The following is a 288,358-nucleotide window of genomic DNA, read 5'->3' on the forward strand; positions in this document are numbered from 1 at the left end:
TTCTTCTGTGGAGAACCTTCCAGAAGGACAACCATCTCTGCAGCACTCCACCTATTACGCCTTTATGGTAGAGTGGCCAGACAGAAGCCACTCCTCAGTAAAAGGCACATGACAGACCGCTTGGAGTTTGCCAAAAGGCACCTAAAGGACTCTGACCATGAGAAACCAGATTCTCTTTTCTGATGAAACCAAGATTAAACTCTTTGGCCGGAATGCCAAGCATCATGTCTGGAGGAACCCTGGCACCATCCCTACTGTGAAGCGTGGTGGTAGCGTCATGCTGTGGGAATGTTTTTCAGCGGCAGGGACTGGGAGAGTAGTCAGGATTGAGGGTAAGATGAATAGAGCAAAGTACAGAGAGATCCTTGATGAAAACCTGCTCAGAGTACTCAGGTTGTCAGACTGGGGCAAAGGTTCACCTTCCAACGGGACAACAACCCTAAGCACACAGGCAACACAACGCAGGAGTGGCTTCGGGACAAGTCTCTGAATGTCCTTGAGTGGCCCAGCCAGTGTCCGGACTTGAACCCGATCGAACATTTCTGGAGAGACCTGAAAATAGCTGTGCCGCGATGCTCCCCATCCAACCTGACAGAGCTTGAGTGGATTTCCAGAGAAGAATGGGACAAACCCCTCAAATACAAGTGTGAGAAGCTTGTAGCATCATACCCAAGAAGACTCAAGGCTGTAATCGCTGCCAAAGGTGCTTCAACAAAGTACTGCGTAAAGGGTCTGAATACTTGTGTAAATGTATTATTTCAGTTTTTGTTTTTAATACATTTGCAAAAATATCTAAACAGTTTTTGCTTTGTTATGGGGTATTGTGTGTCAATGGGGGGACAGGGACTATTTAATCCATTTTAGAATAAGTAATGTAACAAAATGCGCAACAAAATGCACATCAAGGGGCCTGAATACTTTCCAAATGCATTGTAAATGTAAATTATCCAAAAACTCAAATAAAAAAATAAAAAAGTTATGCATATGTCATAGCTCAGATCCTATTTTACTATAGAAAGTTACAGGGGAATAATTATCCCAGGAAAAATAGTTCTCTTTGCATCTGTAACTGTGCGTCTGAGTTTCATCATTATAAACGATTTATTCATGATCATCCATAACCGTGGTAGCATCCACCTTAATCTAGAAGTGCTCAAACATATTCTATTCTTATTTACAATAAAACTAACTTTTAATTTACAAAATGACACTAGATTACTTAACAATTCATTTCTATTGGGCACAACAATTCCAAACACGACCAAAATAAATTGTAAATGTAGTCACAAGCTTGATGTAGTCATTGCGTGCTAGGAATATGGAATCAACTAAACTTTTGACAAAATTGAATACACTAAGTGAATTTGTCCAAACACTTATGACCCCTTCAAATGTGGGGACTAGATACATAAAGTGATTTAATTTCTAAACAGTAAATCAGATGGGTATGAAAATACCCTGAAATAAAAGGTGACATGTACTGTCACGTCATATAAAACATTGTATATCAAATAGAAAATGCTGGAGAAAAATGTAAAGTTTTAGCTTCACTGTCCAAATAAGTAGGGGAGTGTAGCCATTGGTTCTTGAGGAATAGCTTCACTGTCCAAAAAAGTAGGCAAGTGTAGCCATTGGTTCTTGAGGAATAGAACTTATAAATGTCTCATGAACTTATACTGTACAATTATATAAACGAAACATGTCAAGTATTCATGAACTTATGCTGAACAATTATATAAACGAAACATGTCAAGTATTCATGAACTTATGCTGAACAATTATATAAACGAAACATGTCAAGTATTCATGAGCTGAAATAAAAGATCCCAGAAGTTTTCCATGCACACAAAAAGTTAAAACTCTCAAATTTTGTGCACAAATTTGTTTATGTCCATTGCTGAGCATTTCTCCTTTGCAAAGATAATCCATCCACCTGACAGGTGTGGCAGCTTGTGCTGGAGACAATAAAAGGCCACTTTTAAAATGTGATGTTTTCTTACACAATGTGAAGTTGTGAGGAGTGTGCAATTGGCATGCTGACTGCATGAATGCCTACCAAACCTGTTGCCAGAGTACCAGGCAGATTGCAGACCGCGTGTATGGCGAAGTGTGGGCAAGCGGTGGGGTTATGGTATGGGCAGGCATAAGCTATGGTCAACAAACACAATTGCATTTTCAATAAAACATTTGAATGCACAGCGATACTGTGATGAGATCCTGAGGCCCATTGTTGTGCCATTCTTCCACCTCCATCACCTCATGTTTCAGCATGGTAATGCACAGTCCCATGTTGCAAGGATCTGTACACAATTCCTGGAAGCTGAAAATGTCCCAGTTCTTCCATTGCGTGCATGTCACCCATTGAGCATGTTTGGGATGCTCTGGATTGACATGTACGACAGCGTGTCCAGTTCCCGCCAATATCCAGCAGCTTCGCACAGCCATTGAACAGGAGTGGGACATCAAGCCACAATCAACAGCCTGATCAGCTCTATGCGAAGGAAATGTCGCGCTGCGTGAGGCAAATGGTCACACCAGATACTGACTGGTTTTCTGATCCACGCCCCTTCTTTTTTTGTTTAAAGGTGTCTGTGACCAACCGATGCATATCTATATTCCCAATCATGTGAAATCCATAGATTTTGGGCCCAATGAACTATCCTACCCCAGCAGAACCTAACATATAAGGGGCAATTCTAGCATTCTGGATGTGACACCCCCATGCAATATCACAACTTTAATATCTTAGAGAATGGCCAAACAGAACATACATTAAATGTTTGGTGTGTGTTTCTATAGTCCCCCTTGGTGAGGGAGTATACCCCAAAAAGCAGACTTTATGGATGTGAATGGCCAAGCTTTTGGGGAGATTGAACATATTAGCATAAGTCTGAGTTCATCAGGGTAAAAACATGGCTCTCCATTTCAAAGGAAGGCTCTACATTTGAAAATATTGTTCTCTTCAATATTACCTTGGAGAGAACAAACAACGGTTCTGGTAGTTACACCCTTTGTTATGGATGGGACTGAGTCTGAAATAGACATTTGTTGTCGCCTGGAACATTTTTATATTATTATTATTATAATAATTTCAGCAGAAGGTAAAGTACTTTAGGGTAGCCTGAATAATATACTGCGTAGGCTAAGGCCAGGCACCACACCCAAATAGGGGAATTTGTACTCTTTACATACACTGAGTGTACAAAACATTAAGAACACCTTCCAAGCATGGACTCGACAAGGTGTTGAAAGTGTTCCACAGGGATGTTGGACCATGTTGTGTCCAGTGCTTCCCACATTTGTTTCAAGTTGGCTGGATGTCCTTTTGGTGGTGGACCATTCTCAAAATGTTGAGCGCAAACCCAGCAGTGTTGCAGTTCTTGACACAAACAGGTGCGCCTGGCACCTACTTCTATACCCCGTTGAAAGGCACTTGTCTTGGCCATTCACCCTCTGAATTACACACATATACAATCCATGTCTCAATTATTGTCTCAAGGCTTAAAAATCCTTCATGTACATTGATTGAAGTGGATTTAACAAGCGCCATCAATAAGGGATCATAGCTTTCACCTGGATTCACCTGGTCAGTATTTAACCTGTCTCCTCCCCTTCATGTACAGTGATTGAAGTGGATTTAACAAGAGCCATCAATAAGGGATCATAGCTTTCACCTGGTCAGTATGTCATGGGAAGAGCAGGTCTTCATAATGTTTTGTACAATCAGTGTATATCAAAATTAACCATAACCAGTTGAATGTAGACACAAATTTGAGATTTGTAATGAAATATACATGTGCCTATACCACCAACTCAATTGGAGACCAAATAAAACCTTGATGGAAGTTAGCTTTACAGAGAGTTTCAAGATGATCTGATGTGAGGTGCATGTTTTACAAAAACATTTTTTTAAAATATTAAAAAACATGGATGTTGTTACATTACAGTTGCAATCGTCCCTCTTTCTTTTTACATTACTTTAGAACTCGCAAATAAGTCCCAGGACACTTCAGTAAAGGTCTGTATTACTTAATTGAGATGTTAACTTAATAAACACTGGGGGACAGCTATGAGTGTCCAACATAATAGCCAACATTCATGCAATTTCTTACTTAAACTCGTCATATAAAGCATACATTCCAACATATAGTTCATGACATCTGCTCGATCATCTGGTCTGAGACCACTCTCGGCAGATGTCCACATGTTGCATGTGGTCTTCCCAGAGGTTAACCACAATATGAGAGTGATGGCAGCCAGCCAAAAATTACCTAACTCTGATGTAACCCTTGTCCTTTCTCCCCAACCCCACTTCAGGACCTACTTCGCCGGTCAAGAGCACCAGGTGCGCCTCATCTACCAGGGCCAGCTGCTACAGGATGATGGCCAGACACTGGCCTCGTTAAACCTGTCTGACAACAGCGTCTTGCACTGCCACATCTCCCAGCACGCCACCAGGGCAGCACCAGCAGGGGCCCGGGCTGCCGACCAGGTCCACGTGGCCCTCAACGTGGGCAGCCTCATGGTGCCCCTGTTTGTGCTCATGCTGTCTGTGCTCTGGTACTTCCAGATACAGTACCGTCAATTCTTCACCGCGCCCGCCACCGCGTCACTGGTGGGCATCACCATTTTCTTTAGCTTTGTGGCGTTTGCGGTCTATCGCCGCTGAGGTGAGTTTCCCTTTGGTACAAGCCACATCCCGGATGTTCTTAATGAGCTTCGTTAATTTGCAGTAGTAAAAGTGGCTCCGGATTGTCTCGTTCTATTTATCTGCACTGGTGTGGAACAGCAAGACAGACAGCTATTGCCTCAGTAGGAGTCCTCTAGTCTACCATATTGTGTTTTCACATGAGTGCAGATGAAGGGGAGATGAGGCCATTTTAGACTATCGAGATGTACCCTTACTTAGCTCCTCTCCCTTCATGGCCACGATTCTCTGTGAAACAAGCTTTCTGTCACACTTTCCTTCCCCAAATGCTCCATTCATGTAAAGAACAATGTCACCAGATGGATGTGCTGTGATTATTTTTTTTCCCCTTGTTTTTTCTGTATAGCGATTCTCATTGTGCCTATCCCAATATTACAGTTTTTTTCTTATGTATTCTGGTATGCTACCGCCTCCAGTTTAGTTGGTGCTTGCCTGTAGATGAGTCTATTTTTGGGGCTTACCCCCTTTTGACTCGAGGCAAGACTTGGACTTGGCCAGAGGACAATTTGTCTGTTTGCCTGTCTGCAGTCTTTCTCACTGCAGTGATGGAGGTTCAACTGCTGTTGTGCTGTATGTATGTAGGTTGGGACTTAACGCCTAATTTATGTTTAAAATATGGCTTTTGAAAGGAAAAGATTCAAATTCTATTAAATCATTCTTTTATTTACTGCTGGCTTTTGTGTGTGCATCTTTTGAAGAGGTTTTCAATATTTCAACGTTGGGTTTGTATCAGTCATTGTTTTTGGGCTTTATATTCAATATTAACCATTCATTTATTAAAGCTACAGACTGGATTTGGGAAGTTGTTCGAAGGTCATTTTAATTTGTGATATTTACCCATCGATTCTTGAATAATTGATTATCTGCACCCCAGTAAATCAATGGATTTGATTAATTAGATTCAATGCAATTTCATCTTTGTGGATTGCACAGATCCCGAAGTTTCTGCCCATGTACGTGAAGCTCTACTCATTCGGCTTCCCAGAGAACAAGCTACTCCGGTGAATTTCAGTGATGAATGGCGCTCGTTTAATCAAGTTAGATCAAAGCTGAATCAATGTCTGCAAGATCACATAATGATAGATTTCTACATAACAGAACCAAATATAATAGCACAGTATAACATTATGTTAAGACAAAAATACCACCTTATGATTGGTTGCATTTTTCTCTCGTGGCCAAAACTCAACGTGCGCCACGAGGCAAAATATTGGTGGAGTGCTGCAGAGATGGTTGTCCTTCTGGAAGGTTCTCACATTTCCACAGAGGAACTCTGGAGCTCTGTCAGAGTGACCATCGGCTTAGTCCCTGTGCCCAAGAACACAAAGACCTGCACGTCCTGGTAATCCTCCCTCTGCAACTGGATCATGGACTTCCTGATGGGCTGCCCCCAGGTGGTAAGGGTAGATAACAACATATTTGCTTCCATGATCCTCAACACGGGGGTACCTCGGGTGCGTGCTCAGTCCCCTCCTGTACTCCCTGTTCACCCACGACTGCATGGCCAAGCACGACTCCAACACCATTAAGTTTGCAGACGACACAACAGTGGTAGGCCTGATCACTTACAATAAGACAACCTTTAGGGAGGAGGTCAGAGAGCTGACCGTGTGGTGCAAGGACAAGAACCTCTCCCTCGATGTGATCAAGACAAAGGAGCTGATCATGGACAACAGGAAAAGGATTCCCGAACGCACACCCTTTCAGATCGGATGGGGCTGTAATGGAGAGGGTTGAGAGTTTCAAGTTCCTTGTTGTCCACAACACTAACGTACTATCATGGTCCAAACACACCAAGACAGTTGTGAAGAGGGCACGACAACACATTTTCCCCTTCAGGAGACTGAAAAGATTTGGCATGGGTCCCCAGATCCTCAAAAAGGTCAACAGCTGCACCATCGAGAGCATCCTGACCGGTTGCATTACCACATGGTATGGCAACTGCTCGGCTTTCGCCCCTAAGGCACTACAGAGGGTAGTGCGTACGGCCCAGTACATCTTGGGGCCAAGGGTCACCCTAGTCGTAGACTGTTCTCTCTGCTACAGCACGGCAAGTGGTAACAGAGCTTCAAGTCTAGGTCCAAAAGACTCCTTAACAGCTTTTAACCCCAAACGACTGCTGAACAATTAATCAAATGGCCACCCTGACTATTTACATTGATCCCCCCCCTTTTTACACTGCTGCTACTGGCTGTTTATTATCTATCCATAGTCACTTTACCCTTACCTACATGTACAAATGACCTCGATTAACCTGCACATCGACTCGGTACCGGTAGCCCCTGTATATAGCCTCGTTATGTTATTGTGTTCGTTTTTATTTGATTTAGTAAATATTTTCTTAGCCAACAATGCAGCTCAGGAAATAGAGTTAAGGTTTTATAAGTAAGCATTTCACATTAAGGTCTACACCTGTTGTATTCTGCAGATGTCACAAATAATATGTAATTGGATATACACTAAAGCAAGGCTTGTTTTGGTAATGAATATAGCCTACAAGATAGATCGGCTGTTTGTAATAGGTGAATCCCCTTTGAAAGAAGCGGTACACACAGCTGTCTTACCAAAATAATGTAAACTAAATGCTTGAAAGTAGTAGCCTAGTTATTCATGCATGCAAACAAAAATTCAGAATAGCAGTTTTGCTTAGAATATCAACACAACTGGAATGCGAACGAATGAATGCAAGCAGAACAAAACAGCAGTAACAAGTGGGCCTAGTAAACTAAATAAAGCTATGACACAATGTATATTTAGGCTAGTTACAGTACATTAACATTAAACACACCACATAAAAGGTGAATGGAGATCCAGATAACCAAAACACAGCGATATGCAGCCATGCACAGCTGTCTTACCAAATAAATAGGCCTATAGGCCCACTTCAGACATGGAAAATCGTGCCACTCATTAGAACAGCTACACGTTGTAGTATGGCACAATACACTTCTGTGAATTAAATTCCACCCACCCACGTAATCAAATAAGCAATGCTGGCCTACCATAAATATGTTTCCAGAGTATTAAGATATGTATATTCTTCTGATTATTTTCGGGAAAATTTGCAAACTATATGCACATTTTGTGTCACCTTTATGGGCCTTCACCAGTTGGTATCCCTGCTTCTTCACTGCCTCCCTCTGATTAAGGCCTCAGCATGCTTCAGTTCCCGACAGCTGAAGTTGGCTAGACGAACTAAACGAGTTTGTTCGAGTAAACTTAAAAAGTCAACATTACTGTTTGTCCATTTTGAGATGCCGTTGCCAGTATACACTTCCTCAAAATAGTCAAGAATTAATCTAAGATAACTCAAGAAATCTGTCAATTATCTTTACTTTTTTATCAAACTAAGATGTTTGGTACAGTATTAATAAAATAAAAATTATGTGGATGAAAACAAGTCGTCTCTCATTGAATGAAAACAAAGACTTTACTGAAGAATCCCAACTGTTTACCGACGAAGGGGTGTAGACTTTGGGTACGGACTTCGGCTTGCCTCAAGAAAAATTGCTTGAACAATCAAAAAAGCCTTAATCAAAGTCCAAAACTAAGAAAAACACCACAAAACGTCGTAATATATGCACATAAACTTCCTAATTGTTTTGGCTATGCGGACGCCTTAGAGGCCTCCAGCTCCCCTTGAAAGAAGGCAGTGGCAGGGAGGCCTTCTGCTTTGTAAGTCTGGCTTTTTTAGAGCAGGTAAAGTACTTTACCTCTCTGGTCTGATAAAATCAAATCAAAGTTTATTTGTCACGTGCGCCGAATACAGTAAAAGGCTTACTTACAGGCTCTAACCAATAGTGCAAGAAAGGTATTAGGTGAACAATAGGTAGGTAAAGAAATAAAACAGTAAAAAGACAGGCTATATACAGAAGTGAGGCTATAAAAATAGCGAGGTGGTCATCCTTGTCGGTGATCAGGCCTACCACTGTTGTCGTCTGCAAACTTAATGATGGTGTTGGAGTCGTGCCTGGCCATGCAGTCGTGGGTGAACAGGGAGTACAGGAGGGGACTGAGCACGCACCCCTGGGGAGCTCCAGTGTTGAGGATCAGCGTGGCAGATGTTGCTACCTATCCTCACCACCTGGGGGCAGCCCGTCAGGAAGTCCAGGATCCAGTTGCAGAGGGAGGATTACCAGGACGTGCAGGTCTTTGTGTTCTTGGGCACAGGGACTATGGTGGTCTGCTTGAAACACATTGGTATTACAGACACAATCAGGGACATGTTGAAAATGTCAGTGAAGACACCTGCCAGTTGGTCAGCACATGCCCGGAGCACATGTCCTAGTAATCTGTCTGGCCCCACAGCCTTGTGTATGTTGACCTGTTTAAAGGTCAACATACACAAGACTAAAGGTCTTACTAAGGTCTTACTTTAAAGGTCTGCTACGGAGAGCGTGATCACACAGTCGTCCGGAACAGCTGATGCCCTCATGCATGCCTCAGTGTTGCTTGCCTCAAATCGAGTATAGAAGTGATTTAGCTCATCTGGTAGGCTCGTGTCACTGGGCAGCTCGCGGCTGTGCTTCCGTTTGTAGTCTGTAATAGTTTGCAAGTCCTGCCACATAAGACGAGCGTCGGAGCCGGTGTAGTATGATTCAATCTTTGTCCTGTATTGAACCTTTGCCGGTTTGATGGTTCATTGCAGGGCATAGCAGGATTTCTTGTAAGCTTCCGGATTAGAGTCCCGCATCTTGAAAGCAGCAGCTCTACCCTTTAGCTCAGTGCAAATGTTTCCTGTAATCCATGGCTTCTGGTTGGGGTATGTACGTACAGTCACTGTGGGGACGACATCCTCGATGCACTTATTGATAAAGCCAGTGACGGATGTGGTGTATTCCTCAATGCCATCGGAAGAATCCCGGAAAATGTTCCAGTCTGATAGCAAAACAGTCCTGTAGTTTAGCACCTGCTTCATCTGACCACTTTTTTATAGACAGAGTCACTGGTGCTTCCTGCTTTAATTTTTGCTTGTTAGCGGCAATCAGGAGGATAGAGTTGTGGTCGGATTTACCAAATGGAGGGCGAGGGAGAGCTTTGTACACGTCTCTGTGTGTGGAGTACAGGTCATCTAGAATTTTTTTCCCCTTTGGTTGCACATTTAACATGTTGATAGAAATTTGGTAGAACTGATTTAAGTTTCCCTGCTTTAAAGTCTCTGGCCACTAGAAGCGCCGCCTTTGGGTGTGTGGTTTCCTGTTTGCTTATTTCCTTATACAGCTGACTGAGTGCGGTCTTAGTGCCAGCATTTGTCTGTGGTGGTAAATGAACAGCCAAATAAATTAATGGAGGAGCCATCACTGAGGTAGACAGGTAATCATTACATTTTTTCACCATCCTCTTGACTGCAGCCTGGGTCATGGGCATCCTGGGGAGGACGCCGCGCAGGATGGTTTACAGGAGCAGGTAGCCTGGCTGGGACACTGACCGTTTCACACTCTGCACTAACATAATGCCACAGCTGTCAAGAATCCAGAAGCTTCTCTGGGCTGGTGTTAAGAGCAGATCCACACGCTCCAGGATGTCTTTCCCTGTGGTGCTTGGCCAGTATCCCATCATTGGCAGCTCTCATGGGCTCTGTCCATCGACCGTGGTCCAATACGACCCTTGCTTGATGGGCCCAGTAATTACAATATAGCAAATAAACACTGGAATGGTTAAATGTGCAGATGATAAATGTGCAAGAAGAGATACTGGGGTGCAAAGGAGCAAGATAAATAAATACAGTATGGGGATGAAGTAGATTGGATGGGATATTTACAGATGAGCTATGTACAGTTGCAGTGATCTGTGAGCTGCTCTGACAGCTGGTGCTTAAAACCAGTGAGGGAGGTAAGAGTCTCCAGCTTCAGAGATTTTAGCAGTTCGTTCCAGTCATTGGCAGCAGAGAACTGGAAGGAAAGGAGGCCAAAGGAAGAATTGGCTTTGGGGGTGACTAGTGAGATATACCTGCTGGAGCGCGTTCTATGGGTAGGTGCTGCTATGGTGACCAGTGAGCTGAGATAAGGCAGGGCTTTACCTAGCAGAGACTTGTAGATGACCTGGAGCCAGTGGGTTTGGCAACGAGTATGAAGCGAGAGCGTACAGGTCACAGTGGTGGGTAGTGTATGGGGCTATGGTGACTAAACGGATGGCACTGTGATAGACTGCATCCAATTTGTTGAGTAGAGTGTTGGAGGCTATTTTGTAAATGACATCGCCGAAGTCGAGGATCGGTAGGATGGTCAGTTTTATGAGGGTCTGTTTGGCAGCACGAGTGAATGATGCTTTGTTGCAAAATAGGAAGCCGATTCCAGATTTAATTTTGGATTGGAGATGCGTAATGTGAGTCTGGAAGGAGAGTTTACAGTCTAACCAGACACCTAGGTATTTGTAGTTGTCCACATATTCGGGTGGGCAGGTGAGGGTCAGCGATCGGTTGAAGAGCATGCATTAAGTTTTACTTGCATTTAAGAGCAGTCGGAGGCCATGGAAGGAGAGTTGTATGGCATTGAAGCTCGTCTGGTGGTTAATTAACACAGTGTCCGAAGAAGGAACAGAATGGTGTCGTTTGCGTAGAGGTGGACCAAAGAATCACCAGCAGCAAGAGATCATTGATGTAGACAGAGAAAAGAGTCGGCCTGAGAATTGAACCCTGTGGCACCCCCATAGAGTCTGCCAGAGATTTGACACATGAACTCTATCAGAGAAGTAGTTGGTGAATCAGGCGACTCAATCATTTGAGAAACCCAAGGCTGTTGAGTCTGCCAATAAGAATGTTATGATCGACAGAGTCGAAAGCCTTGGCCAGGTCGATGAATACGGCTGCACAGTAATGTCTCTTATCGATGGTGGTTATGATATCGTTTAGGACCTTGGTCATGGATGAGGTGCACCCATGACCAGCTCTGAAACCAGATTGCATAGCGAAGAAGGTACGGTGGTATTCAAAATGGTCGGTAATCTATTTGTTAACGTGGCTTTCGAAAGACCTTAGAAAGGCAGGGTAGAATAGATGTAGGTCTGTAGCAGTTTGGGTCAAAGAGGGGGATGACCGCTGCAGCTTTCCAATCTCTGGGAATCTCAGATGATATGAAAGAGAAGCTGAACATGCTGGTAATACTCGTTGCAACAATTTTGACTGATAATTTTAGAAAGAGAGGGTCCAGATTGTCTAGCCCGGCTGATTTGTGGTGGTCCATATTTTGCAGCTCTTTCAGAACATCAGCTATCGGGATTTGGGTTATGGTGAAGTGGGGAGGCTTGGGCCAGTTGCTGTGGGGAGTGCAGGGCTGTTGACCTGGGTAGGGGTAGCCAGGTGGAAAGCATGGCCAGCCGTAGAAAAATGCTTCTTGAAATTCTCAATTACAGTGGATTTATTGTGGTGACAATGTTTCCTAGCCTCAGTGCAGTGGGCACCTGGGAGGAGGTGGTCTTATTCTCCATGGACTTTACAGTGTCCCAGAACTTTTTTGAGTTTGTGCTACAGGATGCATATTTCTGCTTGAAAAAGCTAGCCTTAGCTTTCCTAACTGCCTGTGTACATTTGTTCCTAACTTCCCTAAAAAGTTGCATATCACGGGGGCTGTTCAATGCTAATGCAGTACGCTACAGGATGTTTTTGTGCTGGTCAAGGGCAGTCAAGTCTGGAGTGAACCACATCTATTCCTGATTCAAATTTTTTTTATGGGGCATGCTTTAAAAGAATACTTTTAAAGAATAATCAGGCATCTTCTCCTGACGGGGATGAGGTCAACATCCTTCCAGTATACCCGGGCCAGGTCGATTAGAAAGGCCTGCTCGCGGAAGTGTTTTAGGGAGGGTTTGACAGTGATGAGCGGTGGTCGTTTGACCACAGACCCATTACGGATGCAGGCAATGAGGCAGTGATTACTGAGATATTGGTTGAAAACAGCAGAAGTGTATTTGGAAGGAAAGTTGGTTGCAATGATATCTATGAGGGTGCCCGTGTTTACGTATTTGGGGTTGTACCTGGTGGGTTCATTGATAATTTGTGTGAGATTGAAGGCAAAATATCAATGAACCCACCAGGTACAACCCCAAATCCGTAAACACGGACACCCTCTACCTTCAGAGCTCGTGCTGCTAGGTGACCTAAACTGTGAAGCTTAGATTGTAGGATGGCTAGGGTGTTAAGCATGTCACAGTTTAGGTCACCTAGCAGCACGAGCTCTGAAGGTAGATGGGGGGCAATCAATTCACATATGGTGTCCAGGGCACAGCTTGGGGCAGAGGGTGGTCTATAGCAAGCGGCAATGGTGAGAGACTTGTTTCTGGAAAGGAGGATTTTTTGTTGTTGTATTTAAAAAGAAATGTTAACACAGCACGCATCCAACCCGGAAGCCAGCCGCACCAATGTGTCGGAGGAAACACCTGGCAACCTTGGTTAGCGTGCACTGCGCCCGGCCCGCCACAGGAGTCGCTGGTGCGCGATGAGACAAGGATATCCCCACCGGCCAAGCCCTCCCTAACCCGGACGACACCAGGCCAATTGTGCATCGCCCCACGGACCTCCCGGTCGCGGCCGGTTGCGACAGAGCCTGGGCGCGAACCCAGAGTCTCTGGTGGCACAGTTGACGCTGCAGTACAGCGCACTTAACCACTGCACCACCCGGGAGGCCGGAAAGGAGGATTTTAAAAAGTTAAAGCTCAAATTGTTTGGGTACAGACCTGGAGGCTCTCTCTGCAGAACTCTGCAGGCTCTCTCTGCAGTAGATTGCAACACCGTCCCCTTTGGCAGTCCTATCTTGTCGGAAAATGTTATAGTTAGGGATGGACATTTCAGGGGTTTTGGTGGTCTTCCAAAGCTAGGATTCAGACACAGCTAGGACATCCGGGTTGGCAGTGTGTGCTATATCAGTGAATAAAACAAACTTAGGGAGGAGGCTTCTCATGTTAACATGCATGAAAGCAAGGCTTTTACGGTTACAGAAGTCAACAAATGAGAGCACCTGGGGAGTAGGAGTGGAGCTAAGCACAGCAGGGCCTGGATTAACCTTTACATCACCAGAGGAACAGAGGAGGAGTAGGATAACGGTACGGCTAAAGGCTATCAGGACTGGTCGTGTAGTGCGTTCAGAGCAGAGAATAAAAGGAGCAGGTTTCTTGACGCGAGAGAATAGATTCAAGGCATAATGTGCAGACAGGTATGGTAGGGTGTGCAAGCTAGCAGAAGGGCCTCAGAGGGACGTCTCGACGGACGAAAGTCTGTTTTAGCCTCCGTGTGCAGTGACGTCAATAGACCAGTCGTGATGGATTAGTAGGGTTCCGAGTAGCAGAGGGGTCCAAGTCCAATTGGCAAAATAGGTATAGTGGCCCAAGAAATTGGCCGATGGATCTATACAGCTAACAGTCCAACATGCTCTAGACAGCTAGCTGGCCACAGCTAGCGGGCCACGGCTAGCGGATTGGCATTCAGGGGATGTTGCGATGTAGACGCCAGTTCAGTACCCCCTCGAGCAGATTACGTCGCAGTGTAGTCGTGAAGGATCGGCGGGGTTCTGTGTCCCGTACTGGCAGTAGAAGGGGTCCGGGTATTGTAGCCCAGGGGTGGCTGATGGGTTTCTTTAGCTAGCCGGGAGAAAGGGCCTAGCATGGGCTTGCTCCAGGCTAATTGGTGCTTGCTCCGGGATCGACGTTAACCAGTAGTTACTCGGATAGCAGCAAGCTAGCTGCGATGATCCAGGTGAAAATGTCCAGCTTGCGGTAGGAATCCGGGGATATGGAGAGAAAAAAGGTCCAGTATGCTCTGGTTTGAGTCGCGTTGTACAAACTGGCGAGAGCTTTCCGGGTTAAGGGTTAGCTGATGACCGCTAGCAGTGGTTGCTGACTACTAGCTAGTAGCTCGTGAGCTGGCTAGCTTCTGTTGGGGAATTCCGGATTCGAGGTGAATAAAAATACTATAGAAAAAGAACAGATCCGCACCACATTGGGTGAGGTGGGTTGCAGGAGAGTGTTCTGAAGTTGAGGTTTAGAAAAAAAGATTTAAAAAAGATATGCGAAGAAAAAGATAAAAATATGTGAAGAAAAATGTTTTTAAAAAGGTATATACATGGGCCACGACAAAACGAAAGGAAAAAGACGTCTGACTGCTACGCCATCTTGGATTGTAAAATAATCTAAAACAAAGCCAAATATACACTGCTCAAAAAAATTAAGGGAACACTAAGGGAACACTAAAATAACACATCTGAATCTCTGAATGAATGAAATATCCTTATTAAATACTTTTTTTCTTTACATAGTTGAATGTGCTGACAACAAAATCACACAAAAATGATCAATGGAAATCAAATTTATCAACCCATAGAGGTCTGGATTTGGAGTCACACTCAAAATTAAAGTGGAAAACCACAATACAGGCTGATCCAACTTTGATGTAATGTCCTTAAAACAAGTCAAAATGAGGCTCAGTAGTGTGTGTGGCCTCCACGTGCCTGTATGACCTCCCAACAACGCCTGGGCACGCTCCTGATGAGGTGCGGATGGTCTCCTGAGGGATCTCCTCCAAGACCTGGACTAAAGCATCCGCCAACTCCTGGTCAGTCTGTGGTGGATGGAGCGAGTCATGATGTCCCAGTTGTGCTAAATTGGATTCAGGTCTGGGGAACGGGCGGGCCAGTCCATAGCATCAATGCCTTCCTCTTGCAGGAACTGCTGACACACTCCAGCCACATGAGGTCTAGCATTGTCTTGCATTAGGAGGAACCCAGGGCCAACCGCACCAGCATATGACCTCACAAGGGGTCTGAGGATCTCATCATCAGTACCTAATGGCAGTCCGGCTACCTCTGGCGAGCACATGGAGGGCTGTGCGGCCCCCCCAAAGAACCACACCATGACTGACCCACCGCCACACCGGTCATGCTGGAGGATGTTGCAGGCAGCAGAACGTTCTCCACGGCGTCTCCAGACTCTGTCACGTCTGTGCTCCTCCTGCTGCTTGCACAGCTCGCATTGATGTGCCATCCTGGATGAGCTGCACTACCTGAGCCACTTGTGTGGGTTGTAGACTCTGTCTCATGCTACCACTATAGTGAAAGCACAGCCAGCATTCAAAAGTGACCAAAACATCAGCCAGGAAGCATAAGAACTGAGAAGTGGTCTGTGGTAACCACCTGCAGAACCACTCCTTTATTGGGGGTGTCCTGCTAATTGCCTATAATTTCCACCTGTTGTCTATTCCATTTGCACAACAGCATGTGACATTTATTGTTGATCAGTGTTACTTCCTAAGTGGACATTTTGATTTCACAGAAGTGGAATTGACTTGGAGTTACATTGTGTTGTTTTAAGTGTTCCTTTTATTTTTTGGAGCAGTGTATATTGCAGTTGCTTACCTAGATGACATTGAATGTTCCTGAGTAGCCTAAATACAGTGACTTAAATCGGCTTAAATCTATGGCAAGACATGGAAATGGCTGGCTAGCAATGATCAACAACCAATTTCACAGAGTTTGAAGAATTTTTTAAATAATGTCCAAATATTGTGCAACCCAGGTGTGCAAAGCTCTTAGAGATCAATAAAGACTCACAGCTGTAAATGCTGCAAAAGGTGATTCTAACATGGGGGGGGGTGTTGATTACTTATCTAATCAAGATATACAGGCAGTTAACCCACTGTTCCTAGGCCGTCATTGAAAATAAGAATTTGTTCTTAACTGACTTGTCTAGTTAAATAAAGGTAAAATAAAAAAATAATAAACAGTGAGGGTAAAAAATATTTGATCCCCTGCTGATTTTGTACGTTTTCCCACTGACAAAGACGTTCTGTCTCTCACTGTTCAAATAAACCTACCATTAAAATTATAGACTGATCATTTCTTTGTCAGTGGGCAAACATACAAAATCAGCAGGGGATCAAATACTTTTACCCTCGCTGTATTATTGATTTATTTGTAGGATTATGTCAGGATTATTCTTCCAATTTGATAGAGTATTTTGTTTTGTGTAGATTAAATACATTTTATTCCCACTTTAACACAAAATGTGCACAAAGTAAAGAGGTGTGAATACTTTCTGAAGGCAATAAATAAATGTAAATGTGTGGGATATCATTTGAATTACCTGTATCCAGCAGGAACTCTTCAGAGCACTCTTTTGTTGCAGCAAGAGCTGGTGCCAAAGGGAAGCAGAACAGGATGGCCTTTAGGGAGGACTCCCAGCTAACAATTCAAAGGAGAGAGATTGTTTTTGTGATGTTACCCGTAATGTTCCCCTTATGTTTGTGTCCAGTTTTCCGTTAGTTAGGGGAACATTCTATCTATGTTAACTTTCTGATAACATTTTAGCATGTTGTGGTGTTAAGGTGAGGAAAACCTTCCCTTAATGTCAATATTAATTTATCTAAAATGTGGTTAAATTTTCAAAATATATAACATTAATGTTCTAGATTATTTTTATGGGACATAGCAAGAACATTGTGTCCAATTTCCTGCGGTTTATGAGAATATTCCATCAAACTACTTTTCTGCAGCTGCCACCACATCAATTTTATCAGATTTTACATTCCATTTCTGCAGTACAGTTGACAACCATTGCTATGAACGCTAACCTTGACGCCTTGACTTTTTCCAAATTTTGTTACGTTACAGCCTTATTCTAAAATTGATTAAATACATTTTTTTAATCAATCTGCATACCCCATAATGACAAAGCAAAACAGGTTTTTAGAAATGTTTGCAAATTTATAAAAAAAAAAAATATAAAAAAATAAAAAACATACCTTATTTACTTAAGTATTCAGACCCTTTACTATGAGACTCGAAATTGAGCTCAGGTGCATGCTGTTTCCATTGACGATCTACAACAGGAGTCCACCAGTGGTAAATTCAATTGATTGAACATTATTTGGAAAGGCACACTCCTGTCTGTATAATGTGCCACAGTTGACAGTGCATGTCAGAGCAAAAACCAAGCCATGAGGTTGAAGTAATTGTCCGTAGAGCTCTGAGACAGGATTGTGTCAAGGGTACAAAAAATATGTATCCAGCATTGAAGGTCCCCAAGATGACAGTGGCCTCCATCGTTCTTATATGGAAGAAGTTTGGAACCACCAAGACTCTTCCTAGAGCTGGCCGCCCGGCCAAACGGAGCAATCGGGGGAGAAGGGCCTTGGTCAGGGAGGTGACTAAGAACCTGATGGTCACTCTGACAGAGTTCTTCTGTGGAGATGGGAGAACCTTCCAGAAGGACAACCATCTCTGCAGCACTCCACCTATTACGCCTTTATGGTAGAGTGGCCAGACAGAAGCCACTCCTCAGTAAAAGAAAAAAGGCACATGACAGCCTACTAAGAGTTTGCCAAAAGGCACTGAATGGACTCTTCGACCAATGAGAAACAAGATTCTCTGGTCTGATGAAACCAATATTGAACTCTTTGGCCTAAATGCCAAGCATCATTTCTGGAGGAAACCTGACACCATCCCTACTGTGAAGATTGGTGGCGGCAGAATCATGCTGCGGGGATGTTTTTCAGCAGCAGGGACTGGGAGACTAGACAGGATTGAGAAAAAGATGAACAGAGCAAAGTACAGAGAGATCCTTGATGAAAACCTAATCAGGACCTCAGACTGGGGCAAAGGTTCACCTTCCAACAGGACAACGACCCGAAGTACACAGCCAAGACAATGCAGGAGTGGCTTCAGGACAAGTCTCTGAATGTCCTTGAGTGGCCCAGCCAGAGGCCAGACTTGAACCCAATCAAACATCTCTGGAGAGACCTGAAAATATCTGCAGCGACGCTCCCCATCCAACCTGACAGAGCTGGAGAGAATCTGCAGAGAAGAAACTCCCCAAATACAGGTGTGCCAAACTTGTAATTTCTAAAAACCTGTCTTTCCTTTGTCATTATGGGGTATTGTGTGTCGATTGTTTTTAGAATAAGGCCGTAATGTAACAAAATGTGGAAAAAGTCAAGGGGTCTGAATACTATCCGAATACACTGTATATCAGTCGTTGGACTATCACTCTGTGCTGGCACATATCTAATACTCTCAGGATCCCTCACCCTTGACCCATCCTCCTCTGCTTTCTTCACTGCCTCAGCATACGACACCTTCTGCACTACTCTGACTCTAGCCACCTCAACCTGCCTCTGCGATACAGGACACTTCCGGCACCCAGCAACATGGCCACCCCTACCTCTGACAACTTTATCCACCGAAACTACACAAACTGTAACTAACCTCCAGACGAGCTTCCATGCCATACAACTCTCCATTCTGTTGCCTCCAACTGCTCTTAAATGCAAGTAAAACTTAAATGCATGCTCTTCAACCGATCGCTTCCCGCACCTGCCCACCCGTCCAGCATCACTACTCTGGACGGTTCCGACTTAGAATATGTGGAATATGTGGACAACTACAAATACCTAGGTGTCTGGCTAGACTGTAAACTCTCCTTCCAGACTCACATTACGCATCTCCAATCCAAAATTAAATCTAGAATTGGCTTCCCATTTCGCAACAAAGCCTCCTTCGCTCATGCTGCCAAACATACGCTCGTAAAACTGACCATCCTACCAATCCTTGTCTTTGGCGAAAAAAATAACCTCGAACACTCTACTCAACAAATTGGATGCAGTCTATCACAGTGCCATCTGTTTTGTCACCAAAGCCCCATATACTACCCCCCATTGCGATCTGTGAGCTCTCGTTGGCTGGCCCTCGTTTCACACCTGTCGCCAAACCCACTGGCTCCAGGTCATCCACAAGTCTCTGCTAGGTAAAGCCCCACCTTATCTCAGCTCACTGGTCAACATAGCATCACCCACCCGTAGCACGTGCTCCAGCAGGTATATCTCACTTGTCATCCCCAAAGCCAATTCCTCAATTCCTCATTGGCTTTGGGGATGTATATACACATATACACAATTCCTCATTGGCTTTGGGGATGTATATACACACTGTATATACAGTGGGGCAAAAAAGTATTTAGTCTTGTATGTCTTCCATTTCCTAATAATTGCTCCCACAGTTGATTTCTTCAAACCAAGCTGCTTACCTATTGCAGATTCAGTCTTCCCAGCCTGGTGCAGGTCTACAATTTTGTTTCTGGTGTCCTTTGACAGCTCTTTGGTCTTGGCCATAGTGGAGTTTGGAGTGTGACTGTTTGAGGTTGTGGACAGGTGTCTTTTATATTGATAACAAGTTCAAACAGGTGCCATTAATACAGGTAACGAGTGGAGGACAGAGGAGCCTCTTAAAGAAGAAGTTACAGGTCTGTGAGGTCTGTGAGAGCCAGAAATCTTGCTTGACTAAATACTTAATTTTCCACCATAATTTGCAAATAAATTAATTAAAAATCCTACAATGTGATTTTCTGGATAATTTTTCTTCTCATTTTGTCTGTCATAGTTGAAGTGTACCTATGATGGAAATTACAGGCCTCTCTCATCTTTTTAAGTGGGAGAACTTGCACAATTGGTGACTGACTAAATACTTTTTTGCCCCACTGTAAATGTATGAGAGACCTTCCTACTGCCTGAGCAATGTTGTTGATGTAAATTGAGAAGAGCACGCCGCTCCCTCTGGTCAAAAGAAACTCAAACAAATGTCAGTCCACTACAGCTTACCTTCACTGATTCAACTGCACTCTACTCCTTTCCTATCCACCCTGAAACCACAAATGGATCATCCAAAAGGCAAGGATCCACTTTCTCCAAAGGTGTCACTCCTACTGGACCAGATTCTTCTTTATCATGTCCATTGATGCCAGGCTTGGGTCCGAGCTCTTTATCACATCCTCCACCACACTTAACTTGCCCTCATTCATTTCCATTTCATTTCCATTACTCAGTCTGGTGCACAGCTCTGTTTGCACTTGACACCCTTCTTTTTCAACACCCCTTTTTCAACACCCCATCTCCATTTCTATCGCCAACTTCCTCAAATACAATCCCAACCTCTGCTTTCCTCATGCTCTCCTCTGAAATCCACCTTTCTGTTTCCCTGTCCCAATATTACACTTCTTTGCTTGCGGCCCGGTGGCATCCCGGCATAACGCCATCTCATCATCCTTCTCACCTCGGAAACGTCTTCTCTGGGCTCCCACATTTTGAGAGCATGAGCAGGGGCCACACAGAAAAATTACCTCAGCCGGTTCTCTCATTCATCTCTCTGACATTTACTGTGGGACAGGTGTCCAAACAAATTAATTGGCCACAGGTGGACCTCAATCAAGTTGTAGCAATATCTTGAGGATGATCAAAGATGCACCTGAGCTCAATTTGGAGTGTCTAGCAAAGGGGTTTAATACTTATGTTAATTAGATATTTCTGTGTTTCATTTTCAGTAAAAACATTTAAAAACATGGTTTTGCTTGGTCATTATGGGGTATTTTAAATTCAGGCTGTAACAACAAAATGTGGAATAAATCAAGGGTTATGATAAATGTTAGACGTTTTTCGTTGGATGTTGCAAGAACATTCATGTGTCCAGTTTTCTGAGGTTAGGAGAATATTCTATCAACGTCCCTCCAAACATTCACATTACATGGTTTCCATGTTCTCAGAATATAAGATATTAATGTTATAGACACCTTTCATGAGAACGTTGCGGGAAAATGTGTCTATCAGTTGCAAGCAGAACATATCTAGAATGTGGTAACAATGTGGTTACAATGTCCTCAGAATATACAACATGAATGTTCTAGATGCGTTTTATGGGTTCGTAGCATGTGTCCAGTTTTCTGTGGGTTCGGAGAATATTCCATCAACGCCCCACCAAACATACACAGAACATGGTTGCCCTGTTCTTAGAATAAAGGATATTAATGTCCCCAAAAATGGCATTACACATCATATCTTGTTACTGTGCCAATCAAGGCCCTAGTAGGTGAACCACTGATCCATTCATAGGTCTTTGTCTGTTGGCAAGGTTAGGGATACTATCACACAGTGCTTTTAAGTATAGTGTTTTCAATGTAGATATGACACACTTCAGCATAGATGATTAAATTGTGCATGTTCATTTATACAGTAATTATTATTCAACATGTCCTCACCTGGGATTTGAAATCACAACCTCTTGTTCACAGTACTCTGATCTTCCTGCTACGCCACCATGTCCGTGTAAGGTATCAGTTAATCTGACTATAATATTCTTATCATTGATTTTATTAGTGTATTTCAGCAATTTAAGGCTTTCTTTAGAGTTGTCTAATGTTGGTGGAGCTTGTTTTAATGATACTCCTGAATCTCAAATGATTGTGTGTTTCTCACATGACTGGCCTATCTGGGTGATGTTTTTTCTCGCCTGAATGATTTGAATCTAGGATTACAGGGACTCTCTGCAACTATAGTCAATGTGCAGGACAAATTTGAAGCTATGATTAAGCAGTTGGAGCTCTTCTCTGTCTGCTTAACAAGGATAACACACAGGTCTTTCCATCATTGTATGATTTTTTTGTGTGCAAATGAACTCAAGCTTATGGACAATGTCAATGTGATATAGTGAATCACCTGAGTGCGCAATTACGCAGGTACTTTCCCAAAACGGATGACAAAAACAACTGCATTCATTATTATGTTCATGCCCTTTCTCCAGTCCACTTACTGATATCTGAACAAGAGAGCCTCATTGAAATTGCAACAAGCGGTGCTGTGAAAATTGAATTTCAGATTTCTGGATTGGGCTGCGCTCAGAGTACCCTGCCTTGGCAAATCGTGTTAAGACACTGATTCCCTTTGCAACCATGTACCTACGTGAGAGTAGATTCTCGGCCCTCACTAGCATGAAAACTAAATACAGGCACAGACTGTGTGGAAAATTATTTAAGACGGAGACTCTCTAATACAACCCAACAGTGCAGAGTTATGTGCATCCTTTCAAGCACACCCTTCTCATTAACCTGTAGTGAGTCACAATTTTTGATGAACGAGTAAGGTTTTATATGTAAGATGGTTAAATAAAGAGCACAATTATTGATTATTATATTATTATTTGTGCCCTGGTCCTATAAGAGTTCTTTGTCACTTCCCACGAGCCGGGTTGTGACAAAAACTCACAGTCATTCTTATGTTTAATAAATGCATCATATAGTGTGTGTGTGGCAGGCTTACAATGATGGCAAAAAAACAAAATTTGAGAGTGCGCTGACCCTAGTAATAGAGGGGGTACGCAGCTGGAGGTTGAATGTTTGAAGGGGTACGGGACTATTAAAAGTTTGGGAACCACTGTCATAGACAAACAGGTAGACTGCCATGAAGAGACTGGTCAGGAAGGAATGCATGTTGTAGACAAACAGGTAGACTGTCATGAAGAGACTGGTCAGGAAGGAATGCATGTTGTAGACAAACAGGTAGACTGTCATGAAGAGACTGGTCAGGAAGGAATGCATGTCGTAGACAAACAGGTAGACTGCCATGAAGAGACTGGTCAGGAAGGAATGAATGTCGTAGACAAACAGGTAGACTGCCATGAAGAGACTGGTCAGGAAGCAGTGCATGTTGTAGACAAACAGGTAGACTGCCATGAAGAGACTGGTCAGGAAGGAATGAATGTCGTAGACAAACAGGTAGACTGCCATGAAGAGACTGGTCAGGAAGCAGTGCATGTTGTAGACAAACAGGTAGACTGCCATGAAGAGACTGGCCAGGAAGCAGTGCATGTTGTAGACAAACAGGTAGACTGCCATGAAGAGACTGGCCAGGAAGCAGTGCATGTTGTAGACAAACAGGTAGACTGCCATGAAGAGACTGGTCACGAAGCAGTGCATGTTGTAGACAAACAGGTATACTGCCATGAAGAAACTGGTCACGAAGCAGTGAATGTTGTAGACAAACAGGTAGACTGCCATGAAGAGACTGGTCACGAAGCAGTGCATGTTGTAGACAAACAGGTAGACTGCCATGAAGAGACTGGTCACGAAGCAGTGAATGTTGTAGACAAACAGGTAGACTGCCATGAAGAGACTGGTCAGGAAGCAGTGCCACCACCACTGAGTCCGATACAACACACTCTTTAGGTTCCGCTCAATACAATTTTGACACTGTAGTGAGGTCTTAGTGCTTGGAACGATGAGCAGAGATAAATTGAGTGATTTGAGAAAGAAACATTTGCATAATTTAGAATATTTTCATAAAACTACAATAGATTTACTGTTGACACGTAGACTTGACACTGGGTAGTTAAATATACCGGCAAAGATAATCTGGCAAACTGGAAACCCGTTATACAAATATAATGCCCACTGCATTTACATACAAAGAGAGAGAGAGAGCACTGTATACCATTATAATCTATGTATGTATGGCTCCACCCACCTCTGCACATGAAGTGGAAGTAGAACATCAGGATGGTGGCCTTGGAGTGGGTGAGGAGGAACATAATGAACACCAGGAACAGGAATCCAAACATGTAGTACATCTGGTAAGATAAATCGTTGAGAGAAAATACTCAACAATCAATCAAATTCAGTCTTCTTGCTTAGAGGCTGAGTTGACCTTGGTTCAAACAAATGATTAGGTTTTCACTTATTTAAATTGTAAATGTTAACAGTCCATTAATGGTAATTTAATTACTTGTTTGTTTCTTTAGGAATCATTTTACAAAGACGACTAGGCAAATTCAGGCTCATGGTTGAGTGGCAGACTTAACCCTTGTTCTTATCAGATGCTGTTGAGGATGAAGAAGAGCTGGATGAAGATGCAGCTGAAGGGCAGGATGTCCCCCATGACAATGCCGTACACAGTCTATCACAGTGCCATCCGTTTTGTCACCAAAGACCCATATACTACCCACCACTGCAACCTGTACGCTCTCGTTGGCTGGCCCTCGCTTCATACTCGTCGCCAAACCCACTGGCTCCAGGTCATCTACAAGACCCTGCTAGGGAAAGTCCCGCCTTATCTCTGCTCGCTGGTCACCATAGCTGCACCCACCCGTAGCACGCGTTCCAGCAGGTATATCTCACTTGTCACCCCCAAAGCCAATTCTTCCTTTGGCCGCCTCTCCTTCCAGTTCTCTGCTGCCAATGACTGGAACAAACTGCAAAAATCTCTGAAAATGGTAACACTTATCTCCCTCACTAGCTTTAAGCACCAGCTGTCAGAGCAGCTCACAGATCACTGCACTTGTACATAGCCCATCTATAAATAGCCCAAACAACTACCTCTTCCCCTGCAGTGTTTATTTGTTTATTTTTCTCCTTTGCACCCCAGTATTTCCACTTTGCACACTGTCAAATCTATCATTCCAGTGCTTTACTTGCTATATTGTATTTACTTCGCCACCAAGGCCTATTTATTTACCTTCCTTAACTCACCTAATTTGCTCACATTGTATATAGACTTATTTTTCTACTGTATTATTGATTGTATGTTTGTTTTACTCCATGTGTAACTCTGTGTTGTTATATGTGTCGAACTGCTTTGCTTTATCTTAGCCAGGTCGCAGTTGTAAATGAGAACTTGTTCTCAACTTGCCTTCCTGGTTAACTAAAAAGGTGAAATAAAAATTAAATAAATAAAACATTCACACTGGCTGCTCAATTGCCTGTAGCACAGGGAGTAGCATAGAAACTCATCAGGACATTGTTAGACCCTTGATAGTGTGATATGTTTTCTCTGATTGTCTAGTGGTTAGAGCGTTGGACTAGTAACCGGAAGGTTGCAAGTTCAAACCCCCCAGCTGACAAGGTACAAATCTGTTATTCTGCCTTGAACAAGGCAGTTAACCCACTGTTCCTAGGCCGTCATTGAAAATAAGAATTTGTTCTTAACTGACTTGCCTAGTTAAATAAAGGTAAAATAAAATAAATAAAAAATGCCAGTGTGAAAGAGATTGCAAATGCACATGATGTAAGATGATCTGAAATACTTATTTATACATACAGTGCCTTGCGAAAGTATTCAGCCCCCTTGAACTTTGCGACCTTTTGCCACATTTCAGGCTTCAAACATAAAGATATAAAATTGTATTTTTTTGTGAAGAATCAACAACAAGTGGGACACAATCATGAAGTGGAACGACATTTATTGGATATTTCAAACTTTTTTAACAAATCAAAAACTGAAGAATTGGGCGTGCAAAATTATTCAGCCCCTTAAGTTAATACTTTGTAGCGCCACCTTTTGCTGCGATTACAGCTGTAAGTCGCTTGGGGTATGTCTCTATCAGTTTTGCACATCGAGAGACTGAAATTTTTTCCCATTCCTCCTTGCAAAACAGCTCGATCTCAGTGAGGTTGGATGGAGAGCATTTGTGAGCAGCAGTTTTCAGTTCTTTCCACAGATTCTCGATTGGATTCAGGTCTGGACTTTGACTTGGCCATTCTAACACCTGGATATGTTTATTTTTGAACCATTCCATTGTAGATTTTGCTTTATGTTTTGGATCATTGTCTTGTTGGAAGACAAATCTCCATCCCAGTCTCAGGTCTTTTGCAGACTCCATCAGGTTTTCTTCCAGAATGGTCCTGTATTTGGCTCCATCCATCTTCCCATCAATTTTAACCATCTTCCCTGTCCCTGCTGAAGAAAAGCAGGCCCAAACCATGATGCTGCCACCACCATGTTTGACAGTGGGTATGGTGTGGTCAGGGTGATGAGCTGTGTTGCTTTTACGCCAAACATAACGTTTTGCATTGTTGCCAAAAAGTTCAATTTTGGTTTCATCTGACCAGAGCACCTTCTTCCACATGTTTGGTGTGTCTCCCAGGTGGCTTGTGGCAAACTTTAAACAACACTTTTTATGGATATCTTTAAGAAATGGCTTTCTTCTTGCCACTCTTCCATAAAGGCCAGATTTGTGCAATATACGACTGTTGTCCTATGGAAAGAGTCTCCCACCTCAGCTTTAGATATCTGCAGTTCATCCAGAGTGATCATGGGCCTCTTGGCTGCATCTCTGATCAGTCTTCTCCTTGTATGAGCTGAAAGTTTAGAGATACGGCCAGGTCTTGGTAGATTCGCAGTGGTCTGATACTCCTTCCATTTCAATATTATCGCTTGCACAGTGCTCCTTGGGATGTTTAAAGCTTGGGAAATCTTTTTGTATCCAAATCCGGCTTTAAACTTCTTCACAACAGTATCTCGGACCTGCCTGGTGTGTTCCTTGTTCTTCATGATGCTCTCTGCGCTTTTAACGGACCTCTGAGACTATCACAGTGCAGGTGCATTTATACGGAGACTTGATTACACACTGGTGGATTGTATTTATCATCATTAGGTCAACATTTAGGTCAACATTGGATCATTCAGAGATCCTCACTGAACTTCTGGAGAGAGTTTGCTGCACTGAAAGTAAAGGGGCTGAATAATTTAGCACGCCCAATTTTTCAGTTTTTGATTTGTTAAAAAAGTTTGAAATTTCCAATAAATGTCGTTCTACTTCATGATTGTGTCCCACTTGTTGTTGATTCTTCACAAAAAAATACAGTTTTATATCTTTATGTTTGAAGCCTGAAATGTGGCAAAAGGTCGCAAAGTTCACGGGGGCCGAATACTTTCGCAAGGCACTGTATATACAATATACACCTGATATATCCTAACATGACTTGCTGGGTAAAGACTGACTCAAAAGGGCTGACAGTGACTGTTTCACTAAGCTCCCAACTGGGTCACATACACCAAGAATCTTCAACTTAATTTGCTCCACCTCCACACTTAATGCTACCCCAGAAATCATTCCTTTCAATGTTGCCATGTTCCTAAGAAGAAAGCAAGAAACAGATCTGGACCCAAGTTGTGTGACACGGAGCGCCCCGCTCCCTCTGTTCAGAAGAAACTCTCCAAAAGTGTCACTCCTACTGGACCAGATTCTTCTTTATCATGTCCATTGATGCCAGGCTTGGGTCCGAGCTCTTTATCACATCTTCCACCACACTTAACTTGCCCTCATTCATTTCCATTTAATTTCCATTTCTCAGTCTGGTGCACAGCTCTGTTTGCACTTGACACCCTTCTTTTTCAACACCCCATCTCCATTTCTATCGCCAACTTCCTCAATACAAACCCAACCTCTGCTTTCCTCATGCTCTCCTCTGGAATCCAGCTTTCTGTTTCCCTGTCCCAATATTACACTTCTTTGCTTGCGGCCCGGTGGCATCCCGCCATAACGCCATCTGCTGGTGCTGGCAGAGTTGTGCAGACTCAGGACAACTGAGCTTTGGAGGAATACGCAGATTTAAAGAGGAATCCATAATTTGCTTTCTCATGATCATGATCTTTTCCTCAAAGAAGTTCATGAATTTATTACTGCTGAAGTGAAATCCATCCTCTCTTGGGGAATGCTGCTTTTTGGTAAACTTTGCGACAGTATCAAAAATAAATGTTGGATTGTTCTTATTTTCCTCAATTAAGTTTGAAAAATAGGATGATCGAGCAGCAGTGAGGGCTCTTCGATACTGCACGATACTGTCTTTCCAAGCTAGTCGGAAGACTTCCAGTTTGGTGTGGCGCCATTTCCGTTCCAATTTTCTGGAAGCTTGCTTCAGAGCTTGGGTATTTTCTGTATACCAGGGAGCTAGTTTCTTATGACAAATGTTTTTAGTTTTTAGGGGTGCAACTGCATCGAGGGTATTGCGCAAGGTTAAATTGAGTTCCTCAGTTAGGTGGTTAACTGATTTTTGTCCTCTGACGTCCTTGAGTAGGCAGAGAGAGTCTGGAAGGGCATCAAGGAATCTTTGTGTTATCTGAGAATTTATAGCATGACTTTTTATGCTCATTGGTTGGGGTCTGAGCAGATTATTTGTTGCGATTGCAAATGTAATAAAATGGTGGTCCGATAGTCCAGGGTTATGAGGAAAAACATTAAGATCCACAACATGTATTCCATGGGACAAACCTAGGTCCAGAGTATGACTGTGGCAGTGAGTAGGTCCAGAGACATGTTGGACAAAACCTACTGAATCGATGATGGCTCCGAAATCCCTTTGGAGTGGGTCTGTGGACTTTTCCAAGTGAATATTAAAGTCACCAAAAATTTGAATATTATCTGCTATGACTACAAGGTCCGATAGTAATTCAGGGAACTCAGTGAGGAACGCTGTATATGGCCCAGGAGTCCTGCAAACAGTAGCTATAAAAAGTGATTGAGTAGGCTGCATAGATTTCATGACGAGAAGCTCAAAAGGTGAAAACGTTGTTTTGTTTTTTTGTAAATTGAAATTTGCTATCTTAAATGTTAGCGACACCTTCGCCATTGCGGGGTGCGCGGGGTATATGGTCACTAGTGTAACCAGGAGGTGAGGCCTCATTTAACACAGTATGTTAATCAGGCTTAAGCCATGTTTCAGTCAGGCCAATCACATCAATATTATGATCAGTGATTAGTTCATTGATTATAACTGCCTTGGAAGTGAGGGATCTAACATTAAGTAGCCCTATTTTGAGATGTGAGGTATCAAGATCTCTTTCAATAATGACAGGAATGGAGGAGGTCTTTATTCTCGTCAGATTGCTAAGGTGAACACCGCCATGTTTATTTTTGCCCAACCAAGGTCGACGCACAGACACGGTCTCAATGGGGATAGCTGAGCTGACACCACTGACTGTGCTAGTGGCAGACTCCACTAAGCTGGCAGACTGGCTAACAGCCTGCTGCCTGGCCTGCACCCTATTTCATTGTGGAGTTAGGGGAGTTAGAGCCCTGTCTATGTTCGTAGATAAGATAAGATAAGAGCACCCCTCCAGCTAGGATGGAGTCCGTCACTCCTCAACAGGCCAGGCTTGGTCCTGTTTCTGGCTGAGTCCCAGAATGAGGGCCAATTATCTCCAAATTCTATATTTTGGGAAGGGCAGAAAACAGTTTTCAACCAGCGGTTGCGTTGTGAGACTCTGCTGTAGAGCTCATCACTCCCCCTAATTGGGAGGGGGGCCAGAGACAATTACTCGAGGCCAACATCATTCTTGCTGATTTACACACTGAAGCTTTGTTGCGCTTGGTGACCTCTGTTTCATCCTAACATCGTTGGTGCCGACGTGGATAACAATATCCCTATGCTCTCTACACTCGCCAGTTTTAGCTTTAGCCAGCACCATCTTCAGATTAGCCTTAGTTAACGTCGGTAGCCCTACCCCCTGGTAAACAGTGTATGATCACTGGATGATTTGTTTTAAGCCTAATACTGTGGGTAATGGAGTCACCAATGACTAGGGTTTTCAATTTGTCAGAGCTAATGGTAGGTCTCAGACCAGCATCTCAGACACCGCAAAGGGAGGAGTAGAGACCAGAGAAGGCTCGGCCTCTGACTGCGACTCGCTGCTTAATGGGGAGAACCGGTTGAAAGTTTCTGTCGGCTGAATGAACGACACCGGTTGAACATTCCTACAGCATTTCCCTCCAGAAGCCATGAGAATGTTGTCCGGCTGCGGGGACCGTGCGAGGGGATTTGTCCTAACGTTACTATCTGTACTTACTGGTGGCACAGACACTGTTTCATCCTTTCCTACACTGAAATTACTCTTGCCTAACGATTACGTCTGAAGCTGGGCTTGCATCACAGCTATCCTCGCCGTAAGGCGATCGTTCTCCTGTTTATTATAAGTACAGCAACTGCAATTAGAAGGCATCATGTTAATGTTACTACTTATCTTCGGCTGTTGGAAGTTGTTACTGTAATTTAATTATGCCAATGTGCTTTCATTAATTGAAAACCCTAAATCTATTTTATGAGAATTTGTAAGATTCTTGTTTGCATAAAATAGACGCAGACCAGTCTCAATAATAGGTAACAGAATTTATTCTCGGAGCGCGCTGCTACTTAACCACGAGCAACAGTTTATATACAGATCATGACGTCATTTCATTGCTTTTACAGATTCCGACCGGGACAAAGTGAGGTGAAAAGTTCACTCTAACTTACTAACACACTCAAATCAAATTTATTTATATAGCCCTTCGTACATCAGCTGATATCTCAAAGTGCCGTACAGAAACCCAGCCTAAAACCCCAAACAGCAAGCAATGCAGGTGTAGAAGCACGGTGGCTAGGAAAAACTCCCAAGAAAGGCCAAAACCTAGGAAGACACCTAGAGAGGAACCAGGCTATGTGGGGTGGCCAGTCCTCTTCTGGCTGTGCCGGGTGGAGATTATAACAGAACTTGGCCAAGATGTTCAAATGTTCATAAATGACCAGCATGGTCCAATAAGAATAAAGCAGAACAGTTGAAACTGGAGCAGCAGCACGGCCAGGTGGACTGGGGACAGCAAGGAGTCATCATGTCAGGTAATCCTGAGGCATGGTCCTAGGGCTCAGGTCCTCAGAGAGAGAGAAAGAAAGAGAGAAAGAGAGAATTAGAGAGCGCACACTTAAATTCACACAGGACACCGAATAGGACAGGAGAAGTACTCCAGATATAACAAACTGACCCTAGCCCCCGACACATAAACTACTGCAGCATAAATACTGGAGGCTGAGACAGGAGGGGTCAGGAGACACTGTGGCCCCATCCGAGGACACCCCCGGACAGGGCCAAACAGGAAGGATATAACCCACTTTGCCAAAGCACAGCCCCCACACCACTAGAGGGATATCTTCAACCACCAACTTACCATCCTGAGACAGACAAGGCTGAGGTTATTCCACAAAGATTTCCGCCACGGCACAACCTAAGGGGGGGGGGGGCGCCAACTCCCAGGTAGCTTTTGACCCCTCAACATTATCGATCACCACTGAGCTGACAGTTCTAATTAACAGAAAACCTAGGAATGCACTCACTGTCTTATCTAAAAACCCCAGAGCTAAGTTTCTGTAGGTTTAATGCTAGGTTAACGCCCTTATGTGTTTACACAGTCCCCAACCCATTTGTTTCTTCCTAGTTGGAATGGTGTTCATTAACTTTAATTACTCCTTGTCCGTGTCTCACAATCCCTTCTTATGAACTCATATTGTTAATCAGTAAAATTAATTAAGTTAATTCGTAAAACAGAGTATAAGTTTTACTTAGTTACAGTTCCATTTAAAATGATTTGTTCAGTCATTAAATCATAATTTTACCAACAGAAGTCCTGACGAACCATGTCCAGATAAAACGTCCGGAGTGAAAAAGTTGTATGAAAAAAAGTTGAGTGAGGGAAAAACTAAAAATATAAATGGTAATTAAAATGTAAAAAACGTAAAGTTGTCAGGTAGCAAGGTAAGGTTGGCAACAACGCACAGCAACACGTAAACAAGTCTGCAAGTTGTAACCGGAAATGACAAGCAATAGGGAGTGTCCCAAATGGCACCCTATTCCCTATGGGCCCTGGCGTTTTAGTAAAAGGTATCTTTGGAATTCCAGTAACTCTCACCTGCCCACCAGGTGGCAGGGTGACAGGTGGTCTGTGCGAACCAGACCGCTCCTCTCTTTTCGTCTTCATCAGTTGAGCTTTCTCTCATATGCCTCCTTGATAACAGGATGGACTTGTAATGTGCTAAGGACATCTTCACCTTCCTTTTCTCTGCAAGTCTCTACACTACAGACGTATTTGTGCCGACCAAAATAGACACGTCACCTTTCATGGCCGGATCAGGACATACCAACACAAGTTCTTCCATGGTCTCTGCTACACCCACAACCGATCCTGATAACTCAAGCTTGAGCGACATATAGCCATCAAATGGATACTGATCAGAGCGAAGTCCCCATATCTCTAAGTTTCCTACTGGAATCAATGGCAAATCCGTCAGGTACTTGTCATAAAAGTATCTGTAAAGTAGCGTAATCTGAGAACCACTATCTAGTAAAGCTTTAGCATAGATACCTTCAATCTGTACAGGAACAACAGAACTTGGACCAACTAAACATGTAGGTAGCATGTCTTTCATGTCTTCATACTTGTGGCACTTCTTCACCGGGATGTCAGGCCGCTCCTTTACTGGGCCCCTCTGTAGTTTCCCATAGACCGCTTTTGTTTGATCAGGTGTGTGTTGACTTTCCTCAAGTTATCTTCACCTTCACAGTTTCTCTTGAAATGGCCATCTTCTCCACATCTATAACAGAACACTCCGGGTTCACTGTCGGCTTGTGTCTGTTCTTGTGATTGATTTACTTTCTTGTTTTTGATTTAAAATGCAACATCTGACCTTTGTGTGTCAGATTGAGCTGCTGTGACATTAGCAGACAGGAGACGCATCATTTCAGTTTTTAAACATTTTAGCTCTTTTCTTCTATCTCAGAATTAGCTTCTTCGCAAACTGCAGCAACAGCTGATTACTTCACAACACTCTTCGTTGTGTTCCTGTCTTGAATCATGTCCTCCTCCTCCTCCCTTACTTCTTGCAGCAGCTCAGTAAAGGTTGGTGGTTCACACAGCTTATAGGTCATGCGAATACGAAGTGCAACCATGTCATGTAAGGATGCACCTCTCACTACTTGGCCAATGCTTGTGCGATTCATCTCTCACAGCTCAATGCCTCCTTTTCGATACACAGTATGCAGCAATTTGTCTCAACAGGTAAGCTGAACGCTTTTCTCCTTCACTCTGGAATGTGGTTCTGAACCTTATTATGAGATCAGGTGCACTTTCGGTGGTACCGAATGCTGTTTCTAGAGCCTTCATGTATTTGATCGCTGTAGCATGGGGGTTTCCTGTCTTGCAGAACCTCACAATGTCAGCAGCAGGCCCTTTAAGACTTTCTATTATTCTCTGTTCTTTCACATTGTCGGTGCACTGCCATTCCTCTAGAAAATTGGTGGTTTGTTCAGCCCATGTGTCATACTCTTCCTCACCACTAGAAGTGGGTTTCACACCTGAGAACATACGGCAACTCTGACATGGAACCAAAACCGGCTGCGCGCATGCGCCATCGTGCATACATGTATTTTGTACCCCCACAACAAACGCGATCACGCACACAGGTTAAGATATCAAAACAAACTCTGAACAAATTATATTAATTTGGAGACAGGTTGAAAAGCATTAAATCAAATCAAATGTTATTTGTCACATACACATGGTTAGCAGATGTTAATGCGAGTGTAGCGAAATGCTTGTGCTTCTAGTTCCGACAATGCAGTAATAACCAACAAGTAATCTAACCTAACAATTCCACAACTACTACCTTATACACACAAGTGTAAAGGGATGAAGAATATGTACATAAAGATATATGAATGAGTGATGGTATAGAGCGGCATAGGCAAGATGCAGTAGATGGTATAGAGTACAGTATATACATATGAGATGAGTAATGTCAGGGTATATAAACATAAAGTGGCATTGTTTAAAGTGGCTAGTGATACATGTATTACATAAAGATGGCAAGATGCAGTAGATGGTATAGAGTACAGTATATACATATGAGATGAGTAATGTCAGGGTATATAAACATAAAGTGGCATAGTTTAAAGTGGCTAGTGATACATGTATTACATAAAGATGGCAAGATGCAGTAGATGCAGCAAGATGCCGCAGTTTAAATGAGTACAGTATATACATATATGAGATGGTATGTAAACATTATATTAAGTGGCATTGTTTAAAGTGGCTAGTGATATATTTTTACATACATTTCCATCAATTCCCATTATGAAAGTGGCTGGAGTTGAGTCAGTATGTTGGAAACAGCCACTCAATGTTAGTGGTGGCTTGTTTAACAGTCTGATGGCCTTGAGATAGAAGCTGTTTTTCAGTCTCTCGGTCTCTGCTTTGATGCACCTGTACTGACCTCGCCTTCTGGATGATAGCGGGGTGAACATGCAGTGGCTCGGGTGGTTGTTGTCCTTGATGATCTTTATGGCCTTCCTGTGACATCGGGTGGTGTAGGTGTCGTGGAGGGCAGGTAGTTTGCCCCCGGTGATGCGTTGCGCAGACCTCACTACCCTCTGGAGAGCCTTACGGTTGTGGGCGGAGCAGTTGCCGTACCAGGCGGTGATACAGCCCGACAGGATGCTCTCGATTGTGCATCTGTAGAAGTTTGTGAGTGCTTTTGGTGACCTCCTGAGGTTGCTGCTGCGCCTTCTTCACAACGCTGTCTGTGTGGGTGGACCAATTCAGTTTGTCCGTGATGTGTATGCCGAGGAACTTAAAACTTACTACCCTCTCCACTACTGTCCCGTCGATGTGGATAGGGGGGTGCTCCCTCTGCTGTTTCCTGAAGTCCACAATCATCTCCATTGTTTTGTTGACATTGAGTGTGAGGTTATTTTCCTGACACCACACTCCGAGGGCCCTCACCTCCTCCCTGTAGGCCGTCTCGTCGTTGTTGGTAATCAAGCCTACCACTGTAGTGTCGTCCGCAAACTTGATGATTGAGTTGGAGGTGTGCGTGGCTACGCAGTCGTGGGTGAACAGGGAGTACAGGAGAGGGCTCAGAATGCACCCTTGTGGGCCCCAGTGTTGTTACCTATCCTCACCACCTGGGGGGCGGCCCGTCAGGAAGTCCAGTACCCAGTTGCACAGGGCGGGGTCGAGACCCAGGTTCTGACGAGTTTGGAGGGTACTATGGTGTTAAATGCTGAGCTATAGTCGAACAGCATTCTCACATAGGTATTCCTCTTGTCCAGATGGGTTAGGGCAGTGTGCAGTGTGGTTGCGATTACGTCGTCTGTGGTCCTATTGGGGCGGTGAGCAAATTGGAGTGGGTCTAGGGTGTCAGGTAGGGTGGAGGTGATTTGGTCCTTGACTAGTCTCTCAAAGCACTTCATGATGTCGGAAGTGAGTGCTACGGGGGCGGTAGCTGTTTATCTCAGGTACCTTAGCTTTCTTGGGAACAGGAAGAATGGTGGCCCTCTTGAAGCATGTGGGAACAGCAGACTAGGTAAAGGATTGATTGAATATGTCCATAAACACACCAGCCAACTGGTCTGCGCATGCTCTGAGGACGCGGCTGGGGATGCCGTCTGGGCCTGCAGCCTTGCGAGGGTTAACAAGTTTAAATGTTTTACTCACGTCGGCTGCAGTGGAGAGCCCTTAGGTTTTGGTAGCGGGCCGTGTCAGTGGCACTGTATTGTCTTCAAAGCGAGCAAAAAACGTGATTTTGTCTGTCTGGGAGCAAGACATCCTGGTCCGCGACGGGGCTGGTTTTCTTTTTGTAATCCGTGATTGACTGTAGACCCTGCCACATACCTCTTGTGTCTGAGCCGTTGCGGCTCTACTTTGTCTCTGTACTGACACTTAGCTTGTTTGATTGCCTTGCGGAGGGAATAGCTACACTGTTTGTATTCAGTCATGTTTCCGGTCACCTTGCCCTAGTTAAAAGCATTGGTTCGCGCTTTCAGTTTCGGCGAATGCTGCCATCAATCCAGTTTCTGGTTTGGGAATGTTTTAATCGTTGCTGTGGGTATAGCATCGCCAATGCACTGTCTAATGAATATGCTCACAGATTCAGCGTATTCGTCAATGTTGTTGATGGACGCAATGCGGAACATATCCCAATATATAATATACCCCAATATATCCCACGTGATCGAAGCAGTCTTGAAGCGTGGAATCAGATTGGTCAGGCCAGCGTTGAACAGACCTGAGAGCGGGAGCTTCTTGTTTTAGTCTCTGTCTGTAGGCTGGAAGCAACAATGGAGTCGTGGTCAGCTTTTCCAAAAGGAGGGCGTTGGAGGGCCTTATATGCGTCGCGGAAGTTAGAATAACAATGATCCAGGGTTTTACCAGCCCTGGTAGCACAATTGTTATGCGGATAGAATTTAGGGAGTCTTGTTTTCAGATTAGCCTTGTTAAAATCCCCAGCTACAATGAATGCAGCCTGAGGATAGTGGTTTCCAGTTTACATAAAGTCAAATAAAGTGTGTTCAGGGCCATCGATGTGTCTGCTTGGGGGGGAATATATGTGTCTGTGATTATAATCGAAGAGAATTCCCTTGGTAGATAATGCGGTCAACATTTGATTGTGAGGAATTCTAAGTCAGGTGAACAGAAGGACTTGAGTTCCTGTATGTTGTTATGATCACACCACGTCTTGTTAATTATAAGTCATACCCCCCCGCCCCTCTTCTTACCAGAAAGATGCTTTTCTCTCGCCGCGATGCGTGAAGAAACCAGCTGGCTGCACCGACTCCGTTAGCGTCTCTCGAGTGAGCCATGTTTCCGTAAAGCAAAGAACGTTACAGTCTCTGATGTCTCTCTGGAATGCTACCCTTGCTCGGATTTCATCAACCTTGTTGTCAAGAGACTGGACATTGGTGAGTAGTATGCTAGGGAGTGGTGCGCGATGTGCCCGTCTCCGGAGCCTGACCAGAAGACCACTTTGTTTGTCCCTTTTACGGCATCGTTGTTTAGGATCGCCGGCTGGGATCCGATCCATTGTCCTGGGTGGAAGGCAGAACACAGGATCCGCTTCGGGAGAGTCATATTCCTGGTTGTAATGATGGTGAGTTGACGTTGCTCTTATATTCAGTAGTTCCTCCCGACTGTATGTAATGAAACCTAAGATTACCTGGAGTACCAATGTAAGAAATAACACGGAAAAAAACAACATACTGCATAGTTTCCTAGGAACGCAAAGCGAGGCGGCCATCTCTGTCAGCGCCGGAGGTAGAATTAGGTTAGGGTGTCCGTAAACATTCATGCAAATGTAGCTAGCTAGCTTGCACTTGCTAGCTAATTTGTCCTTTTTTGCTTGCTGTTGCTAGCTAATGTGTCCTGGGAAATAAACATTGAGTTGTTATTTTACCTGAAATGCACAAGGTCCTCGACTCCGCCAAGTTATCCACACATAAAAAGGACAACCTAATTGTTTCTAGTCATCTCTCCTCCTTCCAGGATTTTTCTTCTCTTGACTTTATATTGCGATTGGCAACTTTCATAAATTAGGTGCATTATCGCCACTGACTTCATTCGTCTTTCAGTCACCCACAGGTTTAACCAATGAGGAAATGGCACGTGTGTACCTGCTTCTATAAACCAATGAGGAGATGGGAGAGGCAGGACTTGCAGCGCGATCTGCATCAGAAATAGAACTGACTTCTATTTTAGCCCTTGGCAACGCAAACGCTCATTGGCGCGTGCAAGCAGTGTGGGTGCAATAATTGAATAACATAGATTTCTACATTTATTTTGCAACGCTCACGCATGCGACACGGGCGGTGTGGTCAGCCTGTGAGTCTCAGATGGCACATTGTTGCATTTCTCTACCGAACTTACGGCAGTAACCATTTTAGTGTTCATTTCAGCACCAGAGGGACTTAGCAGGCCTTTAACATCAGCTACAGTCTTCACTTCATGTCTTAGAAAGGATAATAGCGTCGCCTGAAAATCTTCACCATCTCTCTCAACAGGAGATGTGACTTGTGAAACTGTGTGTACATTCCAGGGACCCAACTCTCCAGGTATCCCAACAACACTCGCCATGTCGTTAAGGTTGTTTGATATCTCTACCAAAACATACTGCTTTTTATAAGCTGAATAAGAACAACGACCATGCAGTCTAATTTGACCAAAATCCTTAACATAAGTCAACGTTTACAGCAGAACCTCATCAGATCCTCTGTAACACTGCTAAGGACAAATGCACGATTAGTAGCTAGTTGTTTCCCTCTACATCAGGTAACAATCTCTTCAACATCCACCCATGTTGTAAGTCTATGCCTATACAGCAATGTCAGAATGAAATCCCAAATTTGAAGTCAACATTTTCAAATGGTCAGTCAGTGTAGAATCTTAGTATAGATGTCAGCAGTGAAAACATTGAACAAAAATGTACACTAGTCATTTCTGAAAATATCCATCAAAAATCCTAGATGAGTCCCCCAAAAAGTAACCCTCTCACCAGGCTCGAATTTGACTCTCACGATATTACCTTTATGTAGAATATCTGAACAGCATGGGATGTTAGGTGAGAATGTTACAGTTTTCTTCTGGTGGAAGAGAGGAGGACCAAAATGCAGCATGGTTATTTTTATACATCTTTAATGAAAGATGAAAAATACGAACAATATACAAAAACAAGAAACGTGAAAAACCGAAACAGCCCTATATTTATTTTTTATTTTTAGAAAAAATAATTTATTACATTCAATACCATTCATTCTTTACAACTCATAATTTTCATTCATACTTCAATAATGGTATTTTAATTTAACTCAACAAAAACCCCAAACAAAACCTCAGGGAAGCATCTTCCCTTCCCGTCATCCTACAAACTACATTTCCCTATCTCCCCGTCCCTAATCTATCCCCTTACAAATCTAAATGACACCCAGCCATAAACCCCCTTCCACCTCTCCCGGGCAGCATGCTGCCCCCACTTCCTCTCCTCCCACTTCATCCTCCCCCTCAAATCTTCCACCCTCCTCACTATCCCTTCCACCCCCCAATCTCTCCCTGTCTTCACCATGTTCTGCCTGGCTTCCCACAGCCCCCGTTTAAAGAGACTCATGAGAAGCCAGAGCAGAAACCTGTCCCTATCCGTCCCTCTCGCTCTCCCTACACCGCTCTCTAACCTGGCCCACGTCAATACAAAATCCCCTCTTACCAAACCTAACAACACCCGTGCCCTAGCCCATACTACTCCGGCAAAGGCACAGTCCCAAAAGACATGGCGCACAGTCTCCTCCCTGCCACAAGAGGATCTTGGACAGGTGGGGGATTGCGCCAAACTATGCCGGTACATGATGGAACGTACCGGCAAGCACTTGTGGAGGCTCAACCAATTCAGGTCCTTGAGCCTGTTGTCCAGGCCCCGCGCCTGCACTCCCTCCCAGACCACTGCCGAGATGCCCACTACAGGCGCCGGACTCCCTGCCTGTCTGACCTCCTCGTACAGGTGCCTGTGATCTAAACCTACTTGGGCAACTTCAACCTCAGGGTGCACACGCAACCACTTGGCCGCATGGCCAAAGTGGCACGGCAGCTGTTCCGCCCGAGGACCCGTGTTAGACCACACCATTACGCTTCTCGCCTGATACGAGAAGAACACCCGCAGGAGGTAACCGGATGGGTGTATCACTGGATGAGCAAACTCCGTTAACAAGAAAGAAACAAAAATTGCGTCCAGCTTGAGAGGGAGATGTGGTACCCCCCTACCTCCCTCCCCGATGGGACAGAGCATGCGTGCCCTGGCGACCCACTCGTACCTGCCACTCCACATGAACTGAAACACAAGCCTCACTAGAGGCCTCCTCAGACAAGCCGGCAATGGGTAGATGTACGCCAAATACAAAAGAGACGGCAACACATCCACCTTTAGGACCAGGACCTTGCCCATAAAAGACAAATACCTAGCCTTCCACATCGCTAGCTTCCTCTGTACCACTGCGATATCCATGTTCCAGTTCAGCGTCGCTGAGCCGGAGGTCTCAAAATGGACCCCGAGAATCCTCAGGGCCCCCTCACAGAGAGATAACCCCCCGGGCACATCCGTTCTACCACGCCATCTTCCGAAAAACTTAACGGAAGACTTTGCATGGTTCAGAACCGCTCCCGACGCTCGGGTGAAATCCCCAATGATGGCAAGGGACCTTGTCAGGCACGAGTGTCGTCGGCGTACTGCGTCATCTTAACACGCAGCCCACCACTTCCAGGGATCAACAAGCCTTCCACCCCTGTGTCTGCCCTAATGGCAGCCCCCAGAGGCTCCATGTACAGAACGAAGAGGAGAGCCGAGATTGGGCACCCCTGCCTGACCCCAGACGAGAGGTCAAAAACGTCACCCAAGTGACTATTTACACTAACTCGGCACCCCGCTCCGACATATAATGTACGAATCCATCCTATGAACTTCTCCCCAAATCCTAATCGACCTAACACTCTGAATAGAAAAGATCTATTCACGCGATCAAAAGCTTTTGAATGATCTAGCGCTGCTACCATTAATTAAAGGCAGGCTTCTATATTCAACCCAAGCGATGGAGTCCCTGATTAACTGTAGGTTCCATCTAATAGAGCGGCCCTCTAACCCGCACGTCTGATCCTCATGGACGACGTAGGGAAGGGCTATATGCAACCGGTCTGCTAAAACCTTTGCAAGTAGCTTGTAATCTACGCACAGCATGGTCAACGGCCACCAGTTGCCCAGGTCTGTTACTTCCCCCTTCTTATATAAAAGTGACAGCACACCAACAGCCATTGATCCCCCCGGGACCCCCGTCTCAAGGATGGCCTTCAAGACTTCGAGGACCACTGGTCCAAGTATACCCCAAAACTTGAGATAAAACTCAGCCGGCAGCCCATCCATCCCAGGCACCTTCCCTTTTCCCATCCTCCTAAGAGCGCTCTCAACCTCTTCTAGTGAGATCTGGGCCTCCATCACTTCTCTAATGTCCTCCGGCAACTGCCTGGACAAGTGTTCTAAAAACACATTTCCCTGCTCTACATCTATTTCCCTTTCCTTAAATAAAACTTGGAAATGATCATTTGTCACCGTGACCATTTCCTCTGGTTTTCTAACTATACTACCATTTTCTTCCCTAACGCCATGCATTATCTTCCTACTCTGTCTGGCCCTAACCGACTTAAAGAACATAGCAGAACAAGTCTCATTGTGTTCTAGAAAGCCACTATGCGCACGCTCCAGGAAAGCTTGAGCCTTCCGCTCCTGCAACTCCCTGAGCTGCGCCTTTAGGGTTGCGGATCTCTCCCAGTCAAACGACCCGCCGAGGTTGCCTGCCTCGTACTCGAGTTCAATTAACCTTTGGATACGATCCACCTCCCTCCTCTCCTTCCTTTTTTTCCTCTTACAATACCCTCTTATAAAAGCCCTAATCCTCATCTTAACTAATTCCCACCACTCTAACACCCCCTCGCACATGGACCGGAGGCCTTCAAGCCTCCAAAAGAAACCAAAAAAAACGTCAACAAAAGCCTGCTCCTCCAGCACATCCCGATCTAACTTCCAGTACCCCCTACCAAAGAGGCAGACTGGCGACCCCACCTGCAGGAGCACCCCGTCGTGATCTGAAAAGAAAACAGTCAACAGCCGCCCAGACAACTTACCCAAAGACCTGGGTACAAAAATATAGTCGACCCTGGAGTTGCGCCATGTAGAACCGGCCATTTTCGGAGTAGTGTGCAGGCCACCATCAACCAGACCATGGCAAGCCATTAGCCCGGTGATGGCGCCTGCACTGCTATCCCCCCTATTCCTAAATCTGTATTAAAATCCCCCCATCACTAATTTCCTATTTGTGACACACAGGGCGCCAGACAGTCCACCATCTCCCTCCTGTCTGCCACCACCTGTGGCCCATACACCACCACTAATCTAAATTTACAATCCCTTATCGTGACATCCTCCCCTATAACCCTCCCCTGCATCACCACAAAAGAACCCTCCACTTTTCCCTCCCTCTGCCCACACAAAATCCCTACCCCTGATGAGTGCACCCCCTAATACCCCAAACCGACTCCCCCTTGTCCCACTCCCTCTTAAACCTACTAACATCCCCTCCATCCCTCAGGTGAACCTCCTGTAAAAAAAGAAAAATCAAACCCCACACCCTCCAAATAACTAAAAACCGCCCTCCTCTTAACAAAATCCCTTAAACCCCTTACATTTAAACTAACAAAAGTAAAATTAGACCCCATGAAAGAATAAAATAAAAACATGTAATACACTCAAATACTAGACAGAAAAAAAAAAACAGGAGACTCACCCGATGCTCCCCTGCTCCATATCTACCGGTGATAACACCATCCGTACTCCCGACGTCTCTTCCTCCATCTCGCCAAACCAGGTTGCAGGAATAGTGTTTGGCTCCGGGGTGCCCTGCACCCTGGGTCTACTCCCACACTCCTCCCCCTCCCCAGCGCTGCAGCTGGTTTGGAAAAAAATAGGGGAGGCTGAGTCCCCAAACAAAAAACTCCCCACCTCCCTCCTGTACCCAGTCCTGGGTCTTGTTAAGTGTGTCCCCACCCAACAGAAGTTGAGGGCCTGGGGAAACCAGCAGCAACCCAAAGGTTTCTCCCACCCCCATCGCTCTCTTGGCTGTCCCCTCTCTCTCACTGTCGGCCAATCGCACCCTCCTCTTCACTCTCTTCTTTGGTGATGGCGACAGTGGAGAGATACCACCCTCCCCTCCCCCCGCCAGCTCCTCCACCATACCCCTCATCTCTTCCACCAGGGCACTTTCCCCCCACTCCACTTGCTCTTCCACCATCTCCTTCTCCACCACCCCTCCCTCGTTTTCTTCTCTCTCATGCTCCTCCACTCGGTTGCCTTCTTCCGCCGCTTTTCCTGGTTGTCCTACTGCCGTGCCTTCCGTTTCCTTCTCTCTTCCATCCTCCGCTTCTTGCTCCTCCTCCTTCCTTGCGGCCTTCCCCTCTGGACCTGTACTCTGGTCATGAGGCGTGCTTCCTTCCCCTCCTCTTCTTCCCCCATCCCCCGCTCCTGCTCCCCCCCAGCCGCAGATGCGTATGACCTCTGACGAGCCGGGCACCCCCGCCACAGGTGTGCTGACGAGCCACACCCGTGGCATGCCTTAGGATTGTCACAATCCTTCGCCTCGTGCTCCCCAGATCCACAAAATCTGCATTTTCTTGTGCTGCACAAGGCGAAGATGTGGCTGTCGGCCATACAGCGCCTGCAAAATGGGGCTGATGTGCATAAAACAACGTCCCCCTGTCAGCCCCTAGGGAGAACATAGCAGGAGGATGGAGGTAGCCACCATGTCCCTTTGGGTCCTCCCTGAGGAGGGCCTGGAAGCCTCTCCTCCCATTCCAAAACCCAAGGGAGTCTTTGAGGTCCTTGCTGAGGAGATGTTATCCATGTATCTCCCCAGAAAGGCCCTCAACTCTTTGTCCTTAACGTATGGGTTGTAAATGTTGACAGTTACAACCCTAAAGTTGTTCCTCGCCATGCTTGTTATTTCATAGTGACTCATCGGCCTCTCACCTCCCACTGCTCTTGCCCTTCTCAGGATATCATCATGTTTCTCCTTTGTATTTAGTGCCACGTCGTATGATCCCTCCAACGAGTTGCCCCGGAAGCAAAACATGTCCTTCACCGTCAGCTTTAGAATCCCCATCAAGATTGTCCTTCCCAAAAGTTTCCCGTCCTAAAGGCTCCAACTCCTTTTCCTTCCAAGCAAACTGAATCATGTTGGCCAGCCGAATCCCAGGGACCGACCGTGTTGGTGGATTTTGCACCATCTCCGCAAGGAGAATGGCGCACCCGGCTCACGTTCTCTTCTCTTCCAAAACCAGGAAAAAAGCAAATTCAAAGTGACTGAGCCTATACTGGTGCAAACTAACACAGAGACAGGAACAATCACCCACGAAATACTCAAAGAATATGGCTGCCTAAATATGGTTCCCAATCAGAGACAACGATAAACACCTGCCTCTGATTGAGAACCACTCTAGGCAACCATAGACTTACCTAGAATACTATACTAAACACAACCCCATCAATCTGCAAAACCTCTAGACAAGACAAACACATAATCACCCATGTCACACCCTGGCCTAAACACAAAATACTAAGGCCAGGGTGTGACAGAGAAGGACATCTCCAAATAGAGTCCCTATTGTAAACTAACTAACTTGTATAAGGATATGCTTTCCCATGCATTAAATTAAATTGAAACAGTAATTGACTCCACGAAGGCAACATACATACGGTCCAAGATGTGTATTATTACATTTTCAATGCACCACATCAAAAGAAATGACAATAATAAATACTAATGAGTCGTGCACAACCCATGTCCAAATTATTTCAAGCTTGCTTAACATCTAGTGACACACCATCCCGTGAACGAGACCGTTATCATCATCTGACACTGATTAGTATAACACAATGGACATAAATCTTCCTAGAAAATCTTCCTATTCATGAAAATCACAAGTGAAATATATTGGAACACAGCTTAGCCTTTTGTTAATCACCCTGTCATCTCAGATTTTCAAAATATGCTTTACAGCCAACGCTAGACAAGCATTTGTGTAAGTTATTCATAGCCTAGCATAGCATTATGCCTTGCTAGCAGCAGGCAAACTTGTCACAGAAATCAGAAAAGCAATCAAATGAAAGGAAGCAAGACGTGGTACCATGGTACCATCTGAATCACTGCACCTGAGTCCCAACAGAAAGAAGGACACAACCATATAGAGATGAGGACACAGAGGATGCTGATCCATCAGGCAGGAGCTCGGAAGGAGCAGGAACAGTGAAAGCAATTGAGACGCCAGGGAGGAGCCAAGAGAACAGCAGACCAAGTGAAAGCCAAAATACGACAGGTGCATTGCCCAATGCACCCAGAAGAAGACGAAGGAGAGACAACACTGGAGAGAGAACCTGCGAACAACCAGAATTCACTCCTGTGGGGCCAGAGAGTCCAGGGAGGGGAGGGAGTAACATGCCTGATACTCCTGATGACATACCTGTTGTGGCAGACCTCTTTGACAGAAGCCCTCCACAGTGGGACCCCGAAGTATCACCTACAGAATGGGAACATCTCTTCCCTAAAATTGACACCCTTCCAGATGGAAGCCCAGTCCGGCCTGAGGAGGAAGCCTCAGGGGAAGAAAGAGGAGGAGAGGCCTCACAAGGAACAGAAGGAGAGACCCCACAAAGAGGAGGAAAAGTCCAGCAAGCTGAAGAAAATGGGGATTTCCCCACAATTGACTTTTCAGCTCTTGAATTGTCTCCTTATTAACAGATAATTGAAGTTAGAACCACAGAAGAACAATGACATTGACATAACAGAAGTAACAGTGAACGCTAGGATAGAAACAACAGATTCACGCACAATCAAGATGTAGGGTGGAAACAGGAAGAGAAGAGAGGAACCAGTCAAACAATCTAAAAAGACTGACAAGGTTAGAATCTCTGTTCCACCTCTACACATAACTGAAACAGGAGAACAGAAGACAAAAGGATCAAACAGCTGTCAGCTGTGCTTAATTGCCTCTGGTTACCTTGTCTCCCATGCCTTGTTGGACTACTATCCGTGAGCCCAGCCTGCCCTCTGGTGGTCCTTCCACATTCATGTGTCTGATACAATGTACACTATGTTGGGTAATTGCAACCAACATTTGCAGCAATGTGGGGATTTCTATAGGAAATAGATGTTCCACTCAAAAATAATTGTCCTGCTTCATTCAATATCTGCATTAGATTTTTGACAAGTTCACTTAGGTTGGTGAGGGGATGTTCCACTCAAAAAAAAAAAGAGATCACTTGGTCCTAGTGAAATACACAGCACTCAGTTTAGGCATGGAGGCAGATCATTAGAGTAACAGCAGCAGATCGCAGTAAGGTCTGATTTTGAACACCTCGGCTACGGCAGTGAAGAAGTCACACAGCCCGGAGGAGAACAGAGATGGGGCAGAAAAACCGTAACAGCAGTATACATTACAATACACGCCAATAACCGCATTATCTACTAAGGGAATTCTCTTCGATTATAATCACAGCCGTATATATTCCCCCCCACGCAGACACATCGATGGCTCTGAACGAACTTTATTTGACTCTTTGCAAACTGGAATCCACATATCCTGAGGCTGCATTCATTGTTGCTGGGGATTTTAACAAGGCTAATCTGAAAACAAAACTCTCTAAATTGTATCAGCATATCGATTGCGCAACCAGGGCTGGCAAAACCTTGGATCATTGCTATTCTAACTTCCGCGACGCATATAAGGCCCTCCCCCGCTCTCCTTTTGGAAAAGCTGACCACGACTAAATTTTGTTGCTCCCTGCCTACAGACAGAAGCTAAAACATGATGCTACCGCGCTGAGGTCTGTTCAACGCTGGTCCGACCAATCTGATTCCACGCTCCAAGATTGCTTCCATCACGTGGACTGGGATATGTTTCGTATTGCGTCAAATAACAACATTGACGAATACGCTGATTCGGTGAGCGAGTTCATTAGAACGTGCGTTGAAGATGTCGTTCCCATAGTAACGATTAAAACATTCCCAATCCAGAAACCGTGGATTGATGGCAGCATTCTCGTGAAACTGAAAGCGCGACCCACTGCTTTTAATCAGGGCAAGGTGACAAGCTAAGCGTCAGTATAGAGACAAAGTAGAATCGCAATTCAACGGCTCAGACACAAGAGGTATGTGGCAGAGTCTACAGTCAATCACCGATTACAAAAAGAAAACCAACCCAGTCACGGACCAAGATGTCTTGCCCCCAGGCAGACTAAATAACTTTTTTGCCCACTTTGAGGACAATACAGTGCCACTGACACGGCCCGCAACCAAAACATGCGGACTCTCCTTCACTGCAGCCGAGGTGAGTAAAACATTTAAACGTGTTAACCCTCGCAAGGCCGCAGGCCCAGACGGCATCCCCAGCCGCGCCCTCAGAGCATGCGCAGACCAGCTGGCTGGTGTGTTTACGGACATATTCAATCAATCCCTATACCAGTCTGCTGTTCCCACATGCTTCAAGAGGGCAACCATTGTTCCTGTTCCCAAGAAAGCTAAGGTAACTGAGCTAAACGACTACCGCCCCGTAGCACTCACTTCCGTCATCATGAATTGCTTTGAGAGACTAGTCAAGGACCATATCACCTCCACCCTACCTGACACCCTAGACCCATTCCAATTTGCTTACCACCCAAATAGGTCCACAGACGATGCAATCTCAACCACACTGCACACTGCCCTAACCCATCTGGACAAGAGGAATACCTATGTGAGAATGCTGTTCATCGACTACAGCTCAGCATTTAACACCATAGTACCCTCCAAACCCGTCATCAAGCTCGAGACCCTGGGTCTCGACCCCGCCCTGTGCAACTGGGTACTGGACTTCCTGACGGGCCGCCCCCCAAGTGGTGAGGGTAGGTAACAACTTCTCCACCCCGCGGATCCTCAACACTGGGGCCCCACAAGGGTGCATTCTGAGCCCTCTCCTGTACTCCCTGTTCACTTACGACTGCGTAAGTTTGCGGACTACACAACAGTGGTAGGCTTGATTACCAACAACGACGAGACGGCCTACAGGGAGGAGGTGAGGGCCCTCGGAGTGTGGTGTCAGGAAAATAACCTCACACTCAATGTCAACAAAACTAAGGAGATGATTGTGGACTTCAGGAAACAGCAGAGGGAACACCCCCCTATCCACATCAATGGAACAGTAGTGGAGAGGGTAGTTCGTTTTAAGTTCCTACAGGGCCCTCACCTCCTCCTTTTAGGCCATCTCGTCGTTGCTGGTAATCAATCCTACCACTGTTGTGTCGTCCGCAAACTTGATGATTGAGTTGGAGCGTGCGTGGCCACGCAGTCGTGGGTGAACAGGGAGTACAGGAGAGGGCTCAGAACGCACTCAGAAATTAACAATGCATATACAGTACTAACTAGAGCTGTGGTACTTATTCAGACAAGAATCAATTCTGTGGGTGCGCCTCAATCTGCCTGTGGTCCATCTTCAGTTTCGCCGAGATCATTTCCCTTACTTTGTCCTCAAACTCCTTCCAGGTCTCGTGGAAATTCAGCAATTCCGTCCACAACAATGTCTTCATTGTTATCATGGATTCACATACAGAACTGATCAAATCAAATCAAATCACATTTATATATATAGCCCTTCGTACATCAGTGCTGTACAGAAACCCAGCCTAAAACCCCAAACAGCAAGCAATGCAGGTGTAGAAGCACGGTGGTTAGGAAAAACTCCCTAGAAAGGCCAAAACCTAGAAAGAAACCTAGAGAGGAACCAGGCTATGTGGGGTGGCCAGTCCTCTTCTGGCTGTGCCGGGTAGAGATTATAACAGAACATGGCCAAGATGTTCAAGTGTTCATAAATGACCAGCATGGTTGAATAATAATAAGGCAGAACAGTTGAAACTGGAGCAGCAGCACGGCCAGGTGGACTGGGGACAGCAAGGAGTCATCATGTCAGGTAGTCCTGGGGCATGGTCCTAGGGCTCAGGTCCTCCGAGAGAGAGAAGGAAAGAATTAGAGAACGCACACTTAGATTCACACAGGACACCGAATTGGACAGGAGAAGTACTCCAGATATAACAAACTGACCCCAGCCCCCCGACACATAAACTACTGCAGCATAAATACTGGAGGCTGAGACAGGAGGGGTTAGGAGACACTGTGGCCCCATCCGAGGACACCCCCGGACAGGGCCAAACAGGAAGGATATAACCCCACCCACTTTGCCAAAGCACAGCCCCCACACCACTAGAGGGATATCTTCAACCAGCAACTTACCATCCTGAGACAAAGCTGAGTATAGCCCGCAAAGATCTCCGCCATGGTACAACCCAAGGGGGGGCGCCAACCCAGACAGGATGACCACATCAGTGAATCAACCCACTCAGGTGACGCACCCCTTCCAGGGACGGCATGAGAGAGCCCCAGTAAGCCAGTGACTCAGCCCCTGTAATAGGGTTAGAGGCAGAGAATCCCAGTGGAAAGAGTGGAAGTGGGCATATATACAAAAAGTAAATGTTTGAGAGAGGGTTTTACATTAATTAAAGGTCAGTACAGAATGCAGCCCAAAAAGATCCAAGATGGCGTAGCAGTGGGATGTTTTGATTGTCTTGTCCCGTCCCTTGTATATATAATTTCTTTCTTCCTTCGTATATTTTTTGTATAGATTTTCTATCATATTTTTCCATCTACGGACGGAACATACTCTCCTGCAACCCGCCTCACCCAATGCGGTATGGATCTGCTATTTTTTATACTTTAGAACCATTACCCCCTTCAGAGGCTAGCCAATTAAGTAGCTACTAGCTAGTAGTCAGTTAGCCACTGCTAGATAGCCATTACCATTAACTGGGACATCTACCAGCTTCAGCCCGATCAACTCCTGCCAGCCTGCACAGGGCGATATCAACCCAGAGCATATCAGACTGCTTTTCTCCACCATATCTCCGGATTCCTATCGCAAGCTCTGAACCTTTACTCCAGATCATCCCGTGACTTTCTTCAAAGGGGGGTGTAATGTCCGGGGTGTAGTGGAGGAAGGAGTCAGACGCAGGAGACAGAGAGTTCAGAGTAGAAACGTCTTTAATACACCGACCAGGTGAAAAAGCAGACGCCACTCAACACAAACACCCCAAACCACAGGGGAACTAAACTGTATCCAGAAAACAGCTCACGTTTACGAAACAGCCGTGACATACATGCGTGCACGACAAGTACACATAGAACAATCCCGTACCAAGAGCAGGCGGGCCGGCTGTCTAATAAAGCCCAACTAATAACCAAATTAACAACAGGCGATGGAAATCCCTCAACATCGACGGATCCAAAATGTCCCCAACCGGTACCCAGCACCTCTCCTCTGGACCTACCCCTCCCAGTCCACAAGGTACTGCAGGCCCCTCACCCGGCGTCTCGAGTCCAGAATGGCCCGTATCGTGTACGCCGGGGACCCTCGATGTCCAGAGGGGGAGGAGGGACCTCCAGCACCTCACCGTCCTGCAGGGGACCAGCTACCACCGGCCTGAGGAGAGACATATGAAACGATGGGGTTAATACGATAATAGGAAGGGAGTTGTAATCGATTACACACCTCGTTTATTCTCTTCATGACTTTGAAGGCCTTACACACTACGGCCCCAGCTTCCGGCAGGGCAAGTGGAGGGGTAGGCTTCGGGTTGAGAGCCAGACCCTGTCCCCTGGTACAAACACGGGGGCCTCACTGTGGTGGCAGTCAGCACTCCTCTTCTGCCATCCACTGGAGGGATTCCTGGACGGCACTGCAGGTCTCCTTGGAGCGCTGTACCCACTCCTCCACCGCAAGAGCCTTGGTCTGACTCGGATGCCATGGTGCAAGGACCGGCATGTACTCCAAATTGCACTTAAATGGGGACACGTTAGTAGTGGAGTGGCGAAGTGAGTTCCGGGCCATCTCAGCCCAGGGGATGTATCTCGCCCACTCCACTGGCCGGTCCTGGCAATATGACCGCAGAAACATACCCACCTCCTGGTTCACTCTCTCCACCTGCCCATTACTCTCGGGGTGATAACCGGAGGTCAGCTTGACCGAGGCCCCCAGACGCTCCATGAACGCCCTCCATGCCCGGGACATGAACTGGGGACCCCGATCAGAGACGATGTCCTCTGGCACCCCGTAGTGCCTGAAGACGTGGGTGAATAATGCCTCCGCAGTCTGTAGGCCTGTAGGGAGACCGGGCAACAGGAGGAGACGGCAGGACTTAGAGAACCGATCCACAATCACCAAAACCGTAGTGTTCCCCTGAGACGGGGGGAGATCGGTCAGGAAATCTATGGATAGGTGAGACCATGGCCGTTGTGGAACGGGAAGGGGTTGTAACTTCCCTCTAGGAAGGTGCCTAGGAGCCTTACTCTGGGCGCACACCGAACAGGAAGAGACATAAACCCTAACGTCCCTAGCCAAGGTCCGCCACCAATATTTCTCCCGGAGGCCCCCCACTGTCCTTGCCATTACCCAGGGTGAGCCGAGGAGGGTAGGATGTGAGCCCACCGAATCAGTTGGTCCTGGACACCAAGCGGCACGTACTTCCGCCCAGCCGGACACTGAGGAGACGCGGGCTCCGCCCGTAACACCCGCTCGATGTCCGAGTCCACCTCCCATACCACTGGTGCCATCAGCCTCGAGGCAGGAAGGATGGGAGTAGGTTTGGTGGACCTATCCTCCGTGTCGTAAAGGCAGGACAGTGCGTCAGCCTTTACGTTCTGGGAGCCCGGTCTATACGACAAAGTAAAACGGAATCGGGTGAAGAACATGGCCCACCTTGCCTGACGTGGGTTCAGTCTCCTAGCTGCCCGAATATACTCCAGATTCTGGTGGTTGGTCCAGATGAGAAAGGGGTGCTTAGCCCCCTCAAGACAGTGTCTCCACACCTTCAGAGCCCTGACCACCGCTAACAACTCCCGGTCCCCCACATCATAGTTACGCTCCGCTGGACTGAGCTTCCTCGAAAAGAAAGCGCAGGGGCGGAGTTTTGGTGGCGTACACGAGGGCTGTGATAGCACCGCACCCACCCCAGCCTCGGACGCGTCCACCTCCACTATGAATGCTAGAGAGGGGTCTGGGTGCGCCAACACGGGTGCATCCGTGAACAGCGCCTTCAACCTGTTGAAGCTCTGTCCACCTCTGCTGACCACCGCAAATGCACTGGGCCCCCCTTCAGCAGTGAGCTAATGAGAGACGCTACCTGGCCAAAACCCCGGATAAATCTCTGGTAGTGGTTGGCAAAACCCAAAAACCGCTGCACCTCCTTTACCGTGGTCGGTGTCGGACAATTACGCACGTCACACTCCATCACCCCCCCCCCCCAGGAAGGAGACGGCTCGTTTGGAGAACACACACTTCTCAGCCTTGACGTATAGGTCATGCTCCAGCAGTCTACCAAGCACCTTGCGTACCAGAGACACGTGCGCAGCGCGGGTGGCTGAGTAGATCAGAATGTCTAAGAATCTCATCTACAAAGGATTGAAAGATGACTGGAGCATTCTTTAACTCATACGGCATGACGACGTACTCATAGTGGCCCGACGTGGTACTAAACGCGGTTTTCCACTTGTCTCCATCCCAAATACGCACCAGACTATACGCGCTCCTGAGATCCAGTTTTGTGAAGAACTGTGCTCCGTGAAATGATTCCACCGCTGTAGCGATGACAGGTAGTGGGTAACTAAACCCCACTGTGATGGCATTTAGACCTCTATAATCAATACACGGACGCAAACCTCCCTCCTTTTTCTTCACAAAAAATAAACTTGAGGAGATGGGTGAGATGGAGGGCCGAATGTACCCCTGTCTCAGAGACTCCGTGACATATGTCTCCATAGCCAACGTCTCCTCCTGGGACAATGGGTACACATGACTCTTGGGAAGCACAGCGTTTACCTGGAGATCTATCGCACAATCCCCTCCCGGTCGATGAGGTCGTAATTTAGTCGCTTTCTTTTTACTCAAAGCGATTGCCAAATCGGCATATTCGGGGGGCATGCGCACCGTGGAACCCTGGTCTGGACTCCCCCTGTCTCCACGAAATCTTAGGATTGTGCCGAGCCAGCCAGGGAATCCCCAGCACCACTGGAAACGCAGGTGAATCAATAATAAAGAGACTTATACGCTCCCTATGATTCCCTTGCATCCCCATGTCCAGTGGAACCGTGGCCTCCCTGACCGACCCTGACCCTAATGGGGAGTGCACGGGAAAGGGAGAATCTATCGGCACAAGCGGAACACCCAACTTGATGGCGAGTCCACAATCCATAAAGTTCCCAGCTGCACCTGAATTGACTAGCGTCTTATGCTGGGAAGAGGGGAAAAAAAAATCAATAAATAAAATCAAGACAAACATGTGACCAACAAGGGGTTCTGGGTGAGTTTGGTGCTGACTCACCTGGGGTGACCGAGAAGCGTTCCGCCTGCCATCTCGACTCCCAGACGGACCCCCCCAGCACCGATCGGCCATGTGACCTCTCCGACCACAGCTGGTGCAATGGGAGCCTCCTCCTCCGGTACGCCTCGTCACGGCCCCTACCAACTCCATCGGAATGGGAGCGGGGGTGCTGGGTGGTGGAACGCACTGGACCCTCTCCGAATGCCGGTGGGCAGCAGGCAGATTGTCCAGCCGGATGGACATGTCAATTAGTTCATCTAGGGAGAGAGCGGTGTCCCGACACACTAATTTGATTAGATTTTTTTTAGTGGTCGATAAGGGCCCTGTCGTTCCACCCAGATCCAGCGGCCAAGGTCCGGAACTCCAGCGCGTAATCCTGGGCGCTCCTCCTCTCCTGCCTAAGATGGAACAGTCGCTCTCATGCCTCTGGGTAGTGCTCCTTCGCTGAGTCTGGGCCATTCCAGACCACGTTCGCCCACTCCAGAGCAGGACCCATCAAGCAGGAGACGAGGACACTCACCCTCTTCGCTCCCGAGGGAGTGGGTCTCACGGTCGCCAGGTACAGTTCCAGTTGGAGTAAGAACCCCTGACTCCCCGCCGCCGCTCCATCATAATCCCTCGGGAGCGCAAGATGGAGAGCTCTGGAGCCGGGGGATGCGGAGAGAGGAGAAAGGGAGTCTTGACTGGGGAAGCCGAAGGTGGAGAGAGGAGACAACTCCTCTCCCATCGGTCCATTTTCTCCATCATTTGGTCCATGGCGGATCCGATCCGATGGAGGACGGTGGTGTGGTGGAGGACACGTTCCTCCATCGATGGGAGGGGGTTGGCCGCTGCTCCTGCTGAAGTGGTTTTGTAATAATTGTTTGTTTCTGTTGTTCAGTGGGAGCAGGGCACCATTGAAAGGAGTGATTAATGGGGGTTGGGGTAAATGTGAAAATGGACCAACTGAAGTGGAAGATTCCCGGTATATGTGATGCTCATCATTTGATGTGATGCAGAAAGGGTGGCGTGAGTGGTGAAACAGAAGTCATTGTCTGTTCTTTTGAGTTTTGATATTGAGTCTTTGCCCGACAGTGATGTTAGGATATCAGTAATCCCTTACAAGCTTTTTTGGCCTGAGGTACGACTAAATAGATTTAGCGGAGTAGGTAGGTGGGTTTTAAATGAGTGTATGGGTTATTGTAGACTATTTGTGGATTTTTTCTTAAAGCAAGGTATAAGGGAGTTATACTCCAGACTAGTTGGTGGCGGTAATGCAACATTTATTTGATGCCACAGTCATTAAACCTCATAGAATAACCTCCCAGATCTCATGCTCGCTCTCGCCTTACTTGCAAATGGCTGTTTGCACATCTACCAATATTTTTGTCATTGTAGGGCGCAAAAGTACAGCTTAAAGTCTGAGTGTGAAATTGACATGTGTGGCAATAATTGCGTAATTTCAATTAGTTTTTTAATGTTCACAACTCATCAGTTACACGTTTGAGTATATGTGTTTACAACTACAGAGTATTATTTCATGTTCACAATTAATCAGTTCCACACTTACAAATGTATTCTGCACGCCCAAATCATTATGTCAATGATTTACCTCCCACTTCTGTTTGTCTCCACAGGGCAGAGACATGCGCAAAGCTTTTCCTTGTTTATTTTCGTCACGAACGCGGGGAGAGACAGACAGCGCTCATGACAGACAGCAGATAGGGCGAGAGAAAAAAAACAAGGGGAAAAGATAAGCGGCTGCCAGAGCCTCGACAATAATTGCAATAACTGAATTGTCTCTCGTTGCCTAAAAGCTTGTTCTTGAAAAACGTATCACCACATTTGGCAATGAGGACATCTGTCGCCCGTGCATACCATTTGTTTTTGGAAGATTCGGGGACACAACTGAATCGGGTTTTTACAGCTGAAAGGGTGTAATTAAAGCTTGGGTAGAGGGAAAGGTTGGAAATAGTGTGGACAGGACATTTCACCATATCCAACGGATACTTAAAAAAATGATCTCATCGTGTGTTATTAAACAAAGGTTGATTCCGTAGCCTACTATTCCTATTTCAATCTCTAATTCGTGGTGTTGGTTTTTTGATTTTCCACTCATCTTTTTCCGTGGTAAAGGATGCCAGACCAGATCTCGGTATCCGAGTTCCTCTCGGAGACCACCGAGGACTACAATTCCCCCACGACTTCCAGTTTCACCACCCGGTTGCAGAGCTGTAAGAACACCGTCAATGTTCTGGAGGAGGTAAGGTCGTGCAGAAAACGCTTAATTGGCAATGAAATGAGCACAGGGAACAAACATATCAACTCAACTATGAGTTACGTGAATGTCATGCAATTGCACTTGCAATTAGTCCATACTCGGCTCTTGAAATTGAATGAAATCGGCCCCAACTCTCTCGAACTGCTTCAACACAGCATTCATGCTGCTATACCTGAAGGGCAGGCTATGTTAGGCTACAATACGGGCCACGCATTTTCCACAGGGATGAGTGTTGGCATGCGGAAGAATGAATGGTCAGATAAGCCCATTGTTCTGGTATGTCTATTTTAATATTTAATTTATAGCGGTCCCAAGGATGGTAGGAGTGATTCCATACGAAACCAGGACAGAAAAAGACCATGATTGGGGGGATTTTCACGAAATTAAATAAAACAACGTGGAGGAAGACTGTTGACATCTGTATCTTAAAGCATAATTGAGAAATAATTGATCAAAGTTGCCATATTGATTACATTTTGGCCATACCCGGCCTCCTTTTATAGGCGGCAGGTAGTTAAGAGGGTTGACCAGAAACTGAAAGGTAAAACCTCTGCTGATGTGCTCCTGAGCAATGCACTTATCTCTCCAATTGCTCCTGTAAGTCGCTCTGGATAAGAGTGTCTGCTAAATAGTTACAAAATGACATTTTGGTTTCCTTACCATGTAACCAGTCCATGGGCAAGGTGTGACAGCAATCCATGCTTTGCTTTAGTTTCCCTGGCACTGTTTCCACCTGCTAATATTGGTCCCATGACTTGAATAGCATTTGTGCCACATGCTAAAATGTTAGCCTCTGGAAACAGTGTCAGGGAAACTAAACCATGGTATGGGTTGCTGTCATGCCTTGTCCATAGACTGCTGATATATTTTTTAGAATAGTTAGGCTGTTTATGACCATGGCAGTTCACGTGTGCAGCAAAGCATTGGCTATGCAATGATTGTAAAATTATTTGACTCAAATATGCCACTGTACAGTGCAGCAAAGCTGTGTGATATTGCAATGCCATATACTGATAGGGTACACTTAACCCAGCCTAGTCACCAGTGCTGTTTCCAAGGTTACATTGTATACATCGATAATGTAGGCCTACAATTCCACCTTGTCTGTTTTGTAAGAATTTAGAAATGTCATTCCCACACTGCTCGCTACACAATTTGTAACCATATAGCTTTGGATGGCAGAGCAAACTTGCCACGCCTCCTCTCAGTAAAAATCAGGGAGTTCGATTAGGCTAAGCTGGGGTGCGCCGAGTTATGGCCCGTGACGTGACTGGGCAAAGCCTGTGATGGAGCCCTTCTCTAATCGAACAGTAGTCTGCACCGGTCATATTGTCAATAAGGCAGCATGTTGCATCGTTAAGGAACATATATTTTCCATAGTATAAATGTTTGAACTTTCAAACTAGTTTTCATTGTGAAGGCAGATAAAGCACATATGGGGATTTTATTAAGCGCAAACCCTTATTCATGTAAAAACTCTAAAAACTACTCTACTTTTGGGGCGGCAGGTAGCCTAGTTGTTAGAGCGTTGGGCCAGTAACCGAAAGGTTGCTAAGATCGAATCCCTGAGCTGTCGTTCCTTGGCCGTTATTGTAAATTATAATTTGTTCTGAACTGACTTTCCTAGTTAAATAAAAAATAATACTCCACGTGCTTGACTTCTGCTTTGAACGGGTTGTAACTAATGGGAAATGGCTAGATAGTTAGCAGTGTTAAGTGTAAGTGACGCCACTCGCTCTGAAAAGTTGGATTTGTGGTGGCATTTGCAGAGCGATAGGTAACGGCGCTTCTTGTAGGAAGTTGTTGATGTGTTTAGAGGGTCCTTGGTTCAAGCCCAGGTTGGGGCAAGGAGAGGGACGGAAGCATTACTGTTAGTGGCACTCGTTACGAAACGGGGGCACCCAGTTACAAAACGGATGCAGTCATTTATCACTGAAAACTCCTACTCGGTGAACAGCCGTGTTGCTGTGCATGTGTTAGTTTATTTACATCTCTGCCTCATTTCCAAACGGCTTAAATAAAAACTGAAAAGGGACATTTTAAAATATATTTTTTTATTGTAGGTTAATTTAGGATGTAGGGTACAACCATAATCATGACGCAGTCTACACATTGCATTGGGGAAAAACAACTTATTTCGTTTCTCAATGATCACGCAACACCCCGAGATTTGATAGACTGCACATGATCGAAATTTGCCAGAGTAGCCTGTTCTGCGTTTTGACCACAAATAACATACAAATGTTATTTTGCTTCTCAATAATCATGAAGCACAGTACAATTTTATTGCAACGCCGGAGTCTGGTGAACCCGAATGATCTGCACGTGTAGACCAGAGTTTGGGCTTGTTTGTTAAGTAGAGAATCCCACACAAAAGGTTCAGTTGATCGGGAAGAGGTGTCCAGACAATTTTGCCACGCAGCCACTTTGAAAAGAATTTGCCCTCAGAAAACGGATAGACAGAATGGGAGAAGCCAATGGGGAAGTTAGGAAGGACATATGTAGCCTACATGTTTTTACTGGGGAATTTGTGTATAAGCATTCTGTGTTGTAAAGTGAACCAGTGATGTGAAACAGCACAATGCAAATTCTTTAAATTATGTTATATTAGAGGCTACAATGATGCTACTGGAATTTTAACACATTTTTAGCCCTGGTTGGGCGAACTGTGTCCAATGTTCACCATGGAAAGAAGTAGAGGGTGTTCAACCATTTGAGTGAGGTGCAACCTAAAAATATGCAAACATCATTGGACAGGAAAAGGACAGTCACTGGACAGTCACTGGCTATTAAAAATGGGTAGTTTTTATTAAGCAAGTTTAAAAGATAGATTTTTAGGCCTTCATAGCCTTCTTCATAATCTCTTGCTAAATAAAACAAAGAATATTTAATGGTGAGCGAGTGTTGCTGCTTTTCCTGTCCACCAATGCTCAACATGCTCTGTAACCTATGCCTTTGTCCAATAAAATCCTCAAAAAATGGGCTTGCAATGAGATCTACACTAGCTAATTGGTCAACTGTGGCGAATGCATTGGAACGTAAAGGACGATCGATGAGCTCACAGATTGCTATGACGCAGTTGTCGGTCTATTATTGTTTTCACTTTGAATCATTTTAATGCCTCTATTTAGGCTTCCAGTTGACAACTCTCTGGTTTCCTAGTGTGTTCATATTCTCTTGGGGAAATGCAAGGCAAAAGTGATGAATCACCTGGGGCAGAGAAGAGGTGCATGATGGTCTTTTGATGTTGGCACACTGGGTTCATTGCACTGCAGTGACTGCACAGCTCTTTTCTTGTCACACTTCACATCTCTTAAATGTATTTTGTCTGTATAATCAAATTGTATTTGTCACATGCGCTTAATACAACAGGTGTAGACCTTACTGTGAAATGCTTACTTACAAGCCCTTAACCAGCAATGCAGTTTGGAGAAAATACTTTTTTTGTTAGGTAAGAGATATAAATAACAAATAAAGAGCAGCAGTAAAATAACAATAGCGGGGCTATTTAAAGGGGTATTGTCAATGTGCGTGTGCACCGGTGTCGAGGTAATTGAGGTAATATGTAGGTAGAGTTATTAAAGTGACTATGCATAGATGATAAAAGAGAGTAGCAGTAGAGGATGGGGGCTATGCAAATAGTCCTGTTTGTCATTTGATTAGCTGTTCAGGAGACTTATGGCTTGGGGGTAGAAGCTGTTTAGAAGCCTCTTGGACCTATACTTGGCGCTCCGGTACCGCTTGCCGTGCGGTAGCAGAGAGAACAGTCTATGACTAGGGTGGCTGGAGTCTTTGACACATTTTAGGGCCTTCCTCTGACACCGCCTGGTATAGAGGTCCTGGATGGCAGGAAGCTTGGCCCCGGTGATGTACTGGGCTGTACGCACTATCCTCTGTAGTGCCTTGCGGTCTGGGTCGATTAGTTGCCATACCAGGCAGTGAAGCAACCAGTCAGCTCTCGATGGTGCAGCTGTAAAACCTTTTGAGGATCTGAGGACCCATGCCAAATCTTTTCTGTCTCGTGAGTGGGAATAGGTTTGTCGTACACTCTTCACAACTGTCTTGGTGTGCTTGGACCATGTTAGATTGTTGGTCATGTGGACGCCAAGGAAGTTCTCAACCTGCTCCACTACAGCCCCGTCGATGAGAGTGGGGGCGTGCCCATTTCTCCTTGTCCTGTAGTCCACAATCATCTCCTTTGTCTTGATCACATTGCTCTCTCATCGTTGTCGGTGATCAGGCCTACCACTGTTGTGTCATCAGTGAATTTAATGATGGTGTTGGAGTCGTGCCTGGCCGTGCGGTCATGAGTGATCAGGGAGTACAGGAGGGGACTGAGCACACACCCCTGAGGGGCCTCCGTGTTGAGGATCAGCGTGGCAGATGTTGTTACCTACCCTTACCACTTGGGGGCGGCCCGTCAGGAAGTCCAGGATCCAGTTGCAGAGGGAAGTGTTTAGTCCCAGGGTCCTTAGCTTATTGATGAGCTTTGAGGGCACTACGGTGTTGAACGCTGAGGTGTAGTCAATGAATAGCATTCTCACATAGGTGTTCCTTTTGTCCAGGTGTGAAAGGGCAGTGTGGAGTGCAATAGAGATTGCATCAATTGTGGATCTGTTGGTGCGGTATGCAAATTGGAGTGGATCTAAGATTTTTGGGATAATGGTGTTGATGTGAGCCATGACCAGCCTATGGGTCGGTAGTCATTTAGGCAGGTTATCTTAGTGTTCTTGGGCACAGTGACTATGGTGGTCTGCTTGAAACATGTTGGGATTAGAGACTCGGACTGGGAGAGCTTGAAAATGCCAGTGAAGACATACTATACACAGTTAAGGTGGCAGGTCGCTGGTTCGACTCCCCGAGCCGGCAAGGTGTAAAAATGCCCTTGAGCAAGGCGCCAATGACATGGACGTTGATTAAGGCATCCCCCCGCACTGCTCTGATTTGAGGCGTTGGGTTAAATGGGGAAGACACATTTCAGCTGAATGCATTGTTGCGCAACTGACTAGGTATCCCCTTTCCCTAATTATTAATGGTTACAGAGTACATTTTTAAAGAGGGTGGTAGTTGCCTCGTCCCCCTAATGACTTCGGTACCTACACCATAGACATGCATCACACACACACCCTCATCATCTCCATCAGCAGCATGAATGTGTTTATGCATTGTTTCTCATCGATTCATTCTCTAATCGCACCGAATCATTTCAAACTAAAATGTGTTGTTCCTGTGGTATTGGAGCCCATGTAGATGGGTATCGAATCGTCTTGAAAGGTAAAAATGCAAATCCCTACCCGTGAGTCTATGGAGTTCCATTTAATTTTTATTGCAACAAAGAAATGCAAAAGTTCAAAGGGAAATTTCACCTTGGAACTGCCACTGCGTGTCGTCATCAATATATTAGCAACATTATGTCGTTGTCATAAACATCAACATTATCCAAACCACAAGCTGGAATGAGTGCATTTTCATTTCACTGGTAGAATCGGTAAGTTTCAACTTCCGGTGTATTCGTCTGTTCATAGTGAACCACAAGTCCAGCATTCATAACGACTGCAGATACTTTTGTATATATGGTATATGTGGACAGCCCTTCAAATTGGTGGATTTGGCTATTTCAGCCACACCCGTTGCTGACGGGTGTATAGAATCAAGCACACAGCTATGTTATCTCCATAGACAAACATTGGCAGTAGAATGGATTTACTGAAAAGCTCAGTGACTTTCAACGTGGCACCATGTCAGCTAATGTGGGTTAAGCGTTGGATGAGGGATGGTGTGAAATATGCAAATTGTCAAACAGTCTGAATTCTAATGTTGTGGCAAAGTTCTCATGACTGATTGCAACCAAACAACAGCACTAATAGGTCTTGTTCATGGGGTAGAACATTATAGTCTCGTCCATGGGATAGAATATATAATAGTCTCGTCCATGGGATAGAATATATTATAGTCTCGTCCATGGGATAGAATATATAATAGTCTCGTCCATGGGATAGAATATATAATAGTCTCGTCCATGGGATAGAATATATAATAGTCTCGTCCATGGGATAGAATATATAATAGTCTCGTCCATGGGATAGAATATATAATAGTCTCGTCCATGGGATAGAATATATAATAGTCTCGTCCATGGGATAGAATATATAATAGTCTCGTCCATGGGATAGAATATATAATAGTCTCGTCCATGGGATAGAATATATAATAGTCTCGTCCATGGGATAGAATATATAATAGTCTCGTCCATGGGATAGAATATATAATAGTCTCGTCCATGGGATGGAATATATAATAGTCTCGTCCATGGGATGGAATATATAATAGTCTCGTCCATGGGATGGAATATATAATAGTCTCGTCCATGGGATGGAATATATAATAGTCTCGTCCATGGGATGGAATATATAATAGTCTCGTCCATGGGATGGAATATATAATAGTCTCGTCCATGGGATGGAATATATAATAGTCTCGTCCATGGGATGGAATATATAATAGTCTCGTCCATGGGATGGAATATATAATAGTCTCGTCCATGGGATAGAATATATAATAGTCTCGTCCATGGGATGGAATATATAATAGTCTCGTCCATGGGATAGAATATATAATAGTCTCGTCCATGGGGTAGAATATTATATTCTATTTTTTATTTAATTTTACCCCTTTTTTTCTCTCCCCAATTTCGTGATATCCAATTGTTGTAGTAGCTACTATCTTGTCTCATCGCTACAACTCCCATACAGGCTCGGGAGAGAAGAAGGTTGAAAGTCATGCGTCCTCCGATACACAACCCAACCAAGCCGCACTGCTTCTTAACACAGCGCGCATCCAACCCGGAAGCCAGCCGCACCAATGTGTCGGAGGAAACACCGTGCACCTGGCCACCTTGGTTAGCGCACACTGCGCCCGGCCCGCCACAGGAGTCGCTGGTGCGCGATGAGACAAGGACACCCCTACCGACCAAGCCCTCCCTAACCCAGACGACGCTAGGCCAATTGTGCTTCGCCCCACGAACCTCCCAGTCGCGGCCGGTTACGACAGAGCCTGGGCGCGAACCCAGAGACTCTGAGAATATTATATTCTTGTCCATGGGGTAGATTATATAATAGTCTTGTCCATGAGGTAGATTATATAATAGTCTTGTCCATGGGGTAGATTATATTATAGTCTCGTCCATGGGGTAGATTATATAATAGTCTTGACTATGGGGTATATTATATAATAATCTTGACTATCGGGGTAGATTATATAATAGTCTTGACCATGGGGTAGATTATATAATAGTCTTGACCATGGGGTAGATTATATAATAGTCTTGACTATGGGGTAGATTATATAATAGTCTTGACCATCAGGGTAGATTATATAATAGTCTTGACCATGGGGTAGATTATATAATAGTCTTGACTATGGGGTAGATTATATAATAGTCTTGACCATCGGGGTAGATTATATAATAGTCTTGACCATCGGGGTAGATTATATAATAGTCTTGACCATCGGGGTAGATAATATAATAGTCTTGACCATGGGGTAGATTATATAATAGTCTTGACTATGGGGTAGATTATATAATAGTCTTGACCATGGGGTAGATTATATAATAGTCTTGACCATGGGGTAGATTATATAATAGTCTTGACCATCGGGGTAGATAATATAATAGTCTTGACCATGGGGTAGATTATATAATAGTCTTGACCATGGGGTAGATTATATAATAGTCTTGACCATGGGGTAGATTATATAATAGTCTTGACCATCGGGGTAGATAATATAATAGTCTTGACCATGGGGTAGATTATATAATAGTCTTGACTATGGGGTAGATTATATAATAGTCTTAACCATCGGGGTAGATTATATAATAGTCTTGACCATCGGGATAGAATATATAATAGTCTTGACCATCGGGGTAGATTATATAATAGTCTTAACCATCGGGGTAGATTATATAATAGTCTTGACCATCGGGATAGAATATATAATAGTCTTGACCATGGGGTAGATTATATAATAGTCTCGTCCAGGGGGTAGATTATATAATAGTCTCGTCCAGGGGGTAGATTATAATAGTCTCGTCCATCGGGTAGATTTTATAATAGTCTCGTCCAGGGGGTAGATTATATAATAGTCTTGACCATGGTGTAGAATTGGGCATATTATATGATGTAGAATGTTACATCTTTTCCTCAAGAAAGAGCACTGAACAGATGTATGAAACACCTCCACATTGACGAACTCCTATTGGATTGCATTGACATTTTTACGTTTTTTCAAATCCCTCAACATTGTTTGGGCGTAGGACATAGGCTTTTATCGGTCTAACAATGCATTAACTCCATTGTAATGCCTTTTATGTGTTGTCGACATTACCTCTTAATGTTGAATAAGCACCATGTCAGACTCAGGGATTGTTGCAAGTAGGGGAGTAGACCATGGGTGGGGAGTGAACACAAACCTCATTTTGAAAGAAGGCTGGGATTCATACCAACATCCACTTCAGGATAATTAGATATGATGTTACTAAATCTATTGACTGGCTACCCATCCACATCGATCCGGCCAAATTACATGGCCACTAACTTTTCTTCTCCACCATGAGTCTGGATTAGCTCTCCAATGACTTCTCAAATATGAACACATTCAACCCGTTATGATTAGTCCCAGAAAACAGCCTACATAAATCGCATAATTTTGACGACTTCTAGGATGTCAGGTTCAGATGGATGTATGTAGTGATCAATGGAGCAATTAAATTAAATTCAGAATCAATCAAATGTATTCATAAATCCCTTTTTATGTCAGCCGATGTCACGAAGTGCTGTACAGAGAGCCAGCCTAAAGCCCCAAACAGCAAGCAATGCAGATGTAGAAGCCCGGTGGCTAGGAAAAACTCCCTAGAAAGGCCAAAACCTAGGAGGAAACCTAGAGCGGAACCAGGCTCTGAGAGTTGGCCAGTCCTCTTCTTGCTGTGCCAGGTGGAGATTATAACAGTACATGGCCAAGATGTTCAAACATTCATAGATGACCAGCAGGGTCAAATAATAATAATCACAGTGGCTGTAGAGGTTGCAACAGGTCAGCACCTCAGGAGTAAATGTCAGTTGGCTTTTCATAGCCGATCATTCAGAGTTAGAGACAGCAGGTGCGGTAGAGAGAGTCGAAAACAGCAGGTCTTCACACAGGACATCGGAGAAGACAGGAGAAATACTCCAGATATAACAGACTGACCCTAGCCCCCGACACATAAACTACTGCAGCATAAATACTGGAGGCTGAGACAGGAGGGGTCGGGAGACACTGGCCCCGTCCGACTATACCCCCGGACAGGGCCAACCAGGCAGGATATAACCCCACCCACTTTGCCAAAGCCCAGCCCCCACACCACTACCCTGAGACCAGGCCGAATATAGCCTACGAAGATCTCCCCCACGGCATGAACCCAAGGGGGGCGCCAACCCAGACAGGAAGATCATGTCAGAGACACAACCCACTCAAGTGATGCACCCCTCCTAGGGACGGCATGGGAGAGTACTAGTAAGCCAGTGACTCAGCCCCTGTAATAGGGTTAGAGGCAGAGAATCCCAGTGGAGAGATCGGAACCGGCCAGGCAGAGACAGCAAGGGTGGTTCGTCGCTCCAGTGCCTTTCCGTTCACCTTCATACCCCTGGGTCAGACTACACTCAATCATATGACCAACTGAAGAGATGAGTCTTCAATAAAGACTTAAAGGTCGAGACTTAGTCTGCGTCTCTAACATGGATAGGCAGACCATTCAATAAAAATGGAGCTCTATAGGAGAAAGCCCTGCCTCCAGCTGTTTGCTTAAAAATTCTAGGGACAATAAGGAGGCCTGCGTCTTGTGACCGCAGCGTATGTGTAGGTATGTACGGCAGAACCAAATCGGAAAGATAGATAGGAGCAAGCCCATGTAATGCTTTGTAGGTTAGCAGTACAACCTTGAAATCAGCCCTTGCCTTAACAGGAAGCCAGTGTAGAGGCTAGCACAGGAGTAATATGATACATTTTTTGTTCCAGTCAAGGTTCTAGCAGCTGTGTTTAGCAGTAACTAAAGTTTATTTAGTACTGTAGCCGGAAAGTGGAGCATTGCAGTAGTCTTATCTAGAAGTGACAAAAGCATGTATTACATTTTTATGCATCATTTTTGGACAGGAATTTACCGATGGAGGGAAAAAAGCTGTCCTTGAAACAGTCTTGATATGTTCGTCAAAAGACAGATCAGGGTCCAGAGTAACGTCGAGGTCCTTTTCAGTTTTATTAGAAATGACTGTAAAAGCATCCAGATTAATTGTCAGATCCAACAGAAGATCGCTTTGTTTCTAGGGACCTAAGAACTAGCATCTCTGTTTTGTCCGAGTTTAAAAGTAAAACATTTGCTGCATCCACTTTCTTATGTCAGAAACACAGGCAATTTTGGGGCTCCGGAGAAGGCAATTTTGGGGCTTCGCCGTGTTTCATCGAAATGTACAGCTGTGTATCATCGGCATAGCAGTGAAAGTTATGTTTCCGAATGACATCACCAAGAGGTAAAATATATAGTGAAAACAATAGTGGTCCTGTAACGTAACCTTGAGGAACACTGAAATTTACATTTGATTTGTCAGAGGACAAACGATCCATAGAGACAAACTGATATCTTTCCGACAGATAAGATCTAAACTTGTCCGTGTAGACCAATTTGGGTTTCCAATCTCTCCAAAAGAATGTGCTGATCAATGTTATCAAAAGCAGTACTAAGGTCTATGAGCACCAGGACAGATGCAGAGACTCGGTCTGACGCCATTAAAATTTTGTTTACCACCTTCACAAGTGCAGTCTGAGTGCTATGATGGGGTCTAAAAACCAGACTGAAGCATTTCGTATGTTGTTCGTCTTCTAGAAGGCCTACACACACTGCCACAGGATGAGTTGCCAAGCAACTAAATCTATGAATCACTAAATCAATAGTTCACAAGTCATTCAGCACAAATCTGAATTTATACTGTATGGATGAACATATACAAAAAGAGGATGTTCATGTCATCGACGTTGTTGTAATTGACTTGCCTTCATTGTTAAAACAAAGCCTTCAATCACCCCACTTCCCTGCCTACACACACTGCCATAGAACTGAGGTGTGTTTGTGTGTTCATTTGTTGATGATGATTCAAGCCATGATTCATACACACACAGGCATAGTTCAATGGGCCTATATTTGGCTTATACTGTAAACTGTAATGTAGATCTGTATATTGTGTTTTGTGTCGATTTGAGTTGCATCAGCAAAAAAGCGGCAAATGGAGAGATCTGTGCCTGAGTGTGTATTCTTGCCGACGTCTACTTGTGTGTTCACTCGTACAAATCATTCATCCCTTAAAGAGCCATGGTTACCATGCTAGAGATGTCACTACAGACCCGGGTTCAATCCTAGACTGTATCACAACCGGCTGTGATTCGAGGTCCCATAGGGCGGGGCACAATTGGGCCAGTGTCTTCCAGGTTAGGGGAGGGTTTGACCGGGGGGGCTTTACTCATCACGCTATAGCGACTCGTTGTGGCAGGCCGGGTGCCTGCAGGCTGACCTCGGTGGACTGTGTTTCCTCCAACACATTGCTGCTGCTGGCTTCCAGGTTAAGTGGCTGGGTGTTTAGTGCGGTTTGGTGGGTCATGTTTCAGAGGCATGATTCGACCTTCGCCTCCCGAGCCCGTTGGGGCGTTGCAGCGATGAGGCGAGATCGAAATTGGGGAGAAAAAGGGGGTAGCAAAAAAATAAACGAGAACCATTAGTTTGGTATTGTCAAAAGGGGATCCAGAGTTGGACTATGACCAGATCTGTCAGAGAGCGAGAGAAAGCACATAGAGGGAGAGCATGAACAGAGAGTAATGCATTTTCCGATACTGATAAACTAATCCAGAGAGCGAGGGAGAGCGCGATAGAGCCTCTGGGCTTTCCAAACATAGAGAGAAACCCCAGGCACAGACACTGCAGTCAGAGGATTTCAGGGCTACCGATGCAGACATAAAACCCACCAGTAGAAACTTACTGCAGCAATAATGCGGCAACGACAGACTTCATCTCAATGTGCTTTAAATTGTGTCAAATATGAGGTGGCTCTATGCAATTAACTGTTGTTTCAATCCGGGCCTTGTTTCAGTTTATGCAGTTTGAAGATAATCGCACTGTGGTTCTGCGAGGCGATTATATCTGTATTTATGTTTCTAACATGTGTGTGTGTTAGCACTAGGGTTGGGCGGTATACCTTATATACTGTATATGTATTTTGAAATACCCATGTTATGATTTTCAATAGTAACTACTGTTAAATATTTTCTGGTGTATTTTTGAATACATTTAAATATTTGTGCTTCCTTTAATAACTACCTCCAGTCAACTTGTCCACAAGGTAATAGATAAAGCACATCATGTTCTTCATTTCACGGGTCAGATTATTCATTATGAAACATTCCCCAAACGGCTGATTTAAGCCATGTCATTTGTGTTTACATAGAAACACAATGAGCAAATGGGAGCCTTGTGACGTCAGTCTCTCCTGGTCAGCGTGTTATTTACATCTGTATGAAATTCACAACTATTGTTTGAAGTAGTTTTTAATCAAGTTAATTGCAGGATTTGCTGTGATTAATACCAACATATTATTAAAAAAACATTACATGAATATTCACCTCTTTTTTTGTAACGGTTAGGAAAATCTGTTAAATTGACAACGCCCACTTTCTTTAACCTTAATGTAAACTTGTTTTGACATAGCATTGTTGTTTTTTAGCTGTATATATTTGATGTTTTGGTGTATTTAGAATACTTTCAATACTTTCAGTGCCATGAATCACGATTAATGAAAATGAGTGCACTGAAATTACAAAAAGTTAACTTGACAAAACTGATTTAATTCTGGCAGCCCTAGTTTAATACGAATTATCTAAGATGTGCAACATTTATTATATCCAGCTGTGTATTTGGTTTGCTAACTTGTTAGCTAGTGGCTTGCAATATCAAGCATCTTGGTAACAGCAGCTGCTAGAGACAATCCCCTTCTGGATCGAGGGATCCTGGATGACCTCCTGCTGTGTAATATTTGTTTTGTGTAAACTGTGAGTAGCCTTTTTGAGATACTTGTATAACGTTGAGTTGTCTGTCCTTGGGGTTAGTTTGTGTGCTCACGCTAGTTAGCATTTACCATGTATCCAATACAGGAATTCCCATGTATAGGATTTGTTAGCATTCTAGTAACACATGCTTGTTGGGCTTTTATCTATCATGGTCCAAACACACCAACACAGTCGTGAAGAGGACACAACAATGCCTCTTCTCGCTCAGGATTCAGCCTTTATTTAACTAGGGAAGTCCGTTAACAACAAATTCTTATTTACAATGACGGCCTTCTGGAAACAGTGGGTTACCTACCTTGTTCAGGGGCAGAAAGACAGATGTTTACCTTGTCAGCTCGGGGATTTGATCCAGTAACCTTTTGGTTACACTCCTAGCGCTCTAACCACTAGGCGACCTGCCGCCCCAGGAGGCTGAAAGGATTTGGCCCCTCAGATCATTAAAAAGTTATTGACTGGCTGCATCATCACTTGGTATTGCAACTGCTTGGCATCCGACCGCAAGCCGCTACAGAGGGTAGTGAGTACGGCCCAGTACATCACTGCCATTCAGGACATGTTGAAATCATGAACGTGTATTGATAATATCTTTAGTAATGCTTCAGAAATGTGCTTGAAAGCAGTGTACAGATCCATCAGATGTAGTGCTCACAACATAGTAGCCATATCTAGGAAATCCAAAGTTCCAAATTCTGGGCCTAATCTAGTGTGTTAGAGGTCATACAATAAGTTTTGTAGTGATTCCTATGTTGTTGATGTGAAGAATATTTGTTGGTCCGTGGTGCGTAATGAGGAGCAAACAGACGTTGCACTTGACACATTTATGAAATTGCTTATCCCAGTTACTAATAAGCACGCACCCAATAAGAAAATCAAAACTGTAAACACTGTTAAATCCCCTTTGATTGATGAGGAATTGAACATTTGTATGGTTTAGAGGGATGAGGCAAAAGGAATGGCAAATAATTCTCTCTGCAAAAGTACTGCAAATTTAAGAAATCATGTGACTAAACTGAATAAAAAGAAGAAACTACACTATGAAACAAAGATAAATGACAAAGAATGACAGTAAATAGCTTTGGAACACCTTCAATGACATTTTGGGAAAAAAGGCAAACTCAGCTCCTTCATCCACTGAATCAAATGGCTCATTCATCACAAAACCAACTGATATTGCAAACCACTTTTAATGATTGTTTAATTGCCAAAATTAGCACATTTAGGCATGACATTCCAGCAACAAATGCTGACACTACACATCCACGTATATTTGAATTCTGTAAAGTCATTGTGGAAGAGGTGAAAAATGACAAGCCACCGGGGTCTGACAACTTGGATAGCAAATTACTGAGGATAATAGCGGACGATATTGCCACTCCTATTTGTCATATCTTCAATTTAAGCACCTTAGGAAAGTGTGTGCCCTCAGGCCTGGAGGGAAGCAAAAGTCAATCTGCTACCTAAAAATAGTAAATCCCCCTTTGCTCGCTCAAATAGCCGACCAACCAGCCTGTTACCAACCCTTAGTAAACTTCTGGAAAACATTGTGTTTGACCAGATACAATGCTTGTTTTTACAGTAAAAAACAGGCTTTCAGCATGTTTATAGGGAAGGACATTCAACAAGCACAGCACTTACACAAATTACTGATGATTTGGCTGAGAGAAATTGATAATAAAAATATTGTGGGGCTGTGTTGTTAGACTTCATTTCAGCTTTTGACATTATCCGTCAAAGTCTGCTGGAAAAACGTGTTATGGCTTTACACCTCCTGTTATAATATGGATAAAGAGTTCCCTGTTTAACAGAACACAAAGTGTGTTCTTTAATGATGGCCTCTCCAACATAATGGAAACAGGTTTTCCCCAGCTGTTTAGGCCCCTTACTTTTTCAATATTTACTAACAACATGCCACTGGCTTTGAGTAAGGCCAGTGTGTGTATGTATGTTGATGAATCAACACTATACATGTCAGCTACTTCAGTGACAACAATTACTGCAACAATTAACAAAGAGCTGGAGTTGGTTTCAGAATGTGTTGCAAGGAATAAGTTAGCCCTAAATAAAAAAAATAAAAAAAAATGAAGCATTTTATTTGGGACAAATCATTCACTCAACTACACCTCGTAATGAATAATGTGGAAATCGAGCAAGTTGGTCATGGTCAAAACATATTGATACAACAATAGCGAAGATAGGGAGAAGTCTGTCCATAATAAGGCGTTGCTCTACATTCTTTACAGAACTATCAACAAGGCAGGTCCTACAGGCTCTAGTTTTGTCACACCTTGACTACTGTTCAGTCATGTGGTCAGGTGCCACAAAGAGGGACTTAGGCAAATTGCAATTGGCTCAGAACAGGACAGTATGGCTGGCTCTTGGATCTACAGAGCAAACATTAATACTATGCATGTCAATCTCTCCTGGCTCAAAGTGGAGGAGAGATTGACTTCATCACTGCTTGTATTTGTGAGAGGTATTGGCATGTTAAAAGCACAGATGTTTAACTTAGGGACTGGGGGGAAATATTGAGTAGCTTGGATAATAAGGTGCCCAGAGTAAACTGCCTGCTACTCATGCATATTCTAGCTTTTGGGCCTATAATTAGTACATTTGGATAGAAAACACCCTGAAGTTCCTAAAGGTGTTTGAATGATGGCTGTGAGTATAACAGAACTCATGTGGCAGGCAAAAACCTGAGAAAAAATCTGAGGTTTGTAGTTTTTCAAGTCATTGTCTATCGAATATACAGTGTCTATGGATTCATATTGCACTTCCTATGGCTTCCACTAGATTTCAACAGTCTTTAGAACCCTTTGTGAGGTTTCTACTGTGAAGGAGGAGAGAATGAGAGCTGTTTGAGCCAGAGGTCTGTCAGAGTGCCATGAGCACAGTCTCGCACACGCTCGTGAGAGGTAGCTGCGTTACATTGCATTTCTAAAGACAAAGGAATTCTCCGGTTGGAACATTATTGAAGATTTATGATAACAACATCCTAAAGATTGATTCTATGCACCGTTTGACATTTTTCTGCGAACTGTAATAACTTTTTTGACATTTTGTCTGAACAAGTGATATCGCATTATGCATTTGGATTACTGGGCTAAACGCGTGAACAAAAAGGAGGTATTTGGACATAAATGATGGACTTTATCGAACAAAACAAACATTTATTGTGGATTTGGGATTCCTGGGAGTGCATTCCGATCAAGATCATCAAAGGTAAGTTTATATTTATAACGCTATTTCTGACTTTTCTGACACCTCTCCTTCTTTGGAAAATGGCTGGATGTTTTTCTGTGACTAGCGCTGACCTAACATAATCGTTTGGTGTGCTTTCGCCGTAAAGCCTATTTGAAATCTGCTGTTTTGAATTTGGCACCATGCAATTTCACTGGCTGTTGGCGAGGTGAGATGCTACCATCCCACATATCCCAGAGAGTTAAACGACTAGCACACAGCTCAGACACCCATGCATACCCCACAAGACATGCCACCAGAGGTCTCTTCACAGTCCCCAAGTCCAGAACAGACTTTGGGAGGCTCACAGTACTACACAGAGCCATGACTACATGGAACTCTATTCCACATCAGGTAACTGATGCAAGCAGTAGAATCAGATTTAAAAAACAGAAAAATGCACCTTAAGGAACAGTGGGGACTGTGAAGCAACACGAACATAGGCGCAGACACATGCATACACACACACGTACACATGGATTTTGTGTTGTAGATATGTGGTAGTGGAGTAGGGGCCTGAGGTCACACACTTAGTGTGTTGTGAACGTGTGTTGTGAACGCCTTAATTTTGCCAGACCCCAGGAAGAGTAGCTGTTTCCTTGGCAGCAGCTAATTGTGATCCATAATAAATACAAATACACCAGGCGGTGTCAGAGGAAGACCCTAAAAACTGTCAGACTCCAACCACCCAGGTCAGAGACTGTGCTCTCTGCTACCACATGGCAAGAGGTATTGATGCACCAAGTCTGGAACCAACAGGACCCTGAACAGCTTATACCCCAAAGCCATAAGAATGCTAAATTAGTTAAATAGTTTATCAAAAAGCTATCATGACTCGCTGCATTGACCCTTTCTGCACTAACTTTCACTCATCACATACGCTGCTGTTACTGTTTATCTGTCACTATCTTCCTCGTTATATGTACATACCTACCTCAATTACCTCGTACCCCTGCACATCAACTCGGTACTGGTGTCCTGTGTATATAGCCAACCTATCATTACTCATTGTGTATTTATTATTACGTATAGTGACTTTTCTATTATTTCTCTATTTTCTCTCTGCATCGTTTACAAGGGACCGTAAGTAAGCATTTCACTGTTAGTCCATACCTGTTCAGAAAGAATGTGACGAATAACATAACATTTGATTTAATTTTGTTGACATGAGACACATTTGATGGAAGAACCATTTGATGGAAGAAAAATGCAGGTACCGAACCGTTTTTCATGTTGTAGTATCGAAAATGTACGAAAGTTACGGTATACCGTACAACACTATTGTGAACAACAGGAATGGATAACATGCATTCTTCCAACATGAGCAGTCCAACATTAATTATAAGCTTTTGAGCCTCACATTCTAAATGCTGGGTTGAAATCTCAAACATGAACCTTCAAATAATCAAACTGGTGACAATTCTGTCCTCTCTATAGGGTAAAGATTATGTATAAAGATGGGCAATCTAAGGATCATTTTCTATGGATGGTCAATGTGATCTGCCTGAGATAAATGATCTGCCGTTGATAAAAACAAATGGTGCGCCCCATGACTAACAGCAGTTAAGAAGAATTAAACTATTGGTCCAAATATCAGTCTATGAAATTTTGCGACTGACTTTTACATTATTTTACATACTGTACCTCTTTGATCTTCATCAGTACAATAGTACCAGAATCACTCGCTCTGCTTTAGGATTTTTTTGGTCAGTTTGAAAGGTAAAGAATACATGGTCATCTCGACTGGTTTATAGGGTAGCTTTTGGGACTGAGCTGTGTCTTTTGTGGAAGGAAAATTGCCTGGCTCAGCTGGTGTCATTGTGGTGGAGTTGACTGACGCTGTTGTGACTTTGTCTGGGGACAGTGGCGGGGCGATGCACTATGGCAGCGTTACACAAGCCCTGTCTCCTGTCCTTGGGAGTGAGGTCACCAAACCATTCATGGTTACTGCTGTTGTTGTCTCGACTGAGATTTGAGTTTCGTGGATTCTCTTTGTCATTGTAATAGGAAAACGGTGTGCCCTAAATGTAACAAACGAAGGGGTTGAGCTGCTCAATTTGTTTTGAGTTTCAGGTGTAATGGTAGAAACACTAGGATGGTGCAGTGTCATGATAGCTGGGGCAGTAAGACTATCATAATGCTTAATAAAAAGTATGGCAGTTAGAGAACAGCACATCTGATGGATACACACACGACTCACCTATACAGTAGTCAGTTAATGTTGATTTCCACATCTGTTGTTTTGGTCAGTGGAAACCACCCAAACACGATGTTGCATATTTGAAGTGCTCTTCAGTGTCATTAAATAAGTTCCCTCTTTGTAAAACTTTGCCCCTACTACTCCTTTCCTCTTTCAAGGCAACAATAACAACTCCCCTAACCTGTGTCAAGGAGTGAGGGGTCCGAGGTTTGAGGTTTGTGGTTAAGAATTTGTTTCCTGATGTATCATGTCAGAAATGTTGGTACAAACTCTACTGTAACACAGAACCCAAACCGGCTGCACGCGCATCGTGCATAAATACATTTTGTCCCCCTACACCAAATGCGATCACGACACGCAGGTTAAAATATTAAAACAAACTCTGAACCAATGACATTAATTTGGGGACAGGTTGAAAATCATTAAACATGTATGGCAATTTAGATAGTTAGCTTGCACTTGCTAGCTAATTTGTCCTATTTAGCTAGCTTGCTGTTGCTAGCTAATTTGTCCTGGGATCTAAACATTGAGTTGTTATTTTTTCCTGAAATGCACAAGGTCCTCTACTCCAACAATTAATCCACACATAAAACGGCCAACCAAATAGTTTCTAGTCATCTCTCCTCCTTCCAGGCTTTTTCATCTTTGAACTTATATGGTGATTGGCATCTACACTTCCATAGTATTACCACGACAACTGGCAAAACATCTTTCAGTCACCCACGTGGGTATAACCAATGAGGAGATGGCATGTGGGTACCCGCTTCTTTAAACCAATGAGGTGATGGGAGAGGCAGGACTTGCAGCGCGATCTGCATCAGAAATAGGAATGACTTCTATTTTAGCCCTTGGCAACGAAGTCGCTCGCGAGCATTGTGGGTGCAATAATTGAATAACATGGATTTCTTAATTTATTTTGCGACGCTCGCCCACGCAATGTGTCCGGTCTGGTCAGCATGTAAGACAGCTGTGAGGATTGTTCATAGGTGAAACATTTCACCCTTCCTTTATCCTGTTCATAGTGCCCAATTAAGATTAATGTCACTTTATTCATGAATTGTACACAAGGTCCAGCGGAAATTTGACTTCCGCTTTATCCTAACCCCTCCAAAAGACACATATGCATATACAGGTTGGAGCAGGGGGATAACACCGCAGCCACCTGCTGCTTTTAGCCATTTGTCGTTCTAGTGTGGAAATAGTATTTTTTTTTCAGCCTGTATCTAGTAAGTCTCTTTTGCTTTTTTAAATTTCTTAAATATTTTTTATGAAATTTTAATATAATAGATGAATCCATATAAATACAAATCTGTTTTCACATCAATACGTGGGTTCATTATTAGCCTACTTAACATGATTTTTATATTTAAGTATCCATGAAAGTTTTTGTAGTTGAACCTGTTTTATGGAGTCCAGCTTTCTTCTTTTTAATTCCGTTTTGATTTGCTTTAAAAATAGTGTTCGAGGGACAAAAAGTTATTTTATAGTCATAATGCACCTCGTCTTCCAAATCTTATTGTCCACCATAAGTATTTAGTATTGTCATTCCAGCTATTGTCATCCATCAACAAACCTACTCATCCCAGGGTTTTTCTTTATTTCTACTATTTAATACATTGTAGAATAATAGCGAAGACATCAAAACTATGAAATAACACATATGGAATCATGTAGTAACCAAAAAAGTGTTAAACAACTAAGATAGCCCTATTTGGTAAAAGACCAAGTCCATATTATGGCAAGCACAGGTCAAATAAGCAAAGAAAAATGGCAGTCCATCATTGCTTTAAGACATGAAGGTCAGTCAATCTGGAAAATGTGTGTGCAGTTGCAAAAACCATCACGCGCTATAATGAAACAGACTCTCGTGAGGACCGCCACAAGAAAGGCCCAGAGTTACCTCTGCCGCAGAGGATAAATTCATTAGAATAACTGCACCTCAGATTGAAGACCAAATAAATGCTTCACGGAGTTCAAGTAACAGACACATCTCAACATCAACTGATCAGAGGAGACTGCGTGAATCAGGCCTTCATGGTTGAATTGCTGCAAAGAAACCACTACTAAAGGACACCAATAAGAAGACATTTTTGGTTCCAACCGCCATGTCCTTGTGAGACGCAGAGTAGGTGAACGGATGATCTCCGCATGTGTGGTTCCCACCGTGAAGCATGGAGGAGGAGGTGTGATGTGGGGGTGCTTTGCTGGTGACACTGACTGATTTATTGTGAATTCAAGGCACACTTAACCAGCATGGCTTCCACAGCAATCTGCAGCGATACGGCATCCCATCTGGTTTGTGCTTAGTGGGACAATCATTTGTTTTTCAACAGGACAATGACCCAACACTGCTCCAATCTGTGTAAGGGCTATTTTACCAAGATTGAGTGCTGCATCAGATGACCTGGCCTCCACAATCACCCGACCTGAACCCAATTGAGATGGTTTTGGATGAATCAGACTGCGGGATGAATGAAAAGCAGCCAACAAGTGCTCAGCATATGTGGGAAATCCTTCAAGACTGTTGGAAAAGCTGGTTGAGAGAATGCCAAGAGTGTGCAAAGCTGTCATCAAGGCAACGGGTGGCTACTTTGAAGAATCTCAAATGTACACTCCCATTCAAAAGTTTGGGGTCACTAAGAAATGTCCTTGTTTTCCATGAAAACATACATGAAATGAGTTGCAAATTGAATAGGAAATAAAAATATTGATTTTTAATTGAAATAATTAATTGCAAAGAATGTGCAGGTGGTTATACTAGGGAAATTGGGTTTCCATAGCTAGCTTTGATTGTGAGAAACAACCTCTGGATAATCAAAACAGAGCTTTGTGAGGTGTTAACATTCACAGTTAGCCATTGTTATGTAAATGAAAGCTGAAAAGTACCCTGTCCTGGTTTTGGTCTGCCGGAGCCATGGCCCAGTGTGACACGGGTGCCGGCCCACAAAGAAACGGAAAAGTCTGAGCCTTTTGGGTAATACACTGGGTTAAATCTTGTATGTAAATGCACCAATAGTCCTTTGTAATGTAAATGAGTTTGACATAGTTATGTCAGACTCGAGGGGGTTTGCGAGAAATGCTATGAAATGGAGCAGTGTGATTGGTTATTGAGTCATTTCCAGTTGAATAACCCAAATTATTTAGCAAATTCTCAATAGTCATAAAGATGTCAGAATACAGATATGATGTCATTGTTTTAGAATTATCCGCTGAGTGGTTCAATATGCCCATAAATCAGTGCAATCAAATTTTGTTTTTTATAAATGCCGGTGTCATGGAAATAGAATTGGGGCCATGTATACTGTGATAATGCAGATACAAAAAAAGAGTAACGGAGAGCAATTTGTAACACAGCAAACTTAGCATACGTGGCATTTGTGGAACTGCATGGATGCGGACATCTTTATGCACGGCTGCTTTTTTGCCTTCAACATAATGTTGAAAGCCCTGTCGCTGCTGCAGCCTTCTGTCATAAAAGTTCATGAAACGTCCACCTCAGCACTTGTCTCTGTGCTATACACTTCCATCTGTCCCTGACCACTTGCAAAGTGGGCCATTTTTAGCTGTGCTGAGAGGGAAGGTTGTAATCTTGCAAAGGTTTAGTGTTTCTCCTTTGACGATAACTGGTGCAGCTTATTTGCCTTTGGCAGTCGCTCTCAGGGATGGTTTGGAAAGGGAAAGGGAGTTGAATAGTGGTAGTCTGAGAGGGAGAGCAGGACAGGTAGTGATAGAGGGTTAGGAAAAGGACCGAGGAGAAGTGAGAATGGACAAGAAAAATAGGTAGAGGAAGAGCGAAAGAAAGAGTTGAGGGCTAAATGTTGGGTTTAGTGAAGTGGCTCCATTGAGATCAAGAGACGTGAGTGCGTGCACCTTCTGACCAAATAGCTTGGCAGTGTGATGTATGTTCAGCTGCATTGTCTGGCTGTATGCACATCAGTGTGGGTGAAAGATTGTGCGTGAGAGTGTGTGTGTATTTTTTATGCTACCCTTCACACATGGTCTTGAAAATCCAGTCTCTCTCATGACATCATTTGATATTGTTGCATAGATGTGTTACTTTTCCAACAAACTTGAAATGGATTAAGTGGATGTTAAGCCTGAATGTGTTTGTTTGTGATGTATTTGTGTTTGGTAGGTTTTTGCTGAGTAACAGCACTTTGTACGCTTGTCATTGGCAAATCTAAATACTGGTGATTGACACCTTTCTTTATGGTCTTTGCTGACCCAGTTCATTGTTTTGGACTTGGACAAGAGAATGCTGAATGAGGTTGTCAGTTGTGTTTGGCTCACACTGCACAAATGGTCTTGCATCTGAGTTCTGGAAGTGTGTGTGTGTGTGTCTGTGTGCAAGAGAGAGAACTCTCATTATCAGGTGTCTCCCGGACTAAAAGCCATGCTTAATTCATTTTATCCATACCACAGGCATTTGAACATTCACATTTTCCAACAAGGCACATTTTCTAATGACGTAGGAAGTGAAGTGCTCTGTTGAAAACCAATGGAAAAACCTTCCCATAGTGTGATCTGTAGCCTGTATATTAAAAATGGCTGCACACCAACGCACACTAATGTTATATTTCGATTTGGAATAATAATCATACTCATAATAATTCATTTAATTTGTAAAGCGCGTTTCTGCCACCCAAGGCGCATACACATGCCATAGTAAAAAATACAAAAATAGATTTCCCCTCACTCGAAGGGAGGACCTTGTCCAATGCTGCACTGAGGTCCAACAGTATGAGGATGCTGGCAGTCCCAGAGTCGGCACTCATGAAGAGGTCATTGGTGGCCTTTACCAGGGCAGTCTCGCTGCGGTGTCTAGCCCCGAAACTTGACTGGAAGGGCTCCAGTAGCTTGTGAGGGGCTAGATGGTGTTGAAGTTGTCTAGACACAGCATGTTCAAGGACCTTACCTGAAAAGGGCAGTTTGGAGTTCTCAAGGTCATCTTGGTCAGATCCAGGCTTTTTAAGTACTGGGTGAGCTGAGGAGAACTTTGCTGTAGAACCATTGCTAGGGGTGTCCCGATCTGGCCGTATTCGTAACCGTATCCGTAAATTGACAGTTAATAGTCAGATTGGCTGATACTCATGATCTAAAAAATGTAATTGTTTTTAAAATAGTTGAATTATTTAGAGCGCACTGCACTTTGCACTGTTTGAGTGACATGAAAGAGATGCGTGCTGGCTGCTAAAAACATATATTATTTTTAGATCACGCATAATTACAAAAAAATATTCTTATCATAAACGTATTGTGACAATTCTCCATATCGTTACGATACTAGTTTTGATGGAGTACTCAGAACAGCCCTAGTCTTTGTCCTCTACCACCCTGATTTTAATACAGTGCTTTATTAGCTAACTGCACTAGTCGTCTATGGAGAATAGCTATGAAAAAGGTCTATGGAGAATCTTTATTCAAGCTGTTTTTAGTCTAGGAATAGGTTCAATCTGGGTCCAGGAATTCATCACAATGAGTTTAATCAGGTGTGTTAATTAGCGCTGGAGCAAAAGTGTGACACTGTTGCGGTCCTCGAGGACAAAAACTACCCCGCCGTTGGTTAAAGGAGAAGTCTGCCTGTACCACTTGCCAAGTTCCCTGCTGTGAGAGCATTTTGACTCAGTTCCAACCCACTGGGCACACCACATCATTTCAAGATGGATAGTTGGGTAATGTTTGGTTGATCAGTGAGATTATAACCTATTTACTTGTATTTATTTAGGGGAGCCCAATTGAGACCCTGTCTCATTTGCAATGGTGCCTTGAGGACAAACATTCCATAAATACCCCCAACCCCCAAAAAAGACACCTATAAATCCATTGAATCAGGTTATTACAACAAGTTATAATAGTCAATTGAAACAATTGCACACTTCAGTGAACTCCTTTTAATAGCAGAGTTTTAAACTGCCCTATCAGCACCAGGGAATCCAGGTGGAATTTGTTCTGTAAGGTATTCCATAACTGTGGTGCGTTAAAACTAAAGGTGGATTTAACCAACTTTGGAGACAAGCGGGTCCATGAGTTTACCAACAAACGTGTTTGGTATCTTATATTTCAACAGGGAAGTAAGGTACAGTGCCTTCTGTAAGTGTTCACACCTCTTGATCTTTTCCACATTTTGTTGTGTTACAGCCAGTGTCACTGTTTTTTTGGCAGAAATGCCTGTTGGAACATGTGAACTTACACGTCTTTTTATTAAGGCACATGAATGCCATCTAAATACGAATCAAAATGTTTGTTGGTTAAGCCACAAAGTCAGCAACCTTCCCACTAGCCATTATTGGCTGAGTGGGCTGGACATGCCGAGAGAGGAGTTCGGATTGGTCTGCCATATAGGTTTCTGTCTATTTGAGCTGGTCAGTCTGTGTTGGTAATCCTGTCGAACGCAGTTAAAAAAAATGTATTGTATAGTGGAGCTGCATAAGTGTTGCTCTCCACTTTCTGGAGGATCAAGTTTTGAAATCAGTGGAATTAGAGACCGATAGCTATAGAGATCGAGAAAACACCTGTCTCCCGATTACATCTTCAAACTAAGGGCAACCGTGGCATGGCATCTGTGACAGGGAGACGAGTCCATCATGCATGATGATGTATACAGGTAAGATAGTCTAGCGTCAGCTAGCTACATTTTCCAGATATTACACATTTCTAATTTTGACACAAGGTGGTTTTATGTCAAGCTAGTGTACTGTTAGCTAGCTAGCTAACATTAGCTGGCTGGCTCCCTAGCTAACGTTACATGTATGATGTTATTATTTGTATCCCAGAACCATTTGCTTTGCTATTTATAACCTAATGTTAGCTAGCTAACATTGAACCTGGTTGGTTAGCTCCCAGCAGATTCATGCAGGGTAGTACCGACATGATTTAGCACTAAGTTCATTGTTGTTTAACTAGCTAACATTAGCTGGCTGGCTCATTACGTGACGTGTGTGTGATCTTAAATATTGTTGACCTAACTAGGTTCATTGTTTACTAGCTAGCTAGCGTTATGTCTTAAGCTAAAGTGTACAACACCCTTTGAATATGGCCCGCGTCAGTAAACATCAGCAAATAAGTATAATAAAATTGTTGCCAGCAGTGCTGGTTAGGCTGTTTTTATGTTATCCAGAGGTAAACAAATCATTGGCTAGAGCGTCAAGTGTGGGCCCTGAACGCTCTGAGAGCGAAACGATATGGGTAGGGGTAAAGCTTAAGAAGGTGTAAACTATGCTGAATGGGTGTGTAGACAAAGAAGAAATCTTCACTCGATACCAAAACATTCGAAGGCTATTTTCTCAAAAGTGAGTTTACAAGTTTATCAATTTTCAAAGCAGAATTACTTTCCCATTGTTCCTCAAAAATACAGTGTATGATATACCATTTTGTATATCTGAGTCTCTACTTTTATCCAATGTAAAATACACAATTTCAAATTTTGCTACATATGACCAAATCCAGGTGGTGAGTCACATATATATTTAGTTTTTCCTGCACTAAGTACACGTTTTAAATCAAATTGGGCTTTCTGTAATTCAACAAAATCAGATTGCAGCTCTAACTTAGCTTGGTCAACAGTTGGTGCAATGGCATACATAACTGTACGTCTGCATACAGATTAATATTACAGGATTTAATACATGGACCAATATTATTTATATATCTATCTATAGAGAGAGTTTTTGTTCATATCCCAGAAATGTTCCATATGCACAAAAATAGTATTTCTCTCAAATTTTGTGCACAAATTTGTTTACATCCCAAGAAGCTGATTAAACAGTATGATCATTACACAGGTGCACCTTGTGCTGGGACAATAATAGGCCACTCTAAAATGTGCCGTTATGTCACACAACACAATGCCACAGATGTCTCAAGTTTTGAGGCTGTGGGCAATTGGTATGCTGACTGCAGGAAAATGTCATTTAAATTCTCTACCATAATCCACTTTCTATATATAATTATCTATATATGTGTATGTATATTTTTTATTTAATACATTTTTGTTGTTTTTCCATGTTTTTTCTTTTCTTATTTTCCCCCTTTTCCCCCCAATTTCGTGGTATCCAATTGGTAGTTACAGTCTTGTCTCATCGCTGCAACTCCTGTATGGACTCGGGAGAGGCGAAGGTTGAGAACGGTGCGTCCTCCGACACACAACCCAACCAAGCCGCACTGAGGAAACACTGTACACCTGGCGACTGTGTCAGTGTGCACTGCGCCCGGCCCCCCAGAGGAGTCGCTAGTGCTCAATGGGACAAGGACATCGCTGCTGGCCAAACCCTCCCCTAACCAGGATGACACTATGCCAATTGTGCGCCGCCCCATGGGTCTCCTGGTTGCAGCCGGCTGTGACAGAGACTGGACTCGAACCCAGAATCTCTAGTGGCACAGCTTGCGCCACTCGGGAGGCCCTTCAACATATTTTTTGAGAATTTGGAAGTATGTCCAACTGGCCTCATAATCGCAGACCAAGTGTATGTTGTCTTGTGGGTGAGTGGTTTTCTGGTTTTGCTGTCAATGTTGTGAGCAGAGTGCCCCATGGTGGTGGTAGGTTATGGTATGGACAGGCATAAGCTGTGGACAACGAACACAATTGCATTTTATCGATGGCAATTTGAAGGCACAGAAATACTGTGAAGAGATCCTGAGGACCAGTGTCGTGCCATTCATCTGCCACCATCACCTCATGTTTCAGCATGGTAATGCAAGGCCCCATGTCACAACTATCTGTACACAATTCTTGGAAGCTGAAAATGTCCCAGTTCTTCCATGGCCTGCATACTCTCCAGACATGTCACACATTGAGCATGATGAGATGCCCTGGATCGATGTGTACGACAACGTGTTCCAGTTCCCGCCAATATCCAGCAACAGGCCACAATCAACAACCTGATCAACTCTATGCGAAGGAGATGTGTCGTGCTGCATGAGGCAAATGGTGGTCATACCAGCTACTGATGGATTTTCTGCCCCTACTTTTTTTCACAGTATCTGTGACCAACAGATGCTTATCTGTTTTCCCAGTCATGTGAAATCCATAAATTACGGCTTAATTAATTTATTGAAATTGACTGTTTTCCTTATATGAACTGTAACTCATTAAATATTTAAAAATGTTGCATTTATTCAGTATAGTAAAGAGAGCAGGTCCCAGTACCGACCCCTGTGGAACACCTTTCGTAATATCCAGGAAACTACACTTGACACCATCAGAAAGCACACATTGTATCCTGTTTGTCAGATAGCTCTTAAACCATTTGCAAGACTTACTTCCAGGCCCATTTAAGAATGAGTAGGGAATGGTCAACGATGTTGAATGCCTTGAAAAAGCTCTAGAAATAGGGCAGCACAATGTTTTTTTACGATCTTGGCAATTTAATGCATCATCTAAACCAAGCATAGTGGCAGTGCAATGTCCAGTTCTAAAATCAGACTGGTGCCTATTTAGAATAGAATGAGAAGTTTTTAAAAAGTTGTTAACTGGGAGTTGGTCAGGGATTCACCTTAAAAAGACAGCTAAAAGTGAGTTGAATTATCACTATGCTTTCAACCATTTTAAAAGCACCACTGAATTCCAATGGAAAAACAATGTCCAATTTATGTTTTAGTTGTCACCCAAATGTCTATCACTGCTCTTTCAACTATCTAAAAGCACAGCGAAGTTCAAATCAGATATTTAGTTTATTTATTCATCAGTTTATTGTGTTATCACTGTGATTCATCTAAAAGCACAACCAAATTACCTGAATTGCAGTTGAGATTACACTAAATGTACAAAATGCAAGTGATCAGTGCTGTATAAATTCTGCACAGATTATTACAGCAATCGTGAAGACCTGCAATGACCTATACATGGTATCTTGAACATGTACGCTTTACAGAAGAAGACATGTGTAGGTACACTAACCTCAATGTGGCCATGGACGTGTTACTCATTTTAAGGTTGAATATTACATTCGTTTGTAAAATGGCCTTAACCTTTGGCTATTTACTGTATTAGAAAAGTGATATTGAATTGTGCTGGGTTGACAACGCATCCAAAAATGTACATTTACATCTGAGCCGCTGGCATAATCTAAATGTTTTACTTTTATTTTTGGTTGATTTGAATTTGTGAATCCAATTAATTTTTTAACTTGTTAAGTTAATGGGCTATTTATTGTATTTCAAAAGGGAACTTGAATTCTTTGGTTGTCAATGCAATCGAATATCAACATTTGAAGGAGATTTCTCTTTCTCTTGGATACTTCCATCTGTTCCACTGACTTAGTCTGGATTTAATTTCAGTTTGTCTAAAAATTAATAATTGATATGTTCGATGCACGTCTTCAATCTCAACCAGAAATAGAAAAATAGGACCAAATGAAACTGTAAATTGAGTTTCATTTGCTTTAGTCCTAGTCTTTGACTTTTGGTTGAGATTGAATCTGACATATCAATTATTAATTTGTAGACAAACTGGAATTAAAGCTAAAATAAGTCAGTGGCACAGATGGGACAATCCAGATACAGGTCCTTCAATGTTTAATATTTGGTTGCATTGACAACCAAACACAATTCAATATCACTTAATATCATTACATTTTAAATCAGGGGTTGAAACCCTAGCCTATGCCTATAATTACTCTACCAGTCAAAAGTTTGGACACATCTACTCATTTTAGTGTTTTTCTTTATTTTTTACCTATTTTCTACATTGTAGAATAGTAGTGAATACATCAAAACAATGAAAAAACGGTTATGGAATCATCTAGTAACCAAAAACATGTTAAATGAATCAAAATATATTTGCCTTGATGCACACTCTTGGCATTTGCAGTTAATACTTGGTGGAAGCATCTTTGACAGCACTCTTAGGGCAACATATATCCATTGTTTTGTCAAAATTGCTCAAGCAGTGTACATTTGGTTGGGAATCATTGATGGACAGGACAATTGTAAATAAAAAAGTGTAATTGTGCCACTGAAAAACATCACTTTTCTAATACAGTAAATAGCCAAAAGTTAAGGCCATCTTACAAACTAATGTAAGCTGGGGTTAGCTTTTCAACTTTTTTCTTGGGCTTTGCTCCTTTCATGATCCTGACAAACTCTCCATTCCCTGCTGGTGACAAGCATACCCATAAAGTGATGCTGCCAACACATTACTTGAAAATACAGAAATTACAGGCAGCACAATGTCACAACTGTGCAAAGAGTGTGTAGACATTCACTAAGCAGACTTTGTCATCAGCTCCAGTTCAGGCAGTACATCTGACACTGAGGTGACCCACATCCCGGGGTCGTGGTTGCTGTGGCAACAAGGACCGCCGGTGACACGAAGCATCATTCCGCAGTTCTCTTCCCTCCCCCTCAACTCTGGCTGTAGACCTTTCTGTCTCTATTTTTTCTCTCTGTCATTCTCTTCCTCCCTCTACCTCACCTTTCATGTAGTCTTGGGATTTATATTTTACATCAGATTTAGACAGTGAATGCTCACTTTTTGTCGAAGCCCAGTCTTTGAGCCGAGGAGGTCAAAATGTTGAGAGAAGGATATTGGCAAAGAACTTGAAACATTATGTAGACCTAGGAGGGCATTATTGGGAAAGCTTTTAAGAAATGATCTCAAGAGATTGTCAGAAAGACAGTACAGATAGAGAGATCATTCGTAGTTTAATGGTGGTGGTGGTAGTAGTAATGGTAGTTGTAGTAGTACTGATGTAACGGTGATGATGATGGTGGTAATAGTTTTAGTAGGTACAGATAGTAGTGGTAGTAATGCTAGTAGTGATGATGGTAGTCATAAGGAAAACTAGTTAATTTAATAGTAAAAGTAGTAAATTAAGCCCACTTTTCCCTATTATTATTATTATTATTATTTATTTATTTATTTATTTATATTCTATTACTATTCACTGTTTTAATTATATTGTTCTAAGGCCTCCGGGCCAAACGGAATACTAGGGCGCACAGAGAGACAGCACACAGAGACCAGCTGAGTGTCTTAACAGACATTTTCAATCTCTCCTTGTCGCAGTCTGTAATCCCAACAAGTTTCAAACGGACCACAATTGTCCCTGCTCACAAGGATTCCAAGGTAATCTGCCTAAGTGACTGTCGCTCCGTACCACTGACATCTATAATTATGGAGTGTTTTGAAAGGCTTGTCATGACACACATCAACACCATCATCACAGACACCCTAGACCAATTCCAATTCACATACTGCCCCAACAAATCCACAGATGACACAATCTCAATTGCACTTCACACTGCCCTTTCCCACCTGGACAAGAGGGTAAATAACTATGTGAGAATGCTGTTCATAGACTACAGCTCAGCGTTCAACACCACAGTCCCCTCCAACCTCTAATCTCTGGGGAGGCAACTAAACTCTATTCTACTGTGCTCTACTGTACTAAACTCTTCTACTGTGTTCTACTGTACTAAACTCTTCTACTGTGCTCTACTGTACTAAACTCTATTCCACTGTGCTCTACTGTACTAAACTCTTCTACTGTGCTCTACTGTACTAAACTCTATTATACTGTGCTCTACTGTACTAAACTCTTCTACTGTGTTCTACTGTACTAAACTCTTCTACTGTACTAAACTCTATTCCACTGTGCTCTACTGTACTAAACTCTTCTACTGTGCTCTACTGTACTAAACTCTCTTCTACTGTGCTCTACTGTACTAAACTCTTCTCTGTTATGCTGTTCTAAACTCTATTCTACTGTGCTCTACTGTACTAAACTCTATTATACTGTGCTCTACTGTACTAAACTCTATTCTACTGGACTAAACTCTATTCTACTGTGCTCTACTGTACTAAACTCTTCTACTGTGCTCTACTGTACTAAACTCTTCTACTGTGCTCTACTGTCCTAAACTCTTCTACTGTGCACTACTGTACTAAACTCTATTCTACTGTACTAAACTCTTCTACTGTGCTCTACTGTCCTAAACTCTTCTACTGTGCACTACTGTCCTAAACTCTTCTACTGTGCACTACTGTACTAAACTCTATTCTACTGTCCTAAACTCTTCTACTGTGCACTACTGTACTAAACTCTATTCTACTGTACTAAACTCTTCTACTGTGCTCTACTGTCCTAAACTCTTCTACTGTGCACTACTGTACTAAACTCTATTCTACTGTACTAAACTCTTCTACTGTGCTCTACTGTACAAAACTCTATTCTACTGTGCTCTGCTGTACTGATCTCTATTCTGTGCTCTACTGTACTAAACTCTATTCTACTGTCATCTCAGATTTTCAAAATATGCGTTACAGCCAACGCTAGACAAGCATTTGTGTAAGTTTATCATGGCACAATGCTATGCTAGGCTCTGCTGGCAGCAGGCAACATTTTCATGAAAATAAGAAAAGCAACCAAATTAAATAATTTACCTTTGGATGTTTTCACTCAGGAGACTCCCAGTTAGATAGCAAATGTTTCTTTTTTCCAAAAATATTATTTTTGTAGTCGAAATAGCTCCCATTTGTTCATCATGCTTGGCTGAGAAATCGACCGGAAAATGCTACCACTACAACGCCAAACTTTTTTCCAAGTTAGCTCCATAATATCGCCAGAAACACGGCAAACGTTGTTTAGGATCAATCCTCAAGTTGTTTTTAACATATATATATATTTGATAATATATCCATTGAGGCAATTGGTTTCTCATAAGAAGTGATTGGAAAAATGGCTACCTCAGTATTTTACGCAAGATTTTCTGCGGGAGACACCATGTGACCACTTTCTAAATATGGTCCCTTATGGCTTTTCTTCAACGGAAATGCGTAAAAAGACGTCACAATGCTGTAGACACCTAGGGGAATACGTAGAAAACGTAAGCTCATTCGTAGCTCATTCACAGCCATATAAGGAGTCATTGACATGAGGCGGTTTCAAAAAATGTGGCACTTCCTGGTTGGATTTTTATCTGGGTTTCGCCTGTAACATCAGTTCTGTTGCACTCACAGACAATATCTTTGCAGTTTTGGAAACGTCAGTGTTTCTATCCAAAGCTGTCAATTATATGCATAGTCAAGCATCTTTTTGTTACAAAATATATTGTTTAAAACGGGAACGTTTTTCATCCAAAAATTAAAATATCGCCCCCTAGTCGCAAGAAGTTTTTAAAGTTAATTTGTGGAAGTTCTTTCCTTCTTAATACATTTGATCCATCATTTGTGTTATGACAACGTAGGGGTGGTATACAGGTAAAATACCAAGTCCATATTATGGCAAGAACAGCTCAAATTAGCAACGAGAAACAACAGTCCATCATTACTTGAGACATGGTCAGTCAATGCGGAAAATTTCAAGAACTTTGAAAGTTTATTCAACTGCAGCCACAAAAACCAACGAGCTATGATATAATTGGCTCTCATCAGGACCGCCACAAGAAAAGAAGAGCCAGTTACCTCTGCTGCAGAGGATAAATTCATTAGAATAACTGCACCTCAGATTGCAGCCCAAATAAATGCTTTACAGAGTTCAAGTAAAAGACACATCTCAACATCAACTGTTCTGAGGAGTCTGTGTGAATCAGGCCTTCATGGTCAAATTGCTGCAAAGAAACCACTACTAAAGGACACCAATAATAATAAGAGACTTGACTAGGCCAAGAAACACGAGCAATGGACATTAGACCAGTGGAAATCTGTCCTTTGGTCTGGTGAGTCCAAATTTGAGATTTTTGGTTCCAATCGCCGTGTCTTTGTGAGACGCAGAGTAGGTGAACGGATGATCTCCACGTTTGTGGTTCCCACCATGAAGCATGGAGGAGGTGTGATGGTGAGGGTGTGCTTTGCTGGTGACACTGTCTGTGATTTATTTAGAATTCAAGGCACACTTAACCAGCAAGGCTACCACAGTATTCTGCAGCAACACACCATCCCATCTTGTTTGCGCTTAGTGGCACTATCATTTGCTTTTCAACAGGAAAATGACCCAAAACACACCTGCAGGCTGTGTAAGAACTATTTGACCAAGGAGAGGGATGGAGTGCTGCATCAGATGACCTGGCCTCCACAATCAACCGACCTCAGACCCAATTGAGATGAAATGGGCCGCAGAGTGAAGGAAAAGCAGCTAACAAGTGCTCAGCATATGTGGGAACTCCTTCAAGACTGTTGGAAAAGCATTCCTCATGAAGCTGGTTGAGAGGATGCCAAGAGTTTGCAAAGCTGTCATTAAGGCAAAGGGTGGCTACTATAAATATATTTTCAATTGTTTAACACTTTTTTTGGTTACTAGAATACTCCATATGTGTTGTTTCATAGTTTTGAAGTCTTCACTATTTTTCTACAATGGAGAAAATAGTAAAAAAAATAAAGAAAAACCCTTGAATGAGTAGGTGTGTCCATATTTTTGACTGGTACTGTGTGTATATTCCTCACTTCAGAGATACCATGCTGTACTGTAAACGCATACCACCAACCTTGGTTGTTTGCCATTAAAGTATCTTGTATTAGTGAAACATAATATTAAACTGTTCCTGTGCCTGTGTAATAAAAGTGTAATTGCTTTTGGAGCAATGTTTTATTAGCATATTGTTACAAAATACTTTGGTAATTGCATTTTAATTGCAAAGCAATGAGCTGAGACTTTGTGTAACTACTGTACATGAGGAATAGTGACTAACTTATTCCACTTTATAAAGCAATTTCTAAAGTCCTGTGTAACAACAATGTTGCTATTTTAATAATCACTAGTTACTTCATATGTTTAAAAACTGAAAATTACTGTAATACCTTATGTCACTCATTATGGAAATAGATTTGGGCTATATTAAGATTCACATCTGAGAGCTCTCCAAACCATGTGCTTATGATAATATATCTAAACTAATTCAACTAACTCTTATAGTTTTTGGTTCTTCATCATCATCATCCACAGCCAGCAAGCTGCTATCCAAGTGACTAGTGGCTAACGTCGGTCCCGGAGCAAGCACCAATTAGCCTGGTGCTAGCCCATGCTAGGCCCTTTCTCCCGGCTAGCTAAAAAGGCCCATCAGCCACTCCTGGGCTACAATACCCGGGCCCCTTCTACTGCCGGTACGGGGCACGGAATCCCGCTGATTCCTCACGACTGGACTACGACGTAGTCTGCTCGAGGGGTTACTGAACTGGCGTCTACATCGCAACGTCCCCTGAATGCCCATCTGCTAGCAGCGGCCCGCTAGCTGTCTAGAGCATTTTGGACTGTTAGCTGTGTAGATCCATCGGCCAATTTCTCGCGCCACAATACCTATTTTGCTTGGACCCCTCTGCTACTCGGAACTCTACTAATCCATCACGACTGGTCTATCGACGTCACCGCACGTGGAGGCTAAAACAGACTTTCCTCCGTCGAGACGTCCCTCTGAGGTCTGCTAGCTTGCGAGCCCCGGCGTGCTAGCTGTCTGAAATCGCCCTGTCTCTAGCCAGCCCAACCACTCAATGGACCCCTATTGATCACCTGGCTACGCATGCCTCTCTCTAATATCAATATGCCTTGTCCATTACTGTCCTGGTTACTGATTGTCTTATTTCATTGTAGAGCCTCTATCCCTGCTCAATATGCCTTAACCACCATTTAGTTCCACCTCAAACAAATGCAGTGACATCACCTGTTTTAAACGTCTCTAGAGACAATATCTCTCTCATCATTACTCAATGCCTAGGTTTACCTCCAATGTACTCAAATCCTACCATACCTCTGTCTGTACATTATGCCTTGAATCTATTCTCTCGCGCCCAGAAATCTGCTCCTTTTACTCTCTGCTCTGAACACACTAGACGACCAGTCCTAATAGCCGTTAGCCGTACCCTTATCCTCCTCGTCCTCTGTTCCTCTGGTGATGTTGAGGTTAATCCAGGCCCTGCAGTGCCAAGCTCCACTCCTATTACCAAGGTGCTCTCAATTCTTGACTTCAGTAACCGTAAAAGCCTTGATTTTAGGCCAAAGGCGTAGCCTAGGGGTTAGAGCGTTGGACTAGTAACTGAAAGGTTGCAAGTTCAAATCCCCGCGCTGACAAGGTACAAATCTGTCGTCTGCCCCTGAATAAGGCAGTTAACCCACTGTTCCTAGGCCGTCATTGATAATAAGAATTTGTTCTTAACTGACTTGCCTAGTTAAATAAAGGTAAAATAAGATTTAAGAAATGCATGTTCGAAGCCTCCAAGTTTGTTTTATTCACTGCTTTAGCACACTCTGCCAATCCGGAAGTCCTAGCCGTGTCTGATTCCTGGTTTAGGAAGACCACCAAAACCCCTGAAATTTTCATCCCTAACTATAACATTTTCTGACAAGAGAGAACTGCCAAAGGGGGCGGTGTTGCAATCTACTGCATAGAGCCTGCAGAGTCCTGTCTTACTATCCCAAACAATTCGAGCTTCTACTTTTAAAAATACACCTTTCCAGAAACAAGTCTCTCACCATTGCCGCTTGCAATAGACCACCGTGCCCTGGACACCATATGTGAATTGATTGCCCCCCCATCTCTCTTCAGAGCTCGTGCTGCTAGGTGACCTAAACTGTGACATACTAACACCCCGGCCATCCTACAATCTAAGCTTGATGCCCTCAATCTCACGCAAATTATCAATGAACCCACCAGGTACAACCCCAAATCCGTAAACACGGGCACCCTCATAGATATCATCCTAACCAACTTGCACTCCAAATACATCTCTACTGTTTTCAACCAAGATCTCAGCAATCACTGCCTCATTGCCTGCATCCATAATGGGTCTGCGGTCAAACGACCACCCCTCATCACTGTCAAACTCTCCCTAAAACACTTCAGCAAGCCAGCTTTTATAATCAACCTGGCCAGCAGATCCTGGAAGGATATTGTCCTCATCCTGTCAGTAGAGGATGCCTGGTTATTCTTTAAATGTGCCTTCCTCACCATCTTAAATAAGCATGCCACTTTCAAAAAATGTTGAACCAGGAACAGATATAGCCCCTTGTTCTCTCCAGACATGACTGTCCTTGGCCAGCACAAAAACATCCTGTGTCGTTCTGCATTAGCATCGAACTGCCTCCGTGATATGCACATTTTCAGGGAAGTTAGGAACAAATATACACAGGCAGTTAGGAAAGCTAAGGCTAGCTTTTTCAAGCAGAAATTTGCATCCTGTAGCACAAACTCAAATAAGTTCTAGGACACTGTAAAGTCCAATGAGAATAAGAGCACCTTCTCCCAGCTGCCCATTGCACTGAGGCTTGGAAACACTGTCACAAACAAATCCACCATAATTGAGAACTTCAATAAGCATTTTTCTATGGCTGGCCATGCTTTCCACCTGGCTACCTCGACCCCGATCAACAGCCCTCCGCCCCACACAGCAACTCGCCCAAGTCTCCCCCACTTCTCCTTCACCCAAATTCAGATAGCTGATGTTCTGAAAGAGCTGCAAAATTTGGACCCCTACAAATCAGCCGGGCTAGATAATCTGGACTGTCTCTTTGTAAAATTATCTGCCTCAATTCTTGCAACCTCTATTACTAGCATGTTCAACCTCTATTTCGTATCGTCTGAGATTCCCATAAATTGGAAGGCTGCCGCGGTCATCACCCTCTTCAAAGGGGGACACACTCTACACCCAAATTGCTACAGACCTATATCTATTCTTCCCTGCGTTTCTAAGAAAGCCAAGTTAACAAATAGATTACCGACCATTTCGAATCCCACCGTACCTTCTCCGCTTTGCAATCTGGTTTCAGAGCTGGTCATGGGTGTGCCTCAGCCATGTTCAAGGTTCTAAATGATATCAAAACCGCCATCGATAAGAGACATTACTGTGCAGCCGTATTCATCGACCTGGCTAAGGCTTTCGACTCTGTCAATCACAACATTTTTATTGGCAGACTCACCAGCATCGGTTTCTTAAATGATTTCCTTGCCTGGTTCACCAACTACTTCTTTGATCGAGTTCAGTGTGTCAAATCGGAGGGCCTGTTATCCGGACCTCTGGCAGTCTCTATTGGGGTGCCACAGGGTTCCATTTTCGGGCCGACAATTTTCTCTGTATACATCAATGTCGCTCTTGCTACTGGTGATTCTTTGATCCACCTCTACGCAAACGACACCATTCTGTATCCCTCTTGCCCTTCTTTGGACACTGTGTTAACTAACCTCCAGACGAGCTTCAATGCCATACAACTCTCCTTCCGTGGCCTCCGACTGCTCTTAAATGCAAGTAAAACTAAATGCATGCTCTTCAACCGATTGCTGTCTGCACCTGCCCGCCCGTCCAGCATCACTACTCTGTACTGTTCTGACTTAGAATACGTGGACAACTACAAATACCTAGGTGTCTGGTTAGTCTGTAAACTCTCCTTCCAGACTCACATTAAACATCTCCAATCCAAAATATAATCTTGAATCGGCTTCCTATTTCGCAACAAAGCATCCTTCACTCATGCTGCCAAACATACCCTCTTAAACTGACCATCCTATCCTTGACTTTGGCAATGTCATTTACAAAATAGCCTCAAACACCCTACTCAACAAATTGGATGCAGTCTATCACAGTGCCATCCGTTTTGTTACCAAAGCCCCATATACTACCCACCACTGCAACCTGTACGCTCTCGTTGACCTGCCCTCGCTTCATACTCGTCGCCAAACCCACTGGCTCTAGGTCATCTACAATTCTCTGCTAGGTAAAGCCCTGCCTTATCTCAGCTCATTGGTCACCATAGCAGTACCCACCCGTAGAACACTCTCCCGCAGGTATTTATCAATAGTCACCCCCAAAGCCAATTCTTCCTTTGGCCGCCTCTCCTTCCAGTTCTCTGCTGCCAATGACTGGAACGAACTGCAAAAATCAGTAAAGCTGGAGACTCTTACCTCCCTCACTAGCTTTAAGCACCAGCTGTCAGAGAAGCTCACAGATCACTGCACCTGTACATAGCCCTGCACCTGTACATAGCCCATCTAATCTACCTCATCCCCATACTGTATTTATTTATCTTTATCCTTTGCACCCCAGTATCTCTACTTGCACATTCATCTTCTGCACATTCTACCATTCCAGTGTTTAATTGCTATATTGTAATTACTTTGCCACCTTGACCTATTTATTGTCTTATCCCCCTTATCCTACCTCATTTGCTCATACTGTATATATACTTTTCTACTGTATTCTTGATTGTATGTTTGTATATTCCAATTGTAACTGTGTTGTTGTATGTGTCGCACTGCTTTGCTTTATCTTGGCCGGGTCGCAGTTGTAAATGAGAACTTATTCTCAACTTGCCTACCTGGTTAAATAAATGTAAGATAAAATAAAAGTATATATAAGAAATATGTTTGTAATTAGTTTTCAGATAACCAAATGATATTTGAAGGTATTTAAATAATGTTTTCTGAGACCTGTATTTGAATATTTAAAGAAAACACATTAACTACAGTGGGGCAAAAAAGTATTTAGTCAGCCACCAATTGTGCAAGTTCTCCCACTTAAAAAGATGAGAGGCCTGTAATTTTCATCATAGGTACACTTCAACTATAACAGACAAAATGAGAAAAAAAAATCCAGAAAATCACATTGTCGGATTTTTTTATGAATTTATTTGCAAATTATGGTGGAAAATAAGTATTTGGTCAATAACAAAAGTTTATCTCAAAACTTTGTTATATACCCTTCGATGGCAATGACAGAGGTCAAACATTTTCTGTAAGTCTTCACAATGTGTTTTCACACACTGTTGCTGGTATTTTGGCCCACTCCTCCATGCAGATCTCCTCTAGAGCAGTGATGTTTTGGGGGCTGTTGCTGGGCAACAGACTTTCAACTCCCTCCAAAGATTTTCTATGGGTTGAGATCTGGAGACTGGCTAGGCCACTCAAGGACCTTGAAATGCTTCTTACGAAGCCACTCCTTCGTTGCCCAGGCGCTGTGTTTGGGATCATTGTCATGTTGAAAGACCCAGCCACGTTTCATCTTCAATGCCCTTGCTGATGGAAGGAGGTTTTCACTCAAAATCTCACGATACATGGCCCCATTCGTTCTTTCCTTTACACGGATCAGTCGTCCTGGTCCCTTTGCAGAAAAACAGCCCCAAAGCATGATGTTTCCACCCCCATGCATCACAGTAGGTATGGTGTTCTTTGGATGCAACTCAGCAATCTTTGTCCTTCAAACACGACGAGTTGAGTTTTTACCAAAAAGTTATATTTTGGTTTCATCTGACCATATGACATTCTCCCAATCTTCTTCTGGATCATCATTGGATCATCATTGCTCTCTAGCAAACTTCAGACGGGCCTGGACATGTACTGGCTTAAGCAGGGGGACACGTCTGGCACTGCAGGATTTGAGTCCCTGGTGGCGTAGTGTGTTACTGATGGTAGGCTTTGTTACTTTGGTCCCAGCTCTCTGCAGGTCATACACTAGGTCCCCCCGTGTGGTTCTGGGATTTTTGCTCACCGTTCTTGTGATCATTTTGACCCATGGGGTGAGATCTTGTGTGGATCCCCAGATCGAGGGAGATCATCAGTGGTCTTGTATGTCTTCCATTTTCTAATAATTGCTCCCACAGTTGATTTCTGCAAACCAAGCTGCTTACCTATTGCAGATTCAGTCTTCCCAGCCTGGTGCAGGTCTACAATTTTGTTTTCTGGTGTCCTTTGACAGCTCTTTGGTCTTGGCCATAGTGGAGTTTGGATTGTGACTGTTTGAGGTTGTGGACAGGTGTCTTTTATACTGATAACAAGTTCAAACAGCTGCCATTAATACAGGTAACGAGTGGAGGACAGAGGGGCCTCTTAAAGAAGTTGTTACAGGTCTGTGAGAGCCAGACATCTTGCTTGTTTGTAGGTGACCAAATACTTATTTTCCACCATAATTTGCAAATAAATTCATTAAAAATCCTACAATGTGATTTTCTGGATTTTTTTTCTAATTTTGTCTGTCATAGCTGAAGTGTACCTATGATGAAAATTACAGGCCTCTCTCATAAGTGGGAGAACTTGCACAATTGGTGGCTGACTAAATACTTTTTTGCCCCACTGTATATTCAACTACCTTGAGCATTACAAAAGTCAAATAAACTACAAAATACAACTATTTTCTGCTTAGGTCTGTAATTGTCCTCTGAAAAATGCTGATCCCCCTCAACTTCTACAGTCATCAATGATTATGTTTAAAATATAGTTTAACACATCCGGTAATACAAGGATGCACTATCTTGAAGACTTTCAAATGTGTCTGATCTCATCTCCCTTTTCTCTTATCTCCCCGTCCTCAGGCTTTGGATCAAGACCGGACTGCTTTGCAGAAGGTGAAGAAGTCTGTGAAAGCCATCTACAACTCTGGTCAAGGTAGTCTCGTCCTCTTACTCAGTCCATACTCCTACACGTCCCCGAAAGGCCTCATCCTCTCAACTGTTCTGGTGTTGCGCCTCCAAATTTTTTTTTTTTTAAAGCCCAAATCTCTCGCTCAGTGCATGAAATATGTGATTAATCGCTGCACAAAAATGTATGTGTGGCGGGTGGGACTGTCGACATTGTGTTATTGGTTTTCTTCCTGTATGTACCACATACAGTGGGTGTATAGTTCTGACCATTCACAATGAAGTTTTCTTGTTTTACCTCAGTGAAGGAGACCCATGGTGCACCATGTGGCAGCAAGCACAATTACAAGTTGGTTTGTGGTGTACTGTCACAGTGTAGGGAGTTCAAATATCGAAAGCTTAATTTTAAAACACCCACGTCTGAATGACAGTCCCAGCTAGTACCAACGCCTCAGTTTTCCCCACAATTTATATTGGTGTCTTTAATGGTTACACATGGCATGAGTAAAGTAATAGTGGCTCTGACGACAATATTCTCTGGGGGAATGGGATTGAAAGGCATTCGATGCGTGGTCAGACTGCTCTGAACTATATTTCACATATAAGTGACAATACTTTGTCATCCTGTGTCCCTCCAATATAAATCGATGCAAGGCTTTCACATTAACAACTTCACCATAGAATGTCTGTCAATTATGGAATGTGTGTCGGGCACAATATTTTTTTAAATATTTGATTGGGTGGGACAACAATATGTTATTCCGGCAACCGCTTCATGTTTACTGCAGTGAGTTTGTCTAACTGTTAAAGTTGACAGTTCTATAAGTGGTTTACACCTAATGACTATATTACTAGGTCACTACAGCTTCAACCTGTAGCTGTATGCTCAATCTTCCTTTAGCCTGTAACATTCTATCCAACCCCCATCTGTCTACTGCTGCCCCCTTATTAGCCCATGTGTAAACCCTGGAGGGATATTCAACCACCAATGTCAGGACATGCACAATGCCCTTATGCCCTCGCCCTTTCTCAATTTAACTCAATATCTGTGATGGCTTACACAATTCAGAGCTACATTTTGGAATGGGACTAGTGTCTAAGACTATGCCTCGTCAGACACTGGCCCCCAGGGGTGAGAAGGAAGGTGCGTTATATACACTAACTACTTATATAGGCCATGGTTCACTTGCTAAACAGATTATGACAAAGGCTAAAACATTTTCATAGCTTGTGTTTCTAATGTGTTTTTTAAAGTATAAGTCATAACTGTAATTTACCTTTTTGCCAATTTCATACAATGTTTTGTTGTGAAACCGTCCCACCTGGCCAACATCCGGTGAAATTGCAGAGCACCAAATTCAAAACAGAAATACTCATATTTAAAAATTCATAAAACATACAAGTGTTCTACATTTCCTTAAAGACTAACTTCTTGTTAATCCAGACACTATGTCAGATTTCAAAAAGGCTTTACGGCGAAAGTATACCATGCGGTTATCTGAGGACAGAGCCCAGCACACAAAAGCATACAAGCATTTTCCATCCAGGTAGAGGAGTCACAAAAGTCAGATATAGCGATAAAATTAATCACTTACCTTTGATCTTCATATGGTTGCACTCACAAGACTCCCAGTTACATAGAAAATGTTTGTTTTGTTCGATAAAGTCCCTCTTTATGTCCCAAAAACTCGGTTTTGTTCAGTAATCTGATGGCTCCAAGGCAGTCACAGCAGGCAGACGAATGCATACTAAAACCATCGGTAAAGTTCGTTGAAACATGTCAAACAATATTTATATTTAATCCTCAGGTTGTTTGTCTTCATAATCAATCATTTTTAAACTGGACAATACTGTTTTCAATAGAAAGGAAAAATAACAAACGGTGTGCTGACGGGAGCACGCCGAATCAGGTCTGTTAAGTTCCTTTGTCCTCTGACCAAACTTTATGGTGTTTTCTATCCAAATCTACCAATTATATGCATATCTTAGATTCTGGGCCTGAGTAATTTAAAATATTACACGTTTCTAATTTTGTCAGGACGTTTTCATTTAAATTTAAAGCGTACTGTTAGCTAGCTTGCTAATGTTAGTAGGCTGCCTAGCTAATGTTAAGTGTATGATCTGTGTAGTTCTATTATTTGTATCTCAGAGCCATTTGCATTGCTAGTTATAGCCTAATGTTAGCTAGCTTACATTGAGCCTGGTTGGTTAGGTACCTGCAGATTCATGCTGTGTAGTAATGTTATGAGTTGCGATTATGGTTCATTGTTTAACTAGCTAGCAAGCTTCATGTCTAAGCACAAAACTCCACTTTTTAAAATATATTTTCATGTAACCTTTATTTAACTTGGCAAGTCAGTTAAAACCTCATTAAATGTCAGGAATTGGGAAAAACTGAGTTTAAATGTATTTGGCTAAGGCGTTTGTAAACTTCCGACTTCAAGAATGTTGTTCATTGACTATAACTCACCATTCAACACCATAGTACCCTCCAAGCTCATCATTAAGCTTAAGGCCCTGGGTCTGAACCTGGCCCTGTGCAACTGGGTCCTGGACTTCCTGACTGGCTGCCCCCTTGTGGTGAAGGTAGGAAACCACCTCTCCTTCGCTGATCCTCAACACTTGGGCCCCACAGGGATGCGTGCTCAGCACTCGATGTCACAGGAAGGCCAAAACTTCATCAAGTACATCATCCACCCGAGCCACGCCTGTTCTCCCTGCTATCATCCAGAAGGCGAGGTCGGTACAGGCGCATCAAGCTGGGACCGAGAGACTGAAAAAAAGCTTCTATCTCATGGCCATCAGACTGTTAAATAGCCATCACTAGCACATTAGAGGCTGCTGCCCAAACTTGAAAACACTGACCACTTTTTAATAATAGAACGGTCGTCACTTTAATAATTTTTTACATATTTTGCATTACTCATCTCATATGTATATACTGTATCCTATCCTATTCTGTCTTTTCTATGCCGCTCTGACATTGCTCATTCAATTATTTATATATTCTTAATTCCATTCCTTTACTTTAGATTGTGTGTATTGTTAGATATTACTGCTCTGTTGGAGATAGAAACACAAGCATTTCACTACACCCGCAATAACATCTGCCCAACACGTGTATGTGACAAATATCATTTGATTGGATTTTTACACCTTTTTGGTTTGCTCCCTGTCTTTTAGTTTGTTGTGGGTTTATCCTTTGTTTGCCTTTTCTTGGGCAAATTTAGTGGGCGCTCATGGTGGTTGTCTTTTAGGTTTCAGTGGACAACCCCATGTATCTTTCAGAACTCCTGCTAAAACCCCACCTGTTTCGTTTTGGATGTTGGTCGGTAGTAGTTCCCCCTTCTTTCGAGGTTCACTATAGTTTTCTTGCTGGGGAACTTAACAATCATAATAATTGTAATAATAACAATAATACCAATCAAATCAAATTTTTATATTCATGTAGACATGGTTAGCAGATGTTAATGCCAGTGTAGTGAAATGCTTGTGTTTCTGGTTCTGACAGTGCAGTAATATCTAACAAGCAATCTAACAATTTACCCAACAACTACCTAATACACACACATCTAAAATGGGTGAAGAAGATCCCTTTCTGTCCCAGCTTTGATGCACCAACCTCACCTTCTGGGTGGTAGCGGTGTGAACAGGCAGTGGCTCGGGTGGTTGTTGTCTTTGATCTTTTTTGCTTTCCTGTGACATCGGGTGCTATATTTGTCATGGAGGGCAGGTAGTTTCTCCCCGGTGATGCGTTGTGCAGACCGCACCAACCTTACCGCACCGACCGCACTAATCCTAACCCTTCTTTAAATGTTATATGCCTATTTCTGTTTGGACCTATTTATCAAAATTGTTGGAACAACTTGTCAATAATCAACTGACTGGCTTTCTTGATGTCTGTAATATTCTCTCTGGTGTGCAATCTGGTTTCCCCTGAGGTTATGGATGTGTCACTGCAACCTTGAAGGTCCTAAATTATGACACTATTGCCCTTGAATGTTGTGCTGTTTTTTTTATTGACTTGGCCAAGCTTTTGATATGTTACCATTCCATTCTTGTGGGTAGGTAAGGTGTATTGGTGTCTCTGAGGGTTATTTGGCCTGGTTTATTAACTACCTTTCTCAAGAGTGCAGTGTGTAAAGTTAGAACATCTTCTGTCTCAGCCACTGCCTGTCACCAAGGGAGTACCCCAAGGGTCGATCCCAGGCCCCACACTCTTCTCAATGTACATCAACAACATAGCTCAGGCAGTTGGAAGGTCTCTCATCCATTTACAGTGGCAAGAAAAAGTATGTGAACCCTTTTCGATTACCTGGATTTCTGCATAAATTAGTCATAAAATTTGATCTGATCTTTATCATTGCCTGATGTGAACCATGCCTCGAACAAAGAGATCTCAGAAAACCTAGATTAAGAATTGTTGACTTGCATAAAGCTGGAAGGGTTACAAAAGTATCTCAAAGCCTTGATGTTCATCAGTCCACAGTAAAACAAATTGTCTATAAATGGAAAAAGTTATTGTCTGTTGCTACTCTCCCTAGGAGTGGCCGTCCTGCAAAGACGACTGTAGGAGCATAGCACAGAATGCACAATGAGGTTAAGAAGAATCCTAGAGCTTCAGCTAAAGACTTACAGAAATCTCTGGAGATGCTAACATCTCTGTTGACCTGTATACAATATGTAAAACACTAAACAAGAATGGCTTTCATGGGAGGACACCATGGAAGAAGCCACTGCTGTCTAAAAAAACATTGCTGCATGTCTGAAGTTCTCAAAACAGCACCTGAATGTTCCACAGCGCTACTGGCAAAATATTCTGTGGACAGATTAAACTAAAGTTGAGTTGTTTGGAAGGAACGCACAACACTATGTGTGTAGAAAATAAGGCCCAGCACACCAACATCAAAATCTCATCCCAACTGTAAAGTATGGTGAAGGGAGCATCATGGTTTGGGGCTACCTTAGGGCCTGGACAGCTTGCTATCATTGACGGAAAAATGAATTCCCAAGTTTTTCAAGACATTTTGCAGAAGAATGTAATGCTATTTGTCCACCAATTGACGCTCAACAGAAATTGGGTGCTGCAACAGGACAACGACCCAAAACACAGATGTAAATCAACAACTGAGCGGCTTCAATAGAAGAAAATATGCCTTCTGGAGTGGCCCAGTCCTGAGCTCAAGCCGATTTTAGATGTTGTGGCATGACCTCGAGAGCGGTTCACACGAGACATTCAAAGAATATTGCTGAACTGAAACAGTTTTTTGTAAAGGCGAATGGTCCAAAATTCTTCCTGACCATTGTGCAGAAAACTACAGAAACCATTTGTTTGAGGTTATCGCTGCCATGGAGGGTCAACCAGTTATTAAATCCAAGGGTTCACATACTTTTCCCAACCCACACTGTGAATGTTTAAATTATGTATTCAATACAGACAAGCAAAATACAATAATTTGTGTTATTAGTTTAAACAGATTGTGTTTGTCTATTGTTGTGACTTAGATGAAGATCAGATCAAATTTTCTGACCAATTTATGCGGAAATCCAGGTAAATTCAAAGGGTTCACATACTTTTCCTGCCTCTGCCCAGATACTTTTGGAAATTATTCAGACCCCTTGACTTTCCACATTTTGTATTTTTTTTAAAGCTCATCAATCTACACACAATACCATATAATGACGTAGTGAAAATAGGTTTTTGAAATGTTTGCAAATGTAATAAAAATCAAAAACAGATACCTTATTTATGTAAGTATTCAGACCATTTTCTACGAGACTCAAAATTCAGCTCAAGTGTCTCCTGTTTCCATGGATCATCCTTGAGACGTTTGTACAACTTGTTTGGAGTACACCTGTGGTAAATTCAATTGATTGGACATTATTTAGAAAAGCACACACCTTTCTATATAAGGTTCCACAGTTGACAGTGCATGTCAGAGCAAAAACCAAGCCATGAGGTCGAAGGAATTGTCCGTAGAGCTCTGAGACAGGATTATATCGAGGCACAGATCTGGGAAGGGTACCAGAATACAGTGCCTTGCGAAAGTATTCGGCCCCCTTGAACTTTGCGTACTTTTGCCACATTTCATGTTTCAAACATAAAGAAATAAAACTGTATTTATTTGTGAAGAATCAACAACAAGTGGGACACAATCATGAAGTGGAATGACATTTATTGGATATTTCAAACTTTGTTAACAATTCAAAAACTGAAAAATTGGGCGTGCAAAATTATTCAGCCCCTTTCAGTGCAGCAAACTCTCTCCAGAAGTTCAGTGAGGATCTCTGAATGATCCAATGTTGACCTAAATGACTAATGATGATAAATACAATCCACCTGTGTGTAATCAAGTCTCCGTATAAATGCACCTGCACTGTGATAGTCTCAGAGGTCTGTTAAAAGTGCAGAGAGCATCATGAAGAACAAGGAACACACCAGGCAGTTCCGAGATATTGTTGTGAAGAAGTTTAAAGCCGGATTTGGATACAAAAAGATTTCCCAAGCTTTAAACATCCCAAGGAGCGCTGTGCAAGCGATAATAATGAAATGGGTTAATGACCTTAGATTTGAGCATCTATGGCCTCAATTTAAGAAAATCCTCAATTAAAAAAATTGATGTTACTACTCCTACTTTTGGCGCAATGTTATCATAATGGTAATTGCTCGAAAGTCATTAAGCTGCCATATTAGGTGATTTTCCAAAATGCCATTCCCAAATGCCACCGCAAATAAAGAACAATATAATGACGATATAATATCCATAATGTCTATATACATTTCATAGACTTAGGGTACCAGTTATATGTGAAGAAAATATTTTGGTCTGTTGAATATGAAAGGGTCAGCATACTTAGCTCCAGGACCCAAACGTTATTAATGAATCCCTTGTTTTGAGTGAACATATTGTTTTTTTCATGTGTTGTGTCACCTCTGCTTGCAGATCACGTCCAGAATGAAGGGAATTATGGCCAGGCACTGGACAAGTTTGGTAGCAACTTCATCAGCAGGGACAACCCCGATCTAGGAACCGCCTTTGTCAAGTTCTCCAGCCTCGTCAAGGAGCTGTCCGCACTTCTGAAGAACCTGGTGAGATTTTTTAAGGGGATTTAATAAACAGATAGTGATCATGGCTCTGTATTATACTGTGCGTTGCCGTGAGTTCGTTTTGGACTTAGGGACTGTGAAAAGATCCCTGGTGGCATGTCTTGTGGGGTGTGTATGGGAGTCTGAGCTGAATGTTAATTGATTATGCAGACAATATGACATTTTTGAATTTTATAATAAAAACTAGAAGATAAGTAGTTAATCTCTCATCAACCCTCAACCATGAAAGTCTGGTATGCATGTTTATTTTATTTCTGTATGTGCAGTTAAGAGCAAGGCATGCTTCTCTGTTTTGAGCCAGCTGTAGTTTTTCTCTGTTTTTCTGTGCTGTACTAGACCATATTACCGGACAGTAATCAAGATGGGACCAAAGCCTCAACTAGTACAGTTTGTTTTGTGTGTTTTTTGAATTTCACCTTTATTTAACCAGGTAGGCTAGTTGAGAACACCTTTATTTACACCTTTATTTAACCAGGTAGGCTAGTTGAGAACAAGTTCTCATTTGCAACTGCGACCTGGCCAAGATAAATCAAAGCATTGTGACACAGACAACAACACAGAGTAACACATGGAGTAAACAATAAACAAGCCAATAACACAATAAACAAATCAATGACACAGTAGAAAAAAGAAAGTCTATATACAGTGTGTGCAAAAGGCATGAGGAGGTAGGCAATAATAGGCCATAGGAGTGAATAGTTACAATTTAGCAGATTAACACTGGAGTGATACATGAGAAAATCAAATCAAATCTAATTTTATTTGTCACATACACATTGTTAGCAGATGTTAATGCGAGTGTAGCGAAATGCTTGTGCTTCTAGTTCCGACAATGCATTAATAACCACCAAGTAATCTAAATAACAATTCCAAAACTACTGTCTTATACACACAAGTGTAAGGGGATAAAGATTATGTACATAAAGATATATGAATGAGTGATGGTACAGAGCAGCATAGGCAAGATACAGTAGATGGTATCGAGTACAGTATATACATATGAGATGAGTATGTAAACAAAGTGGCATAGTTAAAGTGGCTATTGATACATGTATTACATAAAGATGCAGTAGATGATATAGAGTACAGTATATACGTATACATATGAGATGAATAATGTAGGGTATGTAAACATTATATTAGGTAGCATTGTTTAAAGTGGCTAGTGATATATTTTACATCATTTCCCATCAATTCCCATTATTAAAGTGGCTAGAGTTGAGTCAGTGTGTTGGCAGCAGTCACTCAATGTTAGTGGTTGCTGTTTAACAGTCTGATGGCCTTGAGATAGAAGCTGTTTTTCAGTCTCTCGGTCCCAGCTTTGATGCACCTGTACTGACCTTGCCTTCTGGATGATAGCGGGGTGAACAGGCAGTGGCTCGGGTGGTTGTTGTCCTTGATGATCTTTATGGCCTTCCTGTAACATCGGGTGGTGTAGGTGTCCTGGAGGGCAGGTAGTTTGCCCCCGGTGATGCGTTGTGCAGACCTCACTACCCTCTGGAGAGCCTTACGGTTGTGGGCAGAGCAGTTGCCGTACCAGGCGGTGATACAGCCCGCCAGGATGCTCTCGATTGTTCATCTGTAGAAGTTTGTGAGTGCTTTTGGTGACAAGCCGAATTTCTTCAGCCTCCTGAGGTTGAAGAGGCGCTGCTGCGCCTTCTTCCTTCTTCACGATGCTGTCTGTGTGGGTGGACCAATTCAGTTTGTCTGTGGTGTGTATGCCGAGGAACTTAAAACTTACTACCCTCTCCACTACTGTTCCATCGATGTGGATGGGGGTGTTCCCTCTGCTGTTTCCTGAAGTCTACAATCATCTCTTTAGTTTTGTTGACGTTGAGTGTGAGGTTTATTTTCCTGACACCACACTCCGAGGGCCCTCACCTCCTCCCTGTAGGCCGTCTCGTCGTTGTTGGTAATCAAGCCTACCACTGTTGTGTCGTCCGCAAACTTGATGATTGAGTTGGAGGCGTGCGTGGCCAAGCAGTCGTGGGTGAACAGGGAGTACAGGAGAGGGCTCAGAACGCACTCTTGTGGGGCCCCAGTGTTCAGGATCAGCGGGGTGGAGATGTTGTTACCTATCCTCACCACCTGTGGGCGGCCCGTCAGGAAGTCCAGTACCTAGTTGCACAGGGCGGGGTCGAGACCCAGTGTCTCGAGTTTGATGACGAGCTTGGAGGGTACTATGGTGTTAAATGCCGAGCTGTAGTCGATGAACAGCATTCTCACTTAGGTATTCCTCTTGTCCAGATGGGTTAGGGCAGTGTGGTTGAGATTGCATCGTCTGTGGACCTATTTGGGCGGTAAGCAAATTGGAGTGGGTCTAGGGTGTCAGGTTGGGTGGAGGTGATATGGTCCTTGACTAGTCTCTCAAAGCACTGCATGATGACGGAATTGAGTGCTACGGGGCGGTAGTCGTTTAGCTCAGTTACCTTAGCTTTCTTGGGAACAGGAACAATGGTGGCCCTCTTGAAGCATGTGGGAACAGCAGACTGAGATAGGGATTGATTGAATATGTCCGTAAACACACCAGCCAGCTGGTCTGCGCATGCTCTGAGGGTGCAGCTGGGGATGCCGTCTGGGCCTGCAGCCTTGCGGGGGTTAACACGTTTAAATGTTTTACTCACCTCGGCTGCAGTGAAGGAGAGTCTGCATGTTTCCGTTGCAGGCCGTGTCAGTGGCACTGTATTGTCCTCAAAGCGGGCAAAAAAGTTATTTAGTCTGCCTGGGAGCAAGACATCCTAGTCCGTGACTGGGCTCGTTTTCTTTTTGTAATCCTTGATTGACTGTAGACCCTGCCACATACCTCTTGTGTCTGAGCCGTTGAATTGAGATTCTACTTTGTCTCTATACTGACTGTTTGATTGCCTTGCGGAGGGAATAGCTGCACTGTTTGTATTCGGTCATGTTTCCAGTCACCTTGCCCTGATTTAAAAGCAGTGGTTCGCGCTTTCAGTTTCACGCGAATGCTGCCATCAATCCACGGTTTCTGGTTTGGGAATGTTTTAATCGTTGCTATGGGAACGACATCTTCAACGCACGTTCTAATGAACTCGCACACCGAATCAGCGTATTCGTCAATGTTGTTGTCTGACGCAATACGAAACATATCCCAGTCCACGTGATGGAAGCAGTCTTGGAGTGTGGAATCAGATTGGTCGGACCAGCGTTGGACAGACCTCAGCGTGGGAGCTTCTTGTTTAAGTTTCTGTCTGTAGGCAGGGAGCAACAAAATGGAGTCGTGGTCAGCTTTTCCGAAAGGAGGGCGGGGCAGGGCCTTATATGCGTCACGGAAGTTAGAATAACAATGATCCAAGGTTTTGCCAGCCCTGGTTGCGCAATCGATATGCTGATACAATTTAGGGAGTCTTGTTTTCAGATTAGCCTTGTTAAAATCCCCAGCTACAATGAATGCAGCCTCAGGATGTATGGATTCCAGTTTGCAAAGAGTCAAATAAAGTTCGTTCAGAGCCATCGATGTGTCTGCTTGGGGGGGATTATATACGGCTGTGATTATAATCGAAGAGAATTCTCTTGGTAGATAATGCAGTCGACATTTGATTGTGAGGAATTCTAAATCAGGTGAACAGTAGTATTTGAGTTCCTGTATGTTTCTGTGATCACACCACGTCTCGTTAGCCATAAGGCATACGCCCCCGCCCCTCTTCTTACCAGAAAGGTGTTTGTTTCTGTCGGCGCGATGCATGAAGAAACCAGCTGACTGCACCGACTCCGATAGCGTGTCTCGAGTGAGCCATGTTTCTGTGAAGCAAAGAACGTTACAGTTTCTGATGTCCCTCTGGAATGCTACCCTTGCTCGGATTTCATCAACCTTGTTGTCAAGAGACTGGACATTGGCGAGAAGAATGCTTGGGAGTGGTGCACGATGTGCCCGTCTCCGGAGTCTGACCAGAAGACCGCCTCGTTTCCCTCTTTTACGAAGTCGTTTTTTTGGGTCGCCGGCTGGGATCCATTTCTTTGTCCTGGGTGAAAGGCAGAACACAGGATCCGCTTCGCGAAAGTCATATTCTTGGTCATACTGATGGTGAGTTGACGCTGCTCTTAGTTCTTCTCGACTGTATGTAATGAAACCTAAGATGACCTGGGGTACTAATGTAAGAAATAACACGTAAAAAAAAACAAGTTAGTTTCCTAGGAACGCGAAGCGAGGTGGCCATCTCTGTCGGCGCCGGAAGTATCTTTCAGATGTGCAAGTAGAGATACCGGTGTGCAAAAGAGCAGAAAAGTAAATAAAATAAAAACAGTATGGGGATGAGGTAGATAGATTGGGTGGGCTATTTACAGATGGACTATGTACAGCTGCAGCGACCGGTTAGCTGCTCAGATAGTTGATGTTTAAAGTTGGTGAGGGAAATACAATTTTCCAACTTCAGTGACTTTTGAAATTTGTTCCAGTCACTAGCAGCAGAGAACTGGAAGGAAAGGTGGCCAAATTAGGTGTTGGCTTTGTTTTGTGTGTCAAAAAACGCAGAACATATTTTTATTACAGACACCCCTTCCAATCTTCACAACAACTTTGTCAATATGACTTGACCATGATAATTGACCATCCAATGTTATACTGTACCTAGGAGTTTAGCTTCCTCCACTTGCTGAATGCTCACACCCTTTATGTACAACTCCAGTTGAGGTTTAGGTCTTAGAGAATATTTTGAAACACGGACAATGCTTCTTGTTTTAGGTGTATTTAAGGCCTGTTTATTATTAATCACCCATTCTGATACTCTAAATCCTTATTTTAAATTTCAGTGAGCTCTCTGGATTTGGGCACTGACATGTGTGGAGTCATCTGCATTCATAGTCATTCTAGCTTTGTAAGACCAGTGGCAAATCAATTGTAAAAATAGAGATGAGTTAAGGCCCAAGAACTGCCCTGAGGGACATCACACTGTACAGTGGGAAGAAAAAGTATGTGAACCCTTTAGAATTACCTAGATTTCTGCATAAATTGGTCATAACATTTTATCTGTTTTTCATCATTGCCTTATGTGAACCATGCCTCGAACAAAAGAGATCTCAGAAGACCTAAAATGAAGAATTGTTGACTTGTATAAAGCTGTAAAAGGTTTCAAAAGTATCTCTAAAAGCCTTGATCAGTCCACGGTAAGACAAATAGACAAACACAGTCTGCTTAAACTACTAACAGACACATAATTATCATTTTTCATCTCTTTATTGATCACACCATGTAAACATTCACTGCGTTTCCTTCACTCTGCGGTCCAACACATCCCAAACCATCTCAATTGGGTTGAGTTTGGGTGGTTGTGGAGGCGAGGTTGGGTGGTTGTGGAGGCCAGGTCATCTGATGTAGCACTCCATCACTATCTTTCTTGGTCAAATATCCCTTACACAGCCTGGAGATGTGTTTGGGTCATTGTCCTGTTGAAAAACAAATGATAGTCGACTAAGCGTAAACCAGATGGGATGGCATATCGCTGCAGAATGCTGTGGTAGCCATGCTGGTTAAGTTTGCCTTAAATTCAAAATAAATCAGACAGTGTCTCCAGCAAAGCATCCGCACACCATCTCCTCCATGCTTCACGGTGGGAACCACATGTGGAGATCATCCGTTCACCTACTCTGCGTCTCACAAAGACGTGGCGGTTGGAACCAAAAATCTCTCATTTGGACTCATCAGACCAAAGGACAGATTTCGACCGGTGTAATGTCCATCGCTCCTGTTTCTTGGCCCAAGCAAGTCTCTTGTTATTATCGGTGCTCTTTAGTAGTGGTTTCTTTGCAGCAATTCAACCATGAAGGCCTGATTCACGTTGTCTCCTCTGAACAGTTGATGTTGAGATGTGTATGTTACTTGAAACCTGTGAAGCATTTATTTGGTTTGCAATGTGAGGTGCAGTTAACTCTAATGAACTTATCCTCTGCAGCCGAGGTAACCTTGGGTCTTCCTTTCCTCATGAGAGCCAGTTTCTTCATCATCGCTGGATGGTTTTTGAGACTTGATGGTTTTTGCACTTGATTAAACGTTCAAAGTTCTTGAAATTTTCCGGATTGACTGACCTTCATGTCTTAAAGTAATTACAGACTTTTGTTTCTCTTTGCTTATTTGAGCTGTTCTTGCCATAATATGGACTTGGTCTTTTATCAAATGGTGCTATCTTCTGTATACCATCCCTACCTCGTCACAACAAAACTGATTGGCTCAAACACATGATAAAGGAAAGGAATTCCACAAATTAAGGTTCACCTGTTAATTGAAATGCATTCCAAGTGACTACATCATGGAGCTGGTTGAGAGAATGCCAAGAGTGTGTAAAGCTGTCATTAAGGTAAAGTGTGGCTACTTTGAAGAATCTCTAATATAAAATATATTTTGTTGAAAACTTTTTTTGGTTATGACATGATTCCATATATGCTATTTCATAGTTTTGATGTCTTCGCGTCCAAACTTTTGACTGGTACTATATATATATAGATATAGATATAGATAGATATAGTTTCGGTGTTCTTTTGCCCATCTAAATTCTTTCTTTTTTTGGCCAGTCTGAGATATGACTTTTTCTTTGCAACTTTCCTAGAAGGCCAGCATACCGGAGTCGCCTCTTCACTGTTGACGTTGAGACTGGTGTTTTGCGGGTACTATTTAATGAAGATGCCAGTTGAGGACTTGTGAGGCGTCTGTTTCTCAAACTAGATCACTGGTCACATTTCTCACTCTAATGTACTTGTCCTTGTTAAGGGAATTTTTATCAATAATGACTAATTATGTATACATTTCAATCAGGACTGACTAATCAGAATACTATTATGTTACTGTATATATATACTAATCAGAATACTATTATGTTACTGTATATGTATGAATTTTCTTTCTTAATCCTAGTACTGAATATAATGTGTGTAAATATAATCAAGAATTAGAATAATGACTGTCTGTTCCTTGGTAGAAATGAACTTGGTAGAATGAACTGTATCTTCCGACTGGCTAGAATGCTTATCTACACAAGAAGACCTTGGCTCGGCCATAAATCATATTAAATTGATAGGGGGACGATGTGGGAAGGCTTGAGATACTGCCTTTGTACCTTGGTGGGAGAAGAGACGGGTTGGTACTGGAACTAATGATGTCATTTTCAGTTTATAACCTGTGGTAAACTGTATCGTGTTCAGTACTCTCGTGAATAAACTCTGCTGATTGACTTTAAGACTGGGCTCTGTCCATTATTATAGAATAAGGGTCTTACAAATCCTTATGAATTGACAGTGTGTTTAATTTTAATTGGGTATTAAAACATAGAGCAAATTAATTCCTGCAACAGTCCTCTTGCTCAGTTGTGCACCGGGGCCTCTCACTTCTCTTTCTATTCTGGTTAGATTCAGTTTGCGCTGTTCTGTGAAGGGAGTAGAACACAGCATTGTACGAGATCTTCAGTTTCTTGGCAATTTCTCGCATGGAAAAGCCTTCATTTCTCAGAACAAGAACAGATTGCCGAGTTTCAAAAGAAAGTACTTTGTTTCTGGCCGTTTTGAGCCTGTAATCGAACCCACAAATGCTGAGGCTCCAGATACTCAACGAGTCTAAAGAAGGCCCGTTTCATTGCTTCTTTTAATCAGAACAACAGTTTTCAGCTATGCTAACATAATTGCAAAAGGGTTTTCTAATGATCAATTTAACATTATTAAATTGGATTAGCTAACACAATCTACAATCCAAGATTTCGTAGCAAGATTGCGCCCGCTGAAGGCCCATTATGCTAACCAGTTGGGCCTGCTCCCAACCTACTTTGAACCCTACTAATTCCATGACTGGTCTATCGACGTCACCGCACGAAGAGGCAACAACAGACTTACCCCCATCGCGACGTCCCCCAAAGGCTAAATTTCTAGCCCCTGCTATCTGCTTGCTTGCTATCCCGGTCGGCTAACTGCTAGTTTGCCTGCCCGGGCTGCTAACTGCTAGCCCTTGCTAATTGCTTGCTTGCTAACACGGTCTGCTAACTGCTAGCCCCTGCTAACTGTTTGCTAACCCGGCCTACTAACTGCTATCTTGCCCCGGTCTACTAACTGCTAGCTTCCGGCCCCGGCCTGCTAACTGCTAGCTTACCTGCACGGTCTGTAACTGCTAGACCTTGCTAACTGCTTGCTTGCTAACCCGGCCTGCTAACTACTAGCTTGCCCTGGTCTACTAGCTGCTAGCTTGTTTAGCCCCGGCCTACTAACTGTTAGCTTGTTAGCATCGGCCTGCTAACTGTCCCCAGCCAGCCCAACCACTTACTGGACCCATATGTTCACCTGGCTACGCATGCCTCTCTCTAATATCAATATGCCTTGTCCATTACTGTCCAGGTTAGTGATTACTGTCTTATTTCAATGTCGAGCCTCTAGCCCTGCTCAATATGCCTTAACCAACCATGTTGTTCCACCTCCTACATATGCGATGACATCACCTGGTTTAAACAACTCTCGAGACTATATCTCTCTCTTCATTACTCAATGCCTAGGTTTACCTCCAATGTACTCACATCCTACCTTACCTTTGTCTGTACACTATGCCTTTAATCTATGCTATCGTGCCCAGAAACCTGCTCCTTTTACTCTCTTTTCTCGAACGTGCTAGACGGCCAGTTCGTATAGCATTTAGCCGTACCCTTATCCTACTTCTCCTCTGTTCTTCTGGTGATGTAGAGGTTATTCCAGGTCCTGCAGTGCCTAGCTCCACTCCCACTCCCCAGGTGCTCTCATTTGTTGACTTCTGTAAACCGTAAAAGCCTTGGTTTCATGCCTACTAGAAGCCTACTCCCTAAGTTTGTTTTACTCACTGCTTTAGTACACTCTGTTAACCCAGATGTCTTAGCCGTGTCTGAATCATGGCTAGGAAAACCACCAAAAACCTTGAAATTTCCATTCCTAACTATAACATTTTCCGCCAAGATAGAACTGCCAAAGGGGGCGGTGTTGCAATCTATTGCAGAGAGAGCCTGCAGAGTTCTGTATTACTAAGTCTGTACCAAACAATTTGAGCTTCTATTTCTAAAAATGCACCTTTCCAGAAGCAAGTTTCTCACTGTTGCCACTTGCTATAGACCTCACTCTGCCCCCAGCTCTGCCCTCGATACCATATGTGAATTGGTCGCCCCCCATCTATCTTCTGAGCTCGTGCTAGTAGGTGACCTAAACTGGGACATGCTTAACACCCCGGCCAACCTACAAACTAAGCTTGATGCCCTCAATCTCACACACATTATCAATGAACCTACCAGGTACAACCCCAAATCAGTAAACACGGGCACCCTCATAGATGTCATCCTAACTAACTCGCCCTCCAAATACACCTCTGCTGTTTTCAATCAAGATCTCAGCGATCACTGCTTCATTGCCTAAATACGGAATGGGTGTGCAACCAAACGACCACCCCTCATCATTGTCAAACGCTCCCTGAAACATTTCTGCAAGCAGGCCTTTCTAATCGACCTGGCCGGGGTATCCTGGAATGACATTGACCTCATCCCGTCAGAAGATGATGCCTAGCTATTCTTTAAAAGTGCTTTCTTCACCATCTTAAATATTCATGCCCCTCTCAAAAAATGTAGAACTAGGAATAGATATAGTCCCTGGTTCACTCCAGACCTGTCTGCCCTTGACCAGCACAAAAACATCCTGTGGCGTTCTGCATTAGCATCGAACAGCCCCCGTGATATGCAACTTTTCAGGGAAGTTAGGAACAAATATACACAGGCAGTTAGAAAAGCTAAGGCAAGCTTTTTCAAACAGAAATTTGCATCCTGTAGTACTAACTCAAAAACGTTCTGGGACACTGTAAAGTCCATGGAGAATAAGAACACCACCTCCCAGCTGCCCACTGCTCTGAGGCTAGGAAACTCTGTCACCACCGATAAATCCACTACAATTGAGAATTTCAACAAGCATTTCTCTACGGCTGGCCATGCTTTCCACTTGGCTACCCCTACCCCGGTCAACTGCCCGGTACCCTCCTCAGCAGCCCGCCAAAGCCCCCACCATTTCTCCTTTACCCAAATCCAGATAGCTTATGTTCTGAAAGAGCTGCAAATCTGGACCCCTACAAATCAGCCGGGCTAGACAATCTGGACCCTCTCTTTCTACAAATATCTGCCGAAATTGTTGCAACCCCTATTACTAGCATGTTCAACCTCTCTTTCGTATCGTCTGAGATTCCCAAAGATTGGAAAGCTGCCGTGGTCATCCCCCTCTTCAAAGGGGGACACACTCTACACCCAAACTGTTACAGACCTATATCTATCCTACCCTGTCTTTCTAAGGTCTTCGAAAGCCAAGTTAACAAACAGATTACTGACCATTTTGAATCCCACCGTACCTTCTCCGCTATGCAATCTGGTTTCAGAGCTGGTCATGGGTGCACCTCAGCCACGCTCAAGGTCCTAAACGACATCATAACCGCCATCGATAAGAGACATTACTGTGCGGCCGTATTTATCGACCTGGCCAAGGCTTTCGACTCTGTCAATCACAACATTTTTATTGGCAGACTCGATAGCCTTGGTTTCTCAAATTATTGCCTCGCCTGGTTTACCAACTACTTCTCTGATAGGGTTCAGTGTGTCAAATCAGAGAGACTGTTGTCCGGTCCTCTGACAGTCTCTATGGGTGTGCCACAGGGTTCAATTCTTGGGCCGACTCTTTTCTGTATACATCAATGATGTTGCTCTTGCTGCTGGTTATTCTCTGATCCACCTCTATGCAGACGACACCATTCTGTATACTTCTGGCCCCTCCTTCGAAAATGTGTTAACTAACCTCCAGACGAGCTTCAATGCCATACAACTCTCCTTCCGTGGCCTCCAACTGCTCTTAAACGCAAGTAAAACTAAATGCATGCTATTCAATCGATAACTGCCCGAACCTGCCCCCCTGTCCAGCATCACTACTCTGGACGGCTCTGACTTAGAATACGTGGACAACTACAAATACCTAGGTGTCTGGTTAGACTGTAAACTCTCCTTCCAGACTCACATTAAGCATCTCCAATCCAAAATTAAATCTAGAATCGGCTTCCTATATCGCAACAAAGTATACTTCACTCATGCTGCCGAACATACCCTCGTAAAACTGACCATCCTACCGATCATCGACTTCGGTGACGTAATCTATAAAATAGCCTCCAACACTCTACTCAACAAACTGGATGCTTTCTATCACAGTGCCATCTGTTTTGTCACCAAAGCCCCATACACTACCCACCATAGTGACCTGTACGCTCTCGTTGGTTGGCCCTCGCTTCATACTCGTCGCCAAATCCACTGGCTACAGGTTATCTACAAGTCTCTGCTAGGTAAAGCCCCGCCTTATCTCAGCTCACTGGTCACTATAGCAGCACCCACTCGTAGCACGCTCTCCAGCAGATATATCTTACTGGTCACACCTAAAGCCAATTTCTCCGTTGGTCGTTTTTCTTCCAGTTCTCTGCTGCCCATGACTGGAAGCAATTGCAAAAATATCTGAAGCTGGAGACTCACATCTCCCTCACTAGCTTTAAGCACCAGCTGTCAGAGCAGCTTACAGATCACTGCACCTGTACATAGGCTGTTTACAGATGGGCTATCTATCTACCTATCTCATCCCCATACTGGTATGTATTTATTTTGCTCCTTTGCACCCCAGTATCTCTACCTGCACATTCATCTTCTGCCAATCTAACATTCCAGTGTTTAATTGCAATATTGCAATTACTTCGCCACCATGGCCTATTTATTTCCTTAACTTCACCTCATTTGCACTCACTGTATATAGACTTTTTGTTTTCTTTTGTTCTGCTGTATTATTGACTGTATGTTTTGTTTATTCCATGTGTTGTTGTATGTGTCGACTTGCTACGCTTTATATTGGCCAGGTCGCAGTTGCAAATGAGAACTTTTTCTCAACGAGCCAACCTGGTTAAATAAAGGTGAAATAAAAAAATAAACACTATGTGCCATTGGAACACAGGAGTGATGGTTGCTGATAATGGGCCTCTGTACACCTATGTATATATTTTCCACAAAAAATCTGCCGTTTCCAGCTAGAATAGTCATATACAACATTAACAATGTCTACACTATATTTCTGATCAATTTTGTTGTTTCAATGGACAAGAAATGTGCTTTTCTTTCAAAAACGAGCACATTTGTAAGTGACCCTAAACTATTGAACGTTTGTGTGTGTGTGTGTGTGCGTGCGTGTGCGTGTATATGGACAGTTGAAGTTGGAAGTTTACATACACTTAGGTTGGAGTCATTAAAACTTGTTATTTCACTTATAATTCACTGTATCATAATTCCAGTGTGTCAGAAGTTTACATACACAAAGTTGACTGTGTCTTTAATTAAACAGCTAGGAAAATTCCAGAAAATTATGTCATGGCTTTAGATGCTTCTGATAATTTACATAATTTGGGTCAATTGGACGTGTACCTGTGTATGTATTTCAAGGCCTACCTTCAAACTCAGTGCCTCTTTGCTTGACATCATGGGAAAATCAAAATAAATCAGCCAAGGCCTTAAAATTGTAGACCTCCACAAGTCTGGCTCATCCTTGGGAGCAATTTCCAAACACCTGAAGGTGCCACATTCATCTGTACAAACAATAGCACACGAGTATAAACACCATGGGACCACGCAGCCGTCATCCCGCTCAGGAACGAGACGCGTTCTGTCTCCTAGAGATGAACATACTTTGGTGTGAAAAGTGCAAATTATTCCCAGAACAACAGTAAAGGACCTTGTGAAGATGCTGCAGGAAACAGGTACAAAAGTATCTATATCCACAGTAAAACGAGTCCTATATTGACATAACCTGAAAGGCCGCTTAGCAAGGAAGAAGCTACTGCTCCAAATCCACCATAAAAAAGACAGACTATGGTTTGCAACTGCATATGGGGACAAAGATTGTGCTTTTTGGAGAATGTCCTCTGGTCTGATGAAACAAAAATAGAACTGTTTGGCCATAATGACCATCGTTATGCTTGGAGGAAAAAGGGGGAGGCTTGCAAGCCGAAGAACCCCATCCCAACCGTGAAACACGGGTGTGGCAGCATCATGTTGTGGGGCTGCTTTGCTGCAGGAGGGGCTTTTGCACTTCACAAAATAGATGGCATCATGAGAAATGAAAATTACGTGGATATATTGAAGCAACATCTCAAGACATCAGTCAGGAAGTTAAATGGGTCTTCCAAATTTACAATGACCCCAAGCATACTTCCAAAGTTGTGGCAAAATGGCTTAAGGAGAACAAAGTCAAGGTATTGGAGTGGCCATCACAAAACCCTGACCTCAAGCCTATAGACAATTTGTGGGCAGAACTGAAAAAGCGTGTGTGGGCAAGGGGGCCTACAATTCTGACTCAGTTACACCAGCTCTGTCAGGAGGAATTTTGGGGAAGCTTGTGGAAGGCTACCCAAAATGTTTGACCCAAGTTAAACAATTTAAATGCAATGCAACCAAATACTAATTGAGTGTATGTAAACTTCTGACCCACTGGGAATGTGATGAAAGAAATAAAATCTGAAATAAATCATTCTCTCCCCTAATATTCCGACATTTCACATTCTTAAAATTGAGCGGTGATCCTAACTTACCTAAAACAGGCAATTTTTTATTGGATTAAATGTCCGGAATTGTCATACTGAGTTGAAATGTATTTGGCTAAGGTGTTTGTAAACTTCCGAGTGGCAGATCAAATGCAATCCTTGCAATATAACGAAAATATGCCACTTTGCAGGTGCTTTTGTCCAAAACGGTGAAAGCATTTGTAGGATGTCTGATTCCTTTTGGAATTAAATCCATGACCTCGGTGTTGCTGGTGCCATTCTCTTACCAATTGATCCTTCGCTAAGCCCTACACCCCTGGTTACTGTTGCAACCTCTGACAACATTTTCCCTGGAAGCCACATTCTAACCACATGCGAAATCCCCTCACAATGGTCTCAAACTGTGTTTTAATACAACAACTCTGCATTTCAGGAATCACAGTAGCAAATACCCCTTGTGCCCTATTCAATTATTTAGCCATTTAAACAATTTGTTTTTGTATGAAAACTATTTTCTAATGCCCTCAATGGCTTTCATGTGTTTCAAACGTGATCTTGTCCGAGAATTCAGAGTCGACCACAGTTGCTATCCATTGGAGCACTGCGATTGGTTGGCCAAAATTCTGGGGCAGATCTTAGCGAAGGGTCAATTGAGCAAGGCAATATCGAAGAACTACAAAGATAAATGTGTGTATTGGTTATGTCATTCACTGGCTCTGCATGACACCTCAAATTCAAGTACTGTGATTAGAGCTGCCAAATTCCCATCAAAATATAATCTTTGTTGTTTTGAGAATGAACCTTCCTCTGTCTCATCCACAGCTCCAGAGCTTGAGCCATAATGTGATCTTCACTCTGGACTCTCTTCTCAAAGGGGACCTCAAAGGAGTTAAGGGGGTAAGTTGTTGCTGTATTGGATAGAATCCACGACCTCATCACGTCCTGCCAAGTTAATAAGAGGCTGTCTCTTTGCAAAGATTTACTGACCCATAACATTATTAAACCTAAATCTGAAAATCTACATAGTAAATCTCAGGAGTACTAGTCAGTGGGTTTTTCACTCTGGCTTTCCTTTAATACACAGTCCAAAATAAACATGTCCTATTTTTGACTGCCATTTCCTGAAGTCATCCCCAAAATTCTGCTGGGCCTTTTTTCTTGTTAATGCACGAGTGTACATCAAATTGTATTAGTCACATGCACCGAATACAACAGGTATTCACCTTCACCTTACAGTGAAATGCTTACTTACGAGCCCCTAACCGACAATGCAGTTTAACAAAAATATGGATAAGAATAAGAAATAAAAGTAACAAGTAATTAAAGAGCAGCAGTAAAATAATAATAGCGGGACTATATACAGTGGGCTACCGGTACAGAGGCATTGTGCGGTGGCACTGGTTAGTTGAGGTAATATGTACATGTAGGTAGAGTTATTAAAGTGAGATGATAACAGAGAGTAGCAGCGGTGTAAATGGGGGGGGGGCAAATGCAAATAGTCTTCGTAGCCATTTGATCAGGTGTTCAGGAGTCTTATGGCTTGGGGTAGAAGCTGTTTAGAAGCCTCTTGGACCGAGCCTTGGCACTCCGGTACCGCTTGCCGTGCGGTGGCAGAGAGAACAGTCTATGACTAGGGTGGCTGGAGTCTTTGACACATTTTAGGGCCTTCCTCTGACACCGCCTGTTATAGGGGTCCTGGATGGCAGGAAGCTTTGCCCCAGTGATGTACTGGGCCGTTCGCACTGCCCACTGTAGTGCCTTGCGGTCGGAGTCCGAGCAGTTGCCATACCAGGCAGTGATGCAACCAGATGCTCTAGATGGTGCAGCTGTTGAACCTTTTGAGGATCTGAGGACCCATCCCAAATCTTTTCAGTCTCTTGAGGGGGAATAGGTTTTGTCGTGCCCTCTTCACGACTGTCTTGGTGTGCTTGGACCATGTTAGTTTGTTCGTGATGTGGACACCAAGGAACATGAAGCTCTCAACCTGCTCTACTGCAGCCCCGTCGATGAAAATGGGGGCGTGCTTGGTCCTCTTCTTCCTGCAGTCCACAATCATCTCTTTTGTCTTGATCACATTGTGGGAGAGGTTGTCATCCTGGTACCACACTGTCAGGTCTCTTACCTCCTACTACACACTGTTGTCATTGGCAAACTTAATGATGGTGTTGGAGTCATGCCTGGCCATGCAGTCATGAGTGAACAGGACTGCGCACACACGCCTGAGGGGCCCCTGTGTTGAGGATCAGCGTGGCAGATGTGTTGTTACCTACCCTTACCACCTGGGGGTGGCCCGTCAGGAAGTCCAGGATCCAGTTGCAGAGGGAGGTGTTTAGTCCCAGGGTCCTTAGCTTATTGATGAGCTTTGAGGGCACTATGGTGTTGACCGCTGAGCTGTAGTCAATGAATAGCATTCTCACATAAGTGTTCCTTTTGTCCATGTGGGAAAGGGCAGTGTGGAGTGCAATAGAGATTGCATCATCTGTGGATCTGTTGGGGTGGTATGCAAATTGGAGTGGGTCTAGGGTGTCTTGGATAATGGCGTTGATGTGAGCCATGACCTGCCTTTCAAAGCACTTCATGGCTACAGACGTGAGTGCTACGGGTCGGTAGTCATTTAGGCAGGTTACTTTATTGTTCTTGGGCACAGGGACTATGGTGGTCTGCTTGAAACATGTTGGTATTACAACATTGAAAATGTCAGTGAAGAACCTTGCCAGTTGGTTACTCGCAGTTCACGTCCTGATAATCCGTCTGGCCCTGCAGGACTTTGTGAATGTTGACCTGTTTAAAGGTCTTAGTCACATCGGCTGTGGAGAGCATGATCACACAATCTTCCAGAATAGCTGGTGCTCTCATGCATGTTTCAGTGTAATTTGTCTGGAAGTGAGAATAGAAGTAGTTTAGCTCGTCTGATTAGGCTCGTGTCACTGGGCAGCTCTCGGTTGTGCATCCCTTTGTAGTCTGTAATGGTTTGCAAGCCCTGCCACATCCAACGTGCGTCAGAGCCAGTGTAGTACGACTCAATCTTAGTCCTTTATTGAAGCTCTGCCTGTTTGATGGTTCATCGTTGGTATAGCGGGATATCTTATAAGCTTCCAGGTTAGAGTCCCACTCCTTGAAAGCGGCTGCTCTAGCCCTTAGCTCAGTGCGAATGTTGCCTGTAATCCATGGCTTCTTGTTGAGGTTTGTACGTACCGTCACTGTGGGGACGACGTCATCGACACACTTATTGATGAAGCCAATGACTGATGTGGTGTGCTCCTCGATTCCATCTGAGGTATCCCAGGAAGCATATTCCAGTTTGTGCAAAACAGTCCTGTAGTTTAGCATCGGCTTCATCTGACCACATTTTTATTGATCTAGTCACTGGTGCTTCCTGCTTTAATTTTCGCTTGTAAACAGGAATCACGAGGATAGAATTATGGTCAAATTTGTCAAATGGAGGGTGAGGGAGAGCTTTGTATCCATCTCTTTATGTAGAGTTAAGGTGGTCCAGCGTTTTTTTCCCTTTGGTTGCACATTTAACATGCTGATAGAAATTTGCTAAAACAGATTTAAGTTTCCCTGCATTAAAGACCCCGGCTACTAGGAGCGCCGCCTCTGGGTGAGCGTTTTCTTGATTGTTTATAGCGGAATACAGCTCATTCAATGCTATCTTAGTGCCAGCCTCTGACTGTGGTGGTATGTAAAACAGCTATGAAAAATATAGATGAAAACTCTCTAAGTAGGTAGTGTGGTCTACAGTTTATCATGAGATACTCTACCTCAGGTGAGCAATAGCTCGAGACTTCCTTAGATATCGTGCACCAGCTGTTATTTACAAAAATACATAGTCCGCCAGCCCATGTCTTACCAGACGCCGCTATTTTATCCTGCCAGTGCAGCTTATAACCAGCCAGCTGTATGTTGATAATGTTGTCATTCAACCACGACTCCGTGAAGCATAAGATATTACAGTTCTGAATGTCCCGTCGGTAGTTTAATCTTACGCGTAGGTCATCTATTTTATTGTCCAAAGATTGCCCATTTGCTAGCAGAATGGAAGGAAGCAGGGGTTTATTTGATCGCCTACGAAATCCCTTTTTCTGCGCCTCCTCATCACGCAAATAACAGGGATCTGGGCTTGTTTCCGAGAAAGCAGTATATCGTTCGCGTAGGCCTCGTCAGTATCGTTAAAGGAAAAAAAGTATTCTGCCAGTCTGTGGTGAGTAATCGCAGTCATGATGTCCAGAAGTTATTTTTGGTCATAAGCGGCAACATTTATGTAAAAAAATAGTTACAAACAACACTAATAAAACAAACAAAAAAACACAATCGGTTGGAGGCACATAAAAAGTCTGCCTCCTTCTCCGGTGCCATCTTAAATCCGTGTACACAAGACACAGAAATGTCTTGTGTACACAGAAATGTCTTGTCTCAAAACAGAAAATACATTAATCAAAAGTAAAAGATACCGTAAAACTGGCAAATTCCAGCTTTGCACACCTGATTATGGGGAGTTTCTCCCATTCTTCTCTGCAGATCCTCTAAATCTCTGTCAGGTTGGATGGGGAGCGTCACTGCACAGCTATTTTCAGGTCTCTCCAGATATTCAATCCGGTTCAAGTCCACTCAAGAACATTCAGAGACTTGGCTGTATGTTTAGGGTTGCCCCAGTCTGAGGTCTTGAGTGCTCTGGTGGTAGGTTTTTTTATCAAGGATCTCTCTGACTTTGCTTCGTTCATCTTTCCCTCAATCCTGACTAGTCTCCCAGTCCCTGCTGCTGAAAAACATCCCCACAGCATAATGCTGCCCCCACCATGCTTCATCTTAGGCATGGTTCCAGATTTCCTCCAGAAGTGACTGTTTGCATTCAGGCCAAAGAGTTCAATCTTGAGCTGTCATGTGCCTTTTACTGAGGAGTGGCTTCCGTCTGGCCACTCTACCATAAAGACCTGATTGGTGGAGTGCTGCAGAGATGGTTGTCCTTCTGGAAGATTCTCTCATCTCCACAGAAGAACTAGAGCTCTGTCAGAGTGACCATCGGGTTCTTGGTCACCTCCCTGACCAAGGCCCTTCTCCCTCGATTGCTCAGTTTAACCAGGCGGCCAGCTCTAGGAAGAGTCTTCCATATAAGAATGATGGAGGCCACTGTGTTCTTTGGGACCTTCAATACCTCAGACATTTCTTGTTACGCTTCTTCAGATCTGTGCCTCTACACAATCCTGTCTCGGAGCTCTACAGACAATTCTTTCGACCTCATGGCTTGGTTTTGGCTGTGCCATATTGGGTTATTTTGTGTAGATTCATAAAGTCAAGGGGTGAAAAAGTCAATCTTTCTGCTATCTAAATAATTTCACAATGCACTGTCAGTCAGTCTGGATAAGAGTCTTCTTCTAAATCCGTTATACCTGTCCAAAATTGTAGTCAGTAACGTAACTTTTGGATTGCCCATACTCAGTCAGCTGATTACATTCCATTTCTTTTAGATTACTTTCCCCTTTAGAGGCATTAGGAAAATACACAAATATATAATATACATCTATTGCAGGATAAATCAATGTTAAAGTTTGTATATCTGGCCATATGTGGATGTAAAATGTTCCTTTATTGGTTATGTAGGCTTCTTCTAACCCATCGCTTTCTACTTCATATAGTATGGTTATATTAAATCTTCACATCAAACCAAAGTCTATCAGAAATCGAGTCAGTCCAATAAATGTTATACTTCTTCATCTTCAAGAATAGGACTTGGAAATATGTACGTATAGATTAGCCAAATTGTTTTACCTGAATATGACCCCAAAACAAAGAACGTATGAGCTAGCCCTACTCTCGTGTTTATGATTTTGTTGTCATTGAGGACGGTTTGGGCCTATTGATTGGCACATCCTCTACCCCTTGATTCCATTCGCTCCGTTCCAGCTATTATTATGAGCCGTTCTCCCCTCAGCAGCCTCCACTGGTTTGATTCCATTCCATTCGCTCCGTTCCAGCTATTATTATGAGTCGTCCTCCCCTCAGCAGCCTCCACTGGTTTGATTCCATTCCATTCGCTCCGTTCCAGCTATTATTATGAGTCGTCCTCCCCTCAGCAGCCTCCACTGGTTTGATTCCATTCCATTCGCTCCGTTCCAGCTATTATGAGCCGTCCTCCCCTCAGCAGCCTCCACTGGTTTGATTCCATTCCATTCGCTCCGTTCCAGCTATTATTATGAGCCGTTCTCCCCTCAGCAGCCTCCACTGGTTTGATTCCATTCCATTCCCTCCGTTCCAGCTATTATTATGAGCCGTTCTCCCCTCAGCAGCCTCCACTGGTTTGATTCCATTCCATTCGCTCCGTTCCAGCTATTATTATGAGCCGTTCTCCCCTCAGCAGCCTCCACTGGTTTGATTCCATTCCATTCCCTCCGTTCCAGCTATTATTATGAGCCGTCCTCCCCTCAGCAGCCTCCACTGGTTTGATTCCATTCCATTCGCTCCGTTCCAGCTATTATTATGAGCCGTTCTCCCCTCAGCAGCCTCCACTGGTTTGATTCCATTCCATTCGCTCCGTTCCAGCTATTATTATGAGCCGTCCTCCCCTCAGCAGCCTCCACTGGTTTGATTCCATTCCATTCGCTCCGTTCCAGCTATTATTATGAGCCGTTCTCCCCTCAGCAGCCTCCACTGGTTTGATTCCATTCGCTCCGTTCCAGCTATTATTATGAGCCGTTCTCCCCTCAGCAGCCTCCACTGGTTTGATTCCATTCGCTCCGTTCCAGCCATTATTATGAGCCGTTCTCCCCTCAGCAGCCTCCACTGGTTTGATTCCATTCGCTCCGTTCCAGCTATTATTATGAGCCGTTCTCCCCTCAGCAGCCTCCACTGGTTTGATTCCATTCGCTCCGTTCCAGCTATTATTATGAGCCGTTCTCCCCTCAGCAGCCTCCACTGGTTTGATTCCATTCGCTCCGTTCCAGCCATTATTATGAGCCGTTCTCCCCTCAGCAGCCTCCACTGGTTTGATTCCATTCGCTCCGTTGCAGCTATTATTATGAGCCGTCCTCCCCTCAGCAGCCTCCACTGGTTTGATTCCATTCCATTCGCTCCGTTCCAGCTATTATTATGAGCCGTTCTCCCCTCAGCAGCCTCCACTGGTTTGATTCCATTCCATTCGCTCCGTTCCAGCTATTATTATGAGCCGTTCTCCCCTCAGCAGCCTCCACTGGTTTGATTCCATTCCATTCGCTCCGTTCCAGCTATTATTATGAGCCGTTCTCCCCTCAGCAGCCTCCACTGGTTTGATTCCATTCCATTCGCTCCGTTCCAGCTATTATTATGAGCCGTCCTCCCCTCAGCGGCCTCCACTGGTTTGATTCCATTCCATTCGCTCCGTTCCAGCTATTATTATGAGCATGAAATGTTAACTGGTAGTCTTACTTGAAAGAACTGTATAATTATTATTTGTAACAATTGGGTGGTCATTGTTTTACCAACTGTGCCACGGCGTGTTGCAGCAGTAGGCCTAACAACAGAAACATTGCTAGACCAACACATGTCCTCCCCCTGCCCACTGGATGTTGTTTCTCTATGAATAATTGTAATATCGAGGATTAAAAAAAGAGATGCAAAACCAGGAAATATAAAACTGAGAAAACAGAATTATGTGGTCTCAAAGTTAATTGACCAGGTATATTGAGAGTTGTTATTTGACCAGGTATGTTGACAGAGTTGGGTATTTGACCGGGTATGTTGACAGAATCGAATCAAATCAAATTTATTTATATAGCCCTTCGTACATCAGCTGATATCTCAAAGTGCTGTACAGAAACCCAGCCTAAAACCCCAAACAGCAAGCAATGCAGGTGTAGATGCACGGTGGTTAGGAAAAACTCCCTAGGAAGAAACCTAGAGAGGAACCAGGCTATGTGGGGTATACCCAACAGAGTTGGGTATTTGACCGGGTATGTTGACAGAGTTGGGTATTTGACCGGGTATATTGACAGTTGGTATTTGACCGGGTATATTGACAGAGTTGGTATTTGACCGGGTATGTTGACAGAGTTGGTATTTGACCGGGTATATTGACAGAGTTGGTATTTGACCGGGTATATTGACAGAGTTGGTATTTGACTGGGTATTTTGACAGTTGTTATTTGACAGTTGTTATTTGACCGGGTATATTGACAGTTGTTATTTGACCGGGTATATTGACAGTTGTTATTTCACCGGGTATATTGACAGTTGGAATTTGACCGGGTATATTGACAGTTGGAATTTGACTGGGTATATTGACAGTTGGTATTTTACCGGGTATATTGACAGTTGGTATTTTACCGGGTATATTGACAGTTGGTATTTTACCGGGTATATTGACAGTTGGTATTTTACCGGGTATATTGACAGTTGGTATTTCACCGGGTATATTGACAGTTGTTATTTCACCGGGTATATTGACAGTTGGTATTTGACCGGGTATATTGACAGAGTTGGAATTTGACCGGGTATATTGACAGAGTTGGAATTTGACCGGGTATATTGACAGTTGGTATTTTACCGGGTATATTGACAGTTGGTATTTTACCGGGTATATTGACAGTTGGTATTTGACCGGGTATATTGACAATTGGTATTTGACCGGGTATATTGACAGAGTTGGTATTTGACCGGGTATGTTGACAGTTGGTATTTGACCGGGTATTTTGACAGAGTTGTTATTTGAAAAGGTATATTGACAGAGTTGGTATTTGACCGGGTATGTTGACAGTTGGTATTTGACCGGGTATGTTGACAGTTGGTATTTGACCGGGTATGTTGACAGTTGGTATTTGACGGGTATGTTGACAGTTGGTATTTGACCGGGTATGTCTACAAAGTTGTTATTTGAAAAGGTATATTGACAGAGTTGGTATATTGACCGGGTATGTTGACAGTTGGTATTTGACCGGGTATGTTGACAGTTGGTATTTGACCGGGTATGTTGACAGTTGGTATTTGACCGGGTATGTTGACAGTTGGTATTTGACCGGGTATGTTGACAGTTGGTATTTGACCGGGTATGTTGACAGTTGGTATTTGACCGGGTATGTTGACAGTTGGTATTTGACCGGGTATGTTGACAGTTGTTATTTGAAAAGGTATATTGACAGAGTTGTTATTTGAAAAGGTATATTGACAATTGGTTTTTGACCGGGTATATTGACAGAGTTGGTATTTGACCGGGTATGTTGACAGTTGGTATTTGACCGGGTATGTTGACAGTTGTTATTTGACCGGTTATGTTGACAGTTGTTATTTGACCGGGTATGTTGACAATTGGTATTTGACCGGGTATATTGACAGAGTTGGGCATTTGACCGGGTATATTGACAGTTGTAAGTTGACCGGGTATGTCTACAGAGTTGTTATTTGAAAAGGTATATTGACAGAGTTGGCATTTGACCGGGTATGTCGACAGAGTTGGGCATTTGGCCGGGCATGTCGACGGAGTTGGGCATTTGGCCGGGCATGTCGACGGAGTTGGGCATTTGGCCGGGCATGTCGACGGAGTTGGGCATTTGGCCGGGCATGTCGACGGAGTTGGGCATTTGGCCGGGCATGTCGACGGAGTTGGGCATTTGGCCGGGCATGTCGACGGAGTTGGGCATTTGGCCGGGCATGTCGACGGAGTTGGGCATTTGGCCGGGCATGTCGACGGAGTTGGGCATTTGGCCGGGCATGTCGACGGAGTTGGGCATTTGGCCGGGCATGTCGACGGAGTTGGGCATTTGGCCGGGCATGTCGACGGAGTTGGGCATTTGGCCGGGCATGTCGACGGAGTTGGGCATTTGGCCGGGCATGTCGACGGAGTTGGGCATTTGGCCGGGCATGTCGACGGAGTTGGGCATTTGGCCGGGCATGTCGACGGAGTTGGGCATTTGGCCGGGCATGTCGACGGAGTTGGGCATTTGGCCGGGCATGTCGACGGAGTTGGGCATTTGGCCGGGCATGTCGACGGAGTTGGGCATTTGGCCGGGCATGTCGACGGAGTTGGGCATTTGGCCGGGCATGTCGACGGAGTTGGGCATTTGGCCGGGCATGTCGACGGAGTTGGGCATTTGGCCGGGCATGTCGACGGAGTTGGGCATTTGGCCGGGCATGTCGACGGAGTTGTTATTTGAAATGGTATATTGACAGAGTTGTAAGTTGACCGGGTATGTTGACAGAGTGGGTATTTGACCGGATATGTTGACAGTTGTTATTTGACCGGGTATATTGACAGAGTTGGGCATTTTACCGGGTATGTTGACAGAGTTGGGTATTTGACCGGGTATGTTGACAGTTGTAAGTTGACCGGGTATATTGACAGAGTGGGTATTTGACCGGGTATGTTGACAGAGTGGGTATTTGACCGGGTATGTTGACAGAGTGGGTATTTGACCGGGTATGTTGACAGAGTTGGGCATTTTACCGGGTATGTTGACAGAGTTGGGCATTTGACCGGGTATGTTGACAGAGTTGGGCATTTGACCGGGTATGTTGACAGAAAATACATATCTTGTACACCAATATCCCAGGGAAGTGTTTCAGGGTCGAGCCAATTTGAAAGCTATAAAAAAATGGGTAACACTTTACTTGACACACAGCGTCATAACACGTTTTGACACGATCATAACCATGTCATAATGTCAACACTGTCATTTACATATTTTGAGACATATATTGTGTGTTAATTAACATAAACATATTGTTGACATGTAGGCTATGGTGTAATGAAATGTTTTGCTTTGTGTGGTGGGTTTTGACACTATTACGTAGGTGTCATAACCAGCCATAAAATAACGCAATATATGTCACAACAGGTCTAAATATGTGTCATGACAGTGTCATGACCATATTATATGAGCTACCAAAAGTGTTACCCAAGCAATTTGTTGCTCACGATATGTTTATATATTTTTTAAAAGCTCTCATGCCAGAAAAGGTGGAAGAACCTTGTTCTATAGGTACGAGCTCCAAAAGAGTCGTTGTACATGATTGAGAAAAAAATGTTAATATTGATTTATTTGCAATGATTTGATTGGATTCTTTCCTCGTTAATCTTCAGGACATAAAGAAGCCGTTTGACAAGGCATGGAAGGACTATGAGGCTAAGTTGTGAGTTTGCTTTACTGTACATTTGTGTGCGTGCATATGTCAACTTACATTTTTTGTATTGTATTCTCTGTGACTGTATTTTGAATGTGATCCTAACCTTGAGTGTAATTCTGGATTTTTCCCCCAGCACTAAAATTGAGAAAGAGAAGAGGGAGCATGCTAAACAACATGGGATGATTCGGACTGAGATTACCGGAGCTGAGATTGCAGAGGAGATGGAGAAGGAGCGACGTCTCTTCCAGTTACAGATGTGCGAGGTCAGTGAGTTTGTGTGTGGATGGGATAATATGTGCACGTACTTTCTCTCTCATGCTCTGCTTTAGCTTCTCGCTCTTCCTCCACTCTCTGTGACTGAACAAAAATATAAACGCAACATGTGTTTTTCATATGCAAAGAAAGCTTATTTCTCTAAAATGTTGTGCACAAATGTATTTACATCCCTGTTAGTGTGCATTTCTCCTTTGCCAATATAATCCATCCACCTGAGAAGTGTGGCATATCAAGAAGCTGATTAAACAGCATGATTATTACACAGAGGTATCTTGTGCTCTGGAGAATAAAATGCCACTCTAAAACGTGCAGTTTTGTCACACAACACAATACCACAGATGTCTCAAGTTTTGAGAGTGTGCAATTTGGCATGCTGACTGCAGGAATGTCCACCAAAGCTGTTGCCAGAGAATTGAATGTTCATTTCTCTACCATAAGCTGCCTCCAATGTCATTTCAGAGAATTTGGCAGTACATTCAGCCCACATTCATTGTGTGAGCGAGCGGTTTTCTTATGTCAACGTTGTGAACAGAGTGCCCAATGATGGCGGTGGGGTTATGGTATGGGCAGGCATTAGATATGGACAAGGAGCACAATTGCATTTTATTGATGGCAATTTGATTGCACAAAAATACAGTGACGACATCCTCCACATTCGGCTTCTTCATCTGTATTTTTTATTTTTTTTAGTATTATCTGTGATTTTGTTTCTTGTTTAGTTTTTGAATCATTGTACCTAAACTGTCTGTGTAAACATGTACATGCAGGGCCCAGCTGTAAACGAGACCTTGATCTCTTTCTGTGTTGAAACAAAGGTATAATAATAATCTGAGACCAGTTGGCAAACTGTCAGAATTTCTCATTTTTAATAGTTTTTTATTGAACCTTTATTTAACGAGGCAAAACACTGGGGGTCTTGACCAGGTTCTCGAACTGACTGCAGTTTGGCGTCATAACCGACTTCAGTTGGCAAATGCTCACCTTTGATCGCCATTGGTACGCTGGAGAACAGTGCTCTTCACGGATGAATCCCGGGGTTTCAACTGTACTGGGCAGATGGCAGACAGCATGTATGATGTCTTGGTTGAGCGGTTTGCTGTCAACATTGTGAACAGAGTGCCCCATGGTGGCGGTGAGGTTAGGGTATGGGCAGGCATAAGTTACGGACAACAAACACACTTGTGTTTTATCTACGGCAATTTGAATGCACAGAGATACCGTGACGAGATCCTGAATCCGCAACCGTCACCTCATGTTTCAGCATGATAATGCCGGCCTTATTTCGCAAGTATCTGTACATAGTTCCTGGAAGCTGAAAATGTCCCAGTTCTTCCACGGCCTGCATATTCACCAGACATGTCACCGATTGGGATGCTCTGGATCGGCGTGTACAGCGGTTCGTCCTTTAAAAGTTGCAGCTTGTTTGGTGCCGCAGAATTCTATGGCACGTTACTTAAGCGTGAACCACTGGTACCATTAATGCTAGTTTGACCACCAGAGGGCATCTTTGAAAGCATTTGGTAGCCTTCAATAGTGCCATTCTTGAAAAACCCATTCTTGAACATGGGGTGAGACATTGTTACTAATTTGTAAATAAAGCCAGTTTGTTATTTAGAATTCTTTCTGTTTTTAGAGGGAGAGAAAGCAAAATCCTACAATCATCTCATGGGTCTCCCAGTCGAGGGCAGCATGGCTATTGATCCAGCATCTGTAGCGATACAGCTTGCACTGCTATGCAGTGTCTTAGACAGTTACACCACTCTGTGCAACGTGACCGGTTGGGAGTGGTCGACAGTACTACAGTGTGTATGTCTTTGTTGTCTCTGTTTAAATCACTGGTCCATCTGGGGAGTAATTTGACACAAAGTCTCTGATTTGTCCATCATAGAGCAAGGTCTTTCGTAGTTGTAGCTCTGTTATAATGAATACGTCACACTCAGTCAAGTTTACTAGACTAAAGTACTTAAACAGCTATAGACTGAATGTTCCTGTGTAGTCTTCATCTAGTCCTTTAACTTCCTTTTCGTTGTGTGGGAGATAGTTTCTGCAGGTATTTACGACCGTCATCAAACTGTAGTGGGAGGGTGGTGGATCTGAAACCTACGATCCTCACCCAGAAGGGCAAGTCATGACAATGTTAACTATTTTTTACATTGTTAATAGTGAAGACATCAAAACTATGAAATAACACACATGGAATCATCTAGTAACCAAAAAAATCTAAATATATTTTATATTTCAGGTTCTTCAAAGTTGCCACACTTTGTCTTGATGACAGAGTTGCTCACTTTTGGCACTTTCTCAACCAGCTTCACCTGGAATACTTTTCTAACAGTCTTGAAGAAGTTCCCACATAGGCTGAGCTAGTGTTGGCTGCTTTTCCTTCACTCTGCTGTCCAACTCATCCCAAACCATCTCAATTGGGTTGATGTCGGGTGATTGTGGAGGCCAGGTCATCTGATGCAGCACTCCATCACTCTCTTTCTTGGTCAAATAGCCCTTACAAAGCCTGGAGGTGTGTTGGGTCATTGTCCTGTTGAAAAACAAATGATAGCCCCCTAAACCAGGTGGGATTGTGTATCGCTGCAGAATGCTGTGGTTGCCATGCTGGTTAAGTGTGCTTTGAATTCTAATAAATTACCGACAGTGTCACGAGCAAAGCACCCTCACATCAACACACCTCCTCCTCCATGCTTCATGTGGTGGGAACCACACATGCAGAGATCATCCGTTCACCTACTCTGCGTCTCACAAAGACACCTCTGAACAGTTGATGTTGAGATGTTTCTGTTACATTAACTCTGAAGCATTTATTTGGGCTGCATTTTCTGAGGCAGGTAACTCTAAAACTTTGGGTCTTCCATTCCTGTGGCGGTCCTCATGAGAGCCAGCTTCATCAATCATAGTGCTTGATGGTTTTTGCAACTGTTCTTGAAGAAACTTTCAAAGTTCTTGATGTTCTGTCGTTCTCTTTGCTTATTTGAGGTGTCCTTACTATATTATGGACTTGGTCTTTTACCACATAGGGTTATCTTCTGTATAGCACCCCTACCTTGTCACAACACAACTGATTGGCTCAAAGGCATTAAGAAGGAAAGACATTCCACAAATGAACTTTTAACAAGGCTCATCTGTTAATTGAACTGCATTCCAGGTGACTACCTCATAAAGCTGGTTGAAAGAATGCCAAGATTGTTCACAGCTGTCATCAAGGCAAATAGTGGATACTTTGAAGAATCTGAAATATGTTAGCAATTTATGTTATTCTTCAATAACACAAACTCCAAAGGAAATCAGGGGGAGAAAAAATATGTTTATTCAGAGAGGACAAATCAAGATGTTATGCTGGGAGTCAGATGTTCAGTCTCCCCCTGTCCTCCGCTTTCCCCCCCAGAACAAAGGACAGGATGCCACGTATAACCCCCCACTCTAGTCTGGGGTTGACCAATCAGAAGTGCTTGCTGGACAACTTGGCCAATGGCCAAATAACAAGTATCCCACTTCCAATAATTGTTTACAGACAGATTATTTCACTTATAATTCACTGTATCCCACTCCAAACTATGGGACTGATACCAGTGTGGAAGAGCTGGTCATGTCTAATAGTTATCTACTCACTACTTGATTAGTGTCCATAGATCTTCACTCATTACTTTAGTTGCGTCCATACTTTCCTGTTCAACTATATCCATGTCCCATGGATCTTTACTCATTTCTTTAGTAGCGTCCATAGTTCCTGTTCAACTATGCCCATGTCCCATAGATCTTTACTCACCTCTTTAGTAGCGTCCATAGTTTCCTGTTACTCATTACTTTAGTAGCGTGCATAGCTTCCTGTTCAACTATACCCATGTCCCATAGATCTTTACTCACTACTTTAGTACAGTCCAGAGTTTCCTGTTCAACTATACCCATGTCCCATAGATCTTTACTCACTACTTTAGTAGCATTCATAGCTTCCTTGCTAATGGGATACTGTTTTGTGCAAGGTGGGGCAACAGCTGTCAAGCACACTGATTCCATATCCAAAGTGCCACACTCATTTTTCTCCGTAGTCCAAATAGCATGGTTCTGAACTATAGTTTCAGTTCTGTCAGAAGTTTACATACACCTGAGCCAAATTAATTTAATCTCAGTTTTTTTTTCACAATTCCTGACATTTAATCCAGGATTTGTGAAAGGCCTTGTTTTATGTCAGTTCGGATCACCACTTTATTTTACGAATGTGAAATGTCAGAATAATAGTAGATTATTATTTATTTCAGCTTTTATGTCTTTCATCAAATTCCCAGTGGGTCAGAAGTTTATTACACTCAATTGTTATTTGGTAGCTTTGCCTTTAAATTGTGTCAAATGTTTCGGGTAGCCTTCCACAAGCTTCCCACAATAAGTTGGGTGTATTTTGGCCCATTCCTCCTGACAGAGCTGGTGTAACTGAGTCAGGTTTGTAGGCCTCCTTGCTCGCACACACTTTTTCAGTTCTGCCCACACATTTTCTATAGAATTGAGGTCAAGGCTTTTTGATGGCCACTCCAATACCTTGACTTTGTTCTCCTTAAGCTATTTTGCCACAAATTTGGAAGTATGCTTGGGGTCATTGTCCATTTGGAAGACCCATTTGCAACCAAGCTTTAACTTCCTGACTGATGTCTTGAGATGTTGCTTCAATATATCCATATAATTTGCATTTCTCATGATGCCATCTATTTTGTGAAGTGCACCAGTCCTTCCTGCAGCAAAGCAGCCCCACAACATGATGCTGCCACCCCCGTGCTTCATGGTTGGGATGGTGTTCTTCGGCTTGCAAGCCTCCCCCTTTTTCTTCCAAACATAACGATGGTCATTATGGCCAAACAGTTCTATTTTTGTTTCATCAGACCAGAGGACATTTCTCCAAGCAGTATGATCTTTGTCCCCATGTGCAGTTGCAAACCATAATCTGGCTTTTTTAAGGCTGTTATGTAGCAGTGGCTTCTTCCTTGCTGAGCGGCCTTTCAGGTTATGTCGATGAAGGACTCGTTTTACTGTGGAAATAGATACTTTTGTACCTGTTTCCTCCAGCATCTTCACAAGATCCTTTGCTGCTGTTCTGGGATTGATTTGCACTTTTGTACCAAAGTATGTTCATCTCTAGGAGACAGAACGCTTCTCCTTCCTGAGTGGTATGACGGCTGCGTGGTTCCATGATGTTTATACTTGTGTACTACTGTTTGTACAGATGTACCTGGTACCTTCAAGCGTTTGGAAATTGATCCCAAGAATGAACCAGACTTGTGGAGGTCTACAATTTTTTTTGATTAGATGATTTATTTTGATTTTCCCATGATGTCAAGCAAAGAGGCAGTGAGTTTGAAGGTAGGCTTTGAAATACATCCACGGGTACAACTCCAATTGACTCAAATGATGTCAATCAGCCTATCAGAAGTTTCTAAAGCCATGACATCATTTTCTGCAATTTTCTAAGCTGTTTGAAAGCACAGTCAACTTAGTGTATGTCAACTCCTGACCCACTGGAATTGTGATACAGTGAATTATAAGTTAAATAATCTGTCTGTAAACAATTGTTGGAACAATTACTTGTCATGCACAATGTAGATGTCCTAACCAACTTGCCAAAACTATAGTTTGTTAACAAGAAATTTGTGGAGTGGTTGAATAACGAGTTTTAATGACTCCAACCTAAGTGTATGTAAACTTCTGACTTTAACTGAATATATTTTGCATAAGGTATGGGCAATACAGTGACTTCAGCACCCGTATCCACTAAAAATTCTACTGCAAAGTTGTTAACCGTCATGTTCATATATCTTCCATCCGATTTCATATGCACACCAGCTGAGATGAGGCATAAGAGGGATTCTATTAGTTTACCTCCTCAGCATCTGGCATCCTCTGCTGCTGAGCCAGAGAGAGCTTCTTACATTTCTGCAGTATTGTGTCGTTGGGGCTGTTGTCTTGATTCCGTTTTCCCTTAGACAGACCCTTCTTCTCCTGGCCACTTCTCATAAAATCAAGTTTTCTTTTTTTTCTTTTCCTACTTTCTCGTTGACAGTGACCAGAAATCCTGCAATAATAACATATATTTCTCTTCTGCTGAATGAATAATGTTGTTGGTTTCACTCAGAACCTGCACAACACTGATAAGCACGTCTTGTGGATGATTAAAAGTTGTTGACCATTTAACCAACTGTTTTGGAGATGCTGATTTATGTATGATCACTATCTCCAGAAGTTGGCCTAAGACAACATTCATCACTGACTTTTTCACGTGTGTCTCCTCTTCTACTTAGAAATGCTTATGGACAGTGAATTTCATGTTCACATCCAGAAGAGCTGTTCCACCCTTTTCCAGAGTGGTTTTCTCACTTAACAAAAGTTGTATAATATATGTCTATGTTTATATATTTATTTAACCCCATTATACATTATACACGGCATGATAATACAATACATCATATACATAGCACAACATAATACATGACATAATATACATCACAATATACACTGCTCAAAAAATAAAGAGAACACTTAAACAACACAATGTAACTCCAAGTCAATCACACTTCTGTGAAATCAAACTGTCCACTTCGGAAGCAACACTGATTGACAATAAATGTCACATGCTGTTGTGCAAATGGAATAGACAACAGGTGGAAAGTATAGGCAATTAGCAAGACATCCCCAATAAAGGAGTGGTTCTGCAGGTGGTGAACACAGACCACTTCTCAGTTCCTATGCTTCCTGGCTGATGTTTTGGTCACTTTTGAATGCTGGCAGTGCTTTCACTCTAGTGGTAGCATGAGGCGGAGTCTACGACCCACACAAGTGGCTCAGGTAGTGCAGCTCATCCAGGATGGCACATCAATGCGAGCTGTGGCAAGAAGGTTTGCTGTGTCTTTCAGCGTAGTGTCCAGAGCATGGAGGCACTACCAGGAGACAGACCAGTACATCAGGAGACGTGGAGGAGGCCGTAGGAGGGCAACAACCCAGCAGCAGGACCGCTACCTCCACCTTTGTGCAAGGAGGAGCAGGAGGAGCACTGCCAGAGCCCTGCAAAACGACCTCCAGCAGGCCACAAATGTGCATGGAGTCTGCTCAAACGGTCAGAAACAGACTCCATGAGGGTGGTATGAGGGCCCGACGTCCTGTGGTGGGGGTTGTGCTTTCAGCCCAACACCGTGCAGGACGTTTGGCATTTGCCAGAGATCACCAAGATCGGCAAATTCGCCAATGGCGCCCTGTGCTCTTCACAGATGAAAGCAGGTTCACACTGAGCACATGTGACAGACGTGACAGAGTCTGGAGATGCCGGAGAACGTTCTGCTGCCTGCAACATCCTCCAGCATGACCGGTTTGGCGGTGGGTCAGTCATGGTGTGGGGTGGCATTTCTTTGGGGGGGCCGCACAGCCCTCCATGTGGTCGCCAGAGGTAGCCTGACTGCCATTAGGTACCGAGATGAGATCCATATGCTGGTGCGGTTGGCCCTGGGTTCCTCCTAATGCAAGACAATGCTAGACCTCATGTGGCTGGAGTGTGTCAGCAGTTCTTGCAAGAGGAAGGCATTGATGCTATGGACTGGCCCGCCCGTTCACCAAACCTGAATCCAATTGAGCACATCTGGGACATCATGTCTCGCTCCATCCACCAACGCCACGTTGCACCACAGACTGTCCAGGAGATGGCGGATGCTTTAGTCCAGGTCTGGTAGGAGATCCCTCAGGAGACCATCCGCCACCTCATCAGGAGCATGCCCAGGCGTTGTAGGGAGGTCATAGGCACGTGGAGGCCACACACATTACTGAGCCTCATTTTGACTTGTTTTAAGGACATTACATCAAAGTTGGATCAGCCTGGAGTGTGGTTTACCACTTTAATTTTGAGTGGGACTCCAAATCCAGACCTCCATGGGTTGATACATTTGATTTCCATTGATAAATTCTGTGTGATTTTGTTGTCAGCACATTCAACTATGTAAAGAAAAAAGTATTTAATAAGAATATTTCATTCATTCAGATCTAGGATGTGTTATTTTAGTGGCCCAAACCTCTTCTAGAACAAATTGTTTCTGTGGAGCCTGGCTACCCATAACTTATGTTCATTCAAAGCTTGTTGAATGCTTACAAGGCTTACATTAACAACATGTGTAACAATTGCTAATCAACTAGCAATTCACTTCTATGCAACAAGGTTTCACCCCCCAAAAATGTCCTGTGTGGCTCAGTCGGTAGAGCATGGCGCTTTCAACGCCAAGCGTCGTGGGTTCGATTCCTGCTGGGGCCACCCATATGTAAAAGTAGTGGCCCCAGCCGACTTGTAAGTCGCTTTGGACAAAAGAGTCTGCTAAATGGGATATATTTATATATTTTATATATATAAAAAATCTTCTCAACTAGCAACTCACTTCTATACAACAAGAAGGTTTCACAAAGACAGAGGCCTCCAACCTTTTCGTGGAGTAACAAAGGACTAAACTCTGTAATATAACAAAGGACTTGAACACTTATACGTCACAGATACATATCACTCATTGCATGCACTATTTTAACCTGATTTGATTAAGAATTGGCTCCCCAAAGTGGGTTTTGTCCAGCCTTCCCTCTTTCTCTGGATAAACACTCAGATAATGTTTTATTGTTATAAGAAATGCATGCTGTAATTTGGTCCTATTATTTCTAATACAATAGAGAATTTTCAGGAAGGATGAAGACTGTAGGTTGTAACTGGAAATTACATCTCCATACCACTCTATGGCATAACAAGGCTATTACTTCCGGTAATAAACCTTTTGAGTCTAGAGCCTGGTCGGCAAAAGAGGTAAATCATCTAGGGGAGATATTTAACTCAAAGGGTCTTCTTAGTTTTAAGGTACTTTGTCTTCATTTTTATATTCAAGGGCCGACATTTTTTCTAGCGCTTCATCCCTATGGTGTTCTATATCTTAGACTGCTGTCAGCTCTTCATCCCTATGGGTTTCATTCTATATCATAGACTGCTGTCAGCCCTTCATCCCTATGGGTTTCATTCTATATCATAGACTGCTGTCAGCCCTTCATCCCTATGGGGTTCATTCTATATCTTAGACTGCTGTCAGCACTTCATCCCTATGGGGTTCTATATCATAGACTGCTGTCAGCCCTTCATCCCTATGGGGTTCTATATCTTAGACTGCTGTCAGCACTTCATCCCTATGGGGTTCTATATCATAGACTGCTGTCAGCTCTTCATCCCTATGGGGTTCTATATCTTAGACTGCTGTCAGCACTTCATCCCTATGGGTTTCATTCTATATCTTAGACTGCTGTCAGCACTTCATCCCTATGGGGTTCTATATCATAGACTGCTGTCAGCTCTTCATCCCTATGGGGTTCTATATCTTAGACTGCTGTCAGCACTTCATCCCTATGGGGTTCTATATCTTCGACTGTTGTCAGCCCTTCATCCCTATGGGGTTCATTCTATATCTTAGGCTGTTGTCAGCCCTTCATCCCTATGGGGTTCTATATCTTAGACTGCTGTCAGCACTTCATCCCTATGGGGTTCTATATCTTAGACTGCTGTTAGCTCTTCATCCCTATGGGGTTCTATATCTTAGACTGCTGTCAGCACTTCATCCCTATGGGGTTCTATATCTTAGACTGCTGTTAGCTCTTCATCCCTATGGGGTTCTATATCTTAGACTGCTGTTAGCTCTTCATCCCTATGGGTTTCATTCTATATCTTAGACTGCTGTTAGCTCTTCATCCCTATGGGGTTCATTCTATATCTTAGACTGCTGTCAGCGCTTCATCCCTATGGGGTTCTATATCTTAGACTGCTGTCAGCACTTCATCCCTATGGGGTTCTATATCTTAGACTGCTGTCAGCACTTCATCCCTATGGGGTTCTATATCTTAGACTGCTGTTAGCTCTTCATCCCTATGGGGTTCTATATCTTAGACTGCTGTCAGCACTTCATCCCTATGGGGTTCTATATCTTAGACTGCTGTTAGCTCTTCATCCCTATGGGGTTCTATATCTTAGACTGCTGTTAGCTCTTCATCCCTATGGGGTTCATTCTTTATCTTAGACTGTTGTCAGCTCTTCATCCCTATGGGGTTCTATATCTTCGACTGTTGTCAGCTCTTCATCCCTATGGGGTTCATTCTATATCTTAGACTGCTGTCAGCTCTTCATCCCTATGGGGTTCTATATCTTAGACTGCTGTTAGCTCTTCATCCCTATGGGGTTCTATATCTTAGACTGCTGTTAGCTCTTCATCCCTATGGGGTTCATTCTATATCTTAGACTGCTGTCAGCTCTTCATCCCTATGGGGTTCTATATCTTAGACTGCTGTTAGCTCTTCATCCCTATGGGGTTCTATATCTTAGACTGCTGTTAGCTCTTCATCCCTATGGGGTTCATTCTATATCTTAGGCTGTTGTCAGCTCTTCATCCCTATGGGGTTCTATATCTTAGACTGCTGTCAGCTCTTCATCCCTATGGGGTTCTATATCTTAGACTGCTGTTAGCTCTTCATCCCTATGGGGTTTATTCTATATCTTCGGCTGTTGTCAGCCCTTCATCCCTATGGGGTTCTATATCTTAGACTGCTGTTAGCTCTTCATCCCTATGGGGTTCTATATCTTAGACTGCTGTCAGCACTTCATCCCTATGGGGTTCTATATCTTAGGCTGTTGTCAGCCCTTCATCCCTATGGGGTTCATTCTATATCTTAGGCTGCTGTCAGCTCTTCATCCCTATGGGGTTCTATATCATAGACTGCTGTCAGCCCTTCATCCCTATGGGGTTCTATATCTTAGACTGCTGTCAGCACTTCATCCCTATGGGGTTCTATATGTTAGACTGCTGTTAGCCCTTCATCCCTATGGGGTTCATTCTATATCTTAGGCTGTTGTCAGCCCTTCATCCCTATGGGGTTCTATATCTTAGGCTGTTGTCAGCTCTTCATCCCTATGGGGTTCTATATCTTAGACTGCTGTCAGCACTTCATCCCTATGGGTTTCATTCTATATCTTAGACTGCTGTCAGCACTTCATCCCTATGGGGTTCTATATCATAGACTGCTGTCAGCTCTTCATCCCTATGGGGTTCTATATCTTAGACTGCTGTCAGCACTTCATCCCTATGGGGTTCTATATCTTCGACTGTTGTCAGCCCTTCATCCCTATGGGGTTCATTCTATATCTTAGGCTGTTGTCAGCCCTTCATCCCTATGGGGTTCTATATCTTAGACTGCTGTCAGCACTTCATCCCTATGGGGTTCTATATCTTAGACTGCTGTTAGCTCTTCATCCCTATGGGGTTCTATATCTTAGACTGCTGTCAGCACTTCATCCCTATGGGGTTCTATATCTTAGACTGCTGTCAGCTCTTCATCCCTATGGGGTTCATTCTATATCTTAGGCTGTTGTCAGCTCTTCATCCCTATGGGGTTCTATATCTTAGACTGCTGTCAGCTCTTCATCCCTACGGGGTTCTATATCTTAGACTGCTGTTAGCTCTTCATCCCTATGGGGTTCATTCTATATCTTAGACTGTTGTCAGCCCTTCATCCCTATGGGGTTCTATATCTTCGACTGTTGTCAGCCCTTCATCCCTATGGGGTTCATTCTATATCTTAGACTGTTGTCAGCCCTTCATCCCTATGGGGTTCTATATCTTCGACTGTTGTCAGCCCTTCATCCCTATGGGGTTCATTCTATATCTTAGACTGTTGTCAGCCCTTCATCCCTATGGGGTTCTATATCTTAGACTGTTGTCAGCCCTTCATCCCTACGGGGTTCTATATCATAGACTGTTGTCAGCCCTTCATCCCTATGGGGTTCATTCTATATCTTAGACTGTTGTCAGCCCTTCATCCCTATGGGGTTCTATATCTTAGACTGTTGTCAGCCCTTCATCCCTATGGGGTTCTATATCTTAGGCTGCTGTCAGCTCTTCATCCCTATGGGGTTCTATATCTTAGACTGTTGTCAGCCCTTCATCCCTATGGGGTTCTATATCTTAGGCTGTTGTCAGCTCTTCATCCCTACGGGGTTCTATATCTTAGACTGCTGTCAGCTCTTCATCCCTATGGGGTTCTATATCTTAGACGGCTGTCAGCTCTTCGTGACTACGGGGTCCATGGATATAAGTTTGGGAAGGCACCCAGTTATAGAATGGATTTTTACATTCCAGGCCAGAGGTTTTGTGTCTGCTATTATTCTCAATGATTTAAAGCAGAAATATCTTTCAATGTATAAAGCATGGGTAAATTATTTGGCTGTCGTGGAGGCTATTGATTGGTTCAATGTCTGGTAGGATTTATGAATTCATCTTAAACTTTGACATAGATCCTACTGGATACCAGTTGTAAGATTTCATGCAAAACAGGCTCAAAGCCCATACTGTCACCTATGTAACTTCAATACACTTGGCACATACAATCATATGATATGGGATGTCCTGAGGTTTACGGGTTTGAAGACATCGTTGTATATTCTCTCTGACATGAGTGATAAAACCTTTCCCCTTGAACCAATTATACTGTTGCTTAACAATGATACAGGTATGCAGCTGAATGAGAAACAGCGAAAAGTTTAGCTGGCTGGGTTGACTGCTGCCAGAAAACTTATTGTTCACTGCTGGTTACCACTGCATGACCTTCATATAAGGAAATGGCTAGCATACAATCAGGATGTAATTATGTTTGAGTGTAATTGTTTTTTTTTATGATTGTATTGCCCTTGTCACCCAATAAAAAACAGTTGTCACAAAAAATAAAAACCTGATCTTGCTTTGTCATTGAGGTATTGTGTTTAGATTGATGTAAGTTTAAAATGTAATTGTATCAATTTTAGAATAAGGTTGTAATGTAACAAGATGTGGAACAAGGAAAGGCGTCTGAATGATTTCTGAATGCACTGTAGAGTGCATTGATGTGTCCTATAAGGAGCATTGGTGGCAAATCTGATGGTAAAATGGTAAAGAACGTCTCGCCGCTCGAGAGCACCCTTACCTGTTGAACTATAAATGATGTCTCCGTAATCTAGCATGGGTAGGATGATCATCTGAATCAGGGTTAGTTTGGCAGCTGGAGTGAAAGAGTAGCGAATACGATAGAGGAAACACAGTCTAGATCTAATTCTGCAGCTTGGATATGTGCTAAGAGTAGGACAGTGTAACGTCTACCCATGCTCCCAAGTACTGGTATGAGGTGACTACCTCAAGCTCTAAACCATTAGAGGTAGTAATCACACAGTGGGGGGCATTCTTCTTACTGAACCACATGACCTTTGTTTTGGAGGTGTTCAGAACATGGTTAAGGGCAGAGAAAGCTTGTTGGACACTAAGAAAGCTTTGTTGTAGAGCGTTTAACACAAACTCCGGGAAGGGGCCAGCTGAGTATAATACTCTATCATCTGCATATAAATGGATGAGACAGCTTCCTATTGCCTCATCTATGTTGTTGATGTAAATTGAGAAGAGTGTGGGGCCTGGGATCGACCCTTGGGGTACTCTCTTGGTGACAGGTAGTGGCTGAACCAGCAGATATTCTGACTTTTTTTCTGCACTCTTTGAGAGAGGTAGTTAGCAAACCAGGCCAAAGACCCCTCAGATACACCAATACTCCTTACCTACCCATAAGAATGGAATGGTCTACCTTATCAAAAGCTTTGGCCATGTCAATAAAAATAGCAGCACAACATTGCTTAGAAGTAAGGGTAATGGTGACATCATTTAAAACCTTCAAGGTTGCAGTGACACGTCCATAAACTGAGCAGAAACCAGATTGCATACCAGGCCAGAGAGAATACTACAGACACCAAGAAAGCAAGTTTATCCCAACACTTTTGATAAACAGGGATAGATCAAAATTGGCCTTTAACATTTAGAATCAGCTTGATCTCCCCCTTTAAATGAAGGATGCACGGTGGCTGCCTTCCAAGCACTGGGAACCTCCCCAGAGAGGAGATATGTGAGAGGCTCTGTGATAATAGGGGCAGCAACCTTAAAGAAGAAAGGCTCTAAACCATCTGACCCAGATGTTTTTTGGGGTCAAGTTTAAGGAGCTTCTTTAGCACAGTAGACTGCCACCCGGATAGTGTTATCTGAAGAGGTATAAAGCCAGTGTTGGTGATTTACTGCCACCTGCTTTCTGGAATGTTTGCTCAGGAGTATAATGAATTGATTCTTCCTGATGACCTAGATGAAATTATGTGATCCTTACTTAACCCATAAGAAGTCCCACCCAGTTGACTACTTTAAGAGGTTGAAACCCCTTAAAGGTATTTTCCATGCTAAATCCGGTTCTATCCATCCAGATTCCCCGTTCTACCCCTATGAGCGTTCAGCAGTGCTAAAGTGAGTGCCGCTGTCTGAGGTGCGGTAGTGAGTGCATGTGTTTTCTGTGCAGAGGTTTGTGACCTCATGATGCTGAACAGGAAACACCTGTCTTTTATCCTTTAGCTTGTGGCCCTGTCCATGGTGCTGAAGTGGGTGTCCTTCGGTCATGGCTAGAAGATACCCAGACTTTTTTCCAAACCTTAAGCAATTTATTTCTGTCCTGCTACGTTAATCCTAACCTGCTGCATAAATTCTCCTAACCTGCTACAAAAAGTTAAATCTGATGTTAATTTGACAAAATCTGTCCTTCAGCCACACCTACGCTCATGCCTCTCTTGGTGCCACACCCTTTTCATCGTGATCAGCTACAACAGCTGAATGCCCAGGAATGTACAAGACAATTCTTGCTTATCACTTACTCAGTCACTCATGCCACAACTTCCTGAGCACACACATACACTCCAATTCACCAAGCACACTCAAACATTGGGGAAAAGACGTTGGGATTTGTGTGCCATACAATTGAAAAGTTTAGATGACTGGTTTCTGATTGTACATTTTTAAAAATTGTTTTGATTTGCGCAAGAGGCTGTCATTCCAAATTTCGTCCATTTTTCTTCATGTCCCAACAGTACCTGATCAAAGTGAATGAGATCAAAACTAAGAAGGGAGTTGACCTGCTCCAGAACCTCATAAGGTACTACCATGCACAGTGCAAGTAAGTATACTGACACAACTTCCAGCTCATACTTAAATGTCTTGTTCACACCAGAAAAGGCCGTGTTTATCCATTAACCAATATCTTGGGACATTTGTAGCACAGTCAGGGATGCAACAGTAAAAACAATAACCATACAACAGATGTACACATAAGAAAAATAAATAACACTATTAAAATCATCAAATAGGAGCCGTTTATTTCGGCCCCATGATGATTCAAATCAAATGTATTTATATAGCCCTTCTTACATCAGCTGATATCTCAGTGCTGTACAGAAACCCAGCCTAAAACCCCAAACAGCAAGCAATGAAGGTGTAGAAGAACGGTGGCTAGGAAAAACTCCCTAGAAAGGCCAAAACCTAGGAAGAAACCTAGAGAGAAACCAGGCTCTGAGGGGTGGACAGTCCTCTGGCTGTGCCGGGTGGAGTTGAAAACAGAACATGGCCAACATGTTCAAATGTTCATAAATAACCAGCGTGGTCAAATAATAGTAATCAGTGGTTGTAGAGTGTCTAGAGAGTTGAAAACAGCAGGTCTGGGACAGGTAGCACGTCCGGTGAACAAGTCAGGGTTCCATAGCCGCAGGCAGAACAGTTAAAACTGGAGCAGCAGCACGGCCAGGTGAACTGGGGACAGCAAGGAGTCATCATGCCAGGTATTCCTGAGGCATCATCCAGGGGCTTAGGTCCTCCGAGAGAAAGAGAGAGAGCATACTTAAATTCACACAGGACACCGGATAAGACAGAAGAAATACTCCAGATTTAACAGACTGACCCTAGCCCCCCGACACACAAACTACTGCAGCATAAATACTGGAGGCTGAGACAGGAGGGGTCAGGAGACACTGTGGCCCCATCTGATGATACCCCCGGACAGGGCCAAACAGGCAGGATATAACCCCACCCACTTTGCGAAAGCACAGCCCCCACACCACGAAAGGGATAGCCCACAAGATCTCCGCCACGGCACAACCCATGGGGGGGGGGGGGCAACCCAGATTATGGGATGTATTGTGGGTGGAAGGGATGACTTTTGGGTTACTTAGACACATATTGTTGGTTGAGGAAGTACTATCAGTGTTGTTGTCAGGTTAGCAGTTGCGGTTAAAATATCAACTTCCGTAAGATCGCTGCATGGCAAAGGCAACACAAGTGTTGGAATAATCAAACATATGTGAAGGACAAAGACTCCTTCATGTTAGATATCAAAATGCAAGCCATTGTATGCAAACCATTGTATTGTGAAAGCAAAACGTATTAAAAAAATATACACTGCTCAAAAAAATAAAGGGTACACTTAAACAACACAATGTAACTCCAAGTCAATCACACTTCTGTGAAATCAAACTGTCCACTTAGGAAGCAACACTGATTGACAATAAATTTCACATGCTGTTGTGCAAATGGAATAGACAACAGGTGGAAATTATAGGCAATTAGCAAGACACCCCCAATAAAGGAGTGGTTCTGCAGGTGGTTACCACAGACCACTTCTCAGTTCCTATGCTTCCTGGCTGATGTTTTGGTCACTTTTGAATGCTGGCGGTGCTTTCACTCTAGTGGTAGCATGAGACGGAGTCTACAACCCACACAAGTGGCTCAGGTAGTGCAGCTCATCCAGGATGACACATCAATGCGTGCAGTGGCAAGAAGGTTTGCTGTGTCTGTCAGCGTAGTGTCCAGAGCATGAAGGCGCTACCAGGAGACAGGCCAGTACATCAGGAGACGTGGAGGAGGCCGTAAGAGGGCAAAAACCCAGCAGCAGGACCGCTTCCTCTGCCTTTGTGCAAGGAGGAGCACTGCCAGAGCCCTGCAAAATTACCTCCAGCAGGCCACAAATGTGCATGTGTCTGCTCAAGCGGTCAGAAACAGACTCCATGAGGGTGGTATGAGGGCCCAACGTCCACAGGTGGGGGTTGTGCTTACAGCCCAACACCGTGCAGGACGTTTGGCATTTGCCAGAGAAAACCAAGATTGGCATATTCGCCACTGGCGCCCTGTGCTCTTCACAGATGAAAGCAGGTTCACACTGAGCACATGTGACAGACGTGACAGTCTGGAGACGCCGTGGAGAACGTTCTGCTGCCTGCAACATCCTCCAGCATGACCGGTTTGGCAGTGGATCAGTCATGGTACTGTGTGGCATTTCTTTGGGGGGCCGCACAGCCCTCCATGTGCTCGCCAGAGGTAGCCTGACTGCCATTAGGTACCGAGATGAGATCCTCAGACCCCTTGTGAGATCATATGCTGGTGCGGTTGGCCCTGGGTTCCTCCTAATTCAAGACAATGCTAGACCTCATGTGGCTGGAGTGTGTCAGCAGTTCCTGCAATAGGAAGGCATTGATGCTATGGACTGGCCCGCCCGTTCACCAGACCTGAATCCAATTGAGCACATCTGGGACATCATGTCTCGCTCCATCCACCAACGCCACATTGCACCACAGACTGTCCAGGAGATGGCGGGTGCTTTAGTCCAGGTCTGGAAGGAGAACCCTCAGGAGACCATCTGCCACCTCATCAGGAGCATGCCCAGGCGTTGTATGGAGGTCATACAGGCACGTGGAGGCCACACACACTACTGAGCCTCATTTTGACTTGTTTTAAGGACATTACATCAAAGTTGGATCAGCCTGTAGGGTGGTTTTCCACTTTAATTTTGAGTGTGACTCCAAATCCAGACCTCCATGGGTTGATAAATTTGATTTCCATTGATAAATTCTGTGTGATTTTGTCAGCACATTCAACTATGTAAAGAAAAAAGTATTTAATAAGAATATTTCATTCATTCAGATCTAGGATGTGTTATTGTAGTGTTCCCTTTATTTATTAAGCAGTGTATGTTTATGTATATGTGCTTATGCTAGAAAAACAGACTACTCTTTCTTCTTTAGCTTTTTTCAGGATGGATTGAAAACCGCAGACAAGTTGAAGCAGTATATTGAGAAGCTTGCAGCTGACCTGTATAACGTAGGTCATATTTACATTTAAAAAATATTAGACAAAAGGCTACGTTGGTCTCTCTGCTGTATGGCTTTATGTTTTCATCGACAGTACCAGTCAAAAGGACTATTTTCTGTATTGTAGAAAAATAGTGACGACATTAAAACTATGAAATAACACATGTGGAATCAATTTTTAAACCAATCTAAATATATTTTATATTCTTCAATGTAGCCACCCTTTGCCTTTGACAGCTTTGCACATTCTTGGTTTTCTCTCAACCAGCTTCATGATGAATGCTTTTCCAACAGTCTTGATGGAGTTCTCACATATGCTCAGCACTTGTTGGCTGGTTGTCTTTCACTCTGCGGTCCAAAAAAATCCCAAACCAACTCAGCTGATTGTGCAGGCCAGGTCATCTGATGCATCACTCTCCTTATTGGTCAAATAGCCCTTACACAGCCTGCAGGTGTGTGTTGTCATTTTCCTGTTGAAAAACAAATGATATTCCCACTAAGCGCAAACCAGATGGGATGGCGTATCGCTGCAGAATGCTGTGGTAGCCATGTTAATTAAGTGTGCCTTGAATTCTAAATAAATCAGACAGTGTCACCAGCAAAATACCCCCACACCATCACACCACCTCCTCCATGCTTCACGATGGGAACCACACAAGCGGAGATCATCCGTTTACCTACTCTGTGTCTCAGAAAGACAAGGAGGTTGGAACCAAGAATCTCAAATTTGAACCCATCAGACCAAAGGACAGATTTCCGCCTGTAGGATGTCCATTACTTGTTTTTCTTGGTGCAAGCATGTATCTTCTTCTTATTGGTGTACTTTAGTTATGGTTTCTTTGCAGCAATTCGACCATGAAGGTCTCCTCTGAACAGTTGATGTTGAGATGTCTGTTACTTTAACTCTGTGAAGCATTTATTTGGGCTGCAATTTCTGAGGCTGGTAACTAATTAACTTATCCTCTGCAGCAGAGATAACTCTGGGTCTTCTTTTCCTGTGGCGGTCCTCATGAGAGCCAGTTTCATCATAGCGCTTCATGGTTTTTGCGTCTGCACAAAGTTCCTGAAATTTTCCAGACTTACCTTCAATTGCTTCATGTCTTAACCTGTTGCGTCGCGCAATCCCGGATCCGGGATTCTATTTATAGCCTCAAGCTCATTAGCATAACGCAACGTTAACTATTCATGAAAATCGCAAATGAAATGAAATAAATATATTTGCTCTCAAGCTTAGACTTTTGTTAACAACACTGTCATCTCAGATTTTCAAAATATGCTTTTCAACCATAGCTAAACAAGCATTTCTGTAAGAGTATTGATTGCTAACATAGTTATAAGCCTAGAATTCAGCCAGCAACATTTTCACAAAAACAAGAAAATAATTCAAATAAAATCATTTACCTTTGAAGAACTTCAGATGTTTTCAATGAGGAGACTCTCAGTTAGATAGCAAATGTTCAGTTTTTCAAAAAAATATTATTTGTGTAGGACAAATCGCTCCGTTTTGTTCACGTTTGGCTATGAAAAAAACCTGTATACAGTTATAGCCTCACGCTCATTAGCATAATGTAACGTTAACGATTTCTGAAAATCGCAAATAAAATAAAAATAATGCGCCTGCTCTAAAGCTTAGCCTTTTCTTAACAACACTGTCATCTCAGATTTTCAAAATATGCTTTTGAACCATCGCTATTCACTAATTTGTGTAAGAGTATGCTAAGCTAGCTTAGCATTTTGAGTAGCATTTAGCACGCAACATTTTCACAAAAACCAGATAACCAAATAAATAAAATCATTTACCTTTGAAGAGCTTCGGATGTTTTCAATGAGGAGACTCTCAGTTACATAGCAAATGTTCAGTTTTTCCTGAAAGCATCTTTGTGTAGGAGAAATCGCTCCGTTTTGTACATCACATTTGGCTACCGAAACAAACCGAAAATTCAGTCACCAACAACGTCAAACTTTTTCCGAATTAACTCCATAATATCGACCGAAACATGGCAAACGTTGTTTGGAATCAATCCTCAAGGTGTTTTTTCACATATCTCTTCATTGATATATCGTTCGTGGAAGCCTGCTTTCTTCTCTGAATTCCATGGAAAAATACTTGCAGCTGAGGTTTGCGCACCAATTTCGGCGCAGGACACCGGGCGGACACCTGGTAAATGTGGTCTCTTATGGTCAATCTTCCAATGATATGCCTACAAATACGTCACAATGCTGCAGACACCTTGGGGAAACGACAGAAAGGGCAGACTCATTCCTCTCGCATTCACAGTCATATAAGGAGACAATGGAAAACGGAGCCTCAAAAATCCTGCTCATTTCCTGGATGCCGTTTCATCTTGGTTTTGCCTGTAGCTCACGTCCTAGGGCACGCAAAGAAAATATCTTTGCAGTTCTGGAAACGTCAGTATTTTCTTTCCAAAGCTACCAATTATATGCATAGTCGAGCATCTTTTTGTGACAAAACATTGCGCTTAAAACGGGCACGTCTTTTTATCCAAAAATGATATAGCGCCCCTAGAGTTTCAAGAGGTTAAAGTAATGATGGACTGTCATTTATCTTTGCTTATTTGAGCTGTTCTTGTCATAATATGGACATGGACTTTTTCCAAATAGGAATATCGTCTGTATACCACCCCTACCTTGTCACAACACAACTGATTGGCTCAACACATTAACAAATTAACTTTTAACAAGGCGCACCAGTTAATTAAAACCTGTCTAGGACTGGGGTTCCGCCCCGCAACAGCCAGTGAAAGTGCAGGGCGCCAAATTCAAAACAACAATAATCTCATATTTAAAATTCCTCAAGCATACAATAATTTTACACCATTTTACATTTACATTTACATTTAAGTCATTTAGCAGACGCTCTTATCCAGAGCGACTTACACATTTTAACGTGAAGTTCTCGTTAATCCAGCTACAGTTTCGGGTTTCAAAAATTATTTACAGCGAAAGCACCACAAACGATTATGTTAGGTCACCAAGCCACAAAAAATCACAGCCATTTTTTCCAGCCAAAGAGAGGAGTCACAAAAAGCAGAAATAGAGATAAAATGAATCACTAACCTTTGATCTTCACCAGATGACACTCACAGGACTTCATGTTACACACACATCTGTGTTTTGTTTGATAAAGTTGATATAAAAAAAATCTGAGTTTACATTGGTGCGTTACGTTCAGTAGTTCTAAAACATGCGATGATATTGCAGAGAGCCACATCAATTTACAGAAATACTCATAATAAACATTGATAAAGATATGACTATTATACATGGAACTTTAGATGCACTTCTTAATGCAACCGCTGTGTCAGATTTCAAAAAAACTTTACGGAGAAAGCAAACCATGAATAATCTGAGTACAGCCTTTAAACAACAAAGCAGCCAAAAAGATACCCGCCATATTGGGTAGTCAACATTTCTCAGAAATAGTATTTTAAATATTCACTTTGATGATCTTCATCAGAATGCACTCCCAGGAATCCCAGTTGAAAAGAGTCCGTTACAGCCGGTAGAAACATGCCAACCTAAGTATGGAATCAATCTTTAGGATGTTTTTAACATAAAACTTCATTAATGTTCCAACCGGACAATTCCTTTGTCTGTACAAATGGAGTGGAACATAGCTACCTTTCACGTGAGCGCGCCAGATCGAGTCTGTGGCACTCAACCAGACCACTCACTCAAAGAGCCCTTATGAGCCCCTCCTTTAGAGTAGAATCCTCAAAACAGGTTCTAAATACTTTTGACATCTAGTGGAAACCTTGGGAAGTGAAACATAACTAATATCACCCTGTACCTTCAATGGGGTCTGAGTTGGGGAAAAACTACAAACCTCAGAATTCCCACTTCCTGGTTGGATTTTTCTCAGGTTTTCGCCTGCCATATGAGTTCTGTTATACTCAGTCAATCAAACAGTTTCTGAGTTTTTTCTATCCAATGCTATTAATAATGTGCATATATTAGCGTCTGTGACAGAGGAGGAGGAAGTTCACTCTGGGCACGCTATTCATCCAAAAGTGAAAATGCTGCCCCCTATCCCAAAAAGGTTAATTGAAATGCATTCCAGGTGACTACCTCATTGGGTCAGCAGGGTAGCCTAGTGGTTAGAGCGTTGGACTTGTAACTAGAAGGTTGCAAGTTGAAACCCCCGAGCTGACAAGGTACAAATCTGTCGTTCTGCCTCTGAACAGGCAGTTAACCCACTGTTCCTAGGCCGTCATTGAAAATAAGAATTTGTTCTTACCTGACTTGCCTAGTTAAAGGTAAAATATATAATTTTTTTTAAAGATGGTTGAGAGAATGCCGAGAGTGTGCAAAGCTGTCAAAGGCAAAGGGTGGCTACTTTGAAGAATATAAAATATATTTTGATTTGTTTAACACCTTTTTGGTTACTACTTGATTCCATGTGTCTTATTTCATTTCTACAATGTAATTTTTTTTTAATAAAGAAAAACTCTTGAAATGAGTAGGTATGTCCAATCTTTTCACTGGTACTGTATATCTCTCCATTCATTGTATGTGGTGATTTGATTGTGACTGATGGGAATTTGTAGTGATGTGAATGGTTCTCACTCCACAGATAAAGCAGACCCAGGATGAGGAGAAGAAGCAGTTGACGGCTCTAAGAGACCTCATTAAATCATCTCTGCAGCTGGACCAAAAGGAGGTAGCTCTTTTTGTCTAACATACCATGGGAGTGCAGCAGGGCACCATACCAATGTTTATTTGAATTTTGGTATTGGCCCTGCCTATACCATGTTGATGTCTTTTATAGTGTGGTTTTGTATCCTTGGGTAATGCTCTAACATTTCTCTAACGTACATATCCAAACCAGAAGCCACTAGTTACAGGCAACATTCGTACCTAGCTAAAGGCTAGAGCTGCTGCTTTCAAGGAGCTGGACACTAATCCGGATGCTTATAAGAAATCCCGCTATACCCTCAGAAGAACCATCAACCAGGCAAAGCGGCAATACAGGACTAAGATTGAATCCTACTATACCGGCTCTGACGCTCGTCGTTTGTGGCTGGGCTTGCAAACTATTACAGACTACAACTTGACGAGCTAAATGCCTGTTATGCTCGCTTCGAGGCAAGCGACACTGAAGCATGCATGAGAGCACCAGCTGTTCTGGGCCACTGTGTGATCCACAAATAACTCAATCTCAATCGCATTCCACACTGCCCTTTCTCACTTGTACAAAAGGAACACCGATGTGAGAATGCTGTTCATTGACTACAGCTCAGCGTTCAACACCATAGTGCCCACAAAGCTCATCACTAAGCTAAGGACCCTGGGACTAAACACATCCCTCTGGACCTGGAACCTGGACTTTCTGACAGGCTTCCTTAAAAGCTTCTACCCCCAAGCCATGAGATTGCTGAACAATTAATCAAATGGCTACCTGGACTATTTGCATTGTGATATGATTATAACCAATTTTACGAAGGCATGTCATTTCATCTTCTGCTGACAGTAGGACCTGCTTTGCTCCATCTCCTGACAGTGGAATGAATCAGTCCAACGAATCCACGCAGTCTTATCAGTCTACTCTGGAAATGAATAGGACATCTCTGATTATTCTTCTGAATCTGTGGTCTAAATGCAAAAGAGATGCCTGCACCACCATCAAATGAAACAGTCAGACAGGAGGGAGGAAGGGACGGCACCGTTTGGATAAAACAAGCCGGTGACAATGCTACGTGCTGATTATCAGCACAAAATGTCATCTGAGAGAGCAGGCCCTACAATGCACTCACGAGCTTTCGTTGTCTGTGACATGGACATGCTCCAACAGATGCCATTGCGTGAACACGCACCATGTAAGCGTAAGCTGACATTGCTTTTGTGCTGAGTTTCACTATTTATCAAGCACACTTAGCACTTATAATGATATGTAGGCTTCTGATCATTCCATAATTTGACTGTGCATTTCCTGACCTTTATAAAAAAAAGTACACTGTTAAAACATTCCAAACACATATGCTTTCTGTTTTCATAGGTGTACGAAAGGCACAAATATAATGTTTTGAGCACATGAAATTGTGTTTTATGTTTTTGTTTTTACATATAGCCTACAGCAGGGGTCGCCAACAGGTAGATTGCAAGCTACCAGTAGCCCACCTATGAGTAGCTCACCAATTCATTCTGAAAGTACATGGATTTTTTCAATTGATCCATCGCAAACTCTCTTAAACATAGAACTGGCCGTTACCCAATGAAAGCCACATTATCCCACCCCTGGTTAGCCACTATTGGCTTAAAAAGGCAAACGTAACACAATATCTGATCATTAATCTCCATCAATATTGCCTCTGTCTGTTTGGTGCGCGGGTTTGTTTATCACTTCGTATGTAGCCAGTTAGCGATGCTAATGAGAACAGTCTTGTGGGTAGGCAGAAAGACTTTCCCCAAAAACCTTCTCAATTGAATGTTAACAGTGAAGTTCACTCAAAAGCACTTCAGGGCCCTTTAAAACACATGCCTGGATGTTTGTCAGTACCCCAGACAGTTTTTAGGTCCATTGTTTGAGTATTCTGTATTTTATATGAAAATGTAAAAATTTCTGAAATGATTTAAGATAAATATAAAACTGTGCATTTATTGTTACTTAAACAACAATTGGTGTCCCGGCTTTTAATTGCCAGATACATGTGTTTGATGTAACAAGTTTTACTTCTTGCGACTAGCAATCCCGGATCCGGGAGCGTAATCATAGCCTCAAACAAATTAGCACAACGCAGCAGACATAAATACCCTTAGAAAATGTTCCTATTCATGTAAATCATGAATTAAATATATTGAGACACAGCTTAGCCTTTTGTTAATCACACTGTCATCTCAGATTTTCAAAATATGCGTTACAGCCAATGCTAGACAAGCATTTGTGTAAGTTTATCATGGCATAATGCTATTCTAGGCTCTGCTGGCAGCAGGCAACATTTTCACGAAAATAAGAAAAGTAATCAAATTAAATAATTTACCTTTGAAGAACTTCGGATGTTTTCACTGAGGAGACTCCCAGTTAGATAGCAAATGTTCTTTTTTTCCAAAAATATTATTTTTGTAGGCGAAATAGCTACCGTTTGTTCATCACGCTTGGCTGAGAAATCGACCGGAAAATGCTACCACTACAACGCCAAACTTTTTTCCAAATTAGCTCCATAATATTGACAGAAACATGTTAAACATTGTTTAAAGTCAATCATCAAGGTGTTTTTAACATATATATTCAATAATATATCCGTCGAGGCAATTGGTTTCTCATAAGATGCGATTGGAAGAATGGCTACCTCAGTATTTTACACAAGATTTTCTGCGGGAGACATCGTGACCACTTGCTAAATGTGTTCCCTTACGGCTATTCCTCAACAGAAATGCGTAAAAAGACGTCACAATGCTGTAGACACCTTGGGAATACGTAGAAAACGTAAGCTCATTCGTAGCTCATTCACAGCCACATAAGGAGTCATTGGCATGAGGCGGTTTCAAAAAATGCGGCACTTCCTGATTGGATTTTTATCTGGGTTTCGCCTGTAACATCAGTTCTGTTGCACTCACAGACAATATCTTTGCAGTTTTGGAAACGTCAGTGTTCTCTATCCAAAGCTGTCAATTATATGCATAGTCGAGCATCTTTTCGTGACCAAATTTCTTGTTTAAAACGGGAACGTTTTTCATCCAAAAATTAAAATATTGCCCCCTAGTCGTAAAAGTTTAAAAAACAAAGGCCGACTTCGTACTTCCATATAGTCTGTAATCAGGTAGATACTCTTCCTCCTGGTTCTAAGATGGATAATTACAGGATGCGGGACAAAGGAGCATCTTACTATTGGTCTTCAAGAAAGGAAATCAAAACGGAAGGAAGGAAGTAAACAATGAGATGGTATCTAGTTAGGCTAGCGGTTAATCCCTGAAGTAAAGTGAGGCTAGGCAAATAACAATAGTAGTCGAGTTACTGAGTAACGTTGGCCATAATTAAGTGCAATAATGTTCCGGTCAGATGAAAATACACAAATACACAAAATCAAGGACTACAAAAAGAAAACCAGTCACTTCACGGTCACCGACGGCATGCTTCCAGAAACACTAAACACCTTCTTTGCCCGCTTTGAGGATAATCCAGTGCCACAGTCGCGGCCTGCTAACAAGGACTGCACCCCCCCTCCTTCTCCGTGGCTGACGTGAGCGAAACATTTAAACGCGTTAAACTACAGCTCAGCATTCAACACCATAGTACCCTCCAAACTCATCATCAAGCTAAAGGCCCTCAACCCCGCCCTGTGCAATTGGGTTCTGGACATTCTAACGGGCCACCCGTAGGTGGTTAAGGTAGGATACATCTCCACTTCATTGACCCTCAACACTGCGGTACCACAAGGGTGCGTGATCAGCCCCCTCCTGTACTCCCTGTTCACCCACAACTGCGTGGCCATGCACGCCTCCAACTAAACCTTTAAGTTTGCAGCCATGCACCGGCCTCAGCCGCAAGGCTCTCAAGAGGGTGGTGTGGTCTGTACAATGCATCACCGGGGAAAACTACCTTCCCTCCATGACACCTACAGCACCCGATGTCACAGGAATCCCAAAAACATAATCAAGGCTGACAACCACCCGAGCCACTGCCTATTCACACAACTATCATCCAGAAGGTGAGGTCAGTTCAAGTGCATCAAAGCTGGGACCAAGAGACCGAACATCTTCTAAACAGCAATCACTAACTCAGAGACACTGCTGCCTACATTGAGACCCAATCGCTGGCCACTTTAATAAATGGATCACTAGTCATTTTAAACAATGCCACTTTAAATAATGATACTTTAATGTTTACATATCTTACATTACTCATATCATATGTATATACTGTATTTTATTCCATCTATTGCACCTTGCCTATGCCGCTCGGCCATCGCTCATTTTTATATCTACAGTTGAATTCTGAAGTTTACATACACCTTAGCCAACTACATTTAAACTCAGTTTTTCACAATTCCTGACATTTAATACCAGTATACATCCCTGTCTTAGGTCAGTTAGGATCACCACTTTATTTTAAGAATGTGAAATGTCAGAGTAATATTAGAGTGATTTATTTCAGCTTCAATTTCTTTCATCACATTCCCAGTGGGTCAGAAGTTTGCATACACTCAATTAGTATTTGGTAGCATTGCCTTAAAATATTTAAACTTGGGTCAAACATTTCGGGTAGCCTTCCACAAGCTTCCCACAATAAGTTGGGAGAATTTTGTCCCTTTACTCCTGACAGAGCTGGTGTAACTGAGTCAGGTTTCTAGGCCTCCTTTCTCGCACACGCTTTTTCAGTTCTGCCTACACATTTTCTATAGGATTGAGGTCAGGGCTTTGTGATGGCCACTCCAAACCTTGCCTTTGTTCTCCTGAAGCCATTTTGCCACAACTTTGGAAGTATGCTTGGGGTCATTGTCCATTTGGAAGACCCATTTGCGACCAAGCTTTAACTTCCTGACTGATGTCTTGAGATGTTGCTTCAATATATCCACATCATTTTAATTTCTCATGATGCCATCTATTTTTGTGAAGTGCACCAGACCCTCCTGCAGCAAAGCAAACCCACAACATGATGCTGCCACCCCCGTGTTTCACGGTTGGGATGGTGTTCTTCGGCTTGCAAGCCTCCCACTTTTTCCTCCAAACATAACGATGGTCATTATGGCCAAACAGTTCTATTTTTGTTTCATTAGACCAGAGGACAATTCTCCAAAAAGTACGATCTTTGTCCCCATGTGCAATTGCAAACAGTAATCTGGCTTTGTTAAAACCTGTCTAGGACACACGTTCCTCTAACGGAACCCCCCCAACATTCCACTGGCGCGGGAAATTCAAAAATATTTAACTTTCACACATTAACAAGTCCAATACAGCAAATGAAAGATAAACATTTTGTTAATCTACCCATCATGTCCGATTAAAAAAAAAAAAAAAATGTTTTACAGTGAAAACACAACATATATTTGTTAGATCACCACTAAATCCAAAAAGACACAACCATTTTTCCCAGCCAAAGATAGTCACAAAAGCAGAATTAGAGAATTAGAGACATATTAATCACTAACCTTTGATAATCTTAATCAGATGACACTCATATGACATGTTACACAATACATTTATGTTTTCTTCGATAATATGCATATTTATATCCACAAATATCGATTTACATTGATGCCATGTTCAGAAATGCCTCCAAAATATCAGGAGTAATTACAGAGAGCTACGACAGATAACAGAAATACTTATCATAAACTTTGACGAAAGATACATGTTTTACATATAATTAAAGATACTAGTTCTTTATGCAACTGCTGTGTCCGATTCTTTTAAAACATTACGAAAAAAGCATACCATGCAATAATCCGAGACAGCGCTCAGAAGTAAATATATTTCTACCGTGTTGGAGTCAACAGAAATACGAAATTACATCATAAATATTCCCTTACCTTTGGTGATCTTTCATCAGAATGCAGTGCAAGGAGTCCTAGTTCCACAATAAATCGTTGTTTTGTTCCATAATGTCCATTACTAGTGTCCAATTAGCTGCATTTGCTACCACGTTTAGATCACATGCCCAATAGCTGGCGTTGGTCCAGGCGAACTCGGACGAAAACTTAGACATATTCCAGGTCGAATAAACTGGTCAAAGTAAGTAGAGAATCAATCTTCAGGATGTTATTTTCATATATATGCAATAACGTTCCAACCAGAGCATTCGTTTTTGTCTACAGAGTAATGGAACGCAGGCGATATCAACAGAAAATTGTGCAACCAGGAAATGGCTTTCTGCCAGTGACTCATTCCCCTCCCATTCAGTCAAATATCACACTAGAGGCTTCATTCCACGTTCTACTGAATGCTGACATCTAGTAGAAGGCGTAGGAAGTGTGAACAGATCCATATCTTATTAGGTGTGAATAGGCGATGACTTCAAATTCAACCAGCCTCAGAATTTCCACTTCCTGTTTGGAAGATTGCCTGCCCTATGAGTTCTGTTATACTCACAGACATAATTCAAGCAGTTTTAGAAACTTCAGTGTTTTCTATCCAATAGTAATAATACTATGCATATGTTAGCATATAGGACAGAGTAGGAGGCAGTTCACTATGGGCACGCAATTCATCCAAAGTGAAAATGCTGCCCCTATCCCTAACAGGTTCTTAGGCAGTTTTGGAGCAGTGGCTTCTTCCTTGCTGAGCGGCCTTTCAGGTTATGTTGATACACAGTGGGGCAAAAAAGTATTTAGTCAGCCACCAATTGTGCAAGTTCTCCCACTTAAAAAGATGAAAGGCCTGTAATTTTCATCATAGGTGCACTTCATCTATGACAGACAAAATGAGAAAAAAAATCCAGAAAATCACGTTGTAGGATTTTTAATGAATTTATTTGCAAATTATGGTGGAAAATAAGTATTTGGTCAATAACAAAAGTTTATAAATACTTTGTTATATACCCTTTGTTGGCAATGACATAGGTCAAACGTTTTCTGTAAGTCTTCAAGGTTTTCACACACTGTTGCTGGTATTTTGGCCCATTCCTCCATGCAGAGCTCCTCTAGAGCAGTGATGTTTTGGGGCTGTTGCTGGGCAACACAGACTTTCAACTCCCACCAAAGATTTTCTATGGGGTTGAGATGCTGAAAGACCCAGCCACGTTTCATCTTCAATAGCCTTGCTGATGGCTGATTGCTCATCTTTTTAAGTGGGAGAACTTGTACAATTGGTGGCTGACTAAATACTTTTTTGCCCAACTGTATAGTCAGCCTACTTCGCAGTTGATGTTTATTTGAGAAGGTTTATGGAGAAAGTCTTTGTCTACCCACAACACAGTTCTCATTAGCATCGCTAACTTGGCTACATACAGAGTGATAAGTGCGACCACCAAATAGGCAGACGGGCAATATTGCAGCAAATTAAATTGTCAGATATTGTTACGTTTGGATTTTTAAGTTAATAGTGGCTAAGCAGGGGTGGGATACTGTGGCTTAGATTGGATAGTCGTCAGGAGATTTATGTTTATGTCAGTTTGTGATGGAACAATTGAAAAAATCCATCTGCTTTCAGAATTGCTTGGCGAGCTACTCATAGGTGGGCTGTGAGCTTACTGGTAGCTTGCAATCTACCTGTTGGAGACCCCTGTTCTTGATACTTCAACATTCGTGCATTCTGACATACAGCCTGTCTTCCCTTCACCGCATTCTCTGGCTGAAGTCTAGGAGAGTAAGTGCTGTCCCCTCAATAATAATCATTGGCTTCCTTTATTTTGTCCTGTAACCATTTCCCACTCTGTGATTATTTGGGATTTATTGGTAAAGTAGTGTCTACCTCTGGTAGTTTTTCTAAAGTAGTGTGTCTCTAAAGTAGTGTGAGCATGTGAAGTAGTGTGAGCATGTAAAATAGTGTCTATCTCTGGTAGTTTTTCAAAAGGAGTGTGTCTGTGTAAAGTAGTATGAACATGTAAAGTAGTGTTTATATCTGGTAGTTTGTCTAAAGTAGTGTGAGCATGTAAAGTAGTGTGAGCTTGTGAAGTAGTGTGTGTGTGTAAAGTAGTGTGAGCATGTAAAGTAGTGTGAGCATGTAAAGTAGTGTGAGCATGTAAAGTAGTGTGCGCATGTAAAGTAGTGTCTATCTCTGGTAGTTTTTCTAAAGGAGTGTGTCTCTGTAAAGTAGTGTGAGCATGTGAGATAGTGTGAGCATGTAAAGTAGTGTGTCTGTGTAAAGTAGTGTGAGCATGTAAAGTAGTGTGAGCATGTAAAGTAGTGTGAGCATGTAAAGTAGTGTGAGCATGTAAAGGAGTGTGTCTGTGTAAAGGAGTGTGTCTGTGTAAAGGAGTGTGTCTGTGTAAAGGGGTGTGTCTGTGTAAAGGGGTGTGTCTGTGTAAAGGGGTGTGAGCGTGTAAAGTAGTGTGAGCGTGTAAAGTAGTGTGAGCGTGTAAAGTAGTGTGAGCGTGTAAAGTAGTGTGAGCATGTAAAGTAGTGTGAGCATGTAAAGTAGTGTGCGCATGTAAAGTAGTGTCTATCTCTGGTAGTTTTTCTAAAGGAGTGTGTCTCTGTAAAGTAGTGTGAGCATGTGAGATAGTGTGAGCATGTAAAGTAGTGTGTCTGTGTAAAGTAGTGTGTCTGTGTAAAGTAGTGTGAGCATGTAAAGTAGTGTGAGCATGTAAAGTAGTGTGAGCATGTAAAGTAGTGTGAGCATGTAAAGTAGTGTGAGCATGTAAAGTAATGTGTCTGTGTAAAGTAGTGTGAGCATGTAAAGTAGTGTGTCTGTGTAAATTACTGTTTGTGTAAAGTAGTGTGTCTGTGTAAATGACTTTGTGTAAAGGGGTGTGTCTGTGTAAAGTAGTGTATCTGTGTAAAGGACTGTTTGTGTAAAGTAGTGTGTCTGTGTAAAGTAGTGTATCTGTGTAAAGGACTGTGTTTGTGTAAAGGGGTGTGTCTGTGTAAAGTAGTGTGTCTGTGTAAAGTAGTGTGAGCATGTAAAGTAGTGTGTCTGTGTAAAGTAGTGTGAGCATGTAAAGTAGTGTGAGCATGTAAAGTAGTGTGAGCATGTAAAGTAGTGTGTCTGTGTAAAGTAGTGTGAGCATGTAAAGTTGTGTGAGCATGTAAAGTAGTGTGTCTGTGTAAAGGAGTGTGTCTGTGTAAAGTAGTGTATCTGTGTAAAGGACTGTGTCTGTGTAAAGTAGTGTATCTGTGTAAAGGACTGTTTGTGTAAAGGACTGTGTTTGTGTAAAGGGGTGTGTCTGTGTAAAGTAGTGTGTCTGTGTAAAGGGGTGTGTCTGTGTAAAGTAGTGTTTCTGTGTAAAGTAGTGTGATCATGTAAAGTAGTGTGAGCATGTAAAGTTGTGTGAGCATGTAAAGTAGTGTGAGCATGTAAAGTAGTGTGAGCATGTAAAGTAGTGTGTCTGTGTAAAGTAGTGTGTCTGTGTAAAGTTGTGTGAGCATGTAAAGTTGTGTGAGCATGTAAAGTTGTGTGAGCATGTAAAGTAGTGTGTCTGTGTAAAGGATTGTGTCTGTGTAATGGAGTGTGTCTGTGTAATGGAGTGTGTCTGTGTAAAGGAGTGTGTCTGTGTAAAGTAGTGTATCTGTGTAAAGGACTGTGTCTGTGTAAAGTAGTGTATCTGTGTAAAGGACTGTTTTGTGTAAAGGGGTGTGTCTGTGTAAAGTAGTGTGTCTGTGTAAAGTAGTGTGTCTATGTAAAGTAGTGTATCTGTGTAAAGGGGTGTGTCTGTGTAAAGTAGTGAGTCTGTGTAAAGGACTGTGTCTGTGTAAAGTAGTGTATCTGTAAAGGACTGTGTCTGTGTAAAGTAGTGTATCTGTGTAAAGGAGTGTTTTTGTGTAAAGGGGTGTTTTTGTGTAAAGGGGTGTTTTTGTGTAAAGTAGTGAGTCTGTGTAAAGGACTGTTTCTGTGTAAAGGGGTGTGTCTGTAAAGGACTGTGTTTGTGTAAAGGAGTGTGTCTGTGTAAAGGGGTGTGTCTGTGTAAAGTAGTGTGTCTGTGTAAAGTAGTGTGAGCATGTAAAGTAGTGTATCTCTGGTAGTTTTTCTAAAGGGGTGTGTCTGTGTAAAGTAGTGTGAGCATGTAAAGTAGTGTTTATCTCTGGTAGTTTTTCTAAAGAGGTGTGTCTGTGTAAAGTAGTGTGAGCATGTAAAGTAGTGTTTATCTCTGGTAGATTTTCTAAAGAGGTGTGTCTGTGTAAAGTAGTGTGAGCATGTAAAGTAGTGTGAGCATGTAAAGTCGTGTGAGCATGTAAAGTCGTGTGAGCATGTAAAGTCGTGTGAGCATGTAAAGTCGTGTGAGCATGTAAAGTCGTGTGAGCATGTGAAGTAGTGTTTATCTCTGGTAGATTTTCTAAAGAAGTGTGTCTGTGTAAAGTAGTGTGAGCATGTAAAGTCGTGTGAGCATGTGAAGGAGTGTGAGCATGTAAAGTCGTGTGAGCATGTGAAGGAGTGTGAGCATGTAAAGTCGTGTGAGCATGTAAAGTAGTGTTTATCTCTGGTAGTTTTTCTAAAGAGGTGTGTCTATGTAAAGTCGTGTGAGCATGTAAAGTCGTGTGAGCATGTTAAGTCGTGTGAGCATGTGAAGGAGTGTGAGCATGTTAAGTCGTGTGAGCATGTGAAGGAGTGTGAGCATGTGAAGTCGTGTGAGCATGTGAAGTCGTGTGAGCATGTTAAGTCGTGTGAGCATGTGAAGGAGTGTGAGCATGTGAAGTCGTGTGAGCATGTGAAGGAGTGTGAGCATGTTAAGTCGTGTGAGCATGTGAAGGAGTGTGAGCATGTGAAGGAGTGTGAGCATGTTAAGTCGTGTGAGCATGTGAAGGAGTGTGAGCATGTGAAGGAGTGTGAGCATGTGAAGTCGTGTGAGCATGTTAAGTCGTGTGAGCATGTGAAGGAGTGTGAGCATGTAAAGTCGTGTGAGCATGTGAAGGAGTGTGAGCATGTAAAGTAGTGTGAGCATGTAAAGTCGTGTGAGCATGTGAAGGAGTGTGAGCATGTGAAGTCGTGTGAGCATGTAAAGTCGTGTGAGCATGTGAAGGAGTGTGTCTATGTACATTGAACCCTGTGACTGGGTATTTCAGGACTCTCAGAGCAAGCAGAGTGGATACAATATGCACCAGCTACAGGGGAACAAGGACTTTGGCAGTGAGAAGAAGGGCAATTTGATGAAGAAAAGTGATGGGTGGGTGAAAGAGTGGATGGATGAAAGTGGATGGATGGGTAAATTTGGAGATGTGGTGATGTGAACGCTGACTTACAATACAGTGCCTTCAGAAAGTATTCACACAGCCTGAATTAACTATTTGTTAAATAGATCTTTTGTGTCATGAGCCTACACACAATACCCCATAATGTCAAAGTGGAATGAGGTTATTTTGAAAACGTTTATTTTACAAAGGAATTTGCAAAGAAATGCTGAAGAGTCAATACGTATTCAACCCTTTTGTTATGGCAAGCCTAAATAAGTTCAGGAGTAAATATTTGCTTAACAAGTCACGTAATAAGTTGCATGGACTCACTCTGTGTGCATTAATAGTGTTTAACATAATTTTTAATGACGACTGTAACAGTTTTGATTTGTTTGTCTGGGGTGCCAGGTAGGCCGTGTCTACCAGAGAAAAATTATAGATTTGTCCTTTTTGTTTGAGAGGGAATGAGACCCGTCTAGTCCGTCAAGTCTATACCAACTTGCAGGTTCCTTGGTGAAAGAGTGGGGTAAAATCTCACAGCAAGAACTGCAAATCTGGTGCAGTCCATGAGACGGAGATGCACTGCAGTACTTAATGCAGCTGGTGGCCACACCAGATACTGACTGTTACTTTTGATTTTGACCCCCCCCTTTGTTCAGGGACACATTATTCCATTTCTGTTAGTCACATGTCTGTGGAACTTGTTCACTTTATGTCTCAGTTGTTGAATCTTGTTATGTTCATACAAATATTTACACAGTGAGAGGACGTTTCTTTTTTTGCTGAGTTTGAATACAGAAGATATTCATAAGTCAGTTCCAATCCCATATTTACATGTGCAGGGATACTGGAGTGATAGAGGTGGATATGTATAGGAGTAAGGTGACTAGGCATCAGGATATAAGATAAACAGAGTAGCAGCAGCTTCTATATGAGTGGGTCTGCAGGTGTGTAGAGTCAGTATAAATCTTTGTGCATATTATGTGTGAGTGAGAAGATGATGGAGCGAGTTTTGTTCAAGAGCCTGTTGGTGTCAGACTTGATGCACCGTTACCTCATGCCATGTGGCTGCAAAGAAAGTAGTCTATGGCTTGAGTGTTTGGGGTATTTGATTCTCTGGGCCTTCTTTTTACACCGCCTGATTTAGGTCCTGGATGGCAGGGAGCTCGGCCCCAGTGATGTACTGGGCTGTCTGCAAAACCCTCTGTAGCGCCATGCGATCGAGAGCGGTGCTATTACCATGCCGAGCAGTGATGCAGCCATTGCAAGCAGTGATGCTTATCATTGGCAAGGACTCAGGAGTTTTTTAGGATACAAATAAATGGAATAGATCTAAGCACAGGCAAAATCCTAGAGGAAAACCTGGTTGTCTGCTTTCCACCAGACACTGGGAGACAAATTCACCTTTCAGTAGGACAATAACGTAAAACACAAGGCCAAATATACACTGGAATTGCTTACCAAGACGACAGTGAATGTTCCTGTGTGGCCTAGTTAGTGTTGACTTAAATAGGCTTGAAAATCTATGGCAAGCAGGTGTGCAAAGCTCTTAAAGACGTACTGAGAAAAATTCACATCTGTAATCACTGCCAAAGGTGATTCTAACATGTATTGACTCAGGGGTATATACTTATGTCAATTAAATATTTATGTCTTTAATAAATTTGCAAATATTTCTAAAAACATGTTTTCACTTTTGTCATTATGGGCTATTGTGTGAAGATGGGTGAGATTTTTTTTTAAATCCATTTTGATTTCATGCTGTAACATTACAACATTTGGAAAAGGTCAAGGGGTATGAATACTTTCTGAAGGCACTTTGTCAGAGTTTGTTTGTCTGGGTTTACATTTGTAAGATTAAGAAGTGTAAAAAATGTTATTCCTAAATGTATTTCCTTTTTTCCTAGGTTACGGAAGGTGTGGCAAAGGAGGAAATGTTCTGTGAAGAGCGGCATTCTCACTATCGCTCATGCCACAGTGAGTAGTACTATATTGCACTACATTACCCATAATCCATTGCAACACAGCAACACAGTATGACTCTTGTCCAGAAGCCAAATCCTACCGGACAAAAATAATTTGAACCAACGTTCTATCAACATGTCATATCTTTTCTAAATACTAATGTTCAACAACTGGCTGATTAATTAATCCTTTAATTTCTTCACCTATTGCGTATGTTATTTATCTCTGTCTGTCATCTAGTCTAACCGACAGCCGGTGAGACTGAACCTACTGACCTGCCAGGTCAAACCCAGTGGGGAGGACAAGAAGTGCTTTGACCTCATCTCCCGTGAGTTCATATAATATTATTTTAGAATAATATAATGTATAATATATGATTATGTATTTCCTATAATATCATATATTAATGATATGATAAATTTGCAGACAGTTTTATTAATAATTGACTCTACAGGAATGGAATCGGCCGTCTGCACCAGACCTGGGTTACTGTATGTCAAATACTTTCACATACTTGGGCCTACTTACTTACCATACTTGCCTGATACGATGCAGTAATAGTTGTCAAAATCTTAGATAAATATTCATAGCTCAATAGCTAATCATAGTGCACCCCCTAATCGTAGCTAATCATAAAGCACATCAACTTTTTTGAGGGAGAACGTAATCCCTTAGAATATACTATTTCTTGGTAGCAGTGGAGTGAGGGAGACATACAAGTGAGAGGGGTAGATGAGATTAGACGAGTTGTAAAAATCTTGTGTAATTTGGTCAGCTGCGTGATTAAGTTCTGTGTTCATACGTGTTAGAAATTGAGTCTCCACCCCACTGAACTAATGCTGCTCGGATCTCACACATTCCATTCAGTCCTGGTAGATTATCTTGGTCTACACGCAGAATATGTCCATGGGAGTTTAGTATAGTTGAAAGTGACGGTCTGGTGCCTGAGTTTGGCTGAATGGAACCACCAACTCTACGACATGTGGGGCTAGCTCAGTAATTGTATCTTGTAATCAATGATTATGGATGAAGACTGAAGAAAAGGAAATAACTGTCAAAACAGCTTTAATAATACATTCATTTTAGAAAATATATTTTCCATCAATTTTATTATTTTCAACTAGATATCCTTGACTCAATAGCAGAACTGTAAATCAAATGTATTTTTCAAATCAAATTTATTTATATAGCCCTTCGTACATCAGCTGATATCTCAAAGTGCTGTACAGAAACCCAGTCTAAAACTCCCAACAGCAAGCAATGCAGGTGTTTAAGTACGTGAACATATGGGTCCAGTGAGTGGTTGGGCTGGCTGGGAACACGGCGATTCAGACATTTAGCTGGCCGATGCTAACAGTTAGTAGGCCGGGGCTAAACAAGCTAGCAGTTAACAGACTGGGGCTGGCAATTTAGCAGTTATCAGACTGGGTTAGCAAGCAAACACTTGGCAGACCGGGTCTAGCAGTTAGCAGACCGGGTCAGGCAAGCTAGCAGTTAGCTAGCTTAATAATAAATAATAGGTCCGTAATGCTGTGGTTTGAGTCACGTTGTTTGAACTGGCGAGAGCTTTCCGATCTAAAGGTTAGCTGATGACCGCTAGCAGATTTGCTGACTGATAGCTGGTAGGTAGTTAGCTGGCTAGATTCAGTTGAGGGATTCCAGATCTAAAGTAAATAGAAATACTTAAGAAAAAAAAAAAAAAAGAACAGATCCACGCCACATTGGATGAGGCGGGTTGCAGGAGAGTATTTGGAAGTTGGTTTAGGAAAATATTTTTAAAATGATATGCGAAGATAAAGATATATACAAGGGACACGACAGGACGAAGTCTTCTGACTGCTACGCCATCTTGGATTCAAAAGTCTTAAGTACATTTTAGCAATTCCATTTATTTTTGATACTTAAGTATTTTTAATATCAAATACTTTTAGATTTTTACTCAAGTTGTATTTTACTGGGTGACTTTTACTTTTACTTTTACTTGAGTCATTTTCGATTAAGGCATCTTTTAGTTTTACTCAAGTATGACAATTTAGTACTTTTTCCACCGCTGGAAGTGGTCACATGACCCATCAATTTAGACAAGTGTGTCTGAGTAAACATCATCTAATATTTATAAAATATTTTTATCTGGACACTTTCTGTTTACCTGGAATTTTTCCTTACTTTTACCACTTTTAGTCTTAATCTTCAGGACACTACTCACTGTTTAGGACATGACCTTACATGTGAATCCTTAAAGAGATGGGTGGGGCTAAGGCTTAAGAGGGTGTGAACAATGCTGAATGGGTGTAGACAAAGAAGAGCTCTCCAGTAGGTGTACCAAAACATTGAAAGACGGTTTTCTCAAAAGTGAGTTTCCAAGTTGGTCAACTTTCAAAGTAATTCATACTGTCTGTTAGTGCGTATGCGTCAGAACATGACGGCAGTTGGGAACATGGCATTAGCATGTCGTTTGTGCCTTGAAATGTATGTTATTAAATGTGGCAACACATTGAAAAGAACCTACGGGTTCAGCCTTGTATATATAGCTATTTTTAGCTTGTGTATATATAGCTAACCAAGTCATTACAAAACTTAGTCAGACAACATGAAAAACTACAAGTAATCTAGTAAAAACCATTGAATTCACAAGAGTATAACACAGCAAATTAAAAACATTGACAGGTCAGGGAATCAGCCTCAATATTTCATCAGTGATTTAGAAACACCAATCGGGACAAGTTCTTCCAGTTTAAAAATATTTTGGAAGGTGTTCGAAGACGATGGCGTAGAGTAAAAAAAATAAAAAGCACTTTTACCAAATTCAGTTCGGACATTTGGAACAGTTAGCAGCGAATGAAGAGAGTACCCACCACATTTCTGAACAATAAAAATGCACAAATAAAAAGGTAGTAAACCCAAAATGACTTTGTCAATAAAAGTATACCAGTGACTGAGCCTACGAGTGACTAGAGAAGGCCAGCCAACCCTGGTATACAAAGTGCAGTGGTGAATAAGGGTTTTGCAGTTTAAAATAAATCTCAAAGTGCCATGGTAAAGAGTGTCAATTGATCTCAAACACTGAGCAGAAGCATTCATATATAAAATATCCCCATAGTCTAGTAAAGGCATAAATGTAGCTGATACGAGCCTTCTCCTGGCTTCAAAAGAAAAACGGGCCTTATTCATAAAATAAAATCCCAATTTCAGCTTCAATTGTTTTGTAAGTTGTTGAATATGCCGTCATCAATTAAAATTCCAAGATATTTATGAGGTTACAACCTCAATCTCCTTGCCCTGACAGGTAGTAATAGGTGAAAGGTTCAGAGGACTATTTCTTGCATTAGATAGTTTAGTTTTGTCAGTATTGAGGATTAGCTTCAATTGACACAAGGTACAGTGGGGATGAACAAGTATTTGATACACTACCGATCTTGCAGGTTTTCCTACCTTCAAAGCATGTAGAGGTCTGTAATTTTTATCATAGGTACACTTCAACTGTGAGAGACGGAATCTAAAACAAAAATCCAGAAAATCACATTTCCACCTCCATACAGACCTCTACATGCTTTGTAAGTAGGAAAACCTGCAAAATCTGCAGTGTAGCAAATACTTGTTGTCCCCACTGTATGTTGAACAGTATAAAACGCAAGTTTGCATGTTCTGGAAAGCTTTTTTAAGAGACGAGGCACGACCTATGACCAAGCATCATTACAACCGAGGATATATTTTGGAAAGTTATGATCATTGTTGCCGGACTTCTTTTGATCTATCCCATTAGTCTTTGAGATATACGAGACAAATCAGTGCAGATGTCGCGGTATCTGACGGAAGACAATGATATATCCTACTGTTTGAATAAAGACAAATAATTAAAAAAGAAAGTGACACTGTGACGGACTAACGCCGGTATGGACCCCCTGTCTGCTACCACTATACCAAAACACGGCACACACCTCAATGTTCAAGTATTTGGAAGTATTTTATGTGTTTCGCCGAGCCCAGGCTCCAAGACAGTGAGGGAGAAGCCCTTTGTCTTTTTGTGTGTAAAAATAGGGCTCCCACAGTGTTTTTACTTCTAGTCATTCTAATCTAGTGATACTAGCTATGCACTAAGGTATGTCTGTCTTTTCTCTTTTACAGATAATCGCACATATCATTTCCAGGCTGAAGATGAACAGGAGTTTGTGATGTAAGATAATCTACTATATGGTGTGTGTGCGCATGTGCACACCTGAATGTCAGTGCTCAGTATGAAGGAGACTCTGAACATGGTGTTGAGTGCATTTGGGGACTGTAAAATATGGTGGGGGATCTGTTTTGCTTCCCACTGGTCCTTGGATCCTTGTTAAGGTCAACGGCATCATGAACCTTACCCAGTACCAGGACATTTTAGTTTAAAAACCTGGTTGCCTCTGTCAAGAGGCTGAAACTTGGCCACAAATGGATCTTCAGAAAGACAATAACCCCAAGCACACATCTACATTATTAATTGACCACAAAAATAAATAAGGAATGGTCTAAGAACACTACCAATGTATTATCCAATCTCATAAAACTTTTTTTTTATCTCGGTGCCATTATCCTCGTAAGGTGATGTATTGAAAACAGGGGAGTCAATCATTTTGTGCCCTCTCTTTGAGAAAAAAATGTATTACTTTTTAAACAAAATCTTTCTCTGAGAAATTGTATTAGTATAGAATAATGTCCCCATTTTTTTTAGCATACAATATAGCTCAGTATTTGAATGATTTATTTTATGAAGTCCTTTTTGCTCGAGGGTGTCACTGTATACAGTATATATATGTGTGTGTGCAGCTGGATATCGGTGCTGACCAACAGTAAAGAGGAGGCACTGAACAAGGCGTTCCACGGGGAGCAGAGTACAGGAGGAGAGGACACCCTGGAGGACCTGACCAAAGCCATCATAGAAGACGTGCTACGGATACCTGGCAACGCAATCTGCTGTGACTGTGGTGCAGCTGGTGAGTAAGAGAGTGTGTGTCTGTTTGGGCGATGGTCTTCCACTCCACAGCTTCAGATGGTAAGGTGTTGATCAGCCAGGCAGTTCAGAAAGGCTGAGCACTAGTTTAAGCGGAAGGAGCTTCAATGGCGTCAGTCAGTTACTTAGACTGGTCCGGAGATCTTCATCAGGCACCTCGTACGTTGTCGCTGCCTCCTCTGTAGGTAGGCTGGATGGTCCACTACTGAAGCGTAGCACTCATCTGGGTGACGCTTCGGCAGCTATAAGCGCCAGAAAGACCAACAAACCTCGGCAGTAGTTAGGAATGTGGTGGAAATTATAATTAATAATATAATGGATTCTTCAAGCAACAACTTTATTTTAAGATTTGCAAAAATGGAGTGTTAACAATCCACTCAACAGTGCAGAGTTAAAAGCCCAATGAACGGTTGGCTCTCAGCTTTTATAGAAAGTACAACTTGTCTTCGTGGCAGTTTAGCAGATGGGTGGAAACAGCGACGGTTTGTCTATGCAGATTAAGATGGCATGAGAGCTCAACTGTTATAACTGTGTTTTGTCACAGTTCACACTATAATGTGCTCCTTCCTGCAAGTTTCCATACAGCTGACTTCCTGCAGATAGTAAAACCAAGGGATGTCTCACATGCTGCAGTCGCACCCAAAAGGATCTTACGCCCAGTCTTATGAATAACTCTCAAAAAGACAAGTTTGTATCAGGTTAGAATAGTTCATTAAGTTACCCTCACCTTGGGGTATGAATGTACAGCAATGGTCACCTATCATTAGGGCCCCTCTGCAGGAGATGTGATGTTACTACTACAGCAAACTAACCTTCCGGTGATGTGGCCTCCTGTGTACAGGGATCTGTGGCTATTCTTTCATGTGTTGTACCTTTTTTATTTGTCACTGAAATTTGACAATAGTGTCTGAAATGACAACACTATATCTGCTAGAATCTGCAACTAACACCCTTATGCAAACATTGTCTCAAACACATGGCCCCGTATGTTCTTAGCCTTCTGCTACAAATACATTTGCACATAATCATTCCATCTAACCCATAACACGTTCTGCTAGTCCACTTATATAGTTATAAACATACTAAAACATGCTCAAGTCAATTGTGCTATATATCATCCAGAAATCCATATGTATTGATACGCCTTAACATTAGAATTCTGTTAACTTGGTAAAAAATGTTCAACCCAAATTTAGAATGACAGTCCTTAGTGCTTCACGCTGAGTCTATCACTCAAATTGAAGACCTTCAACTAAGCACACACGGTAAGAATGTACATCTACAAACGTATATAGACAGTTTTTACTACTCATTTTACCAGTATTGACTTTTTTCATGACAGCCCTTGTTCATCCCTGGTTTACAATGCAACGAGTGACATGTTAATAACAGATCGGTATCTCAATGCATTTTAATCTAAATTACAATAAGCTTCCCAGTGTGTAAACCTCCAAAATCAATCCTAAATAAATGTACAGACACAGTTGACCACCCCCCTCCTTCCCTGCACTCTTCTTCCAGCGTCTATTCATATTCTGCTTCAGATAGCGTTTCAGTTCATCCTCTCAATGGCACATGTTCAAAGTGGATGACCCTAGATAATGTCTCTCACCTGAGCCGACACTGTCCTATACAGTTCACTATGTCTTGTCCATTTTCCCACCAGTGCACCAGCAGCATGAGAGAAGTTTGGACGGGATCTCTCTCCCAGCTCACTCCAAGTGGACTCATGACTCATGAGTGATAAGGCAGTTGATAGCTTCGACTGGATGCTGTGTACAGGTTGCTGGCTCGGTCTCACGGTAGAAGTGGTGAAGGACAAGGTCATAGTGAACGCATTTGACGCCCTTTCTTCAGCCGGTTAAGGGGGGTGAAGCTCACACTGTTCTCATCGCTTTATTACTTATATGCATCAAGATAATATAATATTCCTCAAACATACAAGTATTTCACACAATTTTAGAGATACACTTGTTGAAAATCCAGCCACAGTGTCCAATTTCAAAAAGGCTTTACGACGAAAGCACACCAAACGATTATGTTAGGTCAGAGCCAAGTCACAGAAAAACACAGCCATTTTTCCAGCCAAAGAGAGGAGTCACAAAAAACAGAAATAGAGATAAAATGAATCACTAACCTTTGATGATCTTCATCAGATGACACTCATAGGACTTCATGTTACACAATACATGTATGTTTTGTTCGGTGAAGTTCATATTTATATCCGAAAAGAGTTTACATTTACCTCTTTCGCCCCGTTCTTTCTCTCTTTTTCTTCTCCCTTTCTCTTTGTTCTCATTAAACAACCACCCAATATTTGCATGGCTTTTCAAATGCAATTATTTGAAGGGTGCTATCTGCTTCCCGCATCTTTCGCATTGCAATGTTTTTTGAGTATTGACAAAACAATAGACGTAATGAATTCATTATTCAATGCTGAACAATATGGTTTGTTATTTATATCTAGTGTAATTGTGTCTTAAATCCCTACATAAACCTTTGATTGTTTTTGTGTTGTCAATTTAGTTCAGTGGGTACATTTACATGCACACAATACAATTACTGTGAGTACTGATATTAATATAATAGTTTGATAAAATGTTTACATGCTTTTCAAGAACGATTTCCCTGATAATCAGGTAGCCTGATCTGAAATCAGGCTACCTGATGGAACTTTGATAAATGCAGAAAAGTCCCTAACCAAAATAAATGTTCCAAAACAGCGACTTGTTATTTTTGGGAAGCCAATTTGATTCTGAGTTTGGACATGTAAAGTTTGTTTTAAAACTATACTTCACTCGTGCGTAAGAGGGAGACTTGCGTTGCTAGCACATGGAGCAGATCAAATACACTGCTGGAACTTAAGCAGTTTACATGTCCAAATAATTAGAAAGATTGCAAAATAATACAGGCATTTCAATCAACATATGCTTACTTCGATTATGACCTTACACCGATTAAGATAAGCAGAGTAAGGTATTTGTATGACTAATGCCATACTCGGCCTACTGCAATAATCAGTTTAATATTGAATTATTAGTGTGCATGTTAACTTAAATCAATGTTGATTCCGTTTTTAAGGGCATTGACTCAGCTTGGTGTTAAGCCTAGAGCATCTTTGTATAAAATGCAACTGCATGCATTGGCTTTGATGGATGACTGTTTCATCTTTATTTAATTTGAACCTTTATTTAACCAGAACAAATTCTTATTTACAATGACGGCCTACACCAGCCAAACCGGGTGCGCCGTCCTATGGGACTCCCAATCATGGCTGGTTGTGATACAGCCTGGAATCGAACCAGGGTCTGTAGTGACACCTCTAGCACTGAGATGCAGTTCCTTAGTCCACTTCGCCACTCGGGAGCCCAACATTCAGCATTTGATAACCCTGGTCTCAGTACTGTTTGGCTCTAATGTCCCTTATAAGCAGCACCTCAGTCAATCAGACTGACAGACAGACAGTTGTCTGGATGTTTAAAGCGCCCTCAACTTCTGTTGTCTTATTGTTTAGGAAATTCCCATCCTCTTTTGTATTTTTTTGTATTATTGATAAAGAGAGCGATAGTGTTGAATAAGAGGGGTCCTAGAGCGAGGGGAGTGTACAGTATATAGCGGTGGTACCAGGATTCGATCCCATGCACAAGGGTATAATTTATAGTGTGTGCTGAAGGTGGAGACATACCCGCTAGACTTGCCCCAGACACTGTTGTCATCTGTTCTTTCTTTGCAGAGCCAAAATGGCTGTCTACTAATCTTGGCATCCTGACGTGTATCGAGTGCTCTGGGATCCACAGGGAGATGGGTGTCCACATCTCCCGCATCCAGTCCATGGAGCTAGACAAACTGGGGAGCTCCGAACTCTTGGTATGTTGACGCGTACACTGAGTGTACAAAACATTATGAATACCTGCTCTTTCCATGACAAAGACTGACCAGGTGAATCCAGTTGAAAGCTATGATCCCTTTTTGATGTCTCTTGAAAAAATTGAGACATGAATTGTGTCTGTGCCATTCAGAGGGTGAATGGGGAAGACTAGATTTAAGTGCCTTTGAACGGGTTATGGTAGTAGGTAGAACTGCCACGCTGGGTTTTCACGTTCAACAGTTTCCCGTGTGTATTAAGAATGGTCCACCACCCAAAGGACATCCAGCCAACTTGACACAACTGTGGGAAGCGTTGGATTCCAAATGGGCCAGCATCCCTGTGGAACACCTTGACACAACTGTGGTAAACATTGGATTCCAAATGGGCCAGCATCCCTGTGGAACACCTTGTAGAGTCCATGCCCCGCCGCTCTGAGGGCAGAAGGGGGGTGCAAATCAATATTAGGAAGGTGTTCTTAATGTTTCGTGCACTCAGTGTATACTGGTATCCTGACACATCTTGAGGCTCCAGGGCCACACAATTTGTTTGTCAAAATGAATTTCCGGCCGGGAAGGGGGGCCGTTCTTTCAAAAATGACATAGGTCCATTATAATTCTTCATACTTTCTATCAGGTTTTAAACATTCAAGTGTAGCTTGGAGTCATTTTTTTTATACACAATATAAAAATATATATGTAGGTGTATTTGTCTTACTTTGTGTTTCTTGTCAATGAGATGCATGATGTGTTTGACATTGGCATTATGCAATGAATATATATGTTATGTTTGTGATGAATGTCTAAAGGGTCAGTTTCCATGACTCAGACTAATTTATCTCTATGGAATTACTGCATATTTTTAGTCTAGGACTCTGCTTAATCTCGTTCCTAATTTCTTTGTTCAGGTGTGTTAGTTTGTATATATACTGTCCAAGACAATGTTCCCTGTCAACATTGACCTTTATTGTATCTTAATTTAATCATAGTGCCTTGCAAAACTACTCAGACCCCTTAGATTTCCTCACATTTAGTGTTAAATTAAATCTATTTTAATCCCACTTTGTATTTTTTTGTCCACTATCTACACAAAATACAGTATAATGTCAAAGTGAAAGTGTTCTTGTAATAATAATTACTATATATATATATACATATATATACTGCTCAAAAAAAATAAAGGGAACACTAAAATAACACATCCAAGATCTGAATGAAATATTCTTATTAAATACTTTTTCTTTACATAGTTGAATGTGCTGACAACAAAATCACAACAATTATCAATGGGAATCAAATTTATCAACCCATGGAAGTCTGGATTTGGAGTCACACTCAAAATTAAAGTGGAAAACCACACTACAGGCTGATCCAACTTTGATGTAATGTCCTTAAAACAAGTCAAAATGAGGCTCATTAGTGTGTGTGGTCTCCATGTGCCTGTATGACCTCCCTACAATGCCTGGGCATGCTCCTGATGAGGTGGCGGATGGTCTCCTGAGGGATCTCCTCCCAGACCTGGACTAAAGCATCCACCAACTCCTGGACCGTCTGTGGTGCAACGTGGCGTGGTGGATGGAGCGAGACATGATGTCCCAGATGTGCTCAATTGGATTCAGGTCTGGGGAACGGGCGGGCCAGTCCATAGCATCAATGCCTTCCTCTTGCAGGAACTGCTGACACACTCCAGCCACATGAGGTCTAGCATTGTCTTGCATTAGGAGGAACCCAGGGCCAACCGCACCAGCATATGGTCTCACAGGGGGTCTGAGGATCTCATCTCGGTACCTAATGGCAGTCAGGCTACCTCTGGCGAGCACATGGAGGACTGTACGGCCCCCCAAAGAAATGCCACCCCACACCATGACTGACCCACCGCCAAAGCAGTCATACTGGAGGATGTTGCAGGCAGCAGAACGTTCTCCATGGTGTCTACAGACTCTGTCACGTCTATCACTTGCTAAGTGTGAACCTGCTTTCATCTGTGAAGAGCACAGGGCGCCAGTGGCGAATTTGCCAGTCTTGGTGTTCTCTGGCAAATGCCAAACGTCCTGCACGATGTTGGGCTGTAAACACAACTCCCACCTGTGGATGTCGGGCCCTCATACCACCCTCAGGGAGTCTGTTTCTGACCGTTTGAGCAGACACATGCACATTTGTGGCCTGCTGGAGGTCATTTTGCAGTGCTCCGGCAGTGCTCCTCCTGCTCCTCCTTGCACAAAGGCGGAGGTAGCGGGTCCTGCTGCTGGGTTGTTGCCCTCCTACGGCCTCCTCCACGTCTCCTGATGTACTGGCCTGTTTCCTGGTAGCACCTCCATGCTCTGGACACTAAGCTGACAGACACAGCAAACCTTCTTGCCACAGCTCGCATTGATGTGCCATCCTGGATGATCTGCAAGTGACCAAAACATCAGCCAGGAAGCATAGTAACTGAGAAGTGGTCTGTGGTCACCACCTGCAGAACCACTCCTTTATTGGGGGTGATTTGCTAATTGCCTATAATTTCCACCTGTTGTCTATTCCATTTGCACAACAGCATGTGAAATTTATTGTCAATCAGTGTTGCTTCCTAAGTGGACAGTTTGATTTTACAGAAGTGTGATTGACTTGGAGTTACATTGTGTTGTTTAAGTGTTCCCTTTATTTTTTTGAGCAGTATATATATACATGTATGTGTGTGTGTGTGTATGTGTGTGTATATATGTGTATATATGTGTGTATATATATATATATATATATATTAGCATGAGTATTCAGCCCCTTTGTAAGATTTGGCTGAACACATCACATAATACGTTACTCACTCTGTGTGAAATAATCCTCATAATTGTTAAATGACTAACCCTTCCTCTGTCCCCCATACATACAACATCTGTAAGTTCAAGTATTGGATTTAAAGTACAGATTCCTTCTGAACTGAGCTGCAGGACAGGAATGAAACTGCTAAAGGATGTTACCATGAGGCCATTGGTGATTTTAAAACAGTTCAATGGCTGTGATGGGAGAACACTGAGGATGGATCAACAACAATGTTGAGACTCCACAATAATGATCTAAATGGCAGAATGAAAAGAATAACACAAACATACACAATAAAAATATTCCAGAATAACATCTTGCAACAAGGCACTAAAGAATACTGAGGGGAAAAAACACAGCAAAGAAATACACTTTTTTGGTCTAAATACAAAGCCTCAACAGCCTTTGCTTCTCAAATGACTGCCTCGTCTGGTTCAGCAACTACTTCTCAGATAGAGTTCAGTGTGTCATATCGACTGACCTGTTGTCTGGACCTCTGGCAGTCTCTATAGGGGTGCCACAAGGTTTAATTCTCGGGCCGACTCTTTTCTCTGTATACATCAATGATGTCGCTCTTACTGCTGGTGATTCCCTGATCCACCTCTACCCACACGGCACCATTCTATATACTTCTGGCCCTTCTTTGGAAACTGTCTTAACTAACCTCCAAACGAGTTTCAATGCCATACAACACTCCTTCCGTGGCGTCCAACTGCTCTTAAATGCTAGTAAAACGAAATGCATGCTCTTCAACCAATCCTTCCAGACTCACATTAAGCACCATTCCAAAATTAAATCTAGAATTGGCTTCCTATTTTGCAACAAAGCATCCTTCACTCATGCTGCCAAACATACCCTTGTAAAACTGACCATCCTACCGATCCTTGACTTCGACGATGTAATTTGCAAAATACCCTCCAATACTCTACTCAGCATACTGGATATAGTCTATCACAGTGCCATCTGTTTTGTCACCAAAGCCCCATATACTACTTACCACTGCAACCTGTACGCTCTCGTTGGCTGGCACTCGCCAAACCCACTGACTCTAGGTCATCTACAAGTCTCTGCTAGGTAATTCCCCGCCTTGTCTCAGCTCACTGGTCACCATAGCAGCACCCAATCGTAGCACACGCTCCAGCAGGTATATCTCACTGGTCATCCCCAAAGCCAATTCTTCCTTTGGCTGCCTTTCCTTCCAGTTCTCTGCTGCCAATGACTGGAACGAATTGCAAAAATCACTGAAGCTGGAGACTCATATCCCCTCTAACTTTAAGCACCAGCTGTCAGAGCAGCTCACAGATCACTGCACCTGTACATAGCCCATCTGTAAATATCCCATCCAACTACCTCATCCACATACTGTTATTTATTTTTTGCTCCTTTGCACCCCAGTATCCCTACTTCCACATTCATCTTCTGCACATCTATCATTCCAGTGTTTAATTGCTAAATTGTATTTACTTTGCCGCTACGGCCTATTTATTGCCTTACCTCATTTGCACACACTGTATATGGACTTTTCTATTGTGTTATTGACTGTATGTTTGTTTATTCCATGTGTAACTCTGTGTTGTTATTTGTGTCACACTGCTTTGTTTTATCTTGGCCAGGTCGCAGTTGTAAATGAGAACTTATTCTCAACTGGCCTACCTGGTTAAATAAAGGTGAAATAAAATGTAAAAAAATATATATATGTTTAGGGCAAATCCACCACAACATGTCACTGAATAACTGCCTCCTTATTTTCAAGCATGGTGGTGGCTGCGTCATGGTATGGGTATGCCTGACATCAGCAAATACTGGGGAGTTTTTCAGGATAAAAATAAATGGAATATAGCTAAGCACAGGAAAAATACTTGAGGAAAACCTGCTTTAGTCTGCTTTACACCAGAGACTGGGAGATTCATTCACCTTTCAGCAGGACAATAACCTACAACACAAGGCCATATCTACATTGGAGTTGCTTACCAAGAAGACAGTGAATGTTCCTGAGTGGCCAAGTTGCAGTTTTGACTTAAATATGTTTGAAAATCTATGGAAAGACTTAAAAATTGCAGTCTAGTCATGATCCCCAACATCTTTATAGAGCTTGATGAATTTTGAAAAGAATAATGGGCAAATATTGTACAATCCAACCCAGAAAGTCTCACATCTGTAATCGATGCCAAATGTGTTTATAACATGTATTGACACAATATAATGCGAAGAAATCCAAAGGGTCTGAATACGTTTGAAAGGCACAGTATATGGTATGTTTAACTCCTAAACTTTGTCTGTTTCAAAGGCAGTTTACATGTTATTCAACCCACCTGTTCTGCTCTCTCTCCTCAGCTGGCTAAGAACATAGGGAACAGTAGTTTCAATAGCATCATGGAAGGCAATATTCCATGTCCCTCGCCAAAGCCCACCCCATCAAGTGACATGTGAGTGTTATTGAATTAACATCAGTCAATTGAACTCAATGTGAATCTAGTCTTTTCAACCCATCTGAAATCTAAAATGGTTGTCATCATAGCAGGTTGCGAATATATGTGTCCGGGGCTGAAAGTAAATGTAATTACTTGCCGGTACAGAACCTCCTATCTGGAGGGGCATAATTAATAATGATGTCTTTTGTTTCAAAATATATGTCTTTGGTCATAATGTTTCAATCTGATTTTCAAATAAATCAATAACAAGGCTATATACAAGGAGTACTGGCACTGAGTCAGTGTACTGGGGTATGAGGCAGTTGGGGTTATTGATTGAGGTAATATATACATGTAGGTTTGGTTAGGTTATTGATTGAAGTGCTATGTACATGTAGGTAGGGGGTGAAAAACAAAACATCCGGGTAGCTGTATTATTCACTATTCAGCAGTCGTATGGCAGTCCAGGAGGCTTTCGGTCCCAGACTTGGCACTCTGGTACCCCTTGCCTTGCGGTAGCAGAGGGAACAGACTGTGAGTCTTTGACTTTGTGAGTCTTTGGCTGGGGTCTTTTCAGGGCCTTCCTCTGACACCGCCTGGTATAGAGGTCCTGGATGACAGGAAGCTCGGTCCCAGTGATGTACTGGACCACACACATTGCCTTGGAGCAGTTGCCATGCCAACGGTGATGCAGCCAGTCACGATGCTCTCTATGGTGCCGCTGTAGAACTTTTTGAGGATCAGAGGACCCATGCCAAATCTTTTCAGCCTCCTGAGGGGGAAGAGGCGTTGTTGTGCCCTCTTCACGACTGTGTTCCATGTATTCCACTATCAGGTCTTTTGTCTTGCTGATGTCGAGAGAGTGGTTGTTGTCCTGGCACCACACTGCCAGGTCTCTAACCTCCTCCCTGTAGGCTGTCTCATCGTTGTCAGTAATCAGGCCTACAACTTTGTGTTATCAGCAAACTTAATGATGGTGTTGGAGCCGTGTGCGGCCACACAGTCGAGGGTGACCAGGGAGTACAGGAGGGAGCTAAGCATGCACCCCTGAGGGGCCCCCGTGTTGAGGGTCAGCGTGGCGGATGTGTTGTTTCCTACCCTCACCACCTAGGGGCGTCCCATCAGAATATCCAGGATCCAGTTGCAGAGGGAGGTGTTAAGTACCAGAGTCCTTAGCTTAGTTATGAGCTTGGAGGGTACTATGGTGTTGAACGCTGAGCTGTAGTCAATGTACAGCATTCTCACATAGGTGTTCCTTTTGTCCAGTTGGGAAAGGGCAGTGTGGAGTGCAATAGAGATTGCATCATCTTTGGAGGCATTTCCAAATTGGCATGGATCAGGGGTTTCTGGGATGATGGTGTTGATGTGAGCCATGACCAACCTTTCAAAGCATTTCACAGCTACAGATCTGAGTGCTACAGGGCATACAGTATGTAGTCATTAGACAGGTTACCTTGGTGTTCTTGGGCATGGGGACTATGGTGGTCTGCTTGAAACATGTAGGTATTACATTTTTATTTTTTTATTTAACCCTTCATTTACCAGGTATGTTGACTGAGAACACATTTTAATTTACAGCAACTACCAAGGGAATAGTTTCAGAGAAGAGGAAGGGGATGAATGAGCCAATTAGAAGCTGGAGATGATTAGGTGGCCATGATCGTATGTGGGCCAGGACACTGGGGTTAACACTCCTACTCTTACGATAAGTGCCATGGGATCTTTAGTTACCACAGAGGGTCAAGACACCCGTTTAATGTCCCATATGAAAGACGGCACCCTACAAACTGGATGAAGGTTGAAAATGTCAGTGAAGACACTTGCTAGCTGGTCAGCTCATGCTCTGAGTATGCGTCCTGGTAATCTGTCTGGCCCTGCGGCCTTGTGAATGTTAACCTGTTAAAAAGCCTTACTCACATTGGCTACGGAACAATTGGTGCTCTCATGCATGGTTCAGTGTTGCTTGCCTTGAACCAAGCATTGAATGCATTTAGCTTGTCTGGTAGACTCGCGTCACTGGGCAGCTTGCGGCTGGTATTCCCTTGGTCAATCATCATAGTTGGGGTGGCAGGGTAGCCTAGTGGTTAGAGCGTTGGACTAGTAACCGGAAGGTTGCAAGTTCAAACCCCTGAGCTGACAAGGTACAAATCTGTCGTTCTGCCCCTGAACAGGCAGTTAACCCACTGTTCCTAGGCCGTCATTGAAAATAAGAATTTGTTCTTAACTGGTTAAATAAAGGTAAAAAAATAAATAAAATAAAAAATAAAAAATTGTTTGCAAGCCCTGCCATATCGGATGAGCATCAGAGCTGGTTTAGTAGGATTCGATCTTAGTGCTTTATTGACACTTTGCCTGTTTGATTGTTCGTACGTACACAGGCGTAGCGGGATTTCTAATAAGCATCCAAATTTGTGTCCCGCTCATTGCCTTTAGCTCAGTTCAGATGTTGCCTGTAATCCATTGCTTCTGGTCAGGCTATTTATGCACGGTCACTCGGACTACATTGTCGATACACTTATTAATGAAGCCAGTGACTGATGTGGTAAACTCATCAATGCCATAGTATGAATCCCACAACATATTCAAATCTGTGCTAGCAAAACATTCCTGTAGCTTAGCATCCACTTCATCGAACCACTTCCATATTGAGCTCATCACTGGTACATGCTGTTTGAGTTTTTGCTTGTAAGCAGGAATTAAGAGGATGAGGTTATGGTCAGATTTGCCAAATGAAGGGTGAGGGAGAGCTTTGTATGCATCTCTGTGTAGAGTAGATGTGATTTAGAGTTTTTTTGCCTGTAGTTGCACATAAGACATGCTGGTAGAAATTAGGTAAAATGGGTTCCCTGCATTAAAATCCCCAGCCACTAGGAGCACCACATCTGGGTGAGCATTTTCTTGTTTGCTTATGGCCTTATAGAGTTGGTTGAGTGCAATCTTAGTGCCAGCATCGGTATGTGATGGTAAATAGATGGCTACGAATAATACAGATGAGAACTCTCTTGGTCTACATCTTGCCATAAGGTTCTCTACCTCAGGTGAGCAAATACCACTAGACTTCTTTATTATTAGACATCGCACACCAGCTGTTATTGACAAATAGACACACACTCCCACCCCTCCTCTTACCAGATGTAGCTTCTGCATTTTCTTGTTTGCTTATGGCCTGGTGGTAAATAGACAGCTGCAAAAAAATATACATAAACTCTTGAAAGCTCTCTTTTGGGAAATAGTGTGGTCTACAGCTTATCATGAGGTTCTCTAACTCGGATGAGCAGAACCTTGAGACTGCGCACCAACTGTTGTTGACAAAGAGACACACAACCCCTTCCGTCACCTTACTGGACACAGCTGTTCTGTCCTGCCGATATATAGAAAAAACAGCTAGATTTATATTTTCCATGTAAGTTTATGGAAGGGGGTGAGGACCATGAGCCTCCTAGGTTTTGTAGTCAATGTAGCTAGAGGAGAACGGAAGCTAGCTGTCCTCCGGGTACACCATTGTGCTACACCAGAGAGTGGTGTTGAGGCTACTATAGACCTTAATTTTAAAACAGTGTGCTTTAATCATATAAATAAGTATACTGTATTTAGGGTAGTTTTGTCTAAAAATTATATATTTTCACTATAAGAATAAAAAAAGATTACTCACTCCTCTTCCTCCTCTGAGGAGCCTCCACTGCTGCACACGTTCATCCCCTGTAAATTAATTCCAAAAGCACACCAGCCATTTGATGGATGTAAAAATACCTGTGCAAGAAAAACGCCAGAAAGTGTAATAATATTTGACAATTGAGACATTTGTAACCTGGACAGGAATTTAATAAAAGTAATAATTTTTAAGCCTCATTTAGATATTTTTCTGCTTATAATTTCTGAAATTTGGTAGGCTATTTGTTAGTCAACCTGTCTATTATTAGATAGGCAGCATACTGCTTCTCTTGTCATTACTTGACGCTCTAGAATACTAAAATAAGACTTTCCTCACCAGAATGTCATACATTTATAGAATGAATGCATCATCAACAATCTAGTTGACATGCGTAAGGTTCTCTTACATTTCTGCTTCTCTCGCAGAGCGACGACGTCCAAGTGTAGAACCAACAGGACCCTGAACAGCTTCTACCCTGAAGCCATAAGACTGCTAAATAGTTAGTTAAGTAGTTAACCAAATAGTTACCCAGACAATCTGCATTGACCTTTTTTTGCACTAACTTTTTTGACTCATCACATACAGTGCTGCTACTGTTTATTTGTCAATTTATTTCAAGTTATACTCTATGTACATATCTACCTTAATGACCTCGTATCCCTGCTCATCGACTCGGTACTGGTACCTCTTGTATATAGCCAAGTTATCGTTACTCATTGTGTATCTATTATTTTTATTATTATGTTTTAATTTTCTATTATTTCTCTATTTTCACTCTGCATTGTTAGAAGGTCCCGTAAGTTAGCATTTCACTGTTAGTCTACAACTGTTGTTTACGAAGCATGTGACGAATATCATTAGATTTGGTTTAGGTACCAGGGAGATTTTCTGTGCAAAATTTCCAAATTACAACAGTTAAACTGGTTTTAAGGAATTTAAAATCTGTGAAAACGATGTTTCTAATAGCATTTCAGTTAATCTGGATGCATATTTTATTTGGTGGGGGGAAAAATGCTGAACGAGAGAAATCATATTTCTCTAATCCTGTTCCGAGACAAAAATGAACATTTGGTCTATTATTTTTACTGCAAGGATTCTGCAGGAGGCCTACAGTCTGTGTCCAGTTACTTTTCCAACTGTTCCATCTGAACTTCAAAGGTTCAAACCAGGGAGTGCTGTTATTGTGATAGGCAAATCTTTTACCGATACGGTGTACCACCACTATTTACTTGACTCCGTACCTGCTTACTTTCACCCCTGACTGTGTCAATAAATATAAATTATCTCCGTATGGTGCAAATCCAATACATTTCTGATACCGGCCTAAGTATTAGTTCACTGGCAAACAGTTAATTATGATAAGAAACAAACCTTATATTCTCTATGGCAGGACGGTGAGGAAGGAGTACATCAACGCGAAATACCTGGACCACAAATTTGCCCACCAGACTGGCAAAGCCACGGTTCCAGGCAAGTTGTCGGAGGCGGTGCGCTCCCGGGATCTGCTGTTACTTATCCAGATTTATGCCGAGGGGGCGGAGCTTATGGAGCCCCTGCCCGAGGCAGGAAAGGTAAGGGTAGCTGTGTTCATTTTATTCTTAAATAGCATATTAACTAAAGTGCAAAAAGAGTCAGAAAAAAGTGGTCAAAATTCCAAAACAATTTGGCATCACTGGACGAAGACGTGGTTATGAGTGGCGTTATTTGATATATTTTTATTTATGTATATTTTATTTACAGTACCAGTCAAAAGCTTGGACACACCTACTAATTTTCTTTCTTTTTTACTATTTTCAACATTGTAGAATAATAGTGAAGACATCAAAACTAGGAAATAACACATGGAATCATGTAGAACCAAAAAAGTGTTAAACATATCAAAATATATTTTGTATTTTACTTTCTTCAAAGTAGCCACCCTTTGCCTTGATGAGAGCTTTGCACACTCTTGGCATTCTCTCAACCAGCTTCATGAGGTAATCACCTGGAATGCATTTCAAATAACAGGTGTGCCTTGATAACTTAATTTGTGGAATTTCTTTCCTTCTTAATGCATTTGATACAATCTGTTGTGTTGTATACCACCTCTACCTTGTCACAAGTTTTGGTAAAAGACCAATTACATATTATGGCAAGAACAGCTCAAATAAGCAAAGAGAAACGACAGTCCATCATTACTTTTTAAGACAAAGGTCAGTCAATCAAGAACATTTCTTAAAGTGCAATCGCAAAATCCATCAAGAGCTATGATGACACTGGCTCTCATGACGACTGTCACAGGAAAGGAAGATCCAGAATTACCTCTGCTGTAGAGGAAAGTTTCATTAGAGTTACCAGCCTCAGAAATGGGCAATTAACGGCACCTCAGATTGCAGCCCAAATAAATTCTTCACAGAGTTCAAGTGACAGACGCATCTCAACATCAACTGTTCAGAGGAGACTGCATGAATCAAGCCTTCATGGTCGAATTGCTGCAAAGAAACCACTACTAAAGGACACCAATAAGAAAAAGAGACTTGCTTGAGCCAAGAAACACGAGCAATGGACATTAGACCGGAGGAAATCTGTCCTTTGGTCTCATCAGTCAAAATGTGAGATTTTTGGTTCCAACTGCCGTGTCTTTGTGAGACGCAGAGTAGGTGAAAGGATGATCTCCGCATGTGTGCTTCACGGTTCCCACCATGAAGCATGGAGGAGGAGGTGTGGGGTGCTTTGCTGTTGATGCTGTCAGTGATTTCCACAGCATTCTGCAGCGATACACCATCCCATCTGGTTTGTGTTTAGTTTTTTTTTCTCAACAGGACAATGACCCAAAACACACCTCCAGGCTTGTGCAAAGGCTGTGTATTTGACCAAGAAGGAGAATGATGGAGTGCTGCATCAGATGACCTGGCCTCCACTATCACCAAACCACAACCCAATTGAGATGGTTTGGGATAAGTTGGAATGCAGAGTGAAGGAAAAGGAGCCAACAAGGGCTCAGCATATATGGCGACATTTTGAAAAGCATTCCATATAAAGCTGATTGAGAGACACAAGATGACACCGACAGCGATGGTCGCCTCTCTTACTAGAAAAGATGCATATTTTTGTGTGTGTATTATTTCTTACATTGTTAGCACAGAAAATCTTAAGCGTTATTACCGGTAGGAACTATTGGACATAAGTGCGACGTCAATTTACCAACATTACGACAAGGAATACGACTTTCCCGAAGCGGATCCTTGGTTTGGACCGCCCACCCATGACAATGGACCTAATCCCAGAAGTCGACCCAAAGCAACGCCACTGCAGAAGGGGCAGACGGAGCAGCCTTCTGGTCAGGCTCCATAGATATGCACATTGCCCACCACTCACCGGGAATACTACTCACCAATGTCCAGTTTCTTGACAACAAGGTAGACACAATCGAGCAAGGATTGCCTTCCAGAGAGACATCAGAGATTGTAACATTTTCTGTTTCACGGAAACATGGCTCTCTCGGGATACGTTGTTGGAGTCGGTGAAGCCATCGAGCTTCTTCATGCGTCGTGCCGACAGAGATAAACATCTCTCTGGGAAGAAGGGTTCTGTATATTCCCCATCAAGCAGACACCACAATGGCCCTCAAGGAACTTCACTGGACTATGTAAACTGGAAACTATATATCCTGAGGCTGCATATATTGTAGCTGGAGATTTTAACAAAGAAAATTTGAGAACAAGGCTACCTAAATTTGATCAGCATATTTAATTCAGCACTCGCAAGGGCAATGCACTCGATCACTGCTACTCTAATTTCTACGATGCATACAAGGCCCTCCCTCGCCCTCCCTTCCTCAAATCTGACACGAGTGCATCTTGCTCCTACCGTCTTATAGGCAGAAACTCAAACAGGATGTACCTGTGACTAGAACCATTCAACGCTGGTCTGACCAAGCGCAATCCACGCTTCAAGATCGTTTTGATCACACGGACTGGGATATGTTCCGGGTAGCCTCAGAGAATAATGTTGATGTATACGCTGATTCTGTGAGTGAGTTTATAAGGAGGTGCATAGTGACTATTAAAACCTTCCCTAACCAGAAATCGTGGAGGGATAGCGGCATTCGCGCATAACTGAAAGCGCGATCCACCGTATTTAACCATGGAAAGAGGACTGGGAATAAGGCCAAATATAAACAGTGTATTTATTCCCTCCGCAAGTCAATCAACCAAGTGAAATGTTGGTATAGGGACAAAGTGGAGTCGTAATTCAACGGCTCAGACACGAGACGTATGTGGCAGGGTCTATAGGAAATCACGGACTACAGAAAGAAAACCAGCCACGTTACGGACACTGACATCTTGCTTGCAGACAAACTAAACACCTTATTTTCCCTCTGAGGATAATACAGTGCCACCATCACGGCACGTTAACAAGGACTGTGCCCCCCTCTCCTTTTCCGTGGCCGATGTGAGTAAGACATTTAAGCATGTTAACTCTCGCATGGCTGCTGGCCCAGACGGCATCCCTAGCCGCGTCCTTAGAGCATGCACAGACCAGCTGGCTGGAGAGTTTTGGACATATTCAATCGCTCCCTATCCCGTCTGCTGTCCCCACATGCTTCAAGATGTCCACCATTGTTCCTGTACCCAAGAAAGCAAAGGTAACTGAACTAAATTACTACCGTCCGGTAGCACTCACGTCTGTCGTCGTGAAGTGCTATGAGAGACAAGGCAAGGATCATATCACCTCTACCTTACTTGCCACCCTAGACCCACTTCAATTTGCTTTCCTCCCCGACAGGTCCACAGTCGAGGCAATCGCCATCACACTGCACACTGCCCTATCCCATCTGGACAAGAGGAATACCTATGTAAGAATGCTGTTCATTGACGACAGCTCAGCATTCAACACGACAGTTCCCTCCAAATTGATCATTAAACTGGATGCCCTGAGTCTCAATCCGACCTGTGCATTTAGGTCCTGGACTTTCTGATGATGCCGCCTCCAGGTGGTGAAGGTAGGAAACAATGTCTCCACTTTGTTGACCCTCAACACTGGGGCCCCACCAGGGTGCATGCTCAGCCCCGTTCTGTACTCCCTGTTCACCCATGACTGCGTGGCCATTCACACCTCCAACTCAAGCATCAAGTTTGCAGACAACACAACAGTAGTGGGCTTGATTACCAACAACTACGAGACAGCCTACAGGGAGGAGGTCAGGGCACTCTGAGTGTGATGCCAGGATAACAACCTCTCAGAGAGAGGGAGCACCGCCCTATCCACATCGAAGGGACAGTAGTGGAGAAGTTGGAAAGTTTTAAGTTTCTCGGCGTGCACATCATAGACAAACTGAAATGGTCCACCCACACAGACAGTGTGGTGAAGAAGGCGCAACAGCACCTCTTCAATATTAGGAGGCTGAAAAATCCCTGACAAACTTTTACAGATGCACATTCGAGAGCATCCTGTCGGGCTGTATCACCGCATCATACAGCAACTGCACCGCCCTCAACCGCAAGGCTCTCCAGAGGGTGGTGGTCTGCAAAATGAATCACCGGGGGCAAACTACCTGTCCTCCAGGACACCTACAGCACCCGATGTCACAGGAAGGCCAAAAAGATCATCAAGGACAACAACCACCAGAGCCACTGCCTGTTCACATTGCTACCATCAAGAAGGCGAGGTCAGTACAGGTGCATCACAGCTGGGACCGAGAGACAGAAGCTTTTTTTCAATCTCAAGGATATCAGACTGCTAAACAGCAATCACTAACTCAGAGAGGCTGCTGCCTACATTGAGACCCAATCACTAGTCACTTTAAACAATGCCACTTTAAATAATGACACTTTAATAATCTAAGCAAATCAAAATTAGTTATATAACCCTTCGTACATCAGCTGATATCTCAAAGTGCTGTACAGAAACCCAGCCTAAAACCCCAAACAGCAAGCAATGCAGGTGTAGAAGCACAGTGGCTAGGAAAAACTTCCAAGAAAGGCCAAAACCTAGGAAGAAACCTAGAGAGGAACCAGGCTATGAGGGGTGGCCAGTCCTCTTCTGGCTGTGCTGGGTGGAGAAAATATAACAGAACATGGCCAAGATGTTCAAATGTTCATAAATGACCAGCCTGGTCAAATAATAATAATCATAGGCAGAACAGTTGAAACTGGAGCAGCAGCACGGCCAGGTGGACTGGGGACAGCAAGGAGCCATCATGCCAGGTAGTCCTGAGGCATGGTCCTAGGGCTCAGGTCCTCTGAGAGAGAGAAAGAAAGAGAGAAAGAGAATTAGAGGGAGCATACTTAAATTAAACACAGGACACCGGATAAGACAGGAGAAGTACTCCAGATATAACAAACTGACCCTAGCCCCCCGACACATAAACTACTGCAGCATAAATACTGGAGGCTGAGACAGGAGTGATCAGAAGACACTGTGGCCCCAACCGATGATACCCCCTGTACAGGGCCAAACAGGAAGGATATAACCCCACCCACTTTGCCAAAGCATAGCCCCCACACCACGAGAGGGATATCTTCAACCACCAACTTACCATCCTGAGACAAGGCTGAGTATAGCCCACAAAGACATCTGCCACGGCACAACCCAAGGGGTGGCGCCAACCCAGACAGGACGATCACATCAGTGACGCACCCCTCATAGGGACGGCATGAAAGAGCACCAGTAAGCCAGTGACTCAGCCCCTGTAATAGGGTTAGAGGCAGAGAATCCCAGTGGAAAGAGGGGAACCGGCCAGGCAGAGACAGCAAGGGCGGTTCGTTGCTCCAAAGCCTTTCCATTCACTTTCACACTCCTGGGCCAGACTACACTCAATCATATGACCCACTGAAGAGATGAGTCTTCAGTAAAGACTTAAAGGTTGAGACCGAGTCTGCGTCTCTCACATGGGTAGGCAGACCATTCCGTAAAAATGGAGCTCTATAGGAGAAAGCCCTGCCTCCAGCTGTTTGCTTAGAAATTCTAGGGACAATTAGGAGGCCTGCATCTTGTGACCATAGTGTAGTGTAGGTACAGTGGAGCAAAAAAGTATTTAGTCAGCCACCAATTGTGCAAGTTCTCCCACTTAAAAAGATGAGAGAGGCCTGTAATTTTCATCACAGGTACACTTCAACTATGACAGACAAAATGAGAAGAAAAAAAATCCAGAAAATCACATTGGAGGATTTTTACTGAATTTATTTGAAAATTATGGTGGAAAATAAGTATTTGGTCAATAACAAAAGTTTATCTCAATACTTTGTTATATACTCTTTGTTGGCAATGACAGAGGTCAAACGTTTTCTGTCTTCAGAAGGTTTTCACACACTGTTGCTACTATTTTGGCCCATTCCTCCATGCAGATCTCCTCGAGAACAGTGATGTTTTCGGGCTGTTGCTGGGCAACACGGACTTTTGACTGACTGCCTCCAAAGATTTTCTATGTGGTTGAGATCTGGAGACTGGCTAGGCCACTCCAGGACCTTGAAATGCTTCTTATGAAGCCACTCCTTCGTTGCCCGGCGGTGTGTTTGGGATCATTGTCATGCTGAAAGACCCAGCCACGTTTCATCTTCAATGCCCTTGCTTATGGAAGGAGGTTTTCGCTCAAAATCTCATGATACATGGCCCCATTCATTCTTTCCTTTACACGTGGTCATCCTGGTCCCTTTACAGAAAAACAGCCCTAAAGCATGATGTTTCCAACCCCATGCTTCACACTAGGTATGGTGTTCTTTGGATGCAACTCAGCATTCTTTGTCCTCCAAACACGACGAGTTGAGTTTTTACCAAAAAGTTCTATTCTGGTTTCATCTGACCATATGACATTCTCCCAATCTTCTTCTGGATCATCCAAATGCTCTCTAGCAAACTTGAGACGGGTCTGGACATGCACTGGCTTAAGCAGGGGGACATGTCTGGCACTGCAGGATTTGTGTGTAGTGTGTTACTGATGGTAGGCTTTGTTACTTTGGTCCCAGCTCTCTGCAGGTCATTCACTCGGACCCCCCGTGTGGTTCTGGGATTTTTGCTCACCGTTCTTGTGATCTTTTTGACCCCACGGGGTGAGATATTGCGTGGAGCCCCAGATCAAGTGAGATTATCAGTGGTCTTGTATGTCTTCCATTTCCTAATAATTGCTCCCACAGTTGATTTCTTCAAACCAAGCTGCTTACCTATTGCAGATTCAGTCTTCCCAGCCTGGTGCAGGTCTACAATTTTGTTTCCGGTGTCCGTTGACAGCTCTTTGGTCTTGGCCATAGTGGAGTTTGGAGTGTGACTGTTTGAGGTTGTGGACAGGTCTCTTTTATACTGATAACAAGTTCAAACAGGTGCCATTAATACAGGTAACGAGTGGAGGACAGAGGAGCCTCTTAAAGAAGAAGTTATAGGTCTGTGAGAGCCAGAAATCTTGCTTGTTGTAGGTGACCAAATACTTATTTTCCACCATAATTTGCAAATAAATTCAGTAAAAATCCTGCAATGTGATTTTATGGATTTATTTTTTTGACTGTCATAGTTGAAGTGTACCTATGATGAAAATTACAGGCCTCTCTCATATTTTTAAGTGGGAGAACTTGCACATTTGGTGGCTGACTAAATACTTTTTTTGCCCCACTGTATGTACGGCAGGACCAAATCAGAGAGATAGGTAGGAGAAAGCCTGTGTAATGCTTTGTAGGTTAGCAGTAAAACCTTGAAATCAGCCCTTGCCTTGACAGGAAGCCAGTGTCGGGAGGCGAGCACTGGAGTAATATGATCAAATATTTTGGTTTACATTTCTTGCATTACTCATAACATATGTATATTCTGTACCTTATACCATCTATTGCACGATGCCTATACTACTCATCCAGGTATTTATATGTACATATTCTTATTCCTCCCTTTAGATTTGTGTGTATAAGGTAGATAGTACTGCACTGACGGTACTAGAAGCACAAGCATTTTGCTACACTCTCATTAACATCTGCTAATCATGTGTATGTGACAAATAAAATGTGATTTGATTTGAAAATGCCAAGAGTGTGCAAAGCTGTCATCAAGGCAAAAGGTGGCTACTTTGAAGAATCTCAAATATATAATATATTTTGATATGTTTAATAATTTTTTGGCGACTACATGATTCCATATGTGTTATTTCATAGTTTTGATGTCTTCACTATTATTCTACAATGTAGAAAATAGTACAAATAAATAAATAACCCTTGAATGAGTAGGTGTGTCCAAACTTTTGACTGGTACTGTAGTTGAAATACACAGACTCGTTCCCAACAGGAGCCCGGTGAGACTGCCCTCCACTACTCTGTGAGGACTGCTGACCAGACCTCCCTGCATCTAGTGGACTTCCTGGTGCAAAACAGGTATATGACAGTAGTGTCCCGGCAGAGGGAACTCAATCACACATTTAAAGTTGGAACGTATAACCAACACTTTTACTAAATACTTGTCAATGACTTACTAATGATTATCTTAAGGTTGACCTTTTTATTGTTTGTATCACTAGAATTTGACTATCAGTCTCTCACTCTCCACCACCAAGTGGTAATCTAGACAGGCAGACGGAGAATGGAAACACTGCACTACACTACTGCTGTCTTTACGAAAAACAAGAATGTTTAAAACTGCTACTGCGGGGCAAACCAGCCATGGACATCGGTGTGTGCAAACTCAGATTGTCCCTGTCGGACTTGTCATCTCATTGCATGTTTTTCATCTTAGATTTCATATGACTGAAATATGTGAGGCAAACCAAGGTGTTTTTGTGGAGAGGTTGGAGATGGAGAGAAACATGATTTGTTTGTTCTGAAATACATTTGTATGTCAACTACTTTACAAGTACTTTTTTTCTTCAGAAATATTTTCTTTCTTACTTTCAGGCATATATCAAATAGTTTAGGAAAAGTAACTACTGTAATTGTAAAAAGCAGTCAAGTAATTATCTGCCCCTTTATCACAGTATTTAACAATTTAACAATTATTAAGTATTTATCCAGTCTGTTTTTCTAAAACCATAATTTCCCTCACAACATTAAAACATCATCTGACTTTTGTTGATGCATGTCATGTCATTTCAAATCAATTCATTACAACTTCATTTATCCCCTTGGGGCCATATAAGAAAACCATAGTCAAATTACAAATCACGTCATGAGGCTCCGCACTTATGGTGACCACTGGCTACTTGTTCTTTCAGCCAATCAAAGTGGAGAGACTGCTCTGGACATTGCAAGAAGGTTGCGAGATACCCAGTGCGAGGAACCGGTGAGTATCCGCCTTATAGGCATCAATATCTAGAAGGCTGGATTATTTCCAGCAACATCAAACTGTTTTAGAGACTGACAGACATAGTCTGTCAGTGCTCCAGTTCCCCCTGTCATTACTAGCAACAGAGGACAAGGAAAGCATGCTATGTCCCGTAGAAGTGCGGACAGTGTGAGTACCCTCGTATGCTTCTTTAACTCCCCTGAATACCTCTGTCAACCTGGCAGCTAGTGGTTGAAACGAACCTCCCACAGTATCACCACATCCAATCACATAATAACAAACATCAAGTGGCATACAGTATGTACAGTGCTTTCAGAAAGTATTCACACCTTGACTTTTTCTACGTTTTGTTGTTTTCAAATGAAATGAATTAAAGTGCTGAAATTTCTTCAGTCAATAATTATTCAACCCCTTTGTTATGGCAAGCCTAAATATGTTCAGGAGTAAAAATGTGCTACCTCATCTCTGTACACCACATGTGCTGCCATCCTGTTAGAAGGTAACAGATTATTTTATTACAATGGTTAAATTGGATTTTCATTGTGTTCAATGGAGTTTTTCTCCCCCTAGTGGAGCTTTCTGGTACTTAGAAAGACTGCGCAAACAGGAAGTAGAGAATTTGTTCTGCATGCATAGAAGCAGCTACAAACAACGCTACGGTGCAGGTCTTTCAATGTAGTTATTTCTTGTCACGCTTCAGCCTTGGAAAATATTTGTTTTTTCACAACATAAACGTTTTCAATATATTAATTCAAGAAAAGTCACACCTTGGGACTTAGTTGTTAGCTATCTGTCTAGTTTTGCATGGGAACGCAACTCAAGGGCAGAATACCACACATACAATTACTGTATCTGTAAGGTTCCTCAGTCGAGCAGTGAATTTCAAACACAGATTCAACCACAAAGACCAGGGAGTGACTCGCAAATCCAATGACTCGCAAATAATGTCACCTATTGGTAGATGGGTGAGATAACAAAAAAGCAGACATTGAATATCCCTTTGAGCAAGGTGAAGGTATTAATTACACTTTGGATGGTGTATCAATTTCACTATGAGGCCAATGATGAATTTAAACAGTTACAGAGTGTAATAGCTGTGAAATGGGAAAACTGAGGATGGATCAATAACGTTGTAGTTATTGATAACCTAATTGACAGAGTGAAAAGAAGGAAGCATGTACAGAATAACAATAACAATATTCCCATACATGCATCCTGTTTGCAACAAGTAACTAAAGTAATACTGAAAAATATGTGGCATAGCAATTCACTTTTTGTCCTTTATACAAAGTGTTATGTTTGGGGAAAATCCAATACAACACATTACTGAGTACCACTCTCCATATTTTCAAGCATAGTGGTGGCTGCATCATGTTGTGGGTATGCTTGTAATCATTATGGACTGGGGAGTTTTTCAGGATTTAAAAAGAAACTGAATGGAGCTAAGCACAGGCAAAATCCTGGAGGAAAACATGGTTCAGTTGTGCTTTCCACCAGAGACTTGGAGATGAATTCACTTTTCAACAGGACAATAACCTAAAACACAAGGCCAAATCTACACTGGAGTTGCTTACCAAGAAGACAGTGAATGTTTCTGAGTGGCTGAGTTACAGTTTTGACTTATATCTGCTTGAAAATCTATGGCAAGACATGAAAATGTTTGTCTAGCAATGATCAACAACAGATTTGACAGAGCTTGAAGAATTTTGAAAAGGATAATGGGCAAATGGTGCACAATCCAGGTGTTGAAAGCTGTTAGAGACCAGAAAGACTCACAGCTATAATCGCTGCCAAAGGTGATTCTACATCGTATTGACTCAGGTGTGTGGATATTTAAGTAAATTAGATATTGCTGTATTTAATTTTCAATAAATTTGCCAACATTTCTAAAAACAATTTATTGTGTGTAGATGGGTGAGAAAAACATTTATTTCTTCCATTTTGAATTCAGTCTGTAAAACAGCAAAATGTGGAATTAGTCAAGGGGTATGAATACTTTCTGAAGGTACTGTACTATATGACATGACTACACTATTGCATGTCTACCAGTACAACTTTTTCAGTATTGTGACTAGCTCTCACAATGTAACTAGTCTCACAGTGGTCAGTTCAGACAGGAAACACAATGTATTGATTTAACCATTTATTAGAAGTAAATTAGTATACATTAGGTCTTGTTGTTAGGCTCTGCAGCTTCAGGGTAGCTCAGTGCCATAGCGATGCTCAATCCTTACCATAATAATAAACTACAGGTATAGCTGTACCAATCCCCCTGACAGGTGGAGGCTGGGGTTGTGCTGGTTTAGCAGTAAACAGACAATGCGTAGCGAGTAACAGCATAGTTGCAGCAAGAAACTCCAGCGCAATGCTTGCAGTGCAGGAGCAGAGGGTGCGTGTGCAGAACTCAACTTAAATAGGCTGCCATGTTAAGATAGGAAGTCTTAGCTGTTGATGCAAACACCCTGGTTACCAGTCTGAACTGGCTTTGCTTCATGTAGAAAAGCATGCTAGTGCTCTCAACTATGGGAATTATCATATCATACACTTCTTCACACGTTGCACACAACACTGTTATTGCCTCTTCCCATAATCTATCCTGTCTGTGATATGGTCATGTAAATATATACTATTAATATTGTCACTCTCTCGTATCTCGCTCATTCTCTCTGTCTCACCGTCTCTCTCTCTGTCTGTCTCTTTCTCTCATTCCCTCTCTCTGTATGCATCTCTCTCATTCTCTATGTCTGTCTCCCACTATTTATATCTTTATTTTTCCTTCTCTCCCTCTAGCTGATGGAGGCGGCAGAGGGGAAGTTTAACCCTCACGTCCACGTGGAGTATGAGTGGAACCTGCGACTGGAGGAAATAGACGAGAGTGATGATGACCTTGATGATAAGGTACTCCATCATGACTGAATTAATAAAACAATGAATGATTGAATTTAAGGAATATACAGACCCCTTGACTTTTCCAAAACATTTTACTTCACAGCCTTATTCTAAAATAAATTAAAATCCCCCCCCACATCAATCTACAAACAATACCCCATAATGACAAAGGAAAAACAGTTTTTTATCATTTTGGCACACCTGAATTTGGGTAGTTTCTCCCATTCTTCTCTGCAGATCCTCTCAAGCTCTGTCAGGCTGGTTGGGGAGCATCGCTGCACAACTATTTTCATGTCTCTCCAGAGATGTTCGATCGGGTTCAAGTCCGTGCTCTGGCTGGGCCACTCAAGGACACTCGGAGACTTGTCCCGAAGCCACTCCAGCGTTGTCTTGGCTGTGTGCTTAGGGTCGTTGTCCTGTTGGAAGGTGAACCTTCACCCCAGTCTGAGGTCCTGAGTGGTCTGGAGCAGGTTTTCAACAAGGATCTCTCTGTACTTTGCTCCATTCATCTTTCACTCGCACCTGACTAGTCTCCCAGTCCCTGCCGCTGAAAACATCCCCACAGCATGATGCTGCCACCACCATGCTTCACCGTAGAGATGGTACCAGGTTTCCTACAGACGTGACACTTGATGAAGAATTGTTTTTATTTAATCCATTTTAGAATGAGGTTGTAATGTCAGAGAAATGTGGAAAAGGGAAGGGGTCTGAATACCTTCAGAATGCGCTACAATATGTATCCATGTCATATGTTAAACTGCACACTTGGAAAGACAAAGGCAGCAGCATCGATCTGGTCTTGTTTCTTATACTTATAGTGATCTTGTTTGGTTATAGTTTCAAGTTTTAATGTCACATGCACAAATAGAGTGAAATGCCTTTCTTGCAAGTGCAACAATGCAATAACAATGTAATATTAAAACGAATAAGGTAAAACAAAAGCACACACAGTATGAAAATAAGAATATGAAGAACACTACCAAGTAAGTAATCATACTACATACAGTACCAGTACCATATTAACAATGTAAAGGGATACTGGAGTGATGGAGGTAGATATCTATAGGGGTAAGGTGACTATATACAGGGTCAGTACCATTTTAACAATGTACAGGGATACTGGAGTGATGGAGGTAGATATGTATAGGGGTAAGGTGACTATATACAGGGATACTGGAGTGATGGAGGTAGATATGTATAGGGGTAAGGTGACTATATACAGGGTAAGTACCATATTAACAATGTACATGGATACTGGAGTGATGGAGGTAGATATGTATAGGGGTAAGGTGACTATATACAGGGTAAGTACCATATTAACAATGTACAGGGATACTGGAGTGATGGAGGTAGATATGTATAGGGGCAAGTTGACTATATACAGGGTCAGTACCATATTAACAATGTACAGGGATACTGGCGTGGTAGAGGCAGATATGTATAGGGGTAAGGTGAATAGACATCAGGATATATGATTAACAGCAGCGTATATGATGATGGTGTGTGTTTGTGTGTGTGTCAATTCAGTGTATATCCACGTGCGTATTGTGCGTGTGTGTTTTGGAGTGTAAGTGTGTGGTAGTTCCAAGATGGCGTAGCAGTCGGACGTGTGTTTTGACCTGTTCCGTGTATATATAATTTTCGTCGTATATATTTTCATCTCACTTTCTATCTACGGACTGGATATCATCTCCTGCAACCCTCCTCACCCAATGTGATACGGATCTGTTATTTTTATACTTTAGAACCGGAACCCCCATCAGCAGCTAGCCAGCTAACTTGCTACTAGCTAGTAGTCAGTTAGCCATTGCTAGCGGTCCTCAACATTAACTCGGACATCAGCCAGCCCGGTCAACTCCTGCCAGTCTGCACAGCGCGATATCAACCCAGAGCATATCGGACTGCTTTTTCTCTACCTCATCTCCGGATTCCTACCGCAAGCTCTGAACCTTTACACCGGATCATCGCAGCTAGCCACTGAGTGGCTACTCCTGGGAAACATCTCTGTCCTGATGCAAGCACCAGTTAGCTTGGAGCTAGCCTCGAGCTAGGCCCATCTCCCGGCTAGCCAAAGAGGTCCACCAGCCAATTCTTGGGCTACAATATCACTTTTGCCAATTGGCCTGAACTCTTTACTGCCTACACGGAGCCCCGCCAATCCATCACAACTGGTCTGGCAACGTAACCGTCCGTGGTGGTTTCAACAGGCTCTTCCGTTGCGACGTTGCCTGATGCCCATCTGCTAGCCCCGGCCTGCTAGCTGTCTGAATAGCCGTGTCTCCAGCTCACCTAGTGTAGTAACGACTACTGAATTGGCTCCCTGACTCATTTGGCCCTATGATCACTCGGTTACACATGCCTCTCCATAATGTCAATATGCCTTATCTATTGCTGTTTTGTTTAGTGATTATTATCTTATTTCACTGTTGAACCCCTATCTTATTTCACTATCCTACTCCTCCTCTGTTCCTCTGGTGATGTAGAGGTTAACCCTGCAGCCCCCATCACCACTCCCATTCCCCAGACGCTCTAATATGTTGGCTTCTGTAACCATAAAAGCCTTGGTTTCATGCACGTTAACATTAGAAGCCTCCTCCACAAGTTTGTTTTATTCACTGCTTTAGCACACACCGCCAACCCTGATGTCCTAGCCGTGTCTGAATCCTGGCTTAGGAAGACCACCAAAAACCCTGACATTTCCATCCCCAACTATAACATTTTCCGACAAGATAGAACTGCCAAAGGGGGCGGAGTTGCAATCTACTGCAGAGATAGCCTGCAGAGTTCTGTCATACTATCCAGGTCTGTGCCCACCAAAATATTCAAGGTTTTATATTTAAAAATCCACCTTCCCAGAAACAAGTCTCTCACCAATGCCGCTTGTTATAGATCACCTTCAGCCCCCAGCTGTGCCCTGGACTCGTTCTGTTAGGTGACCAAAACTGGGACATGCTTAACACCCCGGCCGTCCAAGAATCTAAGATAGATGCCCTCAATCTCGCACAAATTATCAAGGAACCTACCAGGTACAACCCTAAATCCATAACCATGGGCAACCTCTTAGATGTCATCCAGACCAACTTGCACTCTAAATACACGTCTGCTGTCTTCAACCATGATCTCAGTGATCACTGTCTCATTGCCTGCGTGCGAAATGGGTCCGTGGTCAAACGACCACCCCTCATCACTGTCAAACGCTCCCTAAAACACTTCAGCGAGCAGGCCTTTCTAATTGACCTGGCCGGGGTATCCTGGAAGGATATTGACCTCATCCAGTCAGTAGACGATGCCTGGTTGCTCTTTAAAAGTGCTTTCCTCGCCATCTTAAATAAGCATGCCCCATTCAAAAAATGTAGATCTAAGAACAGATATAGCCCTTGGTTCACCCCAGACTTGACTGCCAGCACAAAAACATCCTGTGGCATTCTGCATTAGCATCGAATATCCCCGGCAATATGCAACTTTTCAGGGAAGTCAGGAAACAATATACTCAGTCAGTTAGCATCCTGTTGGACTAATTCCAAAAACTTTCGGGACACTGTAAAGTCCATGGAGAATAAGAACACCTCCTCCCAGCTGCCCACTGCACCGATGCTATGAAACACTGTCACCACAAATAAATCTACGATAATCGATCATTTCAATAAGCATTTTTCTATGGCTGGCCATGCTTTCCACCTGGCTATACCCCTAACCCGGCCAACAGCTCAGCAACCCCTGCAGCAATTTGCCCAAGCCCCCCACCCCCCACTTCTCCTTCACTAAAATCCAGACAGCTGATGTTCTGAAAGAGCTGCAAAATCAGGATACCTACAAATCAGCTGGGCTAAACAATCTGGACCCTCTCTTTCTAAAATGATCAGCCTAAATTGTTGCAACCCCAATTACTAACCTGTTCAACCTCTCTTTAGTATCGTCTGAGATCCCCAAAGATTGGAAAGCTGCCGCGGTCATCCCCCTCTTCAAAGAGGGAGACATTCTAGACCCAAACTGTTATAGACCTATATCCATCCTGCCCTGCCTTTCTAAAGTCTTTGAAGGCCAAGTTAACAAACAGATCACCGACCATTTTGAATCCCACTGTACCTTCTACACTAAGCAATCTGGTTTCAGAGCTGGTCATGGGTGCACCTCAGCCACGCTCAAGTTCTTAAACGATGTCATAACCACTATCACTAAAAGACAGTGCTGTGCAGCCAACCTGGCCAAGGCTTTTGACTCTGTCAATCACCGAATCCTTATTGGTGGACTTGGTTTTTCAAATGACTGCCTCGCCTGGTTCACCAACTACTTCTCAGATAGATTTCAGTGTGTCAAATCGGAGGGCCTGTTGTCCGGACCTCTGGCAGTCTCTATGGGGGTGCCACAGGGTTTAATTATTTTCTCTGTATATATCAATGATGTCGCTCTTGCTGCTGGTGATTCTCTGATCCACCTCTTCGCACAGGACAGCATTCTGTATATATCTGGCCCTTCTTTATACACTGTGTTAAACTTCCAGACGAGCTTCAATGCCATACAACACTCCTTCCGTGGCCTCCAACTGCTTTTAAACGCTAGTACAATTAAATGCATACTCTTCAAAAGATTGCTGCCCACAACTGCTCGCCCGACTAGCATCACTGCTCTGGACGGTTCTGACTTAGAATATGTGGACAACTACAAATACCTAGGTGTCTGGTTAGATTGTAAACTCTCCTTCCAGACTCATTAAGCTTCTCCAATCCAAAATGAAATCTAGAATCGGCTTCCTATTGCACAACAAAGCCTCCTTCACTCATGCTGCCAAACATACCCTCGCAGTTGCAAATGAGAACTTGTTCTCAACTGGCCTACCTGGTTAAATAAAGGTGAAATGAAATGTTTTAAGTAAAGTATATAGGGCCCTGTGAGTGTGCATGGAAAATAAGAATAAAATACAGACAGACAGTCCATTTAGCCTATTTGTCTGTTAGTCATTCTGAAAGGACCTACAATACCAGTCAAAAGTTTGGATACACCTAATGATGCCAGGGTTTTACTTTATTTTGACTATTTTCAGAATTATGAAGTAACACATATGGAATCATGTAATGTAACCAAATCATGTCACCTAATAAACAAATCAAAATGTATTTTATATTTGAGATACTTCAAAGTAGCCACTCTTTGCCTTGATGACGGCTTTGCACACTCTTTGCATTCTCTCAACCAGCTGCATGAGGTAGTCACCTGAAATGTATTTCAATTAACAGGTGTGCCTTGTTAAAAGTTAAATTGTGTAATTTCTTTCCTTAATGTGTTTGAGCCAATCAGTTGTGTTGTGACAAGGTAGGGGTGGTATACAGAAGAATGCCCTATTTGGTAAAAGACCAAGTCCAAGTCCAAATAAGCAAAGAAAATGACAGTATTTTAACATGTAAAGGTCAGTCAAACTTTGAAAGTTTCTTTAAGTGCAGTTGCAAAAACCATCAAGCTCTATGATGAGGCTGGCTCTTATGACGACTGCCACAGGAAAGGAAGACCCAGAGCTACCTCTGCTGCAGAGGATAATATCATTAGAGTTAATTGGACCTTAGATTGCAGCCAAAATAAATGCTTCACATAGTTCAAGTAACAGACACATCTCAACATCAACTGTTCAGAGGAGACTGTGTGAATCAGGCCTTCATGGTTGAATTGCTGCAAAGAAACCACTACTAAAGGACACCAAGCAGAGACTTGCTTGGCCAAAGAAACACGAGCAATGGACATTAGACCGGTGGAAATCTGTCCTTTGGTCTGATGAGTCCAAATTTGAGATTTCTGGTTCCAAACGCAATGTCCATGTTAGACGCAGAGTAGGGGAACTGATGATCTCCACGTGTGTGGTTCCCACCGTGAAGATTGGACAAGGAGGTGTGATGGTGTGGGGGTGCATTGCTGGTGACACTGTCTGTTTTTTAGAATTCAAGGCACACCTAACCAGCATGGCTACCACAGCATTCTGCATTGATATGCCATCCCATCTAGTTTGCGCCTAGTGGGACTATCATTTGTTTTTCAACAGGACAATGACCCAAAAAACCTCCAGGCTGTGTGGGCTATTTGACCAAGAAGGAGCTTGATGATGCTGCATCAGGTGACCTGGCCTCCACAATCACCCAACTTCAACCCAATTGAGATGGTTTGGGATGAGTTGATCCACAGAGTGAAGGAAAAGCAGTCACCAAGTGCTCAGCATATGTGGGAACTCCTTCAAGACTGTTGGAAAAGCATTCAATCAAGTCAAAGGGTGGCATCTTTGAAGAATCTCATATCGAACAGTTTTTTTGGTTCCTACATTATTCCATATGTGCTATTTCATAGTTGTGATGTCTTCAATATTATTCTACAATGTAGAAAATATTAAAAATAATGAAAAATCCTTGAATTTGTAGGTGTGTCCTAACTTTTGACTGGTACTGTATTTATTCACAATAGGGAATATGATGCCATTCTGCTTGCAGTCCTGGATAGGTATGAGCAGTCTCTGACCTCTTACTATTGACCCCTCACAGCCAAGTCCTGTGAAAAAAGACCGCTCTCCGCAGCCCCAGAGCTTCGGCCACCCCTCCAGTACGTCCTCCCCTCAGGACAAGCTGACACTACCGGGGGGTTACACCCCTCACAGGGACAAACAGCGCCTATCCTACGGGGCCTTTGCCAACCCAGTCTACAACACCTTCACAGACATGTCTCCCTCACCAGGACCTGACGGGACTACACTACCCAGCAGGACAGCAGGGAAAGGTAATATGAATAATATTATTTATCTAATTTTAATGTATTATAAAAATTAAAAATAAATGCGCTTTGCATAGGAGTCTTTCCAATGGTGCTGGTTATGGCAGTAGCCATAATCATCATCATGTCTCTTTGTCAACCGAAAGATTGCTGCTTTTTGGAGGGCGGAATAAGAGAAAGGTGTTATGGAGGATCACAGCACAGTTTCCATAAGTCTTAACAAGGAATGTTATAGTTGCAGGCTACGCCACCAATACACCAACACTTGGTGTTCAACTCAATCACACCCACATTGCCGTGTTAAAATAGTAGCTCTTTTTCACATAGTGATAGTGTGCAATCATTGCACCTTTTCTTTTTCAAAGATGCTAACTTGGGTTGCACCTTGACTAACGTTGGTTCAGCGCCCTCCACTTCTTTCCAACAAGCAGTTTCTTGGACCCCCAGAAGATAAGCACTTAAAAGCCTTAATTAATATACGTGTTTCCAAAGTGGTCCTCAATGAAATCAAGAAATTATATGGCGTTTATCTTTTCCATTCTGATACATGGCCATGGACTTCTCTCATCTGTTGATGTCTGAAAATATCTGTTAACCTTTGAATTTGGAGTTATCTGTCCCTTTAAAGGGGTAGTTTGGATTTAAACAACAATAAATCGGTCCCACCCCCCACTTTAAAAATATGAGGGATGGGGCTGGAGAAATGTTAGCGCTCAAATGTATAGACAGAGCTATATATACATGGACTGAACATCAGTGACATTGCAACTAAGCTCATCAGGCATTTCTAAGTTATATTCTTCAAGTATTAATGGCTGTACACTGTATACAGTTAACCCACTGTTTCCCGGGCGCTGAAGACGGGGATGTCGATTTAAGGCAGCCCCCCGCAACTCTCTGATTCAGAGGGGTTGAATGCGGAAGACACATTTCAGTTGAATGCATGTAGTTGTACAACTGACTAGGTCTCCCCCTTTCCCTTATTTCCGCATTTCTATATAATTCATTTAAAGATGCAAAAATGAATGTTCCAAAATCCCAGCTTGATATAAAAAGGGCTTTATAAATACATTTGATAGACTGATGTACAGAGTTTTCACAATTATGCAGTTCATGCATGGAATAATCCAGTGTTTTTGAATAGTTTGTTAATGTCAAAATAGATTGATAGTGCCTTCCGCTTTGTGTCAGAGAAATCAACTTGAACATCTTGTTCAATTTTTGCATCTGTACAGTACCCTCTTTCTGAATTAAATATGGCTTTGATCATAGATAACAGCTCTGTAGCATGTCTCCCTAAGACGAGATTTTTGCCCTCTTGTTTTAACCAATCACAGCATGCCTCTTTCTCTGTATTTTCTAGCACCCTCTACTGGCCCGCCTACCTCCCTTCCCCTGGGCTCCCAGACTGGAGGCAGCGGGGGCATCTCCACCCTTAAGAAGAGACCCCCACCCCCTCCCCCCGGGCACAAGCGTACCCTCTCAGACCCCCCCAGCCCAGTCCTGCAAGGCCCCCAGAGCACAGGTGGGACCGGTTGGGGTGAGTGGGACGGCAGTCGAAAAGTTTAAAACAACACTGTGCATGTTTCCAGTGACATGTTGTGAACCTTGCATATAGAAGTAAATAGTGCTAACGGGATTCACTATTCTACACTACATACAATAAGATCTGGTTCACATGATCCCTTTCTATCTGGATGTTCTGTAACTTTGCATCCTCCTGAACACACAAAAGAGAAAATAGTACATTGTCTTCTTCCTTATATTTAGTATTACTCAAATCTCCAATGAATCGTCTCTAAAGGGGAAATCTATGGTTTACTGGATCAGATCGGGCTACACTTGCACCAGTTGGGAATGGAATGCACCACCATTATGTTATTGATAACAGCCTATTCATTCAATTTCCACGCATTTTGCAACCTACCATATGTGCTCGATAGTTTACCCCAGGGCCATGTTCAGTAGCGAAAAATTGTCAAACGCTGCAGAAGAAATGCTATGAATAGAGCTGACGAGATTTCTTATTCTACTTGTCAGAGGCATGTTTGTTCTACAGAACATATTTATATCTGAACGTCCCATAACGTTGTGTCTCTCTGCTGATTTGATCAAAGCCAAAATAGAGAGGCTGACTTTGACCCTTCTGTTGTTCCTCTTTGTTTCTCATTTTGTTTCACTTCCTCTGCGAGCTGAAAAAATGAAATAGAGGCCAAGTGCTGAATGCATCCCGCTGTCACATATTGCTGATACATATTATGTGTTTTTCCTTACGATCAACCAAGTTTCATAGTTTACATTTGAGTCATTTTGGGGTGGTTCCTAGACACCGCTTACGCATTGTCCTGGATATTAAATCGTGCGTTCAATGAAGAATCTCCATTGAAAATACTTTTTAGTCCAGGACTAGCCTTAATCTGTGTCTGGAAAACCGCCCCTTTATGTGTAACACCCATATAAGTTTTCAATTGTAATTCATATGACTCATTTTGACATAAACCCTCCATTGGAATTCAAGCATTTAAATTCAGGCAAAACTTTCTTGAAGCTCCTTTTTTATGATGTATTATATTGGCTTGTAAACATGAATTAACTAATGGATACAGTCTTAGAGCATTGTGAAACTGTATGACTCAGCAAAAAGGCATGGTTGGCATATATCATTAATATATCAGCTAGAGGGCCTCTCTTATTATTATACAGTTCCATAATGATCTATGATTACACATTGAAAAGGTGCAACACTCACTCACCATTTAAAAACATGTTATTTTATTTAAGACACCATTGAAAGCTTGACGTTTGGGCCTTCATCAATGGCCTTCATCTACGTTTCTGATAGTGTGCAATCATTGCACCTTTTCTTTTTCAAAGATGCTAACTTGGGTTGCACCTTGACTAACGTTGGTTCAGCGCCCTCCACTTCTTTCCATAACAAGTAATACAACAAGCAGTTTCTTGGATCCCCAGAAGATAAGCACTTAAAAGCCTTAATTAATACGTGTTTCCAAAGTCGTCCTTGATGGTAAAACTCAATGAAATCAAGAAATTATATGGCGTTTATCTTTTCCATTCTGATACATGGCCATGGACTTATCTCATCTTTTGATGTCTGAAAATATTTGTTAGCCTTTGATTTTGGAGTTAACTGTCCCTTTAAAGGGGTAGTTTGGATTGAAACAACAATAAATCGGTCCCACCCCCCACTTTAAAAAGATGAGGGATGGGGCTGGAGAAATGTTAGCGCTCAAACGTATAGACAGAGCTATTGATATATGGACTGAACATCAATGACATTGAAACTAAGCTCATCAGGCATTTCTAAGTTATATTCTTCAAGTATTAATAGCTGTACACTGTATATAATTCATTTAAAAATCCAAAAATGTATGTTCCAAATCCCAGCATACCCCGGTAAGGCATGTGGCCATAAATCTTCACTCTGTTTCCCACACAGGAAGCGTGTCCACTCCCCCGCCTACAAACAGGACCTCACCTGGAAACAAGTTTGAGCAGCAGCAGAGGTACAGTACCATCCCCGCTGCTTCAACTCACTCATTCAGCCTTTCCAGGCTCAGCGCAATAGTGCCAATCGCATATTTAGCAGATGCATTTATCAACAGTGCTCACAATTAAAGGGGTATTTAATTTTGTGGATGACTTACAGTTTACTTATTTTGGAATATGGTCGAATACAAACTGTGTCGCAATTTAACGGCTCAGACATAAGACTTATGTGGCAGGGTCTACAAAACAAAGGGGAAACCAGCCACGTCGCGGACACCAATGTCTTGCGCTCAGACAAGCTAAACACCTTCTTCGCCCGCTTTGAGGATAACATAGTGCCACCGACTCGGCCCGCTCCCAAGGACTGCGGGCTCTCGTTCTCCGTGGCTGACGTGAGTAAGATTTAAACGTGTTAACCCTCGCAAGGCTGCCGGCCAAGATGGCATCCCTAGCCGCGTCCTCAGAGCATGCTCAGACCAGCTGGCTGGAGTGTTTACGGACATATTTAATCTCTCCCTATCCCAGTCTGCTGTCCCCACTTGCTTCACAATTTTTCCCGTAGTACTCACGTCTATTATCATGAAGTGCTTTGAGAGGCTAGTTAAGGATCATATCACCTCTACCTTACCTGACACCCTAGACCCACTTCAGTTTGCATACCGCCTCAATAGATCCACTGACCGATGCCATCGCACTGCACACTTCCCTATCCCATCTGGATGAGAGAAATTCCTATGTAAGAATGCTATTCATTGACTTTAGCTCAGCCTTCAAAACAATAGTACCCTCCAAGCTCGTCATTAAGCAGGGGGCCCTGGGTCTGAACCCCGCACTGTGCAACTGGGTCCTGGACTTCCTGATGGACCGCCCCCAGGTGGTGAAGGTAGGAAACAACACCTCCACTTTGCTGATCCTCAACACTGGGGCCCCACACGGGTGCGTGCTCAGCCACCTCCAGTACTCCCTGTTCACCCATGAATGCGTGGTCAAGCACGTCTCCAACTCAATCATCAAGTTTGCAGACGTCACAACAGTAGGCCTGATTACCAACAATGACGAGACTTCCTACAGGGAGGAGGTAAGGGCCCTGGTGGAGTGGTGCCAGGAAAATAATCTCTCACTCAACGTCAACAAAACGAAGGAGCTGATCGTGGACTTCAGGAAACAGCAGAGAGAGCACGTCCCATCCACAGAGACCAGACCGCAGTGGAGAAGGTGAAAAGCTTCCTCGGCGTACACATCACCGACGATCTAAAATGGTCAAATTGAGAGCATCATGTCAGGCTGTATCACCGCCTGGTATGGCAACTGCACTTCCCGCAACTGTAGTGCTCTGTACAGGGTGGTGCGGTCTGCCTAACGCATCACCGGTGGCGCATTGCCTGCCCTCCAGGACACCAATGTTACAGGAAGGCCAAAAAGATCATAATGGACATCAACCACCCAAGCCACGGCCTAATCGCCCCGCTACCATCCAGAAGGCGAGGTCAGTGCAGGTGCATCAAAGCTGGGACCGAGAGACTGAAAAACAGCTTCTATCTATCAGACTGTTAAATAGCCATCACTAGCCGAGTACCACCTGATTACGCAGGTGGTACCCTTCAGGCTGTTGCTCTATGTACATAGACATGGAATCACTGGCCACTTTAATAATGGAGGTTAAGAGGTGAATAATGTTTACATACTGCTTTACTAATTTCATATGTATATACTGTGTTCTAATCTACTGTATTTTAGTCAATGCCACCCCAACGTTGCTCGTCCTAATATTTATATACTTCTTAACTCCATTATTTTACTTTTAGATTTGCATGTGTTGTGAATTGTTAGATATTACTGCACTGTTGGAGCTAGGAAAGCAAGCATTTTGCTACACCCGCAGTAACATCTGCTAAATATGTGTATGTGACCAATATAACTTGATTTGATTATGAGAGTCAACAACCAAAAAGCTGGCTTAGAACTTAAGCACTTACACAGTGCATGCAAACATTCAGAAATGGACCCCTCAACCTTCAGAGGCTAAGATCACATTGTATAATGGGTCATCGTATCTCTCTTTCAGCGCTACCATTAGTAATACAAAGTCAACACTTGGTCCAAGGGTTCTACCCAAACTACCTCAAAAAGGTATTACGTTTTCTCTCTTATTTGACAGAAAATGTGCAACAATGAAAGAAATCACACAGTATAGACTACTGGCCAGTTTCCCAGACACAGATTAAGCCTAGTCCTGGACTAAAACGTTGTGTAAATGGAGAATCCCCATTGAGACTGCCTTTTAGTCCTGGACGAGCTTAATTTGTCTGGGATACCAGCACTACAATTTATTAAGGATACTGTTAACCCAAAATATACCAAAATAAGTTGATGCAAGTTGACACTTTTAATGCCTCACCCTGTCTTTTTGAAGTGGCACTACGGAAGATTGACACTATCCACCTCCCTTCAGTGGACAAGCTCTGCCAACCTCCGGAGGTTCTACAGAGGTCAACCTGCGCCCAACTAGAGTCTTACCAAAAATCGCCCCAGCCACTGCAGACCCCCGGAGACACCCCTCAGAGGGCCCCGTTGGCAGAAAAAACGCAGCTAAGTGAACTGCCTCCCAAGCCCCAGATGTCAGATCTTCCCCCCAAGCCCCAGCTCTCTGACCGACCCCAGAAACGACAACTGTCGAATCTCCCGCCCAAACCGCAGCTCAAGGACCTCCCGCCCAAGCCTCAATTGAGCGACATCCCTCCAAAGCCCCCTGTCAGTGAGCGGCTCCCTCCGGGCGAGGCCGTGCAGACTGCGATGGACAAGCAGTCTTGCAGTCAACAAGGGGAGCTATCCCCCAGACAGGCCAGTGAGGACACCAATGGATCCCCGCCAATTGCAGTGGAAATGCCTGTGCCGCTGCCTCGGAAGATCAACACTGTGAGTGCTGACTAAAGATAGTGCTTTTTGTTGTAGTACCTATGGCTGGATTCAATCCGAAATTGCGGGAGATCCGCGTTAGGTCATTTCCGATTAAGCTGACATATGCAGCGTTTACCATGAATGTGGTGAATTCAATGAATTCAACCCTGCTTAAAACCTTTCAAGGCTTAACTGGTTTTAACAAGAAAAAATGTATAACTCAAAGTATAATTTTATCAAGTCATACACCATGTGAAAATATATCAATGGACTCTGACGGTAATGTGAACATACTAAGCTTATTGCATTTTCAACCAGGGGAAGAGTAAAACTAAACGGGTGAAGACCATTTACGACTGCCAGGCAGATAACGATGATGAGCTGACCTTTGCAGAGGGAGAGGTTATCGTCGTCACAGGAGAAGAGAACCCGGAGTGGTGGGTGAGTATTTGCCCTGCTGCAGCCACACTCATAAATAAACATGGATAAAATCCTATATGGCGTACATCATTGTCTGTTCTTGTCCATCAAAAGTGCAAATCATCGCTTTTTTTTAGGATGAGTTCAGATGAGTTGCATAAGTTAAAAGACTGACAATTTGTGTGGTTTTGTTGGGCAACCATCTGTGTTGACGTTCATCTGGCAACGGATTTATCCTATTGAAAAAGCATGGGCTCCGTCTGAAATATTCGGACACAAAATGTTAATGTGGCCACAGCCTCACCTGTCAGCATTCATGGCAATGAAGCTTCTTCTGAGAACTAAGAAGCATCTCTGGGAGTTTGAGGAGGAGTTTGAAAAGTAACTCCACAGTGTTGCTTACATTTGACATGTTTATCATTTCAAGAGAGCCATAAACTGTTGATGAGAGGTTTTAAATCTGGTCCCCGTTCAGTGGGGCACAATATTGTGGATTGCTAAGAAATGAATATATGAACAGAGGCCTCTGTGACATTTAGAGTAAGGAGTCCCTATTCAAAGTTTTATTCAAAGCGTTTCTATCTGCAACATTCAGTAGGTTGCACACTCCTGAACGTAACCAAATCCATTGCCTTTCTTCGATGATCTAAGAGGACTAACAACTGTCTGTACTCTGGATGAAAGTGTCTGCTAAATGACGAAATTGTAAAAAATTATACCTGAAAGGTGACGGCGATACTGTGTGGCAGAAGTTGTCAGGTAGGCGAGGGGAAGCTTCTGCCATGAATTTGTCTCCTTTCCAAATCCTTTTAGATCAGGGATCATTAGGAAAGATAAAAAACCAAGTACACCAAATTATTGATGTATGAGAGTATACTCATGTACGTGTCACTCATGTCAGCCTCTGTGAAGCTGTCACAGTAAAACATGCATAACGTATTCATCATGATGCATTTTCTCTTTCAGATCGGGCAAATAGAAGGACATCCCGAGAGGAAAGGGGTTTTCCCCATGTCCTTTGTGCACATTCTGTCCGACTGACAGCCGTAGAGACCATTCCTCTAATCTAGCACAAGCTGGCCTCACATCAGACAAATGCGAACAAAGAATCCAACCCAGCCTCATTGCAATGAAGACTTATTATATATAAACTGTGATATTTTTCCTAGCCACCGTGCTTCTACACCTGCATTGCTTGCTGTTTGGGGTTTTAGGCTGGGTTTCTGTACAGCACTTTGAGATATCAGCTGATGTACGAAGGGCTATATAAATAAATTTGATTTGATATCCTGCCTACCAGTATTACTGTAGCAGCAACCCAGCATGAAATTGGGTTTGCAGTAGCTTTCCTCAGAATTTCTCAATGTATGCTGTAGCTGTATTTTCAATGACGGCCTAGGAATAGTGGGTTAACTGCCTGTTCAGGGGCAGAACGACAGATTTGTACCTTGTCAGCTCGTGGGTTTGAGCTTGCAACCTTCCGGTTACTAGTCCAGCGCTCTAACCACTAGGCTACCCTGCCGCCCCTGTGTATGTCCATGTAGGTGTGTCATTGTACATACATATGCACACCTAAGAGTGTATATTTCTATACTTATAAACAAGTGTGCATATGTACATTGACCCAGCTTGCTCAGAAAGGTAGGGCTATCTTCTTCTTGTTCCAACGGTCTACCATTTTAGCTTGACTGTTTTATGTCATTATCATCTCTTGAACTCTTGAAAGTAGTTCATGATCATGAGATTTGATAAGGAGTTTGTTACTCAGATAATAATATACAGTATATTAGCCCTTATGGCACATATCCTCTCTCTCTACTGGCCTGTTTATTTGGCAATGCAACAAAGTGAGTTGTGAGATAGCTGAAAGACTGAAAGGTTGGAGGAAGTATTTATTAATGACAAATATAAAATGTGTTTGTTTTATTTTTGCTTATAATGGGATCCATTTGAAGAGACTTTTCTGTCACGGTAAATTATACAATGCTAATTTGAGCGATAAAGTGATTAAGAGCCTAGGAAGTCAAACCATTTGTTGTAGTGCTGGCGGCTGCCACAGTTACTGCATCAATCCCCCAGTTGTTAGTAGTTCTCCTTCACCTTAATTGTGATATTATATGATTACATGTATAGTGCGAGAAATATGCACTTGTTGTTGTGCATTTTCATGGAAATCTCCCCTGCTTGACCAGAGTATCAATCCATGAAGTGAAAATGGTATTACACATACACACACTCACACTAATGCACACACATTGTTTCACAAGATCAAATATGAAAATTGTAATCAAACCAAGCATTGTGTGTGATACAAATTATAGCTCGAGGATAGATGCTTCGTTTCATACCGGGCTTCCATCAGTATTGGTCTGCAAGTTTCAACGGAGAAGGATGAAGTTGCCCAACTAATGGTTAAAGGGGGACTGAACTTCCTCATTTAGCCACATTATTCATATTGTCCATTAAGAAATGCAGCAGCCATGACTGAAGCCCAATGAGAGTTGTCTTGTACATTCACTCCACCAAAACAGTACACAATTAGTCACTCACCCTTATAGATAACTTTCTTATTAAATGATTTCATTTTTTTGTATAATTTATAGTTGGAGGATTTGGAGATATTGTCGTTTTAAATTTGAGGCTGACAAACTCCCCAGTCCCTACTGATGACAAGCACACCCATAACATGAAAATACAGACAGTTTCACTTTGCATTGGATATGACCCAATACTTTTGTTTTTAGTTTATGCCAGAAAGTAAAAATCGAGTTGTCTTGCCATATTACTTAACGGTTGGAAACAGATGATTTGTAGTGGATGTTTTAATACAGGCCGAGTTGTCTTGCCGTATTACTTAACGGTTGGAAACAGATGATTTGTAGTGGATGTTTTAATACAGGCCGAGTTGTCTTGCCGTATTACTTAACGGTTGGAAACAGATGATTTTTAATACAGGCCGAAGCATGAGGTCATATTGTTGAGCTTCAGAATTATTATTGCTTTTTTTTTATACTCTTATTCAATTTTACGATGATTCATTTCTATGTTTGTTTAGATTTGTCATGGAGGAATTTGCTGTGACTGACGGAGGTGTGAAAATGACTCTGAATGCCATTTTTAGGTAGAAGGTTTCGCCTTAGTTTAAAATAAAGCTGTTGTCTTATTAACAGGAAGGAAATGATGAACTATTAATGCTTCTTGTATTATATTTGATGTTGACGGTCAGTGACACTTCTTATGACTATAGTTAGTGATTGCTAAATGGAGACACCTTTTATTGTGTATTGAGTGTAAATGTATGTTTGTTTCTGTTTGGGGTAGAAGAAGAAAAAACTGTATCATTGACAGCTTCACCACTATCATTGTGTTTGGAATTGACTGTCTACAGTAGCTCATTCAGGTTATTCCTTGTGGGAGACAATTTGTTAGCACGTCTTGTTGTTATTGTCCTAATATGTGTGATGAGAATTGAAGCTTTCATCACAGCCCCCTTAGACCAGTCTTTTTGTTACATTTCTCAACAAAGTTTGTGTGATTTCAGCACAGGCAAAACCAGTGGGGTCCCACTGATGGAGGTGTGATTGAGCCATGGCAATCAATTGGCTGATTCCCAAATCCTCTAGATTTTTACATTTACTTGAATATTTATTTAATCTAGAATTATACCAGAAGCTGGACATGGGTAGTAATAATTAATTAAACATATTCTAATGCATCAAATTCAAGTCAGATTCCGCGCCTGTGTTATTCTATGTTATTCCTCACTCAAGTTGGATGTATATTGGACTGGCACTGCCAAACCGTGCTTTTTAGAAGGCTAGTTTGACATTTGTTTTATTGTGAAATAACTGGATGCAGAGCTACCCATGTTCCGCTTGTGTGTTGGCTTCATTGTTTGATATTGTGTGTTGAGGACAGAACCATGACTCCATTATTCATTGAATAATAAAGATTTTATGTTGAATTATTGTGAATGCTTGTTTCATTTAAAAGCTTTAGGGGGGACAGAAAAGATAGTGATGGACTCTGAGTCATGAGTGGCTGGAGTGAGAGAGTTACAGAGCCTAGGAGAAGGCCCTGTGGCCAAAGCTCTGGAGCTTCAACCTGGGGGATGGTAAGGTGGCCCGCTGTGGGGGAACGGAGTCTGCGTGTTGATTGGTGGGGGAGAAAAGGTTCGTAGGTCAGAAGGAGGAGCTTGCAATCAATCAATCAAATGTATTTATAAAGCCCTTTTAACATCAGCTGATGTCACAAAGTGCTGAACAGAAACACAGCCTTAATCTCCTAACAGCAAGCAATGCAGATGTAGAAGCAAGGTGGCAAGGAAAACCCCACTAGAAAGCCAGAATTTAGGAAGAAACCGAGATGAACCAGGCTCTGAGGGGTGGCCAGTCCTCTTCTGGCTGTGCCAGGTGGAGATTATAACAGAACATGGCCAAGATGTTCATAGATGACCAGCAGGGTCAGATAATAATCAGTGGTTGTAGAGGGTGCAGCAAGTCAGCACCTCAGGTGTAAATGTCAGTTGGCTCTTCATAGCCGATCATTCAGAGTAAGAGACAGCAGGTGTGGTAGAGAGAGAGAGTCCAAAACAGCAGGTCCGGGACAAGGTATCACGTCCAGTGAACAGGTCAGGATTCCATAGCCGCAGGCAGAACAGTGGAAACTGGAGCAGCAGCATGATCAGGTGGACTGGGGACAGCAAGGAGTCATCAGGCCAGGTTGTCCTGAGGCATGGTCCTAGGGCTCAGGTTCTCCGAGAGAAGAGGGAGAGAAAAAGAGAGCGAATTAGAGGGAGCATACTTAAATACACACAGGACACCGGATACAACATGAGAATTACTTCAGATATAACAGACTGACCCTAGCCCCCCGACACAAACTATTGCAGCATAAATACTGGCGGCTGAGACAGGAGGGGTCAGGAAACACCGTGGCCCCATCTGACGATACCACCGGACAAGGCCAAACAGGCAGGATATAACCCCACCCACTTTTCCAAGGCACAGCCCCCACACCACTAGAGGGATATCTTCAACCACCAACTTACTTACGAAGACCTCCCCCATGGCACAAACCCGAGGGTGGTGCCAACCCGGACAGGTAGATCATGTCAATGACTCAAGTGACGCACCCATCCTAAGGACGGCACAGAAGAGCACAAGTAAGCCAGTGACTCAGACCCCGTAATAGGGTTCCACTCAATCATAGGACCTACTGAAGAAATGAGTCTTCAATAAAGACTTAAAGGTCGAGATCCAAGTTTGCGTCTCTCAATTTCGTTGGGAGCCAGTAGAGTTCACAGAGGACAGGGGTGATGTGCTGCCAGGAGTCCCTTTGGAGCTTATGGAGGGCCCTTGATTTGATGCCGGAGAGTAGTGAGTAGCAGTTGTCATGAGGTTTTCAGCAGCAGGATGGGCGAGGCCTTTGGCAAGGTGGAAGAATGAGGATTTGACAGTCTGTCTAATGTGGTGGTCAAATGAGAGGGTGTAGTTGTGTGCATGGAGGGAGAGATCGTGGTGTCATCTTTGGTGAGGATGGATTTGGTGCCTATGAGGAGGAGTTCAGTTTTATCACTGTTGAGCTTAAGGATGTTTTGTTGCATTGATGTTTTTATTTTATTGTTATTTAACCAGGTAGGCCAGTTGAGAACAAGTTCTCATTTACAACTGCGACCTGGCCAAGATAAAGCAAAGCAGTGTGACACAAATAACAACACAGAGTTACACATGGAATAAACAAACATACAGTCAATAACACAATAGAAAAATCTATATACAGTGTGTGCAAATGAAGTAAGATTAGGGAGGAAAGGCTATAAATAGGCCGTAGTGAAAAAATAATTACAATTTAGCAATTAAACACTGGAGTGATAGATGTGCAGAAGATGAATGTGCAAGTAGAGATACTGGGGTGCAAAGGATCAAAACAAATATATAACAATATGGGGGTGAGGAAGTTGGATGGGCTATGTACAGGTGCAATTATCTGTAAGCAGCTCTGACAGCTGATGCTTAAAATTAGAGAGGGAGATATGAATCTCCAGCTTCAGTAATTTTTTGCAGTTCATTCGAGTCATTGGCAGGAGAGACATGGAAGGAAAGGCGGCCAAATGAGGAGTTGGCTTTGGGGTTGACAGGTGAAATATACCTGCTGGAGCGCGTGCTGCTATGGTGACCAGTGAGCTGGGATTCTAGGAAGCCGATTCTAGATTTTATTTTGGATTGGAGATGCTCGATGTGAGTGTGGTCCAACCAGACTCCAGGTATTTGTAGTTGTTCACATATTCTAAGTCAGAACTGTCCAGAGTAGTGATCCTAGACGAGCAGGCTGGTGCGGGCAGCGATCGGTTGAAGAGCATGCATTTAGTTTTACTTGCATTTAAGAGCATTTGGAGGCCATGTCAGGAGAGTTGTATGGCATTGAAGCTCATCTGGAGGTATGTTAACACAGTGTCCAAAGAAGGGCCAGAGTGGTTTCCAAAATGGTGTCGTTTGCGTAGAGGTGGATCAGATAATCAAAAGCAACAAGAGAATCATCATTGATGTATACCGCGAAAAGAGTCGGCCTGAGAATTGAACCCTGTGGCACCCCCATAGAGGCTGCTAGAGGTCTGGGAAAAAGGACCTCCGAGATGACACACTGAACTCTGTCTGAAAAGTAGTTGGTGAACCAGGGCATGCAGTTATTTGAGAAACCAAGGCTGTTGAGTCTACCGATAAGAATGGGGTGATTGACAGAGTCAAAAGCCTTGGCCATGTCGATGAAGACAGCTGCACAGTACTGTCTCTTATCGATGGCGGTTATGATATCATTTAGGACCTTGAGCGTGGCTGAGGTGCACCCATGACCAGCTCGGAAACCAGATTGCATAGCAGAGAAGGTGAGAGGGGTTTCTTCTCTGGAGGCATCCGTTAACTTCTTGCGACTAGCAATCCCGGATCTGGGAGCGTAATCACAGCCTCAAACGAATTAGCATAACGCAGCGGACATAAATACCCCTAGAAACTTTTCCTATTCATGAAAATCGCAAATGAAATATATTCAAACACAAGCTTAGCCTTTTGTTAATCACACTGTCATCTCAGATTTTCAAAATATGCGTTACAGCCAACGCTAGACAAGCATTTGTGTAAGTTTATCTTGGCATAATGCTATGCTAGGCTCTGCTGGAAGCAGGCAACATTTTCACGAAAATAAGAAAAGCAACCAAATTAAATCATTTACCTTTGAAGAACTTTGGATGCTTTCACTCAGGAGACTCCCAGTTAGATAGCAAATGTTCCTTTTTTCCAAAAATATTCTTTTTGTAGGCGAAGTAGCTCCCGTTTGTTCATCATGCTTGACTGAGAAATCGACCGGAAAATGCTACCACTACAACACCAAACTTTTTTCCAAGTTAGCTCCATAATATCGACAGAAACACGGCAAACGTTGTTTAGGATCCATTCTCAAGGTGTTTTTAACATATATATTCGATAATATATCCGTCGAGGCAGTTGGTTTCTCATAAGATGCGATTGGAAAAATGGCGACCTCAGTATTTTATGCAAGATTTTCTGCGGGAGACACCATGTGACCACTTGCTATATATGGTCCCTTATGGCTATTCTTTAATGGAAATGCGTAAAAAGACGTCACAAGGCTGTAGACACCTTGGGGAATACGTGGAAAACGTAAGCTCATTCGTAGCTCATTCACAGCCATTTAATAAGGAATCATTGGCATGAGGCGGTTTCAGAAAATGCGGCACTTCCTGGTTGGATTTTCATCTGGGTTTCGCCTGCAACATCAGTTCTGTTGCACTCACAGACAATATCTTTGCAGTTTTAGAAACGTCAGAGTGTTTTCTATCCAAAGCTGTCAATTATATGCATAGTCGAGCATCTTTTCGTGACAAAATATCTTGTTTAAAACGGGAACGTTTTTCATCCAAAATTTAGAATAGCGCCCCCTAACACTTAACTGGGTGAGATCTCCTCATGTGTGTGGGGTGGGACAAAAGAGCTATCTAAGGCATTTTGAGGGCTCTACAGTGAAATAAAACAATAAAAACTAGCCAAGCCAGCAGTAGACAAAGCATATTAACATTAGAGAGAGGTGTAAAGCAATCACAGGTGTTGATCAGAAGAGCTAAGACCACAACGAGTAAATGGCGATAAATGGGCAGAGCGGGTCAGCTAGGTACAATGAGGTACCATGTTATTGAAGCAGTCCAGGGGGCATCAGCTGTGTAGCCGAGTGGTCATAGTGTCAAAAGAGCAGCAATAGGTGAGTCAGGGTGCTGTTCTGTAGTCAATGTGGACACCAAGGAACTTGAAACTCCCGACCCACTCCACTACAGCCCCGTTGATGTTAATGGGGGCCTGTTTTGCCAGTCTTTTCCTGTAGTCAACGATCAGCTCCTTTGTCTTGCTCACATTGAGGGAGAGGTTGCTGTCCTGGCCCCACACTGCCAGTTCTCTTACCTCCTCCCTGTAGGCCGTCTCATCGTTGTCGGTGATCAGGCCTACCACTGTTGTGTCTTCAGCAAACTTAATGACTGTGTTGGAGTCGTGTTTGGCCATGCAGACGTGGGTGAACAGGGATTACAGGAGGGGACTAAGTACACACCCTTGAGGGGCTCCAGTGTTAAGGATCAGCGTGGCAGACGTGTTGTTGCCTACTCTTACCACCTGGGGATGGCCCGTCAGGAAGTCCAGGATCCAGTTGCAGAGGGAAGTGTTTAGTCCCAGAGTCCTTAGCCTAGTGATGAGCTTTGTGGGCCCTATGGTGTTGAATGTGATTGAGATTGCGTCATCTGTGGATTTGTTAGGGCGGTGTGCGAATTGGAGTGGGTCTAAGGTGTCCAGGAGGATGCTGTTGATGTGAGCCATGACCAGCCTTTCAAAGCACTTCATGGCTACTGACGTGAGTGCCACGGGGCGTTAATCATTTGGGCATATTACCTTCGCTTCCTTGGGCACAGGGACTATGGTGGTCTGCTTGAAATATGTAGGTATTACAGACTCGGTCAGGGAGAGGTTGAAAATGTCAGTGAAGACACTTGACAGTTGGTCCGTGCATGCTTTGAGTGCACATCCAGGTAATCTGTCTGGCCCAGCAGCTTTGTGAATGTTGTCCTGTTTAAAAGGCTACCGAGAGCGTTATCGCACAGTCATCCAGAACAGACGGTGCTCTTCTGCATTCTTCAGTGTTGCTTGCCTCGAAGCTAGCATAAAAGGCATTTAGGTCATCTGGTAGGCACTGGGCAGCTCGCATCTGTGTTTCCCTTTGTAATCAATAATAGTTTTCAAGCCCTGCCTCATCCGACGAGTATCAGAGTAACATATGAACAAAACCTTTAGTAGAATTCAATCTTTAATCCTGTATTGACACTTTGTTTGTTTGATGTTTCGTCTGAGGGCATAGAGGGATTTCTTATAAGCGTCCGGATTAGTCTCCAGCTCCTTGAAAACGGCAGCTCTAGCCTTTAGCTCGATGTGGATGTTGCCTGTAATCCATTGCTTCTGGTTGGGATATGTACGTACGATCACTGTGGGGACGACGTCGTCGATGCACTTATTAATGAAGCCGATGACTGAGGTGGTGTATTCCTCAATGCCATTGGATGAATACCGGAACATATTCCAATCTGTGCTAGCAAAACAGTCCTTTAGCATAGTATCCGAGTCATCTGACCACTTCTGTATAGAGCAACTGACAGGAATATTAGAAGTGTATTTGTATTTGTATTTATTAGGGATCCCAGTTAGCTTCTGCCAAGGCAGCAGCTACTCTTCCTGGGGTCCGGCAAAATTATGGCAGTTATCCAAATTTTTAAACGTTACAATACATTCGTTACAGATTCCACAACAGACTAAGTGTGTGCCCTCAGGTGGGTTTCTGCGATAGTCGGAATATGAATGCCATCTGTTACAAGCAAGTCATTGACTTCATGGACCTTGTTAAAAATCAGGCTGCATATGTTAATATGTTTTTTTTAGCACTTTTCTGGGTTGCTTGATTGTTTGTAATGCTTTACTGGGAAGCTTATCAAAAGAAGACTTGATAGTGTAAGCTGCACAAAGTGTTCTTCCTACTATTGCACACCGCCTCAGTGCTAACAGTGGAACTCTGGTTCATAGGCTTATGATTACTGCATCCAATAGCCGTAGGATTAACAAAGGTATTCAGGGCAATTATTATCACAATGGTAGGGATTAGCTGAGCTGGTCTTGGGTCATTGATAAATCATTGTTTCAACTCAGCCTTGAAGTGCGTGGACAGGAGTCCAGGAGCCAAGATGATTTGGATGGACTCCGTCATTCCTGTAGAGTATCTTCTGTTTCCAGAAGGTGTCATCTGCAAAGCAGTGGAAGTCAATGTTGAAATGATTAAGGATCTGACCAAGGGGGAGGATGTAGATGATGAAGAGTGAGGGACCATAGCACAGAGCCCCAGGGGACAAACTTTATAACTGCAGCTGAGTCTGAGATCTGGCCATTGAGGGTGATGTAGTGGGTCCAGTTTGTGAGGTATGATTGTAGCCAGGAGAGGGCAGTTCCCTCAACACCCAAGCCCTCAGCAGAGGTTAGGAGTTCATTAATTAATAACTTTGAGGAGTGCAGTTTCACTACTGTGGAGGGGGCGGAAACCAGACTGGAGGGGCTCAAACAGGTTGTTGATTAGCAGGTGGGTTTGTAATTGGGAGGCAACAGTATGTTTCCAGAATCTTGTCAAGTAGGGGGGTCTGGAAATGGGGCGGAAGTTATTGAGGATGGTGACTTCCCGTGCTGGCATTTTTAGGATGTGTGTGAGCAGCTGTTTCGTAGTTAGAGGGGACAGTAGCATGGGTGAGAGAGAGGTTGACGATGTGTGTGAAATATGGTTAGAGAGCAGGCAGGCAGACTTTGATGAGAACAGTAGGGAGAGGATCCAGGGAGAAAGTTGTAGTCTTGGATGACATGATAAGTTTTGAGATATAGGGAGAGTCAATGGGGGCAAATTAAGAGGGCTGGGTTTCAGGGGTGACTGTTGGGAGGTTGACAGAGGGATGGGTGTCTGAGTGAGATTGATCAGTCAATGATGAGTTTATTTTGGTGATTTGTCCTTGAAAAACTGAAGGAAGGAGTTGCAGAGTTCAGTGGAGAGAAGGTGTGGTCACAGGGCTGAAGTAATTTGCTGACAGTTGTCTTGACGTGGCCCTCTTTGGGTATAGCGAGTACCATCCCCCCTCTCTCTCACCACGTATAGAGAGTACCATCCCCCTCTCTCTCACCACCTCTCTCTTTCCCCTACACCCAGGTTTTGTTATCTCAGGTTGTAAATTCCTGGAGGAGACTCTCTCCCCTGGCCATGCAGTATAGAGAGAGAAAGTTATGTAAGCTGATTTGGTCCTGCCGTACATACCTACACGTACGCTACGGTCACAAGACGCAGGCCTCCAAATTGTCCCTAGAATTTCTAAGCTAACAGCTGGAGGCAGGGCTTTCTCCTATAGAGCTAAATTTTTATGCAACGGTCTGCCTACCCATGTCAGAGACGCAAACTCGGTCTCAACCTTTAAGTCTTTACTGAAGACTCATCTCTTCAGTGGGTCATATGATTGAGTGTAGTCTGGCCCAGGAGTGGGAAGGTGAACGGAAAGGCTCTGGAGCAACGAACCGCCCTTGCTGTCTCTGCCTGGCAGGTTCCCCTCTTTCCACTGGGATTCTCTGCCTCTAACCCTATTACAGGGGCTGAGTCACTGGCTTACTGGGGCTCTCTCATGCCGTCCCTGGGAGGGGTGCGTCACCTGAGTGGGTTGAGTCACTGACGTGATTTTCCTGTCTGGGTTGGCACCCCCCCTTGGGTTGTGCCGTGGCGGAGATCTTTGTGGGCTATACTCAGCCTTGTCTCAGGATGGTAAGTTGGTGGTTGAAGATATCCCTCTAGTGGTGTGGGGGCTGTGCATTGGCAAAGTTATATCCTGCCTGTTTGGCCCTGTCCGGGGGTATCATCGGATGGGGCCACAGTGTCTCCTGACCCCTCCTGTCTCAGCCTCCAGTATTTATGCTGCAGTAGTTTATGTGTCGGGGGGCTTGGGTCAGTTATATCTGGAGTTCATCTCCTGTCTTATCCGGTGTCCTGTGTGAATTTAAGTATGCGCTCTCTAATTCTCTCTTTCTTTCTCTCTCTGGGAGGACCTGAACCTGAGGACCATGACTCAGGACTACCTGGCATGATGACACCTTGCTGTCCCCAGTCCACCTGGCCGTGCTGCTGCTCCAGTTTCAACTGTTCTGCCTGCGGCTATGGAACCCTGACCTGTTCACCGGACGTGCTACCTGTCCCAGACCTGCTGTTTTCAACTCTCTAGAGACAGCAGGAGTGGTAGAGATACTTAATGATCGGCTATGAAAAGCCAACTGACATTTACTCCTGAGGTGCTGACTTGTTGCACCCTTGACAACTACTGTGATTATTATTATTTGATCATGCTGGTCATTTATGAACATTTGAACATCTTGGCCATGTTCTGTTATAATCTCCACCCGGCACAGTCAGAAGAGGACTGGCCACCCCTCATTGCCTGGTTCCTCTCTAGGTTTCTTCCTAGGTTTTGGCCTTTCCCGGGAGTTTTTCCTAGCCTCCGTTCCTCTTCACCTGCATTGCTTGCTGTTTGGGGTTTTAGGCTGGGTTTCTGTACAGCACTTTGAGACATCAGCTGATGTCAAATTTGATTTGATTTTAATTTGATTTGCTGTTTCTCAGTCATTTTATCATTACATCCCACCTGTTCCTGTCATTTCCAGTGAGATTGATCAGGCCTCACTGTAAAAGTCAGTTATCGAGGTCATGCGACACCATTCAAATAGTTCCTCTCCCTGTCCTTTCCCTGACCTACTGAAACCATTTAAAAACCTTTCAAAACATTTCCATCCTTCTGTATACCCAATTTCAAACTGAAATGAAAAGAAACAATCCCAAAACCCCTTTCTAGTAACCTTATCAGTTTAACCTGTTGCATTAGGTTAGTAAAATACAAAACTGTTATTTAACAAATGTAGAACCTTCAAAAAGTTGGTGCTGTCTAATCAGCTTGGCAGTCAATAGTTATTTATTCCCACTGTATTACTGGACACTGCTCCACGTAATGGAAACTTATAATACTTTTATAATACATTAACTTCCTGCTCAAATTCACTGGAGTTGACTAACTATAAAACCAAGCAACAGTAATCAGAAACTTTCTAAGAATGTTTCTCATACTTCTAATTCAAATGTCTACCTGCTTGATTTCAACTGCAGCTAATCTTTTTTTGCAATCTCAAGGATCAATCCCTCTACTCATCCTTTAACCTTGTATTAAAACCTCAGCTAAGGTAAGAGAGAATGAAGGATCTTGTGGTCAGACAGTGGTAACAGGGAGGGGGCAATATGAGTTAGGTTGAGGTCAGACAGTGGGAACAGGAAGGGGTAATATGAGTTAGGTTGAGGTCAGAGGGTGGGAACAGGAAGGTGTAATATGAGTTAGGTTGAGGTCAGACAGTTGGAAAAGAGAGGGGTCAATATTAGTTAGGTTGAGGTCAGACAGTGGGAACAGGAAGGGGTAATATGAGTTAGGTTGAGGTCAGACAGCTGGAACGGGGAGGGGTAATATGAGTTAGGTTGAGGTCAGACAGCTGGAACGGGGAGGGGTAATATGAGTTAGGTTGAGGTCAGACAGTTGGAACGGGGAGGGGTCTGACAGTAGGAACAGGGAGGGGTAATATGAGTTAGGTTGAGGTCAGACAGTTGGAACGGGGAGGGGTCTGACAGTAGGAACAGGGAGGGGTAATATGAGTTAGGTTGAGGTCAGACAGTTGGAACGGGAGGGGTCTGACAGTAGGAACAGGGAGGGGTAATATGAGTAAGGTTGAGGTCAGACAGTTGGAACGGGGAGGGGTCTGACAGTAGGAACAGGGAGGGGTAATATGAGTTAGGTTGAGGTCAGACAGTTGGAACAGAGAGGGGTAATATGAGTTAGGTTGAGGTCAGACAGTTGGAACGGGGAGGGGTCTGACAGTAGGAACAGGGAGGGGTAATATGAGTTAGGTTGAGGTCAGACAGTTGGAACAGGGAGGGGTAATATGAGTTAGGTTGAGGTCAGACAGTTGGAACAGGGAGGGGTAATATGAGTTAGGTTGAGGTCAGACAGTGGGAAAGGGCAGAGAGTCAGACAGTAGGAAGAAGGAGGGGGTAATATGAGTTAGGTTGAGGTCAGACAGTTCGAACAGAGAGGGGGTAATATGAGTTAGGTTGAGGTCAGACAGTTCGAACAGAGAGGGGGTAATATGAGTTAGGTTGAGGTCAGACAGTGGGAACAGGGATGGGAAATAAATAAAATTTTATTTGTCACATACACATGGTTAGCAGATGTTAATGTGAGTGTAGTGAAATGCTTGTGCTTCTAGTTCTGAAAATGCAGTAATAACCAACGAGTAATCTAACCTAACAATTTCACAACAACTACCTTATACACAAACGGATGAAGAATATGTACATAAAGATATATGAATGAGTGATGGTACAGAACGGCATAGGCAATATGCAGTAGATGGTATCAAGTACAGTATATACATATGAGATGAGTAATGTCAGGGTATGTAAACATATAAAAGTGGCATTGATTAAAGTGGCTAGTGATACATGTATTACATAAAGATGGCAAGATGCAGTAGATGGTATAGAGTACAGTACATACATGTGAGATGAGTAATCTAAGATATGTAAACATTATATTAAGTGACATTGGTTAAATTGGCAAGTGATACATTTTTTACATCAATTTTTCCATTATTAAAGTGGCTGGAGTTGAGTCAGTATGTTGTCAGCAGCCACTCAATGTTAGTGGAGGCTGTTTAACAGTCTGATGGCCTTGAGATAGAGGCTGTTTTTCAGTCTCTCGGTCCCTGCTTTGATGCACCTGTACTGACCTTGCCTTCTGGATGATAGCGGGGTGAACAGGCAGTGGCTCGGGTGGTTGTTGTCCTTGATAATCTTCATGGCCTTGATGACGAGTTTGGAGGGTACTATGGTGTTAAAACCTCTTACATCTATGGGGGCGCTATTTCATTTTTGGATGAAAAACGTTCCCGTTTTAAACAAGATATTTTGTCACAAAAAGATGCTCGACTATGCATATAATTGATAGCTTTCGAAAGAAAACACTCTGACGTGTCCAAAACTACCAAGATATTCTCTGTGCGTGCCCTAGAACGTGAGCTTCAGGCAAAACCAAGATGAGATGGCATCCAGGAAATGAGCAGGATTTTTGAGGCTCTGTTTTCCATTGTCTCCTTATATGGCTGTGAATGCGAGAAGAATGAGCCTGCCCTTTCTGTCGTTTCCCCAAGGTGTCTGCAGCATTGTGACGTATTTGTAGGCAGATTATTGGAAGATTGTCCATAAGAGACCACATTTACCAGGTGTCCGCCCGGTGTCCTGCGCCGAAATTGGTGCGCAAAGTCACCTGCCAGTATTTTTCCATGGGATACAGAGAGGAAAGCAAGCTTCCACGAACTGCATATCAATGAAGAGATATGTGAAAAAACACCTTGAGGATTGATTCCAAACAACGTTTGCCATGTTTCGGTCGATATTATGTAGTTTATCCGGAAAAAGTTTTACGTTGTAGGTGACTGAATTTTCGGTTCGTTTCGGTAGCCAGACGCAATGTAGAAAACGGAAAGATTTCTCCTACACACAGACGCTTTCAGGAAAAACTGCGCATTTGGTATGTAACTGAGAGTCTCCTCATTGAAAACATCAGAAGCTCTTCAAAGGTAAATGATTTTATTTATTTGGTGATCTGGTTTTTGTGAAAATGTTGCGTGCTAAATGCTACTCAAAATGCTATGCTAGCTTTGCATACTCTTACACAAATTAGTCAATTTCTATGGTTCAAAAGCATATTTTGAAAATCTGAGATGACAGTGTTGTTAAGAAAAGGCTAAGCTTGAGAGCAGACGCATTATTTTCATTTTATTTGCGATTTTCAGAAATCGTTAACGTTGCGTTATGCTAATGAGCCTGAGGCTTTAGTCACAAACCCGTATTCCTCTTGTCCAGATGGGTTAGGGCAGTGTGCAGTGTGTTTGCGATTGCGTCGTCTGTGGACCTATTGAGGCGGTAAGCAAATTGGAGTGGGTCTAGGGTGTCAGGTAGTGTGGAGGTGATATTGTCCTTGACTAGTCTCTCAAAGCACTTCATGATGACGGAAGTGAGTGCTACGGGGCGGTAGTTGTTTAGCTCAGTTACCTTAGCTTTCTTGGGAACAGGAACAATGGTGGCCCTCTTGAAGCATGTGGGAAGGGCAGACTGGGATAAGGATTGATTGAATATGTCCATAAACACACCAGCCAGCTGGTCTGTGCTCTGAGGACGCGGCTGTGGATGCCATCTGGGCCTGCAGCCTTGCGAGAGTTAACACGTTTAAATGTTTTACTCACGTCGGCTGCAGTGAAGGAGAGTCCGCAGGTTTTGGTAGCGGGCCGTGTCAGTGGCACTGTATTGTCCTCAAACCGAGCAAAGAAGATGTTTAGTCTGTCTGAGAGCAAGACCACCTGGGCCGCGACGGGGCTGGTTTTCTTTTTGTAATCCGTGATTGACTAAAGACCCTGCCACATACCTTCTGTGTCTGAGGCGGTGAATTGCGCCTCTATTTTTCTCTATATTGACGCTTAGCTTGTTTGATTGGCTTGCGGAGGGAATAACTACACTGTTTGTATTCGGTCATGTGTCCAGTCACCTTGCCCTGGTTAAATGCAGTGGTTCACGCTTTCAGTTTCGCGCAAATGCTGCCATCAATCCACGGTTTCTGGTTTGGGAATGTTGTAATGGTTGCTGTGGGTACGACATCGCCGATGCACTTGCTAATAAACTCGCTCACCGAATCAGCGTATTCATCAATGTTCTGGTTTGACGCAATGCGGAACATATCCCAATCCACGTGATCGAAGCAATCTTGAAGCGCGGAATCAGATTGGTCGGACCGGCGTTGAACAGACTTGAGCGCGGAAGCTTCCTGTTTTAGTCTCTGTCTATCGTCAGGGAGCAACAAAATGGAGTTGTGGTCAGCTTTTCCGAAAGGAGGGCCTTATATGCGTTGCGGAAGTTAGAATAACAATGATCCAGGGTTTTACCAGCCCTGGTAGCACAATCGTTATGCTGATAGAATTTAGGGAGTCTTGTTTTCAGATTAGCCTTGTTACAATCCCCAGCTACAAAGAATGCACCCTCAGGATATGTGGTTTCCAGTTTACATAGAGTCAAATAAAGTTTGTTCAGGGCCATCGATGTGTCTGCTTGGGGGGAATATATGTGTCTGTGATTATAATCAAAGAGAATTCTCTTGGTAGATTTTTTATTTTTTTATTTTTTGACGGCCTAGGAACAGTGGGTTAACTGCCTGTTCAGGGGCAGAACGACAGATTTGTACCTTGTCAGCTTGGGGATTCGAACTTGCAACCTTTCGGTTACTAGTCCAACACTCTAACCACTAGGCTACCCTGCCGACCCAAGATAATGCGGTTGACATTTGATTGTGAGGAATTCTAAGTCAGGTGAACAGAAGGACTTGAGTTCCTGTATGTTGTTGTGATCACGTCTCGTTTATCATAAGGCATACACCCCCGCCCCTCTTCTTACCAGAAATATGCTTGTTTCTGTTGGCACGATGCGTGAAGAAACCAGCTGGCTGTACCGACTCCGATAGCGTGTCTCGAGGGAGCCATGTTTCCGTGAAGCAAAGAACGTTACAGTCTCTTATGTCTCTCTGGAATGCTACCCTTGCTCGGATTTCATCAACCTTGTTGTCAAGAGACTGGACATTGGCAAGCAGTATGCTCGGGAGCGGTGCGCGATGTGCCCGTCTCCGGAGCCTGAACAGAAGACCGCTTCGACTGCCCCTTTTACGGAGTCGTTGTTTTGGTTCGGCGGTTGGATTCCGATCCATTGTCCCGGGTGGTGGGCAAAACACAGGATCCGCTTCAGGATAGTCGTATTACTGGTCGAAATGATGGTGAGATGACGTTTCTCTTATATCCAGTAGCATGTAATCAACCTAAGATTACCTGAGGAACCAATGTAAGAAATAACACGTAAAAAAAACAAATACTGCATAGTTTCCTAAGAACGCCAAGTGAGGCGGACATCTCTGTCGGTGCTGGAAGTTGAGTTAGGTTGAGGTCAGACAGTGGGAAAAGGGAGAGGGAATATGAGTTAGGTTGAGGTCAGACAGCGGGAACAGGGAGGGGGACAGACAGTAGGAATGGGGATGGGTAATATGAGTTTGGATAAGGTCAGACAGTGGGAACAGGGACAGGTAAAATGAGTTAGGTTGAGGTCAGACAGTGGGAACAACCAGCTGAGTCCTCCATCACCCCCAGTGGAGTCGAGTGACACAGGAAACATAACCAGCTGAGTCCTCCATCACCACCATTGGAGTGGGGTGACACAAGAAAAATAACCAGCTGAGTCCTCAATCACCAGCATTGTAGTGGGGTGAATACGGGTAACCACAACCAGCAAAGTCCTCCATAATCCCCAGTAGAGTGGGGTGACACAGGAAACATAACCAGCTGAGTCCTCCATCACCACAATTGGAGTGGGGTGACACAAGAAAAATAACCAGCTGAGTCCTCAATCACCACCATTGGAGTGGGGTGACACAAGAAAAATAACCAGCTGAGTCCTCAATCACCAGCATTGTAGTGGGGTGAATACGGGTAACCACAACCAGCAAAGTCCTCCATAATCCCCAGTAGAGTGGGGTGACACAGGTAACCACAACCAGCTGAGTTCTCCATCACCACCATTGGAGTGAGGTGACACAGGTAACCACAACCAGCTGAGTCCTCCATCACCCCCAGTGGAGTGGGGTGACACAGGTAACCACAACCAGCTGAGTTCTCCATCACCACCATTGGAGTGAGGTGACACAGGTAACCACAACCAGCTGAGTTCTCCATCACCACCATTGGAGTGAGGTGACACAGGTAACCACAACCAGCTGAGTTCTCCATCACCACCATTGGAGTGAGGTGACACAGGTAACCACAACCAGCTGAGTCCTCCATCACCCCCAGTGGAGTGGGGTGACACAGGTAACCACAACCAGCTGAGTCCTCCATCACCCCCAGTGGAGTGGGGTGACACAGGTAACCACAACCAGCTGAGTTCTCCATCACCACCATTGGAGTGAGGTGACACAGGTAACCACAACCAGCTGAGTTCTCCATCACCACCATTGGAGTGAGGTGACACAGGTAACCACAACCAGCTGAGTTCTCCATCACCACCATTGGAGTGAGGTGACACAGGTAACCACAACCAGCTGAGTTCTCCATCACCACCATTGGAGTGAGGTGACACAGGTAACCACAACCAGCTGAGTCCTCCATCACCACCACTGGAGTGACACAGGTAACCACAACCAGCTGAGATCCCCATCTACCTGTGTCACCCCACTCCACTGGTAGTGGTGGAGGCCACTGCTGGTTTTGGTTACCTGTGTCACTCCAATGGGGACACAGGTAACCAAAACCAGCAGTGGCCTCCACCCCTACCAGTGGAGTGGGGTGACACAGGAAACATAACCAGCTGAGTCCTCGTTCACCACCATTTGAGTGGAGTGACACAGGAATCATAACCAGCTGAGTCCTCAATCACCACCATTGGAGTTACACAGGTAACCAGAGGCATCCACCACTACCAGTGGAGAGGGGTGAGATAGGTAGCCATAACCAGCAGAGGCCTCCACCAACCCAACAAATGGAGTGGGGTGTCGTAGTTAACCATAACCACTAGAGGTCTCCACCACAACCAGTGGAGTGGGACATGTCACCATGACAATCAGAGGCTTCCACCACTACCAGTGGAGTATAACAGGTAACCATAACCAGCAGAGGCCTCCATCACTACCAGTGGAGTATAACAGGCAACCATAACCAGCAGAAGCTTCCACCACTACCAGTGGAGTGGGACAGGTAACTATAACCACAGAGGCCTCCACCACTAACAGTGGAGTGGGACAGGTAACTATAACAACAGAGGCCTCCACCACTACCAGTGGAGTGGGACAGGTAACCATATTGAGCAGAGCCTTAAACCAACAGAGGCCTCCACCTCTACCCGTGGAGTACAGTTAGCCATAACCAGCAGAGGCCTCCACCACTTCCAGTGGCGTGGGATAGGAAACCATAACCAGTAGAGGCCCCCACCACGACAATGGAGTGGGACAGGTAAGCATAACCAGCAGAGGTCTCCTCCGTTAACCAGTTGAGTTTGACAGGTATCCATATCCAGCAGAGGCCTCCACCACCACCAGTGGAGTAGGACAGGTAACCATAACCAGCAGAGGCCTCCAGCAGAGGCCTCCACCACTACCAGTGGAGTGTGAAGACACAGGTAACCATAACCAGCAGAGGCCTCCACCACTACCAGTGGAGTGTGAAGACACAGGTAACCATAACCAGCAGAGGCCTCCACCACTACCAGTGGAGTGGGACAGGTAACCATTTCCAGCAGAGGCCTCCACCACTACCAGTGGAGTATAACAGGCAACCATAACCAGCAGAGGCCTCCACCACTACCAGTGGATTATAACAGGCAACCATAACCAGCAGAAGCTTCCACCACTAAGAGTGGAATGGGACATGTCACCATAACAATCAGAGGCCTCCACCACCACCAGTGGAGTATAACAGGCAACCATAACCAGCAGAGGCCTCCACCACTACCATTGAAGTGGGACAGGTAACCATATTCAGCAGAGGCCTCCACCACTACCAGTGGAGTATAACAGACAACAATAACCAGCAGAGGCTTCCACCACTACCAGTGTAGTATAACAGGTAACCATAACCAGCAGAGGCCTCCACCCCTACCGGTGGAGTATAACAGGCAACCATAACCAGCAGGGGCCTCCACCACTACCAGTGGAGTAGGACAGGTAACCATAACCAGCAGAGGCCTCCACCACTACCAGTGGAGTATAACAGGCAACCATAACCAGCAGAGGCCTCCACCACTACCAGTGGAGTATAACAGGCAACCATAACCAGCAGAGGCCTCCACCACTACCAGAGGAGTATAACAGGTAACCATAACCAGCAGAGGCCTCCACCACTACCAGTTGAGTGGGACAGGTAACTATAACCAACAGAGGCCTCCACCACTACCAGTGGAGTATAACAGGCAACCATAGCCAGCAGAGGCTTCCACCACTAACAGTGGAGTATGACAGGCAACCATAACCAGCAGAGGCCTCCACCACTACCAGTTGAGTGGGACAGGTATCTATAACGAGCAGAAGCCTCCACCATTACAAGTTGAGTGGGACAGGCAACCATAGCCAGCAGAGGCCTCCACCGCTTTCCAGTGGAGTGGGACAGGTAACCATTTCCGGCAGAGGCCTCCACCACTACCAGTGGAGTATAACAGGCAACCATAACCAGCAGGGGCCTCCACCACTAACAGTGGAGAATGGTGACATAGGTCGCCATAACCAGGAGAGGCGTCCACCACTACCAGTGGAGTGAGGTGACGTAGGTAACCATAATCAGCAGAGGCCTCCACCACTACCAGTGGAATGGGACATGTAACCATAATCAGCAGAGGCCTCCTCCACTAACAGTGGAGAGTGGTGACATAGGTAGCCATAACCAGCAGATGTCTCCACCACTACCTATGGAGGTGGGTGACGTAGGTAGCAATAACCAACAGAGGTCTCCACCACTACCAGTGGAGTAGGACAGGTAACCATAACCAGCAGAGGCCTCCACCACTACCAGTGGAGTATAACAGGCAACCATAACCAGCAGAGGCCTCCACCACTACCAGTGGAGTGGGGTGACATAGGTAGCCATAACCAGGAGAGGCCTCCACCACTACCAGTGGAGTGGGACAGGTATCCATAACCAGCAGAGGCCTCCACCACTACCAGTGGAATGGGACAGGTAACCATAACCAGCAGAGGCCTCCACCACTACCATTGGAGTGGGACAGGAAACCATAACCAGCAGAGTTCTCCTCCACTAATAGTGGAGAGTGGTGACATAGGTAGCCATAACCAGCAGATGTCTCCACCACTACCAGTGGAGTATAACAGGCAACCATAACCAGCAGAGGCCTCCACCCCTACCAGTGGTGTATAACAGGCAACCATAACCAGCAGAGGCCTCCACCACTACCAGTGGAGTATAACAGGTAACCATAACCAGCAGAGGCCTCCACCACTACCAGTGGAGTGTGAAGACACAGGTAACCATAACCAGCAGAGGCCTCCACCACTACCAGTGGAGTATAACAGGTAACCATAACCAGCAGAGGCCTCCACCACTACCAGTGGAGTATAACAGGCAACCATAACCAGCAGAGGCCTCCACCACTACCAGTGGAGTATAACAGGTAACCATAACCAGCAGAGGCCTCCACCACTACCAGTGGAGTATAACAGGCAACCATAACCAGCAGAGGCCTCCACCACTACCAGTGGAGTATAACAGGCAACCATAACCAGCAGAGGCCTCCACCACTACCAGTGGAGTGGGACAGGCAACCATAGCCAGCAGAGGCCTCCACCACTACCAGAGGAGTATAACAGGTAACCATAACCAGCAGAGGCTTCCACCACTACCAGTGGAGTATAACAGGCAACCATAACCAGCAGAGGCCTCCACCACTACCAGTGGAGTATAACAGGCAACCATAACCAGCAGAGGCCTCCACCCCTACCAGTGGAGTATAACAGGCAACCATAGCCAGCATAGGCCTCCACCACTACCAGTGGAGTATAACAGGCAACCATAACCAGCAGAGGCCTCCACCACTACCAGTGGAGTGGGACAGGTAACTATAACCAGCAGAGGCCTCCACCACTACCAGTGGAGTATAACAGGCAACAATAACCAGCAGAGGCCTCCACCACTACCAGAGGAGTATAACAGTCAACCATAACCAGCAGAGGCTTCCACCACTAACAGTGGAGAGTGGTGACACTACCATTGGTATAACAGGCAACCATAGCCAGCGCCAGGCCTAGGTCGCCATAACCAGGAGAGGCCTCCACCACTACCAGTGGAGTGAGGTGACGTAGGTAACCATAACCAGCAGAGGCCTCCACCACTACCAGTGGAGAGAGATGACATAGGTAGCCATAACCAGCAGAGGCCTCCACCACTACCAGTGGAGTGTGAGGACATAGGTAACCATAACCAGCAGAGGCCTCCACCCCTACCAGTGGAGTGTGAAGACACAGGTAACCATAACCAGCAGAGGCCTCCACCACTACCAGTGGAGTGTGAAGACACAGGTAACCATAACCAGCAGAGGCCTCCACCCCTACCAGTGGAGTGGGACAGGTAACCATTTCCAGCAGAGGCCTCCACCCCTACCAGTGGAGTGGGACAGGTAACCATTTCCAGCAGAGGCCTCCACCATCACCAGTGGAGTGTGAAGACACAGGTAACCATAACCAGCAGAGGCCTCCACCCCTACCAGTGGAGTGTGAAGACACAGGTAACCATAACCAGCAGAGGCCTCCACCACTACCAGTGGAGTGTGAAGACACAGGTAACCATAACCAGCAGAGGCCTCCACCACTACCAGAGGAGTGTGAAGACACAGGTAACCATAACCAGCAGAGGCCTCCACCCCTACCAGTGGAGTGGGACAGGTAACCATTTCCAGCAGAGGCCTCCACCCCTACCAGTGGAGTGGGACAGGTAACCATTTCCAGCAGAGGCCTCCACCATCACCAGTGGAGTGTGAAGACACAGGTAACCATAACCAGCAGAGGCCTCCACCCCTACCAGTGGAGTGTGAAGACACAGGTAACCATAACCAGCAGAGGCCTCCACCCCTACCAGTGGAGTGGGACAGGTAACCATTTCCAGCAGAGGCCTCCACCATCACCAGTGGAGTATAACAGGCAACCATAACCAGCAGAGGCCTCCACCCCTACCAGTGGAGTGGGACAGGTAACCATTTCTGGGCAGGGGCCTCCACCACTACCAGTGGAGTATAACAGGCAACCATAACCAGCAGAGGCCTCCACCACTACCAGTGGAGAGAGATGACATAGGTAGCCATAACCAGGAGAGGCCTCCACCACTACCAGTGGAGTATAACAGGCAACCATAACCAGCAGAGGCCTCCACCCCTACCAGTGGAGTATAACAGGCAACCATAACCAGCAGAGGCCTCCACCCCTACCAGTGGAGTATAACAGGCAACCATAGCCAGCATAGGCCTCCACCACTACCAGTGGAGTATAACAGGCAACCATAACCAGCAGAGGCCTCCACCCCTACCAGTGGAGTATAACAGGTAACCATAACCAGGAGAGGCCTCTACCACTACCAGTGGTGTATAACAGGCAACCATAACCAGCAGAGGCTTCCACCACTACCAGTGGAGTGGGACAGGTAACTATAACCAGCAGAGGCCTCCACCACTACCAGTGGAGTGGGATAGGCAACCATAACCAGCAGAGGCCTCCACCCCTACCAGTGGAGTATAACAGGCAACCATAGCCAGCATAGGCCTCCACCCCTACCAGTGGAGTATAACAGGCAACCATAGCCAGCATAGGCCTCCACCACTACCAGTGGAGTATAACAGGCAACCATAACCAGCAGAGGCCTCCACCACTACCAGTGGAGTGGGACAGGTAACTATAACCTGCAGAGGCCTCCACCACTACCAGTGGAGTATAACAGGCAACCATAACCAGCAGAGGCTTCCACCACTACCAGTGGAGTATAACAGGTAACCATAACCAGCAGAGGCCTCCACCACTACCAGTGGAGTATAACAGGTAACCATAACCAGCAGAGGCCTCCACCACTACCAGTTGAGTGGGACAGGTAACTATAACCAGCAGAGGCCTCCACCACTACCAGTGGAGTATAACAGGCAACCATAGCCAGCAGAGGCTTCCACCACTAACAGTGGAGTATAACAGGCAACCATAACCAGCAGAGGCCTCCACCACTACCAGTTGAGTGGGACAGGTATCTATAACGAGCAGAAGCCTCCACCATTACAAGTTGAGTGGGACAGGCAACCAAAGCCAGCAGAGGCCTCCACCGCTTTCCAGTGGAGTGGGACAGGTAACCATTTCCGGCAGAGGCCTCCACCACTACCAGTGGAGTATAACAGGCAACCATAACCAGCAGGGGCCTCCACCACTAACAGTGGAGAATGGTGACATAGGTCGCCATAACCAGGAGAGGCGTCTACCACTACCAGTGGAGTGAGGTGACGTAGGTAACCATAATCAGCAGAGGCCTCCACCACCACCAGTGGAATGGGACAGGTACCCATAATCAGCAGAGGCCTCCTCCACTAACAGTGGAGAGTGGTGACATAGGTAGCCATAACCAGCAGATGTCTCCACCACTACCTATGGAGGTGGGTGACGTAGGTAGCAATAACCAACAGAGGTCTCCACCACTACCAGTGGAGTAGGACAGGTAACCATAACCAGCAGAGGCCTCCACCACTACCAGTGGAGTATAACAGGCAACCATAACCAGCAGAGGCCTCCACCACTACCAGTGGAGTGGGGTGACATAGGTAGCCATAACCAGGAGAGGCCTCCACCACTACCAGTGGAGTGGGACAGGTATCCATAACCAGCAGAGGCCTCCACCACTACCAGTGGAATGGGACAGGTAACCATAACCAGCAGAGGCCTCCACCACTACCATTGGAGTGGGACAGGAAACCATAACCAGCAGAGTTCTCCTCCACTAATAGTGGAGAGTGGTGACATAGGTAGCCATAACCAGCAGATGTCTCCACCACTACCAGTGGAGTATAACAGGCAACCATAACCAGCAGAGGCCTCCACCCCTACCAGTGGTGTATAACAGGCAACCATAACCAGCAGAGGCCTCCACCACTACCAGTGGAGTATAACAGGTAACCATAACCAGCAGAGTTCTCCACCACTACCAGTGGAGTGTGAAGACACAGGTAACCATAACCAGCAGAGGCCTCCACCACTACCAGTGGAGTATAACAGGTAACCATAACCAGCAGAGGCCTCCACCACTACCAGTGGAGTATAACAGGCAACCATAACCAGCAGAGGCCTCCACCACTACCAGTGGAGTATAACAGGTAACCATAACCAGCAGAGGCCTCCACCACTACCAGTGGAGTATAACAGGCAACCATAACCAGCAGAGGCCTCCACCACTACCAGTGGAGTATAACAGGCAACCATAACCAGCAGAGGCCTCCACCACTACCAGTGGAGTATAACAGGCAACCATAACCAGCAGAGGCCTCCACCACTACCAGTGGAGTGGGACAGGTAACTATAACCAGCAGAGGCCTCCACCACTACCAGTGGAGTATAACAGGCAACCATAGCCAGCATAGGCCTCCACCACTACCAGTGGAGTATAACAGGCAACCATAACCAGCAGAGGCCTCCACCACTACCAGTGGAGTGGGACAGGTAACTATAACCAGCAGAGGCCTCCACCACTACCAGTGGAGTATAACAGGCAACAATAACCAGCAGAGGCCTCCACCACTACCAGAGGAGTATAACAGTCAACCATAACCAGCAGAGGCTTCCACCACTAACAGTGGAGAGTGGTGAAATAGGTCGCCATAACCAGGAGAGGCCTCCACCACTACCAGTGGGTTGAGGTGACGTAGGTAACCATAACCAGCAGACGCCTCCACCACTACCAGTGGAGAGAGATGACATAGGTAGCCATAACCAGCAGAGGCCTCCACCCCTACCAGTGGAGTGTGAAGACACAGGTAACCATAACCAGCAGAGGCCTCCACCCCTACCAGTGGAGTGTGAAGACACAGGTAACCATAACCAGCAGAGGCCTCCACCACTACCAGTGGAGTGTGAAGACACAGGTAACCATAACCAGCAGAGGCCTCCACCCCTACCAGTGGAGTGGGACAGGTAACCATTTCCAGCAGAGGCCTCCACCCCTACCAGTGGAGTGGGACAGGTAACCATTTCCAGCAGAGGCCTCCACCATCACCAGTGGAGTGTGAAGACACAGGTAACCATAACCAGCAGAGGCCTCCACCCCTACCAGTGGAGTGTGAAGACACAGGTAACCATAACCAGCAGAGGCCTCCACCACTACCAGTGGAGTGTGAAGACACAGGTAACCATAACCAGCAGAGGCCTCCACCACTACCAGTGGAGTGTGAAGACACAGGTAACCATAACCAGCAGAGGCCTCCACCACTACCAGTGGAGTGTGAAGACACAGGTAACCATAACCAGCAGAGGCCTCCACCCCTACCAGTGGAGTGGGACAGGTAACCATTTCCAGCAGAGGCCTCCACCCCTACCAGTGGAGTGGGACAGGTAACCATTTCCAGCAGAGGCCTCCACCATCACCAGTGGAGGGTAAAGACACAGGTAACCATAACCAGCAGAGGCCTCCACCCCTACCAGTGAAGTGTGTAAACACAGGTAACCATAACCAGCAGAGGCCTCCACCACTACCAGTGGAGTGTTAAGACACAGGTAACCATAACCAGCAGAGGCCTCCACCCCTACCAGTGGAGTGGGACAGGTAACCATTTCCAGCAGAGGCCTCCACCATCACCAGTGGAGTATAACAGGCAACCATAACCAGCAGAGGCCTCCACCCCTACCAGTGGAGTGGGACAGGTAACCATTTCTGGGCAGTGGCCTCCACCACTACCAGTGGAGTATAACAGGCAACCATAACCAGCAGAGGCCTCCACCACTACCAGTGGAGAGAGATGACATAGGTAGCCATAACCAGGAGAGGCCTCCACCACTACCAGTGGAGTATAACAGGCAACCATAACCAGCAGAGGCCTCCACCCCTACCAGTGGAGTATAACAGGCAACCATAACCAGCAGAGGCCTCCACCCCTACCAGTGGAGTATAACAGGCAACCATAGCCAGCATAGGCCTCCACCACTACCAGTGGAGTATAACAGGCAACCATAACCAGCAGAGGCCTCCACCACTACCAGTGGAGTGGGACAGGTAACTATAACCAGCAGAGGCCTCCACCACTACCAGTGGAGTATAACAGGCAACAATAACCAGCAGAGGCCTCCACCACTACCAGAGGAGTATAACAGTCAACCATAACCAGCAGAGGCTTCCACCACTAACAGTGGAGAGTGGTGACATAGGTCGCCATAACCAGGAGAGGCCTCCACCACTACCAGTGGAGTGAGGTGACGTAGGTAACCATAACCAGCAGACGCCTCCACCACTACCAATGGAGAGAGATGACATAGGTAGCCATAACCAGCAGAGGCCTCCACCCCTACCAGTGGAGTGTGAAGACACAGGTAACCATAACCAGCAGAGGCCTCCACCACTACCAGTGGAGTGTGAAGACACAGGTAACCATAACCAGCAGAGGCCTCCACCACTACCATTGGAGTGTGAAGACACAGGTAACCATAACCAGCAGAGGCCTCCACCCCTACCAGTGGAGTGGGACAGGTAACCATTTCCAGCAGAGGCCTCCACCCCTACCAGTGGAGTGGGACAGGTAACCATTTCCAGCAGAGGCCTCCACCATCACCAGTGGAGTGTGAAGACACAGGTAACCATAACCAGCAGAGGCCTCCACCCCTACCAGTGGAGTGTGAAGACACAGGTAACCATAACCAGCAGAGGCCTCCACCCCTACCAGTGGAGTGTGAAGACACAGGTAACCATAACCAGCAGAGGCCTCCACCCCTACCAGTGGAGTGGGACAGGTAACCATTTCCAGCAGAGGCCTCCACCATCACCAGTGGAGTATAACAGGCAACCATAACCAGCAGAGGCCTCCACCCCTACCAGTGGAGTGGGACAGGTAACCATTTCTGGGCAGGGGCCTCCACCACTACCAGTGGAGTATAACAGGCAACCATAACCAGCAGAGGCCTCCACCACTACCAGTGGAGTGAGGTGACGTAGGTAACCATAACCAGCAGACGCCTCCACCACTACCAATGGAGAGAGATGACATAGGTAGCCATAACCAGCAGAGGCCTCCACCCCTACCAGTGGAGTGTGAAGACACAGGTAACCATAACCAGCAGAGGCCTCCACCACTACCAGTGGAGTGTGAAGACACAGGTAACCATAACCAGCAGAGGCCTCCACCACTACCAGTGGAGTGTGAAGACACAGGTAACCATAACCAGCAGAGGCCTCCACCCCTACCAGTGGAGTGGGACAGGTAACCATTTCCAGCAGAGGCCTCCACCCCTACCAGTGGAGTGGGACAGGTAACCATTTCCAGCAGAGGCCTCCACCATCACCAGTGGAGTGTGAAGACACAGGTAACCATAACCAGCAGAGGCCTCCACCCCTACCAGTGGAGTGTGAAGACACAGGTAACCATAACCAGCAGAGGCCTCCACCCCTACCAGTGGAGTGTGAAGACACAGGTAACCATAACCAGCAGAGGCCTCCACCCCTACCAGTGGAGTGGGACAGGTAACCATTTCCAGCAGAGGCCTCCACCATCACCAGTGGAGTATAACAAGCAACCATAACCAGCAGAGGCCTCCACCCCTACCAGTGGAGTGGGACAGGTAACCATTTCTGGGCAGGGGCCTCCACCACTACCAGTGGAGTATAACAGGCAACCATAACCAGCAGAGGCCTCCACCACTACCAGTGGAGAGAGATGACATAGGTAGCCATAACCAGGAGAGGCCTCCACCACTACCAGTGGAGTGGGGTGACGTAGGTAACCATAACCAGCAGAGGCCTCCACCACTACCAGTGGAGTGGGGTGACATAGTTAACCATAACCAGCAGATGCTTCCATCACTAGCAGTGGAGTGGGACAGGTACCCATAACCAGCCGAGGTCTCCACCACGGCAGGTAGAACATATTGACATGGTAGCCATAACCAGTAGAGGCCTCCACCACTACCACTTCATCACAGTGATTACGTGTCGTAAAGGTGAGTTACATGAGAGGGAGGGAGGGAGGGAGAGAGGGAGAGAGAGATTGAGAGAGAGAGAGAGAGCCTCTCAAAGCTCATAGAGTTTATAGATTGATGATCTGTAATAGTGTATTGCGTGTGTTAACTTCATGCAAGAGAGAGGCAGCCATGATTTTATTTTTGATAATTGTGTAGAGTGGATTTGAGTTTGACCTGCCATACCAACATGTTTTGTAAATGTTTTCAACGGTATGTTTCTGTTTATTATTACAGTAAAGTAACTGTATTAAACATTGAAAATCTTTTACTAAGTTTCAAACCGTGTGTAGAGCAGCAGTAGTAACATCCTGAAATAGGGGAAGTGAGAAAAATACTGGGAAATTATTCATACAGTAGCAGAGAAAAAGTACAAAATGGTAGTTTTAATTGAATATATTCACATTACAGTCACACCAGTATTCAGTACAGTATGAATGGCCATGGCCCCCAAGAATGATTGGACTGTACCAGAGTAAGTTCCCCGCTGCAAGGCCCCCCTTATCCTTATACATTTTCAAGTTAAGATTTGTCTGAATCCTTTTCTCAAAGTTACTAGAAATTAGCATTTAAAACGAGTTTTCATTTAAAATGGGGGCATAACCCCAGACTACAGTTGCAAAATGTGTCCTGCCCCAATGTCAGAGTCGTAGTAGCCAAAATAAGTGAATGTGAAAGATGGGCTTGGCCTACAGTGTATCAATGTCAAAAGCCATCACACGTTGAATACAATTGCACACAGCATCTGCGTTCAGATTGCTGCTGTCACAAAAGTGTCACTTCCTACTTGCAAAATCAATTCCTTTTATAGTTATGAGGTCCCTCACCGAGGTAAAGTAGGTTTTATATCAGACATTCACCTTCACATCTCTTGTTCGCAATAACTTTTGCATCTATTGTCGTAGGAACATCAAAACAAGTGCTAATTATTCTAAAAATGTCTGGCCTACTTTTATAAATCAAATGTATTTATAAGGCACTTTTTACATCAGCAGATGTCACAAAGTGCTTATACAGTAACCCGGCCTAAAACCTCAAACAGCAAGAAATTCAGATGTAGAAGCACGGTGTCTAGGAAAAACTCCCTAGAAAGGCAGGAACCTAGGAAGAAACCTAGAGAGGAACCTGGCTCTGAGGGGTGGCCAGTCCTCTTCTGGCTGTGCCAGGTGGAGATTATAACAGAACATGGCCAGATTGTTCTTCAAGATGTTCAAACGTTCATAGATGGCCAGCTGGGTCAAATAATAATCAGTGGTTGTAGAGGTTACAACCTTAGGAGTAAATGTCAGTTGGATTTTCATAGCCGAGCACTCAGAGGTCGAGACAGCAGGTGTGGTAGAGACGAGGAAGAGAGGGAGAGAGAGGGAGAGTCGAAAACAGCAGGTCCGGGACCAGGTAGCATGTCCGGTGACAGGATCTGGAGCAGCAGCACGGCCAGGTGGACTGGGAACAGCCAGGAGTCATCAGAGGGAGAGCATACTTAAATTCACACAGGACACCAGATAAGACAAGAGAATTACACCAGATACAACCTTTGATTTGCATAAAAATGTATGTGCTGATTTGATAGAAATAAGGAAATCATTTAAAAATGCATTTAAATCTCTTGTTCCCAATAACTTTTGCATTGATTGTGATAGAAACATCAAAACAAGTGCAAAATATTCTAAAAACATCTGGGAAAGAAGTTCAAAGACGAGGCAGATACTTTAATTGGAGAAACAGGAAGAACTGAGATCAAAAAGAGGATAACAGAATGCAGAGAATATTTAAAACATTTCATGATTAATCCTATCTTCATGGCTTCACCCTCTTATTATATTGAACAACTCTGTCTCTTTCTTAAACATTTTTTATTTAGCTTTAGTTCTGTATACCTTTTGACAATGTGCATCACAGTCCACATTAGTTTAGGTATACAGCTGAAGAATGTCATCCCTCTCCAATTAATGAATGTTGAATGTCAACAATTCATCTTAGAATCCAATGACAGGGCAGTTTCTCAAACATTTTCAAAATGTATTTTTCAATATTTTCAATAAATCACTAACTCAAGATGAACTGGAAGAGGTGGCTGACTGGACGAGGTGGCTGCAGCTAATGTCCATGAATCCCAGTAAAGGATCCTGGACAAACACGCCCCCATTCACATCGACTGGGCTGTACAGGAATGGGTCAAGAGCTTTAAGTTCCTTGTGTTCACATCGCTAAGGACCTATCATGGTCCAAACACACCAACACAGTCACGAACAGGGCACGACAACGCCTCTACCGCCTCAAGAAGCTGAAAAGATTTGGCATGGGCCCTCAGATCCTTAAAATATTCAACAGCAACACCATGGAGAGTGTCTGGACAGGCTGCATCACAGCTTGGTATGGCAACTGCTCTGCATCCATCCATAAGGGTAGTGCATATGTCCCAGTACATCACTGGGGTTGAACTCCCTGCCATCCAGGACCTCTATACCAGGCGGTGTCAGAGGAAGGCCCTAAAAATTGTCAGACTCCAGCCATTCAAGTCTGGGACCAAAAGGCTCCTGAACAGCTTCTACCCGTAAGCCATTAGACTGCGAAATAGTTAACCAAATAGCTACCCGGACAATCTGCAACGACCCTTTTACTATTTTTTGACTGTGCACACACACTGGACTCTACCCATACACTCACACATACTGACACTGACACTGACACTCCTACACATGCATGCACAATGCATGCACCTGTGCGGAAATCTAATTAGCATATTAATACAATCCCCATCAAAATCTGTCCGTTTAAGCTATGGGCCAAGTCTCAATCCTCAGCATCTGCCGATATCGGCCTTCCGCATCTGCGGTGAAAAGTGGCAGAGCTACGGAGGTGTTTGAAAGTCCAGGAGACATTACGAAGTTCGGTCTTCTCACGAAAACGTCTGTACGCCGAACAGTTTGGGGTCCTGTGTGGCTCAGTCGGTAGAGCATGGCGCTTGCAACGCCAAGCGTCGTGGGTTCGATTCCCGCTAGGGCCACCCATATGTAAAAGTAGTGGCCCCAGCCGACTTGTAAGTCGCTTTGGACAAAAGCGTCTGCTAAATGGGATATATTTATTATGACCACTCTATCGAAAGATGAGACTCTAACAAACACAAGAGATGTAGATCTACCACATAGATAGGACAGACACTTCAAAACAAATGTCCTTTTGATTTATTTTTGGACTATCTGGTTTTCCATGTATGAATCTGTTATTCAATGTGTTTCGAAAGGATAATAGCAGTAAGTTTCATCAAATACATGTAAAAATATTTTTGTTCTATATTTTTTATATTCGTTTTATACCTACAGGGATCCTACAATTATAAATCTAATGGCTAAACTATCCTTGGTATGACCAACTTAAAATATTTCAATATGTTAGCTTAGTAGAAATCCAGCCCCGTGCCCTTAGAGTCTAGGGAGTTATAGGGCAGGGCAATGTCTCCTCTTCCTTAGTCCACAGAGAGAAATGGACCATTTGTTTCACAGGACCAGAACCTCAAAGTAACAGATTCATATCGTAGTTTAACATCTTCCAAGAACAGCTATTCATATAGAAGAAATGACATGCCATTCATATGAGAACATCAATTCATAAACTTTAGAGACCCACAAATCCTCCATTATGAAATGGGCCCCTGCTGACAGTCGAGTAGAAACATACCGGGCCATGACAGACGGAGCAGGGACAGGGGACACTTTTCCTCCTACCAGTGTGGATGCAACCGTGACATACCCAGTACTTACAGTATATATATATGTACTGTAGCTGGACTGAGGGTTTGCATTTGGACCATAATTTAGGCACTGGGTTTCCTTTGCTTGATATTAACAGATTTCATGTTTCAAGCAGCACATCAGAATCATTAGTACAACAAACATCATTAACAGTCCTCACATCAAAGTAACAAAGCAAATCCCATCACAGGTAGCCTGGTCTACAGACACCCTGGCACAGTGCAACTTGTAGCATGTGGGATACAGCATTTACTACTTATCCAAATGAATCTTGACTTCTTCAGCTTGTTCTGTGGCAGACAGGTGGAGGTCATCAGGGTTGTGGTGTTGTTTTGGTAGGAACAGTGTTGTCTCCCTAAGTACATCGAAACGAAACAGTGGTCAGGGCACTGGACATATAAGGGGACCTACACATTATGTAATGATGTACATCAATAATTGCACACCACTGTGCTCAGTAATATACACCATTCTCTGTATTTTGCTGGTCTGTTACCCGCTAGCACTGTGCCCGGTCAGAGGATATGGGGAATGATTCAACCTCAGAGTTACACACAGGGATACTTTATTGACATACACAAGCAGACATGGAAAGTAGAATGGTAGTGGTTCTTTAACAGGAACAAATAGAGACAATGAATATTCACATACCAAATTAACACACAAGGGCAAGAATGCACAGAAACAGAACCTTACCGAATAGAGGAGAAACAAATGGCAAAGAACTGTACAGAACTAAAAGCTAATATTGTACTGAATAACCAGTAGTAATATACAAAACAACAATGTCCCTCCCTCTACTACTACTGACCAACCAGCAGTAATATACACAACTACAATGTCCCTCCCTCTACTTTACACACCATCCCTCATGTCAAGATATGAGTCTAGTTGTGTTGGGCAGGGAAGAGGTGTAGGACCTTGATGCTCTCTTGTGTCAGTTCCATTGATGGTTTGAATCATTTAGTTTTAGTTTGATGCTTCTATGATGATCCATGACAAATGTATTGAGGATAAAAGATTAAAATGCATTTTTATATGATTTGATTATTTCTATCAAATCAACAACTTTTTATGCAAATCAAAGGTTGTAAAAGGAGGCCAGTCATTTTTTAAATAATTAGCACTTGCTTTGATGTTTCTATGACAATGTAAAAGTGATTGCGAGCAAGAGATTTAACGTCAAATGTCTGTTGAATGTCTGTTGAATGTCTGATATATAACCTACTTTACCTCGGTTCAGCCCTCTCGGTGATGGCTGGTGACGTCATACAAATAATCCGCAGTACTTGAAGGAACCTGTGCAATTGACAACCATCATTTTTCCGGGTTGGCCTGTCATTCAAAAGGAGGCACACGGGACCGCGTACCTGCTTGTTTTGAGTTCTACGTGTTAATACGAAGATTTCCTTATCGATTCCAGGTGTCGACCTATACTTTCTCGATCTTGAAGGTATGTGTTTATCTGGACTGTAAATCTGATGTTGTGCTTTCACTTTGAAGGTATAAAGTGTCTTCAATTCATCTGTGTAGGGTTACTACAAACGCGCAGCATAATTTCAGGCATTAGCAACAGGTATCATGGCTAAAAAAATGTGTTAATGTTTTGGTTGTAGCATGTTGAAACACTTTTGCCTGTAAACAAATTAAGGTGGGCGCCTGAGTGATAGCCTAGGCCTATATACTTCAAATAGTTATAAACTGATAAAGCAAACTCAGATATCAACTCGACGGCTGAAAATTGCATAGCCTAAGAGAAAGCAATTTGTTGATTTAAATTCTCATCTCAAAGAATGATCATGCTTATGTCAAATAATTAGCAAAATGGTTATAGTTGAACACAGAACTGAAGTTCTGCTGGTGTGAGAATAGAGCCAGTCTTTACAAATTGAAAGGAAAAAAGCAAAACTATTCTCATACTTCCTCAATGTGAAGGCAGCTTTTCAAAGTAATTATACCACTTCCTCATTTTGTTTATTCAAAACACGCATTTAATTCGCCAAGTTCTCTCATTTGCTTTGCCGATCTTATGCATTGTTACTTATAGTATGAGATGTGTTATTTTGTGCAACAATGTAATTTTGTGTAACGATACAATACAATAGATTTTTTTTATTGAAGGTTACAAGTAGACTACAAACAGTTACTCAGCCTTGATAACATTTCCCAGGAGAGAAAGAAGGTAGGCAGCAGGAGAGAAGCGGTCCTATCGGCATTCACTTGAATGATCCTTCGATATATGCAGAGAGAAGAGGTCTTGTAGGCATTCACTTGAATGATAGTACAATATATGCAGAAGGACGTTTAGCAGATTTTTAGGAAGCAATAGCCAGTGATGAAACAGAAAGGACACTGTCACTTGTACTTTGACATGCACTGCATCTGTAAGAACAAGGTTGATGATTCTGCATGGAAATTGAAGGACTTGAGATGCGCTATGCAGATATAGCTCCTCCATTTCCTGGTTCTTAAAATTCGAATAAATTAGCCTAAATTTGGTTTATGTGACTAGACAAGAAAGTATAGTGTAGAGAGTCATTGTACCATCTAAACAGCGGCGAAATATATTTTCCAGAACCAAAAATATAGTTTTTTTTCACCTGTTTGAAACTGGTGTACAAAACCGAAAGTACAAGACGCAAAAACGAAACTTAAGAACGGGAAGTATAGAAATACCGCACATAGAACAAATCTACCGCTTCTTAGACTTGCTTTCGATGGGAATAACAGATCTAACACTTATATTTCTATGTGAATATGGTCGGACAGCTCAAAAAGTTACATATTGCAGTTTTAAAGGCTCATCATACTAAGAATGATCTTTGTCTTTTAGTTCTGCTTGCTGGAGTTGTGTATTGCCTTGTACTTCACAGATCATACTATATTTGAGTTAAAAACCTGTGCAGAGAACTTACTGAAAGCTTCAGTGTGGGAGTTGATGTCTGACTCTACTGCAATGCTATCTTTTGGTATAAATCCTTTGTAATGAGATGAACCTCTCAATCTCTTTGATGTGGTGTCAGTTACTAGTGGGTAGAGTAATCACCTCATGTTCAGCTATTGTCTGTTTATTTGCAAACCCTTGAAATTGTGCATGCTGCAAACAGGTATTGCATTTATAAGTACTATATTGGTGTATGTAGTATACTAGACTGTAATTCCATTTCAAAGTGGGACCACTTTGTGGTTAGAGTTATTACTCAGCTACATGAGATCACAGCAAGGTGACTTCCTTCTAATCAACCAAGACTGCCGCTATTGGCTCTTCTCAGTTTGTGCCGTCCTTTCAGGTCTGTCCACTTTTGGACCAGCCAGCCAATAGTGGAAGTCTCCTTGGGAGATTGAACTTGTATTGATATTGATTTTTCTAAGCAAGAAGTCATGTTTTAGAGTAAACCTTTTGCTAAATTTAGTTCAAGTTTCATTAGTCATATGTACAGGATACACATGGTATACATTGTCCAACTTACTTGCAGGTTCCTTCTAGACAATGCAACAACAATTATAAATTATAAGAATACGAACATAAAGAAAATGGCTCAGTGGAATAGAATAAACATTTTAGCATCAGTATAATACAGAAAGGTCCAATTTATAGTCCAATATTTACACGTGTATCGGGAAAGGATGGGGATGGGGGACAAATGTTTAAATTCAGCAGTTTATTAAGAGTCTGGTAGCAGCAGTTGTGTGGTGTGTGTGTACGTCTGTGTGGTTGTGTGCATGAGTGGGTGCATGTGTGCCAAGGTGCAGAGAATCTGAGCAAGTGGTCAGTCCAGTTCAACTTGGAATGATTATGAGTTGTAACATAGTGATGAAGTTCCTAATATTGGAATGATTTTGAGTTGTAACATAGTGATGAAGTTCCTAATATTGGAATGATTATGAGTTGAACATAGTGATGACGTTCCTAATATTGGAATGATTATGAGTTGTAACATAGTGATGAAGTTCCTAATATTGGAATGATTATGAGTTGTAACATAGTGATGAAGTTCCTAATATTGGAATGATTATGAGTTGAACATAGTGATGACGTTCCTAATATTGGAATGATTATGAGTTGTAACATAGTGATGAAGTTCCTAATATTGGAATGATTATGAGTTGTAACATAGTGATGAAGTTCCTAATATTGGAATGATTATGAGTTGAACATAGTGATGACGTTCCTAATATTGGAATGATTATGAGTTGTAACATAGTGATGAAGTTCCTAATATTGGAATGATTATGAGTTGTAACATAGTGATGAAGTTCCTAATATTTTAATGATTATGAGTAGTAACATAGTGATGAAGTTCCTAATATTGGAATGATTATGAGTTGTAACATAGTGATGAAGTTCCTAATATTTTAATGATTATGAGTTGTAACATAGTGATGGCGTTTGTTCATGCTTCTACATCTGCTCTGGCAGAATGTTTACACATCATGGTATTCTAGATGTATCAGCCCAACGGCAGCCCTGTCACTGGGCTAGAGAAATCTAACCACTTCCAAATTCATAGATGTAAAGACTGACATCATTTTAAATAGGGCCGTCTCCATTTAGTTGACTGGTTGATTGTTTGGTCGATAGTATGTTGACAGATTTCTTTAGTCGAGCAGTAGCAAACCAATTAAATAATTGAATGGTGTACAAGACACCAGTCTGATTGGTTCCTGTCTGAGTGGACTAATCCATTGTGAAGGATGGCACGGTCCATCACTAAGACATGTGCTACTGAAATGGTATATTGTTTTATTATGTAAGAACAATGGTGCAATACTAATAAACATTTTATTATTTTATAACAAATGCACTTTCCCCTGCATTGGGTAGCGGTCATTGTCTGCGGTTCTGAAACATCAGTGCACTGTTGAATTGCGCCTTTTCCTAGACCATGTTGCTATGTGCATAATAGCAAAGTTAACCAGCATATTGGTGTTGAGAACAATGCGGTAGAGGGAGAAGCGGAGTTAGGAGACGAGAAAACAGCCCCTGCCTTATTGTCTAAGAAAAGTGAGGAGAGAGGAAACCAACTTAATTAGGTCTGTAATCAATAACCTAACTGTTAAATGTGGCTGGCTTTATAAATCATCCATATATATCTACAGAAATAAGACAGATCCTGTTTCTGCTTGTGTTTTTTTAATAGCCTACTGTTTCAGTGAGCACCAAGCTTCACACCAAGCCTCACACCAAGCTTTACACAACCACATGTCGGTTAAACAATTTCACAAATGTGTCTGTTTTTAATGTTTGCTAAGCTGTAATAAAGGCTTTACACTTTGTATTCGTTAGAACAGCCTCTCTGGCATTACTTATCATTTATTTAGTGTTGTTTACACTCTTCCAAATGGTCAGAAAATTAATATTTATAATAATAATAACCCTCCTTTTTCTTGATCTCCGTATCGTTATTATTAGTAGGCTTAGTATAGCAGCTTTGTATAACCACCACCGAGCTGCAGGCCAAAGAGCGCATCCTGTTTAGTCTTAAAACCGTAACTCACTTAGGTCGATATTTTAAAATTATATAGGTTACTGTATCAGTCAGTCATTAATTTGTTCATGTCATCACACAGCAGACGAGTCATTCATGATTTGAAATGCAATCAAGCATTTTAGTTTTAGTTTTAAAATAAAGCGGCCCTTGGAGAATTAGCATAAACAAAAAATACACCGTTCCATTTTGGAAAGTGCATTCACAAATGAATGTGACTGTTTTTAGTCTTCGCTGTAATAAAGGCTTTACAAAAACAAACATTACGACAGACTCTCGGGTACGCTTGTCATGTATTTAGTGTTGTTCCATTGTTCCAAATGGTCAGAAAAGTATATTGTAATCTAACAGCACATGTTTGACCCACATATTATGCACGCAGTACTTTCTCCTTACCTTCTTTTTCTTGATCTTTTCCACAACTAGTCAAATTTATTCCACACATCTGACTTCCCCTTTACCTCGCGAGCAACCAGTATACATGCCCCTGTTTCGAGTTTATTTGCCACGTCCTCTGCATCCATTTTGCTGCCACGTGTGTTCGGGGTTTGTTATAACCAATATATTGATGTGACTATGATATGCTATAGTTCAGGCCCTATTGGTCACCTACATGCGATGCATACATGTGTCATGTAAAGACAGAGGAATAGGGAATCCGTTTCAGTATCAGGACTTTTCAGTCAGAAATTGCTGTAATTATGTTGCAGCTTCAGCAACATGGACAGCACGATAAACACGGATGAAGTTCTGTAGTTGTCGCAGAGAGACAACGGGTGCTAGTCACACATTCACTCACTGTCATTTTTAAAACACAGCACAGCATGTCTGAGCACAATCTAATTAAGAAATGTCAACCAATCGATTGGTCGAAAGAATAGACAGCTCTCGGTCTACCAATATTTTTTGGGGTGAAAAATTGCATTATTGGGTTATTCTGAGGCGTTTATAAGTTATATTCTACTCAAAATATTCGGTATCATTCAATTAAATGGCCATTGAATAGCAGGAAATACAGTTGAAGTCAGAAGTTTACATACACTTAGGTTGGAGTCATTAAAACTCATTTTTCAACCACTCCACAAATTTCCTGTTAACAAACTATAGTTTTGGCAAGTCGATTAGGATATCTACTTTGTGCATGAAGTTTACATTCACTAAGTTGACTAACAGCTTAGAAAATTGCAGAAAAGTATGTCATGGCTTTAGAAACTTCTGAGAGGCTAATTGACATCATTTGAGTCAATTGGAGGTGTACCTGTGGATGTATTTCAAGGCCTACCTTCAAACTCAGTGCCTCTTTGCTTGATATCATAAGAAAATCGAAAGAAATCAGCCAAGACCTCAGAAAAACAATTGTAGACCTCCACAAGTCTGTTTCATCCTTGGGAGCAATTTCCAAATGCCTGAAGGCACCACGTTCATCTGTACAAACAATAGTACGCAACTATAAACACCATCAGACCACGCAGCCGTCATACCGCTCAGGAAGGAGACACTTTCTGTTTCCTAGAGATGAACGTACTTTGGTGCGAAAAGTGCAAATCAATCCCAGAACAACAGCAAAAGACCTTGTGAAGATGCTGGAGGAAACAGGTACAAAAGTATCTATATCCACAGTATAATTAGTCCTTTATTGACGTAACCTGAAAGGCCGCTCAGCAAGGAAGAACCCGAAACCACCATAAAAAAGCCAGACCATGGTTTGCAACTGCACTTGGGGACAAAGATTGTACTTTTTGTAGAAATGTCATCTGTTCTGATGAAACAAAAATAGAACTGTTTGGCATAATGACCATTGTTATGTTTGGAGGAAAAAGGGGGAGGCTTGCAAGTTGAAGAACACCATCCTAACTGTGAAGCACTGGGGTGGCAGCATCATGTTGTGGGGGTGCTTTGCTGCAGGAGGGACTGGTGCACTTCCCAAAATAGATGGCATCATGAGGAGGAAAATTACGTGGATATATTGAAGCAACATCTCAAGACATCAGTCAGGAAGTTAAAGCTTGGTCGCAAATGGGTTTCCAAATGGACAATGACCCCAAGCATACTTCCAAAGTTTTGGCAAAATGGCTTAATGACAACAAAGTCAAGGTATTGGAGTGGCCATCACAAAGCCCTGACATCAATCCTATAGAACATTTTTGGGCAGAACTGAAAAAGCGTGTGCGAGCAAGGAGGCCTACAAACCTGACTCAGTTACACTAGCTCTGTCAGGAGGAATGGGCCAAAATCCACCCAACTTATTGTGGGAAGCTTGTGGAAACCTGAAACGTTTGACCCAAGTTAAACAATTTAAAGGCAAAGCTACCAAATACTGATTCAGTGTATGTAAACTTCTGACCCACTGGGAATGTGATGAAAGAAATAAAAGCTGAAATAAATCATTCTCTTTACTATTATTCTGACATTTCACATTCTTAAAATAAAATGGTTATCCTAACTGACCTAAGACAGGGCCTTTTTACTAGGATTAATGTCAGGAATTATGAAAACCTGAGTTTAAATGTACTTGGCTTATGTGTATGTAAACTTCTGACTTCAACTGTAGATTCTGCCTTAACATTTACCTGGCAGCAGAAGAATGTATACGTGTTCAAGGCGCTGTATGTAGAGGTAACTGTATCTCTGGTGTGTGAATACTATAATGTTGAGCCTCAGAAGTGTTATGGAAATCAAAACGATAGGAGAGCAAGGTTTAGTCTGCATAGGGTAGGACCAGAAGGTGGCCATTATTGTGTCAGTGAAAGTCTTGGTTTTGGCTGTGCATTCCTATGTGCTGCAGCGTAACTTAAGTGCTGCTTGACATAGCCTTAAGGCAAAGATACTTGTCTGACTGGCTAGCTCTGTAAGTGTTGATTTGTGTTTGGCCTCTTGTCTCTCTCCTGTGTGCCAGGGGTATTTCATGTGTTTTGGTAATGAAGATGCACTGCTTGTACTGGTGTTATGACGTTTTCATTCCTTCCTTGAATGTTTTAGGTTTACCTGTGGTATCATTTTTTACATAAAGTTGCAGAGAACATGAATGTAGCATGATGATTACATCATGAATACAACAACATGTTATCACAATCATACACTGCATTTCACATCTGTTGAGTAAACATCTGGATTTTCCTAGACCACATTGCTGCTATACTAATGGTCTATTGCTGGTCTGAAAGAGAAATTGCAGTTTGTCTCTGGTGTATGTCACCAACAGATGTAGCGTTTACCTTTGTTAGTTGGCTACAATTTGTTCAATGTGTTGTTAAGCTTGGCATGTCTGTTTGACAGACTGAAAATAGACACTGACACATTGCCAAAAAGAGAATTGAGTGGAGAAGACAAGAGAGAATACAGAGGAAATGCCAGTCTGATACTTTGTAACTTCCTGGGTGGCTTGTGTCTGATGTAGCACATTTGTCACACTATAAAATTGACACATCCGTCTTTAAACACTCTGCAACACGCTGCAGGACTAAAGCAATGTGAACTAGTCCCCAGAAGGCTTCAACATATTTTGAGTTGTCTTTTTCGTCATCTTACCCTCCATTAGAAATTAGCATGATAAATTGAATTGAGGATAACAGGCAGGGTTCAATCCAAAATTACGCTGTAGCATGCTTGACATTTTAAAGTTCCAGTATGTAGCTTTGTGGGCGACCTGACCAAATGCAAAATGATAGAATTTTAGCAACCAGGAAATGGCGGAGACATTTCTACATATTGTAATTTAATTGAGCCAATATCTGCAGCATTTACCTTGAATGCGATCTCTGCAGAGACCGTAACATTTTCTCTAAAATACACATGGTCTACAAGTATGATCGGATTGAATCCCAGCTTGACTCTAGTAAAGTTACATTCTTCTGAAATGTATCCATTTACAGTGACAATCTGTGATTGGTACATCCATTTTTGGACTTTTAAATAATTATATTTTATTATTTAATTCAGAATAGAATATAACTTAAAATAGTTAGAATAGTTCAAATGTCTAACCCATCAGAATCCAACATATACACATTTTGTACTCCATTGTTTGTGAACAAACACGGTCTAGCCTCAAAACAAGGATAACACTATAATTTGTATCCCATGGATGGTCAGTTCTTGCATCAATAGCTCTGTCTATGAATTTGAGAGTGGTTACATTTCCCAGGCCCCATCCCTCAGCGTTGTACTAAAACAGTGGGAGGGTGCCCTTTAATGTGTTTACCATAATACTTATTGTAAAATGTGGTATCGGCAGTCAGAATGTCAAAGCAACTATTGCTGTTGTGCATCACTGAGTTTAAACCCCTAGGCAATAACAATGCCTAATATTACACCTTCTCAGAGCTCCTAGATTTAAAATTCTAAACACTGTGCTTGGTCAATAAGATGTAGTTTTCTAAAGAGATTTCTGTTGTTTATAGATATTAATTAGATATTATCTGTACATAATGTACACACTTCCTAAAGAATTTAGTTACATGCTTGCTTTGCTTCATGTTTGCTCCATAATATTTGTGAATGCTTTATGTTGCTGAGGTTCAATATTTGGCAAGCATTCAAATTGGTTATGAAGCTAAAGTAGCTCCTTTGTAGTTGCGTTTTACTATTTTATAAATCCTTTACAAATCCTTTGTAGAAGTGTCCATGGTAAAAAAAATAGTTTTGTTTGTGCATGTGTACTAGAGGTCGACTGATTAATTAGGGCCGATTTCAAGTTTTCATAACAATCAGTAATCGGCATTCAGCAGCAGGCTCGTAAGCATTCATTCAAACAGCACTTTCCTGCGTTTGCCAGCAGCTCTTAGCAATGCTTGAAGCACAGCGCTGTTTATGCCTTCAAGCCTATCAACTCCCGAGGTTAGGCTGGCAATACTATAGTCCCTATAATAACATCCAATAGTCAAAGGTATATGAAATACAAATGGTGTAGAGAGAAAAATCCTATAATAACAACAACCTAAAACTTCTTAACTGGGAATATTGAAGACTCATGTTAAAAGGAACCACCAGCTTTCATATGTTCTCATGTTCTGAGTAAGGAACGGAAACGTTCGCTTTCTTACATGGCACATATTGCACTTTTACTTTCTTTTCCAACACTGTGTTTTTGCATTATTTAAACCCAAGTGAACATGTTTCATTATTTATTCTGACCCACTGAATAATATATTTATATTATTTATTATTCATTTATGTATTTTATTTATGTATAATATTAAGTTAAAATAAGTGTTCATTGTTCATTCAGTATTGTTGTAATTGTCATTATTACAAATATATAAAAATCGACCGATTAATCGGTATCTGCTTTTTTTTGGAACTCCAATAATGGGTATCGGTATCGGCGTTGAAAAATCATAATCGGTCGACCTCTAGTAGTGTGTACGTGTGTGTGTGTACATGAGCTCAAGACACAGAGGCTGCATAGCAGGCCTGCCTCTGCAAAAAGGAGGCTAACGCTCAGATTCAGTAGTTGGTGGTAGCATGCCTTGGTGGAATAAACAATACTGTATGTAGGCCTCTTCCTAAATGAATCTGGTGAAATGATGCATTGAGTTGTACTTCAAGCACACACGTCCATAGGCCTACACCTGCGATGCGTAAACACCTCTACAAAATGTTCATTCTGTCTAGTATGTCACAATGTTTTGTTGTGGATCCCACTAAAGCATTCAACTAGATTTGCAAAGTATGTTCATTCAGACGCATGTTTCAGTCAGACATGTATGCACAGTCACACGATGGGTGGCAAGTTCACACAGGTTTCCCCCAAGTTGCGGATCACACCTCTCCTGCTCTTGGCATTTTTCTGTGCTCTCTCGTTCCCCTTTTATTCAATGGCACAGATACATGAATATGCAGTAGACGAGAGGGGTAAACTACAAAGATACACAGATACATGGGTATGCAGATGACTAGAGGGGTAAACTACAAAGATACCCAGATACATGGGTATGCAGTAGACTAGAGGGGTAAACTACAAAGATACACAGATACATGGGTATGCAGATGACTAGAGGGGTAAACTACAAAGATACCCAGATACATGGGTATGCAGTAGACTAGAGGGGTAAACTACAAAGATACACAGATACATGGGTATGCAGATGACTAGAGGGGTAAACTACAAAGATACACAGATACATGGGTATGCAGTAGACTAGAGGGGTATACTACAAAGATACCCAGATACATGGTTTGCAGTAGACTAGAGGGGTAAACTACAAAGATACACAGATACATGGGTATGCAGTAGACTAGAGGGGTATACTACAAAGATACACAGATACACGGGTATGCAGTAGACTAGAGGGGTATACTACAAAGATACACAGATACACGGGTATGCAGTAGGCGAGTGGGGTAAACTACAAAGATACACAGATACATGGGTATGCAGTAGACTAGAGGGGTATACTACAAAGATACACAGATACATGGGTATGCAGTAGACTAGAGGGGTATACTACAAAGATACACAGATACATGGGTATGCAGTAGACTAGAGGGGTAAACTACAAAGCAGGATCAAGGAGTTAGCCAGAAAATGTTCCTAAATATTATTAATTACATTTTTGAAAGGTAATCTTTAAGTGGGCATGATCTAATTGATACAACAACCAAACACACATATTGAAGTTAAGCTTTCTTAACGAACCAGAACATCTGTAGTTCAAATCAAATCAAATCAAATTTATTTATATAGCCCTTCGTACATCAGCTGATATCTCAAAGTGCTGTACAGAAACCCAGCCTAAAACCCCAAACAGCAAGCAATGCAGGTGTAGAAGCACGGTGGCTAGGAAAAACTCCCTAGAAAAGCCAAAACCTAGGAAGAAACCTAGAGAGGAACCAGGCTATGTGGGGTGGCCAGTCCTCTTCTGGCTGTGCCGGGTAGAGATTCTAACAGAACATGGCCAAGATGTTCAAATGTTCATAAATGACCAGCATGGTCGAATAATAATAAGGCAGAACAGTTGAAACTGGAGCAGCAGCACGGCCAGGTGGACTGGGGACAGCAAGGAGTCATCATGTCAAGTAGTCCTGGGGCATGGTCCTAGGGCTCAGGTCAGTTGAAACTGGAGCAGCAGCACGGCCAGGTGGACTGGGGACAGCAAGGAGTCATCATGTCAGGTAGTCCTGGGGCATGGTCCTAGGGCTCAGGTCCTCCGAGAGAGAGAAGGAGAGAATTAGAGAACGCACACTTAGATTCACACAGGACACCGAATTGGACAGGAGAAGTACTCCAGATATAACAAACTGACCCCAGCCCCCGACACATAAACTACTGCAGCATAAATACTGGAGGCTGAGACAGGAGGGGTCAGGAGACACTGTGGCCCCACCCGAGGACACCCCCGGACAGGGCCAAACAGGAAGGATATAACCCCACCCACTTTGCCAAAGCACAGCCCCCACACCACTGGAGGGATATCTTCAACCACCAACTTACCATCCTGAGACAAAGCTGAGTATAGCCCGCAAAGATCTCCGCCACGGCACAACCCAAGGGGGCGCCAACCCAGACAGGATGACCACATCAGTGAATCAACCCACTCAGGTGACGCACCCCCTCCAGGGACGGCACGAGAGAGCCCCAGCAAGCCAGTGACTCAGCCCCTGTAATAGGGTTAGAGGCAGAGAATCCCAGTGGAAAGAGGGGAACCGGCCAGGCAGAGACAGCAAGGGTGGTTCGTTGCTCCAGAGCCTTTCCGTTCACCTTCCCACTCCTGGGCCAGACTACACTCAATCATATGACCCACTGAAGAGATGAGTCTTCAGTAAAGACTTAAAGGTTGAGACCGAGTTTGCGTCTCTGACATGGGTAGGCAGACCGTTCCATAAAAATGGAGCTCTATAGGAGAAAGCCCTGCCTCCAGCTGTTTGCTTAGAAATTCTAGGGACAATTAGGAGGCCTGCGTCTTGTGACCGTAGCGTACGTGTAGGTATGTACGGCAGGACCAAATCAGAGAGATAGGTAGGAGCAAGCCCATGCAATGCTTTGTAGGTTAGCAGTAAAACCTTGAAATCAGCCCTTGCTTTGACAGGAAGCCAGTGTAGGGAGGCTAGCACTGGAGTAATATGATCAAATTTTTTGGTTCTAGTCAGGATTCTAGCAGCCGTATTTAGCACTAACTGAAGTTTATTTAGTGCTTTATCCGGGTAGCCGGAAAGTAGAGCATTGCAGTAGTCTAACCTAGAAGTGACAAAAGCATGGATTAATTTTTCTGCATCATTTTTGGACAGAAAGTTTCTGATTTTTGCAATGTTACGTAGATGGAAAAAAGCTGTCCTTGAAATGGTCTTGATATGTTCTTCAAAAGAGAGATCAGGGTCCAGAGTAACGCCGAGGTCCTTCACAGTTTTATTTGAGATGACTGTACAACCATTAAGATTAATTGTCAGATTCAACAGAAGATCTCTTTGTTTCTTGGGACCTAGAACAAGCATCTCTGTTTTATCCGAGTTTAAAAGTAGAAAGTTTGCTGCCATCCACTTCCTTATGTCTGAAACACATGCTTCTAGCGAGGGCAATTTTGGGGCTTCACCATGTTTCATTGAAATGTACAGCTGTGTATCATCCGCATAGCAGTGAAAGTTAACATTATGTTTTCGAATAACATCCCCAAGAGGTAAAATATATAGTGAAAACAACAGCGGTCCTAAAACGGAACCTTGAGGAACACCGAAATTTACAGTTGATTTGTCAGAGGACAAACCATCCACAGAGACAAACTGATATCTTTCCGACAGATAAGATCTAAACCAGGCCAGAACTTGTCCGTGTAGACCAATTTGGGTTTCCAATCTCTCCAAAAGAATGTGGTGATCGATGGTATCAAAAGCAGCACTAAGGTCTAGGAGCACGAGGACAGATGCAGAGCCTCGGTCCGATGCCATTAAAATGTCATTTACCACCTTCACAAGTGCCGTCTCAGTGCTATGATGGGGTCTAAAACCAGACTGAAGCATTTCATATACATTGTTTGTCTTCAGGAAGGCAGTGAGTTGCTGAGCAACAGCCTTTTCTAAGATTTTTGAGAGGAATGGAAGATTCGATATAGGCCGATAGTTTTTTATATTTTCTGGGTCAAGGTTTGGCTTTTTCAAGAGAGGCTTTATTACTGCCACTTTTAGTGAGTTTGGTACACATCCGGTGGATAGAGAGCCGTTTATTATGTTCAACATAGGAGGGCCAAGCACAGGAAGCAGCTCTTTCAGTAGTTTAGTTGGAATAGGGTCCAGTAAGCAGCTTGAAGGTTTAGAGGCCATGATTATTTTCATCATTGTGTCAAGAGATATAGTACTAAAACACTTGAGCGTCTCTCTTGATCCTAGGTCCACGCAGAGTTGTGCAGACTCAGGACAACTGAGCTTTGAAGGAATACGCAGATTTAAAGAGGAGTCTGTAATTTGCTTTCTAATAATCATAATTTTTTCCTCAAAGAAGTTCATGAATTTATCACTGCTAAAGTGAAAGTCATCCTCTCTTGGGGAATGCTGCTTTTTAGTTAGCTTTGCGACCGTATCAAAAAGGAATTTTGGATTGTTCTTATTGTCCTCAATTAAGTTAGAAAAATAGGATGATCGAGCAGCAGTAAGGGCTCTTCGGTACTGCACGGTACTGTCTTTCCAAGCTAGACGGAAGACTTCCAGTTTGGTGTGGCGCCATTTCCGTTCCAATTTTCTGGAAGCTTGCTTCAGAGCTCGGGTATTTTCTGTGTACCAGGGAGCTAGTTTCTTATGAGAAATGTTTTTAGTTTTTAGGGGTGCAACTGCATCTAGGGTATTGCGCAAGGTTAAATTGAGTTCCTCAGTTAGGTGGTTAACTGATTTTTGTCCTCTGGTGTCATTGGGTAGACAGAGGGAATCTGGAAGGACATCAAGGAATCTTTGTGTTGTCTGTGAATTTATAGCACGACTTTTGATGTTCCTTGGTTGGGGTCTGAGCAGATTATTTGTTGCAATTGCAAACGTAATAAAATGGTGGTCCGATAGTCCTGGATTATGAGGAAAAACATTAAGATCCACAACATTTATTCCATGGGACAAAACTAGGTCCAGCGTATGACTGTGACAGTGAGTGGGTCCAGAGACATGTTGGACAAAACCCACTGAGTCGATGATGGCTCCGAAAGCCTTTTGGAGTGGGTCTGTGGACTTTTCCATGTGAATATTAAAGTCACCAAAGATTAGAATATTATCTGCTATGACTACAAGGTCCGATAGGAATTCAGGGAACTCAGTGAGGAACGCTGTATATGACCCAGGAGGCCTGTAAACAGTAGCTATAAAAAGTGATTGAGTAGGCTGCATAGATTTCATGACTAGAAGCTCAAAAGACGAAAACGTCATTTTTTTTTTTGTAAATTGAAATTTGCTATCGTAAATGTTAGCAACACCTCCGCCTTTGCGGGATGCACGGGGGATATGGTCACTAGTGTAGCCAGGAGGTGAGGCCTCATTTAACACAGTAAATTCATCAGGCTTAAGCCATGTTTCAGTCAGGCCAATCACATCAAGATTATGATCAGTGATTAGTTCATTGACTATAATTGCCTTTGAAGTAAGGGATCTAACATTAAGTAGCCCTATTTTGAGATGTGAGGTATCATGATCTCTTTCAATAATGACAGGAATGGAGGTGGTCTTTATCCTAGTGAGATTGCTAAGGCGAACACCGCCATGTTTAGTTTTGCGCAACCTAGGTCGAGGCACAGACACGGTCTCAATGGTGATAGCTGAGCTGACTACACTGACTATGCTAGTGGCAGACTCCACTATGCTGGCAGGCTGGCTAACAGCCTGCTGCCTGGCCTGCACCCTATTTCATTGTGGAGCTAGAGGAGTTAGAGCCCTGTCTATGTTGGTAGATAAGATGAGAGCACCCCTCCAGCTTGGATGGAGTCCGTCACTCCTCAGCAGGTCAGGCTTGGTCCTGTTTGTGGGTGAGTCCCAAAAAGAGGGCCAATTATCTACAAATTCTAACTTTTCGGAGGGGCAGAAAACAGTTTTCAACCAGCGATTGAGTTGTGAGACTCTGCTGTAGAGCTCATCACTCCCCCTAACTGGGAGGGGGCCAGAGACAATTACTCGATGCCGACACATCTTTCTAGCTGATTTACACGCAGAAGCTATGTTGCGCTTGGTGATCTCTGACTGTTTCATCCTAACATCGTTGGTGCCGACGTGGATAACAATATCTCTATACTCTCTACACTCGCCAGTTTTAGCTTTAGCCAGCACCATCTTCAGATTAGCCTTAACGTCGGTAGCCCTGCCCCCCGGTAAACAGTGTATGATCGCTGGATGATTCGTTTTAAGTCTAATACTGCGGGTAATGGAGTCGCCAATGACTAGAGTTTTCAATTTGTCAGAGCTAATGGTGGGAAGCTTCGGCGTCTCAGACCCCGTAACGGGAGGAGTATAGACCAGAGAAGGCTCGGCCTCTGACTCCGACCCGCTACTTAATAGTTCATTTTGGTTGCTTATCAAAGTTAAGCTTTCTTAACGAACCAGAACATCTGTAGTTCATTTTGGTTGCTTATCTAAGTTAAGCTTTCTTAACGAACCAGAACATCTGTAGTTCATTTTGGTTGCTTATCACAGTTAAGCTTTCTTAGCGAATCAGAACATCTGTAGTTCATTTTGGTTGCTTATCACAGTTAACTCATTGATTTTGCTTTGTAGTATACCCCTCAGGAGTCTCCAACATCTGTCTTCTGTTTTGTTTTGTATGCTTTTGTTCCAACCCAGCAGTAACACCTGATTCATCAAATTGTGGTTCTAACCTTTGTTTAAACAGGGAGTCCTGTTAGAAATGAGTGGTTCAGGGTGGTGATCTGAAGACCATGATTAGCTGCACACATTCTGGTCTAGTAGGTCTATATATGATAGAGTATACGTACGTTCAGTATAAATAAAGCTATTCTGTAAGACCAACAGACAGACCAGATTATATACAGTACCAGTCAAAAGTTTGGACAAACCAACTCATTGAACGATTTTTCTATTTTTTAAAACTCATTTCTACATTGACAAATAATAGTGAAGACATTAAAACGATGAAATAACACATATGGAATCATGTAGTAACCAACAAAGTGTTAAACAAATCAAAATATATTTTATATTCTTCAAATAGCCACCCTTTGACTTGATGACAGCTTCACACACTCTTGGCATTCTCTCAACCAGCTTCAACTGGAATGGTTTTCCAACAGTCTTGAAGGAGTTCCCACATATGCTGAGCACTTGTTGGCTGCTTTTCCTTCACTCTGCGGTCCAACTCATCCCAAACCATCTCAATTGGGTTGAGGTCGGGTGATTTTGGAGGCCAGTTCATCTGATGCAGCACTCCATCACTCTCCTTCTGGAGGTGTGTTGGGTCATTGTCCTGTTGAAAAACAAATGATAGTCCCACTAAGCACAAACGAGATGGGATGGCGTATCGCTGCAGAATGCTGTGGTAGCCATGCTGGTTAAGAGTGCCTTGAATTCTAAATAAATCACTGAAAGTGTCACCAGCACAGCACCCCCACATTCTCAAATGTGGACTATTCAGACCAAGCAAAAGTGTTTCTTGGCCCAAGCAAGTCTCTTCTTATTATTGGTGTCCTTTAGTAGTGGTTTCTTTGCAGCAATTCAACCATGAAGGCCTGATTCACGCAGACTCCCCTGAACAGTTGATGTTGAGATGTGTCTGTTGCTTGAACTCTGAAGCATTTATTTGGGCTGCAATTTCTGACGCTGGTAACTCTAATGAACCTATCCTCTGCAGCAGAGGTTACTCCGGGTCTTCCTTTCCTGTGGCGGTCCTCATGAGAGCCAGTTTCATCATAGTGCTTGATGGTTTTTGCGACTGCACTTTCAAAGTTCTTTAAATTCTCCGGATTGACTGACCTTCATGTCTTAAAGTAATGATGGACTGTCATTTCTCTTTGCTTATTTGAGCAGTTCTTGTCATAATATGGACTTGGTCTTTTACCAAATAGGGCTATCTTCTGTATACTCCCCCTACCTTGTCACAACAGAACTGATTGATATCATCAAGCGAAAGGTGGCTACTTTGGAGAATCTGAAATATAAAATATATTTTGATTTGTTTAACACTTTTTTTGGTTACTACATGATTCCACATGTGTTATGTCATAGTTTTGATGTCTTCACTATTATTCTACAAAGTAGAACATTTTATAAATAAATAAAAACGTTTGAATGGGAGTAGATGTGTCCAAACTTTTGATTGGTACTATACATGTATAAAATCAAACATTTTGGATTTACTGTATGCTACAAACATATCTAAAATACTGTGTGTTTGAATTACTGTCTGGGCAGCATTTAAAAAACCTTAATATTCTCAACTATCCTTTTAACAATTTCCATGAGTAGATGACAATATGGATGTGGATATGAGGTCAACAGCACGAATAAGCATTACATGCCGTAATCACGAGCTGCATTCTGTCTATTTAGAATATCACAGTTTTTTTAGGGCATTGTCTGGGCTGCATTGTATGTGTAAAACCCAATTCCAGTGGGTCAGAAGCTTACATACACTAAGTTGACTGTGCCTTTTAAACAGCTTGGACAATTCCAGAAAATTATGTCATGGCTTTAGAAGCTTCTCATAGGCTAATTGACATCATTTGAGTCAATTGGAGGTGTACCTGTGGATGTATTTCAAGGTCTACCCTCGAACTCAGTGCCTCTTGCTTGACATCATGGGGAAATCGAAAGAAATAAGCCAAGACCTCAGAAAAACAATTGTAGACCTCCACAAGTCTGGTTCATCCTTGGGAACAATTTCCAGAAGCCTGAAGGTACCACATTCATCTGGACAAACAATAGTATGCAAACCGCTTAGGAAGGAGGCGTGTTTTGTCTCCTCGAGATGAACGTACTTTGGTGCGAAAAGTGCAAATCAATCCCAGAACAATAGCAAAGGACCTTGTGAAGATGCTGGAAGAAACGGGTACAAAAGTATCTATATCCACAGTAAAACGCGTCCTATATCGACATAACCTGAAAGGCCGCTCAGCAAGGAAGAATCTACTGCTCCAAAACCACCATAAAAAAGCCATACTACGATTTGCATCTGTACTTGGGGACAAAGATCATACTTTTTGTAGAAATGTCCTCTGGTCTGATTAATCAAAAATAGAACTGTTTGGCCATAATGACCATCGTCATGTTTAGAGGAAAAGGGGGGAGGCTTGCAAGCTGAAGAACACCATCCCAACCGTGAAACACGGGGGTGGGTGGGGGGGGGGGGCGAAGCATCATGTTGTGGGGGTGCTTTGCTGCAGGAGGGACTGGTGCACATCAAAAAATAGATGGCTTCATCAGGAAGGGAAATTATGTGGATATATTTAAGCAACATCTCAAGACATCAGTCAGGAAGTTAAAGCTTGGTCGCAAATGGGTCTTCCAAATGGACAATGACCCCAAGCATACTTCCAAAGTTGTGGCAAAATGGCTTAAGGACAACAAAGTCAAGGTATTGGAGTGGCCATCAAAAAACCCTGACCTCAATCCTATAGAAAATGTGTGGGTAGGACTGAAAAAGTGTGTGCGAGCAAGGAGGCCTACAAACCTGACTCAGTTACACAAGCTCTGTCAGGAGGAATGGGCCAAAATTCACCCAACTTATTGTGGGAAGCTTGTGGAAGGCTACCCGAAACATTTGACCCAAGTTAAAGATTTTAAAGACAATGCTACCAAATAGTAATTGAGTCTATGTAAACGTCTGACCCACTGGGAATGTGATGAAATAAATAAAAGCTGAAATAAATCATACTCTCTACTATTATTCTGACATTTCACATACTTAAGATAAAGTGGTGATCCTAACTGACCTAAGACAGGGAATTGTTTATGGATTAGATGTCAGGAATTGTGGAAAACGGAGTTTAAATATATTTGGCTAAGGTGTATGTAAACTTCTGACTTCAACTGTATGCATTTTCGTTTGTTACATCAATTAAACCATGCCCATTTCAAGCTTATCCATCCTCAAAATAAAAAGTTATTTCAGAATATTTAGGCAAGTTAGCTGGCTAACTCATCGATCCTTCTTTGTAGTATAGCCCTGTGCTTACGATGAATTAGTCAGGTTAAGCCCTGTTGTAGGTGGCAGTTGGCAGTGAGGGAAGAGTTAATGTGGTGTCGCACGAACGCTTGACACACACACACACACACACACACACACACACACACACACACACACACACGACAAACATATGCACACACTCCTCTCCCCCTGTTCCTGTCCCCAAGTTGCAGCTGTTTTCTGTCACGCTCTCTGTGGCGTCCAGATGTGTCCATCGTGACTGAGCAGGTGGCTGAGAGAGGGTTAGGCAGGCACGTACACACACGCATTTTACACACTCAAACAAGCAGACTCTGTTGTATGTTAATCTTGAAGTCGTCATGCAATAAGCACGTTTTTCTGGACAGATGGTCTCACAAAGACGCACAATCACACAGACGTACATGCCCCGCAATGCCCACAGGAATGGGTACTAAATAAGGATGAGCCTGTCATGCATGTCTAATGTTACCCACCCCCCTGTGTTTAGGTTCTTGATTTGCCAGTATGGGGAACCTGATCAAGGTGTTGACCAGGGACATAGACAACAATGCAGGGAATTTCTTCCTGGACTTTGAGAGTAAGTGATTTACACGCATTCATGCACACACCACATCTGTAGCGTCATACAAGAAGGCAGTGTTGCTGATGAAATGATACAAGAGCACCCCGAGTGTACAAAAGCTGGAAAAAATGGGCTTGAGAAAAAGAAAAAAAAATCCCTAATAAAAAATCCATAATTTGATATTTTTAGAAAAAGCTCTCTGTTTTTCTTTCTTTAGATATCAGGGAGTAGGGTGAGGGAGTAGCCATGCCCTTTGGGGTGAGGGGACGAGCTTGGGTGGGAAATCATACACACTATTTCTAATGTACAGACAATCAAGTAATACGTTTATTTTGCAGCACTTAATAATATCTCTACTTAATGTACTGTATAATGGATTAGTAAATAGTTTATTCATTATTTAGTAGTCATTACTCAATTTTTACTATGTTAATATCCTTATAAACCATTTACTAATCATTAGTTAAGTGTTTGTATGACCTCATCTAGTGTGGGCTATTTATACTTTATACATTTTATTTTTACCTTTATTTTACTAGGCAAGTCAGTTAAGAATAAATTATTATTTTCAATGACGGCCTAGGAACAGTGGGTTAACTGCCTGTTCAGGGGCAGAACGACAGATTTGTACCTTGTCAGCTCTGGGATTCGAACTTGCAACCTTTCGGTTACTATATAAATGTTTTGAATGACCAGTGTAATTTCTCACAAAAAGATGGGCTTGCCATTGGTAGACATCCCGACACTACCTGATGCTCCTTAAGGTCTCAAAATAAATCCTTATGGATCATCAGGTACTGCTGGAATGTCTACAAATGGCATGTCCATCGTTTTGTGAGAAATTACACTGGGCACTCAATACATTTATAAGGTATTCATAAATAGCCCACAATTTAGATGAGGTCACGCAAAAATACTCAACTAATGATTAGTGAATGGTTTATAAGAACCTATATTAAACTTCTTATAAATGGAATCATTATTAAACACTACAAAAAAGTTGTTTATAAATGTGTGAATACCTAGGTTACTAACTTTACAAATTTACGTTACAAATTTGGGAGTAATTATTACTAAATGATGAATAAACTATCTACTAATGCTTTATTACATGATGTTATTATTAAGTGCTACCCTGCACTATTTTTGTCTGTTTTGCATGTAGCGATAATTAACAACTAAAAAGGAGTCACACCAAAAAATGCCCAATGCTCTCACTGATGCACAGACGAATACAGATACTCTGCGCCACTTTGCTTCAACATACTATAAAAGTTGTATCAATGTTTGCTCTGAATTGCTTCCTGACCTACTGCAGATGCCCAGCCTACAGAGGCAGAGAGGGCAGTATGGGAGCAGGTGAACGAGGTACTGATGGAGGCTCTGGCTATCCTAGATGACCTGCAGTCCTACAACGGAGCAGGAGAAGAGATACGACAGGTGGGTTAAGTTAATAAACACCAAAGTTTGGTTAAATTTCCTCAATCTTAGCAAATGTTCTGGAAAAAAATACTGGAATATTTTAGCATTCTAGTGCAGAGGTATTCAACCTGAGGTCCGCGGCCCCGAGGTACAGCAGTTATTAGGCAATATTCTTTTAAAAAACATTTAAAAAATGTTTTATGAATGTACCTTCAGTATTCATATTTTTTAAGATGTGAACTTTATTTCTCAATTTCTAATATTGAGCAAATTACACCCATTGGAGTATCTGCCAGGCTTTGAAAAAGCTCCCACGAGTACCTGTCGCGGCAAGTGCAGCTGGCAGCTGGTTAGCTTTCTTGACATGGACATTTTGCTAACATATGATGGGGGTCCCTGTGTTGCCTTTTGCACAACATTTTAATACAACTGAATTAAATGCAAAGGACATTTAGAAATGTTATGCCAAACTCTATGGCTTTCATTACCAGAAGCCAATTATGGCTTGATACAGGCTACTGTTCAGGGTTGCCACGGAAACAGGGGAGCCAGTTTGTCTTCAGCTACTGATCACTTTTTTTCTGTGCAAATGTTCTGAATTCTTCTTACGGATGTTTTTTTGTCTGTTGTTGTTGTGCAAACCGTCTCATTGTGTGTAAAGCGGGTCCATTGAGGAGTTTCATCTGACATTTTAATCCTCTCACTCACTCATTCACTCTCATCCAGGCGATACAGAACCCAAGTGAGGACCAGGTACAGGAGCGAGCCTGGGCTGCTGTGGTCCCACTGGTCGGGAAACTAAAGAAGTTCTATGAGTTCTCTCTGAGGTTGGGTAAGTATGCCTTGACAACCCCAAAGCGGTCATAAGTGCTGAGAATAGAGACTCTGTAAAAGTACTCTGTAATATTCAAAGTAGAAGTAGAAGTATATATACATTTTCAAGATTAATATAAATGATAACTAAAATATAGTCTTTGCATAAGTATTTATCCCCTTTGTTTAGGCAAGCCTAAATTACTTCAGGACAAAAATGTGGCATATCAAATCACATAATAATTTATATGGACTCACTCAGTGTGAAAAAATAGGGGTTGACATGATTTTTGATACATACAACATCTGTCAAGTATTGAATTTAAAGCACAGAGTCAACATCAAAGACCAGAGAGCTTTTCAAAAGCATCAAAGAAGGGCAGTGATTGTTTATTGTTACACATCTACCAATCAGACATAGAATATCTCTTTAACTATGGTCATGTTAATAATTATTATGTGGATGATGTATTAATCCACCCAGACACATCAAAGACACAGTCATCCTGAGCTGCAGGACAGGAACGAAACTGCTTAGGGATGTTACCATGAGGCCATTGGTGATTTTAAAACAGCTACAGAGTTCAATGGCTGTGATGGGAGAACACTGAGGATGGATCAACAACATTGTAGTGATTCCATTTGTGCTACACAGTTCTCAACACACACACACACACACACACACACACACACACAGCACAGAGAGGCCCAGCTCAAGAGCTCCATCAGCAGCAGATTTAAATTTAGAATGAAAAATGAATGTGCTTATGCAACAAATGTTAGTGCATCATATCATATTGAACCGCATCGATTCGTTCCTCTAATAAACCTGAATCGCACCAAATAATTTAAAACTAAAACGTATAATTTCTGTATTGTATCGGAGCCCATGTACAGTGCCTTCAGAAAGTATTCACACCCCTTGACTTTTTGCCCTGAATACAAAGTGTTATGTTTGAGGAAAATCAACTTTTTTTTCTAGCAATGATCAACAACCACAGAGCTTGCAGAATTTTGAAAATAAAATGTGCAAATGTTGCACAATCCACGTGTGGAAAGCTGCTAGAGACTTACCCAGAAAGATTCACAGCTGTAATCGCTGCCAAACGTACTTCTACAAAGTATTGACTCAGGGGTGTGAATAATTATGTTAATGAGATATTTTGGGAATTTCATTTTCAATAAATTTGCAAAACTGTATAAAAACATGTTTATGGGGTATTGTGTGTAGATGGGTGAGAAAAAAGTATTGAAAGTCTTTAAAGTCTTTATGCGTGACTGAAAGATGACATTGTTATAATAATGATGTATTGCGTATATATAATGTAATACAAAAGATACATTTTCATTATATAAATAATATGTATACAGTACCAGTCAAAAGTTTGGGGACACCTACTCATTCCAGTGTTTTCATTTATTTGTACTATTTTCTACATTGTAGAATAATAGTGAAGACATCACAACTATGAAATAACACTGTTTCTCACCATCCATCTGATGGTGAGTCTAGAGGGAGGGCTGTTTCTCACCATCCATCTGATGGTCAGTTCAGGGTAGCCTAGTGGTTAGAGCGTTGGACTAGTAACTGGAAGGTTGCAAGTTCAAACCCCCGAGCTGACAAGGTACAAATCTGTCGTTCTGCCCCTGAACAGGCAGTTAACCCACTGTTCCTAGGCCGTCATTGAACATAAGAATGTGTTCTTATCTGACTTGCCTGGTTAAATAAAGGTAAAAAAAAAAAAAAAAGAAAAGATCAGATGAGGCCACTGAGTCAATGGGTTTACCTTGTACTGTCCATTGTTGCATACTGTGACGGCCCTGAATTTTTCTGAACCATCTCAGTGCTTCTCCTTCCAATAGGGGCCCCTTCAATTCCCAATTAAATAGTCAATTAAATAATCAATCCGCTAACAGATCTTCAGCGGAGAAAGGCCACGAAGAACAGAGAGGTGTAGTCCACGGACGCAAAGAATGGATCTGGTCTTGGGTAAACTCTATTAGGCTACAAAACAAACGGAATAGAGACGCTTTGGAACTGAGGGATGAACACATCCTCATTCACCTCTCCATCACAACCCCCCTTTTGCGCAGCTGATGCTGGCTATTTAATTGGGAATTAAAGGGGAAGCGCCCTATTGGAAGGAGAAGCACTATTTAATTGGGATTTGAAGGGGAAGCGCCCTATTGGAAGGAGAAGCACTATTTAATTGGGATTTGAAGGAGAAGCGCCCTATTGGAAGGAGAAGCACTGAGAAGGTTCAGAAAAAGTCAGGGCCGCCACAATACGGTTGTTACTCTTATTCAAAAAAGGCCATTTGCTTCCTACATCAAAATGAGCTTGATAAGGTCATTGAGTCAAATAAGCAAATGATTGACAGCTTGGTAAAGGCAGTACCGCCCATTGTAGGGAGCACATTTACGCCATTCCTCAAAGACCAATATTATAGTCTAGCTAGCAGCTCGGTTCAAGTCTTTTCTCTTTCCCATTATTATTTTATAGGGACAAGGAAATATTGTCAGAATCTTCTGCAGCATTTTGAAAGGGATTGAGTCAATTCCATTGTAATTCTGAGAATAATGGTCATTGGTGGTCAATGGTAATTATGTTGAATTGCAGTTAATTCCCATGAAGTTGAACTGCCTACTTATTGCCTGCAATGCTTGACAACTTTCACTGACAGTATAATTTGCACTATCATGCCCTCTCTAGCTTTACCGCTCTATTTGATTTCTCCTCCATCCTCCCATTCTCCTTTACTGTAGCTCCATCTGTCCTTCTCATATTTATCATTTTCTGTTACACTACTCCATATCCTAGTTTTACTTTCGCCTATCCCTCTATCCATTCCTGCATCTCACTCTCCCTCCATCTCTAATCCACCTCTCCAAGTTCTCATTGAACTTGCATCTTCCCCTCTTTTTACCCCTCCTTGGCTATGTCCCTCCATCTTTTCCTCCACCTCCTCTGTCCATCTATCCTGATCGCATTCATCCCATCTGGCCTGCATATGCTCATTCTAATCCCTCCATGTCATTTCTCTATCTCCCACTTTCCCCTCTCTTTCACCTGGTCTCCCTCCCTCTCTACCCTCTATTTTCCTCTCTCCCCCTGTATATCTATCCATTATATCCCCTATTTTCTTCCCTTACTTTCTCTCTCTCCCTCCCTTTCACCATTCACCCCCGTTATCTCTTTCTCCATTCATTCCCTTTCTCCCTTCTTTCTCTCACTTCCCCTATTCCATCCCCCCATCTCTTTGATACAGAGGGGTCATTGCATGGTCTCCTGAAGGCTCTGACGAGCGCTCGCTGCAGTCCCACCCAGCATCTGGAGCAGGAGCAGGCATTGGCTCGACAGTTTGCAGAGATCCTGCATTTCACCCTGCGCTTCGATGAGCTCAAGGTACTTCTATCCCCTCCAATGAGCAAGACATACAGAGTGCTTCTTCCTTCTTTGCTTTTATGAAATAATCTCCTTATCATTTATCTTAAATGTACACTTAAAATAAACATGTCAAGTAAATAATCAAATGCTTTTTTTTACACTCCAAAAAGCTTTAAATTATGAGAGTAAATGAAGGTGAAGGTTTGTATCAGAATGCTCACCACATATCAATTATCACACTGGAGAGGTGAGAAGTGATTGTGGCAATTTGTAGCCTTTTACCTCGCCCAGGATACTCCTCCCTGTAACAACATCCAATGCTGCCACAACTCTTAACAAATGTATGGATATCTGACTTTTTTGTGTTGAAATGTACAGATTTTTGTTAGTTTGGTCAGTCTAAGTAGTACCTGGTGAAGACACACAGGCAACAGCAAGGAAGCATTGCCCTCCACTCACCCTGTTCACTTATAAGCAATAGCTTGACCCCTAGACCTATTTGCAATTTAGAGAAAGTAAAAATATGCACAACCCCAACCAAAAGCAAAGCACCTTTAATGTTAGCCAGCAGATTCCAACCTTACCTTTACGTTTGATTACACCGAGCTGCTAGTTTATCCTGAAACTGGTTATTTTTTTGTCCACATGCTAGCTAGCAGTAGCCAATGCCGCCATTGTGGAATGGCAGTGTCAGCCAATCAGCTTCTTTGTTGTTCAACGTGACGTACCATTTTATTAAATCTTCTGGTTACTTTAAAGGGGCAATAAGCAGTTGCTACAGCCATTTTTTTAAACTTAGAAATGAATATTACCTACTGATCCTTGAAGAATATAACTTATTTGTTTCTAAACAAAGGAAATGTAAACAAACATCATATAGCCTCAAAACATGGTTAAAACTATAATTGTGATATCATGGATGTTCAGTCCCTGCATCCATAGCTGCGCTAATGAGTTTGAGAGTGGTTACATTTCTCTAGCCCCATCCCGCAGCTTTTTACCGAACCAGGGGTGGGGAGGCCTCTTTGTTATTGTTTCTACTGCTGATTGACACTTTGAAGCATCATATTAAAGCTTTGATAAAGCAGCAATAGATCAGCAACAGCAATCATAAACCAACTCAATATTGATCAATGGGGTTTTTTGTACTGGAAATATCCAGTAATCAAATCAAAGTCAATAGTCTAAAGTTCAATGGTCAAAGACAGAAAGATATTCAGTTCAACCAAAAATCTCTTTCAATTCAAGATTCGCTAAAATAATTAAATTCAGTTCTTAAGAGTTGTTTCCCCAAAAATGCAAATACACAAAAAAGAGACTTTATTATCCAATGGGACATTATTATCCAATGGGAACAGCAGGAGAGACATGCAATGTGATACGCTCTCTACTCCTTGGTGTTTAATCCTTGTGCTTATGTGTCCAGTAATTCCCCTTTTCCCGGCAAATAGCCCAGTGGAACAGGTTTTAACAGAACAATTACTGAACTATTTTAATGTAAAAGTTTTTTTAACAGTTCCCCTTTCTTCTTCTTCTATAATGTCATGGCGGTCCGCAAACTATCGTTTAAGAACTTGCCGCCACCTACTGTGCTGGAATGTACGATCAATCATGATCTGCTCAATTCTGTACCACCATGGTAATAAAACTCTAAACCAAATCAATCCTATCTTCTACCACACCCTCCTCCAAAAAACCCTCCCCAACCATGCTACCCCATGAAACGTTATCTATATCATGCTGAAACACACCCTTAGGATTGTTTAGTATGTCAACAACCATTTCAACAGTAACATCTGTTACCCCTGATATCTCTTTTGCTGTCTCCACATTAACCTTCAACCTGGCAAATCTGCTTTCCACAACCTGAGTTGTATTGATAACCTTACCAATAAAAGCTATGAAGTCAACTTTATTCATTATCAAATAGTCCTTCGACAGCGTACATTCATGAGCAGCCATAGTAGCTCCATCAGTCTGACAGTAGATCCACTTACTACAGGAGCAGCCATAGTAGCTCCATCAGTCTGACAGTAGATCCACTCACTACAGGAGCAGTCATAGTAGCTCCATCAGTCTGACAGTAGATCCACTCACTACAGGAGCAGCCATAGTAGCTCCCTCAGTCTGACAGTAGATCCACTTACTACAGGAGCAGCCATAGTAGCTCCATCAGTCTGACAGTAGATCCACTCACTACAGGAGCAGTCATAGTAGCTCCATCAGTCTGACAGTAGATCCACTCACTACAGGAGCAGTCATAGTAGCTCCATCAGTCTGACAGTAGATCCACTTACTACAGGAGCAGCCATAGTAGCTCCATCAGTCTGACAGTAGATCCACTCACTACAGGAGCAGCCATAGTAGCTCCATCAGTCTGACAGTAGATCCACTTACTACAGGAGCAGCCATAGTAGCTCCATCAGTCTGACAGTAGATCCACTTACTACAGGAGCAGCCATAGTAGCTCCATCAGTCTGACAGTAGATCCACTCACTACAGGAGCAGTCATAGTAGCTCCATCAGTCTGACAGTAGATCCACTTACTACAGGAGCAGCCATAGTAGCTCCATCAGTCTGACAGTAGATCCACTCACTACAGGAGCAGCCATAGTAGCTCCATCAGTCTGACAGTAGATCCACTTACTACAGGAGCAGCCATAGTAGCTCCATCAGTCTGACAGTAGATCCACTCACTACAGGAGCAGCCATAGTAGCTCCATCAGTCTGACAGTAGATCCACTCACTACAGGAGCAGCCATAGTAGCTCCATCAGTCTGACAGTAGATCCATTCACTACAGGAGCAGCCATAGTAGCTCCATCAGTCTAACAGTAGATCCACTCACTACAGGAGCAGCCATAGTAGCTCCATCAGTCTGACAGTAGATCCACTTACTACAGGAGCAGCCATAGTAGCTCCATCAGTCTGACAGTAGATCCACTCACTACAGGAGAAGTTATAATAGCTCCATCAGTCTGACAGTAGATCCACTCACTACAGGAGAAGTTATAATAGCTCCATCAGTCTGACAGTAGATCCACTCACTACAGGAGCAGCCATAGTAGCTCCATCAGTCTGACAGTAGATCCACTCACTACAGGAGAAGTTATAATAGCTCCATCAGTCTGACAGTAGATCCACTCACTACAGGAGCAGCCATAGTAGCTCCATCAGTCTGACAGTAGATCCACTTACTACAGGAGCAGCCATAGTAGCTCCATCAGTCTGACAGTAGATCCACTCACTACAGGAGAAGTTATAATAGCTCCATCAGTCTGACAGTAGATCCACTCACTACAGGAGCAGCCATAGTAGCTCCATCAGTCTGACAGTAGATCCACTTACTACAGGAGCAGCCATAGTAGCTCCATCAGTCTGACAGTAGATCCACTCACTACAGGAGCAGCCATAGTAGCTCCATCAGTCTGACAGTAGATCCACTTACTACAGGAGCAGCCATAGTAGCTCCATCAGTCTGACAGTAGATCCACTCACTACAGGAGAAGTTATAATAGCTCCATCAGTCTGACAGTAGATCCACTCACTACAGGAGCAGCCATAGTAGCTCCATCAGTCTGACAGTAGATCCACTCACTACAGGAGCAGCCATAGTAGCTCCATCAGTCTGACAGTAGATCCACTTACTACAGGAGCAGCCATAGTAGCTCCATCAGTCTGACAGTAGATCCACTCACTACAGGAGCAGCCATAGTAGCTCCATCAGTCTGACAGTAGATCCACTCACTACAGGAGCAGCCATAGTAGCTCCATCAGTCTGACAGTAGATCCACTCACTACAGGAGCAGCCATAGTAGCTCCATCAGTCCATCAGTATGACAGTAGATCCACTTACTACAGGAGCAGCCATAGTAGCTCCATCAGTCTGACAGTAGATCCACTTACTACAGGAGCAGCCATAGTAGCTCCATCAGTCTGACAGTAGATCCATTCACTACAGGAGCAGCCATAATAGCTCCATCAGTCTGACAGTAGATCCACTCACTACAGGAGCAGTCATAGTAGCTCCATCAGTCTGACAGTAGATCCACTCACTACAGGAGCAGCCATAGTAGCTCCATCAGTCTGACAGTAGATCCACTCACTACAGGAGCAGCCATAGTAGCTCCATCCGTCTGACAGTAGATCCACTCACTACAGGAGCAGCCATAATAGCTCCATCAGTCTGACAGTAGATCCACTCACTACAGGAGAAGTTATAGTAGCTCCATCAGTCTGACAGTAGATCCACTCACTACAGGAGCAGCCATAATAGCTCCATCAGTCTGACAGTAGATCCACTCACTACAGGAGAAGTTATAGTAGCTCCATCAGTCTGACAGTAGATCCACTCACTACAGGAGCAGCCATAGTAGCTCCATCAGTCTGACAGTAGATCCACTCACTACAGGAGCAGCCATAGTAGCTCCATCAGTCTGACAGTAGATCCACTTACTACAGGAGCAGCCATAGTAGCTCCATCATTCTGACAGTAGATCCACTTACTACAGGAGCAGCCATAGTAGCTCCATCAGTCTGACAGTAGATCCACTTACTACAGGAGCAGCCATAGTAGCTCCATCAGTCTGACAGTAGATCCACTCACTACAGGAGAAGTTATAGTAGCTCCATCAGTCTGACAGTAGATCCACTCACTACAGGAGCAGCCATAGTAGCTCCATCAGTCTGACAGTAGATCCACTCACTACAGGAGCAGTCATAGTAGCTCCATCAGTCTGACAGTAGATCCACTCACTACAGGAGAAGTTATAGTAGCTCCATCAGTCTGACAGTAGATCCACTCACTACAGGAGAAGTTATAGTAGCTCCATCAGTCTGACAGTAGAACCACTTACTACAGGAGCAGCCATAGTAGCTCCATCAGTCTGACAGTAGATCCACTCACTACAGGAGCAGCCATAGTAGCTCCATCAGTCTGACAGTAGATCCACTCACTACAGGAGCAGCCATAGTAGCTCCATCAGTCTGACAGTAGATCCACTCACTACAGGAGCAGCCATAGTAGCTCCATCAGTCTGACAGTAGATCCACTTACTACAGGAGCAGCCATAGTAGCTCCATCAGTCTGACAGTAGATCCACTCACTACAGGAGCAGCCATAGTAGCTCCATCAGTCTGACAGTAGATCCACTCACTACAGGAGCAGCCATAGTAGCTCCATCAGTCTGACAGTAGAACCACTTACTACAGGAGCAGCCATAGTAGCTCCATCAGTCTGACAGTAGATCCACTCACTACAGGAGCAGCCATAGTAGCTCCATCAGTCTGACAGTAGATCCACTCACTACAGGAGCAGCCATAGTAGCTCCATCAGTCTGACAGTAGATCCACTTACTACAGGAGCAGCCATAATAGCTCCATCAGTCTGACAGTAGATCCACTTACTACAGGAGCAGCCATAGTAGCTCCATCAGTCTGACAGTAGATCCACTCACTACAGGAGCAGTCATAGTAGCTCCATCAGTCTGCCTAGTAGTTCCACCAATCTGTCTTACAGCCTCTGCGTATGATACATCATGATTGTTTCTATAGCTCTAGGCCATTCTTTATTCTCTCTGTACCTGGCATCCACCAAATGCGGCACTAGCCCCCCCCCCACAATTACAACAGTTAACCTTCACATTGCTTCCAGTCACCGTAATCATGTTTTCATCCACACATCTTTTCTTTCCACTGAGCAGCTACATGGCCCATTCTTTGACATTTGAAACACCGCAATGGGGATGGGACAAATTCTCTGATATTGAAACTAAGGAATCCTATCTGTACTTTTCCAGTCAATTCATTCTAAAACCTCAGCAGCACTGATAAGCTTTCACTTCTTTGTCCCTCTTTCCTACTGATAAACCTTTTGGCCTCAATCACTCTGCCTCCCTTCACATTTTCTTTAATATCTAGTGGACATAGATATTGGGACCCCAGTGAAAACTCCCCTCAATCTAACATAAGCACCAGGGACCTGCCTTTTAATCTTCTTCCCATCAAGTTTTTCTATTTTCAGCCTGGCTACCACACAATATACCAATATACCACACAGCTTGGCTACCACACAATATTAACAACCTACCATTTCTAATGAACCAAGCTAATTTCACTTCACCTACCTCTTTCTCTATGCAGTGGTTCCCAAACTTTTTATAGTCCCGTACCCCTTAAAAAATTCAACCTCCAGCTGCGTTCCCCCTTTATCACCTGGGTCAGCACACTCACAGATGTTGTTTTTTGCCATTATTGTAAGCCTTCCACAGACACACTTTACGATACATTTATTATACATAAGATTGAGTGTGAGTTTTTGTCACAGCCCGGCATGTGGGAAGTGACAAAGAGCTCTTATAGGACCATGGCACAAATAATAGTATAATAATCAATAATGTTGCTCTTTATTTAGCCATCTTACATATAAAACCATATTTGTTCATAACAAATGGTGATTAACTAAAAACACAGGTTAATGAGAAGGGTGTGCTTGAAAGGATGCACATAACTCTGCAATTTTGGGTTGTATTGGAGACAGTCTCAGTCTTAAATAATTTTCCACACAGTCTGTGCCTGTATTTAGTTTCATGCTAGTGAGGGCCGAGAATCCACTCTCACATAGGTATGTGGTTGCAAAGGGCATCAGTGTCCTAACAGCGCGATTTGCCAAGGCAAGAAACTCTGAGTGCAGCCCTATCCAGAAATTTGGCAGTGGCTTCTGATTAAATTCAATTTTCACAGAAACGCTTGTTGCAATAGCGATTGCAAAAAGACAGTGAATGTTTCTGACGGGCCGAGTTACAGTTTTGACTTAAATCTGCTTGAAAATCTATGGCAAGAAGTGAAAATTGTTGTCTAGCAATGATCAACATCCAATTTGAGAGAGCTTTAAGAATACTTTTTTTAAATAATGTGCAAATATTGTACAATCCATGTGTGCAAAGCTCTTATAGACTTACCGTGAAAGACTCAACTGTATTTGCTACCAAAGGTGATTCTAACATGTATTGACTCAGGAGGTTGAATACTTATCTCATCAAGATATAGTCGTGTTTTATTTTTCATGAATTTGTCTTCCACTTTGACATTACAGAGTATTTTGTGTAGATCGTTGACAAAAAAAATGACAATTTAATCAATTTTATTCCCTTTTTGTAACAACAAAATGTGTAAAAATTCAAGGGATGTGAATACTTTCTGAAGGTACTGTAGATTGACTCATCTCTACCAACCTCCCCATGTACCAGACTTCTTACTGTCAACTGCACTGCTATGGATATGAGAACCACCTTTCTGCCCTTCAGCTCAAGTTGCACTCTTTCTCTCTGTCTTTGATCTTTAGGATTATTCATGGGAAGAAAGGGAAATAGAGAGAGAGGGGAGAGGGTAGTTCTCCCTTGATTTTATACCCTCCACCTCTTTTAAATGTTTATCTCTTTAAATGCTCATACCCGAGGTGACAAGGTAAAAATCTGTCATTCTGCCCTGAGCAAGGCAGTTAACCCACTGTTCCCCTGAGCAAGGCGATTAACCCACTGTTCCCCTGAGCAAGGCAGTTAACCCACTGTTCCCCTGAGCAAGGCGATTAACCCACTGTTCCCCTGAGCAAGGCAGTTAACCCACTGTTCCCCTGAGCAAGGCAGTTAACCCACTGTTCCCAAGGTGCCGAAGACGTGGGTGTCAGTAAAGGCAGCCCACCACACCTCTCTGATTGAGGGGTTGGATTAAACGCGGAAGACACATTTCATAAGTAGGAAGCCAAAAGAGAAGAGATAGTTGTCAAGTTTTGTTTTTAACCAAACAATAGAGGTAAGCGCAGAACATTGTTTGGGAATGGGTTATATATATATTTTTCCTACTGGTAAGAATAGAAGAGTTTCCATATTTTAGTCTGCGGTTGTCAGCGACTGTATCCTCAACTCCTTTCAAATGCACATTCCTCTGCATAGCATTATTTTCGCAGGGAGAAAAGAACGATATTCTGAATGAAAGACTACAAGAAATCAGAGATCATGAGGAAATAGTATGGATGAAACACTAAATCGATTTTCTTAATGATCTCCACTGTGGTCATTTTTTTGTATAATGGTATTAAGTGTAAATGATCAGCGACAAAGAAAGTGATAGAGATATGAAATGAATGAGATGATACGGAGAGAATGAAAGAGGGAGAGAAGATGACAGGGAGAATAAATTGAATCAAAGTTTATTTGTCATGTGCGCCAAATACAACAGGTGTAGACCTTACAGTGAAATGCTTACTTACAGGCCCTAACCAATAGTGCAATCTTTAAGTAAAAAATAGGTATTAGGTGAGCAATAGATAAGGAAATAAAAAACAGTAGCATTAAATAATAACAGTAGCGAGGCTATAACATTAGCAAGGCTTTATAGCGAGGCTATATAACCAGCTTATCCAGAGATACAACCTCTCTTATCATCACTCAGTGCCTGGGCTTACCCCCGCACCCCACCATACCCATGTCTGCGCATTATGCCTTGAATCTATTCTACCACACCCAGAAATCTGCTCCTTTTATTCTTTAGCCGTACCCTCATCCCACTCCTCCTCTGTTCCTTGGGTGATGTGGAGGTAAACCCAGGCCCTGCGTGTCCCAGGCACCCTCATTTGTTGACTTCTGTGATCGCAACAACTTGGTTTCAAGCATGTCAACATCAAAAGCCACCTCCCTAAGTTTGTTTTACTCACTGCTTTAGCACACTTCGCCAACCCGGATGTCCTTGCCGTGTCTGAATCCTGGCTTAGAAAGGCCACCAACAATTCTGAGATTTCCATACTCAGCTACAAAATGTTCCGTCAAGATAGAACTGCGAAAGGGGGAGGAGTTGCAATCTACTGCAGAGAGAGCCTGCAAAGTTCAGTCATAATTTCCAGGTCTATACCCAAACAGTTTGAACTTCTAATTTGAAAAATGAACCTCTCCAGAAATAAGTCTCTCACTGTTGTTGCCTGCTATCGACCCCCCTCCGTTCCCAGTTGTGCCCTGGACACCATTTGTGAATTGATCGCCCCCCATCTAGCTTCAGAGTTCGTTCTGTTAGGTGACCTAAACTGGGATATGCTTCACGCACCGGCAGTCCTATAATCTAAGCTAGATGCCCTCAATCTCACACAAATCATCAAGGAACCCACCAGGTACAACCCTAAATCCGTAAACATGGGCACCCTCATAGACATTATCCTGACCAACTTGCCCTCCAAATACACCTCTGCTGTTTTCAATCAGGATCTCAGCGATCACTGCCTTATTGCCTGTTTCCGCTATGGGTCTACGGTCAAACGAACACCCCTCATCACTGTCAAACACTCCCTAAAACCCTTCTGCGAGCAGGCCTTTCTAATCGACCTGGCCCGGGTATCCTGGAAGGATATTGACCTCATCCCGTCAGTAGAGGATGCCTGGTCATTCTTTAAAAGTAATTTCCTCACCATCTTAGATAAGCATGCCCCATTCAAAAAATGCAGAACTAAGAACAGATATAGCCCTTGGTTCACTCCAGACCTGACTGCCCTTGACCAGCACAAAAACATCCTGTGGCGGACTGCAATAGCATTGAATAGTCCCCACGATATGCAACTGTTCAGGGAAGTCAAGAACCATTACATGCAGTCAGGAAAGCAAAGGCTAGCAAGCAAAGGCTAGCTTTTTCAAGCAGAAATCCACATCCTGCAGCTCTAACTCCAAACTCCACAGGTGCACTTCAGCCACGCTCAAGGTACTAAATGATATCATAACCGCCATCGATAAAAGACAGTACTGTGTACCCGTCTTCATCGACCTGGCCAAGGCTTTCGACTCTGTCAATCACCGTATTCTTATCGGCAGACTCAATAGCCTTGGTTTTTCTAATGACTGCCTCGCCTGGTTCACCAACTACTTTGCAGACATAGTTCAGTGTGTCAAACCGGAGGGTCTGTTGTCCGGACCTCTGGCAGTCTCTATGGGGGTACCACAGGGTTCAATTCTCGGGCCGACTCTTTTCTCTGTATATATCAATGATGTCGCTCTTGCTGTGGGCGATTCCGTGATCCACCTCGACGCAGACTACACCATTCTGTATACTTCTGGCCCTTCCTTGGAAACTGTGCTAACTAACCTCCAAACAAGCTTCAATGCCATACAACACTCCTTCCGTGGCCTCCAACTGCTCTTAAACGCTAGTAAAACCAAATGCATGCTTTTCAACTATTCGCTGCCCGCACCCACCCGCCCGACTAGCACCCTGGACGGTTCCGACCTAGAATATGTGGACAACTATAAATACCTAGGTGTCTGGCTAGACTGTAAACTCTCCTTCCAGACTCATATTAAACATCTCCAATCCAAAATCAAATCTAGAATCGGCTTTCTGTTTCGCAACAAAGCCTCCTTCACTCACGCCGCCAAACTTACCCTAGTAAAACTGACTATCCTACCAATCCTCGACTTTGGCGATGTCAACTACAAAATAGCTTACAACACTCTACTCGGCAAACTGGATGTAGTCTATCACAGTACCGTCCATTTTGTTACCAAATCACCTTATACCACCCACCACTGCAACCTGTATAGTCGGCTGGCCCTCGCTACATATTCGTCGCCAGACCCACTGGCTCCAGGTCATCTATAAGTCTATGCTAGCTAAAGCTCCTACTTATCTCTTAGTTCACTGGTCACAATAACAACACCCACCCGTAGCACACGTTCCAGCAGGTATATCTCACTGATCATCCCCAAAGCCAATACCTCATTTGGCCGCCTTTCCTTCCAGTTCTCTGCTGCCAGTGACTGGAACGAATTGCAAAAATTGCTGAAGTTGGAAACTTTTATTTCCCTCACCAACTTTAAACATCAACTATCTGAGCAGCTAACCGATCACTGCAGCTGTACATAGTCCATCTGTAAATAGCCCATCCAATTTACCTACCTCACCCCCATACTGTTTCTATTTTATTTACTTTTCTGCTCTTTTGCACAGCAGTATCTCTACTTGCACATCACCATCTGCTCATTTATGACTCCAGTGTTAATCTGCTAAATTGTAATTATTCGCTCCAATGGCCTATTTATTGCCTACCTCCTCATGCCTTTTGCACACACTGTATATAGACTTTCTTTTTTCTACTGTGTCATTGAGTTACACATGGAGTAAACAATAAACAAGTCAATAACAAAGTAGAACAATAATAATAATAGTCACACTTTTGTTCCAGCGCAGCATGAACACACCTGTTTTAAATAGTCAACTAGCCATCAAGACAGTCAGTTCAGGAGATAGGCTAGTACGACAGGCTAAGTACTAATAACTGGATTTCAAATTGGCACAATCCCTGCTCAACTCCCCACTGTGGGACATTGAAGATAATCATGAGTGAATTTGTGTTGACCTTTTCACCCTCTACTACAGATGACGAACCCTGCCATCCAGAATGATTTCAGCTACTACAGGAGAACACTCAACCGCATGCGCATCAACAATGTTGCCGTGAGTGTACATTTACATTTAAGTCATTCAGCAGATGCTCTTATCCAGAGCGCCTTACATTTGTGAGTGCATACTTTTTCATATCAACTTTTGACTGATACCATATATACACACACACACACAGTTAAACATACCCACAGTAAATGGATTCTAACAGTAGTACATTAGTCACCTCATCCTCCCATTGGTCAAAGGGAAAGCCCCATGGGCATTGACGAGACAGGGGGATCATTGACCTTGTGTCTCCAATTAAGAGCCCATGCGACTTGTGAATAATTACTTGAGGGCCTATGTAATGAGGCAGAAGAGCGCATGTAAAATGACATGTAGAATGCATGCAGAACAGCACAGCAAGTAGTGTGCTGACTGTGTAATGTCTTATTACAGTTTTGATAGAATGAATTGCCCAAAATTCACAAGTTGCACTTGAAGTCAGAAGTTTACATACACCTTAGCCAAATACATTTAAACTCCGTTTTTCACAATTCCTGACATTTAAACCTAGTAAAAATTCCCTGTCTTAGTTCAGTTAGGATCACCACTTTATTTTAAGAATGTGACATTTCATTACATTCCCAGTGGGTAGTTTACATACAGTACAGTCAATTAGTATTTGGTAGCATTGCCTTTAAATTAATTGCTTTTGTTTAGGCTGAGGTATAACTACATTAGAGCTGTCAAATACACAAGCGGCTCCTTACGTTACTTATCGCGGACATTGCCATTGGATTCACTAAGTCGCATTAGTAGATTACATTACAAGTTTGAACACAGGAATGCATGATGTACTCTACACCTCAATTAGGCTGATAGAAATCCCTATCAGTTTCTTGAATGATTTTACATTTGAGTGTCATTATTTCTACATAGCCTGACTTTCTTGTTTAGAGCTTCTAACTCTTGTGGGTTATAAGGACGGTGTTGTTTTGTGACAATGACCATAAGATCAGCCATGTGGTCACCGATTTGACAGCTCTAACGCAGTTAAATCTCAGACACCGCTGAAACAAAATCCATGAAAAGCTACGTGTTTGTCTGCTAACATGGGTTACCACTGATCTGATTCAATCCTGGCCCAACTCTTTTGCTTTCAGGCAGAGGAGGAGAACGAAGTCAACAATGAGCTGGCCAATCGGATGTCTCTGTTCTACGCCAATGCCACGCCCATGCTGAAAACGCTAAGCGACGCTACAACAAAGTTTGTTTCAGACGTAAGTGAAAAAGCATTACATTGTTTAAGAATAATAGCTCCTATTTCATAGTGTGAAAGTCCTGGACAGGCAGTTCACTGGACAACTTGATGATACTTTAGTTGAATTGTAATTTGCCAAATGTAATGAAACAGGGCAGCATCTGTCTCTGATAAAGAGGGAGCTACAGTATCAGTTTATTTGACAGTGATCATGGAAAACAGACATGGCAAAATATGTTAGCTATGTAGTTTATTCTCATCTTCTGGCTTTTCGTACAGCAGTTTTTCTTTAAACAGTATTGCACAGTCAAATAAAATTGCACCGTTTAGTGCTGTTTTGCTTTAGGAAAACATCAATGTGAAAGGTTACAAAAGCTGTGTCAATAAGATGGTGTTTTCTGTTGATTTGACCAGAACACAGATCTACCCATTGAAAACACAACGGACTGCTTGTGCACGATGGCCAGCGTATGCAAAGTCATGCTGGAAACTCCGTGAGACAGACCTCTTTTCCCCTCTGTGACATTGAGAAAGTCAGATCACAAATGACTCTGTACTGTACTTTCTACCATGAAGTCTGTCTGCTTTGTTGAATCTGCTTTGAGGTTTAATTTATTTGAACACTAAACATTATCTAAAAATGTTTGTTTTTTGGTTTGTCTGTGTGTTTGGGGGCATGCATGTGACTGCGTGTGTACGCTTGTGTGTCTACACACGTGTCTTTGCGCACGCGTGTTTGTGTGTGTGTGCGTCCACAGGGAATACCGTAGCCGTTTTGCCAGCGAGGATACTGTGTCCTTCTGTTTGCGTGTGATGGTGGGAGTGATCATTCTTTATGACTATGTTCACCCTGCTGGAGCCTTCGTCAAGTCCTCCAAGATCGAGGTGCGTTAACAGAGTTCTTATGACATTTATTGTGGCCATATGTATCAAGCGTCTCAGGGTAGGACTGCTGATCTAGGATCAGGTCTCCCCTGTCTATGTAATCTGATTCATTGTGATCTAAAAGGCCAAACTGATACTTAATCAGCACTCCTACTCTGAGATGCTTAATACATACGGCCCCAGATGTTGTCATACCTGAAAAACAACTTAATATATCACTGTTGTATCAACAGGGAGGGGAAATGTTGTTCTAGTCCAACAACACATTAAATAATCCACTAACAACCAGCCCATGATTAGTTGAATCAGGTGTGTTACTGCTGGGTTAAAACAAAAATGTGCACCTCCTAGGGATCCCGCAGGAATACATACAGGGACACTGACATATGGAACCATAAATGTGTAACTGACTTTGTTTTGATATAGATGAAAGGGTGCATCAAAGTCTTAAAGGATCAGCCCCAAAGCAGTGTGGAAGGCCTGCTAAATGCTCTCAGGTAAGTGGTTTCTCTGTCCCATACATGCAATGGTTATCTGCCATCTTGAATGTATAATAGTGTGTGTGTACTTACATGCTAACTCCATGTTAAATGACTTTTCAATGACAGGGGTCTCAACTTCCGTGTTAAAGGGCCACACTAACACACCTGACTCATGTAATCAACCAATTTATGAGTCTTCAAAGTTGACCATGATTCGATTAATCAGATGTGTAAGAGTTTGGCATTGCAGCCGCCCATGATTGAAGTTGTCCACCCATGTTATATTACATTGTTTGTATTTGTATTTATTAAGGATCCCCGTTAGTTCCTGGTAAAGGCAGCAGCTATAACACATTAAGTGTGTGCCCTCAGGCCACTACTATACTAGCATGTTGTTGATTTGTTCTTGAACACTGTTTTGCCAGAAGTGATGATATTTTATACCGACTAAGCCACTCTGTTCAGTCCCCTGCCCGCCACATGCTGTATGTATGTTGTATGTTATCTATTTTTATGTCCTGTAAGGAGTTTGTTTATGAGGCACATTTCTGTGAAGCAGACTATAAAATGCTTTCTTATCTATGTTATCTTACCCTAGAGTCCAGACCTTTCCATCAGTACATCAAATGACTCAGCAATTCTTCAGAGCAAATATGTGGATGTTAAGATGATTTATACCATTTAGCTGCAATCTACTGTTAATGTGGTTTTTAGGTAACACTAGAGTTGTTTTGGATAGATGTTCAGACTGTACTCTCTTTCTTCACGTTCAGGTACACAACAAAACATCTGAATGACGAGACTACCTCCAAGCAAATCAAAAATATGTTGCAAGTTAACTGAGAGAATGTTTATATAGCATCTGTACTTCCTGGAATAAGGATGATCTTCTATTTCCAGTGAGAGGCACCATGTTTGGTACTGTTGTAAAGAAATCATTCATGTAACAAGGCCATATCAAGTAGCAGCTACTGACTTAGTGTCTCATCAGCTGGATGTTTGGACATTTGTGGATCAGTAAGGAAAGTCATTTCACTGGAACATTTTGACTGAAACAATAATCATTTGTAATAATTTCACAGTTTGAGGTACTTTATTGAAGAAGATACTGCTCAAGGGACTTCATTTTATATGATGGCAGCATAAATCATGTATTAGAATTTTACAAGGGGAGTTTTACAGTATTTGTATAATATAATGTCAAGTTATTTTTCAATGGCAATTCATGTGAGAGGGAAAATAAAGCTTTTGTGATTTTTCTAAAGCTTTTCTCTGATCACTTATTTCTTAATAGATTTACGGGTTCGAATAATGTGTCACCATTACAGACTCTTACCTCACTATTTAAGTACAAACTATTTCCCTTATGAATACCGCACCCTACAACCCCATGAGAAACATGCACAGTTTGGGAAACTCTTTCTCAGAAACGCAGTCCGAGACCATTTAGTAGTTCTTATGAAATGATGTAGGATTAATAGATCATTTGGTAACACTTTATTTTATAGCCTGGCATTGACACAACTAGGGCTGTGGCGTTCACAACATTTAGTCAGCCGGCTGATTGTCAAGCAAATAACTGTCAGTCTCACGGTAATTGACCATTAATTAACAAATACATTTAGCATCTCCTAGCTTCCACACACAGCCTAACAAGCCACTAATTCAGACCTTTAGAACATCTACATTTTGCGAAGTCTAATCAATCCATGTAACATAGCATACACCTTCACGATAAATCCATTATTTATTTATAAGAAACATGATAAGAAAATGTAGTCTATTTCAGAACAGAATAGCATACGTTTGAGTTGTCCTTCTGTTAAGTGCTGGTCTGTCTATGCCAAGTGGCTGTGGGCTACACTAGTTCATTTAGCAGACAAGATCTGCTTGGGGCTCAGAGCTGTAAAACAATTTGAGAACCGCAAATGTGTCACGTCTGTTTCCTCCCCCCCTTGCGCTTGAGGGCGCCAGGCTGCCCTGCATCACGCACTCCTATCATCCATTACGCACACCTGCCTTCCCTCGTCACGCGCATCAGCGATATTGGACTCACCTGGACTCACTCAATCACCTGTTTATTACCTCCCCTATATTTGTCTGTTCCCCGTCTTCTGCATGAATAGTTTTTTGTTTGCGTTACCTGTTTGCTGAAGCTGTTCCTGTCTCGTTCCTTGTGCGTTATTTAATAAATGTTTTACTCCCCTGCTTCGTGTCTCCAGCAGCATTCCATGTGACAAAATCCTCTCCTACTTCTAACTCGATTCCACTGTGCCTCCGATGATGTAGAGCAAGACGCAGTAGTTCGTTGGTGGGATGTGTTAATAAAGGAAAGTGGTCCAAGGTAGTTTCCTCAGTAGCAACTGTAGAGAAGCCCAGTCTCATAGAACAACCTGGATTAATAAAGGAAAGTGGTCCAAGTTAGTATCCTCAGTAGCTACTGTAGAGAAGCCCAGTCTCATAGAACACCCTGGATTAATAAAGGAAAGTGATCCAAGGTAGTATCCTCAGTAGCAACTGTAGAGCAGCCCAGTCTCATAGAACACCCTGGATTAATAAAGGAAAGTGGTCCAAGTTAGTACCCTCAGTAGCTACTGTAGAGAAGCCCAGTCTCATAGAACAACCTGGATTAATAAAGGAAAGTGGTCCAAGGTAGTACCCTCAGTAGCTACTGTAGAGAAGCCCAATTGCAGTTGTAAATGAAAGCAGCATCGCTGGTTGGAGAACATGCATTAGTTTTACTAGCATTTAAGAGCACTTACTAGCATTTAAGAGCACTTACTAGCATTTAAGAGCACTCCACGGAAGGAGTGTTGTATGGCATTGAAACTTGTTTGGAGGTTAGTTAAACACAGTGTCCAAAGAAGAGCCAGACATATACAGAATGGTGTCGTCTGCGTAGAGGTGGATCAGAGAATCACCAGCAGCAAGAGCGACATCATTGATGTATACAGTGAAAAGAGTCTGCCTGGCACCCCTACAGACGGGCCAGTTTGTCAGAGGTCCGGACAACAGGCCTTCCGATTTGACACACTGAACTCTATCTGAGAAGTAGTTGGTGAACCAGGCGAGGCAGTCATTTGAGAAACCAAGGCAGTTGAGTCTGCTGATCACAATGCAGTGATTGACAGAGTCGAAAGCTTTGGCCAGGTCGATGAAGAAGGCTGCACAGTCCTGTCTTTTATCGATGGCGGCTATGATATCGTTTAGGACATGAGATGCACCCATGACCGGCTCGGAATATACCAGGATCCGAGCCAGGCCCGCCACATCTGTTGACTCATCCAGCTGGAACGCATAGAACTCACTGGCTTGTATGTGACGCAGTAACTGTTTCAAAACATCTCCCGCCATGTCACTGATGCGTCATTAAACAGTGTTGTTCGATGAAGGAATTGTCTGTAGTTTGTTGGGCCTTTTCTCCTCATTATTGACCCAGCCATATCTACGGCAGCAGGAAGAATTAAGTCCTCCACAATAGTATGGGGCTTGCCTGTCCTAGCCACTTGGTAGCTCACCATATAAGACGCTTCTAGCCCCTTCTTATTAATGGTATCTGTTGCTTTTATACAGTGGGGCAAAAAAGTATTTAGTCAGCCACCAATTGTGCAAGTTTTCCCACTTAAAAAGATGAGAGAGGCCTGTAATTTTCATCATACTTCAACTATGACAGACAAAATGAGAAAAAAAAATCCAGAAAATCACATTGTAGGATTTTTTATGAATTTATTTGCAAATTATGGTGGAAAATATTTTTTGTTTGAATTATGTCTGTGAGTATAACAGAACTCATATGGCAGACAAAAACCTGAGAAGAAATCCAAACAGGAAGTGAGAACTTAATTTACAAAACAGTGCCATTGGATGTCCACCTTAGATAGTCAACAACATCTCCACCCCGCTGATCCTCAACACTGGGGCCCCACAAGGGTGCGTTCTAAGCCCTCTCCTGTACTCCCTGTTCACCCACGACTGCGCGGCAACGCACGCCTCCAACTCAATCATCAAGTTTGCGGACGACACAACAGTGGTAGGCTTGATTACCAACAACGACGAGATGGCCTACAGGGAGGAGGTGAGGGCCCTCGGAGTGTAGTGTTAGGACAATAACCTCACACTCAACGTCAACAAAACTAAGGAGATGATTGTGGACTTCAGGAAACAGCAGAGGGAACACCCCCCTATCCACATCGATGGAACAGTAGTGGAGAGGGTGGTAAGTTTTAAGTTCCTCGGCATACACATCACAGACAAACTGAATTGGTCCACTCACACAGACAGCATCGTGAAGTATGCGCAGCAGCGCCTCTTCAACCTCAGGAGGCTGAAGAAATTCGGCTTGTCACCAAAAGCATTCACAAACTTCTACAGATGCACAATCGAGAGCATCCTGGCGGGCTGTATCACCGCCTGGTACGGCAACTGCTCCGCCCACAAACGTAAGGCTCTCCAGAGGGTAGTGAGGTCTGCACAACGTATCACCGGGGACAAACTACCTGCCCTCCAGGACACCTACACCACCCGATGCTACAGGAAGGCCACAAAGATCATCAAGGACAACACCCACCCGAGCCACTGCCTGTTCACCCCGCTATCATCCAGAAGGCGAGGTCAGTACAGGTGCATCAAAGCTGGGACCGAGAGACTGAAAAACAGCTATCTCAAGGCCATCAGACTGTTAAACAGCAACCACTAACATTGAGTGGCTGCTGCCAACACACTGACTCAACCCCAGCCACTTCAATAATGGGAATTGATGGGAAAGGATGTAAAATATATCACTAGCCACTTTAAACAATGCTACCTAATATAATGTTTACATACCCTACATTATTCATCTCATATGTATACGTATATACTGTACTCTATCATCTACTGCATCCTTATGTAATACATGTATCACTAGCCACTTTAACTATGCCACTTTGTTTACATACTCATCTCATATGTATATACTGTACTCGATACCATCTACTGTATCTTGCCTATGCTGCTCTGCACCATCACTCATTCATATCTTTATGTACATATTCTTTATCCCCTTACACTGTGTATAAGAAATTAGTTTTGGAATTGTTAGTTGGATTACTTGTTGGTTATTACTGCATTGTCGGAACTGGAAGCACAAGCATTTCGCTACACTCGCATTAACATCTGCTAACCATGTGGATGTGACAAATAAAATTTGATTTGATTTGACATGGATGAGAATGCCTAGGGCTTCCACAAGATGTCACCGTCTTTAGATTCTGGTTGTATGATTCCGCTATGAAGGAGGGGCTCATAATAGCTCTTTGGGTGGCTGGTCTGGCAGAAAGCCTCGGTCTCATTACGTGCGGTCATGGTCACAAGAGAGTGTTCTTGCGTTCCTACGCTTTTCTTCAGACAATGAAATTCTCCGGTTGTAACCTTATTGCTGATTAATGTTTAAAACATCCTAAATATGGATTGCATACATCATTTGACTTGTTTCTACAACCTGCAACGGAACTTTTTGAGTTTTTGTCTGGAGGAATTGCTCGTGCTTTTTGAGGATTGAATGCTGGGCTGAACAAGCAAACAACAAGTGGCTAAATTATGGGCTTTTTGGAACTTTATGGAGTAAATCAGTCATTAATTGTCGAACTGGGATTCCTGGAACTGCCTTCTGATGAAGATATTCAAAGGTAAGTGAATATTTATAGTGTTTTTTGTAGGTTCTGTTGACACCAAAATGGTGGCTATTTCTTTGGGTTCTGAGCGCTGTTCTCAGATGATTCTTTTTCTGTAAAAAAAAAATGAA

General features: G+C 43.2%; 3 protein-coding genes across 3 annotated transcripts in view; all 3 read left to right on the forward strand.

Moving 5' to 3' along the window:
• The window catches only part of tmub1 (transmembrane and ubiquitin-like domain containing 1), a 13,253-nt gene extending 7,878 nt beyond the window's left edge, over positions 1-5,375 (forward strand). The window contains exon 3 of the mRNA XM_064942538.1: positions 4,318-5,375. Coding sequence (XP_064798610.1) covers positions 4,318-4,669 — 352 coding nt within the window. The 3' untranslated portion in view covers positions 4,670-5,375. The remainder of the gene's footprint in view (positions 1-4,317) is intronic.
• A 49,144-nt stretch (positions 5,376-54,519) lies between these two features.
• On the forward strand, positions 54,520-212,019 carry asap1a (ArfGAP with SH3 domain, ankyrin repeat and PH domain 1a). Its single transcript, XM_064942550.1, has 30 exons — positions 54,520-55,085; positions 95,904-95,976; positions 102,893-103,038; positions 117,419-117,493; positions 127,644-127,693; positions 127,821-127,950; positions 142,923-143,008; positions 145,902-145,977; positions 150,562-150,648; positions 158,220-158,228; positions 161,582-161,682; positions 163,597-163,666; positions 163,895-163,982; positions 167,780-167,828; positions 168,455-168,621; positions 172,372-172,505; positions 177,636-177,727; positions 182,755-182,935; positions 190,608-190,693; positions 190,873-190,988; positions 191,527-191,594; positions 194,388-194,495; positions 201,005-201,236; positions 202,594-202,755; positions 204,688-204,754; positions 206,803-206,867; positions 207,151-207,653; positions 207,954-208,076; positions 209,022-210,954; positions 211,011-212,019. The coding sequence occupies exons 1-29, from the start codon at positions 54,960-54,962 to the stop codon at positions 209,094-209,096; spliced, it is 3,345 nt and encodes a 1,114-aa protein (XP_064798622.1). The 5' UTR covers positions 54,520-54,959; the 3' UTR covers positions 209,097-210,954; positions 211,011-212,019.
• Positions 212,020-243,069: 31,050 nt separating this feature from the next.
• Positions 243,070-283,840, forward strand: fam49ba (family with sequence similarity 49 member Ba). Its single transcript, XM_064942562.1, has 11 exons — positions 243,070-243,234; positions 262,834-262,923; positions 264,227-264,348; positions 265,057-265,162; positions 268,413-268,549; positions 279,940-280,017; positions 281,112-281,228; positions 281,624-281,703; positions 281,968-282,094; positions 282,521-282,591; positions 283,350-283,840. The coding sequence occupies exons 2-11, from the start codon at positions 262,851-262,853 to the stop codon at positions 283,417-283,419; spliced, it is 981 nt and encodes a 326-aa protein (XP_064798634.1). The 5' UTR covers positions 243,070-243,234; positions 262,834-262,850; the 3' UTR covers positions 283,420-283,840.
• The last annotated feature ends 4,518 nt before the right edge of the window (positions 283,841-288,358 follow it).

Source organism: Oncorhynchus masou, chromosome 3 (assembly GCF_036934945.1).
Source record: "Oncorhynchus masou masou isolate Uvic2021 chromosome 3, UVic_Omas_1.1, whole genome shotgun sequence".
Classification (NCBI taxonomy): domain Eukaryota; kingdom Metazoa; phylum Chordata; class Actinopteri; order Salmoniformes; family Salmonidae; genus Oncorhynchus; species Oncorhynchus masou.

Excerpts from the sequence above, each read along its gene's own strand:
- asap1a (XM_064942550.1), top strand. The coding sequence starts at position 54,960 with ATGCCAGACCAGATCTCGGTATCCGAGTTCCTCTCGGAGACCACCGAG. Across the intron at positions 191,595-194,387 it reads ATACCCAGTGCGAGGAACCG|CTGATGGAGGCGGCAGAGGG; the intron begins GTGAGTATCCGC and ends CTCTCCCTCTAG. Across the intron at positions 202,756-204,687 it reads GCAAGGCCCCCAGAGCACAG|GAAGCGTGTCCACTCCCCCG; the intron begins GTGGGACCGGTT and ends TTTCCCACACAG.
- fam49ba (XM_064942562.1), top strand. The coding sequence starts at position 262,851 with ATGGGGAACCTGATCAAGGTGTTGACCAGGGACATAGACAACAATGCA. Across the intron at positions 262,924-264,226 it reads TTTCTTCCTGGACTTTGAGA|ATGCCCAGCCTACAGAGGCA; the intron begins GTAAGTGATTTA and ends GACCTACTGCAG. Across the intron at positions 264,349-265,056 it reads CAGGAGAAGAGATACGACAG|GCGATACAGAACCCAAGTGA; the intron begins GTGGGTTAAGTT and ends ACTCTCATCCAG.